This window comes from Aphelocoma coerulescens, chromosome 3 (genome assembly GCF_041296385.1).
Source record: "Aphelocoma coerulescens isolate FSJ_1873_10779 chromosome 3, UR_Acoe_1.0, whole genome shotgun sequence".
In the NCBI taxonomy this organism is placed as follows: Eukaryota; Metazoa; Chordata; class Aves; order Passeriformes; family Corvidae; genus Aphelocoma; species Aphelocoma coerulescens.
Window position 1 is genome coordinate 49,185,362 of NC_091016.1, and position 288,358 is coordinate 49,473,719.

At 38.9% G+C, this 288,358-nt stretch overlaps 5 protein-coding genes across 7 annotated transcripts; all 5 read left to right on the top strand.

The window, feature by feature from the left end:
- Positions 1–8,689: 8,689 nt before the first annotated feature.
- LOC138108072 (sulfotransferase 6B1-like) lies at positions 8,690–20,846 on the top strand. The gene is made up of 7 exons (XM_069010202.1): positions 8,690–14,235; positions 15,695–15,834; positions 16,496–16,585; positions 17,241–17,367; positions 18,165–18,259; positions 18,760–18,916; positions 19,879–20,846. The coding sequence occupies exons 1-7, from the start codon at positions 14,034–14,036 to the stop codon at positions 20,007–20,009; spliced, it is 942 nt and encodes a 313-aa protein (XP_068866303.1). The 5' UTR covers positions 8,690–14,033; the 3' UTR covers positions 20,010–20,846.
- A 3,837-nt stretch (positions 20,847–24,683) lies between these two features.
- LOC138108073 (sulfotransferase 6B1-like) lies at positions 24,684–28,065 on the top strand. The gene is made up of 3 exons (XM_069010203.1): positions 24,684–24,970; positions 27,243–27,382; positions 27,838–28,065. The coding sequence occupies exons 1-3, from the start codon at positions 24,769–24,771 to the stop codon at positions 28,048–28,050; spliced, it is 555 nt and encodes a 184-aa protein (XP_068866304.1). The 5' UTR covers positions 24,684–24,768; the 3' UTR covers positions 28,051–28,065.
- A 1,826-nt stretch (positions 28,066–29,891) lies between these two features.
- LOC138108071 (sulfotransferase 6B1-like) lies at positions 29,892–36,867 on the top strand. The gene is made up of 7 exons (XM_069010201.1): positions 29,892–30,247; positions 31,707–31,846; positions 32,508–32,597; positions 33,253–33,379; positions 34,183–34,277; positions 34,778–34,937; positions 35,900–36,867. Exons 1-7 carry the CDS (start codon positions 30,046–30,048, stop codon positions 36,028–36,030), a joined length of 945 nt encoding a protein of 314 aa, XP_068866302.1. The 5' UTR covers positions 29,892–30,045; the 3' UTR covers positions 36,031–36,867.
- Positions 36,868–40,002: 3,135 nt separating this feature from the next.
- On the top strand, positions 40,003–47,502 carry LOC138108074 (sulfotransferase 6B1-like). The gene is made up of 7 exons (XM_069010204.1): positions 40,003–40,275; positions 42,560–42,699; positions 43,155–43,244; positions 44,810–44,936; positions 45,364–45,458; positions 45,891–46,047; positions 47,151–47,502. The coding sequence occupies exons 1-7, from the start codon at positions 40,074–40,076 to the stop codon at positions 47,279–47,281; spliced, it is 942 nt and encodes a 313-aa protein (XP_068866305.1). The 5' UTR covers positions 40,003–40,073; the 3' UTR covers positions 47,282–47,502.
- A 38,291-nt stretch (positions 47,503–85,793) lies between these two features.
- SMOC2 (SPARC related modular calcium binding 2) lies at positions 85,794–226,604 on the top strand. Of its 3 annotated transcripts, none has more exons than XM_069010205.1 (13): positions 85,794–86,387; positions 131,158–131,329; positions 143,488–143,594; positions 144,710–144,809; positions 152,449–152,496; positions 156,530–156,613; positions 157,380–157,454; positions 182,530–182,716; positions 189,860–189,942; positions 218,578–218,680; positions 219,586–219,860; positions 222,257–222,300; positions 225,018–226,604. In XM_069010205.1, exons 1-13 carry the CDS (start codon positions 86,313–86,315, stop codon positions 225,039–225,041), a joined length of 1,377 nt encoding a protein of 458 aa, XP_068866306.1. In that variant the 5' UTR covers positions 85,794–86,312; the 3' UTR covers positions 225,042–226,604. The 3 variants fall into 3 exon arrangements, with proteins under 3 accessions (XP_068866306.1, XP_068866308.1, XP_068866309.1); XM_069010207.1 differs by having other exon boundaries at positions 219,586–219,833; XM_069010208.1 differs by having other exon boundaries at positions 156,563–156,613.
- The last annotated feature ends 61,754 nt before the right edge of the window (positions 226,605–288,358 follow it).

Below are 288,358 nucleotides of genomic sequence, written 5' to 3' on the forward strand. Positions count from 1 at the left end.
TTTATTTATGCATTACAGGATAAATATTGATTCTGGCTAGACTCCTGTGACACGAGGCCAAGTTAAAATGAAGTCTTTAAAGAATATGGATCGCAGAACAGACCAAAGTAGCATTTAGCCATGTGTCCTAGTGTGGACAACAGAATATCCAGCATATAGTAATAATTCCTCAAAATTGTTTCCTAGTCTCCAACAATGTGTCACCTAAAGACATCTTGAATCTGGAAGTTCTTGTATTTCACAGCCCTCTGAGAATTTATCTTTCATGAGGCTGTTGCTGCCCTTTGAAAGCTTCTTAGCCTTCTTTAAGGCAGTGTCCTGCAGCAGGGTTTTCCTTGAACTGGTTACATACTTTTAGGATGTATCAAGAGCTATGGCTCCTCTTGCTTCTAGCATGGCAGCTCTTCATTTATATAATGCTTCTAGTGATAAAATACCAGTCCAGATTGTTAGTTTGCCATTTAAAACACTTATGTATGGATCATTGTTTACAGAATATAAACATTTTAGTTTACCTCTGAGAACAAAGTACTGCTGATACACTTGCCCATCTTTGTATATGGGACCTGCTATCACCTTTCCGTGCCAACCAGGAATATTTTATTTGCCTAAAATGGCATTAAATGTTCACTAGTTCATAAGATGGTTTGGGTTGGAAGGGGATTTTAACCATCATCTAGTCCAACTCCCAAGTTATTCCATCTAATCATACTTTTTAGGGAAAGGCAGATGTCTGAGAAAGCACAAGGAGCACTTACAGTCTGTTAATCTGCTGCTTTTATCACAGTGACCCATAGATCTCACCTTCAGTGACACTGAGTGTCCATTTTATCAGTCAGCAAATCTCTTTTCAGGACCCTGCCAGAATGCTGATATTTCTGCTGCCTTCCTCCTTCTTCTGGACCCTCTATTTATTGATCTGTGTACCCAGGCCAAAGCTCTGGTGTTACTGAAGTAAACTGAAAAGACTGTCATGGAGAGTGTTGCACTGTTTATCAAATATGGGTGTTCTGAATCTCCTCCCTCAGAGTATATGAAAAACATCCACATTCTTCCAAGCCATGTTATCATATTCATTTATAGGCAAAATATGAAGCCTAATTTCTCTTAATTATCTCATGCCGTATGACCATGTGCCAGAGGTCATGTTAACAGTGATGAAATTGGAATAAACACCTGACAATATATGGTGCATGTTAGCTGTCCTTTGAGTTATCATTAAAAACAGATTCCTTTATATTTCCTCTGCAGTCTATGGATTTCTCAGTGGAGTGGAGTCAGTGAGACCATTTTAAGTGACTCAGTTGCAGCTCATTTAGGATCTTTTTCTGTGAAGGGCTGTGAAGGGCTGCCCTTTCCCTTACCTGAGAGGCCCCTTCAAGTTAAAAACACTCACTACAAGAAATAACCTATAAATAGGTAACCTCTGCCTTCCTCTGCTGCCCATGGTTGTTACACGTCAATGGGGAATTTTGGAAAGCAAAAGGGAAGAGAAATGAATAGAAAAGTCTGAAACAGCTTTAGCTGATGGGTTGAAAAAAATCCCTGATTGCTGCTGACAGACCTGGTCTTCTACCTATGAGGGTTCTACCTACCCCTCAACGCCTTGCACATCTGAAGTACTCAAAGGTATGAGGTCCTCTGAAGCTATAACAGATGATGTTATTCCAGCAAGCTTTCCTAAATCAGGTATGTTTTCTTGCTGCATGAAGAGAGTTGTCATAATAATGCTGGTAATCAGAACAGGCATAACACTAGCAAAAATAGTAACAACAATAAGAAAACCAATCATAATAATAGTAATTACGACTAATAATGTAATTATGATGTTGCATTTACAACAATTAAATCTTTATTTCATGTTTTATTTGAGATTAATGAGAAAGGACAGCAATATTCTTACTTGCAAATTTAAAAAATTCCACCATAAACTTTGGTGTAAAGCTGTCTAATTTATTTTCTTATGTATTACTGTGTGTTGTAGACTTTTCCCTTCCTATAAACTATATCCTACATAGAGGGATCTGAGTAATGTTTCCTGAGAAAATAAAAAAACCCTTTTTTGCATCAAATCTTACAGTGTCAATAAGAGTTCTTTGTAAGTGGTGTTAGTGACTGGAAGAAGCTTTTTGAGGAAAAGCATAGTTTGGAAATGGAGGAGGAAGTGTATGAGGGGCACTTAGTAGCAAGCACTCATGCTAAAATATGATGTGTGTTGTAAAACCTGAGAGATAAACCAGAGCTGTTAAAGCAATTGTTTCCTGAACCCTAATCATGATACACAGGACAAAAGTCGATGTTCCAGATAAGTGTTGTAATATTTGGACTATAGCTGCATTTATAGTACCTACAGTGTATATCAGATGTTAATGCTAAATGTAAGAGCTTTGGCTTACTGAGAAGTTACTAACTTATTGAACAGTATTATAATTTATCACACACAGAGGAATCTAACAGCACTGCTTCACTTTATGCCTTCCTAATGGAATATTCAATTTCCCCTTTTATGAATGAATTCCTCAGTCTTTTTAGAGTAGTGAAGTGTATTTTACACCTAGAGACCTCTCTAAAAACTTATCAGTTCAGGTTACTTCTTAGCAAAAAGATTTCTACCGGAGTTAAGCTATCATACAATTACACTTCAAATAAATGGACATTTTGTATTGACTTAATTGAAATCTGAATTGAATCTGCATTAAACACTGCTAAGAAAGAAGCTCATAACACATTAGTAGCTCAATCTGTTTAAAGTATGGTTATGTTCTTAAGGGCAGAATATCAACCTCTGGGTTCATATCTTTGAGGAGTATTGATGCATATCTAGGAGCAAGAGTTGCTCTGTAAATTCTCTGCTAGGCCATGTGCTTCTTTGCAAGTCTGCATCAGCAGAAATCTCATTCAGGTATCATGCATAGCGTGCCAGCTTGAGCTTCCTGGTTTATTTTTTTAGCCTAATAAAACTGGTTGTCATAAACCAAACAGATGATGTTTGTGCATGTCATTCATAGATTTTGCTTTTGTTGTTGGTTTTGTCACTACACAATAAAGCTACAGTTTACTGCAGCTTTGCCTTTGTTTCATGGATCGCTAACACCATCTAACATACCCCAGACCTGCCTTGCTACAAGGTTTGGTCCTAGAAGCAGGAGGTGGACCCTTAGCCATAATTTTGATGTTTACATCACTGAGTGGTATCATTTAGTCACCTACAGGTAACAGCTTTTTTGGATAATGTTGGGAATATTTTGTAATCAGCAGTGTTTGCTTTACGCATTAAGACATTACAGTAAGGAACAGACTGGGCAGATACTTACTTGACCGGCATGAATGTGGAAGAGTGATGGGTAGATGTTCCTGCCCTAGACTTTGGTCTTGGCTACTTTTTCCCTCCACTCAAGTCTGCTCTGAAGTCAAAAGTGAGGCACTAGTCCCAGTTTTCTGAGACTCACTTGAGCAGTGCTGGGAGCTGAAGGTGACTTGCTATGCCATGTTGTCTTGGGGTGACTTTATGATCTGCATCCCATATCGCTGCCTTATGCCCAGAAATTAATTCTTGTTTCTTTCTATGCCTTTAAGGCTTTCTATACCTTTAAACTGAGCCTGAGAGGGGGAAGGAAAAACCCTGAGCAAAACTTTTTCAAAGCAGTTTGCAGCTTGTTCAAGGTCACACAGAGATAGCGACTTTTTTTTCCCAGCCAGCTTTCAGCCAGTTTTTTTCAGTTTTTTTTCTTCTGCTCGGGAGACTGAGAGTTGAACTTTTTTTTCCTTCCCTGGAATTTCAGATTTTTCCCTTTTCCCGTGGATTGCTTCAATCTCAGAACACATCGGGAGGACTTTCCACCGGGCACAGAGGGCCTGGCCCTGGCCCAAGCCCCAGCTCCAAGGAGAGCAAAGGGAGGACTCTAACACTATCCCAGGTTTTTTCTTCACAGCAAAAGATTTTATTATTTAGTATTATTATCCTTTTCCCGTGTGTTTGGTAAATAAATAGTTTTATCTCCTTCACTTTCCTTCGAGGAAAATTTATTTTTCCCGAAGCTGGTGGGGGGAGGGGTGGTTGTGCCTTCTCTCAGAGGATATATCTCTAAATTTGACCAAACCGGAACACAAGTGAGAGATTTTCTGTGGGAGGGATGTGTCTTTGCTCAGACTGTGCAAGTCTGCTGAGGTTTTCTCAGGGTATTGGCCTCTGGGGCTTTCATACAAGCTCAGAAGAAACTTCTCAGATAACCTTCAGCTATTCTTTCACAAGCATACCCTGTTCAAGCACAGAAAGGCTTGGAACAGCCGCTGATGCTATGAGGTCAATGTGCTGGCCTGAAGGACACCTCTGCCTTCCCTGGGAGTGAAGGACGCCTCTGCAGGCACCTGACAGAACTCGACAGTACTCATGCAGTGACTGAGCAGCATCATTTTCCTCCAGACCAGGGTTAAAGATTCTGAGAAAGATTTTTTTTTTCCTTGCTACTGGCTGCTGCAGACAAAGATAAGATATGGCTCTGAGCCTTATTATAGGAGCTCTGTCTTAGCTGTGGTCCCAGGAATGCTTTTGTCCTGCTGGTTCCCTCCAGACAAGGAGAGAGTGCTTCCAAGAAACCTGCCATGCATTTATGCAAGAATTCTTCTGCAATAGTTAGTTCCCCACATAACCAATGACAGGTTTTGCCACCTGCTCTTTTCAGTGTTGCACCAATATTTCTGTGGAGTAAATAAAGTTCACAAATCAATTAATTAAAAATTCAATACTTATAAAAATAAGTATGCTATTTAATAAAAGAGTGCTTTGATGTATAAAATCTATTGCTTCTCTCATGGGGGCATTTCTTCAGAGCAGCTCTTCATCCCTCTCTTCAAAGTTAACATTTTTCATTTCTCCCTCACCCTGCAATTCTCTAACATGATAGTATTCAAGTTTGGGGGAAAGGATATTTTTTGCATCTCTTCCACTTCCACAGTGTGCTTTTACTTGATATGTGTCAGCCTAGCTGGAGACCACTCTACTTTTGCCCAAGTCAACAGCTACTAAAGGTTAGTGAGAACTCAGCTGGGAAGTGTGGCAGTTAAGACCTAGTTGATGAAATATTTTCCAACTTTACAATCTGGTAATAAGGCCTTCATTAAGGAGATGTGCTGTTTAACCTGAAGTTCTTTATATGATATAGTAATCATTCTTATCTGTGTTTCTTTCAGGTAAAATCCATTCATAACCTTAAAGTATGTCACCAGTTCATTGGAGAAAAGGGTGATCCAGCAAAGCTAGTCTTGATGGCCTCTGGTCAGTGGCCTTACTCCTTCCTGAGGCATTGAAGGATCCCAGTTACCAAATGTCTTCTGCAGCTGGTCATGAGACAAAATGTGGGAACAGCACTGGAAATAATGAGGAGTGAAAAATAATATACTAACTTGGCACTCTACACTAGCAGAAGCATTTTTGTTGTCTTGTTGCACTGACTTTTATATCTCAGCAATTCTAATGCAGTTAGCACCTACAGCTGTTAGAAAATCGCTATATAAAATGGGAAACACAGGTTTCAAGCCATATGGTGAGATAGATTTGAAACTGGTATCTATGCCATCTTACTATCATAAAGGACTCCTCCATTACTGGCTGGAAGAGAAAGGCCAGGAGGACTGAGCTTCAAAAGCAGTTCCTCAATGCTATGCCTGGTACATCAAGGAAAATATAATCAGTTTAAGAATACTGTAAAACAGGATGGTAAAATCTGTTTTAAAAAAGGAGTTTTCTCATTAAATATCTGTATTCACTTTTCAAAGGCAGCAGCTCTGGGGTTACTATGAAGCAGAACAGTCATAAATATTGGCAGAAAATTACTTAAATGAGATAAATTGCTCACTTAAAAAGAGACTGAAATCTTGTCTTTTCCAAATGTTACGTGGAAATTTATTTCATGAATAGATTAGTGAGTCTGGTGAGCTGTGCTACTGCTGACTATTTTTATCTTGTTTTGGATGTAAAATCCCTTCAACTTTATACAGAGAAGCAAATTTCATTATAGGGAATGGACTTGACTTGGGGAATGTGGAAAGAAAGATGAAAGATCACGTTAGGATCACAAAGATGAATGGTGAAGATGAGGGAGTCTTGAAACTAAGAAAGAAGTAATGTGAAATAGAAAGAAGGGAGAAACTTTCATGTTTTATGTCCCTGTTTTTCCTGAGATCAAAGGGTACTGCGTATTTTAAATAACTAAGCTATAAAAGTTCCTCAGGTTGGAGATTTGAAGAGACAGTTGTCCAGTATTAGGTGCATCAAGTGGAATACGAACACCCCTTTCCCCTCTAGGAATTAATCTGGGGGTATTGAATGGAATCTAATTAGAAAAGGTGGGAACCAAGCAGTCCTGGTGGAGCTCAAACTAAGTAATTAATTGATGAAATGAATCAAACCTGATGACCATATGAAAAAAGAAGAGAAAATCATGAGAGGATATAAAAACCCGTGGCTTTTAAATTTTTTTTAAACTTTATGGTGAGCACTTGACATTTGGCCCGTGGTGAACACACCTGAGCAGAGTCCCTTGGCAGAGCACTCCTGGGAAGCAGGCCAAGAGCCAATCAGGCACACAAATGGACTTACTGCTTGTCTCTGGGGGTTGCCTGGGCACTGCAGAGGAATTTCAGCTAGTGTGACATGTATACCATTGCAGAAATAATCTTCTGTATTCATTAGCAATGTGTTTCCTCAGGAAGAAAATAAAGTGCAGGAATTTTGCATTTGTTAATGATGAGATGCTGCATGAAGCTGGGGAGGACAGATGGACAGTTGTGAGATACCTGTATTCCGACTTGCAAGATCTGTTTGTATGGCTACCAGAAGATACTGGAAAGCCAGATAATGATACAATGGCTTTGCTAGCCTGTGTCTTGCAGGGCTTGAATTGCCTGTTTGTCATCAGCTTTGTCCCTGAGGAAGTGGTTAGATATCTTTGTATTGGGGTCTCCATGTGGTCCTTCTAGAAAAAATAGTTTGCTGAGGCTCAGTGCTGCACAAACGTTAGAGCGAGCTTGGGTTCGTTAGAGGTGATGCTACCAAAGGATCTAAGCTGCTAAGTTTACCCTGGAGGCAGCAGAAAAGCAGTTATCACACAGTGGTGATACCAGAGAGTGGTTAACCAGGTATTTCAAAGGAAGAGATGCTCAAAGTCTTGTTTCCCTCTCTGTTCCTTTACATCAACTCAGGTGTCCTGTTTCCTCCTCTCCATACCCTGTAAGGGTGGGAGGGAAGGGAAGCAAGTCTCTATGTTCTCCTCCCAGCTTTGCTTCCAGCCCTTGTCCTTCTCCACAACACACCATATGGAGCTCAGTCAGATCTTTTGGTGCTTCAGAGGGCTGCAGGAGGTGAAGGAATTGGTAGATCATGGGTGAAGATCATAGGTTGTTATCGGTCATGCCCATGCTGGCCTGGTAGCTAGGCAATTAGCATTTGAATTAGCCCACAGGCCATTATTTGTCAATTCTTCTTTGAACTTTTTAAAGTATTAATTAACAGTGCCATGACTGGAACTCAATAAAAGCCACTGAGAAACATGTTTTAAGAAAAATCAGAGAAAAACACTTTGTGGTTCTTTTTGCATGATTTTCTGGTCATAATACCATGATATTTGAATAAAACTAAATGTCTTTGATAATTCAAGTGGAAAAAAATCTAGTTCAAAGAATGGCTTCAGAAAAGGAATTAAATTATCTTCTCTCTGTGAAAATACTTAATTTTGACCTTATTCTTAAGACCCAAGATGCAAGAATACACCCACTGCTGTCTCATGTGCTCTACTGAGCAAGTTGCATTGATAATCCTGATTTCTGCATTCAAATTCATATACTGAAAATTAAAATGCCTTTCTTAGTTTACAAAGAATGTGACAAGACTAATTATTTTAATGCATCTGAATAACCTGTTTCAAATGCCTCTTTAATCAGCTTTATTTAGCATACTTCACGTTTGCATTTTATATTCAGCCTCGTTTGTATTGCCTCATTATGCTTTGAATGACAATTATTTCTGAACTAAAGGCTCCAGAGCTTTGATTTTTTGAGGGGCATAGACCAAAATGGGATTAATGACAGGTTCGAAGGAAACAGGACATTAGTGCACTAGCAAGAAGAAAGTCCTCCATAATATGTGCGTGTTTTTTGACATTCTTCTTTGCTTCTTCCTTCCTGTTTCTTCCCCTTCCTCTTTTAATGTCAAGGTGTGTAGATACACAGTGAGACAACAGATGATTTCTTGAGGTCACTGGCTTGGTTCCTCACATTTATTTAGTAATGAAATTCTTGCCAGAGACTTCCAACTTTTAAAATCTATGTCACTAACATAGCTGGGAAAGACCAGATAAAACAAACAAGCAAGGAAATAAATTTCTTTTGGTGTGTCATGGTTTAACCCCAGCCAGCAACTGAGTACCACACAAATTCTAACTCAGTTCCTCACCCTCCCCTGCTACTGGGGGGATAGGGAGAAGAATCAAATAGAGGTGTGTAGCAGGTTGGGTTTGTAACCGGGCAGAAACACCAATTTAGTGTAGTGGTTTGGTCCAAAATACTCATTACTGTTTATCTTCTGTGAGATAAGAATTAGGAGAAATGCAAAGCAGGCACCAAACTTGAAAGGATATAAAGAGGTTTATTAATAGACCTAAAAGAAGAAAAAATTATACCACCTTTAGAACTCTTCTCCTTCCCCCACCTTCCTCCCTTCTCCCACTGACAATGTAAAAAGACAACCCTTAAGATGTTCAGTCTGTTTACCACTTCCATAATAACCTTATCAGCCCATTTAGAAGGAGAAGTCTCTTCTTGCTCGTGCTATGAAAACATTATCACAACGAGACAGCCACCCACTTCCAAATATTGTTCAGTGCATTTAGGAAGAGGAGTCTCTCTGCTTGCGATGTGAGTCCCTTCCCCCGACTTGCAGCTTTTCCTGCAACTGCTTTCGAGGGTCCACTCTTGAAGTTCTTGGGGTACAATTTTAAGGTTGAGCTGTTCAGAAACAAAACCAGAGGCCCTTCTCCTTCCCTGGGAGCAAAGGGTCTTCCTCATCTTCATCGTTAGGACTGTCTATGGGAGCATCTCTAGGAATTGAGGTTTTTCTCCTTTCCCATTTGGAGCAAAAGTCCTCATCTGGTTCATCTGGTCCATCTCTCCCTGTCCAAACTTCTCATGAAATTACAGCTGCTTATCTCAGCGCAGGTGCTTTTGCTTACGGGTTGAACATTCCACCCCCCCTATCTTCATGAAATTACAATGGGATACTCTGATATATCATAGCTTCACAACAGAATTTCAGCTTTAAGCATCTCCTCTCTCTCTTCCCTCAGGTTTTCAGCTCTTCACAGCAATAAAAGGGTTAATCTCATCTTGGCCTTGCAGCTTTGCAGTTGGAATGTTGAATTTTTCTTATCGCAGTGGAGAGGGGGGAGAGCCGAGCCGCTCCGGCTGCCCACGACAAGGCAGTGGGGGGGTTCCATGGCTGGAACAGGCCCATGGCTCCAGGCTGGCCGTGGCCCGGCCTGGCCTGGCCCAAGCAGGGCCTGGCTGGCCCCGCTGGCCCCCGCACGGGGCCTGCAGCCACCTGTGCCAGTGCCGGAAACGAGAGAGAGCTGGGGGGGGAGTTTGTCTATTCTTAAGTGTGTATCACAGAGGCGGTCACAACTTTAAGTGGCTTAAAGAATTGTCCATATTCAAACTGGCCAGCTGATAGGTTCTATCAGGTCCCAGAGGAAGCTGTAAGCACCCCTTAGCAAGGACATCCCTTCTGGGACTATGCTTGCTAACCTATGACAAGGTGAAACCTGTGGGTTGAGGTAAGAGCAGTTTAATACTTGAAATAAATTATAATAAAAACAAAATTATAATTACTACTAATAACTAATAATTGTTCAAAAAAGAAAAAGAGAATAAAACCCAAGAGGAACAAGCTCTTAACAACACAATTCCTTGCCACCTGCTCACCAATGCCCATCCCATCCCTGAGCAGTGATCATTCCCTCCTGGCCAACTGCCCCAGTTTATTTACTGGGCATGACACTCCATGGGGTGTGGAGTATCCCTTTGGCCAGTTTGGGTCAGCTGTCCTGGCTGTGCTTCCTCCCAGCTTCTTGTGCACCTGCTGGCTGGCAGAGCATGGGAAACTGAAAAGTCCTTGACTTGGGATAAGCATTAATATAAACAACTAAAACATCAGTGTGTTATCAACACTATTCTCATCCAAAGCACAGCACTCTACCAGCTACTGGAAAGAAAATTAACTACATACCCACTGAGAGCAGGTGATGGTTTGGGGAGTTTGTTAACATGCATCTGACATCTTTAGGCTAGTATAAGATTATCTCTCCAGCATTGTGTGTAATGACATTCTCTGTATTTACTGGCTTGTTCTTTCATATTAGTTCGTGTAGTATTAACAGGAGGGAGAGGGTAGTTAGTCATTGCAACTTTGGCAACTAGCCAATACATTAATAGAGATGATGAAAGCTGTGGAAAATTGCTTATTTCCTACCTTGTTCCAGAGAGGGGGTTACAAGAATGGAAACTCTCCAGAGACAGCAAAGCTGAGCCCAAAAAAAGCTGTGAGAAGAAAGTTTAGAAGAGATGTGGGAAATCTTGGATAGCAGAAAGACAGAGCAGGGGTATGCTTCTGTAGACAATCTGTAGTGGTCTAATATGATGTTGTGGTGAGCTTTGATCTAGTCAGGGAAGGTGACCATCACAAAAAAGACTACAGTTCAAGAGGAGAAGAAAAGATGAAGGAGAATCCTAGAAAATTTTACAACAGATTAGTCCTCAGGCCCAAAGAGTTTTTTAGAGAAGTCAAGAAAATCAACCCTGATCTTGTACTGAGAATTAGTTATTTTTCATCTCTGTTTCAGTATTTCCTGTACTGCAAAGTCAACATTAGTAATGTCATGCAGGCTGGTAAATAATTTGTTCAGTGGCAGTTGTTTCATACCTATCATGCAATCCTGACATAATAAGTCAAGTGCAATCATGAAAGGCTGTTCCTCTGCATTTCTTAATGTGTCTATACCCCCAGACAGCAGCCCCTGCCAGTCTTCAAAAGGTTCTACACTGATCATTTTGATGGGTCATCTTCACACCAGGACACTGGGTCTGAAGCTCTCCTGGAACAGTCATGGAAAGGTCCTGCACAGGGTCCAGTCCCTTTTTAAGAGTCCTTAACTTGTGTTCCTCTCTGCTTGAGCTCCTCTGGGCTTGTGGATACAGGCCTTTGATGAGCTGATGTCATGGGAGTGTCTGGGCAGGGTACCATTTCGATTCCCCCTTCATTGTCTTAATGTGCTCCTTTGTGGGTGGGCAGACAAGCTTTCATCACATAACCTAAGGCATCCTACCACCCTGGGCTCTGTTTGGAGGCTTTGATTCTCCTTTGATCAGACACACACTAAATTATTCAAAGGGAAAATGCCACATATGACATTTCCATTATAGAGCCAATTCTCCTTTAAGCCCTGCTTTTCATTGGGCTCATTCAGAGAGGTCCAGGGAATGTCCCTATCCCCGAAGGCTTTGCTTTTTAAATTTTTGTTGTTGTTGTTATTGCAGATGAATGATCAGGGAAGTTTTAAGGTACCTTCTTGAATGGATCTGTCTTAATGGATCTGTCTTAAAACTGAGCAGGTAATTTTAGAGGACTAATTTATGGAAGCCTTCTCCACAGTTTTACTGAGATAAAAGCAGATCACAGAAACAATTATAAAAACATCTTCTTATTCAGCACTTGGGAGCACATGCTTTGAGGCCTTCGTTTTTTGAGGCTGTTTCGTTTAACAGGGAATGGATCTGCATAAGCAGATCAGTCCACAATGTAAGGGCCAGCTGACAGTGTCCTGTAGCTATCACAGAAAAGTCACCAGCCTCCTTCCACAGAGCTCCACAATCAGGAACGACCAGGTCTGGTAAGCATGGGAAGTCAGAAACCTTCAGAGGAACTGTGGTGGCTTGAACAACAAATACCATTAATCTGGAGACAATCAAATCCTTTAATCTGTTTTTAATCTCCCTATTTTTAAAGCTGCTTCTTAGGAATTTTAAATCAAGTGATGTTTTCTGTCAGTCTCTGGGTTCAGTATTTGGCAGGATCAGAGGGTCTTGTGTCACATGGATGGAGAGAGGTACTCTCCTCCCACCTTCCAGCTCAGGTGTCATGGCAGATGGCCGTAGCAAAGGCTCACATTACTAAATCTTGATCCTGCTTCTTTTTTTTCTCCAAGAAATTTAATTCCCTTCAAAATCCCTGCTCATGACTTATGTCTTCTAATTGTTTTTTTTCTCCACTAATACAGGGTTTGGGTTTTTTTGCTGGTTCCTAAGGATAAAACATGCCTCCCAGGAATAATTGGCCTGATTACCCTTTCTTGCAAAAATATAATGAAAATCCTCTGGAAGTATCTTTGGAATATTTTTTTTAATTTTGGAAACCCTTCTCCAATGCTATGCTATTGCATGAAATACACTGATAATTTACATACCATTTTCCCTCTTTTTCCACCCTTACGGGAGGACTGTCCCAACTAATTTTTTTGCCAGCAGGTAAAAAAACCCAATTCAACATATTTTCTTATCTTCAGTCCATGAAAGTTTAATGCCAAGGGAAGGTAAGGAAGAAAAATTAAGCAAGCTGCTTTTTGTTTTGCTAGGGTGGCCAGTTTCACATCAAGAATCAGCAAAGGTGCTATTTCATGGGACAGCAATTTTTAGCTGATGTCAGTGAAATGATGCAGGTGGTGCCAACTGGCTGCCCTTTGGCACAGGTGTCCTTCAACGTATGGATCAGGCCATATGATATCCACTTGTTTCAGATTATGCCTGTACATAGGTAGTCTTTCTATGTTGACACAGTTTTACAGAAAAAAAGGGAGATGAAAGGGAAATAAAAGATGTTGTATGGACTGAAAACGTTGATGTAAAAATGTAGGGCTAGATCATCCCATGAGCACTGCATTATGCCTCAGGCACCAGGCTTGAATCCCACGGGGGAGCAATTAGAAGAAGCATGCATGGTCCTCTTCCTTCAAGTGCCCAACAGACAGCATTCAAAGATGGAGATAAGAAAGGATGGAATGTAAATGCTTGGCAGAATTTTTTGTGGGGAACTATTTTCTCGTTTTTTTGTGACCCATCCATCCTCTTGCCAGAGACTTAAATATTGAACCTGAGCCTAAAGCCAGTTCTTTTGCTGAGGTCAGTGCAGTCAGAAGTTCATCATCTGAAGTGCATGCCAAACGCTGATCACTGTGAACATGTAGCTGTGGTTATATTATTACCCACTCCCTAATGACTAATCAGTTGTTAAACAATGATTGAGCTCATTAAAGAAATGTATAAATGAGTAATTTTCATGTAACCAGCAGAAAAACACACCTCTGCAGTGCAGTCTGAAGCATGGCCAAGGAGTGCATGTGCCCCAGTGCTCTCCTGGGCACGAGCTGGAGGGAGCAGTCAGCCACACTCAGGACTTTCCACAGCTCAGTCCCTACTGCACTGAACATTTTCTCTCCCAATCCCAACACATTTGATCTTACTTTGGTGAGAATGATGAGTGATGTATCTAAAAAAAAAAGGAAAATCCCAGCAGAGTGAGTACTGGAAAGAGAACTACCTTGAGGATTTTGATCATGGCATTTAAATTCCAGTCTGCAATTCATGTCATTCTATTTTGTTATATTCTGTTTATCAGCTCTGTGTTGTAATCACAGACTTTTTGGCATGATGTTTTAAAATTACCTAAGACTTTTTTCCTAGAATGCAATTGCATTTGGCTGCTTATCTAGTTAATGTTCAACTTCTATTGATTTCAAAAGGTTCAAATTACTTAAGGTCTTTGACTGGAGCTGCATATTTCTTTACAGGTTCATGAAGGGTAGGAAATTATTGTCCATAGGATCAAGAAAAAACCCCAAAGTACAAACCAAGCACTTATTAAAGGGCAATCTGTGGGTTTCTCTTTCTACATAGCACTTCACATTGTGACAGAGTCTGTGTGTGTGAGAAGAATGGAGAAGCCCAAGAAAAGATTTATGGATTTCATGGACAAGGCAATAGCAGCTGCTAACTCAATGCATCGTGATGAACTACTTTTTTCTTACAAAGGAATTCGCTACCCTATCACCATTTGCAGTCCTGAAACATTTAAAGCCTTGGAGTCTTTTGAAGCCAGAAGTGATGATATAGTTTTGGCGGCATACCTTAAATCTGGTGAATATGTATATATTTTTTTCATAAATAAGGTTCTGTAATAGCAAGTAATAAGGTTTGTACTAAATACATGCAATATATATTATATACTGCAAAATATTATATATTATATGAAATAATATATATTTATAATATACTATTTAGAATGTTCAACAATTTTGTAAAAGTGATTTCATTCTCAAAATGCACAACAAATTAATTATGAATACTTTATTTGTGAAATTTTCCAAAAGACTTAGAAAGACAATCTGATTTTCTTTTCTGTAGCATATAAAGGTTTTTGTTATCTTTACTTTTAATAGTTATGGAGTTAAATGCACAAACCAGAGAGAATTAAAATACAGTTTTTTATGCCAGAGATAACTAGATCTCTTGATATTACAGGATCTGTTCTCACATTTATATTTGTAAAGTTAAGAGCTTTATGTTTTTACACAGAATGGAGCTTTCGGTACCTTCAAATGCTGAATATTCCTTAGTTTATTTCACATAGATGTCAGGAAATAGCTATCAAAAATATTTCCGTAGTCCTTGAAGTTATTACACTGTGCTTTAATTACTGGAAAATCAGACAAGATCTTTGCTAGGGTTACATGTTTACCCTACATATTTGCTCCATCTGCCTGAAAGCACTGGTCCACATCAGAGCCACAGGTTTGGGTTAGATATGCCTCATATCCACTTTAATCTAGCTGTTTCTCTCTTCCAGCAATTGGTTCACTGCCTTACAGTAGACAGCCACAGCTGACAAGATTGTAAAGTTTTTGCTTTTTTATTGTCTTTTCTTTCTGAAGAAATGTTATGCACTTCAATGCAGTTGTTAAGACTGTAATGAGAAAGATGTAGGAACTCAGTGTCCAGAAGTCAGGAAATGGTAAATTAAAGATGGGAAATCTATAGAGGGTCTTTGATATGTTTTGAATAAAAGCATAATAAATGGGTATAGGAAATGTCACTTCATAGAGTTTTTTCCTATTGTTAAAGAAAATGAGTACATACAGCACAATTTTCAGATCTAGTTCAGTTCCTGTGTTGAAGTACTGTGACCCATCTTTCTTCCTAAAATAATCCAGCACACCAGAAAACCCCTAATACATTAGGTTTTAAAGCACAGGTTTGCCATCCCAGCCTCCCTTATATTTGTCACAATAAAATTTATTACATTAATGCAGGCTTTTCTAGTTGAATTTTAGTGGTTCTTCTCCTTCATTAGTTGGTTTGCAATATACAAGTTAATTTATGGTGTACTGAACCATTCAAGTTGGAGAAATATGTCCTTATGAGGAGCAAAGGGAGGACCCTGAGAGGGGATTGTCCAGGTAGTCAGCTGGGATTGTATCACATGAAAGGAGGCCAAGTAACTCACCTGGTAGTACTACCACCTCTTGACTTCCCTGGCAAATCCATTTCTGGTCATTCTAAAAGTTTTACAAGCAATTCTGTGTTTTTCCTCTTTCAGGCACAAACTGGCTAAGTCAGATCTTAAATGACCTGATAGCTGTATCTCAAAAGAAAACACAGGGTAGGGAAAGCAGTGTGAATGATGAAGAACTACAAGAATTACCCTACCTTGAAGTTGGAGATGCTGAGAAATATGAGGTAGAGACAGAATATGTATGGAAATTATCAAAATTATATGCTTCAAATACGGAAAATACAATGTATGAACTATTCCATTGTTTGATAAGAACTTTACCACTTCTGTTTGTGTGGCATCTGGTCAGGGTGAATCTCATTTGGACTGCCAAATACTGAGGGATAAATGAACACTTCAGTGGGAGTGAGAGGAGCACATACCCGTGAGATACACAAAAACTTCAGAAATTCAACATAGCATCTTTTGTATTTAAGAAGAGCTTCATGAAATGTCAAATAATGAAATAGTAGCTTTTGTCTCTTTTACTAGCTCTTCTGCCTCACCCCCTCTCTCAGTCCTTGAGATGCTTCAGCTTTCACACATAGCCAATCTGTACCTTACTTCCATATTTGATCCCTTGTCTTACAGAACTGAAGAGAATTACCACTGCAGAGAATTAACAATGGATAGTCTTTTTCCAATTGTTCAGGGGCTTTGGAAGATTAGAGCTACTCAGAGCAGCCCAATAATATCCCAGGGCAACTCTCAGCAAAGAAAAAAAGAAGCACTTCCGTCAGCCAATAACTATTGATAAGTTTATCAAGGCAATATCTTAGCATAGGTTACTGAAAAGATTATTTGTACTAACTGAACTGTCTGCTTTCCTCCTTCCAATGCTTAAAGCGAATGACCAAATTGCCCTCTCCAAGATTTATGGTTACTCATCTCCGTCCTGAAAATCTTCCCAAGTCTATCTTCAAAAACAAAGTCAAGGTGAGTGCTCATTTTAATGTATTAAAAGCAAACACTCCAACAGATATTTTTTAAAAGTCAATGTAGTACTTTTCTGCCAATTTTAAGAATCACTCTTATACTTAAGTGTTTAGCCTGGCCATTTCTACATGCCTGTTTAAGTAGTGCCATTCATCTCACTTAACTTAAGTTTGTCCTTATTGGCACCTTTGTGGCAGTTTCCACAAGAGAGTTGCAGGGCTTAAACAAATCCTCCAGAGGCAAAGTGTATTTTGACATGATTTCCTGTGAGAGGAATTTTATGGCATTGTTGCAAGTGAGAGCTTCAATGTGTCAAATTTCAGAGAGAATTTCTATCTTTATGATTTTTCCCTGATGCCTAAATTATGAGCTATGCTTGTATTGAGCATAATTAATTTGGTTTATCTGTAAAAGATACTTTAATAATTATAGGCAACCATCTTCTCATGGTACCAAAGCAAAGTTAAATACTGCACCTTCTGAATTCAGAATGAAACTGCTACTTCTGCAAGTAACACATGAGGTATTAGAAAACCCTAACTGCAGTTATAAAGTATATTATTATTATTATTAATAATAATAATATTATTATTTTTTTTAATGCTATAGTCTGCTATGTCTTTCTCTACAAATAATTAATTTAATTTTTTTCTAGATACTGTTACTGATTCGTAATCCAAAAGATGTAGCTACATCTTTTTACCATTTTTCCAATGGCCTGGCTACGTTTCCTTCCTATGAGACCTGGGATGATTTCTTCACAGATTTCATGACAAAGAAATGTACGGTATATTTTTCTGTCTGTGTGAATCATCCAATGATTCGTCTTTGCCCAAAACCCCTTGTACTTCAGTAAATCAGCTTCACTAGGATTTTTTGGTTTACAGTACAAAAGCAGAGATTAAAGACAGAGAATTAGAAATTTGAACTGAAATTTACCGTACTTGTCTTACTGCTTGAGGATAAATATTCGTCAAAACTGCACTTTCACAAACTCTTTAACTTGTAGTACAGACTGATATTTTTCCTGGAAGAAGCAGTTCTTCCTTATCTCTGTCTTGGGTCCCCTTTACCCTTCCTCTCCCATGTCCATCATCTTGTGTCCATGGAGTCATATAATCACCTCCATGCCAAATTGGATGAAAGGAATCATTAGGACTAAGTCTAGTGAATTAAAAAGTGGACTAAGTGTAGTGTATTAAAAAGAGAGAAAATAATACCACTAGTTTAACGTTACGAGTTTAGCACAGCACACGGCCAGCAGAAGGGAGGGTTCACCAGGGTTTTAGACTGGATTAAGGGAGTATGCAAGATGGTCTGCTAGATGAAAACTTTTTGGTGGACTCACAATTGTCTTGAAATTCTAACAAGTTTTGCTATTCTGACTTACAAATGGCATAATATGCCTGAGCCTGGAGCAAAAGCCATAATTCCCACAGAAGGCTGTAAACTCTGCCATAGATATGATTAATAAAGCCCTTGGCTGAGACAACTTAATGAGTAAGACTTGGTTTATTTTCTAAGGAGCTCATATAATCTTAATTTTTGCTTCATCTTAAGATTCTTTCGTTTTATTTAGTGGCCTGGGGATGCTACCTTGAATACCTTTCTGAATGGAACAAATACATTGATGAAGAAAATATTATGACAATAACTTATGAAGAGCTAAAAGAGGTAAGGTTATCAGTAGTTACAGGTATTTTATACTTCAAGGGACATTTTTTCCTTAGCCAATTCACTATTGGGGTATTCAAACTATGTGAGACAGATTCTTGTTTTAAGGGAAGAAAAGGTGAAATTCAAACTCAAAAACCTTCTTAAAATTTTGTTTGTGAAAATGATTTTCATTTTTTATTTATCTGTGATATAAGCCCAAATAATTGTAAATCTAAATCCCCACTAAATTTTTTGGGAGGAGCTTTTACGTACTCAACAGTATAGTTTTTGCTCACCTGTAAATCATACATAATACTTTGTAATCTATAGGAAGACAGCTCATATCTCTTCCAAAATAATTATGGAGAAGAGCGACACTGTGGACCGCTTTAGTCCTAGTGAAGTCTGTGAATATCCTATAGATGCAGCCAGCAGAGAGATATAGGGAAGTGTAACGACCTTGGAAAGAGGCATAATTTGTTTGAGAGTCATGTTATATGTTACATTCCTCTTTCCAGAATCGTGCCCTGGGTGTGAAAAACATAGCTGCTTTCTTGGGAATTCCTCTGACTGAGGAAGAGCTTCAGTTTGTGGCAGAGAGGAGCAGCTTCCAGTCTATGAAGAAAAACTCAGAGAATACCCATGGGGCGTTTGGCGATGTTATCTTTCGCAAAGGTAGGAAGCTCCAAGTGGCTCACGGGCAGAAATGTCACTCAAGAACTTGGGCCATCCTTTTGTTCTTTTTTTTGTACTCATATTAGCATTGCAAGTTAATATCAAGCAGGTTATTGCTGCTTTGCTTGAGAAGACTATTCAAGGAGCACTGGTGAGGAAGGTACCCAGCAAGGTTCTAACAGCAGAGCCATTTCTAGAGGCTCACAGGAGGAGGAAGGAGGAACTGTCATGTGTCTGAACTCCTCTCCCCATCTGTGCCTGGATCACCAATTACCCAGCTGTTAGATGCTTACCTGAGCAGGCAGCACCGGGCCAAACTCAGCCTGAGTGGTGTGACCATGCTTTTAGGAGAATGGCCACTGCCATTTTCCTGAAATGGCCACTGCCAAATTCCTGTTCACTCTTACACACTGGAAGTAAGTCAAGCAAGCAAGAATCCAGGTACACACAGGAGAGGAAACAAAAGGGAACACCTTTTGCAGTGTAGTGTAGGGGACACAGACATGAGAAGGGCAATCTGGTTGTCAGAATCTGACATTTTACATTAAATGTAATACAATTTCTGCATTTTACATTAAAGAAGTAACTGGATAAAACCTCAAGCTGACAAAGAAACAGAAACCCAGCTCTGCCTCCTGAAAGATGATTCTTAATCAATTCTTCATTATCTTCCACTTTGCCAGTCATAACTGACTGGAGTAGAGAGATGTAGGGAAACAGGACTTTAGGCTGCCTTTTTCAATACAGTCACCTAAAGAGGACTATGTTATTTTGCATTCTACAAAAAAGATTATTCACATATATGTAGCTCCACTGATTTCACAAAATGATATTTGTGTAGAAAAATGTTTTATCTGAAAATAGATTAACAGTATTTAGTGTACAATGCAATAAAAATGACAGATCTACAGAATAAAAAATAACATTTCTTGGTGTTCAAGAGTTTCTTTGCTTCTTTGAAGGTGTTGTAAGTGACTGGAAGAATATTTTCAGTGAAGATCAGAATGAGAAAATGGACAAAGCATTCGAAGAACATGTAGCAGGAACTAAACTGGGAAAAAAGTTGAAGTATGACTTGTACTGCAAAGCCTGAAGAGTAATGAAATGTGGTTAGAACAAGAACTTTCCAAGGCATACTCAGATCATCTGAATGCTATGTGCTAGAAAACTAGATCAAGTGATCTGAGAACCTTAGAATTACTGTAAGAATCATTGCAGCAGCCTTTACAGTGACAATGATCAGTAATGGCCTTTTGTTTTATGGCGAGCTCTTTGGCTACACCCAATTGCTGAAGAACATGTCAACTAACCATATTTACAAAAACTCAACAGCCCTGCTCCAGTAGCTATCACCTGGAAGGAAATGCTCATTTTTTTTCCTATCCAAATTCTATCTTTCTAGACTATTTATAATTATTTAGTATGTAGATTATTTTTTCTTCAAAAATGTTTCAAATCAGGCAACACCTTCACAGAAGATATCACTGGCAAAAATATGGATATGACAGAAGCCTAATGACAAAAGATATCTTCCACGAATTCAGCACAAACTAAATCAAAAATCGAGGAAGGAGAAAGAAGGGGAATAGGGATCAATATTCTTAAGGCTTTTCATTGTTCTGAATGCAAAACATCAAGATGGATTTCAGATTATAGGCTGATGTTAATAGGCAAGATTCACTCAGAGGCACTGCTTTTTATAGGATCTTAGAGCAGCCCAGGTTGGAAGAGACCTTGAAAAATCATCTGGTACAGGCTTGCCTGAGGAAGGGAGCCTAGATGAGATGCTATCTAGCTATCATGTCTTGAAAACGTCCAGTGATGAGGATTCTGCCATGTCCCTGGAAGCATTGTTCCAGCAAATGATTGTTCTTGCTGTAAAGAATTTACTTCATATGTCAAGATTAAACTTCTCCTGTTGCAACTTGAACCCACTGCCTGTTTTCTTTTCCACGTGGTGTCTCATGAATAGGGAGCCTCTGTCCTCTTTGTAGCTGCCCTTTAAGTACTGGAAACTGTGATGAGGTTGTACCTGAGCCTTCTCAACTTTGTGGCCCTCCCTTGGAACACCTCTGGTTTGCCTGTGTCTCTCTTGAAAATGGCTTTATTGAGATAGTGGGATTGTCAAGAGTGATGGTGCGAGACATTACTATGCCCAGCTCTATTGTACTGCCATTGGTATTTGCCTCTCTAGACAGAGTATTTCAGCCTTTTCCAGGGACCAACAGCCACCTGTTCTGGCAATAAAAAGCAAAATAAAGTTCTTTCTGTATAGCTGAATTATAAACAGGAAAAAACAGTTTAGAGATCCATTGCCTAAGCAGATAAGACGTAAAACTAAAAGATACACTTGGAAGGAATAAAGTATTCAAAGACTTTTTGCTTCATTCTTCTAAAGCTGGTTGGTTCTGCCTGGACATATGTGGGCATGCAGAGTTTTGCAAAGAGATAGGAATGCTAGAAGTTGCTATATATGTTGCTAGAAGTTTAGCTATATATGCTAAATACAATATTTGGAAAAAAATGGATGGATTCAAAAGAAGAGCAGCAGAAAGTCCTGATGCAAACCATCTTTGAACAATTACAGGTTATCTGTACTAAAACAGAAAGGTACCAGATGCCTGGAGGAGAACATACATGATGGCTGTGTTTAAAAACTTGAGAAGGAAGAATCAAAATAGATCACCTTAACGTGATACATAGAAATGTAGTAGCAAAAATAACAAAGCAACCAACCATGAAACATTTTGAAGATAATAAAATAGTGAGTATACATCATGTTAAAGCAGTTTGTGATCCTTCTTAAGATAAGCTACCTCTTGAATAAGGTACTGACAGAAAATACAAGAGGTGACAGCATTGGGGAGGACCTGAAATTATGTGACTAAAAAGACACAAATTTATGTGGAGATGGTAATTGTACAAATGTGGTTATAGAAATGAAAGTACTGAAAGTAGATTTATGTTCTTAGAAATTCAGACAATAGCAATAAAAGGCATTCAGAAGCATTGTCAGCAGTAGCAATACTTTCAGGAATATCCACTTAGTTACATGGATATTATGAACTTGGTTGCAATAGTATGCTCATGGTCACATTCATATACTGGTTGACAACAAAAATGGGAGGGCAATTAAAGCAATATCCTTTAGTGGTGAGTCCTGGTCATATTCAATTTTGTTTTCAACACTGGTGGGCAGATTAATGTCATATACTGTATCATAAATGACTGACATTTAAGTCTGGGGATCAGAATAGAGGGCTGAAAGTACTAGGGAAAATGTCAGAACAATTTGAAACATAACAAATTGAGAAGATTAGGGAACAAAAACTTTAGTAAAGGTAAGTATAAACCACTATATCTGAAAAAGGGAAGCCAAAAGCACAGTTACTTGATGGGGGTAAATGAGTCAGGCAGGAGCTGGCATAAAAAGACCTGAGGAATCACACTCAGCAAGGACTAACATGGTGACAGTTCTAGAAAAAAAAGGCTTAGATCTTATTCTGGTCTTGCTGATCTGATGGAGAACCAGACCATGACCTGTTTCTGCAGTTTATCCTCTCCTGTATCATCCCAAGGCTCGAATTCAGTCCATTTGTGCACGTAACAATCTCACTCTGAAGGACAGAGTTATTCAGAGCATTAACCTCATGTGTCTTTGCTGCATCAGAGATACTGTGTGGGCCCTTGCATTCAGTGGGGTAAGAAGGTGGAAGAATGGAAAAGGCAAGCTACCATGACAAAAAATTAATGTAGGCAAGGAAACGTGATGGAAATCCCTCAGGATTCAGGAAGCTGGCTCCAAAGAAAATTTCTCAGGCAGCTGACCAGAGAAAAAAATGTTAATTTCTTGATGCCCTTAATCTCTAGTACTGGAAAACAGGAGGAAATTTTCCTTTGCAACTCAAAATTAACACATGGACAAAAAGCTGAAAACAAAAACAAAAACAAAGCTTGCAGAAAGCATAATATATAAACAGTGTCTTCAACTTTACAAGTAAAATAGAATGGTAGAGAAAATATTTCCAATAAAATGGTCTATTTTGATGGTTCTGCATTTTAGGAGATCAGAAAAAAAATTTGAAATTATTCTTTATAGGTAACTTCAGGCAATCTTCCAAGTCTTACAGCTATGACTTTGATTTGACACTTTGACATGTCTAATTAAGCTTGTGTATAGGTTTACTGAGTGTCTAATATCCATCTATGAAGAAAGAGACAAGGATGTGATACAAGGGTTTGATATATGGGTACTGAAGAAGACTCATAGTGTATTCAAGGGCATGAAAGAGAGTGAAAGGTCCCTCCACAGGGTAATTTGCCTTCCTGTATTGCCTCTCTCTTGGCATGACCAGTGAAGATACCTATTTCAACATCTCAGCACTCCTTATCTTCTAAAAATGAGTCATTCAGAATACAAATAACAGCCCCATTAGGAACAATTCACCCAAAGATTAAATTATGGGCATGAGGAGAGAGAAATTAAAGTGAAGTAGTACAAATTGAATTTGATTCACACTAATGCAGAACCTAAGTGTTAAAACTTCACCTGCAAGTGACCCTCCTGTAGGATTTGATGACATAAAATACTCAGATGTGAATACTTCATCAGGAGAAGTCTGGTTTAGGTGGTGCCTGTCCTTAGCTCTGGACATTGCCTCACAATGACTGGATGCAGGACAGAGCCACCGTATGGGAGAAAGTTTTCACGAAGGATGTCTGGACTTCAGGCGGCTCTCTTGAAAGCTGTTTATTGCAGAGGCGAAGTTACAGCATTTCAGGGAGTGGGTATCCAGAGCCAGCCCTACAGCTGCCAGCTCCAGCTGTAGGCATACCTGAAGCCACTTTCTGTTCAAGTTACAAAGCATTATATACTTTTCTTTGCTGAGTATCTTAACACATAGCAACCAATAAGCACCATACACAATACCTTTACATTTGCCTATAGCCTATCATAGCTACTACCATCACCATATTATAGTCATTATTATCCAATCACGAGAGTAAGTAAGTTACAATTTAAGCTTACAATGGAAAATTCTTAGACCTTTCTTCTTCTTGCTACATCAACATTTCTTGTTTGCCTGCCATATCTTTCTTTTTGGTAAAGACATGTTTTCTATTTACTTATGCTCTTCTTGAGACTTATTTACTTGGTGAAAAACATGTCTTTGTTTGTAATCACATATCTTTGTCCTGCTCCTAAAAATCTCCTTTCAACTCATCTCCAACGTTTGCATTCTCAGTTACTCATCGATCACTGTTTCAGCAAAACATCTTTTATTCTAGACCAAAACTTGCTTCCATTTCTACCTCATCTCCAGCTTCTACATTCACAGACCTTTCTGCCAAGCCTACATACCTGTGAAACTTTCTTACCAAACTTTCATCCTCCCCAACACCACCGCCTGTAAGGAACCGATATTCTGGGATATGTATCCATTAGTGGAGTCAATAGCAAGCCAGGTTGAGGTCCACTGTCCAGATGTCCATTACATGCTCCTTGTCCAGTTGGCAAATTGCACTGCATTGCTCACCAGTTAAAAATATCTCAGGAAATATCCTTTACAGGTCTTTCTTTGGTTTAATTTAACATTTTTAATTAGTTGTTGGCCCAATAGTTCCTGTTCTTAGTATCAGTTGCAGCAAAGACCATATATCACTATTGTCAGTCTTCATAGAGTTCTGTAATGTCAAAAGGGGTTAACAGAGTACAGAGTTAATCAGTGACTTGCACCTTCATCCCTGAGTGAACACCCTGTCCTATTTAACTCGTGTGTTGCATAGAGCTTTTCTGCATTGTAGAAAGACGGCCTGTGTCTGTTTGGGAAGAGTTACACAGGGATACAAACATGACCAGAAACAGTGAAAGAATCATCGAAATAGTGGACAAATGTTTTTCAGAGGCTGACAAGCTGACGCCAGAAGACATGCTGTTTTCCTACAGAGGTATTTTATACCCACTTACAATTAGCAGCCCGGACACTTTGGAAGCTCTGAAATCCTTTGAAGCCAGGAGTGATGATGTGATTCTAGTAGGTTATCCTAAATCAGGTGTTTTCTTGACCAGTAGTCAACTGCACAGTGCTACAATCCAGAAGTTGATTACTTAATGCCATAACTTAACACAGCAGTAATTCCTGAGAAAAGTTTATGATGACATCAGACTTCATAGAATCATGTAAGTCATATCTGGAGTTCAAATAATACAACACCCTCCTCAAAGCAAAAACTTAACCTCTGAAGTTAAGTTTCATTGCTCAAGGCCTTGTCTAGAAGGATTTTGAAACTTTTGAGGATGGAGGATTACCATCCACTGAAATCTTTTGCAGTGTTTTCCTCCAATAGTGGTTTTTTGGAGGTCGGGTTTGTGTTTGTTTGTTTTTACATCAATGAAGTCAGACATCCCCTTGTTGTCAGACAGGTTCTGTCTTCATTATAACCTCCTGTAGTGGAAGACTGCAGTGAGAGTCTCCCATGCCTTCTTTCTTCTATCTCCAGCCTGAGTAAACCAAGCCTTTCTATGCAGTTCATTTGCTCCAGCTCCCAGTAGTTTCATGGCAATTCAACAAGACTTTCTCCAGATTCTCAAAACCATTTGTGGTTCAGTCCAGAAACTGCACACAGTATTCAAATGGTGAACACACCAGTGCCAGCTAAAGCAGGACGATCACATCCCTTGATATTTTGACCACACTTGCTAATGCAAGAAGGTATGTTGTTACCTTACTCTCTGCAAGAGCAAGACAGGGAATATATCCTGCTAATGAGAGCAGAAATGTGGTTTCCATATTTTTACTGCAAAGCAGAATGCAGGGGATTCTTTGTATCTAAATGGAGGGAAAGACATGAATGCCACAAGGCTTTTTGCATATTTTCTCTCTCACTGTGGGCATTTCAGACTCCTTAACTTTTTTTCCTATTGACTTTACAGAAATATCTTAATATGTCCTTTGCAGAAAAAGAGGAAGTTGATTCTTATCACATCACCTTTGTGTGCAACCTCTAGAGCTGAACATAGGCAGAAATGGTTTATATGGGTGAGGATCCACCTAAACACTGCAGGAGGTGTTAGTTGAAAACTGAGATTTGGCTCTCTGAGCCCAGTCCCTCATCCACATTTTTGCCAGGTTGCAGAAGCCGAGACAGCTAAGCCTGGTGCAAAGATGGTGTCAAGAGTGTGATGGTCTGGTGGCTGGGTTGATGACCCCTCTGCTGCCAGTTATAGAAGCCTAGCTGGGAATTGGGAATGAGGCTGAATGCTGTCAATAGTGAAGAGACCATTAAGCTGAAGCTGGTTGGGAAGAGGGTACAAAGTGTTCCCAAAGACAGCACTGCGGAAGGAGAGCAGAAACAGCCAAAAGATGACTCAGTTGTCCCAGTGCTGGGAGACACACAGCTTGTGAGTAATTTCCACAAGGAGTAGTCTGAGGTAACCAAAAAGTACCAGAGTTGAAAAGAGCAATAGAGGTCTGCTTCTGCTTCTGCTGTGGGATGGGATTCTGAAGCAATCAGGGTAGCACTTCACAGTATCTGCTTAACAGCTCTGCCCCTGTTGACCTTCGGCATACCCTTGTTGATTACTATCCAGGGCCGTGATATAACCTCAGCTGGCAACTCACAGGTCAACTCAGTGGCCCCACAGGACCACTCACTCTTTCACCCCTGGCGGGGTGGGGGAAGGAAACAGAATGGTAAAAGTGAGAGGAGTCATGGGTTGAAATAAAGACAGTTAAATAGGTAAAGCAAGAGCTGTGTGCACAAGCAAAGCAAAGTAAGGAATTCATTCTATCCTAGCAGCAATCAAACGTTCAGCCATCTCCAGTGACATGGTAAAACAAGTGCTGTAGCTCTCAGCATCTCTCTTTCCTTCTTCTTCCCTCAAATTTTATTGTTGAGCATGACTCTATATGGAGACAATATTCCTTGGGTCAGCTGGGGTCAGCTGTCTCATCTATGTCCCCTTTCAATTTCTTGTGCACCTGCAACCTACTCTGGCAGGTCAGTGTGAGAAGCAGAAAAGGCCTTGACACTGTGTAAGCCCTGCCTAGCAATAACTAAAACATCTCCGTGTTATCAACATTGTTTTCAGCACAGATCCAAAACACAGCTCCATATCAGCTACCATGGGGAAAATTAATTCCATTGCAGCCAAAACCAGCATTCCATTGCAGCCAAAACCAGCACACACTCCTGTTGGAAGGTTAAAGTACAACACTGAGCCAAACTGGTTCACTTGAAACCAATCTGACAGGATACCATCAGCAAGGTTTACATGAAAAAGTGAAGTTGAATCGATGTCCTACTGGTGTCTTTATTCTTTCAGGAACCAATTGGCTTGAACAAATGGTGAAGGAATTGGCAGATGCCAAATATACAGAAGAGGAAATGAAAGAGAGAATAAATGCTGAAAAGAAGCTAGAGACATTTCAGCGTCTAGAATTTGGGGATCCCGGGATATATGAGGTAAGCAGGAGCTGAAAATATTGTCACTGCTCTTCCTACAGGTAGTAATAGCTGAAAGACAATGGCTGATCTCAGAGGTAATGGAGAGTCTAGAGCCTTAACAACAGCTATGAGCTGCACAAGTAGCATGTGCTACTGCTCGTAGTTCACAAGGGCCTTAGAGGGGAGGCAGGGCTGAGAAGCCACAGGGCCCTCCTGCCATAGGTCCAGTGAGTTTGATTAGTAAGACCTTTTTCTTGGGTGTCCTGTCTTCAGGCTTGTGTCATGTGAAATGGTGCTTGGTGGCAGAGGTTGGCAGAAGCCTAACCCACCTACAGTGCATCCCTGTGGGTTTCCCAAGAGATAAGCTACTTCTCTGGTCTCACCTTTTCTTATAACCCACAGTTACTGAAAAGACACAACTCACTGAATAATCTACTTCTGTCCTGTCACATTTCTTTCCACTTTCTTTAAAGAGGATGAAGCAGCTGCCTTCCAGAAGAATTATAGTGACCCATCTGAGACCTGATTTCCTGCCTCCATCCATTTTCCAGAGCAAGGCTAAGGTGAGTCAGGAAAGACCAGGTCTGGTAAGCATGGGAAGTCAGAAACCTTCAGAGGAACTGTGGTGGCTTGAACAACAAATACCATTAATCTGGAGACAATCAAATCCTTTAATCTGTTTTTAATCTCCCTATTTTTAAAGCTGCTTCTTAGGAATTTTAAATCAAGTGATGTTTTCTGTCAGTCTCTGGGTTCAGTATTTGGCAGGATCAGAGGGTCTTGTGTCACATGGATGGAGAGAGGTACTCTCCTCCCACCTTCCGGCTCAGGTGTCATGGCAGATGGCCGTAGCAAAGGCTCACATTACTAAATCTTGATCCTGCTTCTTTTTTTTCTCCAAGAAATTTAATTCCCTTCAAAATCCCTGCTCATGACTTATGTCTTCTAATTGTTTTTTTCTCCACTAATACAGGGTTTGGGTTTTTTTGCTGGTTCCTAAGGACAAAACATGCCTCCCAGGAATAATTGGCCTGATTACCCTTTCTTGCAAAAATATAATGAAAATCCTCTGGAAGTATCTTTGGAATATTTTTTGAATTTGGAAACCCTTCTCCAATGCTATGCTATTGCATGAAATACACTGATAATTTACATACCATTTTCCCTCTTTTTCCACCCTTACGGGAGGACTGTCCCAACTAATTTTTTTGCCAGCAGGTAAAAAAACCCAATTCAACATATTTTCTTATCTTCAGTCCATGAAAGTTTAATGCCAAGGGAAGGTAAGGAAGAAAAATTAAGCAAGCTGCTTTTTGTTTTGCTAGGGTGGCCAGTTTCACATCAAGAATCAGCAAAGGTGCTATTTCATGGGACAGCAATTTTTAGCTGATGTCAGTGAAATGATGCAGGTGGTGCCAACTGGCTGCCCTTTGGCACAGACGTCCTTCAACGTATGGATCAGGCCATATGACATCCACTTGTTTCAGATTATGCCTGTACATAGGTAGTCTTTCTATGTTGACACAGTTTTACAGAAAAAAAGGGAGATGAAAGGGAAATAAAAGATGTTGTATGGACTGAAAACGTTGATGTAAAAATGTAGGGCTAGATCATCCCATGAGCACTGCATTATGCCTCAGGCACCAGGCTTGAATCCCACGGGGGAGCAATTAGAAGAAGCATGCATGGTCCTCTTCCTTCAAGTTCCCAACAGACGGCATTCAAAGATGGGGATAGGAAAGGATGGAATGTAAATGCTTGGCAGAATTTTTTGTGGGGAACTATTTTCTCGTTTTTTTGTGACCCATCCATCCTCTTGCCAGAGACTTAAATATTGAACCTGAGCCTAAAGCCAGTTCTTTTGCTGAGGTCAGTGCAGTCAGAAGTTCGTCATCTGAAGTGCATGCCAAACACTGATCACTGTGAACATGTAGCTGTGGTTATATTATTACCCACTCCCTAATGACTAATCAGTTGTTAAACAATGATTGAGCTCATTAAAGAAATGTATAAATGAGTAATTTTCATGTAACCAGCAGAAAAACACACCTCTGCAGTGCAGTCTGAAGCATGGCCAAGGAGTGCATGTGCCCCAGTGCTCTCCTGGGCACGAGCTGGAGGGAGCAGTCAGCCACACTCAGGACTTTCCACAGCTCAGTCCCTACTGCACTGAACATTTTCTCTCCCAATCCCAACACATTTGATCTTACTTTGGTGAGAATGATGAGTGATGTATCTAAAAAAAAAAGGAAAATCCCAGCAGAGTGAGTACTGGAAAGAGAACTACCTTGAGGATTTTGATCATGGCATTTAAATTCCAGTCTGCAATTCATGTCATTCTATTTTGTTATATTCTGTTTATCAGCTCTGTGTTGTAATCACAGACTTTTTGGCATGATGTTTTAAAATTACCTAAGACCTTTATCCTAGAATGCAATTGCATTTGGCTGCTTATCTTGTTAATGTTCAACTTCTATTGATTTCAAAAGGTTCAAATTACTTAAGGTCTTTGACGGGAGCTGCATATTTCTTTACAGGTTCATGAAGGGTAGGAAATTATTGTCCATAGGATCAAGAAAAAACCTCAAACAACAAACCAAGCACTTATTAAAGGGCAATCTGTGGGTTTCTCTTTCTACATAGCACTTCACATTGTGACAGAGTCTGTGTGTGTGAGAAGAATGGAGAAGCCCAAGAAAATATTTGCGGATCTTGTAGATAAGGCAGTAGCAGCTGCTAACTCAATGCATCGTGATGAACTGCTATTTTCTTACAAAGGAATTCGCTACCCTATCACCATTTGCAGTCCTGAAACATTTAAAGCCTTGGAGTCTTTTGAAGCCAGAAGTGATGATATAGTTTTGGCGGGATACCTTAAATCTGGTGAATATATAAATATTTTTTCATAAATAAGGTTCTGTAATAGCAAGTAATAAGGTTTGTACTAAATATATACAATATATATTATATACTGCAAAATATTATATATTATATGAAATAATATATATTTATAATATACTATTTAGAATGTTCAACAATTTTGTAAAAGTGATTTCATTCTCAAAATGCACAACAAATTAATTATGAATACTTTATTTGTGAAATTTTCCAAAAGACTTAGAAAGACAATCTGATTTTCTTTTCTGTAGCATATAAAGGTTTTTGTTATCTTTACTTTTAATAGTTATGGAGTTAAATGCACAAACCAGAGAGAATTAAAATACAGGTTTTTTATGCCAGAGATAACTAGATCTCTTGATATTACAGGATCTGTTCTCACATTTATATTTGTAAAGTTAAGAGCTTTATGTTTTTACACAGAATGGAGCTTTTGGTACCTTCAAATGCTGAATATTCCTTAGTTTATTTCACATAGATGTCAGGAAATAGCTATCAAAAATATTTCCGTAGTCCTTGAAGTTATTACACTGTGCTTTAATTACTGGAAAATCAGACAAGATCTTTGCTAGGGTTACATGTTTACCCTACATATTTGCTCCATCTGCCTGAAAGCACTGGTCCACATCAGAGCCACAGGTTTGGGTTAGATATGCCTCATATCCACTTTAATCTAGCTGTTTCTCTCTTCCAGCAATTGGTTCACTGCCTTACAGTAGACAGCCACAGCTGACAAGATTGTAAAGTTTTTGCTTTTTTATTGTCTTTTCTTTCTGAAGAAATGTTATGCACTTCAATGCAGTTGTTAAGACTGTAATGAGAAAGATGTAGGAACTCAGTGTCCAGAAGTCAGGAAATGGTAAATTAAAGATGGGAAATCTATAGAGGGTCTTTGATATGTTTTGAATAAAAGCATAATAAATGGGTATAGGAAATGTCACTTCATAGAGTTTTTTCCTATTGTTAAAGAAAATGAGTACATACAGCACAATTTTCAGATCTAGTTCAGTTCCTGTGTTGAAGTACTGTGACCCATCTTTCTTCCTAAAATAATCCAGCACACCAGAAAACCCCTAATACATTAGGTTTTAAAGCACAGGTTTGCCATCCCAGCCTCCCTTATATTTGTCACAATAAAATTTATTACATTAATGCAGGCTTTTCTAGTTGAATTTTAGTGGTTCTTCTCCTTCATTAGTTGGTTTGCAATATACAAGTTAATTTATGGTGTACTGAACCATTCAAGTTGGAGAAATATGTCCTTATGAGGAGCAAAGGGAGGACCCTGAGAGGGGATTGTCCAGGTAGTCAGCTGGGATTGTATCACATGAAAGGAGGCCAAGTAACTCACCTGGTAATACTATCACCTCTTGACTTCCCTGGCAAATCCATTTCTGGTCATTCTAAAAGTTTTACAAGCAATTCTGTGTTTTTCCTCTTTCAGGCACAAACTGGCTAAGTCAGATCTTAAATGACCTGATAGCTGTATCTCAAAAGAAAACACAGGGTAGGGAAAGCAGTGTGAATGATGAAGAACTACAAGAATTCCCCTACCTTGAAGTTGGAGATGCTGAGAAATATGAGGTAGAAACAGAATATGTATGGAAATTATCAAAATTATATGCTTCAAATACGGAAAATACAATGTATGAACTATTCCATTGTTTGATAAGAACTTTACCACTTCTGTTTGTGTGGCATCTGGTCAGGGTGAATCTCATTTGGACTGCCAAATACTGAGGGATAAATGAACACTTCAGTGGGAGTGAGAGGAGCACATACCCGTGAGATACACAAAAACTTCAGAAATTCAACATAGCATCTTTTGTATTTAAGAAGAGCTTCATGAAATGTCAAATAATGAAATAGTAGCTTTTGTCTCTTTTGCTAGCTCTTCTGCCTCACCCCCTCTCTCAGTCCTTGAGATGCTTCAGCTTTCACACATAGCCAATCTGTACCTTACTTCCATATTTGATCCCTTGTCTTACAGAACTGAAGAGAATTATCACTGCAGAGAATTAACAATGGATAGTCTTTTTCCAATTGTTCAGGGGCTTTGGAAGATTAGAGCTACTCAGAGCAGCCCAATAATATCCCAGGGCAACTCTCAGCAAAGAAAAAAAGAAGCACTTCCGTCAGCCAATAACTATTGATAAGTTTATCAAGGCAATATCTTAGCATAGGTTACTGAAAAGATTATTTGTACTAACTGAACTGTCTGCTTTCCTCCTTCCAATGCTTAAAGCGAATGACCAAATTGCCCTCTCCAAGATTTATGGTTACTCATCTCCGTCCTGAAAATCTTCCCAAGTCTATCTTCAAAAACAAAGTCAAGGTGAGTGCTCATTTTAATGTATTAAAAGCAAACACTCCAACAGATATTTTTTAAAAGTCAATGTAGTACTTTTCTGCCAATTTTAAGAATCACTCTTATACTTAAGTGTTTAGCCTGGCCATTTCTACATGCCTGTTTAAGTAGTGCCATTCATCTCACTTAACTTAAGTTTGTCCTTATTGGCACCTTTGTGGCAGTTTCCACAAGAGAGTTGCAGGGCTTAAACAAATCCTCCAGAGGCAAAATGTATTTTGACATGATTTCCTGTGAGAGGAATTTTATGGCATTGTTGCAAGTGAGGGCTTCGATGTGTCAAATTTCAGAGAGAATTTCTATCTTTATGATTTTTCCCTGATGCCTAAATTATGAGCTATGCTTGTATTGAGCATAATTAATTTGGTTCATCTGTAAAAGATACTTTAATAATTATAGGCAACCATCTTCTCATGGTACCAAAGCAAAGTTAAATACTGCACCTTCTGAATTCAGAATGAAACTGCTACTTCTGCAAGTAACACATGAGGTATTAGAAAACCCTAACTGCAGTTATAAAGTATATTATTATTATTATTAATAATAATAATATTATTATTTTTTTTAATGCTATAGTCTGCTATGTCTTTCTCTACAAATAATTAATTTAATTTTTTTCTAGATACTGTTACTGATTCGTAATCCAAAAGATGTAGCTACATCTTTTTACCATTTTTCCAATGGCATGGCTACTCTTCCCTCCTATGAGACCTGGGATGATTTCTTCACAGATTTCATGACAAAGAAATGTATGGTATATTTTTCTGTCTGTGTGAATCATCTGTCTGTGTGATTTGTCTTTGCTTCAAAACCCCTTGTACTTCAGTAAATCAGCTTCACTAGGATTTTTTGGTTTACAGTACAAAAGCAGAGATTAAAGACAGAGAATTAGAAATCTGAACTGAAATTTACTGTACTTGTCTTACTGCTTGAGGATAAATATTCGTCAAAACTGCACTTTCACAAACTCTTTAACTTGTAGTACAGACTGATATTTTTCCTGGAAGAAGCAGTTCTTCCTTATCTCTGTCTTGGGTCCCCTTTACCCTTCCTCTCCCATGTCCATCATCTTGTGTCCATGGAGTCATATAATCACCTCCATGCCAAATTGGATGAAAGGAATCATTAGGACTAAGTCTAGTGAATTAAAAAGTGGACTAAGTGTAGTGTATTAAAAAGAGAGAAAATAATACCACTAGTTTAACGTTACGAGTTTAGCACAGCACACGGCCAGCAGAAGGGAGGGTTCACCAGGGTTTTAGACTGGATTAAGGGAGTCTGCAAGATGGTCTGCTAGATGAAAACTTTTTGGTGGACTCACAGTTGTCTTGAAATTCTAACAAGTTTTGCTATTCTGACTTACAAATGGCATAATATGCCTGAGCCTGGAGCAAAAGCCATAATTCCCACAGAAGGCTGTAAACTCTGCCATAGATATGATTAATAAAGCCCTTGGCTGAGACAACTTAATGAGTAAGACTTGGTTTATTTTCTAAGGAGCTCATATAATCTTAATTTTTGCTTCATCTTAAGATTCTTTCGTTTTATTTAGTGGCCTGGGGATGCTACCTTGAATACCTTTCTGAATGGAACAAATACATTGATGAAGAAAATATTATGACAATAACTTATGAAGAGCTAAAAGAGGTAAGGTTATCAGTAGTTACAAGTATTTTATACTTCAAGGGACATTTTTTCCTTAGCCAATTCACTATTGGGGTATTCAAACTATATGAGACAGATTCTTGTTTTAAGGGAAGAAAAGGTGAAATTCAAACTCAAAAACCGTCTTAAAATTTTGTTTGTGAAAATGATTTTCATTTTTTATTTATCTGTGATATAAGCCCAAATAATTGTAAATCTAAATCCCCACTAAATTTTTTGGGAGGAGCTTTTACGTACTCAACAGTATAGTTTTTGCTCACCTGTAAATCATACATAATACTTTGTAATCTATAGGAAGACAGCTCATATCTCTTCCAAAATAATTATGGAGAAGAGCGACACTGTGGACCGCTTTAGTCCTAGTGAAGTCTGTGAATATCCTATAGATGCAGCCAGCAGAGAGATATAGGGAAGTGTAACCACCTTGGAAAGAGGCATAATTTGTTTGAGAGTCATGTTATATGTTACATTCCTCTTTCCAGAATCGTGCCCTGGGTGTGAAAAACATAGCTGCTTTCTTGGGAATTCCTCTGACTGAGGAAGAGCTTCAGTTTGTGGTAGAGAGGAGCAGCTTCCAGTCTATGAAGAAAAATTCAGAGAAGACCCATGGGGCGGTGTTTGGCAATGTTCTCTTTCGCAAAGGTAGGAAGCTCCAAGTGGCTCACGGGCAGAAATGTCACTCAAGAACTTGGGCCATCCTTTTGTTCTTTTTTTTGTACTCATATTAGCATTGCAAGTTAATATCAAGCAGGTTATTGCTGCTTTGCTTGAGAAGACTATTCAAGGAGCACTGGTGAGGAAGGTACCCAGCAAGGTTCTAACAGCAGAGCCATTTCTAGAGGCTCACAGGAGGAGGAAGGAGGAACTGTCATGTGTCTGAACTCCTCTCCCCATCTGTGCCTGGATCACCAATTACCCAGCTGTTAGATGCTTACCTGAGCAGGCAGCACCGGGCCAAACTCAGCCTGAGTGGTGTGACCATGCTTTTAGGAGAATGGCCACTGCCATTTTCCTGAAATGGCCACTGCCAAATTCCTGTTCACTCTTACACACTGGAAGTAAGTCAAGCAAGCAAGAATCCAGGTACACACAGGAGAGGAAACAAAAGGGAACACCTTTTGCAGTGTAGTGTAGGGGACACAGACATGAGAAGGGCAATCTGGTTGTCAGAATCTGACATTTTACATTAAATGTAATACAATTTCTGCATTTTACATTAAAGAAGTAACTGGATAAAACCTCAAGCTGACAAAGAAACAGAAACCCAGCTCTGCCTCCTGAAAGATGATTCTTAATCAATTCTTCATTATCTTCCACTTTGCCAGTCATAACTGACTGGAGTAGAGAGATGTAGGGAAACAGGACTTTAGGCTGCCTTTTTCAATACAGTCACCTAAAGAGGACTATGTTATTTTGCATTCTACAAAAAAGAATTTTCACATATATGTAGCTCCACTGATTTCACAAAATGATATTTGTGTAGAAAAATGTTTTATCTGAAAATAGATTAACAGTATTTAGTGTACAATGCAATAAAAATGACAGATCTACAGAATAAAAAATAACATTTCTTGGTGTTCAAGAGTTTCTTTGCTTCTTTGAAGGTGTTGTAAGTGACTGGAAGAATATTTTCAGTGAAGATCAGAATGAGAAAATGGACAAAGCATTCGAAGAACATGTAGCAGGAACTAAACTGGGAAAAAAGTTGAAGTATGACTTGTACTGCAAAGCCTGAAGAGTAATGAAATGTGGTTAGAACAAGAACTTTCCAAGGCATACTCAGATCATCTGAATGCTATGTGCTAGAAAACTAGATCAAGTGATCTGAGAACCTTAGAATTACTGTAAGAATTATTGCAGCAGCCTTTACAGTGACAATGATCAGTAATGGCCTTTTGTTTTATGGCGAGCTCTTTGGCTACACCCAATTGCTGAAGAACATGTCAACTAACCATATTTACAAAAACTCAACAGCCCTGCTCCAGTAGCTATCACCTGGAAGGAAATGCTCATTTTTTTTCCTATCCAAATTCTATCTTTCTAGACTATTTATAATTATTTAGTATGTAGATTATTTTTTCTTCAAAAATGTTTCAAATCAGGCAACACCTTCACAGAAGATATCACTGGCAAAAATATGGATATGACAGAAGCCTAATGACAAAAGATATCTTCCATGAATTCAGCACAAACTAAATCAAAAATAGAGGAAGGAGAAAGAAGGGGAACAGGGATCAATATTCTTAAGGCTTTTCATTGTTCTGAATGCAAAACATCAAGATGGATTTCAGATTATAGGCTGATGTTAATAGGCAAGATTCACTCAGAGGCACTGCTTTTTATAGGATCTTAGAGCAAGGTCTCTTGGAAGAGACCTTGAAAAATCATCTGGTACAGGCTTGCCTGAGGAAGGGAGCCTAGATGAGATGCTATCTAGCTATCATGTCTTGAAAACGTCCAGTGATGAGGATTCTGCCATGTCCCTGGAAGCATTGTTCCAGCAAATGATTGTTCTTGCTGTAAAGAATTTACTTCATATGTCAAGATTAAACTTCTCCTGTTGCAACTTGAACCCACTGCCTGTTTTCTTTTCCACGTGGTGTCTCATGAATAGGGAGCCTCTGTCCTCTTTGTAGCTGCCCTTTAAGTACTGGAAACTGTGATGAGGTTGTACCTGAGCCTTCTCAACTTTGTGGCCCTCCCTTGGAACACCTCTGGTTTGCCTGTGTCTCTCTTGAAAATGGCTTTATTGAGATAGTGGGATTGTCAAGAGTGATGGTGCGAGACATTACTATGCCCAGCTCTATTGTACTGCCATTGGTATTTGCCTCTCTAGACAGAGTATTTCAGCCTTTTCCAGGGACCAACAGCCACCTGTTCTGGCAATAAAAAGCAAAATAAAGTTCTTTCTGTATAGCTGAATTATAAACAGGAAAAAACAGTTTAGAGATCCATTGCCTAAGCAGATAAGACATAAAACTAAAAGATACACTTGGAAGGAATAAAATATTCAAAGACTTTTTGCTTCATTCTTCTAAAGCTGGTTGGTTCTGCCTGGACATATGTGGGCATGCAGAGTTTTGCAAAGAGATAGGAATGCTAGAAGTTTAGCTATATATGTTGCTAGAAGTTTAGCTATATATGCTAAATACAATATTTGGAAAAAAATGGATGGATTCAAAAGAAGAGCAGCAGAAAGTCCTGATGCAAACCATCTTTGAACAATTACAGGTTATCTGTACTAAAACAGAAAGGTACCAGATGCCTGGAGGAGAACATACATGATGGCTGTGTTTAAAAACTTGAGAAGGAAGAATCAAAATAGATCACCTTAACGTGATACATAGAAATGTAGTAGCAAAAATAACAAAGCAACCAACCATGAAACATTTTGAAGATAATAAAATAGTGAGTATACATCATGTTAAAGCAGTTTGTGATCCTTCTTAAGATAAGCTACCTCTTGAATAAGGTACTGACAGAAAATACAAGAGGTGACAGCATTGGGGAGGACCTGAAATTATGTGACTAAAAAGACACAAATTTATGTGGAGATGGTAATTGTACAAATGTGGTTATAGAAATGAAAGTACTGAAAGTAGATTTATGTTCTTAGAAATTCAGACAATAGCAATAAAAGGCATTCAGAAGCATTGTCAGCAGTAGCAATACTTTCAGGAATATCCACTTAGTTACATGGATATTATGAACTTGGTTGCAATAGTATGCTCATGGTCACATTCATATACTGGTTGACAACAAAAATGGGAGGGCAATTAAAGCAATATCCTTTAGTGGTGAGTCCTGGTCATATTCAATTTTGTTTTCAACACTGGTGGGCAGATTAATGTCATATACTGTATCATAAATGACTGACATTTAAGTCTGGGGATCAGAATAGAGGGCTGAAAGTACTAGGGAAAATGTCAGAACAATTTGAAACATAACAAATTGAGAAGATTAGGGAACAAAAACTTTAGTAAAGGTATAAACCACTATATCTGAAAAAGGGAAGCCAAAGGCACAGTTACTTGATGGGGGTAAATGAGTCAGGCAGGAGCTGGCATAAAAAGACCTGAGGAATCACACTCAGCAAGGACTAACATGGTGACAGTTCTAGAAAAAAAAGGCTTAGATCTTATTCTGGTCTTGCTGATCTGATGGAGAACCAGACCATGACCTGTTTCTGCAGTTTATCCTCTCCTGTATCATCCCAAGGCTCGAATTCAGTCCATTTGTGCACGTAACAATCTCACTCTGAAGAACAGAGTTATTCAGAGCATTAACCTCATGTGTCTTTGCTGCATCAGAGATACTGTGTGGGCCCTTGCATTCAGTGGGGTAAGAAGGTGGAAGAATGGAAAAGGCAAGCTACCATGACAAAAAATTAATGTAGGCAAGGAAACGTGATGGAAATCCCTCAGGATTCAGGAAGCTGGCTCCAAAGAAAATTTCTCAGGCAGCTGACCAGAGAAAAAAATGTTAATTTCTTGATGCCCTTAATCTCTAGTACTGGAAAACAGGAGGAAATTTTCCTTTGCAACTCAAAGTTAACACATGGACAAAAAGCTGAAAACAAAAAAACAAAGCTTGCAGAAAGCATAATATATAAACAGTGTCTTCAACTTTACAAGTAAAATAGAATGGTAGAGAAAATATTTCCAATAAAATGGTCTATTTTGATGGTTCTGCATTTTAGGAGATCAGAAAAAAAATTTGAAATTATTCTTTATAGGTAACTTCAGGCAATCTTCCAAGTCTTACAGCTATGACTTTGATTTGACACTTTGACATGTCTAATTAAGCTTGTGTATAGGTTTACTGAGTGTCTAATATCCATCTATGAAGAAAGAGACAAGGATGTGATACAAGGGTTTGATATATGGGTACTGAAGAAGACTCATAGTGTATTCAAGGGCATGAAAGAGAGTGAAAGGTCCCTCCACAGGGTAATTTGCCTTCCTGTATTGCCTCTCTCTTGGCATGACCAGTGGAGATACCTATTTCACCATCTCAGCACTCCTTATCTTCTAAAAATGAGTCATTCAGAATACAAATAACAGCCCCATTAGGAACAATTTCACCCAAAGATTAAATTATGGGCATGAGGAGAGAGAAATTAAAGTGAAGTAGTACAAATTGAATTTGATTCACACTAATGCAGAACCTAAGTGTTAAAACTTCACCTGCAAGTGACCCTCCTGTAGGATTTGATGACATAAAATACTCAGATGTGAGTACTTCATCAGGAGAAGTCTGGTTTAGGTGGCACCTGTCCTTAGCTCTGGACATTGCCTCACAGTGACTGGATGCAGGACAGAGCCACCGCCTGTAAGGAACCGATATTCTGGGATATGTATCCATTAGTGGAGTCAATAGCAAGCCAGGTTGAGGTCCACTGTCCAGATGTCCACTACATGCTCCTTGTCCAGTTGGCAAATTGCACTGCATTGCTCACCAGTTAAAAATATCTCAGGAAATATCCTTTACAGGTCTTTCTTTGGTTTAATTTAACATTTTTAATTCTATTAGTTGTTGGCCCAATAGTTCCTGTTCTTAGTATCAGTTGCAGCAAAGACCATATATCACTATTGTCAGTCTTCATAGAGTTCTGTAATGTCAAAAGGGGTTAACAGAGTACAGAGTTAATCAGTGACTTGCACCTTCATCCCTGAGTGAACACCCTGTCCTATTTAACTCGTGTGTTGCATAGAGCTTTTCTGCATTGTAGAAAGACGGCCTGTGTCTGTTTGGGAAGAGTTACACAGGGATACAAACATGACCAGAAACAGTGAAAGAATCATCGAAATAGTGGACAAATGTTTTTCAGAGGCTGACAAGCTGACGCCAGAAGACATGCTGTTTTCCTACAGAGGTATTTTATACCCACTTACAATTAGCAGCCCGGACACTTTGGAAGCTCTGAAATCCTTTGAAGCCAGGAGTGATGATGTGATTCTAGTAGGTTATCCTAAATCAGGTAAGTGTTTTCTTGACCAGTAGTCAACTGCACAGTGCTACAATCCAGAAGTTGATTACTTAATGCCATAACTTAACACAGCAGTAATTCCTGAGAAAAGTTTATGATGACATCAGACTTCATAGAATCATGTAAGTCATATCTGGAGTTCAAATAATACAACACCCTCCTCAAAGCAGGGCAAAAACTTAACCTCTGAAGTTAGGTTTCATTGCTCAAGGCCTTGTCTAGAAGGATTTTGAAACTTTTGAGGATGGAGGATTACCATCCACTGAAATCTTTTGCAGTGTTTTCCTACGATAGTGGTTTTTTGGAGGTCGGGTTTGTGTTTGTTTGTTTGTTTTTACATCAATGAAGTCAGACATCCCCTTGTTGTCAGACAGGTTCTGTCTTCATTATAACCTTCCTAGTGGAAGACTGCAGTGAGAGTCTCCCATGCCTTCTTTCTTCTATCTCCAGCCTGAGTAAACCAAGCCTTTCTATGCAGTTCATTTGCTCCAGCTCCCAGTAGTTTCATGGCAATTCAACAAGACTTTCTCCAGATTCTCAAAACCATTTGTGGTTCAGTCCAGAAACTGCACACAGTATTCAAATGGTGAACACACCAGTGCCAGCTAAAGCAGGACAATCACATCCCTTGATATTTTGACCACACTTGCTAATGCAAGAAGGTATGTTGTTACCTTACTCTCTGCAAGAGCAAGACAGGGAATATATCCTGCTAATGAGAGCAGAAATGTGGTTTCCATATTTTTACTGCAAAGCAGAATGCAGGGGATTCTTTGTATCTAAATGGAGGGAAAGACATGAATGCCACAAGGCTTTTTGCATATTTTCTCTCTCACTGTGGGCATTTCAGACTCCTTAACTTTTTTTCCTATTGACTTTACAGAAATATCTTAATATGTCATTTGCAGAAAAAGAGGAAGTTGATTCTTATCACATCACCTTTGTGTGCAACCTCTAGAGCTGAACATAGGCAGAAATGGTTTATATGGGTGAGGATCCACCTAAACACTGCAGGAGGTGTTAGTTGAAAACTGAGATTTGGCTCTCTGAGCCCAGTCCCTCATCCACATTTTTGCCAGGTTGCAGAAGCCGAGACAGCTAAGCCTGGTGCAAAGATGGTGTCAAGAGTGTGATGGTCTGGTGGCTGGGTTGATGACCCTTCTGCTGCCAGTTATAGAAGCCTAGCTGGGAATTGGGAATGAGGCTGAATGCTGTCAATAGTGAAGAGACCATTAAGCTGAAGCTGGTTGGGAAGAGGGTACAAAGTGTTCCCAAAGACAGCACTGCGGAAGGAGAGCAGAAACAGCCAAAAGATGACTCAGTTGTCCCAGTGCTGGGAGACACACAGCTTGTGAGTAATTTCCACAAGGAGTAGTCTGAGGTAACCAAAAAGTACCAGAGTTGAAAAGAGCAATAGAGGTCTGCTTCTGCTTCTGCTGTGGGATGGGATTCTGAAGCAATCAGGGTAGCACTTCACAGTATCTGCTTAACAGCTCTGCCCCTGTTGACCTTCGGCATACCCTTGTTGATTACTATCCAGGGCCGTGATATAACCTCAGCTGGCAACTCACAGGTCAACTCAGTGGCCCCACAGGACCACTCACTCTTTCACCCCTGGCGGGGTGGGGGAAGGAAACAGAATGGTAAAAGTGAGAGGAGTCATGGGTTGAAATAAAGACAGTTAAATAGGTAAAGCAAGAGCTGTGTGCACAAGCAAAGCAAAGTAAGGAATTCATTCTATCCTAGCAGCAATCAAACGTTCAGCCATCTCCAGTGACATGGTAAAACAAGTGCTGTAGCTCTCAGCATCTCTCTTTCCTTCTTCTTCCCTCAAATTTTATTGTTGAGCATGACTCTATATGGAGACAATATTCCTTGGGTCAGCTGGGGTCAGCTGTCTCATCTATGTCCCCTTTCAATTTCTTGTGCACCTGCAACCTACTCTGGCAGGTCAGTGTGAGAAGCAGAAAAGGCCTTGACACTGTGTAAGCCCTGCCTAGCAATAACTAAAACATCTCCGTGTTATCAACATTGTTTTCAGCACAGATCCAAAACACAGCTCCATATCAGCTACCATGGGGAAAATTAATTCCATTGCAGCCAAAACCAGCATTCCATTGCAGCCAAAACCAGCACACACTTCTGTTGGAAGGTTAAAGTACAACACTGAGCCAAACTGGTTCACTTGAAACCAATCTGACAGGATACCATCAGCAAGGTTTACATGAAAAAGTGAAGTTGAATCGATGTCCTACTGGTGTCTTTATTCTTTCAGGAACCAATTGGCTTGAACAAATGGTGAAGGAATTGGCAGATGCCAAATATACAGAAGAGGAAATGAAAGAGAGAATAAATGCTGAAAAGAAGCTAGAGACATTTCAGCGTCTAGAATTTGGGGATCCCGGGATATATGAGGTAAGCAGGAGCTGAAAATATTGTCACTGCTCTTCCTACAGGTAGTAATAGCTGAAAGACAATGGCTGATCTCAGAGGTAATGGAGAGTCTAGAGCCTTAACAACAGCTATGAGCTGCACAAGTAGCATGTGCTACTGCTCGTAGTTCACAAGGGCCTCAGAGGGGAGGCAGGGCTGAGAAGCCACAGGGCCCTCCTGCCATAGGTCCAGTGAGTTTGATTAGTAAGACCTTTTTCTTGGGTGTCCTGTCTTCAGGCTTGTGTCATGTGAAATGGTGCTTGGTGGCAGAGGTTGGCAGAAGCCTAACCCACCTACAGTGCATCCCTGTGGGTTTCCCAAGAGATAAGCTACTTCTCTGGTCTCACCTTTTCTTATAACCCACAGTTACTGAAAAGACACAACTCACTGAATAATCTACTTCTGTCCTGTCACATTTCTTTCCACTTTCTTTAAAGAGGATGAAGCAGCTGCCTTCCAGAAGAATTATAGTGACCCATCTGAGACCTGATTTCCTGCCTCCATCCATTTTCCAGAGCAAGGCTAAGGTGAGTCTTCTCTTTGCATCATCCTGCAAAAGCTTTCAACCCTAAATCAGCTCTCCTCTGTGTGAGATGTCTTTTCTGCATTTTCACCTGAGCTGGTCAATACGCAGCCACATTTCCAAGGTTGAAGATACAGCTCTGTGTGCCAAGGCTGTGAACAAACATCTTCTCCCAGCAGCAGCTTTGTCAGCTCAAGAGGTTACTATTGGTGGGCTTGTTGCTGAGTGTCACTGCCCCTTCAGGTCTCCTTCAGAAAGATGCTTCTATGTTTGTGGCAGAAAACTGAGCAAGGCAAGCAGTAATTCTGTCTGTTTCAACTTGCCTTCAAAACCAGGGTACCTGTGGAAAGCCCACCACAGGCTGGGGCTAAGATAATCTTAGATGGGAATTACTGCAGAGAGAAGCTAGGGTATATTTATAGTGTGTTTGTGGCTCTCCTGTCCAGTAGATTGTGAACTAATTTCTCTGGATTGGAACTAGGTCAGGACTATCTCAAGGGAATCACTGAAAAGATTCTTCTTTTCAGCCTGAAGCTCACATTAGCAACAAGTGATCTGCCAAAGCTCTGGTTTCTTGCTCAAGAAAAGGGATTAGACCAGAATTGTATAGTGTAGTGAATTTTAGTGGACAAGTAAGCTTGCAGACAACACCAAGTTGGGCAGGAATGTTGATTTGCTGGAGGGTAGGAAGGCTCTGCAGAGGGATTTGGACAGATAATGAGCTGAGGCCAATTGTATGAGGTGAAATAAGGTAAATACTGTGTCCTACAAAATGGGGATCACAACAATCCCATGCACCACTAAAGGCTGCGGGCAGTGTGGCTGGAAAGCTGCCCAGTAGAAAAGGACCTAGAGGTGCTGGTTAACAGTGGTCAGTTAACAGTGGCCAGAAGTGTGCCTGGGTGGACAAGAAGGCCAATGGCATCCTGGCTTGGATCAATAACAGTGTGGTCAGCAGGACCAGGGCAGTGATTGTCCCCCTGTACTTCCCATTGGTGAGTGACACACCTTAAGTCCTGTGCCCAGTTTTGGGCCTCTCACTACAAGGAGGACATTGAGGTGCTGACATATGCCCAGAGAAGGGCAATGGAGATGGTGAAGAGTTTGAAGCACAAGTCTTAGGAGAAGCAGCTGAGGGAGCTGGGGTTGTTTAGTCTGCAGAAAAGGAGGTTCACGGGGACCTTACCACTCTCTACATCCACCTAAAGGGAGGTTGTAGCCAGGTGGGGCTTGGTCTCTTCTCTAAGTAACAAGTGACAGGACAGAAGGAAATGGCCTCAAGTTGTACCAGAGGAGGTTTAGATCTGGATATTAGAAAAACTTTATTCATAGAAAGGATTGTTGAGCATTGGAACTCGCTGCCAGGGAAGTGATTGAGTCACCGTTTCTGGAGGTATTTAAAAGACATGTAGATCTGGTACTTACGGAAATGGTCTAGTGATGGACTTGGTAGTGCTTGGTTAATGTTTAGGCTTGATGACCTAAATGTTTCTGTGATTCAATGATTGTATGTGATGTGTTGAGAAGATGGCATTTTTGTCAGTCAAATTATGTGTTTTCTTCCTCTAGATCCTTGTGCTAGTTCGGAACCCCAAGGACACGGCTGTCTCCTATTACCACTTCTGCAACGACCTACCAGCGCTGCCATCGTCCACCTCTTGGGATGACTTCTTTGCAGACTTCATGAATGGAAAATGTACTTTGCCCTACCTCCCCTGGCATTTCTCCTAACATGAGTGGCATACACAGGGCCCTGGGCATGAGAATCATACTGTGACATACCTTACCAAGGCACTCCCAGAACAGGCAGACAGGCCCGTGTTATGGAAGAAACAGGGAGTAGCAGAGAACCAGAGTTTTGTCTCACTTAGAATGGAGAAATCATGAGAAAGCTTTAGCCTGACTTTTCCCTTCCCACAAGAGAGCTTGTGGATTGTGGTATCAAGTGGCCGGACCTGGGGCATTCTGACTGACCTCAGGAGAAAGAGCAGACATGTGGAGCTGGTCACCCTTCACCATTCTGATGCCTCGCTTAGAAAGCTGTCTGGGCTGACTCCTCTCATTTGGTTAAGGGCCTGTATTAGGGAGTACTCTAGACAGCTATGCCTCTTCTCTGTCTGCAGTGGCCTGGGGATCCTACTTTGACTACCTAGTGGAATGGAACAAATACATTGACAACGAGAGGATCATGACAATAAGCTATGAGGAACTCAAAGAGGTGTGGCATTTCACCCAGCTCTTCCTTGATGAGTGTGTTGTGCATCCCTCCCAATATGTATGGGTGTGGGGAAGTGGAAACTCTTGGGGCAAGTCTGTCTGCCGCTTTAGAAGGGTGTGTCTTTCTGAGCTACTCATTTATGTCTGGGGGAAGCCCATGGAAGTTAGGAGGAGGATAGCCTTGCCTATTTGTGAAAGGGGTTAAATCTGGCAGAAGCACAGATTTTAGGAAAGAAGAAAAGACCTTGAAACTGTGGTCAGCATGTGTAGGTTTCCTGGCCTGAAGGGTTTTCTCTTAGAGCTCTTGGAATTCCTTGGTGACACTGTGGGAGGGAGCTTCCTCTGCTGGGTTTCCCACAGGGTTCTGGCTCCATGCCCCAGCCACAGTGTCAAATCTTTTGGTTTCACCTCTGTGCTATGTTCCTTTGGGCAGGACCCGATAGCGGGGATGAAAAAGATTGCTTCCTTCTTTGGATTTTCCCTTTGTGAGGAAGATTTTCCTAGAATTGCCAAGAAGACCAGTTTCAAAGCTATGAAAGAGAAATCCAATGAAACCCATGGAAAGTTTGGGGACGTCCTCTTCCGGAAAGGTAAGTCTCTGCAAATGGAGATGTACCTTCCGAAGCAGAACTCTGGAAGGAGTTTTGAGTATGCTTCTCTACTTAGCCATGAACTCACTGGACTGTCTGGGTGAGCTCTCTCCTCTGGTGCCACCTGTACAAAAAGCTTCTGCTGTTGATAAGGTCTGGGGGCTGTGTTTGAGAAACTTATCAGAGTGCCAGTCTTAATGTCCTGAGTCATTGCTTCCATGCTTCCATTGCTGTCTTTTTCTGTGGCAGCTCTTGTTAGTTAGGTAAGTGAGGTACAAAGGTGAGGGCTAACAATGGTGAGGTTATGCCAAAAATTACACACCAAATCTGCCTGGGCTCCGTGGTTAGTCATTGCAGAGGGGTCATGGTGCAGCTCTTTCCTGTTGTTCAGGTGATGAGGCTGCATGTGCACTTCATGAAAGTCAGCCTTTGGAGGAGGTGTGCTAATTGGACAAGAGTCTCTTGAACCTCAAGGGAATGCATTGCTCACTGCTCTGCTGGCCTCACAGGCATCTTCCTGTTGCCTCCTCAGCAAGAGCTTTGTATGCCTCCTCTCAATGGACATATCAGTGGTGATGCCAGAGATGGTCTCTTACAGATGTGGGACCAGGGTCAGAGTTCTGGCAGCCCACCTGCTCCCCATGACCTCAAGACTCTCGTTTCTGAATACTGCAGGCATGAGCTTTTTAAAATCCATTTCCTTCACCATGCCTTGGAGGAAGAGGGATTTAGCCACTCTCCTCTCTACCACCTACCACAAAATAATTTCCCCCTTCAGAGGAAGTAATTCACAAATGAGCTTTCCTTTGTGAAAAAATCAGATTCCTCTTTTTCTGTGTAAAAGCTTTACGAAATCACCTTGGAAATCCCCCTCTCGGGAAGGAGGGCTTGCAGGCAGCCCACCAGCAATGCTCCCTGTTGTCTGGCTACAGCCTTTGCTTCTGATCTTTGCTATCTTTGCTCTCTGAGGCAATCAGACTTCTCAGGGCAATAAATATGATCTTTCCTGCCTTGTGTAGTCAATGACTCTGCCCCATTGCCACCTAGATATTATTTTCTCTCAGGAGCATCTTCCTTCAGTTTTTGGTAATTGTTGTACACAGGGGTTGTTGGAAACTGGAGAGACCTCTTCTCTAAAGCTCAGAATGAAGAAATGTTCCGGAAATTTCAAGAGTCCTTAGGAGGAACAAAGATGGCAGCAAAGATAAAATATGATGTGTACTGCAAGGCCTGAAAATAAGCAAATGAATAGCATTACAGCAAGTCATGTTCCAAAGGTGTTTCTCCAAAGGTGGATAGTACCCATTTTTCCTTCCCATGAGAGAAGAGAGAAACCCCTCTGAGAACTACCTGGCACCTCCAAGGACTTGGTAATTTGGTAATTCTTCGGTGTGCCCTTGGTCTAGAACTTGTACTTTGATTGATGTAACCAAATAAAGTGTGTGTGTACCTCAAGTGAATGCCTGGCATCCTTTCAGGTGGGAGATGGTGCACAGACATCATAGCACCAGCCTGGTGGCATCCTTGTGTCTGCTTCATGGCCTGAAATGGTGAATAAGGCCCCTGCAGGTTTTGGTGGTGAGGCAGAGGCACCAACACAGAGACTCTCCTCTTGCACAGAGTGGACTTGATATGGATATATGGTGTGGGTCTGAACCACCAAATGTCTGTCTACAGGTAGAATATGTTAGTTTGGGTTTAGAGCCATCATGGCTACCACAGTGTCGGCAGGTCAGAAAGACCTTTGACACTTTGGCAAACTCCACACATTGGTATGGCAAAGGGCAGAACTTCTCAAGCTCAAAGAGCCACAAACTCATAAGTAATGAACAGCTATATGCTTCCTAGAGTGTTTTGCTCCTGTTGGACTCTCTGGGAAGGTAAGTGGCAAGTAGGAAGAACTGTGACATTCAAATGGGAGGATTGAAGGAAACAAGCCCCTTGATGACCCTAAGCTAAACAAGCTGAACGATGAGAGTGGCATTTATTTGCCAATAAATACACTTACATTACATAGGGTGTTTTCCACACCCTCCTTGCTGATGTTGATGTCCTTGCTACATCTATGCAGAATGTGTTACTTGACCTCTTGTCACAACCAGTCTTTTGGGAAACCAGAAAAGCCAAGGAAGTGTCTGTCCGACAAACAGAATTCAGTTCCTTGGAAGAGGGAACTGTGTTCTTAGATAGATTTACCTGCAGGACTCTTACACTGAACTAAGATTAAATACTGAGCAACCAGCAACCACAAATGTAATTAACAAAATTGGGAAATTGTTAAGTCCCTGTCAAAGTGCTGATTGTCCCTGCACAGCTCCTGGGGACTGCCCCTACCCTGCCCACAGCCCAGGACCCCATGTCAACCACTGTTCCAGGCTCTCAGCCCCTTCTCCAGTGATGCCACAGCAGGGTCAGGCTTCAGCTCCTCACAGTCTGCCCTGCCTGGCCACCGGCCCTGCCAAGCTGGACCCATCCACAGACCCACATCCTGGCTGATCTGCAGCCCATCACCTTCCCCAGGGGAGTGTCTGATGCCTGGGCTGGGGCTGCCCAAGTGCACCCCACTGCTGTGCACCTGTCTGGACAGTGGGATGGGCTCTGACTGCCATGCCCTACCTCCCCTGTCTCTGTGACAGGGATAATGGGGAGTGCTGCAGATTCAGCTCTGAAGGGGCACTCAAAGCCTGCTTCCCAGGCAGATTTTCTAAATGTCTGTGCAAGAGCTGCCCACGTGAAATTGCCCTGCGTGGAGAGGTATGTTTGTTTGAACCTGATGATTCTGGGTTGGTAGGGTTTCATTTCCAGAAGAGCAGGACTTCTTCTTGTTCTGGGCTTCCATGGATGAAAAGAGGCAAGCCACCATGACCCATAATTTTTGGAATTAGCAACATTTTTACCTATTACTTAGTACAGACCCTATACTGCTTACCCTATGGCGATATCAGAAGCTATCTAGAGAACAGAAAACAGTGTGTAATCTCAGTGTCTGCAAGTTGAACAAGGGTTATAAAAGGGAACAAGCCTGACCAGAAATGGAAAACAATCACTGAAATATTCAAAAGGCTTTTTCAAAGATAAAGAGGTGACATCTTAAGGTCTGTTGGTTTGTTTTTTTCTTCTGCAAAGTTTTTTTCCAGCCTAAGGTCCCTTACCAGCCCAGAAACTTTGGAAACTCGGAATCCCCTGTAAACCAGAAGTCATGATATGATTCTCACCAGCTTTCCTAAAATGGGTGAGTCTTCCTTGCTTGATGACGTGTCCACTGCTGCAGTATAGAATTGTGTGCCTGCACATAACACAGCAATAATATCCATGACAGATTATTGATGACTTCAGACTTCTGTGGAGGCACAGGAGCAGGGGTTGTTCCATGGAGGAAGGCAGAGGGTGCTTCCACAGGCTTTCTTCATTGCAGGATGTAGGTAATTTCTTGGTGCTGCATGGAGGTATAGGCACACCTGTGAGCCAGACTCCTGGACCCTTTTCCTCTCCCTTCCAATGCCTTTCAGTCCCAGCATTTGGTTTTACTGGTTACATTCACGTTTTCTCCAAATCACTTAGAGAAACAACTTAACAGGATATTTGATGGGAAAAAAAAAGCAACAAACCAACATGAAAAAAGAAGGAGTTTATATTTTATCTGCTTTACATCCCCTTAATGCTCCACTTGATTTTTTTTTCTCAGACAGGAAAGGTATAAAATCATCTTATGCAAATATCATAGGTATTTTAGAGATAATTTGATGTCTGAGTTGTAACATCTCAAATTTCCAACCAATCTTAAAACAACTATGTGACTTATTCTAAATAAAATATTGTCAAGATTCAACTCAGTTAGATGATGTGGTGGTGAATTATGAGTAAGGTGAGAGGGATGCAGCCTAACTTTCAGGTCTACAGAGGGAAAGGGCTTTTGGCTTCCAAACAACATTTTTTCACAGAAATTATTGCAATATGACTTGGGGAGATGAGCTCAGACTCTCTCGATGGTTAAAAGGATGAAACTGGATTTGGTTATTAGGAGACAATGCAGTGGTTGCACAGAAACACTTCTGAAAACTAGTAAAAGCCTTGGATGGAAACTAAGTCCTTCTAGTCTTGAAGACTGCTTCTTTTGACTGATTCTTCCAATTTTTTAAAAATGTCTTTTCAGAAATTGGTCAATTGTATTTCCTTTTGACTAAGTTGTCATTCCAGGCTGGTTTGGATTTACTTCTAGAAATACAGTCATCAGTTTCAGCTGATGTTGTACTACTTAAAGGATTTCCTTCTTCTGTCCTGTCAGTCTAAGCGTGCTTATGGGTGTACAAGCTGGAAACCTTGACTACAATGAAAGTCCCTTCCTAAGGCACGCAGTTTTAAATATTTTTCCTTTGTTTTATTTAGTTTCATCTATAGTTCATGGAACTATCTTTTTCTAGTAAAATGCTTACTTTGTATTCACTTCAAGTTCCATTAAAGAGAATGAAAAAATTATCTTCCAGAAGATAATTCAGTCTCATGTCTTGCCCCATTTGTGCCTTTTCAAAGCAAGGCTAAATCTTTTTTATTTAATCTGAAACTATATAGCATTTTCATACAGATTAGTTTTTAATTTCCTGTGTAAAATGTATTTTCTGGGGGGTGATTATACATTTCTCAATGTGAAGTGATAAACTTCATTTACATTTACAAAGACTAAGTACACACATTCTTTTTTGGTCGTGGCTCCATAGGTTACTGTTGCCTTCTTCACTCATCCCTGCCAAAGACAAATGTTCCCTCAAATTTCTTTGGGGAGCTGCTCCCTGGCCTCTTTCATCCCAAATAATCCAGACTAGGACATCTTTAAACTAACTGTGAAAGGATCTTGAGTTGTCCAAAGCTTAGAGGTGTGCCTAACTAGACCTGTTTTTCACAGTGGACAGACCATAATCACTGAGAGGACTGTAAATTTCTAAAGGCTACATTTACATTTAGCCAGTCAATGTTTAAAATACAGAAACTCAGTTTCTTCTGAGTGAGAACATAATAATATAATAGACCTTTCTCCTCACATTCTTTGTCTCAGTCCAGCAACACTTTGTGGCATTTTGGGTTGCAGCAGGCCCCACACAGGCTGAATATTCCTGCGAAATCTGAGCTCATGGCTGCCCCAAAGGCTAGGCTTACTTCCCTCTTCTGACTGTTGTCTGCTCCTTCTTTTGCATGAGCTCTTGTGTTAGTCAGACACCCCCAGCTTTCTGAAGCAGCACAAAACACTCACTTTTGGTGGCAGCAAGCTGTCAGATTGACTCAGCTGTCTTGCACAACCTTGGTGCCTTTGGGTCACTAAGAAAGAATTTCTCTCTTGCTTCAAAGACTTGGCTCTGTCATTTTCTGCTTCTTTCAGGCATCTGCTAATATCTGCCCTCGCTGCAGGCTTTCTCCCCACTGGGTCATGCCCTCATGCTCCAAAAAACTTTCCCAGCTCAGGGCCCTCCTTCACACAGAGCAGGGCAGGCACATCAAGGCAAAGGGGCAACCTCCTGGCTAGCCACTGAAAGGGAGCAGGGAACACTGAAAGGACACAGCACTCTGTGTATGCACTGATATATAGCATCCCTCTCCCTCATACCCAGCCAGGGGCAGCAGTGGTTGCAGATATACTGGAAATCACAGTATTTTGGGCTGGGGGGAAAAACTGGACTTCTTTCTATAAGGAGGGCTTTGGACCCCGGTTCAGTGGTGATCATTTCAGGTTTATTGCATTCCCTCTGGTTGTTTTACCAAGAAACTCAATTGTTATTTGAAAAAGACAGAATTTATATCTTGTTTTACAGAAACAGCTTACTAAGAAAGGTGTGCATTCATTGTTTTTCAAAACAATATTGACAATTTTCAAAATGTTAAACATCTATATTTTCTGGGTATTTAGCATCTTTTTCTTCGCCACTCAGTTGCATACTTATGGGTATTTTTTTTCATATTAGGTCCAGAACATCAAAGATAAAGCCATTTACTTCAATTTTTACTTGTCCTCCATGATAAGTACTTCACAGCTTTATGAATGGGAAAGATGCTTCCCATTCTCTAGAAAGATGTTCTGATTATCAGCATGTACACGTAAAAATAGTTGTAGCCAAAGCCAGCCTAGTTTTTTGGCAATGAACAGAAAAACAGATTTTGAACTTGTGTTTGCCAGAAACTGCATTTTCTGACACTGTGTTATATAGGTCTTTCCACCAGAAAAGTACTCAAAAACTTTAGCCCTGAATTCCCACCCCCCCTCGCCCCTTGAAATACTTCTCATGTATTGCTTTTAAAGTTCCAAAGACACAGATGTGGTTCTGCACTGAACCTCTCCTAGCAAGTGACTGAACCAGTGTTTAATGACAGGGGCTGGTTCTGTGTCTTTGGCTTCTTCTCTCCAGCTGATGCACTTCGGCTGCTGCAGCGGGAACATGATGAGGGGAACTGTGGAGGGAGGCCACTGTACCCTCTTCACTGATTCCTGTGTACTTTCCTACCAACTTCCAACTTTCTGATGGCTGATAAGAAGCAGATCTGGGCTGCCTGAGCAATGTTCACTCATAAGAGAACCCCTCTGTCTGGAATCCTAAGGAAAAGGGAAGGATGGACTGAAACATCAGGACAGGTTGTATCTAGTCCTCAGACTTCTTGTTGGACAGTGTTTTTTAGGCCTTATTTTTTTGAAGACATGTAATTGTTTACAAACTGTGCAAAGCACAACGTCAAAGCAATCAAACTGGTGATATTGCCTGAAGATTTGTTTATATTAATAGAAAAAGAAACACATAAAAAAAATGCTTATTTTGTATGATTCAGTAAGCATTTATTGAAGTCCTGGGATCAAAAGAAAAAAATTTTCACCAAGACTGTATGCATCAGTATGGACAGTTTCATTCATTCTCCTTGCTTGCAAAAAAATATCAGTTACCTATTTTTGAGGCTTTGTTGTTGCTATTTGTAAATATTTCAAAGAAAATACATGTTGAGTACTACAACCTGCATTAAATGGAGCAGTAAAATTTTTGAGTGGCAATTTTTTTGAGGGGAGAAGGGTATAACACGACAGTGAGAAATACTACTGTCATGAAAGAACTCATGTTCAAAAATACAGAGATCAAAGGTTCAAGAGGACATAGACTTAGAGACATAGATGATATTAATTATACCACAGACATACATGCTAAAATACTTGAAGAATTCATTCAGAAGGTTCTTCCAGGACTGAAACCTAATAAAGCACCTCTGAGTATCCTGCTAAAGTCCTGCTAGAAAATATTTTTTTTGTCTTATTCCTCCATGGGTAGTTTACCGTAAAGAAAATCAAATACAGCCCAGGAGCTAGGAACAAGTCAGAATTCAATCTGTTTTTTATCCCATCTAGTGCTTGGATATTGTGCTTCATTGCTCTTCTGTTTCTGAATCCTTGCTTCATAGCCCAGGTCCTACAGCTGAATATAAATCTTATGTTATGAAAGGAAGATAGTGGTGAAGAAGAAGAGGAAACCCTTTCTTCTCTACCTAATGCATCTATGCTTTCACTGTTCCTGAATACTTTTTTCTCTTCAACACTGGCTTGGGAATTGACTTGCCTATGCAGTTGAGTGAAACAGGCATTTCAGTGATGAATATCTAAAGTCAATAAGCTATGAGGAATCAAAGGAGGTGGGGTTAATGTTACTTAAAGTAAAGCATATTTCAACTTTTAGTCAGAGTATTACTGAAATCATGTACTGCAGGTCATAATGACCCATTAAGATCAGTTCAATGATGCTTCAAAATAGAAATGGCCAGGCTGTTCCTGCAAGTGACATGCTGTTCCTGCAAGTGACATTAAAATAATGCATATTTATGCAATACAGTTACTGGCTTTTATTGAAAATTGAAATATTAAAACACATTTTTGGGAAAAAAATTGGAAAATTTTGCATAAAGTTTCTATTAGTCAAAAGCCTTTTTTCTTGGAAAACATTTTGGCAGGAGCTCTTAACATATACATTGAAATGCATTTAGAAACACTAAAAATTTGGTTTGGATATGACATAATTCTAATTAAATCCTCTGGCAAAGGAGCAATTTTCCCAACTTCAAGCAAAGAGCATACTAAAGAAGACTGGCTTCACAAATAAAAGCATTTTTTTATTATGAACCATGTGTCCAGTGCTCTCTGTAATGATTCTTGGCACCCAAAGTATGCACATCTACACATAGATGTAAATCTCCAGTCTGTTGACAGAATCAGGACAAGCCCTAGACGTTCACTTTCTTTCCTAAATTGTCTGGAATATGTAGGCCATGTATGAATTGTCAGTGACCTAATCTTCAAAATTACAGAGCATTTATTTTCTACCTATTTTATAGGTATCAGTAGATGGTGATAGTATGAAACAGCTCTTAAAATCAGACCAGTTGATGTATCTTATGTTAAGATACATAAGGTATTTTGGAAAGAAATTTTGCCCAATATGGCTTTTTTTTTTTTTTTAATATCAAACATATTGTCATGTAATTTAAATTATAAGACTGGAATGGAAAGTTGACTATAAAATATGGGTCCTATAGATGGAATTGAAAACTGCATTGCAGTAACATGAAATATGCATTTGGCAAAAGTGTTTAATTACTGCTTGCATGTGTTCTCTCCTATTGACTTTACTACAGATTAAAAATGTCTTCTAAGTGTTTTCTCCAAAAAGTCTGAAAAATTTTTGGGCACATAGGGGATGCTACCCCACCATCAGACATCCTGCTTCCTTAGTTCAGTCTCTCCCTGTCTACTGGGGTCAGTTTCCTGGGAAACATGCTTTTGGCTCATGACCCTATGTCTTCCCAGAACACTTACTCTAACAAATACAGAATCACAAGCGGCATCAGTGAATCTACCAGAGTTTCCTGAAAGTTGGTGGTAGTACAGTGTTTCCCACTGGTATAATTTTGTAGTGACAAAATAGCCTTGCCTGAGGAGAAAGCTCTTCCCACTGCTCCCCTTCCTATTCTGCTTCTTAGATTTTCCCAGTGGAGCTGGGTCCCAAAGCCTGTTCACAGCAAGCCCACTCAAGGAAAATTGTGAAGGCTACAGCTACACTGCTGGAACTCTGCCAAAGGTACAGCCAAAATATAATTCTGTATAAATTCTGAATCACTATCAGATGCTGAGAATGAGAAGGTTAGCTGAATTTCCTGTGTCTCCTTGACTAGTGAAAATTGAAGCATCTGCCAAGAAGACCAGTTTCCAAGCTATGAAAGAGAAACCCTCAGAACGCCAAAAACATTTGGGAATATTTTTTTGGAAAAGGTGAGCTGATAATTTTTTATAGGCAGCTGTAAAAAAATTTATTCTAGTTCTTATTACTAATAATATCTCTCACAATTATACTTACATAGCTCCTGTTCTATAGAAAAATATGTGGATGCATTTACAGAATGATACCAAGTATGAATGAGCTTACCTAGGCTCAGTTACCTAAAAGTTGAGTATCTAAGCTATTTATCCTGGTATATTCCTAGTGGAGAGTGCTTGCAGGAGAAAGTTCTTTTATTGTTAGGTGTCAGTCTTGGTCTATTACCTTGTGGGGGTACTCTGCCCTGAGACTGCTTTGTCCTCTGAAGAAATCTCATCCAAAATTACAACAATTTATTTACGACTTTTTCAGGTGTAATCTATTAAAGAGTTATGTTATGGGAAAATGGGCCATATTTAAAAAAAATGTTGTGAATCATAGCTTATCAGCTGAGCAATACAAATTAGTTAGTGCACACTCCTCATAATATTAATTCTAGGTTTTCCTCACTAAGGCTATGCAAAAGTGACCTGCTCTATATGACCTTGGTGGAATGAGCTGGAGTCTTAGAATTTTGTCTACTGGTTAATACCACACAAAGTTTCTGTGAAGAAAAAAATCAGTTGGATTTTTATATTCTGTTGAGAAATTCCATTAACTCCATGAATTTTATGATTGCTTTTAGATGAAGCTGTATATGACTTATTGGATGAGAAGAAATATTTAATATCTTGAATTGTGTTTAAGCAAGAATTAAAGTACACAAGTGTAATATTTTTCCTCCTGTAAACCACAACACAGGTGCTGCCTAACCCCAGAGGTGACACAACTCCATTTTTGTCTTAAAGGTCTCTATACACACAAACTCTGCTTCAAGACATAACCCAAGAGTTCTTCTGTTTTAACAGGCTCTGAACCCTGGGGCTTCTTGAAACCATGTACAGCCCATTTGAACTTCACAGTTAGATCTCATCTTTCCCTCATACTCAGCACTTTTGGAATGTGAGGGATCTTTATGAGCCTCCATCTGGATCTCTCCAGATGGAAACAGCTGAAAATGCTAATCATTTTTACAAACCTTCTGCAAAGCATGTAGTGTTGATTCACCAGAGCAGCATTCACTACAATAATATGCTTGCTAATTCTGGTCTGCCTACACAAGCCCAGAAGAACAATCTTGGTTTTATTGAAATTGTTTATTTAGCCTGTCACTTTTAAAATGCTTTCTTCACCTCAGAATTACTTGGAGACTGAAAGGCTCGAAACAGCTCTTCTGGTAATTGCAACCTGGCTCGAAACTCTTGGCACTGGGCTGAGGAGAAATGTGCCAACCTGGGAAGCAGGATCTTCTGGTGGCCTGAAGGGAAACATTGGCAGGAGGCTAGGGCACTGTGGGGAAGACATTTGAAAACTAAAGGCACATGAAATAGCGCATATGTGTTGGTTAATATAGCACAGCATAATTATTGTATTTCTCTGCATATTGAAAAATATTCAAGGATTAAAAAAAAGGAATTCCCATTTCTAGCAGGTTTTTTTCCCTGAACTGAAGTTTACAGACTTACCACAGAAACTTAATTTAAAGGCTACTTATGAAAGCCAGACTATGTTTTGCACAGCATTGTGTCTGAGCACAGTTTGTCAGATACACCTTATGCTGAGAAGAGCTGGGCAGTTCCACACAGAAGTTCCAGTTTCATCCCATTTAAAGATTATCTGAGTAACATGCACTTGGGGCAACATTATAAGCGCTCTCTATAGTTAGTGGAAATGAATCAATCCCCCTGAGTGTAAAAAGGGTGAGTCTGATTTTAGATGGGTTGAATCAACTTCTGGTCCCCACTGGCACTGCAGCAACTATGCTTTTGGTGGTGCTGTAACTAAGCTTACCAGATGAAAGTTTTCATGGTATTAATAAATCCACTTATTAGCAAGGATGGATAGAATATGTAGGCAATGCAGTTTTCCTTTTATCCCAGTTTTAAAAGATGGTAGTTCTCATGGAATATAGAAGGTGTTCCTTGAATTATATGGAGATGAAACAAAGGATTCCATAAAATGAACGGGAGAATCATAGGAGTTATTATAAAAACAGGGGGAAATACATCCTCTCTGGAGTCTTTGACTGTTTTTTAAAAAGTCAGCTCTGTCGAATTCTGTAACAAGAACAGAATTTCCAATTAAATTCCCTTTTAAATTCTTTCAGAAAAAAAAAATATTTAGGACATTTGTAAGTTAGAGAAAACATAAAAAAGGAAGAGATTTCAGCTGTGCTGTGCACATACAACTTCATCAGCAATCATGGTAAGGAGGGCACAAGCCCACTGGGGAAACAAGCCTGCTGAAATAGCCAGGCTTCCAGTAAGATGATAGGGGTTCTAGTAGGTGTGACTCTTGTTGCCCCCTACCAACAGACAACACTCATTTGTGTCTTATGGATTGGCATTACTTTCAAAAGGGGAGGACAGAGGCCTTTAGTGTCGCTTCCAGATTCTTTGTTAACCTAGTGGCATTTTCATTTCAGCAAGGGCTTGCCTTCTCTGAGCTCTGGCAGAAGCAATATAACCTGCGCATCTGCCGATGCTTTTGCGGCAATATTTGCAAAAGCACACCAGAGGGCAGAAGGGATTGACTGCTTTCCGGAGCCAGGCTGGTGGGAGGGGGAATGCGGAGCCCTCCGTGCTCTTCTGCCGTGTGTGAGCTGTGTTTGAGTGCTGTGATGGGGCCGGTGGGGTGGTTTTGCGTGGACAGACCTCTTCTAGCCTGGCACTCTGAGTTGCTTCTCTACTGGAGACCCGTTCTCCCCCTCCTTGTGACTAAACTCAAACCAGATGGTACCTCCCAAAGTGAACAAACATTTCTTTCCTCATTTAGAGCAAGAGTAACGCAAACAAAATGTTAAAAATGCAAAATACAAAAAGTGGCATGATAAATGTGGTTCTGCGGCAAAGGAGTCACACAGCTATGAAAAGACTTGTTAGATACATCTTGATAAACAATCAGGCAGCTTTAAATAGCCATACCAGGAAAAATGAAATAAGGAGTACATTTTCCCTTTGAAGTTTTGACAAGGGTAGCAATCACAGATTGTACTATTTTTACTAATCTCACCGAGTATTTACATGCCTTTTTTTACAAACTTTTCTTTTTTTTTTTCCAAGACAGCTGTGAGGAGACAGCATAGCTACTCACACTTTTGTGTACTCTGCGAAAATAAATGTTGGAGAGGCTTTTTGGATATATTCTCTCTATTCATTGTCTTCTGCATCATAGTGCAACATGTGGGCAGGATTTTCTGTGCAGAAAGAACCGAGAATATTCTTCTGTGCTATTATTGTCACCAAGAAAAACTGATTGTGCTGGCAATGGAAAATGTTAAATTTTAATCATGATGGATCTTATTTTTCAATCCCATACTGGAGGGCATGTTGTGGCCATATCTGATTCTTGTATATAGCATTAGATAGCAGAAAATGAGGTGCTTTATAAATCTAAAATACCCAAGCAAGGGTTTTTCTAGGGGTGAAACCAGATTTCTCCAAGGCGCACTCGTATCGTTGGCAGCTAGTAACTCTCACCCCATGGATGGAGCCTGCCATTTGTACAGCTCATTCAGCCAAGAGCTGAAAAAATACATCATGGATGTTATTTCATCTCCAGATGTTCTGTGTGACAAGTCCTTGCCACAGCTCGGTTGAAGCCCTTTGAGACCAAAGCAGGACAATCTAAAAGAATGCTGCCAATTGAATGAAAAATGTCCAGTGTATTTTACACAGATTTGAACATCTGTGGTGCTCAAGGAAGAGTTCATGGAGTTCTGTAAATCACAGAACATAAAATCATTAAGGCTGGAACATGTAATTAGCTTCACAATACTGATTAATTTTTATCTGTGATTTATGTCCAGGGAAATTGGCACAGAAAAGATAAGCAGTTAGCACTTGGGAAACAAAAATATTTTATGCCCTAGAGTGAAGCAGAACTCAAGCAAGTCAAGCAGTAAACCTGCCCATATCTTATTTTCCATAACATCATTTTGTGGAACTACTGTTTCTAATTTGGAGGAGATGGCAAACAACACTTCAAGCTTACAAAGAGGTGTTTTGCTTTATATCAATAAAAAGAGAAGGGAAATGCATTTCTTCTCAGATCTTCTTCTTACAGGTATCTAATACAATTGACAATTCCAATAACACAAAGCATAAATTCATTTAATTAATTATTCAGTCTTCAAAAAGGAGATTGTTTTAGACTGTGTCCTTATTTTTAAAAAGGTATTTGTATCTTTTGCCTTCCAGTTTTTGATGCTGTATGATACACTTAAAATATGTTCTTTGCTTTCCTCCACAACCACTGGAATTAGAAGCATCACTATTTTTGAGACTGAGAGCTGAAATCCCTTTCAGAAAGGAAATAGGATTTTCTGGAAAAGGAGATTGCTATGAGGCTCATCATAGCCACCTGGCTCATTGTCACTTTTGCTTCCCTTGGTTAGCAGAATAAAGTTTTAAAACATCCCTATCTCTTTCTTCATGGGCAACATGAAAAGTAAACAGGATCTTTCTGCTGCTTTTGGATCACATAGCTGCTAAATATGTGCCAGCTGGGATGTTCAATGCAGGTGTCTGGGTTCCAGTTTGCTGGCTGGCCAGGCTGGAAATGTACATGGCAGACACTGCAATACTCAGGGGGCAGTAATGGCTGGAAGAAAGGATTCCCTCTGACATGTCCTGGGGACCCCATTCAGAACATCCTAGGTTTAGCAGTACCACCATTTAGATGTAGTTGACGTGACTTAGGTGAAGCAGTTGGTGCTGCTCCTTGTTAGAAGCTGTGCCTTATCACACCTGTGCAACCCTTGCTGTTGCCTGGAGATGCAGGGAGGCAATCAGGCACTGAGCAGCAGTGGTTAACACAAAAGGAGCAAGTGCCCTGCCAAACATTTAAGAAGGGGAGTCCCAAGCCCAGGGGAATGCAGCTTGGCTTCCAGATGCTAGGCTGAGCTTTGAGGCTGTCATAAAAGAAACAGATTTTGTAGAAGTATCATAGTAGTAAAAGGGTTTTCAAATTGGTTTTGAAACTTTTCACCCCTGAAACAGTGTAAGAACAGATGTGTTGGTCTTCCTCCATGGGAAGGAGTGGTCCCACAGATGTATTGAGGTGGTTTATCAGTTGAAGGTGAAAGGTGAGGAGTATCTGTGTGCTTCACACAGCCATGTTCAATTTTATGCTTGCTGAAAGGGGTGGGGCAGAGCAGTGGGTATTTTTGTCTGAATTGAGATACATCTCCACACTTGTGTGGTGGGGGAATGGGTAGTGGGGGTTAGAGGTCCTACAGTCATGACCAGGAGGATCATGAATGTGGTGGCTGAGCTCCAGGGCCCTTCTGAGATTCCAGAATTGCCATGATCGGCCAAGAGCTGCCCAGATCCTTCTCAGACCCACCAGTGGCAAAAGGCATCATCTCAAACCAGCTAAGAGAAAAAGGTGGTTACAAACCCAGAACAGCTTTCTGGAGCCAGTAGCCAAGGAGTGTGGGGAAAAAGAAGCCCTCCTGAAAGGCTGAGCCCTGTTTTGGATGTGGGCCAGTATGTCCCTTTCTCAGAATTTTAGGGGTGTGAGCAAATGGTCTGAGCACAGTTAAAGTTTACAAAAAATGTCAACAGGCAAGAATGGTTGTTTCTCTGATGTTTGGGTAGGTAATGCAAGAGCAGATAGTAGGTTCACAGTCTACTTGAAGCCATACTACCCAGTTTCCAAATACTACTATATTATCAAAAATTACTAATGAAGTAACAATACTTTGAGGGAATTTCATGGGAAGGAAGTTATTTTAATTCCAAACAACAGAATCAGAAGAAATGGTACCTGACCATGGGAGATAACATATTGCACTGAGATTTTGTTTCTATAGAAGAGAAGAAGCAGAGCTTGGTTAGGTAAATTCCTGCAGTACCACTGAGAGAGTGCCCTGAAGTGTGACTTGCCTGCTCTGTCAGATGGAAATGCTTTCTGTGGTATATCTGTGATTATATGATTTTTTTATACAGGCTACAGTGCTCCTGCCTTCCTCCTCTTTAGGATACCAGCCACCTGCTAATAGCAGGAAACTAAGGTGGCAAGGTAGAGGCCCTGAATTTGGTTGTGATGTTTTTTGGAAGAAGAGTAGAGACCCTGTTGGTTTTTGCCTGCCCTGGGCAAATTCCTGGTGACTTGCACAGCATTGCCTGGTGGAGACAGGCAGAAGGGAAATTATGGAAATGTATGCCCTGGGCTGGAGAGGGGAAACCCTTGGTTTTACTGCACTGAGTGCTCTGGTTGAAAATCCAGCAGCTCTTGTGGATTATATAGATGTTAGATGGAAGAGACCAGCTGGTTAGTGGTGTCCTGCTTTTTCTGAGGATCCTTCTCACTAGCCAGTGTCGGACATAAACAGTGTAAGAAAAATCATGACCAAGAACTTAAGTGAATCCCGCTGGGGCTACTACTTTGTAAACTACATGATAAACTGAACTAGAGATTCTCTAAATTCTTCCTTTTTTATTATTATTGAAGGCCTTCCTAAGCCAGGAACCCAAACATCACTTTCATATTGAGCTGAGATGTGGAAACATCCCAGCTGTGAGACAAAGCTGCTGTTGCCCCTGACTCCCTTCGGCTAGCACTCACTCAACAGAGACTGGCATACAAAAATTCCCATTGCAGGGACTCCCGCTGGCCGCCTCCCGCCCAGGCAGACCCAATCCGCTGTAAATACAGTGGTGCGACTGCTGACACTGCTGTTCGGCATTGCCTAAGAACAAGAAAAAACTCGAAAGCCGCGAGTCAAAAAGCACGGGCTTCTCTGGCCTTAAGGGCGTGAGCACTAGATGTCACTGCAGCCCAAGGAAAAGGCAGCACCGCAAGGCTCCCAGAAATTGCAAGGAAAAAAGAATTTTTTTGCATTTCAGGAAAAGTTTACTCTACTGGTCGCAAAGAAATAAAAGGAAAAGACAACCATGTTATAAATACAGACTAAAGTACAAATATATGAATTTTATGTGAATGTCATCTTTTATTCAGAAGGAAAACAGTAAATTGCTGTCTATTCTAGATCACCTTTGTAGGCACAAAGTGATAGAACTCTCATCTTGTTTCAGCTAAAGACTCCCATATCAAAAAAAGGTCTGCTGTACTGAAACTGATCAATGTTATTTCTTTAGTTAGCTGCAAACTTTACATAACTGATATAACACCACTGATACAACTTAAGACATGAGAATAAGAAACACAGTATATAAGTACAGAGCATACCAACCCAGCAACAAGCCTATGGAAAAACAGCCATGCCTCTCCAACACCTAACATTGTTCACTCATCTTTCTCTAAATTTTTTAACCTTTCCCCCTTATTACTTTCCCCTTACTTGCATCCTAGATATCCTGATTTTCCTCTATTCTTCCAGTCTAAATGTGTTCTGAAATAATTGCAGACATTTTGAATTGGAAAAATTAGAGTGACAAGAAAGAAACACAAATTTATATTCAGAGCAAATGAATCCTTGTATTTCTTTATGTCTGGATTTCATCATTTGCTGATTTGTAATGTAGAAGAACAGCGTGAATAAGAAACAAAGTTCTGGCAATGGGTTTGGGGTTTCTTTCTGTCTTCTGACAAATGTTGGCTTCTGTCAAAATAACCCCCCATAAAACCTTACATAGCTCCCTTGTGAGTTCTTCCCATGCCAATTAAGTTCAAATGGAGTGGATTTTATTTACTTTTTTTTTTATTATTATTTATTAAATGCATCCAGACAGCCTCTGGCTACCCTTAGAAATTTGCAAATAAAACAAATGGCTTATTGATCTGTGTCAGCTTAGCTCAGAGTCCCCTCCAGGATAAACTAGACATGTTCACCACCACATCCTCAGGCAAGGGCCTGAGCAAACAAATGAACCATGCATCCTGCCCAAAAAATCAACAAGCTGGGATATAGGCAGACCAATGGAGGAAATTATGCAGGCAGACAGATCTCCTACTGGTGAGTAGGTAGGAGGCATTTCCATGATGAAATGTCCCTGCTAAGAATGACAGGTGAAAGACTATCCCTGCTGATCTTCTGCAAAGAAAGAGAGGAGGACTGGGAGGTAGTTTGGTATCTGTCTTGCCTTCTCCCAGCAATGGGCTCAAAGCTGAGCTCTGCATTCACCCACGGGTAGGAGTATTTTCCACTGAAATGGGTGGGTAATTGCAAATCCAAAAAGGTTTCTGGAGGAGGTGAGTCACAGGATTGGCTGTTCATTTTGCAGATGCAAGGAAAAGATACAGATTCATGGTGCTAAGTGAGCTGCTCTTGACCCGGCTTTGAGAAGGGGGGCTGAACCAGAGATATCTAAAACTCCCCTTCCCACCTCAGCTGTTCTGTTATTTAGAAAGTTTTTTCTGTTTCTAGTTCCTAGGCTTACAGATTTTATTACAGAGAAGTGATAGAGAAATTGACATTCTGGTTTATACCTTTGCAGAGAAGGAAAAAACAGAGTTCAAAGTTGTTGTAGTAGGATCAAAGCACTCTAAGAAAACAATGTGACCTCGTGGTCTAGCTTAGTTTAGGAAATTTTTTTGCTCTAGTTTAGTTTAGGAACTGTCTTTTTTCACCCAGTTACTTCAAGTGTAAAATTATCCTGTTAAGAATGGGTGTTAGCAGGTTAAAGAGCTGCAGACTGATAAATGCAGATCTCCTCAATCATGCTTGATGAGAGGCACTTATGTGCCACATGGGCTGCCAACAGGACCATCTATCAACTCTGTAGGTGTCCAGACCATAACTGAGGTAAGCCAGCAGATGACATGCAATTTTTCATAAGATGGGAATATCAAGATCTGTGATATACAGCTAAGATCAGATGTTGTATAAAAAAAAAAAAAAAAAAAAGATTTAAAGGTGAGCTGAGGTAAACTGGAAAGTTTTTGATAGTTGGAATTTTTTAGGGTTTAATTAATAGTTAATTTATAATTAATGAGAGATAAATTCATATAATAAACATGAATTTAGCTTTAAACAATGTTGCTTTAAACAATGTTTTCCATAATAAATTTTGTTGTTTCATGTCAAAACCTACAATCAGGGTCCGGGTCTGTAAACAAGACGAATGTCTCATAGACCACTTGAAAAAGAGCATTTTGCTTCATTCTCCTTCTGGCTTTTTCACTACAGAGTAGGAGTATGCTGCTTTCTTCTGAGTATCTCAGTGACAGCAAGATCTAATGCTTCTGTGTCAGTCCTTGTGCTCTTGGTGGTTTTGGTGCCATCCCATCATTCTTTCTTCTTCTGTCCTGTACTTCCTTTCTTCTCAGCTTATTTTCTTTCATCTGGTCATGTTTGCATCTTTTCCATAAACTACATGTTCTTTCCTCATTTTTCTTCTCTCCTTAAACATAATCTCTCCTTCACCACGGCCAACTCTTAAATGTCTGAGTCTTGCTGAATCACTCATTAATATCATCCCCACAGACTTCTCTTGAACAATCATTTCCAACGGCACATCAGTACATCACGACTGCCAAAGAAGCCACTTGAATGGAAACAAACTGCAACTCAACATGCCCAGTGTGACACCAAACACATGTGATGTCATTCCACGACCACAAGACTTAGTGTTATTTTGTTTTGATTTTCCCCAGCCACTGGTACTGGACTAACAGCTTCACAAAGAACGGTTATTTAATGGCAGCTGTGTAAGCCAGAGAGTCTGAGCGAGTAGCTTGAGAAAGCTGTGATTTGATTTCATCCTGGCCAGCCTGAAAGTCTGAAGCATCTGACATTACACAGGCCCAGACAAACAGAAGACATAAGACAGTGATTTCATAAGAGGAATTGAGCTCTTATAATAAGCTGAGGGACCAAAAGGTGAACAGCAAAGGTTAAAGAGAGCATGTGGAAAGACAGTCTACTTTTCTTCCAGGAGAAGAAGGAAAATATTTGTCTTCTTTCCTCTAGCTTGGAGCACAACAGAGCTTTCTCATTTCTTATTAAGTAGGAGGATCATATGATGAATCAAAATATGGAGCTTGCTTTTGGCTATAAAGTAGCAATCCAGACATAAAGTCTCTTTCTAGCCCTTGGCTAGCATTCACTCAAGCACTGTCATGTACTGTATATGACACAGTATTTAACCTATCCCTTTTCAATGACATACAGCACAGCAGTTAAGAAGAGAGGATCTAGATCAAGTGGAGGGAGACAGGCATGGTTTTGTCTTCTAACAGCTGCTTCTATGAAAGGAGGATTGAACAGACCCTGCCTTGTTAACTAAGAAAAATAGACAGTGTCATCAGTATTAAGTGCTTGAGCTAAAACTAAGAGAAAATAAAATTGCAGTATCAGCAGATTCTTCTCTGTGGCTTTCCATAATGGAGAGGTGCTAAAGAACCCAAGGAGAGCAGGCACAAGCACATATATGTACCATCATTCCACTGACTTCCTGTCAGGAAACGCCTCCTTCCAGGGGCATCCCTGTTTCTTTTTACTTTACTCATCAGGTCACCAGACCTAAATATTTGTCTTGCTTATTTAGATCCATTTTAAGTAATACATGGAAGGTTTCTTCCCAGGTGTTTGGTCAAAATCTAATGAAAATATGAGAGGAAGTGTTTAGCTTCCCCTCTTCATCAAATCCTAGCCCCCCCTTATGAAACACAAAAGCTTTATTTGTTGCAAATGCTGTGCCATAAGGCTTCTACTGCTTTTAGTCACAGAAATTCTATCTGCTGACTTGTCTTGCTCTGCCAGCTCCATGCCTCTGCCATGGCCAAACATGACATTCCCTGTGTTTATGATAGATGGAAACAACAGCGACAGTAAGTTCAGACGTGCTCCAGGCATGCCTGTACAAGCATCATGGAAAGGCTCTGAAAAACTTCCAGCTAAGTTTTTCCTCTGTCACTCTGTGTTTTTAGACCCTTGCTAACAATTCAAGATATAAAGTATTAATTTTCTGGACCTCTTTTCTGATTTTCAGACGACCCACAAAAATACTGAAGTTTTCACACTGATACTTTCCCCTGAATGTACTTGCTTCAAAACTTGTTTTCCATAAATTTTCTATCTGCAAAAATTTGAGCCTGGTTGTGACAGGGTTCTGGCATCATATGATGTAATTGCTGTTATCTAAGTTTGATAAACAGGAAAGCATTTCCTGCAAGAACGGTTGCACATGCATTTTTTTAAAATAGTCTGATGGGAGAATGTTCAATCAACTTTATTAATTGCTTTTCTCTGGGCATTCATGCTGGTGAAATACAGTCACTTCAATGTTTGAGGAAAGGCTGAGAGGTCAACGGGAAATAGCAAATGGCATGAGCATATATATTTCATTGCAGTTAGAGAAGATTCTTGGATTATATTTTCAGTTCTGATTTTCTGGAATTTGAAATAGATTCATGAATTGGTACATTTCCACAAAGAATTAAATCTCAGTTTAGTTGCTCACAGAACTGTAATATATCCTCACAGATTTCATTGGAGCTTCGTATTTCAGCTCAGGTTATCAACACTAGGATCTGTAGGACAGAAATAGGAATGCCATGGGGTTTTTACAGGCTGGTTTTCTGCTGAGTTCACTAAATGTACAAAGAAATATGCCAAACATCTCTCTATTTCAACCACAAATTTGCATTTTATCATTGCCTTGTTCCAAGTTGCTTATTTCTCTTTCTTTCTAGGGCCAAAGGACAATTTTCTCTTCTAAGGAAAACATATTTCTCGTTACAATGTTTTAAAATCTATCAAAATAAACCATTATAATGACAATTAAAAAATACCTGCTTTGGTTAGAGAATGGACTATACTCTGTCAATGGGACGTGCTGAATTATGAACAAAAATAAATAATTAATAAAAATATGTTTTAAAGGCTCATTTGAATTTGACAGCAATTTTCTATCCAGGTCAATGCATAAGACACTTTTAGTGTTGCCAGTTCACATAATTTAAGCTTCAAAGTTTCAAAAGTTGGTATTCTGCTGTGAGGCTTTAAATTGGCCCATTTCCAAGCCTTAAGCTGAATTATCACCAGCGTATTTAGAAGTGTCCACTGTGTGTGTAAGTGCAAATTATACAATTTATTCTGGGACAGAAATCATGCAATTGAGAATAAAAATAGTATCAGATGATTCAGTTTCAAACAAAAGTAACCCAACAGTAAGTATTTCCAGCTCCTAAGGGGAAAATATGTAGTATGTTAACATTGAAAGCAGAGGTGTTAAAAGCACTGGGTACAGTACTTGTCCCAAACAATATGAAAGTCTGGTGCATAAAAGAGTTAAAAAACCTCTCAGGAATGATTGCTTCCGAAAAGTGTGTGTGAACTGCCTCTTTTCCCTCTGCAAGTCAGAGTGAAGGGAACAGAGAAGTTGTACTGATGTTTTACTATCCTTTAGTATAAAGACACCGATCACTCTGTCCAATGGAAGGTCCATTACCTAGAGCACGGCAACAGCTAATGCACCTATGCACTGGAACTTGTATTATTAATGGCCCTGCTAATAGCTGGTGACAGTGAGAGAGTGAATTTCTACAGTTCACAGCCCTTTGTAAGTCTTCTTCTGGAACATTTCTCTCCACTATCATCACCTAGACTCCCCCTCTGACCTCTTTATCAGTCAGTGAGTGGTACCAGAGGCTTAAGACATATAATCACTGCAGCGTGCCATGTGTGCTCTGCAGGGCAACACAACACAGGGAGAAACTAGAAAAAAACCCACTGCTTTAAAAAATATAAGTTCCTATTAATACTTTATGAGGTAATGATAATGTCATTTAGTTTCACTCTCTTCTTTTGTGCTTATTTACCTCACATTAATTTTCATGTTGAATCTTCTTATTTACAGCTATGCATCCTGATCTAAAATTCACCATGGGCAGTGGAAATGATGCTATTGACTTCAGTGGACTTTGGATCAAGCCCATATCTACCTTAGAACTCTGTTTCCCCTGACTCCTAGACATGAAATCAAAGGCCGAACCTGGCTTATCTATATATTTGAGGAACACAGAAGTAACATTAAAAGGAAACACTATTATGTTTGCTTCCACTTCTGCCTCCCTTTCAAGAGGAAGAGAAGTAGCTGCTCATTCCAGCAACTCTGCAATTAAAGGTAATATCACCAGCTACATGTTACAGTTTATTTCAAGCATGCTTTATGTTCAACAAACCTTAGAAAACTGATTATTTTTGCTCCCACCTTTTTGTTCCACAGACCAAGTGGCTGAATGAATCCCCATTGTTTGGTCCAGCTAATATCACACAGATGATGCTGAAGCACAGCACTGGGCCTTGGACTGTGCTTGGCATCTGCAGGAGCACCTGGAGTCTCCCAGGGCCTTTGAAGCCTTGCACTTGGCCTTTCACAGAAATGTACCAGACCACAGTGATACTCTGGTGCTTTTAACAGGAAGGGTTGGTGTAATGTCCCACTCCATGTGAGACACCAAAGGTGTCACCTCTCACTGCTCCAACTCTTGAAATTGCCAAAGCTTCTTTAGACCATTTGTCATACATGAAATCCCTATTTGTGCTTGGTCTTTGCATATTAAGTGCTTTAATTAATTTGAGCTTAATATTTTTAAATTGAATGTTAAAATCAATCCATCAGTCCAGGTACACTAATCAAGTTTTTATGGTCTTCCTGTGTTTACTGTATACCTTTACAAGTGTTTTAAGATGTGTTGGATGTATTTTTATGTTTTACTTGTATCTTGGTTTCAAGGCAGATTTTAAAAAACCCCAGTTGCAACAAACAGCCCAGCCCCCCATAAGCACATGACCCTTATCTCAACTAATATCACCCCTCTGACCAGGAGGAGCCATTGGTGGACAGAGATGGTCTGTCAAGGGGAAAACACCAACCGCCTTGAACCAGGGGGGTGGACTGTGGGTGGGCTGTGGGCGGACTGTGGGCGGAGCAAAAGCTATAAAAGGAAGAAAAAGACACGTGCTCTGCCTCATTTTCCCTTCCTCTCCAGCTTGCTAAGGCAGTGCTGGAGAAGCCTACCCCTTTCTAGGGGCTTTTAGAAATAGATTTCTTTTTGACCAGCCTAAACTGCAAGTTTATTTTTTTCCTCTACCTGAGGTTCAGAGCTGTCTTAAGCCTAAAGCTCCTGAATTCCTGCGCTCCTGGGGCATATCTCTCGAGCCATCAGGATCCAAAATTTTTATATTTTGTTAGGTTTTTTTTTTTGCAATTTTTCAATTTTTTTTGTTTTAATAAATTGTTTTAATTCCTACAAAGAGTTGTCTCATTCCTCACACCATTCATAAAGGTTACTGTACTTCCATGGAAACCTAAGTTATGAGGTTGGCAAAACCATCCTGAGTATCTTCTCTCTAAAAAGAGACAACATGACAACAATATAAGTACTTGACTATCAATTTCTAGTAATGTAGACTTTGAGTTTGCATTTGATCTGTTCAGAGAGGTTTAAAACACTTTTTTATTTTTAAGCAGCATCAAGGAATTTGTATTGCATTGCATTTTCCATAAGTAAAAGATCAGTGAAGCTATTTTCAAGTTTGCTTTACAGTAAGAGTAACTTCAATCTTTCTGTTACTCTTCTTGGTGTTCTTCAACCTCCTAGAAGAGCACTTGAATGAATCACTTAGTGTATGTTAAAATGTTAAAGTAAGTTCTTAAAGCAATCTTTTAGTTGGTTTGTTTCCTTAACAAAAAATTTGCATATAATCCTTACTCAAATTCAGAAAAGCTGTTTGATTAGCATGACGCACAAAACTACCCTGGTTTGCACAATATTGTTGAGCACTGGTCAAACAGGGAGAATTTATACACTTTTCCCCCTTTTGTTTGGCTTTATTAGTGACCCTGGGGAATTAAGAAGGTACCTTATTCTTATTTTTTTTTCCAGGAGTTCCAGCTCTAGGAGTCAGGTCAACATATAAAATTAATTATTTGCCCTCTGATTTAGGGCAAACAGGACCCAGAAGTTGTTCTGGAAGCACTGAGACTATATGGCTTCCCAATGACATATCATATAATTGAAGATGATTCTGATATTTCAGCAGTTGGACAATACCTTGACCCTTTCTCTGCCTTAGCATCTATTTCTAGCTGGATACTTTAATGAAATTTGGAAGATCTTAACTTTCTCAGAGATCATTATTCCTCTAGCAAATCAATCAATGGATTCATTGCGAGATGGGGCAGGAGGAGTGGTCAGACACAACCAGACATACACAGATCAGGATAAATGTCTCATTTCTCTAAGACATCAGAGACAAAATCATCTATCATTCTATATTTTAAAAGAATTTGTATTTCTGCAGATTTTGCATGGGTAGCATACAGCTCCTTGCACTGGGCAAGCAGCAAGACACCCAAGGTAAAAGGTGGTTTGCAAGTCTGCCTTCTCAGCAGCTTCATGGGGAGAGAGGGGCAGCTGCTCTGAGCCAGCCCCTCCTTTGCCCGGGACTAGACCTTTCCAGGTGCAGCACATGCTGGCCCCACTCCAGCAAAGCACTTAAGCACATGCTTAACTTTCAACACATCAATTACTCATGGAGAAGTCAAGCCCAGAGAAGCTGCTGCTGCAGAGATAGCGGTGAAAAGGAAATGGGGAGGTGGTGACCTTATTGCCTCTCTTTGCCAATGGACCTGTCTGCAGACATCATTCAGGGCCTGGGGTAAAATGATTGTGGAGGCTAACAGGTCAATGACCTGCTGCTCTGTCCTTAGCCCAGCCCCAAGCTTTGCAAAAGAGAGGAGAAGGGAGCAGGGGAGATCCGTACAGTTTGTCAGATGTTATCACACTTGATAAGACAAAGCTTTGCTTCAGGAATTTCTTCTTCCCTAATTTGCTGTGAAGTAAAGATGGCAACCCAGAGATCTGTAGTGGGAAAGAGGAAATTCACAGTCTTTTGTTCTTGCTCTGCCTCTCACATCTGTGACAGGTTTCCTTTCTCCCTTAAGCTATTCCAATTTCTGGCTCTGCATGTGTCAAAATAAGTTTCCAAAGAAAATCACAAATGTGTGGGGTAATTAGAGCTGTCATTTTATTGTCAGGGGAAGGCACTCCCCTTCCTGAAGAAGGGTACACCTCCTTGTCAACAGCATATTGTAGTGATGTGAAGAATTTACCATTTGTGTCTTTGGTTGATGAACATTTTTTTTCTTTTCACTTGAGGGATGGGATAAGGAAAAAGAGGAGGACTGCCTGATGTTGCTGCTATATGGGCCCTTGTCCATTTAAAAAACTCTTGGAAAATGCTGTTAAGAGGTAGACAACTATGCATAACCACTAAAACAAAAGTGACCCTAGAGTCACCTGTTCAGACATGTGGAGACTCACCTGAATTAAAAAAAAAAAAAAAAAAATTCACAAATAACATTCAGAAAAATTGAAATGCAGCAAATTGAAAGACAAGATCTGTTCCTTTGGATCTCCAGCAACATGAAAAATATTTTCGGAATGTTAGGAGGAATATCTTTAGAAATAGATGCAGCCCAGATCCTCAGTCTTCCAGAGAATACCTCAGGGACACATCTGAAGCTCCCTTCACAAGACAAGCTCACCGTGAACCTACTCTCACATGTTCTCATAGTTTTTTAATGTGAGTATTCTGTAATAATGGCAACATATATGGAGATAATTATTTCAAAGACTCCTTTTCTTTGTGGGAGTTTAAGTGCACACAAGAAGAAATTCTTTTCCAATTAAACTCCCCTGCTTTAGTTTCATACTCCTGTACCATACATGACTCCCCAGTCCTTGTAAAACAGTTTTTGCCAGGGCACCCACAGCACTTCACTCAAGGGAAATTTCAATTAAAATGGAGTCAGAGCTGTGTTTTAGATGCAGAAGGAGTGGAAATGTATCTAAAATGCATACTGCAGCATGGAAGAAGAATGGGCTTTCTAATCAACGTGCAGGACACTTGCACTCAGATTTGCTCTCTTACTGCTGTCCAGTCCACTCCAGTGAGCCACTTACTTCCAGTGCCCAGTTCCCAGCTCCACAGAGGGAATCACTGTGACTCCTTTCTTCCACCTTTCTTGCATATTTTGCAACATGGCATTTTATTAGTGTGCTGGGAATAACTACTGTGGAGCACCAAGCCCGGTGAAGGCACCAAGCACGGGAAGGCCTCTTTGAGGTACAGTTCAATGGTGGGGTTTAAGTCAATCTAAGGACTCCTGCCCATTTCATCTGCTTGTCCCTGCCTGTGTACTGCAATTCACTGCCCTTTCAGTTGTTCCACTCTGATTTTTTCTGTAAGATGCTGAGAGCAGATCAGGGAACGTACCTAGTTAAAAATAAGTCTCCTTTCGCCAACAGAGTTTCTCATTCAGGTCAATGTATAGATAAGGACAGTGTAGTCCCATCAACAGGTCCTAGCACAAGTTAGTGGGCTGTGAGACATGGCACAGGACAGGAAACAAAGACTATGGGTGATCATAAATTCGTTTAGCCATCATTTCATTTCACTGTAGCCTGAGCAAAACTTTTTAGCCTGGAGAAGCATTAAGTGTTGTTATATGAGTCTGCGCTCCAACTCCATTGTGAAATTTTGCCCTTCTGCAGGATTTCTGATCAAGCATCAGTAGGTCTTTGCAAACATTAAGTACTGTGTCCCTACAACACACCTGGCAGGCAGATACAATATCCTCTTATCAGATGGGCAAAAGGAGCTGCACAGTGATCATGACTGGCTCAACCATGCAGCACAAGCTGACAGGAGAGGCAGCAAAAAGCAGAAAGCTGCAACTGCTGGACTGATGTTTTAACTACGAGGCTTCTGCTGGAAACCAGTGGCCACTCACAGTAACTGCCAGTACAGAGATCCTTCAAGCAGAAATAGGAATGGGGTAAGGAGTAACAATGATACGACTTGCAGATGGCTTTCATTTAACAGAGTTTATATTGGATTAAAGACACAATTTGGAGTCTACAGTAAAACTGCTTGAAATAGCTTAATCTAATCTTGAAGAGGCTTTTTTGACCAAATCAAACATTTTGCTGTGAATTTTGCAACTCCACTGAAATTTCCTGGGGGATTCTGTGCTTGAAAAAAGCCAAAAAACCCCAACCCCCCCCCCCCCCCCCAAAAAAAAAAAGGAATTTCAAAACAGTCATGTTTGTAAGTTTTATCACTGAAAATGGGATATATTTTATAGAAAATGTGTTTATACTTCTAAAAATAACTTATTTTTGCTAGCTCTTATCACCAGAAGCTTTGTCATTGATTAACATGAGTGACTGACTGAGCTGCAAATAATGTAAAAAGCAAAATGGTTTTCTATGTTACAGTAGTAACAAGAAAATATTTATTCCAGTGACAAAACTAGTGGTAATCAACTTTTCTCAAAAGAAAGCTTGATTCATGCCATATTTGGTATCTATCTTCAACCTTTAAAAATATTATTGTTTTCATAGCAAAATTATTTTCATGTGGCATTGTTTTTGTTCAGTGGTTTTGGGAGCCTAAAAGTCAGAACATAATGGTATTATACCAAAAGTTACCATTTTCACATACAGTCATAAAAAACTTCATCAAAGTACAAATTAGCTTGACTCACAATGCACAATCCAAATAAGGTTATATACATGCTTAAAACTCCATTTCCTGCTGTATTCTTGGATGTTAATATAAGTTTTCTGAAGCTTTTCTTTTTGGGGACAAATCCACATGGGTAATCTCATGGATAGACACTGAAGCTACGAGTGAACAAGGTGATTAAAAGTTTGCCTTCTTTGAACAGTCAAAAGAAGTAAAGGAACAGCCTTACTAGGTTTTTGAGCCTATATGTGATTGGTTAAATACCCAAACCAACTGAAACCTTAGCTGGACTTTCCTTCTAAGTTTCAACTGCTCAGAATTAGCTGGGGACCTCAGGCTCCAGTAGAGGGACTCAAAACCCACCTAGGCTGGCTCCTTGAAGGATGGAGAAATCCCTTCTGATTTTGGTTCATAAAAAGAAAAATTGTTTATAAGCATGGAAAATAATATTCATATTTGCATAAATGATGATATCAAGTTGTGAGGGAGGTTAACGGAAGGGATGGAGCTTGCAATTCTAAAGCAAAGAACAAAAAGCAAAACCAACAACCCCCCAAAAGATTCAGAAGTCCCATCGGACCAAAACCAAATGTTTTCAAAACCTGCAAAAACTGTCCGGTATAAAATAATTTCAAGTTTTGATGACAGTGCAGTTGGCAATAAACTATAAATCACTGCACACAGAGGTTTCTAACTGGCAAGTGGCAAACACACGAAGGCTGTTTCTCCATGCTTTTGGCTTATTTGAGTACATTTTTTTAAGTTATTAATAAGGAAATAAGATTTATATAATACTGTGTTTCTCAGCCCTTCTAATCTCTCTAATCCCCACTGGATAACTCCAGTTGAAGTTAACAGAGCACTAGAGGCTTGCAGTGATTGTGGTCCTAAATGCCCTTTGAATGTCACTACCCAGTTACTGGAAAGAAGCTCAGAGGCACAGAAGAGCTGTGATAGGAGATCATCACCTGCCACCAGGAGCACTGAAGAGGTGAGACCTGCGGTGCATGTACTGGCAGCAGGGAAAGCTGTAGCCACAGCCCACAATTTGCCAGATATGGGGTGTTTCAGCAGAATTGAGGCCAGAGGCAGAGTCTGCTACTCACTGAACAGATTTGGTCTCTCATTTGGGGGAGGAATCTTTGCTCACTCTTCACTCTCCTTCTACGTTGTTGTTTTTTTGTTGGTTTTTGTTGTTGTTGTTGTTGTTGTTTTGGGTTTCTTTTGGGGGGGGGGGTTGAGGTTTTTTTTTTCACTTTTCTCTCCTTTAGCTTCTTCTTAGAAGTTAAAGAACAGAAGCTGAGCAAATGTCCCTGTGTGCACAAGGATGTGGGTAGGTGGTTTTGTAACAGCTGCTGTATTGCTGTCTCCTTCACTTTCCACAAATTCTTTATTCCACAGTATTCCCACCAACAAAATAAAAAATTAAAACATATTCCCTGTGTCTGCAACAGTCACTGCTCCATAGCATCATGTAAGACCCTAGCAAGGCAGAACCCTCTCCAAAATTCCTCCTGGGGACAAGAAGGATCCTGGCAAAATGTTCTTCAACATCTACCTCTCCCCTAGCCTGCTGTGATAACATTTCAGTCACAAGCAGGACAAGACTTGTTTTCCAGCAGTGAATCAATACATGACAGTGGCAGGAATGGAGAAAGGTGAATACATGAGAGGCAGGAATTGCCTGCATTATACAAGCATCTCAGGACCCTTCCATAAGGGCTCATGAAAATCAAAGTTACTCCATCATACCTAGTGAATCAATTTTCAGACACAATCTGTACATCTATGTCACCAACACTCCAATATAAAGCTGCTTTTGTTGCCACCTGCTGTATGCTGCAGAAGCAGGTGCAGACAGGACCACGTTCAGCACTGGCAAGTCATCTGAGTATTTCATAGCTTCTCTGCAAGTTTTGAAAAAATTGTACGGATTCTGGTTCACCCTGCTGCCTGTGATATTCCTCCTAACTTCTGACTCCAGATGGTCAGCAGTCAGGACCCCCCTACAGTCTCACTGCTACATGCAGTGGGTGTGATTATATGGTGGGGTGTGGCTTTGAGGTGCTCCTAGTCGTGGGCAGGCATGACAAATCCCAGCAGCCTGAACCTTGCTTCAACCCATAGTGACCTTAGCAGGCTGCTCAGACAGCGTATTCATTGTACTGGAGTGGGAATTATTACTGCGTACACTGATGCAGAATTAAACACAGGCAGAGACAAACAAGAGAGAAGGGATACTCCCCAGGAACATTCAAAATAAAGCTCTGTATTGGGGGACGAAAAGAAATTAGCCAGCTGAGATTGATGTTGGAGAACAAATGTGGTTCGTATTTTATTAATAAAAGAGGTCTCCCCACAAAGGAAATTCCCATCTTGGCCTGGCGATGTAGAACTAAGTGGTAATGGATACATGGAATGCCGAAACCCAAAGATCTCTAGTTACACCAGAGCAGACACTCTTTGGGGCTTGTAATTAAGGGAGCTGGCAGACATTCAGATTTCATCTTTGAGAGAGAAAAGGACTTTCTGCTCTCCTGCCAACTGGGATGACTTAGCACAGTGCCAAGTTGGACGTACCTTCCAGAGTATTTGCAAAGTAGCATTCATCTCTACCTCTGATTCTTTGACTTTCCAGGTTTCTGAAAATGAGCAAATAAAATATTTGTAATGGCACCTGTAGCAGTGAGGCATCTTGGAGAGAAAAGCTAAGTCCTGCCTCCCAACCAGAGGAAAGCACAGTTGAAAAAAAGCAGTAGCTCAGAGCTGTGTGGGATTGAAACAGAAGAAAATTCCTAATGGCTGGGGAACAAAGGTTGTGTCAAGGACAGTAGATATTCCTGGGCACAAGTTTGCTCTCTGGACCCATCCCAATGGTGTGGATTAGGCACTGATGTATGGAATCATGGGGCAAACATGATTTGTCAGGCTGAAGACAAACTGACCATGCAGCCAGGGGTCATCTATATAGTCAAGACCAGAAAAGCCAGACCTGCCCTCTGTTGCTCTCTTCAGATTATCCCTGTAAATTTTCCTTGTTGTACTGAGATCAACACTACAAAATCTGCCCTAGGAGATCTATGCTGACTGCCAAGGTGGCAGATGATGAGCTATCTGATATTAAGTTAGACTTTTTCATATGAAATATGTAAAACCTATGGGCAAAAGAGCAGTCCCAATATTTAGCCAAATTCTGCTCTCAGTTACACCAGAGGAATGCAACTGAAGTCAATACGATTTACAGGAATAAATGACAGTACATGGCTTGGGTTTTTTTGAAATGACATATAGATTCCAGTTGTAGCTAATAGGACTGGCCACAGAAAAAACTCAAAGAAAAGTAACTCTGTTGTTTGTTTTCCTTCCCTAACTAATGTCGGCCCTGGTCTAACAAAGCACCTTTTTGCTTAGGCACTGAATTTGTCAGCCTTACTTATTTTCACTGTTTATCCCACATTTCTGTAAAAATGTGTTAAAAAGAAATAATCTGTTAATGCCAAAAGTTCTCAAATACTCTACTTCACAGGAATAGTGTACACTAGAAGGAGCTTGCAAGTATAGCTGTGCTGGAATTTTTATATCAATAAACCCCAGAGGGGTGGTGCAACTCCTGACATTGCACTGGTTCCAAGGATGAAATAACACATCCTGGCAACCCATTTTTTGCCAGCAGAGCTGAAATGCTTTTTTTATTTTTTTATTTTTTTTTCCTTTTCTTTTTTGAGACAGAATATGAGCAAAATCTCCTGAAACCAAACAGGGACTCCACGTTAGCTGGCTGCGTGGGATGCTCATCTAGCACACAGGGAACAAAGGTGCACATCCCTCCTCTGCTCAAATCAGCTGCAACAAATCTTAATCCCTCTCCTAGTGAAAAGTCTCCCTCGCCCTGCATGACTGCCAAAAGATCCTTCTGTCCTTCTGAGCTCATCTGTCAGAGCTACTCCATAATAGTTCGATCAACAGGTGGTTAGGATGGGATGTGGGAGAGCTGGGTGTCATTTAGGCTCGAAGAGGGGTGTCCTGTATCTCCGGACATCTCAAGCCGCAGCCTTTTGGCTGAGGGGAAAAGTTCTGTCTGCCTGCCAGCACAAGCACTTGCTGGGGGTCCAAGGAATCTTTTCTGACAAGGATATTATTGCAATTGATGTGCCCTCACTGTGAAAAGCATAACTTTTTAAAAGCTGGTGTGTACTGGTGCAAAGACATGCACATTTTCTTTCCCTGAAGCACTGATTGACTCTTGTGAGCTCAGGAAAGGCCAAATGACCTAAGGATTATAAGGTGCCAGTTACAGATACTGTTTCACATTCTTTCTTAGAAAAATAGTTATGAAACTACTGGATTTTCTTTCCCTATTTTTTTTTTGTATCTCTTCCAATGCAAAATACTTTGCTCTCCCAGTGGAAACCAATCATTTACTAAATGTGTAGTGTAATTCCTATCACTGTCTCTCAAGTGGGTCACTGTTTACGCTTCATAAGCAAGAATCTTTTTTCTTATGCCATACTCACTCCATAGAAATGAATACAAGCCACAGAACCGCACAAATCTTTGCTGAGACACAAAATTTTAAACACCTTATGGATTAATGTTTATGAAGCCTGTCAGAGGTTTAAAACCAAAATGAGAAAGAAAGATTTTTTTCAGGTCTGAGAAATGAACTTTTAGTCTAATATCAGCCCTACACCGAAAAAGCTTTGGTAGGTTGTTTGCCTAAGGCAACAGGTCCTTATTCAATTGTTCGTGATGTCTCTCCACTTAATTCTAGCTATAAATTTGTCTCTTTGCCACACTCTTTACACTGTACCTCAGTGTGCCCCAGAGACATGGGAAGGCAGCAGCTCACCACTAACTCAGCTTAAGGAGAAATGCTAGCAACAAAGACCAGCCTGCCAAAACCCATAAAACTTGCTGCTTTTAGCCTCACTTTAAAACAAAAAAATAATATTGTCTTTTCTCTAAAGTGGTAACGCAACACATGCCCAAATGAGTTCTTGACATTACTCTACAGGATTTTTAAGGTTTTTGAAGAAACCTTGGCACTTATCAACACATTCTCCAAAATGTATGGTTGTTAATTAGTTTAGTAGTCAGCATAATTAAAAAACAAACAAACTGGTGGCAGGAGGTGCAATCAGTGGCTTTTGGTAGGCAATGGTAAGTACACAAAAATCTCAGCTTCTGAAATACTGAATAAATTGTAAAGGAAAGAAATGATTAAAAGCTGACAGGTAGCCATGTCCGTTGCCATGTTAACCTGATGTTTTCCTGTTACCACTGTGTCTATGAGAATGTACCTGTACTTACCAGCTAAGGATAATCAAAAAATGTGTTTTTTTTCTTTTTTTTTTCCTTGAAGATGTAAATGAGCTTTTTGCATTATTTGTCAATTTTTCACTCTTTCTGAAGAGAATTTGGTAAGAAAAGATGACTCTCAGCAGACTAAAAGCCACTGCTACCTGTTGAAAAGCAGAATTTGGCTAGGTTACATGTAACAATTTTTGCACAGACTACTGCATGCTGATAATACCACTTTCCCAGCAGAAGTGCCTGCTCCTCTGCATACGTCCTCAGGAGCACTCAAAAACTGGCTGTGGGAATCTACAGCACGTCTTCACCCTCTGTAAGGCCTGCTGGGTAGATATTCCTGCTCTCCCCCAATTTCGGGGTCCTCTCACCCCTCTTGTTTATATTTCCAGTATTTCACCCCTTCAGATGAGGCTGTTGTTTGTAGTCATGAGTTATGTTTTCTCATCTAGCACAGAAGATTTGTTCTGGCTTTCCTTGGACAGTCAAGGAGGGCAGAAAGGAGCAAATACACATTTGCTTGCTGTCTGCCCATTATAAGGAGGGTGTTGGAGTGAAGGCAGAAGGGCTAAGGAACAACTAGCTTATGCCTGTTTGTTTTCTACTTCCTAATGTCTTAAAAGGAGAGGTGCCCCGCAGAGGGAAGCCCTCCGTTTATGCAGGAGGCAGGAATGATGTGGAAAGAGAGAAGGATGGCTGCCCTGCATGCTCAGGCAGCTTTGCCTCCATCCTCTCCTGGGTTGATCTCTGCCAGTGGTGACGGTGAGGCTCTGGCACTGTGCCCATTTCGGCCTTGGCATCTGGGCTGAGATAGTGAGGTGTGGTGAAGGCTTTGCAAACACCTACCTCATGCCCACAGATGCTGGGCTTGGGGCCATGGAGCTCTCTTTACACAGAGCTGAGGAAGAGCAGTGAGAATGTAATGGGTTTTGGGTTACAACAGGTTGACAAATCTGAAATAGCAGGCTGGTACACAATATAAATGTCAGTGCTAGGGATTGGAAATAAAAAATATTCCCACACTACACCCAGCTTTTTATTCCACATTTAGGACTGCGTGAAATTTGCACTGGTAAAGTACCACACTTTTCCTGTGAAAGCATTTCCATTTAACCTCTTAGGATTAGAAGAACGGGACCCTTCCTATTCTTCTGAGAAGCAGTGCATATGGATGCTGAAGTAGTACATCTCTAAGATCTGCTCAGGACCTTTCCAGTAAGATTTCCTATATTTACACACTTAAACCAATTGTTCCTTCTTTTATTTGAAAATAAAAAGAATTTCCTCCATAAGATGATGAGCCATACAGTAAACAGGTAATGATAGCAAAATGTCTGGCCAAGGAAAGGCAGTAATAATAATAATAATAATTAATAATAATAATAATAGATAAACACATACTACTTCTGTGCCCAATAATTTTGATGTCTTAGATCTTCTGGTGTTATTTTGTGTTCTTAATTTCTGCTGCATCCTATGTCACCTAAGCCAGCTTCTACGCCGGCTCTCAGAAAAGCATTTTACAGCCCGTATTTCACTTCACACAGTAGCTCTTTTCCTACATGATTTTAATGGTTGGTGCTCCTAGATGCAAGCATTAGGGATGAATTTATTCCCCCCAAACAGAGCATCTCCTGCTCTCCAAAGCATGGTTTATGTCCAAGGCTCCAAGAATCATGTGGAATCCCATGGTTGTTTCCAGACAGTCAAGCAGAAGACCAGCTTTGTCAGCAACACTTCCAAAAGGCTGGTTTTATTCTCTTTTTACTTCTTGCCTCTTGTTGGTGCTCACATCCTTCTTGCCAACACAGGTGCTCCTTTAGCTCAGCCACCAGATGGTTTTTCAGGGTTTGGTTCTCATCCCAGCCATGCCATCCCAGGCTCTACACTTGAGTGAAAGAGGAGCACTCTGGCTCCTCATTAAACCACTCATTTAATGCAAGGCGAGTGAGTGAGTGAGTAAGTGAGTGAGTGAGTGAGTGAGTGAATGAGTGTGAGTCAACAGCAATGCCTCTCTCTGCATTGGAATAAGTAATCTTCTGAGAAGCCTAAAGCTTGCTGGCATTGGATGATGGAAGAGCATACAAGAACTCTGTCTCTGGCAGATGAGAATGCTACTAGCACCTCATCTCAAGATGAGAGTGGGGTTTTTTGCTGTTTTTGTTGCCCTGAAGAGGTTTAAGTCCTCTTCCCCATACTGACTACTCACTAAGACATGATGAATCTCCATATAACACGCTCTAATAATGAAAAATGCAACATGCTGAAACTCAAAAGTCTAACTGAAGGATGGTGCTTTTTAAAGCTGTTTTCCCAAGGACAACCAGCCACACACACTGGTCTGTTCCTCCAGAGTTTTGACTTGACTTCTACATTCTGTCCTCTCCCTAAAAGGTTGGTTTGATGACTTTATTTTTAATGATCAATTAATGTGTAGGCATTGGCATTTTGGAATGAGGGCTTGGCTTACCTGTGTAACTCTTAAAAAAAAAGAGGATTTCAGCCTCTGGTTCCCATAAACACCTAAAAACTCCACTCCAGGTTTCATGTGGCACAGAACACAGCTCAGTCATCTACTGCTTGCTCACAGCTGTGTGAAAACTTAAAGAATTTTATAAAGACCATTTTCTACTTAAAAATTGAATTAAAAGAATGAGCAATTTTTAGTTTTTTTAAGAAGTCCCACAAACTCCTAGTTATTTTTTGGAATTCATCTTCCCTACTACTCACAGCAAACACAAAGTAAGACAGCAGAGGATTTTATTGTTCCTTTAAACTAAACATATGGTATATGGGATGTCACCCCTATCAAGTACGAAAACCCATCAATACAGTTCAATGATAGCACAAGTGCACTAAAGCTGGAGTTTCCCAGGTTTCTATTTGTCTAATTCATGTTCATTTTAAAGACATCAGAGACTTGTCATTGATGTCAGTTGGGTGTGATTTAGTATCTTTGTTTAAAAGAAGCCAAGAGATAATGCTGTACCAGTAAAAAAAAATAATTTTGTTAAATCTATTTTGTTATTATTTATTACAGGTGCCTTCAGTCTCTGTCGCTGACTGGGACTCCATGATGCTCAGTAATGTGCAAAGCCAGGAGAGGAAGTTATGTCCTAGTCACACAACACGGAAATAACTGTTCTGTACTTGCTTGCATGTCTGGAAGTGCCTGTGTATTCTCTAGGTATTACAAGAACTGCTTGCTTGAGTTTTAATATTATTTCTCATTATTTTTTTCAAATTTTAAAAATATATCAAGTGTTTGGTATAGCTCAAGTGAGGCTGAAGAATGTATTTGCTTCTTGTGAGGCAGCAAACTTGAAAAGCGGGTGTGAGCAGAGAATCTGCTTGGTAATCCTTTGAATAGGGTGCCAGAAATTCATAGGAGAAAAAGAATCTCTTTCTCAGAATTGCATTATCCTCTGCCAAACAACACCTTATCCTGATAAGCAGACTCCTGAATGCTTACATACCCCCACCAAGTAACTCAGCTTGGATCTAGCAGTCCATCCCTGTCACTATATTGTAAACTAAGAGGATTTATTTTCTGTAGTCTTGATAGTCAAGAGACAGATAAATCTTCCTTTCTCACAATTAAAATTTCCAAGATCTTTATTGCAACAATCCTGTTGAATTTAATATAGGATGGTCAACCATCCACAGGATTCTCGAGCAGCCTGCACAATTCTATAGCAGAGAGATAATTCCCTTTTGCTTTCTCTGACCCAATTAGAAACATGAAATGAAAGCACTCATTAGATTCTGCTGAGTATTTCCTGTATGTTTGGATCCACTGCTGTTGAACTATATAGTATGCTCCATGAGATTCCCTTTATCTGCACAACACAAGTTGCTTTCCTCAACAGCTCTAGAGAGACTCAGGGGAAGAGAAGTATACGTGGGTCTCACTACACGAATGGAAGTGTAGGACCTCAGGAGACTTGTGTACAAGCAGAGATCAGGTGTGGACACGGTCCTGGTGTTAGGTGGCAACTGATTCCAACACCTGACTGAGAATGTGTCTAGTTGTGGGGGCTGAGGGCTGAGCTTAGGATAAACCCACCACTGAAAAATTACAAAAAGTAATGCAAAACAAAATTTTCCTTCAGTGGCATCTATGCAGAAGGGATGGCTCACAGTGTATTGTTGTGAACGAACCTATGAGTCCTTCTGGAAAGCTGTCTCTTGTTTAAATGGGAGGTCAACATCTGTGAGGAACGTTGATGTGACTCTCTCAAAATCCTTCCCTGGCTATAGCAAGGAAAAACTTTTCTTTCCCTTTTTATAGCCCCTATCTAATCAGACTGGAAGGTCTTGGAGGCAGGTAGGCTTCTTGCCACATGGTGCTGGAATCTCTGCCTGTTAAAATCACTCTTTTATATTATACAGTGCTACATTCAGTTGCTTAAACCTTGCTAGGTTTTTATCACTTGCTTTCATATTTTCATCTAAAAATACCTACTTTAGGCTGAATTATCTTCTCAGATGGGGGGACAAAGAAAGGAAAGAAGAAATTTTAAATGGCATTGTCAATTTCTTAAAAAAAAAAAAAAGCTGGGGAAATGACAGTAGAGAAAATAATCATGTCTATTTTGGCAAATCATCTTTATTTTAAAACCATAACATCAACATTTTCTGGACTCTGAACTTGCCTTTTTGAAGAATTTTGGCCTTTTTGCAGAATTTTGGCCTTTTGGCTATTGTCAAATTTGTGTAAATCCACTCACCTTCGACTAAGTTATAAACCCCCAGAAACCTGCAGTTTGTTTTTATTAGGTCTATTTCTCATCCATTCTGAGCATGTATTTTTTTCTGCAAATCCAAACTGCTATGCCATTTAGCATGTCCGGACAGACAAACCAAGTGCAAAGGGACTGTCAGCCATGAATTGCCTTTGGTCTGCTGCATGCCAGCAATGCAGGGGACACTGAACTGAAGGCGGAGGAGCTGTGGGATTTGCAAGATACAAAGAACATGGCGAAAGAGAAGGGAAAGAAAGCATGGGCTTGTCATGAAGGGGACATGGACCTAAACTAGGAAACAGACTGGGGTGGACTGGACGACATGGAAGAGGACTGGAAAGATGAGGGAAATGGGACTTTGTATGTGTGGTGAGTTAACTTTGAGGTATGAAAGAGGCTAGTCATGGTCACAAGAAAAAAGTTCCTTCTGTCTCTGACAGAGATGTTAATACTGCCAAGTTTCACCCAGCTGAGAGGAAAGGGCTATGAAGCCCAGGCTGGCAAAATGTACTGCACTGCCTACTGCAGCAACTGGCAACTTGCTATCACTATGAGAGATGCTGCTAGTTTGAGAGCGATAGAGGTCTGGTGCAGTGAAGGGCCTCAAACATGCTCCAACCTGGGCAATAACATGCAATAGCTTTATTTTCTTTTCCCCATTTAAAAAGCCCAGGATATATTACAGGCTATTCACACAGAGATGTGCACAAATACTTTGTTGATAATTGCATTTTATAAAACAAAACCTTTTGAAAAGGGGACTTTTCAAATTCTTGTGACTGGGTGTTCATTGAGACCTGGTGATGCTGTGACTACTTTGTTGGCTGCATCCATTGAACACTGTAGGATCTGGAAAAGTCAGCACCAGGTGTCTCAAGTACGGCACCCAAATCTATCTGTAATTAATACCTACTTCTCTCCACCTTGGTTCACCATGCATGCAGCTACTGCTCTAGAGAGCATGCTCTATCCTGAACCTCTAACTGAGCCATGTGTGACAAGCCTGCAAGGATGTCAGATCTGAATGCTTGAAGAAATTATCACTTGTGTGCTGGGAGTGTGCCACTTTGCAGCCTTCCTAAAGCCGTTTTGCGTCCTCTCCCACAAACATGCACACACGGAGAAGAAGGCAAGCCCTGGTAGCTTCAGTGTCCCTGGTAGTACCACTTAACTCTGGGGATCTCTGCAGGCTGGCAGTGAGCTGTGGATCCCTGGGGAGGAGCAGGGAACTCCAGTGACAAAATTATAGTGAAAGGGTTTCTTTCAGGCAGCAGGGACGAGGAGATCCTTCACAGTAAGGAAATATTAGCTTTATTTGGCTCCAAAGAGATGGGCAAGAAAAGCGCAAAACTCCGGGGTGGAAGGTTTCACCTGGCATTAAAGCACACGTAGTGGGGCCCCGCAGCCTGCGCATCTCACCGGGGTACCCCACCCCGGGCCAGCAGGGCCCGCTCCCCGCCGTGCCGGAGCGTCTGGCAGCGCCCAGGGACGCCCGGCTGCCCCACGGGGAGCTGCCACCTGGCTTTTGTCCCAGCCCAGAAACTTGGATGCCATGGGCGGTGCCCGGCGGGAGGCGCGGCGGGGCCAGGGCAGAGGCGCTCCGGTAGGAGGTCGGGGCTCACCGGGGCGGGGGTCGGGACCACTTCCCCCGCCTGCCAGGGGCTGCCAGTATTTGTACATGTTGATTCAGCATGAGGCGGGGGGTGAGGGAGAAATAAACCCTGCGGGGGAAGCAAGCGGCGTCCCCCCGGGAGCACCGGGGAGGGTTAATCGGCGAGGATCTGTGGGTCTGGGAGGAGAAAGCGGAGGCCGGGCTGGGGAGGGGGCAGGATAAGAGGAAAAGGGGCAGAGCGGCTCGAAGAGGTCGCACACGGCCAGCCTCCGTAGCCGCGGCAGTGCCTTCCCGCGTGCTGCCGGTGGTGGTGGTGGGTCCTCCCTTCCCGTCCCAGTCGTTTCCTCCCGCTTCTCCTGCCACAGAGGACTCAGGGCTAGAAGGGAGAGAAAGGGACGCCCAGGGCTAGACAGCAGCCCGCCCGAGGCGGAGGCAGGCGCGGCGCCCCGGGGGAGGCGGCGGCGTCCGGCAGATTCCCCCGGCAGTGGGAGGGCTGCGAGAGAGGAGAGGCTGGGGAGCATCTCCTCGCCGGAGTTGACTCCCGAGGAGCGAGGGAGGGACACAGAGAGAGGGAGAAAGTGCCGCCTCTCAGCTTTACGGGCGTCCCCAAATTTTAAGGGCTGGGGTGGGGAAAAAAAAACCTGAAGACCTGAGCTGGGACCTCCCAGCCGGAGCGATTGAAAAGGAGCCAAAGCAGGCGTCGGGGGGGCAGCGACATCCCAAGGAGAGTTCCCGTCCTCCGCTACCCGCAGCCGCTGCGTGCCCACCGCCGCCGCCTCAGGATGTGGGTGCCGCTGCTGCTGCTGCTGCCGGAGCTGCTCCCCGCCGTGCCGGCACAGAAGCTCTCCGCCCTCACGGTAAGGCCACCGCGCCGCTGGCGCCCGGCGCCCTCCGGGCCGGTCCCGGGCGCACCTGAGCGGGCGATGCGGCCCCCGGGCGGCGAGGGGCGCCCGCGGCTGCCGGGCCGAGCGCCGCGTCCCGCTCCGGGCGGCGCTCCCAGCCCCGGCCAGGCGGGAGCTCCGCCGCCGCTCGCCCGAGGAGCAGCCGGCACCGCCGCCCCGCCGAACCCCTCCGGGAGAGCGCGGCCCGCGGCTGCGAAGTGCAAGTTTACTGCGGGTGCCCGCAGAGCTTAATGTCCAGCGTTAATGTCCGTGTTAATGCTTTTATTTGCCCGAAGAGGAATAATGCTGCAGTGAGGTCTGCTCTCGGACCGACTCGGGCTGACCGATTTTACTTATTTTAATTATAAAGCGACATGAAACAAGCCTTTCTGGCTATTCCAGGCTCCATGAGGCTATACATGGAACTCTGAGTAGAGATGGGTGAGCCAATTCATTAGGCTTACTAAATAAGCCATAACCACTTTTCTAGCCAAGACCTGAGGTTTGCAGCTAATAGCTCAGTTCAGTCTTCTTGTAGAGCTTGCAGTGTTTGCAAAGCTATAATTAATGCAATCTGTAGAAATAAAAACATTTTCCTTAAATGTGTTTTTAAACAAGTGCTTGAGTAAACATAACGGGCAGCGAGTACCTCTTTCAAGCTGTTTTTAAGTGTTTTGGTGAAGGCTGTGTGCTTAGAGTTTATTATGGTAAAGTTACAGGCAGCTGCAAAGTGAAATAGACCCTATTTTGTTTGAGTCTTTCAGAAAATTTTTTAAAATACTGAAAGTTGGGGTTTTTTTAAAATTTTTTCCCCCTTTTTTCCCCGCTTATTGAGTAAGGTTCTATAGGGACAGCTTGAGCTGAAATGGCAGTGGGGGATGACTGAGCTGTTCATACCTGAAAGTCTTTTGAAAAAGTTTTGCCTTCTTGTCTAAGTTTATTTTTTTTTCCTCTTAAATGATTTGTAGATTGGAAGCTGCTAAATGAAAACCTTAAAGGAATGAGTTTGCTCCATGAGTTTTATTGTGTGTGGTATTTTAAAGTGCAGGACAGATAAAGTCAAGTGATTCTCATATTTTACTTTGTAAGACCCTCATTTGAAGCACCCTTAGACTGTTAGGTGATATATACTATTCTAGTTAACAGATTAACATTGCAATTTACTTTCAAGTTCACTTTCACAAATGTATATACATAATTTACAAGATAGTGCATGTAATATTATTTTTTTCTGTACATAAAAAGAGTTCTAAATATTAGTGTGGAAGTAAACTAGAAATGCTACCAAACCTTAGTTTGTCCAAATGTAAAGTAAGAGTGATTGTGACTGTTGTAATGTCATTAAATGATACATAACCCAAATTATGTCAAAGCCTTTTAAACTACATATATAAATCACTGCAGAATATACTTTTCATTCAGTGAGGGGTTGTCTGCCTCACAAAAGGGATGAAAAATCTGGCCAAGGGCACTTCGGCAAGCTCTTTAAAAATGAAATGTCATAGACTCATGAAAATGTATTTGACTTCACTGTTATCTGAGTGATGTCTGAAGTCCCTCTGTTCCTTCTTTCACCAATTCGGAGTGTGCATTACTCATTTCTGTACCTTATAGTAGTCTGCATCTTTATGAACCATGAGCAGAAAAGGGAATCCTGGTGGAATTCCCACCCTCTGCCTCTGCTACGAGAAAGGTAATGGTTTTGAAGACATCAAGCTTTCAGACTGAAATAAACTTGAACATTTTGGTAGACGTAGCTAGCCTTGTTAGTAGAGGACTGTAGGTAGTGAGCTCATGCTAGTTTTTCTGCTGCCTGTGCTCTTCCTACAAGGGCTCACCCATACAAATACTAGACTACATTGGAAATCCATCCCTAAAACAAGTAATGGACAGGCAGGCACCCATAGGAATAGAAGAACACACAGACACACAACACACACACAGATGCACGTATACTTTCTACATCTTCCCACATAACTGAACTTTGAATGAGGCAGGTTTATTTCTACTATTTCTGTACTTACCAATTTAAACAATAAAAAAGCAGTGCTATTACAGCAACAAATACCACAGTGCTTAATCATTCTTAGCTCCTGTAGTCATTTTGCTTGTAGCTCACAGACTATACAACCCCTTTCCACATGTATCTTTCTCAAATATTCGTGGATAATATCTGCATAATTATAAGGAACAATAACCCCAAACTGTGTAGAAAGCCAAGAAAATCTATGGTTTTTTTTCATTTGCTGTGCCCCTGTGTGACGACTGAGAATGGCCATTCCTTTCTACACATCAGATGCAGGTTTTATTTTTATTTGGGGTTTGAAGAATAACAGATAAAGGCTGAAATTTTCATAAATAACCAGAGGTCACGGGAACAGGGCGTGTTTCACTGTGGATCTGAGTTTCATGAGAACTACAGGATGATTGCGGAGAGGGAATGCCCATCCCTGATGGCAATACCCGTGACAGTGCACACTATTGCAGGTATACTCATCTTGCCAGGTGGTGGCAATATCAGGGGCACAGTCTCCTTTACTGCAGTGGTTAATCTGACATAAGATGAACCTTAGCAGAAACATGATAATAGAATTATAGTTCCCTCTAGCAAAAGCAACTCTGCAGTTTTCCAAATGGTAACTACATGGATCAGAGGTTTTTTCCTTGCCTGGGCTCTAAGCAACAAACTGGGTGATGGCTTGGCAGGAAGGGTGGAGATCAGCATCTGCCTTTAAGTTTTTCATCTATATAAACAGATGTCTGGGCTGTTTTAACTTTATGTCCTCACTAGCTCTAGGAACAAATCAAGTATTACTTTCAGAAAAGAATTTTAGCAGTTTACAGAGCTGTTTCCCCATTTAATTAGGAATAATATTTTTGCATTTCACTTGGGCAGAAATACCCACAACAACCACCCAAGTCTATAATCCAGGTGAATATGTGATTTTCAGATCACATATTCATATTGGAAGCTTTGCAATAGTCCAATTGCAATAAATTAAAGAGTTTTCACATGAGTAAGACTTCCAAGAGATTTCTGATTGTCTTATGTGAATGCAGGTTTGCAAGGAATGATGAGCATATGGCTTCCTACAATATAGCAGCTGTTAGGAGGATTTCTGGCAGGCAGATGCATCAGAGTAGTCTGCAGGTACTCGAAACACACCAGTGTGTCTAGAGTCTGGTCCCCTGAACCTCATGTCTATATGTAAAGTGAGTGTGAGTGTTGTAATCTGTCCCTCTCTGCCCAAACCATGGATCCAGACAGAACTTACTTGACTCCCTGACTATGTGCCAGGATAGAGACGGAACATGACAGGTGGGCTGGTTGCACGCCTGAGTCTTTTTTGGGAAGCCATGGTGTGCATCAGGGTCTAAGAGTTTCACGACTTCTGTGCATTCACTGGGTTAGAGATAGCACGAAGTTACTTTGAGTTCGTACCAGTCTTGGCTTCTTGTCATCAAAAATTACTCTTTGCTAAGGTTGCTCCTGGACTCTGGTCTCCTGAGTAGGGCCATATTGCAATAATAGATAAAGTGAGGGGAAATGTAATATTCCAGTTATTAATTGCTAACTGAGCCTCAGGGATGCATTCAGGAGGAGAATATTCTTTAGTATGGTATTTATTGTTATTTCAAATGAACAAATATTGGCAACAGAACAATGGCTTTCATTATGGGAAGGTAGGCTGAGAGCTGTCTCGTAAGAACCCATGAGATGTGAGGGACTGTAGCCAGTTTGGCTGCTCCTGTTTTTTTCTCCCCTAGTGTCAAATACTAATGTAAAACATTCTTACATTCCACAAAATATCTTAAGTAGCCTTGTCTTTTTACCTTGTTTGTAGAAAACCAGGTAACACTGCAATTCTTGTAACATGCTGTTGGAACATTTTTGCAATGCTGTATTTTTATTCTGCTCTGTGAGACGCTCCAGTTCTTTCTGGATGTGTGCAACTGAGGAGATTGGAGCCTTGCTGACTTCTTGTAATAGGGAAATAGGCATATCTTGATGATATAGGTACTTTTGTTTTGAAACACAGTGCTTTGAAGAAAGCTTATTTTGTTCCTTGAATAAGTTTATGATCATTGTGCTTACCAACACTCTTTGTCATTGTTTATACTGCATTTATGAAACCATCAACTTAGCTTTTATCTCAGTTGTAGTGTTGTGTGTGTGTGGATGTACTTCTACAAACAATACAATACAAGTGTTTCTTATTTTAAAATCTTGATGACTAGCAACATACCACAAACTATTCTTTCACAGCCTTGCTGAACCATGTGCTTTTCTCAATACAATCAATAGATCTTACAAAGGAAGAAAGTTTGCTTGAAATCACTTCTTGAAATGAACACCTCTGCCTGTTAATAGTTCCTTTCATCAGCAACTGAATATTTTGGGGAACAATTGTTTTCTTTTTCTCCCTTGGCACATGCTTTGTGAGTATTCAATAGCATTTAGTGCACTGGATAGCTTCCACAACACTGACCAATATAAGATGGACCACTAAGGTAGTTCAGTAAAGGGAAGCTGAACACAATCAAAGCTTTCCAAGTTAAGGACCCATTTGGATGGCGCCTGCAAACCAAAACATTTGGAAAAGTTACCCTAATTGTGACTGAAAAACCAAGACCATAAATAAAACTGTAAGTGGCTCCAGATCCTAACAACATTGTTACTGCAAATGGGCATTGGTACAACCAAGGGTACATCAGCTCTTAAAATAAAACACTTTCAACAATGCTTCCTTGCAATAAACTCTCAAGACACTTCTTATTAAAGAAACAACACCAAAACCTGTGGGAGTTGATACTGAAAGCATCAGCAAACTTTTCATTAGGGGTCAGAAGTAATTTTTGTGCATACGGCCAACGTAAACTGCACCTTATAATGTGGAGGACATTAATGAAGATGATGGTTGACTGCATGCCCATAAGATTTTTAAAACTAGAAGAGTAGAAATGAATGTGAGTGGGGAAGGAAGAGTAGGACAGAGGAAACAGAAGTAGATCTTGCATATTGTGGCCAGTCTTGATGCTGTCATCAGTCCCCTGTTGCCTACTAAATGCCTCGAGGAACGGCTGTATTTCTTGACAGTGGGCAAACCTCAAGGTTTAGTTCATTTTGAAAAGCCTCCAAAGGTTTAGCTGCTATCCAAAACCTATCTGAACCCTGTTGTTCTGGAAACCAGGCTACAGATCTTTTCAAGATCTGGCTTGCTCAGGACTTTGCTCATGTTTCCATTTCTTCAGCCAGACCAGCCTCACCACAGACGCAGCCATTTTCATGGTATTTTGGTACTTCATTTCCTGTCAGGCCTGGGACCAGGAAGTGCAGAGGCGCCTGAAAATTAAAAACTGAGTAAGAAAGAGTTGGAATCAAAGACCTATTTTTGAACAGCAGTGAAGGTCTGAGTTTGGTTCAGGAGTGACATTTTTTATCTGAACAAATTCAAACACTCTTGGGCAATCTGCAGAGTGAATGGAGGTCACATCCTGCAAAGGACTCAGGGATTTACAAAAATTTTGCGTTTTCTTTAGAATCAAAACCCAAATGCATCTCAGTTTTCTGGTTGATTCAATATTGTGTTGTGAGATAGGTTTTTTAGAGAGTTGACATGACAGATTCATGATGAAGGCCATTTCACGATGAAAATTTGGAATGCTTTCTTCCAAATTAGGATACTCAAAAGTAGTTTTTCACTGTGTGAATACTGGCCTCCTCTGCCCCTCTGCTGTCTTCTACAACAAAATTCTGGTGATGCTTGTAATTTGGTCTCAATGGCCTGTGTATTTTCAGGGGATGTGCTTCTGTTGACATTACTTTATCCATTTCTCATCATTAATTGCTAATCAATGCCTTAATATTACCTACAGTGTCAAATAAAACACTTTCCAGTGCAACCCTGGAGGCAAACCTGAAAAGAGAAAATACTTCAGAGAAAATTTACAATATGCTAATCTCACACAATATTTTATGCCAGAAGAAAAGGAGGGATAACAAGATGTAACAAGATATTGCCCATAAGCAAATAAACTAAGCAGAAGAGAGAAGGTATAGAATAAATATCTGTGTTTTTTTCCTACAGTGTTTCAGTCTTTGCTCAGCTGCCCCATGTACATTGGGAACTGGTCTGAATTACAGCCATTGCTGTAGTGCAGTGGTATGCACAGGATACAAGGATACAAACTTCGGTTATGGGGAAGTGAAAGCTACCTAGAAGTATATGGACTAGTTTTAGATCGGTGTGATAACAGTATCAGAGGGTTTCTTGATATGACTTTACCAAATTATCAGTGTTTGTCAAGCAGCAAAGCTAATGGAGTGTCACATCTTACCACAGAATCTGTGAAATAAGTTTGTGTGTGTCTCCCAAATGGAAGTTTTAGCTGGTCCTTGCAGAAGAAATCGCTTTGATGAGTTGGTAACTGCCCTTCAGTGAATTTTTTTCCCTGCTCTAATTTATTACCTTTTAAAAATGATCACTAAGTGTTTCATCAGCTGTTGAAAATTCAGGCTAATAGAGAATACAACCTAGAATTCTTGTCAGGACAGAAAGAGAAAACATTTCCTGAAGGAGATCCTTTCTAACTCTCTCCCTGGTTTGCTCAGTGGGTTGCTAGAAAACTTGCTGAAGAATGTTTACATCATACCTATCCAAAAGCTGGCTTTTTTTCCTTCATTTACTTTAGGCTGCTTGTTCTGTCATCTTCTGAGTCACTGAGTAAAGATAATTTTTTTCTTTTGTGTTGTGTTAAATTTGTTTTGAGGATGTAATAATATACTTTCTTGTCTTTTAGGTGTTCATTTTTTAACAGTATACAAATTAGCTGTCATACATATGCTGTAAATCTCTGAATCTGTCCTAGAGCACCTAAAGGGTACTTACATGCAAACAAAGAAAAATTCCTTTGCTTTGGAATGCTTTTTAAGTCATGGCTGCATGCAGTATTTTGCAGAATTTTAGAATAAAATTGCTGCCATAAAGTGCTCACAGTCTTTTTTCTTGGGCTAGATTTATCATGCGCTTACCCATATTCTGACCTTTTTTCAGAATTAAAGCACGATACTGTCAGTGAGTAAATGGTGTAAAAGCTCAGGAGAGATCTGTACATTTTTTGAAATGCAACTAGTGACAGATAAAGAATAATTTTATTGATAATCAGGATGGACCCACTGTGGTCCATGTACAAGCTGCAGTACAGAGAAAACCTGCAGATTGCAGGCATTGTGGATGTCAGGGTGGGAAGGCAATGTCTCAGTTCCGTTCTCTTTCTCTTGCTTTTATCTGGAGTAAAGTGGAAGAATGGTTGAGTTTAGTCTGAGTAAAATCTGCCATTGAGTTTTCTTACTACTTTGAAGGAGGGGGAGAAGAGACAGTGACATTTTGGTGGACGTGCAAACCATCTTAACTGTATTTTAACTGTAACATGTCTACTTTTACAGAAATGCTGTTAAATAAGACCATGTGTCTTGAAGGAAGTATCACAGAATATGATCTGCTGGGGACCTAGATCATGCTATCTAGAGAACTGCTTCCCAAACCTTTTTCTTTGCTAGATGCTGCTCTTTACAGTGGCATCTTTCTGCAAATGGCAGAATCTAGGGTTTGGGACCTCTGTTCTGAGAATACACAGTAGAAATATGGCATTGAGAGCATATCAGAAAGATGGTGATAGGAAAATGTGAGAATCTTTTCTCAGTGAGGCTGATATATGCGTGCCATGCTGGTTTCAGGGCACTTGTCTTCATCCTGATTTTCTATGGTCATGCAAACACATTGGGTTCCTCTCTGGGACTGTGAGGTGAACCTAATGGTATTAAAAGGAGAGTTACTGTTAGATGTGGGAGGACACATTGAACACAGCTAACAAACAGTCCCTGGTTCAGTTGTCTCAGTTGATTTATTTGTCCTCATCTGTGCCGGTGAAGAATTGTTTGTTGCATTTAATCACAGTGTTTTAATCAGTTCTCCTTCAGTGTGTCATCCACATTAATGCCTCTTAGTGCAGACAAAGGGGTATCAGTGAAACTGACCCAGGCTCTGTAAAGTTATATTTGTTAATGCTGTGGTCACTGTGCATCACCTTTTTTTACCAAGTGCTGTATTACACTTTTGCACTCCAGAGAGCAGTTGTCATGTGGGCTCATGGGCCTTCTAGAGTGAAAACTCACTGTGGCATATGTCACTTTTTAAAGTAAAATTTTCTACCAAAGAAATAAAATCAAGTAAGTGAAACCTGGTCCTGAAATAAGTATACTATGATGTATTCGAGGGTAGCACATATTGTAAAGATACTTTTGTCCCCACAAGAGGGTGCAGAAATGAAGAAGATTGTCAACGTAGAAACTAAATAAGCCTTTGAGTTAACCATAGGTTTATTTGTTTAGTAAATTATCTCTGGTGTGTCAGATGGCTTATTTTTGGAAGAGAGCCATCAAAGATTTAAGTGACTCAAAATAAAAAGCAGAGGTGGGAGTTTCTATACAGGTATTTCTCCATTTCTCCACCATCCATTCCTTTGCAAATACAGACCGGTGGCGTCACTTGCGCAGCGTCCTCGGGGCGGGAAGGTCACTTCTCTTCTTCCATGGCACTTCAGGGATCCACCACGGGAGGGAGAGCAAGAGCAGCGCGGTCTGCCCCGTCTCCTTTGGAAAGGGCTGGAAGGAGGGGGAGCCCTTGTTTCTCTCCCCGCTGGCTTTAGTCCGGAGGGGAGGAGGGGAACAGCTGGGGACCTTGATTTTTCAGCACTTGGCACTCAGTTGAACATCAGATCGGAACTCAAATGGGAAAAATCTCAAACGGAAAATAGTCTTGACACAAGCTATTGAAGGTAGAAAAGAGTTCTGTAAAAAGAAAGTGTCTTTAATGACATGGCGTGGCTTGACATTAATTAACCATTAGCATTCCTGAGAGCTCAGAGCAGGCTGATGTGGACAAGAGGGAATATATGGCCTAACATATGAGATGCTCTTGGCCCTGAGACATGAGGAGGAGCTCAGTCTGCAGAAAGCATAGGGCATATTAATTTCATAACATGTATCCATTCTCTTTCTTTTTGCAGCATTTATTACATAAATTCTAGTGAGAAAGACAAAACAAAGTGGACAGCTTATTTTTCACACTGTATTTAATGGGATTGTATTTCAGACCATGCCCTCCTGGGAAGGCATTTTCCAAGCATGCCAAATTTTTGATAGATTTCAGCCTAAGTGGATTTAGTTGCAAATCTGAACTTTGAACAGGAGGTTTTATCTTTCCATCATGTTTTCTCCTTGAAAGGTTCCATAAATTACATTTCTGAGGGAAAGGAAAAGATTTTTTTTGAAAGAAGTGTTCATTTGGCAAATTGCTCTTCTGTTTAAGTTTCCCTTTTCCAGGTGCTCAATGACTCCCAGAGCAACAGTTCTGTCAGTGCTTGATGATGGACTTCCATTAATTTGCAATAAAATTACAAGGCAATATTCATGCATGGATAATTGATTTCACTCTGAAGGGAGAATCGCAAAAAACAGCTCAAATGTCTGCTTGTCTGTAACTACTGCAGCAATTTTCTCCACTGCAAACTGGATATCAAGCACCTCTCTTATGAAGTGTCAGCGTCTATGTTCATTAGATGCAAGACCTGGAGAGATGTATGGCAATGAGAGAGTCTGAGTATTTCCTACTAGATGGCAAAGCCAGATCTGACACCGAGACTAAATGGCTGAAAGAGATTAATTTTTGCATCTTTGTGGCTGGTGAGGGACTCACTAAAGCTCAGTAGACACAGCACTGCTGGTCTGATAGAGTGAATGGTGAGCTAATCACAGGTTCACAATATGTGTAGTATTGAGGTGAAAGCAAAGGGCAGAGCTAGCTGAAACACTGCTGCTAGGAGTGAGCCCAGAGGACCTGGAAAGGGCCATCCTTTGGGCCTCACAGTTGTGACTGGGCTCTCTCCAGCCGCTGTAGATTTTTCTCCAGTATTCTCCTTCCCTGTCCAGTTGATTTTTCCTTAGTACATCTTCAGTGTTTAAATGCCTTTTCAATGTATAGACTGTAAGCTCTTTGTGTTTGTACAATGTTTTGGGCAAAAGAGGCTCATGCCTTGTTGGCCTTCTTGGTCTACCATCATTTTCAAGTTCAGTAATAAATGAGAGTAAATCTTGAATGACACCTTCTTGCAGTCAAGACTGAACACAAATAATGGAGAATATACAAATAGTAGAGTTCATCAGGCAGTTGTGGCCACAGTCTGGTTCTTTACATCCTGTGTAAATTATCCAATCTGATTATTTTGTATAGATTTTCATATGTGTATGTGCATATTTTCATGCACACACACACAAATATGTATATTTGATCCTACTCTACCTTTTGTAAAGAATTGGAGCAATCAATTTGACACTACAGGAAGTGATCAGCAAAATCGTCTATTTTCTGGTCTTGTCATGCCGTTGGCCAAAGTGTTCTGCACGGTGCAGAGAGCCAGGTGTCATCTGCTTGGTATTTCCTGACTTGTGAGAGCTTAGTGTTTCAACCTTATCATTGCCCTAAAGCTGGGGTTCTCAGGCTGTGGTATGTGTTTCCTTGCATGGTGCAAAACTCTTTCTCCCCTAAAGAAAAAGATCTCTGAATCAATGCAGCCTGGTCTTTTGTACAAAGATCAATGTGAATGTTTGGATGCCTCTTCCTATTTTTGCACATAGGTCAGATGGAGCTGGAAGCTTCTCTACCCACTGCCCTTCCCTACCTTTCAAAGGAGAAAAGAAGCTGGGTCTGGATGAAAGATGCTTCCATCCTGTGAGTGCAGACCAAAGAGCTGAGAGCTGATCTTGCTGCTACATTCACCCCTCCGGAGTATACTCTCTTTTTCCATAGCAGCAGTACCAACAACACTCTGGGAAACCTGGTCAGAAGGCTCTCTTGACAAACTCAGAGAGGTGTCAGGCATTATTAAGAATCACAGAACTTCTTCCTATAGGCTTCCTGGGGCTTCAAAATGTTGGATCCATCAGCTGTAATAAATTCCCTAGATTGCCATTTCCTATCTTAAGATGACCCATGCCAGTCATATATGTGTATGCAGGGGTACACTATATACATTCCCATGCAAAGCTTTTCTTCCTTTTGTTTTCCAGAAATGATTGGAAAACCCCCATAAAAGCTTAAAGTTCCCTTGGGGTTAATAACCAGAATGTCAGATATTTTCCCCCTGAAGTTTATGTAATTTGATCTGACTGCTTTGATCTGCTATTCTTTGTTTGTGTGTTTTGGTCTAAGGGAATGATGCATAGGAGTCTAACATTAGTTATCTTTTGACAAGATTTCTAAGTTGTTAGGTTTTGACTGTGTTGGAAGAGCTACAGGGCAGCTGTGTTTGTTAGTTGATGAATTTGTGTTATCTAAAGACTGAAAAGAACAAAAAGAATACCATCTCACTTCAAATCTCAGATCAGGTCACTTCAGGAACTGCCTCTGGCAGTATTTGGTTTTATTTTACTAGCTCTCTTGATTGTCATCCTAAATAAGGAGAGAATAGAGCTTTTACTGCTGGCATTGCTTATTATGACAGGAGAAATCAGAAGGTCACACAGTATCTTTCCTTGTTACAAAAGTAAATTATTTCTTTAAAACTGGTATCCTAAGTCTTCTCAGCACATCTGGGGTGAGGAAGCTCCCGAGTGAGATTCATTTTACAACCATATCAGGAAATCACATTCATTTAATTCGAATAAGAAGCAACCAGAAGTGTCCAGTGAAATTAGGAGGTTAAAAATAGGACTAATCACATGTATAAACTCACTGTTTCCACCTGACAGCAATTAAAGCAGTGTCAGACATGCAATGAAATTCCCTCCAGGGATCTCCATAAAATTGACTTAAACATTAGAAAGAGTGTGCATGATGGATGGAAAAGTTTGAAAGAAATGACAAGTCTATCAAAGCTGAAGGGGGTCACAGTTCATACTCTTGAGCTCTTTTGAGGTATGCAGGATGTCTCTCAGGAAGAGCCCTGCAGCAATCTGCTGTCAACAGCAGCAAAGCAGGTGTGCGTGTGTGCCTGAGAGAGGTATGACTACATGCTTTCTCTTTCTCATACGTGATGTTTCTTGCTTGAATAAAAGTCAACATCTTTTAAAACTTTGTGATTATCTTTTTGCTGCTTCTGTTTTTGCTAGAAAACCGTTCAGTGGAGTGAGATTTAGAAGCTGTTGTCAAAGTATAATTGGAGCTAATTACCTAATTTCCTTTCATTCGTCGTGACTATGAAATGGCCTGAGGGCTGCATTATGTCATATACACACACTCATTCTGTGTCCTGTACTGATTAAAAAGTCGTGTGATGTGTGCCAGGTGTCTGCAAGGCAGTTCAAACGGTGAAGTAGCATGGGTGAGGGGAGGTGAGTTGGTTTGCTCTGCCAGCAAACTCTTCTAAAAGATCAGAAATGATTCTGCCCTGCCATGCTTCAGTCCTTCCTATTAAAGAGGGGTGTCACAGCTGCAGCTTCTGTCCTGGCCCTCTGGAATACCAGTTTTCTTCTGCACACCCGTGTGTGACTTGCAGAGCAGAAATGCCTCAGACAGGCACTCAGCTGAAATGAAGATCTCTGATCATGACATACGTGTTGTGGATACAGGAGCTGCAGGTTCAGCTGCACATGGGTCCCAGAGGAGGGTTTGCATAATAGCAATTCTAATATTCCACAGTCTTTATAATGGATGTGCCCAGCTTTCTCCATAATGTCCTGCTGAGTCCAGTGGGAGTTTAAACAAGACAAAGCTGGACATGTGTCTGTCCTCTTCAGTCTGGAACAAGGGAAATTATGGGTCTCTATCCCATAAGGGCAGGAGTGTGCAGAGGATCTTGGAGATAACTGAAGTATCTGAAACCGATACTGTCAACGAGCATGTTTGGATATAAAATCTTGGAGGTGTGAAAAAATCTGTTTGCATGTACCTGGGTGTTGGTGCTGTTCATAACAGAAGCATGTCTCAGTTTTTTGTATATAGGTAGAAGTTGACCAAAAGGATACCACTGGGCATATGCCAGGTATATCGAGTATAAAATCACCTCTCCCTGCTCTTTATTGCTATTGGATGGTGTTTACTTTCTTGAATCAGCCCTATTGTCATATTTGTCCTTCTTACATGTTGTTGACAAATGCGTGTGACTACAGAACCTAAAGGTCCACCGAAATAGCCACTAATTCATGAAATTAAACTTGTTAAAATCCTGTTCACTTTTTAGGGCAAATATAGCTCACTTTCTTAATAGGAGGTTGATAAATTCCATATCCACCAAAGCTGTTATTAAAAGACTATCAGTCCAAATTTAATTTTTTTTTTCTATGAAAATGTTAGTTTTGACCATTGTGGCAAAGGCCCAATCTCTTCCAAGGCACAGCCATTCTTAAACAACATGCTCAATGAAGGCTATAAAGACTGTTCTGTGAGCCAGAGATTGGCTGATAGATACCTGAGCATGGTGGAAGCACTGGCTCAATTGAAATAGAAGTGAGCAGAACCTGGAAGAGACAGCAATTAAAGTCAACAGAATGGGGAGCTGTGCTCATGCCAAAACTATGTGAAGAAAAAAGCTTGAGTCTCAGGATTTTTTATGTTTCTTTTTTCTCCCTCAAAACCAGTGTGTTTGTTTCAAAATAAAATGGGTTATAAATAAAATGGGCTATAAATAACATGCACACATTTTTGTAAAATTCTTTTCTTACAAGCAACCTGTAAGGCTTAATGAGTCATACTACATCAGTGAAATTGACTGTCTGCACATACAGCTCTGGTAAATTAGAGCTAAGGCTGTGTATGTGTACAGTTCATCAACACAACCATTAAGAAAAGCTCATGAAACTGGGAGTGCTAAAATACCTGTTATTCATTCTGACTGCATTATCTGGGCAAGCCCATTCAGTGTGTGTTGGTCTCACAATGCACTCTTTTTCCAAGCTCATGCCTCTCAATCAGTCCTGCTGTCCCCCACGGCCTGGAATCCTGCCTGAACTTGATTGCAGTATATCAGGTGAGGTTCCTGCTGCTTACCTGCTGCTGCATTAGTTGACAACCTTCAGTGTTGTCCTGAAGTGCTTGCACATTGTGTTAAAATTCCTGCAGATTCCATATGAAAACATGGAACGTGGGAGTTTGTTTTCAACAGGCAGCCTCTGTCTTAGCAACTGTGTGAAAAAAAGTCAGTGCTGTTATTTCAGTTAAGGAGGCCAGGACTCCCTCGTGTCCATTAACTTGAAGCTGTGAATGATGCTATGAAAAGAAGGGCTGGTCTTTCAGTGTTCAGGTCACTTGCATTGTTGTGGTAGCACACTGATCAAGATTTTAAGCTTTTTCTAGCCCAGAGATCTCTGCTGCTCGCAGTTTTTCTATCTTAAATAGCTGTTGACTATCTGCTGTCTCTCAGATAGACCTTTTTCTTCATTGCATTTTTCATGTCAAAGGTGAACACCATTGCACTATTGCTATTTCATTTTCCATATTGCATTGGGATGTGTGCCATGGGAACCCATTTAACTGTTACGGTGTTGTTCAAATAAACTGAACTTGAATTGAACACTTGGCAGATTTAGCCTGATGGACTGTGAATCCAGATGTTACCCTTCTTCTGCTCATCACCTAATAAAAGAGATACCCAGTACTCTGTTACCCTAGGGATAATTTATCAGCCACACTCAGCTTCATTATAGACACTTCCCTTATCCTGTGGAGATCTGTCTGGTGAAGTGTAGTCCCACTGTATGTAGTAGGTTGTTCTGGAATTTGTCTGGGGACCCCTTCCTCTTAGAAAATATGTATTAGGGATTGGTAGGTAATCCTGATGTTCTGGTAAAGGCCAGATTGGTGACAGTGTGCCTGTAATGCCTCTCAGAGCCACAGGAGATAACCAGGTTCAAAAATTTTTTGGCAAATATTTATGCTTTGTTCATGGGTGACTGGCAAATCACTGCTGTGTTTCGGGTTGATGGCTGAGTCTAAGAACAGCCTGTGAGGCACAGTTGCAGTTGCCCAGTTGTTGCTGTTTGTTTACCATCACCTCTGTAGTTCTTCAGGAGCCAGTGGAAACTGGGTTGGTGAAAAGGATGGCTTCCTCATCTGCTCAGAGAGCATTTGGGAAAGGCCGAAAATTATATCCGTGCAGCATGGGCTGGAAAATAGAGAGAGAAGAGTCACACATATCCAAAGATAGGTACATATATTTTTGAAGGATCAAAAAAGAAAAGCACAAAAGAAGAAGAATGTGTTAATTGATATCATACACGAGATAGCCATCTAGCTCCAGGCAGCCTAGAGAAAGTTCTCTCCTCTTGCCCCAATCATGTAAATGCATGTACTGACTCCCTTTTTTGGTCATTTTGTTTGCTTTTAACTAATCTCCTTCATTTATGGATAGATGGCTTTTCATTATCTGAGATTTAAAAGAGAATTGTTACCAATAACAAAGCATGTGAAATCTCTGCTAGCTAATCTGATTAGGTGAATGGCTGAATGTTTTCTCTCCTGATGAGAATTATGTAATCAAAACTACAAGTGATTAAAAACTATATTAACATAAAGAGAGAAAGAACAAGAAATTTGGGCTTTTTAAAATAAGTTTTTTAAAAGGCAATTTGCCTATGAAATGTTGCATTTTTAGAGAAAATGCTTCTTAACAAATTTCTGTTTGAAAGTTTTCTGTAAACTTGGTGGATTTTATTGAAATTCTGTGTTTAAAATCCTTAATTTTCTTAAGGAGATGGAGAAGCACTATTACTGTATTCCATAGATGTGTAGTAATGCAAAAGAGCTTGGTTTCCAAAAAGAACTGCAGGAAATCTAGCAATTTTTAAGTAGAAGGGTTTTAACTGGGAGGAACTTCAAGCAGTTGCAGTATTTCATGCACACTGTAACGTGGATTCAACTACAGGCTACTATAATTATAGTTTTGTATCAGTAACAGGATATCTGCTAAACAGGAGTTAATACCGTTTTCAAAGTTTCATGAACTGATTCTACTTCTGTGAATCTTTTCTAACCTGAAAGGTATTCTACAAAATTAGCAAATTCTGCAACTTCTCTGATTTAGCTTCTTGTTAGCAATCACACCATCTTATTTTAATATTGAAGACAATATAGAAATATTAACTGTTGCCCTTTTTTTTTGTAAATTTCTTCTTTTGAGAAGTTGCTCTACAATTTTTAATATGAGACTATCTATTTCTGATGAAAGATTTGTTGTATACCATAAACCAGTGTATCAAGCCCTCAGGTCAGGAAAACCATAGCTTTAATACAGAGTAGCTAAAATGTCCAAGGATGTTGCAGATCTTATTTTTCAGCCTTGAAATATCTTATAAAATCAGGCTCTATGCATTAAATACTTGCAGGCATAACAAATATTGGTTAATTGCCATGCCACGCAGGACAGTCTTGTAGGTACATCTGAAGTATGGGACAAACTGACAATTGAGTTTTGAATTATTATTAACAGGAGACTGAAATAAGACAGGTGAAGTTTTTGGTTGTTACTTTTGCTAAATTTGTTTCTGACCAGGCATATTAAAATTATCAGACAGCTGTGGATTTATTCCTGCAGAAACAGGGAAAAAAAGTCCTTGTGTAACTACTACCAAGCCAAATGCTTATTAAATAAAACTGATTATTTTGTTATCACAGTTTGTTTTTCTGTTTCATACTCACACTCTTCTTTGCATGGCAGATATGATTGTGTGTAGAAGTATAAACATGTGATTTGGGAGATGTCTCCAAAGATCCATTTTTGAAAAACCCAAAGCTAATTAATTTGTGTATTTTTAAAGGTATAGTTGGTGTTATATAGAAAATTGCCTTTTTTCATTGTGCAAGTTCCTTTACATTTGTATCACTTGCATGATCTTAGTGTCACAGTGACCTTACCCATATCAAAATCTTTAGTGTCAAAATAGTCCAGCTGTTTTCTCCAATTACGCTAATTACCCAATGTCAAAACATCTGTATAATCCAGTCTAAACACATTTGAGTCCAACATATTAGCACATGTAAGGCTTTTTTCTTGTATTATTCAATTAAAAATGAATTTCCCTTCCTCAGTCCAAAGAAAATCATTACACATTCATCTCAGGGGACCAATTCCTTTTTACTTGAACCACTACAACTGCCTCTTAATATGGTAAAAAATGTAGTGTAGAAGGCAAGAAATCTACATTAGAGTGTCAGGTGCTGTGAGGACCAGGGAGTGGGAACAGTGGGAGCTCCCTGTGGGCAGGCAGAGCGTGTCCCACCACTCAGCCAGGAGCAGGCAGCCATGGGGGCCTGAGGCAGCCCCAGCCCTTGGCATCGGATTTCTCCCTGGGTATGGGCTGCTGCTTAAGTGGGAAATAGTTATAAACCCATAGTTTGGGATATGGGCATGGATGAGCAGAGCCCATGGTGAAGATGGAATGTGGCAGGAGCAGTGGATGAGGCAGAGGCCAAGCAGTAAAGTTTTAGCTGGAAAGTAGGTCCTGTGGGCGGGGACAAGCCCCAGCTGGGTTGTTGCCTCCTCCAGCATGGCATGGGAGCCTCTCTGCAGGGACACCAGGGAAGAGGGGCTGCCAGTGGACTGTGCTGTCTCTCCATCGATACTGAGCTCACACAGCCAAACCTTTATGAAGGGCGTTGTCTCAGGACCTGTACATGGAGATCCAACATCATGTTTAAGTGCTAATGATCAGAATGTACCCTAAAAAATCTGTAAAAACTGTAAAATAATTCTTCTGATGAAAAATCCTAGCAGCCAGGTTTTTGATCTGGACAAGGTGACACAAACCAACTTAAGGCAAGCATGGGCCAAGTTGTCGTTTCTAGTTTTACGAGACAGAAACTGGTTGGTTGGTGGCTGCATAAGCACCCCAGTAAACCACCTCTGCATTCCAGTTGATGTTGAGTTGCATTGTACTTTATGTAATACAGATTTTATAGCTTTAAATGCTATGAAAAACACAGGCAATAGAGACAATTAACCTCAGATTTGAGCACATATGCTGTGCTGAATTTGCTTTGTTTTTTGTGAGTGAAGGCTTTTCTCTTGAAGAAGGAGAATTAAAAGAAGCTAGCCCAGTGCCAAACCTACGGGTCTCATCATCCCCTAAGTCATGAGAAGACTGAATGGAGAATCTGCAGAAAACTATGGAAAAATGCAACCCTCTATGTAGAGGGCTGATTCAGACTGCGGAAGCGATGTGTGTGTTGCAGTCTTACAGCTAATCACCCAGTGTGCCCAGGGAATATTGGGTTTTGTAGTTTCCCACATAATATTGACTGTTGTTTTGCAAGACAGCGGTAACCAGACTGTTGACAGCTCATGCTCACATATCTGACAGGACAGCAGCATGTAGGTAAAGGTTCCCCATCCACAGTCTCCTCAGGTGTGAATAGCAAGCTATTATGGGAAATGAACAACACTATCCACATTGCTTTCCCTGCTTTCCACACCCTGTAAACCAAGAAGTGCAAGTAAACCTTGTGGAAGCATGGGTAGGCTGCCAGAGACAGAAGCTGCAGAGGGACATATCTGTGTCTGTGTGCACACCAAGTGAAGGAAGCAGGACGGGTGCTTCATGACTATTTCCCCACTGCACAACTAAGCATTGATCAAGCACTCCTGGTTGTAGGAGACCGCATAGCTCAGTGTAACTGTCTGACTGTGGTGCAGTGCCCAAGCTGTTGTGGCTTTCAGAGTTGTGCAGCAGGGAGTGGACATATCCACCTACATCAACACTAATGTCGCAGTACAGTTCCCCACCAGGCAGCACAGGGATGCCAGAGATTACCGTGCTTGTAATTGTCAGATACATCTTTCATTGTTCTCAAATTTCAGAAGACTAAACTGCCTTAGCAAGTTTCAGGTAACTAACAGACATGTAGCTTGCCTTCAAATGTTCAGACCAGAAATGCCATGGTGAAATCAGTTTCTATTATATTGCAAGGTCTGGTCAGAAATAGTTCTGGACCACAAGAACTGATCTCATGTATCAAATTTCATGCCTTGTATTTGCAGTTGAGAAATGAAAGGTGCTTGCCAGCATCAGCTTTCCTGAGACAACAAGAAAACTCTGACATTTTCTTCTCCCTGAAGAAAGAAAAAAGAGAAAAATGTATCTATTACTCTTTTCTTGCTGTAAGAGAAATATTTTTACTTTCACATTCTTGCTTCACCATATCAGGAATTTTTCCCAGACTTTAGGAGAAACACTGAAAGCACTTGCAAAGTAATTTATGTTACTGTTATATCTGGTCATAAGGTTGGACACGAAACCAAACTCATTTATAGGATTTGGAGCTGACTTTCCATTCATAGTTAATATCATTGATCTTGAATAAATAAAATAATAGGAAGAATTTTTGAATCTTACAGTTGTCCTGGAAATTTTCACTGCTAACTGATTATTTTTGCTACAGAAGGCTTGTCTGACCCCTTTTGATGTCTTTTTTCAGGATAGGCAGTAGCTCATTAAATGATTAAAGTTTTATACAAGAACTACTTATTAAGAGTTTATGTGGGGTAAAAATTTTATTGATAAGTCTTATCTGCCTTCACAATAAATGTATTAACCTTGAATGTTCCATCCAGTTCCTCACTGAGATTTTCTTTAAGTACTGGAGATTTTGTTTTTTTTAACATAATATAGTTAGAAATAGACTTCACCAATATAAACTTACGGGTAGTGCGTCAGATGGAGTGATAATATGGATTTAATGGGGAAAGGAGAAATAAAACCTGCTTTCCATTTGCACCAGTTCAATGTGAAGGAGATCTGCTGCAGTTGTCCGTTTAGCTAGCTCCCTCCCTGGCCTTTTTGTAGCTGGTGGTGTCAGGGAGTCTGATCTATTAGTCTGGGAAGGGTGTGAGTGAGCTGTTGGTGGAGCTGAGGTGTAGGGAAGGGGCAGTGCTTCAGTGTGCGTTTGCCCCAATGCTATTTGGGTATTGGCTCTCGGTGTTTTACGCAGTGCTGCTGCTGACCGAACAGACTGGGATTTCTCAGGAGGGCTTTCCATGGATTGCTTCTCTGTGACTGGCAGCTCAGATCTGCTACGGGGACAGCTTCTTGTGGTGCCAACAACAGTGCATAATGCTTGCTACCTAGGTAATCAAGGCAATATTTGATATGTTCTGGTTTGAACGAAGTGTTTGGGCTAGAAACAAAATCTAGTGGAGAGACCATCCCTAATGAAAGTTCTACTCGAGATGACTTTAAAATACTTATTTTCCTAGTAGGAAAGAAGCCTGTTCCCTCCCTCTGCTCACCAGAGCTGAATGCAATCCGTGTGCTGCAGATCTGAATAGGAGTAGTTGTTCCTGTTCCTTCTGTACTTTTTATGCCTTCTGCAGGTGCCAGCTATAATCTGTTGCACAACACTAACAAACTGTAATACATGAAACAGTTTAATTCATCAGCTCAAGGTACCAACAGGGAGGGGATTCCGAGGGTCAAAAAGGCATTATGTTTTTATACTGCAGAAGCCTTGAAAATATAGATTAATAATTTGGGAATTAAATTCTTCTCATGATGTCAGCCAGTGTCTTTCAGTCCCTTTATTGTGCAGCGGTCTCCCTGAGGAGAATGTCCATTTTCATGGGTCCCATATTTTGTGGATATTGCTGTAAAAACATTGAGTAGCTCTTTGAGCAATGACATCTTAGAGGGGGCAGACCCTTTGCAGAATGCATGCACCCATCTCCATGCCCTGTTCTGTTCGCATCTAATGTATTCAGGGCAGAGATCTCTGGAACTATGGGTGAGGTAAGGCTCTCAAGTGTGAGGTTGTGAACTGTGAAACTCCTAGAAGGACTTTCGTGGGGTGGTTTATGTGCCCCTCTATGGCAGCAGCAGTGTCAAGGATCCTGCTAAACTTTGTGGGTCTTTTTTAATCTGGTGGAGGGAGCTATTGGAATCCTGCTTGTGGCACATGGAGGAGACATAAATTCATTGGAAAGAAGAATTGAGAAACATCCCATCTTACCAGGCACTTCCAAACTAAGTGCTTCTGTCAGGCTGTTTTGGCCTAGAGGCAGCAGAAACCTGTAGCTGTTTGGCAGAAACAAATGAGAATTTCTCCAGAGGAAATTAAAATTCTTCAACCTTGCCTTTTTGGTTTGAATAATTTAAGGATAAAGCTCTGCTGCCCATGTAGTCCTCCCTCAGGGAGAGCAGTGTGCTGGAGGAGAGGATTTGTTAAGCAGGTTGTTGTGTCACTCAATTTGAGCAACCACTGGTAAAATCTTATATGGTGGTGAACTCTTACATGAAGTGAACTTTAGGGTGGATTTAATGCCAACTTGCATGTCATAACGTAACCCTGGTGCTCAGAGCTCTGTGGTTGCTCTCAGGAAACAGGAGTTTCCTGCGCTAACTCTTTGTGTGATTCATTCCATGAGTTCATGGTTGGGAGACCTAAATGTCACCCCCATTTCTGGGATGGTGGGAAGGAGAGGATGTGAAGAATGTTGAAAAGATGTTCTCTAAACCACATAAGAGAAACAATGGAAAAAGGAAGAGTTACATCTCAAGCCGTTAATATCCCATGTGTATGCTTGTGTGAGTTCACTCAAAATTGCTGTGGACACAGTGCCAATATTTTTAACTTAAGCTACTACTGTGTATTTAAGTCTTTGTTGAGTACTGGGGCATCCTGCATCAGTGAATTTGCAGCACATATCCCAAAAGGGAGCTCTGGGGAATTCTGCTGAGTACCAGCCCCCGTACACCCGTCAAATCTTCCTTTTATTTCACTGTTGTGATAAAAGCTATTGGATATGTACATAAGATAACAAGAGTAAAACTTTTCCTTGTTATAGCAGTAAATCCTTATTCAAATGGAAGTTATTGCACAGCTTCAGCTTGGAAGATTTGGACCTGTAGTATTTGCAGATGAGAACACAGTGATGGACTACCGACATCTGCTATTTATTTTGTCTTCTGTGAGATGCTGCTGTGTTTAGTGATGATAAACAGCATTTCTCAGTGATTCTTATGTGCCCATATTATTCAGCTAGTAGTCAAACTGTTCAGCTACAAGGATGAAACTAAAATAGTTAAACACACTAGGAGATCCTGTGTGGAATAGGGACTTTCACAATAGGAAAAAATTTACAATATTCTAAGGTGTCTGCAGATGAAACTTGCACCTTTCCGGAAGGGAGAAGACGGATAACACTTCCCAGTCCGTGCTCACTTTAAGACTGGGAGAATAAACCCTACCAAAGGTTGTATTATAAATGGGTCCTTGCAAGAGTTCATCAGCCTCTTTGGTTTTCTTCTCTCTTAATAACAGAGGATATTCACATTCAACTGGCTCCTGAAATGATGAAGATCTTACTTATTTGAGAAGAAAAGCACTATAGTTAGGAACACTTTAGTGACTCCTGTAAACTGGATTGAGTTCACTAGTTCAGAGAAACTAAGATTGTAACCATGGAGCTTTTCTATTAATAGAATCTAAAAGGGATAAAACACAGGATAGAGTAGTAAATTGTTTCTTAGTCTGCTAGGAAAATTCCTGAAACTGAGCATTTTCACCACAAAGTCTATTACCTGCACTAAAATACACCAACTGAAATGCTGCAATATAGTTTTAAGTAATTTTAATTTTTCCTGTGTAGGCCTACAGTAATAAAAATCCCAGATGCTGCCTGGGTCTTAGAAGTTACAAATTAAAAAATAAAGGAACAGAGGATTTTATTATGAGTTTTTAGAAGTTCAGTTAAACATAGATGGGAATGCCTTTCTCTGCTGAGTCTACCGTTCAGGGAAGGTTTAAATCTCATAGGGAAATGATGCATAATTCATTGTGTTCAGGTTTGGTTTTCTGCAGGTACACCGTGTGTTGCTAGTGCTTGTCTGTATTAAATATACCAAGTGATTGTTACATTGATTGGACCAAAACCCCTTGAACACTGATCTCACCTGGAAGCTTCCAAGTCCTGGTCTTGTAAGGAAATGTCCTTGAGTTACCAGTGCTGAAAAAGAGACATTTGTTTAACTTTTGTTTGTCCCAGTTATATGGCCCATCAATGTACTGATCAATCTAGTTAATGATTTACTCTTAAGGGAGTCTAATGAGTTTAAAACATAAGCTGCAAATCTCTCTAGATGTAACCCATAGGGAGGTAAATTTTCCACTGAGACAATAGCACAGTGTGGGGAAGGTTATCAACTTCTTAGAGGAAAATGACCCTCTGCACCTGAGCATTTTAGGTTCTGCTAATCTAAATTGTGTAACTTGCAAGAAAAAGACATAGCTGGGTACACTGGTGTAGTTTACAATGGCTTCTTACAGAGTCCAAAAACCAGAATTAAAAGACAAGCTGAAATTAATCAGTTACTTGGGAAAATATTTTTCAGGTGTATTAAAATCTTTCACTTCTACAAGTTATCTTTTCTAGTGACAAATAGCCAAAATGATGTTTAGATGGAGATGGATCTTCCAAGTATAACAGGCAGCTGCAGCATTTAAAACTCTTCTCCATTCAGGCTAACACAATTCTGCTTCACAGTTGTGTTTTTGCAGATGATACACTGACAGTTTTGGAAAATTTGCTTTGCACCCATCAGAAACAGACATAGCTGGGCCTCCATTTCCCTGGTTCTTTGAGCCACAACCAAAGACCACAGAAATTTTCATTCAGCCAGTAACTGTTAGTGTGTGAATTCATCACTGTAGCTTTATTCACACAAAAGAAGTTGAGTCTCCTGTCTGGGCCAGAGTGAAGAATCATTGCAAACTTGCTTGGGTTTTCCTAATGAATGCTTATCACCCTTAAATGTAGAAAGAAAATTCCAAGCAGCCAGAGATCAGAGAAATCAGAATCAGCTACTTCCAGAAGCCTCTATTTTATCTGTGTATTCTCTTGAGGTACAGCTGGGCTGACAAAGTGTCACCTGGCCTTCTTGGAAACAATTGAGATTTTCCCTCATCTCAGTATTGACTTGAAGTTTTTAATTAAGCTATAGATATTACTTGCAGCTGTGAATCAAATACAGGTGAACTTTCACACTCCTGTTTAATGGAGAGGTCGCTTCCTACTTTCTAGCTACGTGATTGAAGAAAGATACCAATAATTCAGTTTATTGAATGCACACTTTGGGTAAAAGAGTAGCTCCCCTCCTTTCTCTCATAGTAAGCAGTATGTTCTTTACTTGGAACTGAACCACAGCATACTAAGTCAGTAAAATAATATAATTTTTTTCTATAAATCTGACTTCATATGTTTATCTTGTATTTAATATAAGAATCACAGTATGAGCAGTAGGAAGGCAAATTTCTTATGCTCTTCCTTGGCAACATGACCTTGACTCAGATACGCTTTAACTGAAATAGTTCTATCCCCAAATCTTTCCAGGCTCAGAATTTTTTTTGTGTACTCAAAAAAGTGGCTCTATCAGGTCACATTGCCTGTATAAAGAAGAGAAACTATGCCCAAACTCACAAAACTACCAACAAACTTATGATTTCACATGTAAGCTAGTAATGAATAGATAGATAAGAACGCAGATACACACATAAGCAGACTGATGCATCAAAATTCCCCATTTAACCAAAAAACACCAGGACAGTTTTCCCCTCTTGTTGAAAGCATTGAGTTTGCTCCTGCAGAACAAACAAAAACATCTGGCTGTGACAGGTGTTGCAGTGTGGGTCTCTGTGAGGCATTGGAATTAATTTATGGATGTTTGGAAACAATTACAGCTTTGGAAGTTTTCTTTTGATGAATGGTGTCACTGTTGATGTGGAGACTCAAGAAACTGTATTTCTGTTCACCCTCTTTGTGGTTTGTGCTCAGATGACAGCAAGAGGTATAGTACTACTTGTTTTTAACTAACATACATAGTTTTGTTATATAAAATCTTTCAGGTGGGCCTGACAAAATCAGCTCATATCCTTGTAAGTGTTTCTGCTTTTCTGGCTAGGATGAGGCTAGGGATCTGCTTTGAAGGTTGCTGTTGTCCCCCAGAGACTTGTTCCTTTTGCTACCCGAGCAAAATCTATGGAAATGGTGAAAGCAGCTGAATTGGAGAAAATAGGCAGAATATTCTTTCATTGGGAAAAGCTAAAATAGTGATTAGTTGTGAAAATGTTGCAATGAGAAAAAGGCTGGCATCTAGTAAGTACTAACATCCAGCATAGAGCTTCAATTTTGCATTTTTGTTCTTCAGTACTGCCTGCTGAAGAAGAGGATTTGAAGCTGTCTGATTACACTATGAAAACTTAAATTACTGGGTAGTCATAGCTCAGAGTGTAAGGGGAAATGAAGGCTTATTCTGCATATTCTCAATGCTTCTAAATTGCCAACTTGGTTGGTAGCATATACCACCCGTGAGAGAAAACATCTGTGGCTGGAGTCAGAAGACCTTTAACTTAATTTGAAAGCACTTTCTCAATGTGGAGTTACTGGCCTAGATTCTAGGAAAGAAACCTTTTTCCCACAACTAACTGCATAGTTGACATAATTTGGTTTGGACGCTGATTCTCAAGAGTGGGAAAATGATTTAATTTTATTACTGGGGTAATTACTTCTTACACAACCGGTTTCAGTATATACATTTATAAAGACGAACACTTCCAAATTCAGAAAAAATTATGCTACTTGGGAAGTAAGTATTGAGCTTGTACATATTCCTAGCTGGGCCACTCCTGTTCTCATTCATACTAAGGGTATGTAAATCCATCTGATTAATAAGATTCAGCTTTTTAAAAATAAAATTAGTTTTGTGTTTTGATTTTTCTAACTTCAGTTTCAAGTTATTGGATCTTTGCTTTTGCTGGAAGTTAAGGCAGATCGCTTGAATGAGAAAGGTATTTCACTTGTTTATTACTTTCTGTCAAGCTTACTTGCATTTCAAATATTTTCGTAATATGTAAGTTCTGCTTTCTAATGTGTAAGCATTCCATGACTTGTCCTATGGAAGGAAATGGGATTGCTGCTGTTAATGACATTAGCAAGAGTTCAATGTCTTCCATAAATATTTGAGCAAGGAAACAGCTGAGGTTGATAGATAATCCTCATAGAAGCAGAGTTCTAACTGTAAGCAAAAACTGGTTTTGGAACCATGACAATTTTTTTCATGCTGGAAATTGTTGAGTTCTGTCACAGGTATCCCTACAGCTTGACTCTGGAATGAGTTCTTCTAATGATCGTGTATTTGTTTATAATAGCAAATTAATGTTCACATCTGAGTTATGGACAATGGAATTTATAATTTCAGTAGAACATCAAGTCGGCACTTGCCTGTTAACATGTTTATTTTCCATGTTTCTTTTTTGTTCTAGACCAAAAAGTACTTACTGCTTATGTTCCACAACTTAATTTACCAGTTACCACAAAGCCTTTAAGATCCAAAGTAGGTGCCAATGTATTTGGTGTGATATATTAGTTAAAATTACAGCAAATTTTGAGTTGCTGCAATTTATATAGACAAGGGTCTGAATCAAAATCTTGGATCTAAAACACACCAAGCTTGAGGAGGATTTGGATTCAGATCTAAACTCTGTGGTTTGGGTTTTTCTTTAATCACATGGTGTTACAAACATCTATTTCATGTTTCTAAACTGTCCCAGCTGTGCACAGTATTTCCTTGAGCACATTGGACTTTTTTTTACACAGATGTAAATCAGGAGTAACTTTGTTAAAGTCAGTGCAACTGGTGCCAGTGGATGATGTGTAAGGAAAGGTCTGTGCTGTCCCTATTATGCATCTCTATGCTAATAATATAGAAATTACATGTATTTATTACATCAACTTTGGGGAGAAACTGTCTGCAAGTCTTTGCATGCACAAGAACACGATGCAGGTGTGTTAGCAAACACAGAATATAAATGGGTTGGGATGGCTGCTCTGTACAAGGGCCATTTGAGAGCTTTTTTAAGGTAGTGCTCAGGGCCATTGCTGCATCCTTTTTCCCGTCTTTCTCCCACCTCACTGGTTTCCTCCAGGCTTTGCTACAACCAGTGAATTCTCTTCACATGTTTTGTAGCCATGTCCTGTTGCACCCTGTCAGCTCACTGGATTTGCCATTGTGCTCTTTGCCTCTCACCTTTAAGGCTATCACTCATCAGTTCTTAGGAACCAACATTATACAAGTATTTGAGGTAAAGAGAATATAAGACCTGGATCAAGTGTTGATTTCCACTCCAGCTTTCCCTATTGAATTACATAAAGGTTTCAACCGAACTTGAGCTATAAAGAAACCCAAGCCTTTCTTTAGGTTGGACAGAGATTGTAAAAGTCCTGTGTTTTTGTGTCTGTCATTCCCCATCCCTCCATCTTCATTATTCTTGCATGCATATCCAGTTTCAGATTAAACTGTGGCTGTTCTTGTGGTATTTCTTGTCCTGGCCAGAAACAGGAACTCTGAGAAGCACTGCTGCAAACCCCTCTTGTTGAGTGTTCCTGTGTAGTTTTTCAGGCTTGCTGAATCTAATCTTTGTTTTTAGATTCTCACTGGATGAAAATAAATTACCATTCCTTTACCTGTAGCTTTATTTGGATGCAATTGCTATTTTTCTGTTTCATCAAAGGAGGGGACTTGACTTATCTGTACTAGTGAAAGTGGTCTGACTTGCAGCATATTATGCCAGCAAAGAGAAACTGCCTTACAGATTTGTATTTTCCAAAGATGATATGTGGTCTCTCCACAGCTGCAATTCCCCTGGAGGAAGATGGTCAGACTTCTCATTGGGGGCTGCTCGTTCTTGCCTCTTTGAGCCAAGAGCAATATAAACCAGGGTCAGTCAAGGGTAAGATCCATGCAGTTACCAGTTCAGTAATGCTTAGCAAGAAAATATAATCCACTAAGGGAGCAAGAGAGAAAACAGTGAGTCCCACAAAATGTCACGTTGCATATTCTATCAGATTGAAGAAATTGGTACTTCAGATGGCTCTGGGCAAGTAATAAAATAGAGTGCAAGGAGGTGATTAGGTCTATAAGCTCTTCTTAAATGAAGTACTAGGTCTTGGCTAAGGAACATACAAATCCTGATTCTTTCTTTTAAGTTGCCATTCAAATTTGTAACTTTGAGGCAGGCAAGGATGAGCAGTCATAGACTGCTTCCCCTTGAGAAAAGCAGTATTTCAAAGATTGCAAACAGTGTGAATCCTGAAAGGAACAGTGGGGATTTTCTTTTTGTGTACAAAAATACATGGCTAGGTAAAGTGTCTTGAGAACACAGGTGAATTTTGTAAGATATCAGTTGTTCTTTCAAAATATTAAGAGCAGCTTAAGCATGTAACGTAGGAAAAGGAAGTCTGTTTTAGCCCTAGTTTTTCATTATTTAGGATATATCCCATATTCATCAGAGGTGGATTGGCACCGCAGTAAGATATAAAGGTGTCATATAAATAAGAAAGATATTCATAGAAATTAGAAAGTCATAGAAATAAGAAAGATATAAAGGTGTCAGAAAGCATCCAAAGATGGTGAAGGGTCTAGAGGGAAGCTCTGTGAGGAGGAGCTGAGGTCCCTTGGTCTGTTCAGCCTGGAGGAGAGGAGACTGAGGGAAGGCCTCATTGCAGTTACAGCTTCCTCGTGAGGGGAAGAGGAGGGGCAGGCACTGATCTCTTCACTCTCGTGACCAGTGACAGAACCCAGGGGAATGGCCTCAAGTTGTGTCAGGGAAAGTTTAGATTGGATGTTAGAAAGGTTTTCACCCAGGGGGTTGTTGGGCACAGAAACAGGCTCCCCAGGGCAGTGGTCACAGCATTGACTCTGACAGAGTTCAAAAAGCATTTGAATGGCACTCTTAGGCACATGGTGTGACTCTTGTAGTGGTCCTGTGCAGGGCCAGGAGTTGGACTTAATGATCCAACTGAGTCCCTTCCAACTCAGAAAATTCTAGGATTCTGTTATATTCAAGCTGATAACCTGCTGTGCAAGAACACAACTTTATATAAAAAGTGTTCAGCTTGCACATTACATGTAAACAAAAGAATAGAACTGGGAAAAACTCAAACATCAACCTACGTGGTGATTGGGGGAACTTGTATAACCCCAAAAATTTAAAGATAGACACCTTTATAGTTAGGTAATGGTGTATATTCTCTCACACTGACAACTAAAGCAGTCCAAGTTAAGGCTTAAAGGTTTCAATTAGGCTCTTCATTGCTCAGAATCAAGCTTCCTACAGACTTACCATTCACTCTCTCTCTAATAGAATTTTATATATGCTTAATAGTAGATAACTTTTGGACTTTATCTCCTATCTATTGTCTGCACCAGGTCATCTGCTCCTTTACCTGGAGTTCAGGATTCAGCTTAAAACCTGACATTTTTCTGTACTACTTCTGCAGGAATTGTTAAATATGGTCTTAAAATTCACTGATTGAATTTATTCATACAATTTTTCTCTATTTTTAAATAGTTTTCTGTCACTTCTGGTGCTTGTTTTTGTATTCTCTGGATGTGATATTCCTGTAGCCAAAGAACAAGGTCTTAGTGGATTCTTGTGCAGAGTTATGTCAGCTGTGGTGAAAGATAGTGGAGTATCTTTCAATTGACATGGTTTTTACACTTAGAAATGGGAAAAAGAAAGAAGAATGTTTAGTAATGATCAGCAACAATTTATGAAGTTGTGTACGCCACACATCTACCATATGAAAAAATACTGTATTTGTCTCTTGTTTCTTTAGGTGTTCTTGCACATGAAAACATGATACTATGTTTTACCTTCATCTGAACAAGAATGTTACTCTTTTGAGTTGGGGAGAGAGGAGTTGTATGATAATTGGAGTGTGCTGTGTCCCTTTCTAAAGGTTACAACTGGAACATTGTTGCAAGAAGCAAAGCTTTGACTGGACTGACTTAAGCAATAAGAGTGAGCTGTTCTTTATCATATTAATTACAGTTGACTCATGTCACTTCACCTCCCAAAACCAATGATGGTTGGTTGAGATTATATCCAAACCGGTCATAAGTTACTAGTGAATCAGTAAGAGAATATTTTGGGCTGGTATACAAAAACATGTCTTGCTCCATATTTAGTTAGCTTGGATCTTGTGGTTCAACAATATTTTACAGAAACAAAACATTTTCAGCTTCAAGCAGAGTCCAGTTTCCTTAGTAAAACTCTTAGTGCAAGGAGGGAAAGAGTTTAGCGAATTTGCAGCTTCAATCCTCTAAGAGCAGATAACAGGCATACATCTTACCTACTCTTGTGTTCAGGATTTCCTACTATCATTTATTTTGATTATCTGAAAGCTGTTGTGATATTAAAAGCATGGTGTGCAGTAGATAAATTATGATATCAGCTTCTTGTCATGCTAATCCTCCCTGCTTTCCCAACGGTGAGAAGAAAAGATTGAGGTGTTTGGGTATGGAAACCATGTTAATGAACATGTTCTTCTTGGTTGAAATGTTTCCTATTTTTCTCAGATCAATTTGCAATTTGGTTGAAATCCTGCTGTGGAGAAGCACTGTGGTTTAGCTTTTAAACAAACTAGTGGTAAGGAAAAATGTTTAGGAAAACCTTGAAAAATATACCTCTGCCTTAACAGTGTCAGTTTGCTAGAGAAACAATAATGTATCATATCTATTCTGTTTTGATGGATATATTAACAATGCTGTCATTGTTTCTCTATGTCTGACAGCTACATAAAGAAGTATCTGGAAACTGAGGTGCTCCTAAAGCTAAAAACCACATAACTAAATAAAACATTATGCTAAGCTGACATAGAAAATATAAGTAATTAATGCTTATCCATAAATAAGCCCTACAGAACTAAAGCAAAAGTCGTCTGTGGCCTTGTTTAGAGCCTGATCTTGTGGATTTGGCACTTGTTTAATGTTTGGTCTTACTGCATTTCTCATTCATGGTTTATGAAATGCTTTACAAAGACAAGCAGTGATAGTCTGATTTTTGTTGGGTGAGGTCTAAAGAAGTGCTAAGAGATAAAATGTCTTGTCTGTGATTTAGTCAGTTCATTGTGGGGAAAAAGAGTACAAATATTGCCTTGATTTTGAGGGAGTCATGGTTACTTTAAGAAGCAAAATTGCAGTTATATACCCCTTACAAACTAAATGATTATTGTTCTCCTTTACTCTTTTAGGCTCAGAAGTGGAGAACTCTGCGAGACCTTGAATTCAAGACTTGCCCTGAAAGAACTAAAAAAACCAATCAGTACCACCCTGTTCAAAACTTGAGAGAACTAATAGTGTGCCGATTCCAAACAGATTAGCCTGTGCTTTTTCCAGGGAACATCATCCTAGATTGCATTAAAAATGACATTCAGTGAAGGGTTGTTTTTTTTAAATTGAAACAAAAGTCATAAAATAGTTTACAAAATATCCTCAAATGTTTTTCACAAGAAAATCCATGTGCCAGTTTTGAAGGATTCATACTGTTTGTCTTGCCACGTCCTTGGTTTGTTAATGAACTGGGTTTATTTCAGCCATGACTAAATCTTATGTAGGAAAGACCATTTGGAAGGATGACACATGTGGTTAAAAAACAGGAAGGAGTTTCTGGAGTCCTGTATTTAATTCCCAGCATTGCCACAGACTTCCTCTTTGACTTTGAACAAGCCACTCTGTGACTCTGTAGTCTCTGTGACTAAATTAACTGTCTGTAAACTGATGCTAGCAGAATTTTTCTCCTTTAATGGCAAGTTGTGGGGAGAATGTATATTTGGGTATCAACTGCAGCTGCAGAGGACTTAGATTTTTAACTTTCTAAAGTGTGAATAGAAGAGAATAATTTAAAGGTGCAGCCATTTCCTATGGATTGTTTGATAATGGGAAAATACCACAAAGTATTTGGAGTTGTTTGCATCAGCAATCTGTGGTACTTTGGCACCTCTTCATATCTGACAGATTCATAGGAGAACATCCTTTCCTACCTGTGTACCTGGGTCCAAGACAGTGATAATGACAGATGTGTCAGTCTGTTCTATGCCAGGTGTGTCAGTCAGCTAATGATGCTGCTCTGAATAAGTTGTGGCTGGAGCTGTGGTATAGATTGCAGAGGTGGCAGACCTCAGGGAACTAAAATTAACAGTAAGGCCTGGCCCTCAGGTGCTGTAGGAGGTGGCTAGGGATACAAGCTTAGTGGATGGCATCCAGCAGGTCGAGTGACAGACTGTGCAGTTGACAGAAGGATAACTTAGGCATCAAATGCAATCTGTTCTAGGTGATATGGGACAAATCTTTTATGGCCCCAAGCCTACATCTTAAAGAGAAGAAGGCCTCTCAGGTAGTAAATATGGGCATGCTGAATTCACATAAAACATTTGCTCTCTTGTTTTCTGATCAGTTAAATGGTTATTTACATTTGCCAAGGTGCCTGAAAAATACCCTTGCTCATCTAGTCAAAGCCATATTCATGGCTGAATATATTTACACTGACATTTGTCATTTTTATTCAGATTACTTTAAAGTTGGTTAAGCACTGTCCACAGAGAGCATCAATAGCCTGTGGTGGGCAGCTCATAGTTCTCCTTAGGTGGCTGGCCAAGCTCTCCCTACAGAGAATGGTGGCAAATGAGCAATTTGCCTTAGTCCAGTGGCCTAATGTTCCTTTTCCTCAGGTAGCAACGTAAAGGGAGGTAAGAATGCCTCAGCCTCTTCTGTGGAGTATGCTCTTTTTTTCACTGTGAGGCAAACGACAGGGAACAAAAATTAAGTTTTATAAATGGCGTCACTATTTCTTTTCTTCCTCCCATGTGCATGAGATTTGGTCAAAATTAGGCATCTGACTGCTGGCTTTCCAGGCCACTACACGCAGCAGAGAAACAAAGCTGTGACTGAGGCTGCTCTGCTTGACCTCACAGCACTAAAAGACAAAATAAGATTTGTGAAAGCCAGATTCCACACTCTAAGAAATGAAACGACTTGTAACATGGGAGGAAGAGGATGTGGAATTGGTGTGATGGGTCTGCTTGTTAGAAGGGGATGGGCTCTGTTAAATATTCTTCCAAATGCTATAATCTGTGCAAAACCATATCAGGGAGCTATTTTCCACAGTGAAATAGGAAAATATTTAGTAGGTGCCACCCCTGTCTGTATTTTGTTGGTCAATTCCACTGCATATAAAAAATATCTGTAACATGGGGTAATTATAGGCTTCCAATGAAAATAATCTGAGAGGAAAAGATTCTCTGATTTTTCAAGTATGACTAGAAGCCACAAATATAAAAAATTGCATCAGAGACTTTGGACTGCAGAAATCTTCACTCTTGAACTGTAAAAATATGCTGTTTATATAAGCTCTTGGTAGGAGCTGGAACTTGGTGGGCCTTAATTCTTTCACTTTGTGGACTGAGAGAAAATATAATTAAAATGAAATACCTGTTCTTTAGAGGTCTGGGGTTTTTTATCTGTTATATTTTCAAGTACTTACAAGCATTTTCTTATCACGAATACAGAGTGTCTAGGCTTCCTCAAGTATGCAAAACTTAATTCTGATTGCATACCATTAAAAAATCCAAAAACTCTCCAAAATCTGTAATATGGTTGATTTTTATTATAAAAGGCTCTCAATTAATTGCTACAGTCTTATTCTGTGTGTTCTCAGGTTCACTGTGTTTAAAACCAGTATCTTTATTTTTACGTCTGAAGTGCAGTAGTCTCTTCTATTGTTGATTCTTCACCTACAACACAGTATGTGTGACTGTCATTACAGTCTTTTTGGGGATTTTTTTGGCACTGCACCAACAGTTGTGAGGTCTTTGCTCACTGCACTCAAATGGAAGCCCTTCAAATTCTCCTCCATTTGGTTTGTCATCCCCAAGAATTCCTTTTGCTGTCAAGAAGTCTCACACATGTGGGTCTGTGGTGGAAAGGGAATAATGGGTTGTACTACTAGTATGGCAATTTAACATCCCTAGGATTACTGGGTGATCTTTTAGGACAGATTTTAAAGCTACTGGCCAACTGGTATGTAGAAGGCAAAGAACTGCAAGGAACATGAGTTCTGACAAAGAAAACAGAGGCCACTTAAAATGTGAAACAGAACTTGGAAAAATTCTTTTATGTCTGATTTGGATCATGGTTTGTTGACCCCTTTTATCCCCTGCTAGATGCGCACAAAGTTTTGTTTTTCATATTTAAGGGTTTTTCTTTTGAAAAAGTCCTCATAATAATTAAAAATAAATGGCTTCCTAATGACTTTTTTCCTTGGAAAACAATGGCTTAAATTAAAGGAAGAATGTTTTTGCCCAACATACAAACAAACATACAAGAGTTCCATAAAACCCCAAAGTTGAGAGGAAATAGAACTGCCAGTGGTTTGAGAAAACCGCTTACAGGTTCTTGTGTCCCTGTGGAAAGTGTTTTTTTCTCGTTAGACTGGCTTGTTAAAGCCTTGTCTATTCCAAATGCATACTATTAAACCCTTTGCTTTTAGCATGATTCCTCTTTTTAAAGATGACAGTATTTAAACCTAGCAACATGTTATTTTAAGATCAACAGTTTAGCAAGAGCAAAATCTGCCTCCCAGACTCAGCTGCCTGCCTTCTTTCCCAAATACTTTGTTCTGAAGGAGCTGATGGCAGTGATAAATGTAAGAGAGTAAGAGCTCTGGAGTTATTGTCAGCAAGTTAGCTTTATGGCTTGGGGATTAGACCTTTGATGTCTTATCGAGTTTCTGCCCTGCGTGAATCAGTTGCTTACTTGATTTAAATTATAAAAAGAAATGCTCTGTTGTGATATTGTCTCATACTGTGTCTTCGTCATTTGAGATGCCTCTGTGTTCTTTAGTTCCCTAGGAAGAGAAGGCAACCAGCCATATGGAGAGTGGCCAGTTGCCTGCCGATCGTGATAGGCACTAAATAGAGTTGCATAGAAATTCAGATATAGAAAAGCCCTGTTTAGCTGAGCCTTTCTCTCCCCCACAAAGGGAGATTGTTCCCTACAACTCTGCAACCCAACATCCAGCACTGTTTCACTTTAGCTCTTGAGGGGGTCCCTCTATTTCTTTAATAAACTATTTCCTTTTCACAGAGGTAAGTGCTTCTTATGAAGTTTTCTTTTTGACATCTCTCAGTGTAATTGCAGCTGGACTGCTGCTTCAGCATGTGGTGGGGGAGAGCAAAGGTGAGCTGGAAAGGAAGTCCCCCTTTAGTGACTCCAGGAACAGCGATACCTTACACTGGAGACGACCATCTAGAAGCTCATTTTCAGGGTTTTGCATGTCCTGTGTGCTGGAGATTTCTGGTATTTGTGACAGTCTTAACCTAATGCTTCTTATTTTGAGTCATAGGTCATTGCCTTTAGTTTTATTGTTTTAAGATACCTCAGACACTTTAAAGGGTGTGTACTGATACTCCTTAATCCTAAAATAAACCCCTCAAATATAGAAATGTTGATATGACTTAGATTTTATTTGCATTTTAAAATAGCCTTCCAATATTTTGGAAGCCAAAGTATTTGTCAAACAAACGGCCTTTAAACAACGCTAAGAAGTAAAACTTGTCTATTTTCCCAAGTTGTTGCTGAGGTTATGAAAGACACCAGCCAAATACATTAGCTGTGTCTCAGGAAACTGGCTAACAGGACAGTTGTGCTAGCCCACTTGTATTCTGAAAGCTGGGTCAGTACTTATGAAAAGCTTAAGTAAACTAGAGGATAATTCAATACATAGACAATGCATCCCACTGTTTCTCTGTTTATTTTCTCCCTGTGTGACTTCTGGCAGCTGAGAAGAAACACTATAAATGACAGCAACCAGCCAAAGAAAAGATTATGAATAACAATACCGCAAGAATGAAGGGCATGAAGTTACCAGTGACTCAGGACAAATGCAGAGCACTGGACACGACACAACCAGCAACTAGTGGGTTGTAGTACATGCAGAACAAAGTATCTTCATATTAGGAACCCTTTCAATCTGAGTTTCAACTTAAATTTATACTAGTTTGTCCTGTCTCTGGTAACCAAAGGTCTTTATACCTGTAGGTTTTTGACTATACTTTGCTGGTAATACTCTGAAACCAGGAGAAGTGATGCCACTGGACACTGACAAAAAAAGAAGGCTGAGCTCTCTCTAACAGTTATGCATATGTACAGATGGTACCACCTTCTTGTTTTCAGCGCTGTAGAAGTCTGTCATGCTTTCTATCCTAATCTACAGTTCAATTTTCTGGCAGTGCATACAGGTTTCAATACTGTGTTAACTTTTTGGATGTTGCAAAATGAAAAAAACCCAGCTGTTTCTGTTAAAATGAAGTTAAAAATAACTATAATAAAAAGCACAGGAAGATTTTTCTTACCCCTGAAAAGTCAGGTAACCTGTGTTCTGGAAGAAAAGGCTTCAGATCATTTGCCCTTGCTGAGGTGCACTTTTGTTACTTCTAAAAATCTACAGTATTAATTGTGTTGGCTGTTTTCTTCTAAAGTGAATACACTAGGATCCGTTTGCAAAAGTAAGTGATTTCATGAAATATGAGGGAGTCCTCATCTTGGAAATGAATGAACATAGTCAGATAAAGGGTGTTTTAGGGTCACTGATAATATTTATCATATCTTGAAAATTAAGAGCATTATTTTATTTTTAGTTGTATGTCAATGCCAAAACATTGTTCATACATTGTTTCTGATACTCAGATTTTGCAGTTTCTGGTGTGACTCATTTGAATTGAGTGCTTTGTGCTTGAAACAGCTATACTGTAGAAGCATTCAAATGAAAGTTTCTTCTGAAAGGGTGATTCGTCAGGGCTGAGTGCTACTCAATAGGAGCCCAAGCCTGCTCCTGTTGGTGTCTGTGTATTTACCTTAGTAGGGATGGAACCAGATCCTAGAATTAAGCTATTGAAGAGAATAGCCCTTCAAGAGGTATGATTGCACTACCTTTAAGTTTCTTTTTAAGAAAAGGAGAGGAAAAAAGAGGAGATTTGGACTCCTTGTTCTTGTGGCATTTTCTGGTATTCATGTGTCCATCCTTTCTTCAAAGCAAGAAAGACTGTATGTCACAGTTCGCTTCAGTTTCAGCCTCGTCCTTCTTAGTTTACACGGTTGCACAACTGAGATATTTTGCCTTTTTTAGTAATTTGTGCAGCAACAGTAAAAAGAAATGATGGATGTGCTGGCATTCACCCCCCCATCCCTCCATCAATACAGCAAAGTAGAGGTCACTTTAAAAAAACACCTGTTAAAGCAATAAACATTTTAAAAATAACATGCAAAAGCAAAACATATCAATCAAAGCACAACCCTGTTTAATAATTTTCTGTGCTGGTCGTAACAAGAGGAGACTGTAGTTTTGGCAGTGAGGCTCTGCTGCTCTCCAGGCACTGAAGGAGTAAAGCACAACACTTCTAATTGATAGGTAGGTAACTTGGAGCTGACTTTGAGTACTAATCCTGGGTGGTTAAAAAAATATAAAACAACAAACACCACCACAACACAAAAAACAAAACCCAACAAACCCAAACCCCACTCAGTGAAATTGCATACTCTAGCTGTTTATTTCAACCATCCTGGCTAAATTTTATACGGAAAGAGGCTACACATAAGTTACATCAAAAGTTTCATGAAACATAATGAGGCAAAGGTAGTGGTGGTGGGGGGTGTCTGTGTGCAAAGGTTTAACACAGTCCTTTTCAATAAAACAGTGCTTCATCAGGTATTAGAGATAGTTCTGTCTCCTGTGTGCCCCTGCAGATGCACAACCTATGGGACACTTTTGATAAAGTTATTTTGGAAATCTAGACCCCACCCCTGTTTCAGTTGTCTGAAACCTGGGACTTTGAGAGTTTGTTCCCCCTTTTATTTTCTTTGGCACTATGGGATAGGTTATTCTCATAGGACTTGAAACAGTAACAGGAGAGCTAGTTGATCAGATTCTCCAGCTCATGAGGTAGAAGGGATGTTTCTAGGACATGATCTAACTTTTCGAAGGCAGGTGAACCTTATCCTAAAGCTGCCAATTTCCAGTTTTTCTAGTCTACACAATTAGTTCCACACTATGACACCATGATCATGGCTTGCTGCCCTGGAGAGTGGGCACTCTTATGGCTGGGCCACTAATTTTTTATGTAAACAGGAATAATGAACTCCAAAGACCAAATGTTCATTTTCAGATGTTTGAGATAACTTAATTGAAGTCAGTAATTTGCTCACTTGTCTGGTAGGGGACTATAATGGGAAGATTCTGTTACACACCAAGAACCCTAACCACTGAGAAGAGACAGAAATGTTTTGATGAGATTCTTTGTTTTAAGTGCAAATGGCCTTGCCCACTGGATTAGCAAGCACAGGCATGTCCTGGCTCATCAGAATCATATCTGATTAGTCACAGAATCGCAGAATGGGTCAGGCTGGAGGGGACCACAGGGGGTCATCTGGTCCAACCTTGCTGTTCAAGCAGGGTCATCCTAGAGCACCTGGCACAGGATTGTGTTCAGATGCTTCTCAAATATCCCCAGTGAGGGAGACTCCACAACCTCTCCGTACAATCTGTTCCAGTGCTCAGTCACCTGCACAGCGAAGAAATTCTTCCTCATATTGAGGCAGAGCTTTCTGTGCATCAGTTTCTGCCCCTTTCCTCCTGTCCTGTTGCTTGGCACCACCGAGAAGAGCCTGGCTCCATCTTCTTGACACCCACCTTTAGGTATTTATACACATTAATGAGGTCTCCTCTCAGTCTTTTTTTTCTTAAGGCTGCACAGGCCCAGTGTGTGATGGTTTCTGTGTAAATTCCTCCATGCAAGCTTAACCTTGATAGTGATGTCCTGTATGTTTGCGAATAAAAGGGGGTTACAATTTCAAGTACTCAGCTCTGGGTTTGTCGTGGAACAGTCATTAAGGATCATTTTGCTTCAGTGGGACAGCTCAAGATGAACACATCTGTTAAAGAGAGGTTGAGTACAGCAGTTATACAGAGCAGATATTTTGAAGATATCTTCTGGTACTGTCCTAAATAACAAGGATAAGAAGAACTTAAATTTTCCATCCATTTAAGTGCTAAGGTTGAATGCTTTGCCATGGCATTGGGATGAGAGTAGAGTTTGTCCTGTAAATATACTTCAGAGTCATAGAGTATGAGTTAGAAGGGACCCATAAGGATCATCTTCTGCTTCATTCCTTGGGAGAAGAGTGAAGAAATAAACATTGCAAAAATTAGGGGTTTCAGTGAAGCAGATTAATTGAGACAGAGTAGCTGATTGGAATGCTCTCTAAGGCAGAATGTAACATGGATATTTAAACATCATTGCCTTTGTCTGAAATACACATGGGAATATGACTTTACAGATTATAACTTGCATGTGTGGATATATACACACACATACATAAATGCAGACACACACACACACACACACGTATTATTGTTTTCTAACTCATTTTTCCATTGTAGACAAGCCCAGAGGGAACAAAATATTCCTAGCTTGGAGATTTCTACATCTGCTTGTCAGGCAGCTATCAGACAGAAACAGCATGACTACATAAATCACTGTAAATCAGCACATTTTTCACCAGCACAAAGCCCTCAGCACAGAACCACTTTAGAGTGAACTGCTCCATAGTTTGTTTGCAGACCTCCCATGCCAGCAGCAGGGAAGTCAGATCATTCTATTCAACATCTCACAGTAACCAGATGCAGAATAAAGAAATTGCTTTTCAAAGCTGTAGTCTGCACTAGGCTTTTCCAAGCAAAGCAGTGATGTCTAACACGCATCATCTCCTTTCTGCTTGTTTTTCAGGCCCTTTTGGCCTTCAGCTTTCCAAGATGAGGTGTTAATCTCCTGTTTTGCAAGCAGTCTAGACCTGTCTTTAGATTCTGGTGCATTTTAGATTCTGAAATTAGTTTTCACTTGGTCTGTATATCAGTTATAAGGGGTCCACAAAGAGTAATAAAATAAACACGTGTTGTCACTGTGCTTAAATACCTAATGTCAGTGGAGGGTATATAGGTCCAGTCAAAATTGAAGGAATCTGTAAATTAAGGGAAGGTTGGTTAAAAAAGCCTCTGATGAACTATCCAAATCCATGAAATTAAATATCTGTCTTTTTTGTAGTCCACAGACTCCAGCTTGGGGTCACAGAAAAGGATGGAGGTTCTATCCACAGACAGAAAAAGTGGTTTCCTGGTCTTCAGCTTCAGTAAGAAAACATATTAGGGCAAGTTAAAAATAGGTTTAGCATAGTTATGAGTTATGCTTTATGTACGGTGTGTTTGTGTTAAAGATGTCTCTACAGGATTGCAAGTACTAGAGACAAGCTGGCCCAAATTAAAAAAAAAAAAAAAAAAAAAGTAGGGCAAAACTGCCCTGCATTGCTCAGATTAATCAAACAGTGGCATCTGACTGAAGACAAAGTCCACAGCTGTGCAGTGTATTATGAAATGTATAGTAGAGCACTTTCCATTAGTGTTTAACAGGCTTTGAGCCGGATTCAATAACTAATCTTTGTGCCTGGGCCTAAGCGTGTCTGGTGGCAGCTTTTCTTCCAATGCAGAGAGATGTGGTGCTCCCCATGGCCAGACTGTCACGTGGGTCTTGACTCTTCTGCTTCCTTGGAGTGGCACTCTGGCTTGCAGATGCATCCAGTTGTTGCCTCCCTAGCCAAGCACCATTTTTCTCACCTTATGCTCTGTCATCTTCTTAGGTGAGAGTTTCTGTGCACTACAGAGGGTGGGTTCACAGATCTGTGCGCTGGGAACGCGAAGGTGTGCATGTGACTCAGTTTTATCTGAAGACCTTTCCTGCTGCCTTAGTGATGATGTAGCTGCAGGATGTAGACCAGAGGGAATGACACTGAATCCCTGCATACGAGTGAGCAGTGTAAGGTAAAGAGAAGATATGTGTTACACCACAGCAGTGAGCAAGGTTATATATATGCTGTCTTGATAATTAGTTTAATAGCCCAGTAAGGAAAACATCAAATTCCTACTCTTAAGGTACTGGAAAAACCTTCTCATTGACTGCAACACATGGCTGGTGGTTGAAGAAATAAGCATCCTGACTGTCCATAGCCCAGATGTGGCATCGGTGACCAAAAAAAAAAAAAGTAAAAGATAAATCAGAGCAGAAAACAGAGGAAAAAAAAGAACAGAAATATTTTTCCCCAATTGAAGCAAGGTTTCAGATATCCACTACTTCATATTCTGAACTTCAGTAACAGAGAGATGAAAGACCACTGGGACCATCAGTGATAGATTTCATCCACTATTAAGATTCTTTGGTGTGGGACAGTGAAGGAAAATACTGGAATTCCATGATGTCTGAAATATATGACAGTAAATAATATTTCAGCAATGCTTATACCTGTCAAGTGGGTACACATATCTGGTGACTTTAGTGATTAGGTTTTATTAATGAGGTAAGCCTAAAATCAAGCATTTTTCTGCTATAGCCCCAATATTATTCTGCCTTCTCAGAAATACTACATGAGCGTTTAAAGCAGTGCCTACTACAGAATAGTAGGCCCTTTGGAAGCTGTGTGTTTTCAAGTATAGTGCTTTGGAATGGCTGAAATAAATGATACTGAAATCTAAAAGAGAAGGTAAGTTACAGCAACTCCAGTTGAGTCGTGCCTTTTTAATCTGGGGCATAATTTTTAATTGAAACAAACTTCTTGAAACATGACTAGGCTGGTTTCTGTGTCATTAGGGCAAGAACCCTCTCTGCTAGAAGTATTTTGCTTTTTAATAGGGTTCAGCCATAATTTTCCAGTTTGTGCTGGTTGTTCAAAATAATTCCATCTCAGGTTGGTCAACTATTGTTGGCTTAATTTCAGTCATTAGCAGCATTCAACAGAAATGCTGCTTTAAGCTTGTCTTTCAGTGAATCACATGTTTGTACAATAACACATTTGTTTGTTAAATGAATTCAAAGACAGAAATGGATGAGCCAATATTGAGAGTGAGTCACTTTCTGGTCCGTATTGAACCATTTTTCTCTCTCTCTAAACTGCCCTATTTTAATCAAAAGGACTATTTTCTCTGAAACATAAAGCTCTAAGATGTGCACCAGTGTGATCCCAGCTTTTCTGTCAGTGGACTGTGCTTGTTCCTGTTTGAACAAATAGCAAACCTCATGAAAAATTCCATAACCCTTTCTTGTTTCAGCATTAGTTTTTGATGTGTTTATCAATTCCTTTGGCTTTGTGAGCAAGCAATACTGATTTTGACTTGAATCATCTTATACTGCTGTAGTAAAGATGATAATGAAGTATTTTCCAAATGTCAATCACATACTTTCTGTATGTTTTTTTCTAAGTACATTTGCTAGTCTCTTTTGCATGCCGTCTTTCCTTACACTTGCTTGCCTTTTTGTCCTTCCTGCTCTTAAATCCCTCAGTTACATGAGGCTGGTGGAAATTGTTTAAATGTACAACCCAAATTCTCCAGTGAGGTTTGGCTAACTAATAAGCTATTCAAGTGGTTTTGTCTCCTGGGTATGTCTTCATCCTCTGCTTTTCCAGGTTGCTTGAATATCCTTGAACCCTTAATTTGCCCTAATCTCCTCTAAGGCTTTGAAATAATAAAATACTTAAATAAAACTCTTTGGATAAATGCCCTTTAAAATACAGCTTTATCAGTGAACTATCATGCTCTCAAGGGAGTGGATTTTGTTCCTCAGACAATTAAGGGGATTTTCTGTCCACATTGTTACTGTCAGGCATACCCATCTTAACTCCTGCAACAGCTCGAAACAGAACAAATGAGGAAAATCTGGGAGAAAAATGGTACAGAGGCTAGACTGCTGCTATGTGTGGTTTTGTTCTGGTGCCTGGGTTCAGTGCCCTGACCTGCTGCATGATTTTCTGTGGGTCACGAAGACTTCCTGTGCTTTTAAAAACTAATTTTTTGCTCAACAGGGATTTTGCTGAGGATAAATTAAGGGGGGCAAAGTGCCTAGCCACTACAGAGGGGTAGGCTTCTATGTACAGAAAGGCTGTACTCAGATCCCTACTTTATAAAATAGAAAGAGGGAGATCACTTGATTTGCCATCACCAAATCCACAGGGAAAGTCAGAGGTAAAGCAGAGGATAGGATCCCGGTTTTTTTGCCAGGGGCCCCATGTGATCCATTTGTCCTTGAGAAGTCCTTTTCACAGTCCTAGGTAGGCCTAATCTCAGAGTCCTGAAGATGCCTCCCAGGCAAGAAAGGGAAGTTTGGAAAACTTCACAGGGCTCCCACAGTGCATCTCATCAGGGCACCCAGGCAAGCCCTGGAGACCAACACGATTTGGAGATTGTTCAGAGCCATGGGTGCCTGTCTTCACTTTTGCTCATTGTGCAGGTAAAGGGAGATGACTTCAGTTTTTCTCCCTTCCCACTCAGCTCAGCTAATTATTAATTTCTGTTGGCAAGAAGGATCTGCAAAATAACACTGAAATGGGGAGAAAGGAACATCTGTCCTCCACTTCTGGAACTCTGTAGCTAGATTTCATGGAGAAAAATTTGGGGTTTGTGTGTAATTTGCGAGTAATTTGCTTCTGAAGTTAATTATTCCTAAAAGTAAAAAATTGCTCAAAAAAAAAAAAGTTGGTAAAAGGAAGCTTTCATTTTTATTGTAGTGTGCCACTAAAATATAAAAATTCTGGTAAAAGTCCAACCATTTGACCACTATTTTAAAGTGATACCTTTGAGATAATCTCTCTATTTTCATACAGACTCTCCAGAAAAACATCTGTATTTCCTCATGTTAAGTGATAGGAAATGCAAATAGACCACAGTTTAAGTATGAAGATTATGGAGATTTATAACTCTCTTTATATATTTCTTATGTGTAATAAAATGCAGGGGAACTATATGTAGCAAATTTTTTTTAATTCTTAATCCCAAATACTACTCTTTGTCCTCTTTTTTTTTTTTCCTTGAAATTTTCCTCCTCCTAATTTCAGTTTCTCATCTGAAGTTCAAAATTTTCTCTACTTGAGGTTTGTAATGATGAAGTAGCACCAGTGAAAACGGGGCTTTAGCTGGATGAAGACCTTTTCTTGGGCACCTCCTGATGCTTAGGAGAATGATTACCTCCTGGTAGCTGTATGCCTTGCTTAATTTTGTGCTCGTTCAGAGGAAGCAGAAGGATAGAGAAATTCATCTGAGCACTTACTGAGTTCACCTACTCCTAGTCTCAGCTTTTCAAGTGCCCAGAAGATAATGTAATATCTTTTCATCTGTCTTTGTTTTTGGCTGGCATGTAGCAGCATCAGATCCAATTAGGTTTTCTTGGCAGCGTGTTTCAGGGTAGGAAGGTCCTTCTTTTCACCGTGCCAAGGATGATGCCAAGCTCACGAGCCTTGCAATCTTGGCAGTGGAGAGATGAACAATTATGTTGGGTTCAGTGTGGCTTTGTGTCAAAACTAGAAAGAGGCACACTGAAATCCACAATGAGAATATTTATGTAAAAAATCCTACTTGGGTCTTAGAATAGACTTTTCAGCTTGTCATTGTAGAATAATTAGTACATATGTAATAAAATAGAGAAACATCCATTGCTGTCTCACTTTTTTGTGAAGAATGTTTCTGCCATCGCCATTTTCACTTCAAAAACTCCAAGTTGCTGTCTTGAGATTCATAATGGTTGAAAGCAGTTCAGAGACTTCCAAATTGTGATACTGATTTAGTGTATGTTACAGAGATGTTACAGTTACTGCCATTTCCCAGCAGCAGCAGAAAAATCCCAGATAAAAAGAATTGACTAGGATTTGAATAGACTAAAAAGGCAGAACTTTCTTTTCGGTTTTGGGTAATATTTGTATGTGTTTGCTGGGGAAGGGGACCACAGTGCAGTTTTTCACATGGGAATACCATTCCTACAGCATTAATATCTTTTTTTCTAGTTTTTGAGAGTGGACCAAGACAAAGACAGAGAATGCAGCCTGGACTGTGCAGGATCCCCCCAGAAATCACTCTGTGCATCTGATGGAAGAACTTTTCTGTCCCGGTGTGAATTTCAACGAGCAAAATGCAAAGACCCTCAGCTGGAAATAGCCTACCGAGGGAACTGCAAAGGTGAGAAAATAAAAGTTTCCCTTGAGTATAATGAAAAATAATAGACGCTAAAATAGTGTTTGAAATGTCTGTGAATGGAAAACCAGGAGTGCTGAACTTGAAGAGTTTTCTAAAAACAAGTGGGTTGAAATCAATCCTGTTACTTCTATAACAATATGCTATCTAAAGATAAATTAATCTTGAGCCTTCATCAAAAGTATGACTCCCACACCCACTTATTTTATAGTAAGTCACTATTAAGGAAATTGCATGGCTAGGTTCTTGTTCTGAAGGACCATATCACTGGCAAGTTCAGAGAAGCTCTTATGATTTTTATCTTGCAAGGCTTCTTGTCTACTACAATTTGGTATTTTGAGTTTGAGATGGTGAAATTAAGTCTTGTATTTCCTAACTGCAATCACGTAGTGTGGCAGGGGTGATGGTGGTGGTAGGGTGGGTTGAGTGTAAAAAAGCAAAAAACAAAAAAAAGCTTTGCAATGCATAGAGCCCTCACAGGCCATTCCCACCTATTCACGCACTCTTTTACTTCTGATCTCTGTTTAGAGAAATTGGGTGACATGCAACCCTACAAAATAGCTGCAGTTAAATCTTTTAATTTTCAGACTAGCGTGGTACTAGACAATGCAGTTCCTTACTGAAGTGTAGGGTGATTCCCAACACAATGATCTTTCTAAAATGTAAGAATAGCAGTGGTCATAAAGATTTACTTTCCCTTTCTCTCTGTCCTAAACAGAGTGGCAGGGAGTGGAGGTAGGGGGTGGGGGAAGGAAAACCCCAGGGACCACACCAATTCAACCTCTAGGAGGCAATTTTCCACATCATCTCTCTCCATTAGCTCCTGCAAACCTCTGAAGCATCAAGACTGCTTCAAAGAGACATTCTGTCTCATCTTCTGCCTGGATGAAACAGTATCCTCATTCTTCAGCCCTTTCATAGTAAACCATTGTATTACATGATGGATCTATTTACTGTGGTGAACAAGGATAACATAGTGAAGCTACGTGAGCCAAAGCTTTTGTTACACTCGTGAACGACAGAGACAATTATTGTGCACTTGGTATTTGTTCATTTTATACATTAGAGCTTTATGGAAATTAGTTTTGAGTGTTTTTCTTTACTGTTTTTTATACCATGTTGAAAAGGTCATCTGCAAGAAATTTTCTTCATTAAAATGAGAATTGCTCTAGTGATGGTTTCCTCATTGATGCTGTCAAATTTTTCTTCAGTCAACAGCTGCAATTTGGAGAAGTGCTCATTTGCTATGTATTTATTAATGGATAAAGTGTCAGTACAATTGCAGAAATGGAATTAGACACCTTAGGCACCTTAAGTCTTTCTGATAGCAGGTACACATCACGTTCTCATCAATAAATTTTTTTTTTCCTTTGATTGGTAATAGCAGATATTTGCCAATAATTTACTTGGTCAATATCAGCAAGAGACCAGTGCTCTTGTAATTTTACATTTTCATAGTATTTCTTATTCAGTAAAGCAGTCTTAAATTTTGAAGTGACCAATGTCTTTATTCCTACTTATGGCTGCGATCATCAGAAATATTTCAAGCAGTAAAAACAAGTTTTAAAGAAGAAAAAGACAATTCCTTGGTTTAGCTGCAGTTTTCAGTTTTACCATTGCTAGGGCTAATTTATATCAAACATTCTGAAAAAGCTAAGGAAGTCCTCTGATTAAGACCTTTTGAGCCAGTTGCTTTTGAGTGGTTAAATTTGTTGTTGCAGGTGATGCTTGATCAAAAAGCAGAGGATTGTTTTACTAGGGCTAACCAAAAAGTGATGGTTTCATTAGAGAACAACTTTCAAGGTTTCAGAATTTACTTTCATTCCATGTAGGAATGAAAACAGATCCTATTGGAAGTGTTTGTCTGTACCCCCGAAAAAACAGACACCCACCCTAACGCCCCGTTAAAGCAGTGGTTTTGAAACAAGGTTTGAGCTTGCAGGTAAAAGGGAAAGAAACATTTTCATGCAGATGTTCTGAAGGGAGAAAAGAGATTGTTCCTGGTATAAACTTCACAACTTCAAATCCGTGCTGTGATGATCATCCACCATTGATCAAAAAAGGCTATCTTAAGTCTGTCTCCTCCTGTCTTCTGAAAAAAATCCTTATTCACCTCACAAAAATCTTCTCTGAAAACTTCCAGGTACTATTTTAATTAATTTAATGGTGACTAGCTCTTTGTTTGGTTCAGTCTATCAGTAGAAATCTAAAGACCTTGACAGTTTATGTTGATAGCCTTTTGGAATAGTTTTGAGTCCATCATTTCTTGTTTGTATATTCAGAACTGTGATTTCTTTTTTTCTTGAGAAAGCCAAATTTAGATTGACTCTTTTTTCTCTTTCTCACCGGTTCTCAAAATGTTTCTCATCTATTTGGTTTTGAACACTTAAATACTAAAATTACAAAGGGATAGTTTGCTCTGTGTGTGCTTGCTTTCCTTTCTAATTCAAGTTCCATTCACAGCAAGAGTGCTCAGCCCAGGCAATTCTTTAGCATTGCAAAGGAAACCATTTTTAGATCCTGGATCTTAAAAGATCACAGTAAAATGGCAGCATTTAAACAACTTTTTCCCTTGTACTTCTAGTTCCTGATGACAGCAGCAGAGAACAAAACAGTTTCAACAAACCTGAAAATGAATGAACTCACCTGTAACAAAATCACCATCAAAACACACTGTTCTAATAGCTTTTTTTTCCCTGAAGACATTAATTTTGTAACTTTTTTTATTTTAAGTCAACTTCCAGCCATTGCTGGAATCCATTACTAAGCTTGGAAATGCTGTAACAAGTTAAAATCTTATAAATTTTCCAGCCTATCTTTGGAGATTCTAAGGTCTCATATAATCTGTGTACACTTGTAGATGAACATCCACATTTTTGGATACTTTTACAAACAGAATCTTAACTCTGAAATTCTGGAGATTTGCCACTTGCTTGACACAGACATTTACTGTGCAACCACATTACGGATCTAATAAATAAATGTGTGTTGACAGCTGAGAAATACTACTTGTGTTAGGAGGACTGTTAAAATATCACCTGTGATGGGGATCAACCACATGCACACACAAGTGCTTCACAGTAAATTTGGCCCAGCATAGCCAAAGGAACAAAACATACAAGAAGTGGAAAAGCAACATAATTGCTTTTAAACTGCTTAGAAAACACAGACGCTATGTCTGCACAAATTAATTAAGCAATGCAAGGAGACAGTATGAGAACCACGCAGGGAAGTGCTTCCTGTTGCACTTTGGGCACTGGCCAGCTGTGCTTTCCTGAGGACTGTATCTATGTGGCTCAGGAAAAAGATGGACTGTTCCCAGCAGGCAGCATGCACAGAGGTGCCTTCTTTTACAGGTTTAAGACTGTTTAGCTTTTTTTTTCTTTCTTTCTTCTATTTCTCTTCTTGTTTCTTAAATAGTGTTAAGAATATTCATTTCATTCCTCAGTTTGTTTTTAAGTGAAAGTACCTTGCCAATAACTGGGGACCTGGAGACTAATATTCTGAATGTATCAAACAAGAGGCTCAGTAGTAATATTGGGTATTTGTGATCAATGTGATCATTGTGATCAATGAAAACACAAATTCATATGTACTGTCTTGCCAGCATACCTCTGCCATAACACAGAATTCTTAAAATATCCCAGCTGAGGTACTTGGATTTTGTGGCTTCTCTACCAGTACTTCACTAAAGTAAGACTTCTCTAATGGCTGGAGTTTTGATACAAATTGTCCATCACTATAAAATGTCCGCTGCCAGCTTGCATCATATTTCCTTACTTCACTTATCATCATGTAACAGCAACCTGGGTTTACAAGAAACTGCAAAACTGGATTTTCACAAATCTCTGAGTGGTCTTTACTGAAAATGGCAATGTTAGAGCTTTACACAGTGATATTTAATTTCTGAAGGGTTTGGAATTTAATCTGGCTAACACTGAGTATGTATTCAGTATTTGCAGAGCTGGCCCCAGCAGTGACTTACTGCTTTGTGAGTACACCAAGGGGAGCCATCACACAGAGCAGAGTCATTGTTATTCTGTGGCTATGTAGATCCCCTTTCTCCATTGGAAACCCTAGGTAGATCATGTTTAGCTTAATTCATTTATGGTATCTTAAAGAGCCTCACTGTTTAAAAATGCTGTTCTTTTATGAGCTATCATAGATATGACAAAAGGTAATATCTTCATTCTCACAAGCCACATAAAGAATCAAAGCACATCAAAATAGGAGTGAAATTTCTCATAAAATAGGTATTTTACTATTTGCTTTCCTTAAAGAAAAAATGCTCAGCATTTGTTTCTTTAAATTAAGGCTTTCAGAAATAGAGAAAAGTTCCACTCATTTAAACTATTAGCACAATGTGTTAATGAATGGATTAAAAGCATTCTTAGATAAACTGAAATTTCTGCCTTTGAATAAACATGCCAATAGAATTTTCCCTCTGTGAAGAGAATGAAGGCATTGCTGGGCAGTAGTTGTTTTGAGACCACAAGTTAATCTTGGTCCCGTTATTAATGAATCCAAGCATAATTTGGAGAAACATTACAGTTGCCTGCTAGCTACAGAACTGGTTTGTAAATGCTGGATGTGGTTTCTGAGTGCACACCTTTTCCAGAATTCCCATGCAGGCTGCCATCCAGCCCAGGTTTGCCTGTGAGCCAGGCGGGTGTGAGCTTGACGTGTGCTTGCGGTGCCTGAGCACGTCCCTTAGCTCCGAGTGTGGGCAGGGACCTTGCCTTGGCCAGTGCACCTGCTGCCTGGAAGGCAGCCCTGTGGGATGTGTTTGGGAGGTAGAACATGCTCCCAAGGTGTTTCAATTGGAGAGAGAAAAAAGTAGTGAGTAGGTATGGTTCTTTTTCTAACTGAAAGGAGTGAAAGTGGGACTGGACTGAGGCGTCAGTCTTAACAATAAACCTGAACAGAGTGAGACCTTGCACAGTCTGTACATTGAAAACAGGACAGTTTTCACATGTCCTCATCTCTACCTTTTCTCCTCTCTCTTTTATTTTTTCTTCTCATCTTTTATGGAAAAAAAAAAAAAAGAGTGATGCAGGTTTTTTCATTATTTTGAAAAATATATTTAAAAAAAGAATATATTGAGAAGTGGTACTAGCTTTGGAATTTTTGAAAATAAACCTTACAGGGGAAAATTGATTATAGGGCAGATTTTTGTCTTAAAATACTTTTAGCTAGAAGCTGTCTCTTCCCTTTGCAGACATATTTTCTCACTGTAGACACTGTGTTTAATCTGTAGGGTGACTGCAAGTTTCCAGATTGTGATGCTGGTAGTCCTGATACAAACACTTGTCAGCCCCAACCTCATTTGAATTTTGAGTGTTCATTTATATTAAATTTCAAGATGTTACACATCAGGACACTGTAATGGAAGTGTTGAAAAACAAAACATTCAACATCTTGGTGAAAAAAGGTATCTACCTACAGAAGTTACAATTTGTGTTGTCTCTGAAATCACGTGGAGTTGGCTTCTGATTATACTTTCTAGTAAGTATTTAGTGGCAATGAATAAAGTTTTAAGTACGTTTGGAATACTTTTCTGTGGAATATCCTTTGCTCTTTTAAATGTATCTAGTGGTACTTAGAACACAGGACAAGTAACACTGGAATAGTATCCACAGTTTTCTGTAGAAGGAATTGGTCTCTTTTTAAAATTATCAATTTTTTTTTGATAGTATTTCTCCAAGGGGAATTTGCTGAAGCCAGACTGCACAGAAATGAGGCATTTAAAAGCATTCTTATGTACAAAAAATGGGTCTTCATAAAATCAAATATGCACTACAGCAATTTGAGTTGAAATTAATCTTTTTGGGGTCTTTTTTGTGGAGTTTTCATTTCTGCTCATGTATTTTCAGTTTAAGTTTCAGACCTCATATAAAAATGAACATCCTAAAGGAAGGGAAGTAGAGAGTGCTGAAACAATAATACTGCACTGAAGACGAGGAACCACAAACAGTTGCAAACCTTCTCAGATTTTCAGTGCAAGAATTAGTAAACTAGACTTCTCCAAACTATCAAATCTCTGCTCTGCTCAGAAAACTAGTGTAGCCTTTGGCATCTAAAAAATCAGAAAGCTGTTGCTTTAGTTTTTCTTGAAGTATTTGATTCAGTTCTAATCAGACTGTATCTCTCCAAATGCGACTGTTAGCAAACTGAAATAGTGTGCCAAGAGGGAATCCAGCACAGCATTCCTTATTTTATCTTAGAGCTTAGATATCTAAATTGCTGTGTGGTTGCAAAATGTGGGGTGGAAAAAAAGAAAAAGAAAAAGCAAAAAGAAAACAACCAAGAAACCCCACACTGCCTGGCTCTGTCTGTTAGATGCCAATAGAGGAGAGTTCAGGCTAAGATCGCTCTGCTGTTTTGTTTGAATCCAGAAAGCAGCTATAAAAATAAATAGTGAAAGAGTTGGCCAGCTCTTGTCACGAAGCAGCAAGTCATTATTTTATGGCTCTGTCAGGCTAAATGTCTGTGCTGACATCCTTTCCAACCCAAGAGGCTTAACATCTCTGCATCTTTAAAACTGATACTCTCAGCCTGTATAGCTTGCTACGTGTTTCCTATCACTAGAGGCTACAGCTTTTTATCTGCTTTGCTTTTTGACATGATCAGTCCTTTAGAATATACATTGACCTAGGTCAAATATAGTGGGAAATTTTCATGAGTGGTTCATTCCATATAAACCAAGTGGTGTCTTGTGCTCTGAATAAAATTTTTGTGCTAAATTAATTAAAAATTAAGACCATTTGACTTTTATCATATCACTACCACTTAACAAAACGGTATAGCAGTGGGAAGGAAGCACAAAAGCAGAAACAAATTATGGTTTGTTGTTAGGAAAATTCAGTAAAGTGCTCAAGTAAATTGTTAACTTTAAACAGCTTGTTGCACTGCATGTTTCTAAGTTTAAGGACAAGTGCATACAGGTATTCTGGCAAAATCAAGCTGCAAAGGGAAATAGTGAAAGGTCTTTGGATTATGTGTGTCTATACTAGGTCTGCTTGTTCACATTGATGTGACTCTAGAAAAGCTTTCTCTTTAGTGTAAAAACAGCTGACTATCTGTGGGAAGCTCTCAAGGAAACTTCTTCAAATGATTAAGTTAAACACTTTATATGTAGTTTTTACAAAGTAGTAAATGTTACTAATATGTTCAACAGAATATTCCATATATAATAAAATAACTGAGTAAAGGATGAAGTTTACTTTTTGCATAAATATGTAACAAGATTGTGTCAAACACAGTAATCTCTTGGGTAGCAAGCAAAGTTTGCTCCATGTATTGGGACTGAGAAAGGTATTTTTATTCTTACTGAAACACGTAGCAAACTGCGAAATACCAGATGAACTAGAGTGAAACCTTTGCAAGAGATTTATCTATACTTTTGCAAGCTGTTTACTTTCCATGAGAGAATTGGGGTACAACTCCCTGTAGAGCCCCAAAATTCCTGCAAATCAATTGTACTGAATGTCACCTTAGAGATGGTGTTTACACCCTTGATGAGTTTGTGTCATTGTTATAATGATAAGCTTCTACTTTACAGTAACAAACTTCTCTCTGTTTGATATATTATTCAAGGATTAGCCAGCAGACTTGAAGTTGGTGCATGTTTTTTTTCCTGAAGCTCGGTGTTTTCGGAGTTGTACTGTTGGAAATAAAGCATAAAACGAGATTAGTTCCCAGTCAGGCTGGTGCTGTTTGTGAGGTTAACTCTGTTTCCAGAATTTCCTGTTGACTTCAGTGCTATCTCAGGAAGATCCTGCAGCAATGTAGTGGCACCACTTCACAGGTGAAGATTTTCTATGGCACATAGAAACTTAGATCAGAATTAAGCTGATTTTATATTTTGCTTGTCCTTTCTGGTTACTGTTCTCCTCTGGAAGCCAGAATTGTCACCAGGGGAATTCAGAAAGAAAACCTGCTCAAACAGCTACAACTCCGTACTCTCTTCAGTTCTGTGTATTTCTGTCCACTCCCATACACCTATTTTTGTCTTCAGTTTTATGCCCCAAGATGTGTTTGTCTTATTAATCCTCTGGTTGCTTTTACAGTCCTGGTGCTGAGTCACAGAGGTACAATCAACACATTGGCCAACATACTGTGCTAAAATGCAATAAGCCTTGTACCAATCCAGTTTGACAGCTAACAGAGTCCCAGTGAGCTGATTTAAGGTAAACTCATGCCTCTTCATGGTAAATTTCAGGAGATTTTTTTTCCAATTCCCCACAAGGTTGTGGGATGTAAAAGCCCATTTACCTGGAGTTGAGAGGATAGAGTCTCACTGAGTTAGTCATTGACATAATTACAAATTACAGCTGGACATGCATATCTGCAAATTTAGTTCCTCTCATTGTATGACTATAGGCAAATTAGGCTGCATTTCAGCCAGATTTTAACGGGTCTTAGAACCTAAAATTCTTTTTAACACGTCATATACCAGATTCCAGCTTGAGCCTGCTGGCTTCCTTGTTAATACTTCAGTTAGGAAGAGAAATAAAGTATAGTGGGAATTCTAGTAAGAAACCAGTTTCAAGCCCCTTATTTTTCCACTAGAAAGTTCCAAGAGTTTAAACAAAAACAGATTTAAAAAAAAAAAACTTAAAGCTTTGCAGCATTACACAGTGCTTGTCATGCTTCCAAAACCTTGCAGCCTCAGAGTCCCCTCTGCTCTAAGGTTTGTCACCAGAGGGACACTGCTCACTTCATAAGAGTTTAGCCTGCTTTTGCAGGGACAGTGCTGACAATTCAAAAGCTGTGAGCTGATTAATCAGCACAAAGGCACCAGGTAAGTCCTATCACCTTTTATTCTCGGTCTTCATATCAAAATAATCATATCAAAATCCATCCTGATCTGAATGATTCCTGTCCTAGATAAATAGCAAAGTTGAATCTGTGTGTAAGAGACTTTAATGGTATCCCTTTAGATGTATTTATTTATTGATTGATTGATTTATGTAAACAAAATTCTGGCAAACCACATACGTCCAGACTCATCCTACTAATTTGAGATTCATGTGAGTCATCTTCATTACTTACACTACTACAAGGTGCACAGAGGGGCCTGTAGAGAAGAATTTTCTGGGTGCAGACAAAGGAGACTTTGTCCAGTGAATCCCAGATTTGCCTTTGCCAAATGGTCGTGAGCAATGGCCATGTGGAAGGTTTTTTTTCCCTATGGATTAGAATGTCACCCATCACTTATATATGCATGTTAGGAGCTGCAAGGTTTCCCTACAGCTATCTCTCCTCTGCTATTTTTGATGTGAGCTCATGTTTCAGCCTTTCTCCCAGTCATGTCAGGAATTAATTCTTTTCATCCTTTCTCAGCTGTTATTTTGCATAAATGTATAGCTCTTAAATATCTTGAATTCTTTTTCTTTGGAAAAATTATTGGAAGTTATGCAACAGATTTTGAAGGCAGGGCACAGAGGCAGATGATCAGATGGTATAATCTTCTAAATTTATTGAAAATATTATAATTTCTTTTCATTGAGTTCTTTTTTATTTGGAAGGAATTTAGCTCCTCTGAATTAATAATTTAATGGCCATTAATATTCTGAGTATGAATGTTTTTATATGTCTTCTTTTTATCTTGATCCCCTGATTGCATTTCTTCTATCAGGTTTGGACCTCATCTCTGTGTCATAATGATTCTTCTTCAGTAATACCTTGGTAAAAAAAAAAAAAAAAACAGAACTGGAAATAATATTTTAACTATACACAGTTTCAGAACTTAACTTGATAAGAGATCTTCCTCATGGTTTTATTTGCATATACTGAAGCACAGTAATGCCCAACAGATTTAAAATGTTTCCATGGTTATATAATACATAATAAGACTTCAAATGTGAATTTTATATTCCAATAAATTTGGTGACTGTTGATTTTAAAGCATATTAGATCATCCATGAATAGGAGGCCTTTAGAGCATCAGGCTGTTTAGGAACAAGTGGTGGACAGTTTTGGAGAACTTCTCTTTCTTCTTGGCATATTTTCATGATAATTCAACTATTGAAGATAATTTACAACCCTGCTGGTACTATACCAGAGACTTTATGTGATGGAATTTATATCACTTTTCCTTTTAGACATTTAAACCACATGTCATTCTAGAAAAACGAGGACAGAGGTCCAACAAAGGAGTGATTTATTTTCAGTTAAAATACTAGCTACATTAAAACCACATGTTATTAAGTACTGTATAACCAAACCATGCTCAGAAGAATGCTTACGACACCAAAGCTTGCTTAAATGTTTCCTTCTTTTTTTTTTTTCCCCAAAAACTTTGGCAGTGCACACATTAACAGATTTTACCTGAGCTGCACAGTACATTGGCTAAAATTCTCCCTTGGAGAAACAAACTATTAAAGTGCCATAGTACAAATTAATTCAGTTCCTTATTATTTCTCACATTTCTGGATGCTCAAACTTTTCTGTTCCTTTCAGGTGTCATTGCATGTCTGTGAGTATCGCTCCTGAAACATAATACAATTAATGATGCTAAGACTGAAACATCGTTTTTCAAAGTGAAACTCTTTGTGTTTGGGGCATATTAGCAACATGAACTCTCATAGTGCTCCTGTGAGAAGAGTAAAATAACGCACAGAGCTAGTGCACACAAATCCAAGACCAGGAGGGACTTAGGAAGATTAGAGTTTAGGGGTTCCAATTTTGTTTTCAGAATGCAGATGCTGAGGACCAGTTTCTGTCCTCAGTACACTCTTACACTTCCTCATCAGATTGCCTAGGACTTGAAGGGATTTGTTAATGCTACTGTTGCCAGGTGAGTTGTCCAAAGCTCAGTGGAGGTGACAAGTGAAGGGTTTACCGCATCAAAAGGAACTTCTGCCATTCCACCAGGTTTCCAGGATGGTTCTGTGAGTGTGTGTCTGGATCATACTGGCACAGAGAGGGTACTTGGGGGACTGGGAATTTAGCTGTCTCACCTGTGTACTCCTAGGAATGCAAAACTCTCTCAAATGCTGTTGCATCACTGTTCAGATTCTGTTCAATGTGCAGCTTGCACGGACTAGAGAGGCTGTCCCCATGCTTCCGCAGAATTGCACAAGCATTACCAAACCACCGCAATACCCCTGTCTCACAGGTAATCACTGGACAGTTTTAGCCTTAAAATGGGATTAGCCAGTTTCTGTCAAGCAGTCTTTAAACCAAACAGAGATCAGAAGCAGCAAATTTCTCTACTTGTATGTTTGAAGTCATTCTAATTTCAATGTTACAGTCACATCTTGAAGTCATTAATACTAACTTAAGCTTTGTGGTATTCTCATTTTCCCTGAAATTCCTCAGCTCAAGCAGATTCTGAAGTTCTGATTCTGCATCAGCAACATGCTAAAATTTGTAGTGTAAAAGGTAAAACAGCTTATGTTAGGTGTCTTTTTTCAGCCCTTGGCTGCCTAGCTGAAATGAAGCATGTGTAGTAGACAATATAGTTTATTAGACAATAGAAACTCCACTGAATTAAAGCTGTCTGGTTTGCTAACTTGTCTTGGATGGAGACCAGTGCCAAGTAACAAAGGAGATGGTGCAAAAAACCTCACATAGGAGAAAAAAGAACTATATGGGAGACTTGATGTGCCATGCTTAAATCATAAACTGTCATATTAAATTTTAGCACAATATGAATCATTCATGTCTGAAATTATTACTGAATCACCTTCCCAATAAGTCCCTGCACTGTACAGTATATTTAATTTTTTTTTTTTATCAGCATGGTGGGGACATCTGTAGTCACAGCTGAAGTTGCTGCCTAACTGCAGTAATTAGGAAGTACAAGGCAGCTGTGCTCCTGCTGCCTCCTTTGGCGCTCTTGAAGCGTTGAGAGGAAAAGCCCTGTTTGGGCTTCTGCTCTTTGGTGGCATTTAGAACAGAAAGGTTATTTCTCCAGGCATCTCTCCATTTCATTTCCCGGTTATGGATTATTGTCCAGAAATTAATGTCCTGCGTTGGTTTTCTTCCCTGAATTATTGCAATCTGATCATACATTTTCACTTATTAAAATTCTGATTCTCTTTACATGAGTCTCAGATCTGTCTTTTTCATAATATAGATGATCACTTTTCTTTGATTAGAATCATCCAACTGACTTATCTTTTCCCTTTCTCTAGATGTTTCCAGATGCGTCGCTGAGAGGAAGTACACCCAAGAACAAGCTCGCAAAGAATTTCAACAAGTGTTTATCCCAGAATGCAATGATGATGGCACATACAGTCAGGTTGAAAATTTTTCATTCAGTGTCTTGCATGACTGGAAAGTCAGAGTATGTGTGTTTGTAAAGGGTAAAGAAGAGACAAATGTAATGAAGGGAAATGTAACTTCAAAATTAAATGTAATTTGTGCCAACACATCAAAAAAAATGGAAGGAAAATCTGCATTATGTATGGAGTCCTTGTTCTCTTTTTCACAGTTGGCCAGCAAAGGAGCCAAACATTACCACTGTTGGTGAATTACACTCCCTGTTCTTCTAGGATGAGGCAGCTGAGTCATTCTTGTAGCCCCCTGAATACTCTTCAGATGGTTAAATGCTTGGAATTTGTGCTCTGTTTGTGATTTGAACCAGAAATCTTATGACTAGAATCCATATCTTAAGTGCGAAAGCATGAATCATACAGAATCCTTCTGTATTCTCTGCTGAATTTCTTCACAAGCATATGGTCTGAGACTAATTTACTTAGATCATGGAATTCAGAAGGAGCACAGTTAGGAGCTTATCCTGAGATACATATTCCAGTCATGATAACCTTCTGCCACCTCTGTACTGCATTTCAGTTGTGGAGTTGTGCAGAAGACAATCTTTCTCTTTTTAAGCATGATGAGGGAAGTGATATTGGCTCTTAGAAAATATAATGAATTTGATTTCTGAGTGGAATTCCAAGAGCTTCCTTTCTGACAGCTTGGGATATGAATAATGCTGGCAGAAGCAGTCTGTCCTGCTCCTTCAGTGGGTGGAACAATATGTTCTCTGTGTGGAAAAAAATCAGGATTGCTTGTTTCTGGAACAGTTTATGTGTCCCAGAAGGAACTTCCTTGTGAGGTTGTGAGGTTTTTATGACACCTGCACCTCACTCATCTAAGACAGGGTGTAAACAACCACATATTTCAATAGTTTTCTTTTCCATTTGATTCTGAAGGACCTACCACGCTTCGCTTGAAATATGCTTTATGCTAAAAGATCATATATAGGACTGAGATGGGTCCATTGCAGTTTATTGTTTAGGTTTTGTCAATATAACTGGCTGGATAAGTCTTTTGTGCTGATGTGTCATGAATGCTATGGGATAACAGGCATATGTCTGACAAGCTGCATGTGGTTCTTGTTGTTTCTGACAGGTTCAGTGCCACAGTTACACTGGATACTGCTGGTGTGTCACTCCCAATGGTCGTCCTATCAGTGGTACTGCTGTGGCACACAAAACTCCCCGCTGCCCAGGTAAATCTTGTTTGGCTGGCCAGGTTGTATGACAGTATGTCATGAACAGTGGAGTTTATCTGTGGCATCTGATTAGACACAAGCAAAAGAAGTTTTCATTGGAAGAGTGGTTTAGCCCAGAAACAGGTGGTGGTGGGAGCTGTGGATTCCCTGTTCTTGGGGTTTGGTAAAATTCAGCTGGATGAGGCTCTGAGAAAGTTGGTCTAGCTTTTCATGTAGCTGTGCATGAAGTCTGAGGTCACTGCCACCTTAAGTCTTCCCGTGATTCTAGGATCCATCTACTTTATTTGTACATTAATCTAGATATCGAAGGTTTTCTGCAGTGATTCTTTATACCATATTTATGTGTCCATATATGAAACCAGGTGACTGAATTGTTGATACAGCAATTTATGTTGTAAACTCTATTGCACATAAAATCATTGCAAAAACATTTCAGAGGGATTTGCCTTTTTTGATAATTCAAATATTTAGAGTACAGGAAAAAACATAGTGGGAATGCCCATTTTTAACACAGCCCAATGAAAAACTCCCACAGCACATTCCATGAATGACCAAATCCAGAGTAGAAATAAGAATTTAAAAAAAGCATTAAGACAAAATGAAAAAATTGCCTGCAGAAATTAACTGGCAAATAAAACTCCCTTCCTTGCATGGTGCCTTTTGTCTTTCATTAGGACAATTAACAGGTCCTGGTTTTTAGGGATTTGCTTCTGACACTATTTAATTAACACTGACAATAAGTGTAAATCCCAAGTGTATGAACGGTTGTCAGAATTGCTGTTTATGCTCCTTGAGGTTGAGAGAATTGCACAGAACTATCTCTACAAATATTTGCACACTCTATCTATTACGTAACTATTTGTGCTGCAGCACCATTCTCCATCAGAAAGTGGAAGAAATAGCTTTAAAAAGCCAATCCTGTAATGTGAATGAAGCTGAAAAAGAAAGTGGATCAGGGAATTTACCTGTCCGGATCTACTTCAATCATTCAAGCACAACATTGATGTTTTTAATAAATAGATGGAGGAAGAAAGATACCACTGAGAAAGTTTCAGCAAAGTTTATAGAAAGTTATGTTTATTTTTAAGGTCTTTCTAGTTAAAATGACTTCCAGAATATTTCAATCATCTTGCCTGTAGGTGAACTTTATCCAGAAATAACACTTTTCAGAATATTCATTTTAATCCAGTTGGAAAAGTCACTGTGAAGCAAGACTCAATTGTGAAAAATAATATAAAATATTAAGAAACTTTAAAATAGAGGAAAATGTGCATTCATTTTCATTTCAGTGTAATTATCATTTATGACTGATTTGCATCTTTAGAAGACACATGGATGTGTCTTCTTTAATTGTGGATGCACCATCCCTGGAAATGTTCAAGGCCAGGCTGGATGGGGCTCTGAGCAACCTGATCTAGTGGAAGGCATCCCTGCCCATGGCAGGGGGTTTGGAATGAGATGAACTTTAAAGTCCCTTGCAAACCATTCTGTGATTCTATGATGCTATGGCTAGGACAGCACTTTCATACTTCAGTGTAATTTTGAGTAGAGATGTTTTCACATCCATAGCCAGGGCTTCTCTGAGAGTTCACCTTTGTTTCTTTCTCTGAAAAATCCATTTTTAGCTTGATCCCAGACTTTCACTGACATCGATAAAAAAAGGGTTATGCTGAGGCTGAAAGTTCAGTGAATAATTGAACAGGTTGTCAGATGTCTCATAACAGATGGCACTATTTTGGCTCAAAATGTTGTTGAATTACTTGCTATATTTTCGCTTTTTGTATTTATACTGGTATTATTGAGGAGCAGCTGCAATGTAGTTCCCAGATAATTAATCGATTAATATAAGAATTATTCAATATCTCTACAGGAACCTAACCCTAGTTCCTCTCAAAGGTATGTTCATGTGCCTAGCAGATAAACTGCCAGACTGCTTCAGCTCTATTTTGGAGGGGTGGGAAGGGAAGTTATTTTCGCAGAAATGCTAAGGTGAAGGTCATAGTAGCACTCAAATTGAATTTAGTATCTCAGAGATAAATAAACTGCTCCAGAGCACAGGTGAGTATGCAGAGTCTTATTTTCATCCATGGAAAGATTGTGGGTAATTTTTCAGTTTTTATGAGACCCTGTGGGATTATCTCTGCGCATTTCATCCCCTGCTCATATCTGTGTTCTCATGTTTTACTGTTCATCACTTATCCTTTGTCCCTCAGGAAAGAAGTCCAGCTACAGCAGACTTTGGAAGTAAGACTTGAAATGCTAGGGGATTTTGCAGTGGTATTGGCTAAGGACTCAGTTTTGAGAGATCTGGAGAAACCTTCTCATTCAACAGAGAAGACAGCTACAGTTTTCTTAGAAAGTTATGGGGTATAATAAGGCAAAATCTTAGTTCATATATTGCAAAATGAAAGTCTGGTGCACAACTGCACTCTTCTCCCATTTCTCAATATATATTCAAAATTGCCATCTGTTTAGGATAATGGAGGTGGTTTTTTTTTTCCTCACAAGACTGTTGATGTTTTCCAGATCACTATTGATTCCCCTCTGTACATTTTTATTTGGTATGACTATGCACAGGAATTGTAATCAAAACTTTAATGGGTCAACTGAAGTTGCATGGATGTACTCCTGTTTTAACTAGTATTACAGAGATGCCATTTCTGCCAATATTGTTGTCCCTTGTCAGTGCAATACACTGTGTCTTCCTAGACTCGATGCAGGAGCTGCCTTGCTATTTTTAATATGCAGGCAGATCTCCTGCAGTGGTGGCATCCTGACATGTTTCATTATTTTTGCTTGCTTCTGTGTATTCTGCAGGCTGGATGCTATATATATTTCAAAGATATTTATGCTAATTTCTCAGTTTGCCTGTACCAGACCTTTTTCTCCCAAGATCACTTTTGCCATGTTTTTCCTTTAGAGGAAAATGTGTACAGAAAGTCAAGATGCTTTTGTAATGATTTTCTCATAGGTAATGTGCTACCATGGAATGTATGAAAATTTCTTGTTTTAATGAAAATGTTCGGTTAATTTTCAGTTCTAGGTTAGTTTTTCAGTAACTTCAGATAAGGTTCAAATACATGTTTAATCAACTGTGCTATTTTGAAATTATGGGATAATTTATTGCTTTTCATTGCTTTTCATTTTCTCCCAGTGGAACTACCTTTGGTGAGTGCCCAGAAATAAGAAAGAAGAGCATGGCAGTCTGGAAGAACTTGAATTTTAATAGAGGAAATATGGAGCAGAATTTAGGATGGGCAGTTACGAGTTTGGTTTACTGATTCCAGCCCTTATCCATGCTTCTCATTTACTGTGTGATACTGGATATGTGAGACAACCTCTACAGTTCCCCAACTGTTAATGTTGGTTAGCTGAATAACATGGTGTTTCCTAAAGTTATCACAGGTCCCATGTATAAGTGTAAAAGTGTGCCATGTATATTTTTAACCCATCAAAAATAGCTGCCTGAGCCATTCTTTGCTCATTGAGTTGTTCTTGTTGCTCTTATTTAAGCTGCCTTTTGTGCTAGAGGTGTCAAATGTGGAAGGATGAAGGTCATTAAAAAGCAGCATAAAAAATGTGGAGCTTTCCAACTGTTTTATGTGACCTTTGCTTTAATTACTATATCTTTACCTGAAAGAGGCTTTTCTTCCATCCTTTTCAGTTTTTCCCATGTCAACATTTGGTACTGCTAAGACACACATGATAAATCTCAAAATGCTGTTCCACTCCATGAAAATAGTCTTCACTATTTCAGGAGCAGTGGTGAGAGGAGCAGTAAATTAAACATGTTCCCATGATAGCATTAAAAAGAAAGCTCCTTAAAAATGATGAATGTCTCCCAGTACTTTCACTAAAGAACACCAGACATAAAAAAAGACATTTTTACAACACTCCCTCTCTGTTATCAGCACTTCAGGGAACTACAGAAATTCCATAGGCAGGGAGTCCTGAGAAATGGGACAGAAGTTGAGAAGCAGGTGTTAAATTATCATTGGAAAATACGGTGTTTGTCTATTGTAGGGGGTTTATGCCCTATTAAATATGCTGGGCTCCTGCCAGTAAGATTGGAGAGGTATGGAGACATGTTTTATTCTCCTGTGAAGTAGTTCTGCTACCTTTTGATTAAGATGCCATGATCATCTGTTATGACCAAAATACAAGTACCTTTAGAAATTCAGAACTCTTCCAGTACAGTATTATATAATATATATTTGGGAAGGTAATGAAATTTTTAAATTTACTTTAAATTGTTTTTGTTAGCTGGAGAAAAATATCCATCCTTGAATCATTGAAATATTTTGTCCTCTTACATAGTACTTTTCCTATACATACGTAGTCAGACACAACCATAGGTGAGACAGGAATAGTAGGGGGAGTTTAACTTTCTTGATGTCTGCATTCAGTGATTACATATCCAATATTTTTTAGCAGGAGTTCAGAAATCACTGTCTAAACTAGATAATAATATATTTTCACCTTCTCTTTTAAAGCCCAGTCTCATATGATCCTAACTATAGAAAATGGATACGCTAAAATCACAAACCACAAAACTCACATCACATTCCCTTGGAAGTTTAATTGTGCCTCAGATGCTGTTAGAGTGAAATTGAATGGAACTGTGGGGTTTGCAATAAAGTAAGGCATGGATATGTCTGCCTTTAAAAAAAAAGTTCATCAGAATCATAAATAGGTGGCTAAGCAAGTGTACAAGCTTGAATGGTACCAAATTCTTCCTGTTAAAGTAATGCTGCTGAATCTAATACCCCTCCTTGTCCTCCATCATTCCATAAGGATATATTTTATGTGGTGATTTGGTTGCTTACAATGTACTGAAAACTTGGAAGCCAATTGGACTGCCTAACTTTTAGACAAGTTTTAAGTTGCTGTTTTTGTTTCTTGCCTAGCTGAAAATGTGGGGATTCATCTTGATATTGAAGACACAATTTCCTAAAAACTTGCAAATGCAACTTCCTGTCACCATTTAAGCTAGAAGTGCTTCTACCTTAAATATACTCAGAAAATGATAGAAAAAAAGATACAAACTCAGAAACTTCTTACCTCGAATTTAGAGACAACAGGAAAAGTTTCTGCTGCATAAATTGAAAATTTCAGGTGGAACTATATGAAGGGCACAGGTTTTCCTTTATATAAAATTCTGTGAATATTTCTGTTGACTTCCTAAGACTATTTAAAAAATTAATGTTAGCCTAGTAAACCTAATTTTCATAGCATTAATCTAATTTCTTACTGAAATTAGATTCAGTATGGTAAAGTTAGTTTTTAGTACTAGTAAATGTCACTCTCTTCCTCCCTCCATTAATTTTCCATGAAAATTTAGGGTAAAAAAAAAAAGTCAAATTCAATTCTCCCTGACTTTAGTAATTCTCATCATTTCTCATATAGATTAAGTAATTTCAATGCATCTGGAAAGATATTTCTGCTTTCAGTTTAAGATGTGGAATATTATAAAAATTTCAACGTGTTAAATTACTTATGTATAAACTGAGTTCAATTTATAATAATACTTCAAATGTACATAGAGAGACAATGCTGGTGCCAAACTGGAGCAGAGTGGGTATCAGTGGCAGTTCATCACACACATTCCCCATGCTGAGACATCATTTCTACTCACAAATGAAAAGTCTGTTTAAAATGCATGTGTGACTGAGAGTCAGGCCTAAAATATCTGGATTTGCAAGATAATTATAATTATAAGCCTGTGCATCAAAATGAAATTCAGAAACTACAGAGTTAATAGTAACTGGATGAAATTTGAGGAAAGATTGGATCACTGGTATTTAGTACAATTAGAAAAACCTGTAATTTTGTATGTAGTACTTCCGAACACTGGAACATCTTATGTGAGTTCAAGCTGAGCCTTTTATCAGATGCAAGCCAAGCACCAAAAACTCAGATCTTCTGGCTTCAGCATAAATACAAAATCTGCCTCCTCTTCAGACTGAACAACATGGATTAGTATTGGAGTCTATTTAGAGCAAGCTATCCCAAAAACCCTTGGATATAATTCCTACAGTGATAGCAACTTTATTTTTCCTGCCTGAATTAATACTAATGCATCACTAAGTTTATTGAATTTCGGGTGACTCAAACATAACATAATAAAAATACACTAAAATACACTATAGCCATAAAAGGAAATTAGTCTAAACAAGGATATTTTTAATATGGATATATAAAGCTGTAATATGGATATATAAAGCTGTATTAAGAACTGAATCCATCAGCAGGTTACCAGCTTGGCTGCACTGCCATGTATTCTTTTATGGAGGCTTTAAAATCACCAGGACTGATTTGTAATGTTAGGCATCTTCCCACTGGCAGACTCCTTGTCTAAACTTCCTGCTGAAGTAACCGTCAGTTCAGTGTGGTAAGCAAGCCCTGTGATTTAGTGGGTTCTCTCATTTAAATTGTCCTTCTGGAACCCAATTCTTGTGCTCCAAGGTTTAGGTTTTCTTTAGTGTGTTTTAAACACAGTGAAAGTAGTTGTTCCAGGGGAATAAATTAAGGAAATTAAGGCAGCTAAATTATTTCACACACATACAAGCATCAGTCAGATGCGTGGTTTTGGTTTTTTTTTTTTTTCATTATAGCAGGTGTATGTAAGAAGAGACTATGTGGTAAGAATTGAGACTTCATGCTTTTAAATTTTGGTCACTCCATGTGGCTCTTCAGAGAGAAAAATACCACTTTTAAAGGTGATTTTTAATGCAGCAGAGACAGATAAATTGTTAAAAAGTGGCTAGTAATTAGAATAATAAAAATGGATGTAATGACACATAAACAAAAAATAAGGAAGGATTTCTATTTTAAACCCTAAGGACAATTGCCTCCTTGAAAAACTACTGAGAAAACTAGTGGATTCTCCATTTCTTGATGGCTTGAAAGCAAGGCTGGATTCTGGGTTGGGTTGGAATCCAGGCTGGAAGAATAAGCTGTAAAAACCCATCTCTTGTAATCTTCCTGACTCCCTTCTCACCTCTGCTGTCTCTTCTCCCAAGGGCCGCAGCTCTGGGGATGTGTCCTGAGCCCAGCTCAGGCTCAGAATAAGGCTCTATGTTCCTGCCATCCCCCAGCACACAATCACTTTCCCACACCAGCATAGGGTTTCCACAAGGCTTTGTGTGAGGCCTTTAGAGCAGAAAAGGGACAGTTTTTATTCTGGGCCATGTCTGGGGTAGAGGCTGAAAAAGCCCCACAGAGCAGCTGAGGTGTGAGGGCAAGACTGAGCAGAGGGAGGGAACTGCCCTGTACAAGGGACCACGAGGGAGTGATGCTCCTTCCTGCTGAACATGTCCTTGCTGGGACAGTGGGAAAGGGAAAGGGTGATCCTGCAGCACGTGAGCATGTTCTTGCACTTGTGCCTGTGTAGTGTTTAATGCCACCTCTTCCTCAGGTCCTGGATCCGCTGTCAGTGGAGTCTGACCGTGTATGGGTTGCACACAAATGCAGAAGTCAGGCACAGCTAAAACCTATGGTTTGCCAAGGAAGAATTTGCTGATATTTATTGCTGTAATATACACAAATGAATCGTTAAAGCTGAACTGTATTTCTTAAATAGCATATTAGAAGTGAAAATAGTATTTTTCTGGTTAATTCCTTTTTCCAATTGCAGGTTCAGTGAGTGAGAAGCTGCCACAACGAGAAGGTGCAGGCAAAGCAGGTAAATATCTTAGCTGGCCTTTAAATAGAAGCTAAAATAGCTGTGGGAGACACTACTGTGGTTTTCCATATATTTAAATTATCAATATAAATTTATGTTGTATTATAGCTGCATATGTAATATATATGCATGCATACATGTTACTAATTTTATGCTTGCATTGTAGACATTTAATAAACTTATAAGTATAAACATCTATATATGTATGCATGTATTTATATATATATGTGTGTATGCATAGACACTATATTTTTCTAGTCTCAGTCCTACAGAATTTGCAATTCAATGCTGTTTGGAAGAGAACTTTCATTCCCAAATCCATACTCTGAAATATTTTCCCATATTTTTTTGCTTCTTCTGGAGGAGAGAGTATTCTGTCTATTTGATAAAGACAGCGTTCTACAGTCCCAAAATCTTAGGAACTGGAGTTCTCACTTTATTTCCATAACAATCGTAACAATCAGTGCTTGAGTCATCTTGGACCCAGCACTTTGCTTTATATTGTGATTAATTTATCTGATGGCTTATATTTATGGCCAGAAGATTGTTGTTGTTTGATATAGATCAAGATGTATATCTTTTTGGCAGGACAAAATCTGATGTGAATACAACATAGCTGGTTGATTTAAATGAGTGAGATGTCTGTGCTCTAAACGACACTAAAGCTTACACTCACCAAACACTTAAAAGAATTTTAGATTCAGCTGAAGAAAGCATACTGAATATTTCTGTCAGTTATACTGATAAATTAATTTTAAAGAAGTTGCTCATTTTTGTTCTAGTGTTAATGGCTATCTGTTTGGAGCACTGTAAATATAATAGAATTTTTTTTACAGGAGCTTTTGCAGTATTGTAATAAATTAACATTTAAACAAACTATAGTTCTGTTAGGCGAAAAGAATTAGTATTTCTTTAAGGCTAATAATTACAAAGTACTGAAAAATTGTTCCTTATGTATTTCCAGACAAATTGTGGGTTCCACTAACCTTAGGTTGCTCATTTGCTTCAGGTCTGGACTTTCATTTTCAGCTTTGAACAGAACAAAGTATTCCGTATATAAAACTTGGCTGGAATCCTTTATTTTTGTTTGTGCCAATGGCAGCTGAGCTACTGAACCCTGAATGAACAATCATAGAACAAGGAAATCAGCACAGTTTATCAAATCTCCCTTTTTACCATGTATATTTGTGTCTCAAGTGACATGATTGCATTTTACTCATTCCCTGTTTTTATTCTCCAGCACAAGCCTGCAGCCTGAAAGGCTTCTGACCTGGTTCCCAGGTGGTCCCTGCTTCTTCTCAAATGCTGCTGTCTTTCTCTCCTCGTCCTTCTTCCAGATGGTCACTGCCTTATGCTTTAAATAAAGTAATGTTATCAGAGACATCCCAAATTCTTTAGAGACTGTCACACAGTAGAGACCAGGATCATATGTCCATCTGAGTTAAGGAGCTGTGCTTCAGCTTCTCAGCCAGTCTAGTAAAACATATTTTGTAGCTCAGCTTGCAAGGGCACAGCAGTATTTTTTGAAACAACCATAACACACTCTGCTCCTCTCTCCTCTGCATGTTCCTGTGGACTAACCAGGAGTGTCTGCCCATATTGTAGCCCAGCAAGCTTAGGCTGGTTCACAGTGTTCTCAGTGCTCCAGAGACTGTGCTTCAGACCTTCAAGGTGTGGTCTTGAGGACTCTACTCAAGAGACAGCATAAACTTGAGACAGTCTCCCCTTCCAAGATGTCTCATAGATATGGATCTGGTGAGCCATATCTGTTGTAGTTGTGCAACTTTCTTTCTCTGGGTATTCCAATACTGAAAGAAAATTTCCAGCTGCAGATATTGGAGATCAGAGGCTTTGTTTGCATGTTTTTAAATTTAAACACTAAACTGAGTAGAAATGAAGCTTAAAAGATATTCCCTTAAGTATATTCTCTGGCCCCACAGTTCTCTCCTCTATCCAAGGAAAATACTTAGACTCCTAAAAGCACAGGTGTCAGAGTTGGGATTACATCCCTTTTTTCTGATTCTTAGCTGACTGCAGGACTGTGTTCTTGGTAACTGAACTCTGACAGCAAACAGAATTTAAATAGGTTTGTGTTTAAATAGATACATACATGGACTGGTATGCATGTGCCAGACAGGAAGAATTGTGCCATTAGTCTGTGAGATATCTAATTCATATCAATCATTAAACATATGTTGTATTACAACAACACCACCACCACCAAAATTGTTTTAAATGCTGCATGAACAAAGTTCAGGAGGCTGATTTTGATTGAGGTGATTATTGCTGAAGTTACAGCATTATGCTGAATTTCAGGTAATTACATAAGATTAACTGTGTCACAAACCAAAATTGTGTACCAAAAGATGATTAGAAAAGTGTCATTTAAATGCAAACCCAAGTTTCTGGCTTGGCTCTTGGTAATACCCGCCTCCTGTAAGTTGCCTTCTAAAATTCTGGGTTTTCTGAATCACATACTGATCGATGATTTAAATATATGTCTTGATTTTCAGTACATTAGGATACTTGATGGCCTCTCTGAAATTAATCAATGGTCTTATTCCACCACCCAGAGGACACCACAGAAATGCCAGCAAAACTAATGAGGAGTGACAATCTTTTTAGCATTGGAGCAAAGAATCCTGCCATTGTGTGGAAATGAAGAATGAGCACTCTTAAATCTCCTTATGCCTTGGTTAGATAATTTTGCATTGAAAATACACTCCTGTTGCTGCTGCTTTGTTTTTGTGAAAAGCATAGAGGTCACTATGCTATGGCTGGAAATTTGGGTTTATCTGCTATCAATATCTACTTGGTATCTGTATTTGCTGTGACCTAGACTGTGACATTTAGAGGCAAAGCTCAGAGTGACCCCAAAACCTCTGCATGATTTAAAGACAACTCAGAGTTAAAAAAGCCCCCAAACAGTGATGGTGACAGCAAAGAGAACAGGAGGCTCTTCTGAATTGCAGTAGCAAGAAGAAAAGGAAAGAGATAGTGTGTTAGCCTAAAAGCTGCTGCTCACTGTTACCCAGGTAAGGCTACATGCCAGAAGCAGCTTCTCAGTTACCTTTGATTCTGTCTTCCATGAAAATGCCAGGAAAACAATCTGGAAACTATTTTGGTCTGAGATACAATTGTGAAACTGCAAGAAATAGTAATAAAACCTTTGCATGGAAGATGCTGTTTACTGCAGTACACCTTGGTCTTGGAGTTAGCTCCATGCCACAGGAAACAGCAGTGACTGGAAAATATGTACTGGTATGGTCTCCTGAGTCATATTTACCCCACATCTGCAATAGTTTTAAATAAAAACTGTTATAAAGTAAAGAAAGATCTTTGGTACCACTCTTTTTAGCAAAAGCTGATTTAAAAAGTTTTTTATGTTCAGTTTTTCTTTTCCAGCGCTACGTCGACTCACTGTGTTTTACTGAACCTAAAATGACTCACATCTTCTTGTCATTTCTGTAATTTTCCCTCCCTCTTTTCTTGTAGTAATGGTTGGTAGTGGATGGGTGGAGAATGCTGACCAGAGGATAACAGTTGTGCAAACAATATTCTGGTTATATAATCTGTGAATCTTACTTAAAAAAATTAACTTGATTCTTAAATAGATCCTGCTGTGCTGAAAAATGCCTTTGATTTTAAGGTGTCTGCAGCCACACATTCTCTCCAGACTGTTTTTGCTTTCATAGGTCTCACTTCTTCCATACATTTACCTAATTATTTCTTTAGAAATTCTGATTTTTCAGTTATAATATCTAGGTATCAATGTGCAGCATTAGAAAAGAAGAATTACACTCCAGAGAGCAACTTGATCACTTCATGCATCACCAAAGACCGTGCAATAAATTCATCATCCATAACCTCAAACCCCATCCATTTATAAAACATTGTCTGTATAAGTAATATATCTGTGCTGTGTAGTGTCGATAAAGAATGTTTAAATTGTTGTTTACTGGCCGGGGCTATGTGCAAATCATTATTTTCAGTCATGTATGTACACTTATTTAGCTTACTCTCATAATTGTAGTCTCCTTGCAAATCTTTTCCATTCTGAATTCAGATGATGCCTCAGCTCCCGCGCTGGAGACTCAGCCTCAAGGTGATGAAGAAGGTGAGCAAATTTAAGTGTGGCATTAAACTGTGGAGTTACAGACTGTATTCCACAATATCAAATGCTATCTTAAGAGTATCTACAACTGCTGGTGTAGTTGCAAGAAATTTCAAGCATCTGTATTTTTTCAGGAACAACAAAGACAATGGACACAATAGGCAGTGAATTTTGTGTGATAATCTTGAGATGAGACTCTACCTGTGGAGACCAGCATGAACAATTTTAATTGTCGCTACTGAGGGCAGGCACAGGATTTAAACTTGAGCCAAAGTGCAGATTAAAACTCTATGTTCAAATAAACAAGTCAAAGGGTAAATTCTATCCTCAGCAGAATGACTAGCAATATCACCCTTAAGGCTGATGTTTTGTGAGGATTATTTGCCTCTGGAGAAATTAATTGCTCATTAAATAAGCAACAATAGTCCTGTGTTGTGGCTACCTTATCACTCACCTCTCATCTTGCAGAATCTGATCTGCAGCCATGACATATTTTGAGTCCAGACTAGGAGATTTTTATTCTGACTAAGCCTAATTTTAGTCTAAAATTATTTCTTTCAACCTTCTGTGCAAATAGGACAAGGAAAGGACTATCCATACCTTTGCTTGAGTAATGGTCTTGACTGCCCCTCATATAGACCAGTGTGCCCTTTTTTTTTTTTTTAGATCAGTTTCTTTAAAACTAGCCACTTGATATTTTGTTGCTAATAACTTGTAGAAATGTTAACATTTATAAAGTATTTTCTGTTGCCTTTTTTTTCTTTTCTAGATATAGCTTCTCGTTATCCTACCTTATGGACTGAGCAAGTAAAGAGTAGACAGAACAAAACCAATAAAAGCACAGGTAAGAAACTTAGGTTATCCTTACTTTGCAAAGCTCCTGTGAAGATATGCATGAACCATTTTAATAACCATCATGCTTCCACTCTCGTTGTACGATAGTGCCTTAATGATTTGCGTGGTGATGATTTACTAAGCTCATGCATCATATGTTCCTTTTATAGAGATGTATTTTTGGCCAGGCTTTACCTGGCTAAGATGATATTAGTCCACTAAAGTCTCTGGCTCACATCTATTTGCAGTTGCTAGTGGGTCAGACATTTATTTTTTACATGCTTTTTAATTATTTTCCTCTTTGCTATCTGAATTTTTTTGGGTGATATGTGGCAAGAAGGTGCTTGTAAAATAACAATATCAGTTACATTCATTCGGTGGTAAATCTTGGGAGGCAAACCTGAAAAGAAGCAAACTCCCACCAGAAGTTTGCCAGCAGGAATTGCAAAGACAGTGTTACCTGCTTTTTGCTACATCAGTCACCTGTTATTTACAAACTGATCATCAGTTTGGTGTGAATTAATTATGTTTCTTTTTTAAAATAATTGTGGAATTCTGGCTTTACTTATTTTCATCACTGTTTAGAATTGAGCTTTTCAAACCTGGACTAGAAATGTCAGGTGAATGTCCTAAGACTGAAGTCTCTACAGTATTCAGATAAATTCAGCGCTTTGGTGGATTATAAATTTTGATGGCTTTCTCATTGTTCCATCCTTTCAGTGGGATAAACTTTAGAGAGTCTTCCTTGCTTCTATTTCTCTGGAAAAATGTTGAGTTTGAAAGAAAACATTAATGATGAAGGCTGTGATTCAATAAATCACCCCAAACCACACTTCAAATCCAGTAGAAATCGAGGTTATACTTTACATTGAGTACTGTGCTTAAGTATTTTACTGAATTGAGGCCCAAAAGGATGTAGAAAAAGGCAAACGATCATCATAAGAAAGAAAACAAGACACTAAAAGGTTTAAAGATTCCTTTATACAAGCTATTTTTAACATCAGTGCTATAATTCGTAATACTTTATTTCTCTCCTTGATTCTCCAGTAAGCACTTAAGGGAAGGAACTTAAACAGTGAAGACAAGAGTTTGAAGCAAATACTTTTCATGCTGAAGATTTAATTTGTCATTCTTTTAGTCAGTGTAGGAAAGAGCAGAATTCCTTTGGGACTTCTGCTGCATAAAATATGTGTACAGAAATTTGTCACTTTTAGGAGTGTTTGTTTAATTTTTACAGTGCTAGAGACTAAAGCAAGGCTTGTTGAGCTTGCAGTGTAGTTGCTGGAAGCCAAAGCTCCAACACACACACATGCAGAGACACACACACACACACAGAGAGCAAAAATGTGGGTTTCTTTCCAGGAACTGGTAACCTTCAGTCTCTTTAAAGACATATTTACAAGAAAAGAGGAACCAGAAGCATAGTTTACCTGTCTTGTGACTGCTAGCTCATTATCAAAAGCATGATTGTGTTAGATTTGCTAATAACAACAGGACTTGCTCATGACAGTGGTGCCATACCCAGGCCACCAGAAGTACATCAGGGGGCACTGTGTAGCCAACCTTGCTTTAAACTGAAGCTATATCTGATGTGCCAGAATGGCATATTCAATCAAGGTGATTCCAGGTGTTAAAAACAGTGTCCTCACCAATTGTGGTAGGCAGGTTTTTAAAGTCTTGAAAAAAATAGGCAAGATTTTTCCCTTATTACCTCTCAGAGTGATGCCAAGGCTTTTGGGAACATCCCCAGAGAATTAACTCTGTTATGTGTACAGAACAGGAAAGATCTTGCCAACAAATCTAGTGGATTGTAAACTAACCACCTTCCCACTTCCAGGCTTCAATATAGAGGATAAATATATATGTCTTCTTTACTCAGCTTAGTAAAATCTGATTCCGACTTGGTCATACAAATGCCAGAAAGCTTATTGTAAAGTATTTTTCTGAGTAAAATGAGGAAAATTTATCTCTGCATAGGAACTGTGTTTATAAAGCAAAACATGAAGCCAAATTTATTCATGATGGGCTAAATTTTCCTTTGTTTTTCCACAGTAATCCTAGTGCTCTCAAAGAAATTCTTGCGGTGCAAATAACGCTATCATCTAGCCCTGCCTATAGAACAAAACTAAGAAGAAAAACACCCTAAAAATTTCAGGCAAAATACAAATATCCTATTTAAAAGCTTACTATTTTAGTCTGTAGGCCTTTTTTTTGCCCTAGTTTTTACCTGAATATATGTTCTAATACATCATGATCAAAGTGTCATCTAGAAACTTGTCTCGACGTGAGAAATCAATCTCCTTAGGAGAAAGTTTTTGTGAGTTAAGGCCGCAAATGAATACATTAAATTTTTTGTACCCATCATGAAGTGGTTTGCTTTTACTATTCTGCAAATGACCTGCCAGTTAGGATTAGCCAGTAAAATTAGCATAAACTTTTAGGTTTTGGAAGATAGAAAATAACGGCTCAGGAAATTCTAGTTTATATTAGTTCTCCAGTGCATTCATTTGACTGAGGGAGCCTAAATTAATTTAGCATGGAGTAATGTCATTTGCAAGGCTCACAGATGCAAGGCATGAAATTAGGGAAATATATATCCATGTTGTATAATGCCTTCTATTGTAGATTCTTTTTGTTGGCTCAGAGAAATAGGCCTTTGCTGTTCACTTAAGGCATTTGTGGAGTGGTATTTCACCTATAAGTTTTTGAGGACAAAATTTTACTCCCAGCAAAAATGCCATCAACATTGGATCATGTTACAATAGCTCTATTTAGAGTGGTTGATTTGAGTAGAAACATCTCCAATTTAGCTTTTATTGTGCACTGAAGGTGATTTTCAAGATACTTTTTCTTTCCATACTTAGAGCATTCATTTAATTGCTAAAATAGTTTCTGCTGAGATGCTTTATACATATGTCATAGTGCGTTTGCAAATATTTTGTGAATACCCCCACACTCCTCAATTTTTTCTCCATTTCACAGAAAATGTTGTGGATTTGCCATATCAGATTGACACAAATAAGAATTTTACCAACAGCTGTAGAAAATAAACAGAAAACACTGAAAAAGGGACTGTGTGGGTTCAGATAAAGACATCAAGATGTAGCAGCCTACACTGCTGTGTGTCTGTGAACACAGTGTCTGAATTCCTGCTGTAGTTTGTGGTGCTATAATCAGTGCAGTCAGTGAAGCCTGGAGAGCCACTCAGCTTATTGTACAGTCCCCAGCACTGTGAAGCTGACTGGGTAACTGGAGCTCACTGGGCTAGTTTAGATCTGTAGCTGATACTAAGCTGTCTGTGCTTTATATGAACTTAATCCCACACCAGTATCAGTTGGAAATCCAGGTACTACTCTTTTAGAGCTTTAGTATTTTGTAAAGACCAGAGGACAGAAGGTTTTATACCTTGAAGAAACTGGATATTTTGGACTATGTTCTTAGCAATTGCCAGTTACTGTCACTTTGGGGCTCAGTGCAACTTTAATGTGAGTGGAGAAGACAGTGCAGATACTTTCCCATCACCTAACAGGGAAAATGCAGTCCCCGGAGGAGAGCTCAGGCTGGATTGTAAATCTCTTAGGTTCTCCTTGCTATAGCTCCTCTATCAGCAGTTTATATCCCTGTGGGATTCTCGGAAACAAAGTGTGATATTTTTCAGAGGTTGTATGCCATTTTTTGAGCTTGAGTATCGACAAAGTGTAGTTTGATCCTTTTCACAATGCCCAGTGAAGCTTCTAAATTCATTTAGTTAGCATGAATTTGAGAGTCATTATTTTCTTATAGTCTATTTTGTGAGCATTTTCATGAAAAATAGGGTGAGTTTAACTGGTCATATTTTTAATGTTCAAAAAGATTCTTAAACTACTCAGTAATTTCTCAGTAGAATCTGTACACAGCAGAATAAACCATACTTAGTGTAAAATTTCATTAATTTTGCAAATACAGGAAAGAAAAAGTCATACATAACCTGCCATATACTTACAGAGGTACTTAAAGACCTTGGAGATTCTGATGATAACATAATTCAAGATAAAAAAAAAGATCGAGTGGCCAAATACAGCACAGTTTCACCTATTTACTATACAGTTCTATTTTCTTACTATACTACTGTATTCTTTCTCCTAAAATATGTAAGAGTATGACATTCTTAGTTCTAATGATTTGTATGTTCATTGATCATATATTTACTGATTGTGTATTTAATGAGCATTGTAAAGGGGTTGTAAAATTAGTGTTTGTTATGTTGATAATCCACTATGACCAGAAAAATAGAAGAGGAAGAAATTGTTGCCTTTCTTTGTTGACCCAATAGTTCACATTTCATCTGAATCACCCATACATGCGATACAGTGTTTGTGCCAGCTTCATGATTTCTGCCATCTTGTTGCTTATATGCTTTAAGCAGGTGCTAGAGGACAAGCCATACATAATCCATCATAAAATAGGGTCAACTCAGAGAAAACCCTGATCTGCCGTTAAGGCTTCTGAGGCAGGGTCAGGTTGTCAAGATTCTGAACACATCTATGCAAAAAGCAGTGGATCAAGTGATTATGAAATTTTTCCTCCAGAATGAAGAATCTTAAATCAGAATTGAATGAATTGTCTCCTCAAACTATGATTTTAGTGATTTCAAGAGTGCCCAAATTTGAACCACTGTATCTGGATATTCTGGTAATGTAGAATCATCATTATCATCATCATTTTTTACTTCACCTGTGCACCAATGAAAGGGACGCATAATTTTTATTTTATTTTCTGACACAATGGAGTAGAGTTTTATTACTGCCTTTTTGCTACAGACTGTCATGTTCAGGACTTTAAAAATCTGTTGCAAGATTTTATCAATTAGTCCCAGAGAGTTCAATCCAACAGGAGTTTCATTCTCAAAATGCCATCTGGGAAAATACTGACGTGTACATACAGCAATGTATTATAGACTGGCTGCAAATGCAAATGAAAACTGTTGGTATAACATCTCCTGAGAATACCTTCTTAATAGACTAAAATAATTAAATCCATGTGATAATTATGTGTCTGTATCTGTACAAAATAGCTGCTTGCATTTATCTGTCTGTTAGTCCGAATCTGTTGGCAAATTCTGCCAGTGAGACTGATAATACAACAGAGTGACATTCTAAGAGCTGAATACAGTTTTTATTGCCTTGTCATCAGACAGCTTCAAAGCATTTGTACAGAGGAGTTTTTCTCACATGGAAACGATGTTGGTTGTCAGTGAGGTTTCTGTCTTGTTAGCTTGCTAGATTTTGTTTCTCAGAGGCAATTGCTTCAGTGGGATCCCTGTGCACTGATCATCCCTGAAAGTCACCTTCCTATAAAGGACCAAGGCAAACCTTGTTCCATACTCCTGTGCTCATGTTCATTCCAAACTGAACCTAACTTATTCCTGTTATGCCTATCCTGACAAAAGTCAGTCCTAAAGTTAAAAAAAAAACCTGCATAAGAAAAAAATAGCATTTTCTTTCAAAGGAAACAAATCTAAGAGTTTGTGTGTCTGCCCAATTACATCAATTCTAAGAGCCATTCCTTTCTAAGCATAGGAAAATTAATGACATAGAGACAGAAAACTGAGTAACAGCTCAGTGACTTTTATTTATTTTCATTAATTGTTGCATTTTCCAGATGTTACTTTTAGTGTTCATTGAAGATAAATTGCTTGCAGTTGAAGTTGTGTGAGCTAGCAAGAAAAAATAAGATCCAGTTGCATGCTCCCACTTACATATTTATTACAATATAGTTAGAAATTTTCTACAAGTATTTTGAATTAGGCTTCTTTCACAATGTGAAGATTTTGAGATATGAAGCCAGTTAAAACAGAAGGAGATCAAAATGTATGTCATAACGAAGCGAGGAAAGAACATAGGCAAGAGGGGGAAGAAAGTATTTTAAAAGTTTGTTGCCTGTCTTTTTCAGCAGGGCTTCCTAGGAAGTTGTGTGTTGGCCTGCAAAGCCCTGGATAATCTTCCATTCTCAAATGTGCTTGTATTTAGCATTAACGGAAGGGTAGATGAGGATGACTCCTACTTGCTCTTAATACATTATGCCTATATTGGACACTCAGAAATGGACTTCAAATTAATACATAAAGTAGATTTGCATAGGGAAAGAGCCTGAGTAGAAGTGGTCCATTAATTGCCAGCCGCTGAATTACACAGAAAACTTGAAGCTTTTTGCCTGTTACTAGCTCATTTCAGCGCTAAAGAGTGTTTCTTTCTAACAATTAGTGAGGTATGAGCCACACTCAACCATGGGAATTGCACTCCCAAGCTTGTGTTGTAAATGCAGTCATTAGCTGTAGCTGGAGAAGTCAAAATCATGGTAATAAGTTGTTGAAATATATCCATGTCTTGCCTAGAGTATCTGATATTGTCATGGGCCAAAATTTACAACAACCTGCTGGAAATCTGTGATGTTCTGGCACAGAGGTTTGATAATCCAGAGTATCTGAAATGGAATTGACTTGAACCCTAAAATCTCAATTCAAACCATGAAAGGAAAGAAGAAGGCACAAGTATTGATTTTCAATATCTTCAAACATCCCAACAGGCTATTAAGTCAACACATGGATTCTGTCAATGGGAACTCAGTCCATAAGAGATGGGCAATCTCTCTCTGACAAATTTTGGACAAGTTCAAGTCCAAACATTTTTACTGTGAACTTTCTACTTTGGGCTCATCTGCAGGTCAATTCTCTATGCAAGAAAAGGCACTAGCATTATTTCATGACATCTACAGCAAGTCCAAATATTTTGTGTTAGCCATAGATCTGGCTTTTGGGCCTTGTAAAATCTGTGGGTGCTGAAAGAGATGAGCTGGTAGAACATTTTTTGTTTGGCCTGTTCACTCAACAAGGTGGTGCATGGAAGTTAAAGAGAAAAGCACGGAAGTTTAGTAAGTGCATGGAAATTTAGTAAGAAAAACATGCAGATGAAGACTGGAAGCTTCCAAAACATCAGTCTTATGGCCTTCACAGACTGGGTTGTCTCTTGTAGCTGATTCACAAAATATTCCCTTTAGCGTTCAAGAAGGAACTTAATTATTTGGAGTGAACCGTAATTTCTGATTTGTATTTTACTATAAACCTAGCTGCTGGGTAGGGAGATGCATGAGGCATTGTCACAACTTGTTATATCCACTACTGTTATGTTTTTAAATATTTTAAAGAGCAGGAGGTAGTTCTCTTTACTTCTCATTCATTTGTTACTGTTTTTCTGTCAAGAACCACAATAGTTTTAGAGTAGAATTCTTCCCAAATATTGTTTGCAAGATACCCTCTGGCAGCTGAAAAACTCACGGCTTACAAACTATTGAATATTCACACCACTGGGGCCAATCAGTAAATGGTTGACTTAGTTCCTAATAGAGAATTTTATCTTACCTTTAAGCAGCAATTTTTAATGATATTTTAGTCTTCATTTACCTGTTACAAAAGAGGGAACAGTACTCTTCAATCTCTTTATGTTCTTCACCAGTGAACAAAATTACTCTACATATTCTAGTCCTCTTTCTTTTCCTTGCCTTTCTTTGCCTTGCCTGACCTAAATTGGTAAAGGAAAATTACTGTTTTCTTTCAGTTCTTTCAGACTCGTCCAAGAAGATTAAACTTTCCAGACCTCCCCACACTGCTTGTATATTATGATTCATTCTTAATTCATAGGCTGCTGGATCATGCTTATTATAGAACTGTCCTATCTTCAATAATCCTTTTCACAAGGATTTTCATTTATCTTCATTTTAATTTTACATATTAGTTCAAAACCTTAAAAAAGATCAAGCACTGACATTTCCAGCTTTTTCCTCCCACTACAGGAGAACATCCTCCCATCCTAAACCATTAAAAAAAGAGCTCTGTTTTACATCCAGTTGATGTTCTTTATGCTCAAGATGTTCCAGGGCTTTACTGGACCCCAACTGGGAGGAGGAAAAAAAAAAAATCTTTTTTATGCAAGGCTGATAATTTCTGTTTTACTGCATGTGTTAAAATTTGATGCCAAAAGATAGTAATCTTTCCTGACCATTTTTATCACATTACTTTCTACAGCAAGTAAATGACACAACAGTCCTGCTTGAAGTTCTCCTTTAGTTTTCAGACATGCACTCCCCCACCTACCCAGAGCTTTCTAGGGTTTACCAGACATCAGATTGCATAATCACAAAAACATCAATAAGGTCCGTAAATCCTAAGAAGAATGTCAGGTTAATGGTCTATATTTTAATGACAGATGCAAATAATCATGAAAATCATGTTAATGCACAGAAACATATTAGACTGGATCATATCTAATGACATAATCTTTCTGGGAAACAGATAAAACTTTCAGTCAAGAGAGTATGGATCTGCAATGGCTGTACTCTGATTGTTGGGTGGTACATAGATGATAGGTCTTCCAAAAGGATAAACAAGGAGAGCTGCCAGACCTTCCATCATCATCCAGTGACCTGATAGTTAGGAGAAATGTCCATGTTCCATGCAGAGATGCAGTTTTTTACTTCTATCAGGATACGTCAAATAACCAACTATCTACCCTTCCAATAATTGGATAAGTTTTGTTTGAAAAAGAAGCCAAAACCAGTTATGTAAACTGTAGAATTCTATTGCTTGCTCTGCAAAAAAATTCTGGCTGTTGTTAATGGAGTACAGACCATGGGAGGACCATGTAACGTTCCCTGGTAGATCAGGTTATGGCTCCTCATGGTTGCTTAAATTAGGAGGGATTTTTAATTGGAGGATTTATCACCTATGAATTCCAGCTTTCTTATTTGCCAAGCCATGTATCTCTGAACAAAATTCTTGAAGAGACTGACAGCTTGTGCTACAGTTCATGCATTGCTTAATTATTTTCTGAAAAATTCCTGGCTTTTTCCTTAGTTCTGTGAAAAATTGCCACATGATGCAGGAACTCCTTGAGGCTTCATCAGTAACTTTAGTGTTTTCCATTTGGTACAAAAGCAAGAGAAAGTCATCGCCTACAGTGACTTCTGTGCGATGGGTGGGATTCAGCGCCAAGTCTGCGCATTGGCCACAAGTGCGCGATGAAGCTACTGCGTTGGTCTGACTCTTTACAGCAGTGTCTGCTTTTACGGATTGTTAAGGTCCCAGGTTAATACTGTCATCCATGGATCCTTTACCCTACCCTGTCCTTAATACAATGTACTGGATTCTTTTGTTAGTTTCCAGCATTGAGTCTCCTTTCCATGCACACGAGGGTCATCTGAGCAAGGGAACTTCTTGTAGTCAAACTACGTTGCTAAGGTACATAAATCCACTCTGAGATCTTCTCATCTATACCCCAACTATTGTATTGTTACTGGCTTGCTTTACATTGCACTGCACTCTGTACATCATGCTCTGTCATCTCTCAAACCAGACTGCTCCAGACAAATGTTAGACACTGTGCTTTCCCTGCTCTCTGCAGTGCCTACAAATAACTGCCTAGGAATAACATTAAGTATTGTTTCCACAATGCACTAGATTTCCGTGTTACTGGAGAAGAAGCAGTGGTTGAAGAGACAGACCACTGTTTTTCATTAAGCTATTTTTAATACCTGTTTTAGTTTAAAAACAGCAGGCTAAATATCTGCATTCATCCGCAAATGAAGCTATGTTTAAATACAATTAAGGCTGTAAATTAAATTTCAGATCTTAAATTCTCTTGGTCAAAGCACAAGAGAAAAGAGAGGGTGAAGCTTAATATGCCAAACTGGTTGGAAATGCAGCCTTCTGTGGAAAACACATGACTTACTAGGAACTTTTTTTTAAAATATATGCATTTTCATCTAAAAAAGTGCATCTTCAAAACAAAAATTCAAAGAACAAAAAAGATCTTCAATTAAATGAATGTTTTTGGGTCAAAACTCAAAATCTTGATGGTTCATTGAAATGTCTTGTTGGAGCTGTAATTTTAAAACTTCATTAGTTCTTCCTTTTTTGAGGGATGAGTCCTTAGGCTGACAGTACATGTAGGACATAATGGTCTCCCTGTTTTATAAACTCAGACACCTCAGGAAACCTGTAGGCACCTTGGATTTTGTGGTTCACTGTGAAGTTCTACACAAAGAAACAGCTTGTTGAGGGGTTTTGTTTTGTTCTCATCTCTTTTTTTTGTCAAAAAGAAACACTTTGAATGAGAAACATCTTTTCATTCAAATACTTGGCTTTCCAGCAGACAGTCAAAATAAAATTTTTCAACCAACTGTATTACAGTCATAACAAGCTATGAAAAAAATTATGTTTTTGCCATTTAAACAGTGAGTTACCTTGTGGTGTTGTTTTCCAGTGAGACCTCAGTGATATTTTAACTTACCAGTTTTGTTCTTCAGTGAGTAGAAACAACTTATCAAAATGTAAAAACTTTTATTGGCCTCTATTTGAAGGAATGATTAGATGCAGTTTTTGTGGGATTAGAATGCATTATAAATACATAAATTCCTCAAACATGGGTGACTTTTAATGCCCTTGAATTATTTTCCAGTGCACCCAGTTAGATCAGGGCAACAAACTCATTGATATTTGGTCTGGAAGCAGAGGAATATGAAGTCAAATTAACTCTTCTAGTGCCCCCAAAATCTGAGATACAGTTGGGGCAAGAATGCAAATAGTTCAGAATTGCAAGATCTGTTCAGGTTCAAATCACAGGAAAGGCTGAGTGTCTCCCTCAGTCATTAGGCCAAAATTTCATATCTGTATTAAAGCAAATTCCAAAAGATGAAAGGACTGACAAAGTCTGATCCTGATGGTTATATTTACCTGTTGTTTAGTGAATTCATGCACATACTCAGATAAAATGGAGACTCTTAACAGAGTCAGAGGTGTGATTAGTTGCAGAGGCTCACAACCACACTGTTGTGGTGCAGTTTACTCTTTCAGAACATCCCTGTGCCCAGTTATTCTGGCTGGTGAGGAGGTAGGGATGCTTTCTGTTTGTTTACTTGCCTAACTGGTTTGGAGAGCAGAAACCTGAGTAACTTCTGACCTTGTTTCCTCTCTGACTTTCCTAAAGCTCCTATTATGTAGCTAAATTCATAATCTCAAACTGCCAGAAGGTAATGAGAAAATTGTTAATCTCATTGCTCTCCTGTTTGGCTGTATAAGTCCCTTAGCTGAAGGGATTAACAGTTTTATTGTTCTTGCAGTTTCTAATCAGATTTTAAAAGAAATCTGAGATCATTTTTAGGACTTGATTTTAAGTTTGTATGAATTGACGCAACAGAGAAGCAGCAAAGCCAAAAACATCAGTATAAATGTCAGTGATTTGAAAGGTCACTTCTCCCCATTTCCGTACCAACATCTTTAGTATAAAACAGTGACTTGTAATGTAGTCACATATCCTGTAGTTCATCCCTTTAGCTAAACAGTCCAATATAATAATAGCAAATGACTGTAGGAGGAGATGGTTTGGTTTTAGCAAGCATGAAGCCTCATTTTACTCAGAGCAGCGTAAATAGGAGTGACTCTGCTAGAGTTACAAGGATAATACTACTGGAAGATTTATGAGGAGAGGTGTGAATCAGGCCTGGAGGGTTTCTTTTAATTTTGTTTTAATTTTTCTCTTTGTGGGGACATTAATAGTACAGGACAGATGGTGGTGTTATCTCTTCTCTTGGAAACACAGTGCACACTCATTTCATAAAGTAGCTAGTATGTAGTATATCAGTCTGCTGACTCTCTGACAATAGGACAGGCCACCACAATCCTGCTGCTGTTGCATAGCTGGAATTCCTCTTGACTTTAATGAATGTGTTGTCAGCACAAGGGCTCCTCTAGTCCACTGATATTGTCAGCTGAAAGACTGAATATTTTCTAGTTATTACCTTTATGTACAACTTGATTGTCTCCAGATGATGTGTTTTGCACACTGAAGCATATTTATATTCAGAAACATTGAATATTCATTAATACCTTTGCACATCAGATACTATGTCACATAAGTAACCATGGTGCTAAGGATGTCATCATGCGCTTACCTTTTCAATATTGTCAAAATAGGCCTGTGTGGCTTCTATATAGAGCACACCTGTCCATAGCAAAGCTAGATGAGAAATGCCTTGCTTCAGGTCTTGTTATCCCCCATATGCTTTAGAAAGTTTGTGAATCAGAGTATTATACTTAAGCTTAATTTATCTTTTATTTCATACCTGCTTTTATTGGAGCCTTCTGCAATATTGTTATAGTCTCTGTTATTCATCCTCAATGTTGCTTGTACACAGAGAATTCCCTGTTCTGTTCTGTTTCCAATCCTTTCTTTGCAGTCTTCTTTCTCTTCTGTCAATAGCTGATCTTCACTGCCTGTTTCTCAATTTTTGCCTGGATATCATTGCTCAATCCCAAATGCTGCTGAACATTTCTTGTAACACTGATTTCTCGTCTCTCTTTTCTTCCATCTTCTCTTTAACCAATACAGCCAGAAGCTTAAATTGGAGGCTTTATGAGAAGAATAACTAAGGGATAAAGGCTGTAGATCCTGCGATGAGTTTGCAGGCTGTGTTCTGAAAATACAGTGACTCCAAAACCAAGCAGAGAGTTCTTAGGAGAACCCAGTTGAGCAATGACTGCAAAGAAAAAGAGGGAGAGCTTGATTCCTAGATTAAGTAAACTTGGAAAGGTGTCTTTACCTATCTTTGTAGGATGTCAGAGACTGTTTCAGAGATACCTTGTACAGCTGTGGTATCCATACTGCAGGATACTAAGGATACCAAAATGCAGGAGTATCTAGATGTTTGATCCTAAAGCTAGTGGATTTCAGCTTAGTTCAGTGCTTTTCTAAGTAAGAATGCTTCCTTAGTAAGAATTCATCCCAGGTAAGAACACTTTCCTCAGTAAGAATGCTTCCTTAGTCAAGACTGTAAGTTGTTTTGTGGAAGTTCATTTGAGTTTATCAAATAAAACTCAATACAAGTGTCATCATGTCAATGCTGTTGGTCTGACTGAATAATGTTCAGAGTCTTGGACTATATTTTGTGCCAATGTCACTTCCTCAGGATGTCATTGTGGAGACTTAAGCAGCCTACAAAGTATTGTATGCGAAAACATCTGACGTCAGCTAGTGGAGGGAGACAGCGTGGTTTCATTGCTTACATTCAGGGCAGCTAGCCAGGAACTCCAGGGCTCTAACCCTGGCTCTGCTTTGGGGAGGGCTGTCAGTCTGGACAGATCAATGCAAGCAGAAAAAAGTTTCATCAGAGAGGTGGTTGAGATAGTGTCTAGTACAGGACTATGGAATACAATATGGAGCTTTACAGACATGCAGTATAGCAGGTGGAAGTGAAGAAAAAGATGTTGAACTGACCAATTGGAATAGTGGAATTTCTCTAAATGAAAAGGCGCCCTTTTTTCAGTTTTGAATGTAGACTTCATGCCTTTTGTTTTGTTTGTTGGTCTCAGTGTCTCAGTCATGTAAATCATGACACTGGATTTTTTTCCTTGCAACTGCTTCAAAGATTCCACCACTTCATTATGCAAACTATACCTGCCATTGTGTTGTTGTAAAATATGTATGTAGAACACAAGCAAAAGAGGATGCCCATGACTGGTGCAAGGGAGAGCCTCTGTCTTCTCCTGCATATTATCTTTATGAAAATATGCATATATGTATGAGGCAAAATTAGTAGTGTTCAAGGGTACCTGCCATGGGACTGTACTGTGGTTATTCCCAAATGAGACCCAAGGCAAGCAGGTTTGTAAATACACAGGATTTTCCACTCTTTTTTAGCCTATGTTTGTTCCTCATGATTGATGAAAACAAGTACCACTAAAGGCCCTTGTGGACTACATTAACTATGCCAGTGGTTGATTGGTTTGGCCCCAAATGCTTTGTAACAATAGGCAGATTTAATTAGCAACAGCTCTGATTGCAATAGCGTTGCAACCTCCTGGGAGCATCATGCACTGAGCTTCCTTTTGCATTATTGTCAAGCCGTTAAACAACATTTAATTTTCCCAATTTAAAAAAACACAAAGCACACAATGCATTATATGTAGAAACAATAACAGAACTGTCTTCACATAAGCGGTAATAAAAACGTTTCCTTATTAGGTGACTGAATGCCAACATTGCTCTTTCCTGTGATGCTCATTGTCTGTAAAAGTTAAATATTTAGAATCTGTTTTACTTGAGCAGTACTGCCAAAACCAGTCTTTTGGATTTTCTTTCTTCATTGTAGAGAGCTTCAAAATAAATACAGCTTGAGGTAGTTGTGCACGTCTGTGTGGGGAGACAAGATTGGAACAGGTCTGAAAGGACTGGAAATACCAAGCAAACACCTTCAAAAAGAACACTTTGGGAAACCTGCTCTTTACTCTCACGCACAATAGATTGTTGGGAAGTATTTATGCAAGGCTTGTACCATTTATATAGGTTGTTTGTGTGGCATGCTAAAATAGTGATCTTCTGAGCATATAAAGTAATCACAGGTCGTAAAGGATTAAGGATCCTTAGACACACTTCAGACTATCATTTTACGAGTTCAAAAGTCTTTGCTACTATGCATTATCTAAGAAGCCTTTAAAATTTTTCTGAGTCAGTCTTGAGACTGACTTTTCTGCTGCTATTCCCTACTGTGTGCAATGGAATGGTTCCAGTTTACCAGAGCAGAAATTTTGGCCTGGAATTTTCAATTTGATTGTATTTGATTCAATATGATTGTAGATCTTCCATTCTTCAAGAACCTAGGGATGTTTCACTCTCACACCATATTTAGCATTATCTACTCTTCAGAGAACTATTTCTTTTTGAAACCAGAGATGAAAGTGGGGTGGAATTGGAATTTTTATTTTTAATTCAGACTGCCCTTGTTTTTTTCCAAAGTTTGAAGGTAAAGCCAAGACAAAGATTTGTCTTTGCTCTTGAAACCAAAGCACAGGCTGAGCTGTTTAACCATGGCCATATGACAAAAGAAAAAAAGAAAAGAAAGAGCAACATAAAACTATATTAAAAGTCGTTGGAGCCGAAAGAATTAGTATAAGAATATTCTTATTGGCTTTTACTCTTCTTTGGCTCATCCTCTTTATTGCACACAAAACTTTGCCAAAATCAGTAAACAGTCTTCTATCTGAATCCTGGAGCTCTCCTGTTATGAATACTGATATCCTACGTGCTATATAAATAGTGTGCCTTGGATATAATGTGCTGTGGGCAAGGCCCTGTGCAGCCTTTAATCTAAGATGAGCCTTCAGCTTTATGCAGGGTTAAAGCAGTGCAGTTACCTTTTGACCAGGCTTCGTGTTCATGTTTTCAAATCTCATACTGAGGACAAGAGTTCTGGGAGCAGTATCATCAATAGATGATGCCACCTTACTGAATTTGTTTGTTGCTCTGTTAAAAGATTTTTCATTGCACAACACAGTTCTTGTAATTAGAGCCAGAAGCAATAAAATGCACGCTTATTTTCCACCTGCTTCTTGCATTCTCTTTGACAAGATGAAGAAGAAAAAACCAGTAGAAAAGTGGCCAATTTTTGATTCATCTGTCATAAGTTAGCTTTTAAGGGTGTAATTATGTTCTCAGCATTATTACAATTTTTTAATTTTGGGATTTTTTAAACCAAGTAGGTTTTAAGGGTACTTATCTGAGAGGCAAGACATGATGGTAGCATAAACTTTTACATTATGGCTGTCAAAGTTACTGCCTGAAACACTGAGGAAAAAATGGAGAATTTCTGTTTCAGCAGCCTGTTTAATCTCTGTATTCCTGCTCAGTGCCAGAGGGCCAAATTCTTACCATTCTGTAATGCCCATCCAATCTGCTGTGAATTAGACACAGGTGCAGACAGTATTGACCATTTTGTAAGATACTCTGAGACATGTAAAGGAGTTCTATCAAAATGCAAAATAACACTCTCTTATTTTTTTGAACATATCTGCACATTTTTAAACTACACATCTCAGATTGCATTCCCATAAAACAGACCGAAATCCTCCTGGCTCCTGCTGGTTTCTGCAACAGTAGTCAGGGTTCTGTCTGTAAGGTGGCTGGAAATGAGTTGATACTTAGAAAATTAAATGTAGGTGGGATGCAGTCACCTCAGGCAGGAGTTAAGCAATAAGGCTGGATAACACTGCATGGTGCCAACAGCATTAGCAGTGTGAACCAGTGACAGGAGCATGACACGGGCTGCAGCCAGGGATGCCCCTGTACACCTCTGAAAGGAAAATTACTTGAGTGCCTAAGGTAAAGTATCCAGTCATATCCACGCACTGATGTAAGTATCTCAGTTTCCCAAGTGGAGAAGAGAAACAACTTCTGTTTCATGGAGGGGAAGGGCTAGATGGATAAACATTCGTGTAAGCTGGATGGCTTATTTAAGTGTCAAAATACGAATTTAGCACCCCTGTTTGCCTGTTTTGTTTTTTAATTTTTAGTAGAGCTACTCAAACAAATATGTACTCTCAGCTTACCTGGCAAAGAGTTTCATTTTCACAGCTCTATGGAAAAAGTGAACCAGCTTTATTTTCACTTGAAATCTCTCTTGAAAAATGAGAGATTTTTCCACTGGCAGGAGACTTAACATTTGCTGGTGAATATAGTCATAAAGCAAGCATGATAGCTTTGCGTAATTTTGTTTAATGAATGAGCCTTCAGATTGCTACAGCAAGCTGGCCAGCCAGTCACTGTGTTTGGGAAAGTCAGTGATTTTCATTTGCTGTAATTTTGGGCGGTGGCTTTTTTGTTTGGTTGATTTTGCAGTTTGAACGCAGTGGGGCTGCTCTGCTCTGACAGGATGAGGCAGCCATATGTAGCAATATAAGTACCAGTATTTCCTCTCATGTAGGAAAACCAGATTTCATCCTGTTTGGCAAATAACTGCTTTCAGATGTATCCTTGCAGGATGGGGCAGTCATTTGCACATTATCTTCTCTTGTGTTAGGGAAGTCAAGTTAACAAAGGCTAGCAAGAACACCTGGAGATGATAATCCATGCTTTTTCCATTAATTGAGCAGAAGAAGGATGAGGGATCTCATCCCCTTAGAAGACCAGATTTTTCACTCTCCTTGTGAAGCCTGATACCATGTCATTGACCAGTTGACTTTAAATGATTTTTGATTTATGTAAAGGTTCTTTTTAAAGATCCATTGAAGAAGGTAGTGTGTAAACAGTCCTTGGATCACACCTGGCACTTTGCAAAGGCTTGCTATCACTTTCACACACTGCTGTTAAAGATTTAAAAAAAATACGCCTCTTTTGATTCACTGCTGTCTCACATTTCATAGATGGTACAGTAAAATATTTGACCTGAGAAGTTCAATACAAAAATTTTGGCTCTAATGCAAAATGCATCTTTGAAGTAACTCAGATCTATAATCTAATGTATACTCATTTCATGTTTCTCTCTTATTTATCTACTGTAGGAGTAAATGCTAATATTTAAACATTAAGAATCAGATTGTGTCATGTTTGTAAATGGAGACTAATTTCTGTGTGAGTTTTCAAGTTGGGACAAATCTCATGCTACCATTTTATTCCATCTGAGTAAGAACAGCAAAATAGAGAATTATGTTAGGTTTAAAAGAGGTAGCTAGTTTGATCCCTTAATCTATTCAATGGCAGTGAAGAGAAAAAGGATCACAAAGGAATAGCTGATTAATTTAAATTAGTTACATTACTGTGAGAAGAGAAATTTGAATACTTGCATAATGTTTCTCATCTCTTTAACCAAGAAGTTGAGCTAAAATAAACAAACAAGCAAGCAAAGGAACAACCAAATAGAATGCTAAAATAGCAGGCTTTTTGAGGCAAAACAGTTCTTTTTCTTTTACAGTGACTGTGGTTACAGTCTTTCTCAGTAACTGTGGTTACAGGATTTCAAATCTTAAGAAAATAAAGAATTGCAAAGGTATGTGCAAAATCTTCCCTAAACCAGAAACTTTTTTAAAAATTCCAGCAGACATGTGGGTTTCGGTTTTGATTAGAGAGCAAGTCATCCCATTATATTTCAGACCTCTGTCTTATGTCTCCCCAAACTTTTGCCAGCTGGTAGAACCAGAATTTATGTATTACAGAAATCTTGGTTTGATATAGGGCTACTTGGCTGCTTAAACCCAGGGTAAAAGTTGAGAAAATCTTGTTGTATACCAGTAGATCATGTTGATTATGATTATGTTCTTAGGTAAAGCTAAATGGGGGCTGGTGGTCTCTGTATTTTGAATCTTTTTTTCAATGGGCTCAGTGCATTTTCAGATGGTTTTCCTTTTGTATTGCACTGTCTTTGCATATGAAACCACATAGATAAATGAGAGCATCTGTCTGTGATTTATCCTTCTTTGTTCAGTGGAATAAAATACATAAATTAATCATTATGGCTGTATTGAAGCCATGAGATTTTTGCTTTTTGAGCCACAATCATCAGCCCAAGCTCCAAAAGTGCAAAATAGTGATCAGCTGTACATTGAGAGCTTTCTGAAAATGCACACAAGGGGCCTGCAATATTTGGTTCCCACAAGTTTTTTCACAAATGAGAAAAAATATGGATAGGAAAGTTGCCAGCTTCCTCCATGCTTTGAGAACCCTCATGCTGATGTGTATCTGAACCTAACGTAAATCAAAACATGTGGCAGCAGATGAGTATTAATGCTGTAGTTTAGTCCTAGGTGTTGGTTGCCATCTAGATGTTGGACCTAAGGTTGCGTGTTTATTAATGTTACCTATTCCTTACAATCAGTACTTGGTCCATGAACAAATATTAGGCTTAACTGGAAACATACGTGCATATGAATATGTTCAGCTGAGACCTGATGTATTGTCCATTGAATTTGGTTGGTATTTTTCTTTTATTTGGGGAAGCCCGGCCCACACAATACTCTTTGTTTGATCCAGGTTAATGAACAGCCTTTATAAGAAACTAGTAGCATGAGCAGATTAATTCTTGCATTTTTGTTGTAGCATTCAGCTGCACTTGATTCCAGTTAGACTCGAGGTTACTTGAAAGTGCCAAGAGGTGGCAGGCAGACAAATTCTTGTAAGAACAGGTCTTCTTAAAAAAGGCTGGTGAGAGATGCCCATGCTCTGGCCATGAGGGACAAGAAAACGACTTAGTGTACACAAAGGGTAGGAAGTTGGCAATCAAAGTGCATTATACCACTTCATGTACCTCTTCAGAGAAGGAATCTGTCATGCTAGAGAATGTCCAGAAAAAAGCTGGAAACCCTGAAAAAATAGAAAGCCATGGAGTTACATCTTTCCTTTACTAGAATGACATAATTTAGGGAATTTTTGTCATTTGTATTAGCTGTGCTTATAGCAGGAACAGACTTAATGGGTTCTGGGTGATGAAATTGGTCAGCGACAGATAAAGAACTCATTAGTTTACCTTGAAGGGGTGTGTTTGCTGGGGTTGGAATAACGGGGCCACTGCTCTAGTGGACCATTTTGCCATTCAGTCAGCTTAAACTCCTCTGCAGGAAGTGCATAGCTTGAATAGAAATTATCCCACTTCCGACTTGACTTTCTAAAGTGAACATTTTAGTCATATGTGGAAATACAATTTGGTGTAATGTAAGTGGAATTCCATTCAATGAAACTTGAAGACTATGAAAAACTAGTTAAAAATGTAAAAACATATTGTGATCAGTTTCCTTGGGGTGTATTAACTTCACTGGTTCAAAGAGGGTTCATCCTAAGCAAATGGATCAAATTCTTATTCTCATGAGATGCGAAATTTCTTGGAGGGTTGCATGGGTATAAATAGGATGACTATTTATCCATCCTAATGATGATGTATTGAAATAAACTAGCTCAAATCTTCTGTAAATCAGTATTTGAAGTATGCTTAAATTAGGCTTAATTAACTAGGACAGACAGATGATTTGAATAACACTCCAATTAGCAGAAATTGTCATACAATTGAAGTATACTAAAGTTTGGACATGATTATATCCTCCCAGAAAAAGGGTAGAACTGCACTATTAACTACCTGTAATGTTACACTGCAGTCCTCTAGAACATGCTTCTCACTTTTTGAAGTATTTTTGTTCACAGGTTTCTTGTTACCTGCTTTCTAGAGAGAACACTGAGCTTCAAGCCCTAATAAAAGATCCATTTACGCTGAAAACCAGGCTGTCTAAATTGTCCTTTCATGGCCCATTATGGTAATGAGAAAAGGAGGGAGCAGGAACCAACTGAAAACAGAATTTCTTGGAGTGGGATCTGTTTGTTATATACACATTGTGGGGTTAAGGAAATTGGAAGGAAATGTTTGTATAGTGGCAGGAAATGTTAACGTAACATACAGATGCCTTTGTAATTTTCTGCAGATTTGACAACTTGTTTCTACGGAACACACTGAAATTTACACATAAATGCAGTTACTTACATTTATGCAAAAAAACCCCAACTCAAATTATTTGTAATCATGAAATTCCACACGTTGGGAGAAGTTGTGATAAGACACAGCAGAAAAACTGCTTGAATTTCTGAAATAAGGGGCCCATTACAAGACTAACAAGATGATTATAATAACATACATAATACAGCACTCAGAGTTTTAGATGTGCAACAGAAAAATGCACAGCTAAATAGATTATTCAGGATGACTTTCCCAGAAAAGTCACTGCTATTCTCCTCTAGGACATTCCCTAGTAAACATTAATTAAATATTTAGGTAGCCCATCACAGATTAATAAATGGAGTCTTTAATAAATAATGATTTACAGTGTAACATCCTATTACTACTGAGGTATTTTTCTTAAAAATTAATTAATTTAAATTGTTTTAATTACCTTAAATTTTCTCTAAAATTTTTCTTGTAAATTAACTTGATTCATTGAAATCCAGACTGTTTTCTTAGGGATGACTGGCAAAAAAACTGACCAAAGATTTTATACAAATCATGAAACTTATCCTCCGAGTCATTAGCAGAAGTGTGTTTCTTATTGACAGAAGATGCAGCATTTCAGTTGGTTGTTTGTAATGGATTGTAATGGCATCTTAAACCAGAATATGAAAAATGTGTTTAGCAACTAATTTTAAAATGAAAAGGGAAGAAATGGAATAACACCATGACATTGGAAGTGTAACATACATTACATCTAAAGCATTTTTTTAACCCACTCTTAGTGGTGAGCAAGAATTTTACTTTGTCATTCAGTTATTGGGTGGATGGTACGATGGTTCTTGGTGTAAAACTGGACAAAAAGGTATATTTCCTTATATGATTGAAATGCCTGTGTTGAATCACCAATGCTTATAAGTGATATAAAATAAAATGTAGTTTGGGTAAAAAATGCAGAAAGGTTTATTAACCTGAAATAAATTATCACAGCTAAGCTATAGTGCTGGCTAGCATGGTACACTATGCAGAAAGGATTTTTTTAGCCATGTTTGACTATTTTTTTTACTAAGATGCTTGGAAAGTATCTCTTTTTTTCTGGCAAGACAAAACTGAAGGAATTAAGTGAAATAACAACAGTGTAAGCACATTCCTTGAAAAGAAGAAACTGGAGTATCCGTGCTTTTCTGTTCCCAGAAAGAATGTTATTGTAGTAACACATTCCATAGAAAGTTTGATGCATTTTAATGAGTAAGGTATTTTATCCTACTTTTATTGTGGCATAGATCCTTTTCCATATGAACTTTATGAACTTCTGGCATCCATCTGTTATGGTTCCAGTTCATAGTTGTTGTCAGATTGTTTGGACAAACTGTCAGAGATTTTCTAAGATAATGACATTTATCACTGGTTCTCCTGGGAACTGAACATTTGTTGACCATGACTCTTCTGACATTATAAAGGCAATTATTTTCAGCGGTATGGTAGCTCTTGTGATAAGAGCTCTTCACATCACAGGGCTACAGTTGCATCTTTCCACTGCTCCTGTTGTAAATAATTGAAAGAAAAGTTTGAAAGGGGATGAATGGCTCCCTCAGAGAGGAAATCACACAGAGGATTAATGTTCTGGTTCTGGCAGGCAGGATTATAGATAAGCACTTTAGACCAGTTTTCCTTTAGGTAGGAACAATGTTTGAGTGGGGAAAACAAACAGGGAAGTAGTAATGGTGACACAAATGGTTTTGTCCAAAGTGTACAAAAACCATTAGACTTCAGAAATTACTCTCTTGAGCAGATTGCCTGATAGCTGACCTGAAGCTCATTAGCCGTTGTTTAAGGGAGAAAAATGATAAGCTATTCTGCACTTTTGTTGCATAAAATTAATGAACTCTGTTCAGCAGATTTAAAATAAGACAGTCGTTTGGCTCATAGAGAACTGACAGACGTAGTGTGTATCCCATTCTTTTTTTTTCCTAATCTGTTAGAAATAATCTAGATTTTTATCTGACAACTAATTCAAGCCCAATGATAAGTTCCTCTGCTTGTTAAAATTTCCCATCTGTAAGGGAAAGATAAGAAATTAAAAGTTTCAAGAAGGGGAAAGTCCTTCCTCTTTAAACCTTCCTTTGATTACTGTCTGCTCTGTTTCCAGTCTCACTTGTGATGTTAAGTTCAAGCAGTCTTCTGACTGTCCATCCTAAAGCTATAAGCCACATTTTCAGCCCTCCTGTGACATCTTCCCCATAATTCTGCTTTTCTGTACCTCTAATATTTAAAACCAGACCTAAGGGAGAAAAAGGAGCAGAAGAAACATGACCTAGTGCAAAAAATACAAATTTGTAGCCTGAGCTACAAATAGGTTATAGAAAATCTTGCCTCAGCAAGTCAACTGGTAAAGGCCAGTTGCCTAAGTCTAACACTGTCTCCTAAACCACCTCAAAACAGGTGATTGCACTGGCCCATGAGTCAGCAATGCAGTCCTTCATGGGTTGTTTCAATCAGTAGAAATTAGAGCTTCACAGAAATTAGGGAGTGTACCTTATGCCCGCAGCTGAAACTGTCCATATCTGCTTCTGTGCTGGGAATTTTCCATCACACCCTCTCGGTTCGGACACATTTTGTCTATCTGGATGACCTGACTGTGTGGTCTTTATACCCAGTGTATTTTCTAAGCAAAGCTAGGAGCATAAAAATGTATTGCTCCTCTAGGTTTCAGAGAGATAAGAATACCTGCCCCATGTTATGTTGCTAGTTACAAGGATGTAAACCAAGAGAAGGTCGCAGTAGCTAATGGTGTGGTCCCAAGGTTTATCAGTACAAAAGAGATATTAATCTAATGGAGTTGAAAGAGGAGTAATGATTTCCTCCCTCTCATCTGCTTCACCCCATTTGCTCTTTTTTGATTATATACAAAACATAAAAAGTGAACAACTAAGCTAAGTGATGTGTTTCTAGCGTTGTCACACCTTGTTTTCTTGATAGCTGTTATAATCCATATTCACTGACGGGAAGATTTATTTTGGCTACTCTAGGAGGATATTGGTGACAGATTTCTACTTTGTCAAACTATAGTTATTTCTGTGAAGGTTTCAACATGCAAATAATTAATATTTCCCTTTTTTAAAGAGTGTTTCTGTTGCTACTACACTGATTCTCTAAGTACACTTTATTATCTAAACACTGGCAATTTGAGAGGTATTCAATCTCTGTTTATGTCAGTGGGTAGACCAAGACAAAACCATGCAAAATCATCGACTTATCTAGATACCGTGTTCAAATACTATATGAAACAAAAGAGGAAAAAAGTCAGCTAAAGACCTCCATCTGTGCCTTGTGTAATCAAGCTTGCGAGTGATATCCTCTTTTTTTAAACCTTTTACATGGATTGGAAAAAAACACTCAGTTTTGTAAACCAGGCCATTGTGTAAATGGAATTGTGTGCCATTTAAAGTGTGAAAGTATTTAGCTTTTCCCCTCCACAGAAGTCTTACTGATTTTCGACATTTACATTTGCAAAAGTCTGTCAAGGAGCAGTAGTATTCTGGTCATGATTAATGAATTTCTGTCAGTTTGTGCCTATAATTTGCAAAGCATTTTCTGAACACTGTGGATAAAAGAAAACAAGATTACCCTAAAGACGAAATTTGTTAAAATGCACTAGAAAATTCAGTCAGGATTCAACTTGTTCTTTGTGGACTGACTTATTAAAAGTCAAAAAGTAAATTCTTTAACTGATTTGAAAAAAGAGCATATATTACCCACAATTTTTTTAAATTGTAACATTAAAATGACTGTTCTTTAATGGAAGAGAATCTCTTATTGATTGAAATTCTACTGGCTTGAAATTTTCCTGTCAGTAGTTTGAATGCCTGTAGAGTGCTTAATATTCCTGTTTTTCAAATATTTAATATTTTTTTTTCCTACTGGATAGTTTGGAAATTATACAGAAGCTGTATTATTTAACAATCTAAATTTCACATAACAGGAGAGTGATTTTAAAGGCCCTGGAAAAATAAGAGCTTGAGTAAAGAGTCTCTCTCATTTACTGTCTCTGAAGTGCCACATGTACCAGTTTAGCAGTGACCAAAAATCCTCACCAGAGGTGTTATTTTACTGATTGGTGTAAACTGATAGGCCTTCTCAGGCCCTGTGGTTTCTGCTCTTTCCACCTTACCTCATAGTTGCATGTAAAGGCTGAGAATGTATAGATATGTAAGTTTTTCACACATTCAGAAAGTTTTTGGACATACTGATTACATGAAAATGTATTGCTTTTTTGCATGGGTCTTTGCTCTCCAGAGCAAATGATGCATTGCCAATACGAGAATCACCACAAAAGGATGTGGGAGAATTATCACTGTGTTAAAAGATTGCTTCAAAACTGGAAAAAATGAGCAGAATATAAACATCCAAATGAATATCTAGATGAATAATTCATTTAAGGAATCCTAAGCAGATGGATTTTTACTGTTCTCTCTGAAAAGAATCAGTACTTTAGGGACTGTGGAGTGGATGAAGATTTTTTTTAAGGTCACAAAGTATTTGTTTACCCATAGATTGTATCAAGTAGAGGAAAGGAGGAATTCAAGGTGTTATTAGGACTATAAAATGAAGCAGCTTCATTAAAAGGAAATTGAAGTTTCTAACAGTATATAGCCTAAACCAATGTAGTTGGTATTTGGGCTGTAGCAAGCCTTCTCAAAGAAAATACTTATATGCACTCAATGAAAGATATAAAATCTGTTTGATAAATCTAGTAGGCTCTTCCCATCTATCTTCTTTAACACTTTTTCTTTTCCATCTGAAAGCATCGTCATGTGATCAAGAACTTCAGTCAGCCCTGGAGGAAGCAAAACAGCCCCAGAAAGACAATGTGTTCATTCCAGAGTGTGCTCAGGGCGGCCTCTACAAACCAGTGCAGTGCCATCCTTCCACAGGCTACTGCTGGTGTGTTCTGGTGGATACGGGACGTCCCATCCCCGGTACATCAACAAGGTAAGGGAGTACACGTTCAGTTCTCAAAAGCTGTAGTGAGAACATGCCCTAGTGTCCATGGACTATCATGTAGATTTCTGTTGCTGGTGGAATTATGTCATACAGTTTTTTTCCACTGTAAAGTGAAATGTTTTGAGAGACATCAAGAATTAGGGCCAGATGGCCATGGACCCTTTCTGCAAGGACACAGGCGGTTTGCTGTCCTATTCCTCTTCTTTACTCCTATTTTGTGCTGGGAATCCAAGGCTTGGAGCATATAATGAATAATCCCAGAGGAAATCTCACACTCCTTATCCTGAATATAAAAGAGCCAAGTGAGATGGTCTGTGACAGAAACCACGTCCAACCTCAGAAATGCTTAGTTATTTTTCCAGCAACCTCCTCAACTATTTCATATGACAGGCTTTGATGGAACAACTCCTCGGGAGCCCATAGAGAGGAAATATCATTTTAGTGTGTTATTAATAGAAGGTTGGAGTTCAGTCATCTCAGCTGAGCCGGATACATGGTAAAATGTTGTGAGCCACACAGTGCAGATGTAGGCAAAGCAGATATCAGGTTCCAAAGGATGTTACTTAGGTTGGTTATTGAGGTTTGGCACTTGTGGGAATGCTATAGAAGCTCATATAGAGCTGGCAGGCAGCATGGGTATCTTGATGCAATCATAACTCTTTTCTAACTTAAGCAAAATCATTTTTTAATGATTTGCATAGGGTTTGTGAAAGAAACATGCATTATAAGCCACTTGCTGTAAAATAGTATATTCTTGGAAAGGCTTTTTTCACGTATTCTTCAAGTGCTGATTTATTGCTAGCTGTTTATACCATGGCCTAGACTATGCCAATTACAGTACCATCTGAAGTGGACTTGATGATCTTAGAGGTCTTTTCCAGCCTTAGTGATTCCATGATTTTATGACTCAAAGTTGGTGTTGATTTACTGATTCTGGCAAGTTGAGGTCCATAAATGATCAAAACAGAACAGTCTAAATTTGATCCTGAAACTATAGGATCAGTATACATCTTGTGTGAGCATGTAAAGATGACTTTTAGAGATTCCTGATGCTCCCTTTTATGCTCTTTCTCTGTTCTTCACCCTTAGGTTTGTTCACCGTTTCTTCTTTTTAGTAATAATCCTCCTTTGAATTAATAACTTAAATAATTTTATTTCCTGTTCCCTAGAGTCCAAATCATCTTCTTGTGCTCATCAAGCAATGGGGCTTCTGCTGTGGTTTTGTTTTCGTTGGGTTTTGGTTTTTGATGGGGTCTTTTTTGTGTTTTTTGTTTTTGTTTGAGTTTGTGTTTTTTCCTGTGTGTTTTTGGATTGGGGTTTTTTGGGGGAGAGGGATTTGTGGTGGGGTTTTTTGGTTTTTTTTTTTTTTTTTTTTTTTTTTTTTTTTTTTTTTTTTTTTTTGTAGTTCTTGCTGATATCATTTTATTATAGAGTCACAGAATGCCTGAGATTGGTAGTGACCTCTGGAGATTCTCTGGTCCAACCCCTCTACTCAAAGCAAGATCATCTAGAGTGGATTGCTAGGGCCTATGTCCAGTTCATTCTGAGTATTTCTAAGGATCAGGAATCCATAGCCTCTCTAAGCAGCCTGTTTGATCATCATCATAATTAAAAATAAGGGATTTTTGTACATTTGCATGAAATTTTCTGTATTTTATTTTGTGCCCATTGCCTTTTTTCCTGCCACTGGACATCACCAAGAAGATTCTGAGCCCCCTTTCATTATTTTCCTCTCTTTGGATACTTAGAGACAACATTAAGATCCTCCCTGAGCCTTCTCTTCTCCAGGTGAACGTTGTCAGTACCCTTGCCTTACTATATCAAATGCTTCAGTCAGTTATATTCATGGCCCTTTGCTCCACTCACTCCAGTATGTCCATGTCTTTCTTGTTTGGGGAGCTCAGAGCTGGACACAACACTGCAGATATGTCTCATTGTCCCATTGTGAATCAGAGGGAAAGGACCTCTTCCCTTGACCTGATGGGAGTACTTTTTCTAATGCAACCCTGGAGGCTGCTGGCCTTCTTTGCTGCCTCATACTCAGCATCCATCAGAAGTCCCATGTTCTTGCTTCAAAGTTGCTTTCCAGCTGGTTGGCCCCATCCTGTATTGGTGCAGGGAGTTAATCTTTGCCAGGTGCAAGAATTTTGCATCCTGGTTTTTTTGAACTTCATGAGATTCCTGCCATCCCATTTCTGCAGCCTGTTGAAGTTCCTGTGAATGGCAGCACAGCCATCTCGTGTATCAGACACTTCCTCCCAATTTTGTATGATCTGCAAACTTACTAAAGTTGTTCCGTGTCCCACCTTCCTGGTCACTAAGGAAGAGGTTAAACAATATTGTCTCTATGAGCTTTGGGGCTTTCCACTGGTGACTGGCTTCCAGCTGAAATTTTGCTGCTGATCCCAACTATTTGATAGTTGCTGTTCAGCCAGTTTTCAGCACACCTCTCTGTTCATTTATCTAGTACATACTTCATCAGCATGTCTATGAGAATGTGATTAGAGACAGTGTCAAAAGCCTAGTTAAAATTAAGTTAAGTAATATCTGCCTGTCTCACCGTATCCACTGAGCAAGTTACAGAATCACAGAAAGCTGCAGCATTGGCCAAGCATGATTCCCTCTTCATAATTCTATCCTGACTACTGTCAATCACCACCTTCTTCATATGTTTTGAACTAGCTTCTAGGAGGATTTACTTCATCACCTTCTCAGAAACTGAGGTAAGTCTTTCTGGCTTATTTGGCTCTTCCTTGCCCTGCTTGAACACAGAAGTGACATTGGCCTTCCTCCAGTCCCCAGGAATCTTCCCCAGTCAGTTCAACCTTTCAGATATAGTTAAGAGTGGCCCACAAATCAGCCAGCTCCCTCAGGACTTGTGGGTGCGTCCCATCGGGTTCCATGGAGTGTGTATATCCAATTTGTTCAAACAATCCCTGACTTGATCCTTCACCACCCAGGATAAGTCTTCCTTGCTCTAGACTTTACTACTGATGTCAAGGACCTGGGATTCCTGAAGACTGTTTTTACAAGACCAAGGAGGAGGTGCCATCAAGTACTTCTGCCTTCTCTCTGTCCTTTGCCACAAGGTCTCTTGTCCCATCCAGCAGCAGGCCCACATTTCCCTTGTCTTCTTTTTGCTGCTGATACACACTTTAGAAGTTCTTCTTGTTGCCTTCATGCTCCTTAGCAGATTCCTAAACCCATCCCTGCACACTTGAACAGTGTCTGTTTAGTCCTCCTGTATCAGCTGACCCTTTCTATGCTTCCTTTTTAAGTGTGAATTTTGTTAGGTGGTCTTTGTTCATCTGTGCAGGCTTCCTGCCACATCCTGCATGTCAGGATGAACCATTTATGAAACTGGAAGTGATGATCCTTAAAAATCAACCAGCTTGCTTTCCTATTCATATGTATAGTGCAGTATGTGCCATTTTGGCTCCTACTGTCATACAGACGGGAATTCTAGGTCTTCCCAAGCCCTTGATGAATCACCTATGGACCTAGAATCAGTCTCTGTCTCTTTTTTTTCCTGTTTGGTCTGCTGGGCTCTTGTTTTTGGCAACTACACAGTCACTCAGCTGTGGGAGAAGAGGCGGCAGGAAGACCTTTCACTGTGCTGCATGTCTCTAAGGTTGGAAGACTGGAAAATTGGATTCAGTCTTTCCATGCATATGGTTTTGACACAAAAGTGCTCTGCCTGATGACTGATATTAAAAAGATCAGCTGCTGTGTTCTTGACTACTTCTGATTTTTCAGCTTTGTTAGACTTAAGGTCAGTCCTCAGTGAAGCTCTGCGGAAGTAAAATTTAGTAATATCCCCAAAGAGGACATTTCTGAGCACAGATGGGTAAGGAGAGTACTCAGTTTTAGGAATTTCATACTAAATAAAGAATGACTGGTGTATTTAGGAATCTACAGTCTTGGTAAACAAGCAGGTGGGATTACTGCCTGGAGTTTAAGAGGAATGTCTAGACGTCATTTCTGAGAAATATTTAGGTGGGCTGGAATCCCATTAATTATTTCTTGATTTTAATTTTTTTCTGTATTGATAAAATTAAATGTTTTTTTTTTCTCAGGCAGAGGGAATTAAAGGGGGATCAGAATATTGTGAGGAATATACAGTTATCTTTTTGTAATTCTTGTAGAATGGAAAGAATGAATATGTGAGTCTTTCCTACTTTAAACAACCAGGAGCTTTTGAAAAATTTTGTGTACTATCTTTCAGTTTTCCACTGCAAAATACAAATTAAAAGATGTTTAAACTCTGCTGTAGGAACAGATAACTTTAGTACTCCTGGTAGCAAGATGGATGCATAGCATACTGCAATCTCTGTTCTGCAAATAAGGATTGAATCACTAAGGGACCACAATGAAAGGATAGACAGATTTGGGAAGCTATTGCCAGAACAGCTCAATATTTTGCGTGTTCTTTGTTTTGAATGTATTAATTTGTCATATTATAAGATTTTGAACACCTCAATAAATGGCAGTCACATTAAATAAGATCCTCAAAATGAAGGGAAATTATTAATATTCATTTACCTTCTAATACACTGTCATCTGAAAAAAAGACAAACCATTTGTCAGTGAAGGTATTTCAGAAAAAAATAATCTTATTCTAGAGTTAAAATAAAGTTATGTCAATGAAGAATCTCTCTAGGACATTTGAGACAGTAAGACTTAGAAGAAATAGATGAAGTTGTGGAAAAAATCTGGATTAAAAGGAGGCAGTACATTTAAAGGGTAAAAACAACCATTCCCACAAAAGTCTATCAGTGTGGTCCTCACCAGCTGGCTCCCAATGCCTCTTGGAAGTCACAGCATGAACCTCACCCTTTTTGCTCAGTGGGGGCCATGGGGCTGTGTGACTTTTGTGACTTTTTAGCAACTAGGATCTTCTGCAGAGTACCCCATACTTGCACAAGATTCTCTAAACTTAAGAAAATCCATAAATAATCTGTTTCATGAAGCTGCCCACACTGTAGAATCCTTCCTGTGGACACCTCCATCTTCTACTGCTTTGTACACCTCAGTAAATCTCATCACTTCCCAGCAGACTGATCAGAGGTATAAAGCAGTTTTCATAAGCCCTTGGTAATTCTAGATATACATTTACTGCTAGGGATTCTTTCCCCTTTTAAATTCAAAAGAGTAACTTGGGATGTCTTTTAACTACACTATTTTTAACCTGACAGTGCTCCATTCTGACATACTATCCCGTTCCCACTCTTTCTCCATGAAAGCTGAGGCAAGTCTGTTTTTCTTATCAGTTTTAAGCATTGCTGTTCCTATATGGTAAATTTTAAATGACTTGTTTTCTTTCTTCAGTTGCTTTAAAGACTTAAACATAGACTTTTCACATTGCAGCATTTTAACACCTATTGGGCCTTTATAGATTTAGTTTGTGTATGATGAACTACATGTGTATTTAACAAAAATATCAGCCAGAAGGGTAGAAGAGTAGAGGCCAAAATATAAAATGAAGGCACAGAGCAGCCACAGTAACGAAAAAGAAGGAGAGGAATGCAGAGTCAGGTATCAGATTAATCAGGGGCCAGGCTCTTTGCCAGATACTGCATTAGTGAGTATTGCTCAGAGACTTCCCTTTCACTGTTTTCTTGGCTGATTGAAGTGGTCATCCATCAGGTGTCTGAATCCAGCCCATGTTATCAAAGCACCTTCTATTTCTGCCATTCTTTAGGGTAAAAAAGAGTCTCCAGCTCTCCCACGTCCATGAAAACAACACTGTACCTTCTTGCAGCAGCCAAAATTTGATGGGCCAGTAGGCAGTTTCATCAGATGATGTGTAAATAAATTAAGCCCTCAAAGGAAAAATAATATTGTGGTTTTCTATGCTGCCTGATAATTAAGATCAAAATATTTAGGCATTGCTTTTAGAAGCAGTCTGGCCTGAATCCAGAACATTGCCACCATTCAATGTTTCTAGAAATATTTTGTTCCAAAAGAATTTGGATTAGTATATTTTAATATGACATTTTATTATGCCACTCAGTAAATGTGATTTTGGTGAAGTTAGAGTAGGAGAACTTCAGTTATATAAACTACGAAAGAATCTAGATAAAAGAATCAGTGAACAAGTACTTGCACACACATGTAAGTAGACACAATTCATGTTCATCTAACTGAGAATTTAAATTTTCTCTGAAATGCTACATGCTAAGTTCTGCAACTTCAACCTATGTTAGGATAATAAAGTAAAAATCTCTCAGAAAGAGATTCTGTCGAGGTAAGTGAAAAACCACCATGCATTGGTAGTGGGACATGGAAGAAGAGGTGAAATTCAGCAGCAGATGCTCCCATGCCTCCTGGTCTTGCATAAAGGATATTGCTGGTGGTGTTGCGTAAGTCAGTGTTTGTTGGAAGTACAAATAGCACAGTTTCTTGTTACCAGTTGGACTAACAAAGTGACTTTAAGTAAACTCAGTAAGCATAGAAGAGCCAGCAAATTCCAGCAGCAGGTGGAGATTCAATCTTTTTCACAATTCACTTCAAGCAGCTCCAGCCCAATTACCTTCCTTCTGCAAATCCTATCAGTTCTTAACTCTTGTTCAAAACGTTTGTGGTTAACCCTTCTTACTTAAACTATTTTTTTTTTTTTTTTAAGAAGAAGATACAGTAACACATGAATTTAGAGCTGCAGTAGTGCCTAACTACAGTACTTGCCTTGCTGTGATTTTGAAATTGCTTCTCTGGCGTTTCCCAACGTGAATACTGTTTGCGATAGTGTTTATGACTTTTTGGTTTCGTAGGTGGGGGACAGCCTTATTTTTTTTCTTGATTCTGTGGGGTTTTTTTGGTATAGTTTTCAAAATAATTTCTATTTTGTACTAATTTATAGCAATTCTTTAGTTTTCCTCCCAGTAGAAAGGGCTTTAGAACAGAGAATACTTTTTTAGTTTGGTATTAACTCCTGGAGCATAAAGATGGGTTTCTTTGGGGCAAGTGAAAAATAGGCAGATGAGGTTGCATTGCCCTCTGAATGAAAATACAGGCTTATTCTATGACTACAAGAAGGTAGGAGGTTTTTTTTGGACTACAAAATTGGAAATAAATTAAGTCTTAATCAAATTAACCTTGACTGGTTTTATTCTCTCCCTGTGTGTTCTTTAGGTATGAACAACCTAAATGTGATAATGGTGCCAGAGCTCACCCAACAAAAACAAAGGATTTGTACAAAGGACGCCAACTTCAAGGTCAGTGAAACTGATAAATTTAAGTTTATGCATTTCAATGCTTTGTTTATTCACTGCAGTGAATTAGAAAGCAATTCCTTACACTATATCAAAACAGTGTATCTTTTAGAAATCACTACATTGATTAACTAACTGAAGTCTTTGACTTTGGAACAGTGTATGTTAATTTGGGTCTTGGGATATTGTCAGAGAAAGTAAGGCTCATTTTAGTCAGTAGTTTAATGGCAGTCACATTTACTTACTGGAATTATTCTTTGCTCCTGTCATTTCTGGGAAATTGGCAAATATATCCAGGATAACTTAACCTATACTTCATAATCCTTGTCCTAGCAAAATCCATGGGAAATTTGCCTCCATCTTCAAATCAGTCTAAAAAATGTATCCATTTTACTTTCCTCCAAGAGTATCTTTGTCAATTTACCTCAGAATGATACTTTTTCTTCATTATTCTCTGTTGCAGTAAAAAAAGTTGATGTTTATTAAAGTTTTCATTTTTTCACACTTTTTATAATCATGTGAGAGATCTTATCTATGGATAGTTGAGCTACACAGAATTCAGTAGACTTCCTTAATTTTTGAAATGGCTTTTTAGTATGCCTGAATAACTTGAGGTGTAGCAGATTTAGTGATATTACACATTGTGAGAGAATTACAAGTCGCTGTCAGCCCTTGTAAAGAACCAGAAGGAAGTAAATAATATGTGCAGACCTTTCACGTCATGAAAAATATTCTAGTTTAGCCACCCAAAGAAACATTTAGACAATAATTCTCTACTAACATGCCTATGACTGTTGAAGTGCATATTGAATGAACACACATTCTCTGTCATGAAATAAATTTAATTACAAGGTGTAATAAAAAAGATACTAGCTATAACTCTATGTTGTGTTCTACATACAAGCTAATCAAACGATCTGGTTGAAGATGCCCTGCTCATTGTTGGGGGGCTGGACAAGATGACCTTCAAGGGTCCCTTCCAACCCAAATTATTCTGTGCTATTTTACAACTCCACGGAAACCAGTGGAAAGTTAGCCATCTTCAAAAATTTATTTCGCACAGCACTTCCATAGTTACAGACTTGGATGATTACTTGATTTTATGTGGCGTTTTTTTTCTGAGTGAAAAGAACTTGACTCAGAAGATATTATAGCAGAGCAGAAGTTGAACAAGTTTTGCTGTTGAAAATATCACTTCCTGGTCAATCTTACCTTTTGCTAAATATTTTGCAAAGCATTTGCTAGATGGAATCTTAGAGGGAGAATGGGCAGGTGAAGATTTTTAAGATTTCATATATCTAGTTTTTATCTAAACTGCTAGTGCTTTTACAAAGTACAATAATAAAGATTTATCCAAAATCAAGGTACTTTTCCAGTGAACTACTTTACAACAATTTTCAATGCTGCAAGTTCCTACCTGATAAATTAATTTTAAGTTAGGCCATGGCATTTTGATTCTCCTTTTTTTCCATTATGTTATTTGCATTATGTGTGCTTTAGTCCAAAAATCCACTACAGCAATGCAAGCATGTAATCACCATAATTGATATGTATGACATGGATTTGCTCTCTCTCATGTTAGGTTGCTTAATCTTTGGCTTACAAATGCCTTGTGTTATTTTAAAATGAGGCAAACACCAAAATTTCTTAAATACTTACAGGTTTGCTAGAAGAATCATCTTCTTTTACTCTGCAGCAGCATGGAATAAGTACATGCCTGTAGAAGTAACGGGGAAGAGGCTACTTCCCTGTTGCAGTTGTGTTAAGATGTTTTTTTTTCTTCTTTCTCTCTCTGTAAAGCTAAATGCACAGGTCTTCAAGTGGCAAATTTCCTTCTTATCCTGCAAACTCTATAACAAGTAAAATGAACTGAATTTACTTTAGACAGTTTTTTGAAAAAAAGGAGTTGAAAGATGATCTTGTACAGGTGTTTCTAGTTGTGAACAAGTAACACAAAGTTGTGCAAATAGCTAATATGAATCAACTTTTTAATAGCAATGAATCACTGTTCAAAGTTTCTCTATTGTAAGCAGCCTTGCAAAGGCATGTTTGCATCTGTGTTGTCTAAATTTAAATGTAGCATTTAATTTCTGAGTCGTGCCAGGACTGAATAAAGAAAAAGTATGTTAATTGGATACTTATTTTTAAGGAATAATACATTTTTTAAGGATGGGTTTGCTTGATTTGCTGATTATAGCCACAAAAATGCAATAGCCCTGGGTGAAACCACTGTGACTGCCTACCGTGTAAAACCAGGAAGATTTTAAAATTAATTACTTTACTGCTATGAATGATCTTAAATGGGATAAACCTCACTGGTAGATCCTCAAGTGGATTAAATTGGCATAGTTCTGCAACTGCACTGATTTATACCACCTGAAAATTTGAACCCATTATATGCTAAGTCAAATATTTTTAGCAATAATTTGAAAATAAATCAAGATACAGTTTTTGACAAGCACTGATACCTCATTAAGGCAAAATTGTGGAAGGTGTCCCTTAGAGTCTACAGCAAAATTCCCACTGATTTAAACCTAGCTAAAAATAGTCTTCACATCCTAAGGTAACCTAATATAAAGCATCTGAAACTGAAGGCTAGTCTTGTATTTGTAAGGACGATCCAAGCCACCTGTATCTCTTAGTTTGGGCTGGAAGTTATATAATAATAATAATAATTCTTCCCATTAGATTTCTAGTCCTTTTTTTAAAGCCAGAGCATTTTTCTGAGGTTACTTGCGGTTATGATCCTTCTCAGAAACTGAGAAAAGGAGTCTAGAGAATGTCACATACTAGGGAAACAAAAGGGTTTTTTACTTTTCTCACAGTCAGAGTTTTCAAACATTTGTATTTTGACCTTTTGTTCTCCTCTGTGTTATACAGTAAAATGGAAGCTTGTGGTGAACTGACATATTCTGTAAAGTCTTGAATAGTTTTTCCATACTTTGGATTTCTGGTGTGTTAAATAGGAATTCGGTTTTCTACAGCAGCTGATCAAGAGCATTTAAAAAGGTACAGCATGAAGGCTAGTTAAGCAAAATGTATAGTATGATAAAATGAGGTGCAGGTGCTCCTGTTCCCAAAATCATGAGTCAAATTCAGCCAAGCTTAAGAATTATCAGTTCCTGACAGTGTAATTTTTCAGGTTGAGTCTATGGGTGAAGGTATTTTCAAGCATTATATGTATGCTCTACTTTTTCATAATCAGTAAAACATTTTTAAGCACGTATCTGCAATAGGTGTATATTTATTCATAAGTTGTGTAGATGTACTATTGTAACAATAAATTAAGTATACTGTAAAACATATCCAAATATAGAAATTGAAAAAGGATGAAATAATCACAATTTATTTTTTTAAATATCATCTATTAATAGCACAAAAAATATTTTCTTCCTGCACCCCAGTTGACTGTCATGTGTCTCCCCTGGGGTACATGCACCCTACCTTGTATGCAATGGGATAAGCTTCCTGTTCATAAATAGTCTTGCCTCTGCTCTAAGCAACCTTTGGTAGAAAAGGACTTTGGTACGTAGGAGAGCAAGACATGATAGCATACTGAGACAGTGCCAGAATACTCAGATAATTTGTCTCCAGGGCAAATCTTTTTCTTATTTGAAAAGTATGCATTGAAATCAAGAAGTCTCTGTTTTGGGCTCTGCTGTGTGTGAGGGCTGGATAAACTTTGGATAGCCCTTTATATGGTTTCAGATTTTTGTATTCTTACCTAACCTGGGAATTTATCTGTTTTGCCTGTAATATGATTTTCATTACCCAGACCTGAAATTTGAAAAGTTAGTGGAAAAATTTTTAAAGTATTCTGGGAAATGTAATTTTGTGCATATAATATTTTTTAATTAGAAGTATCCTTATCTTTTGTGCAGGACAAAACCAGCAAAACCAAACAAATGAGTAAATGGCATACAAGTTTCAGTGAGGGACACAATGTCAATGTCAAGCTGGATTTTCAAGTTTTACTGGGTTGCTATGATTTTGTTGATTTAAGTCAGACCACTAATTTTGTTTACATTTTATTTTGGTTTGTTTAAGTTTCTCCTTTTCTTTAACACAATGTGGGGTTTTTTGAAGTTCCTGCAGTTGTGATACTTCCTTTCATACAAAAGGATAATTTGAGAGGGGAAAGTATAGTTTGGAAACAACAGTGCCTCTAGCAGTAATACCATCTAATGATTTGGTCAGTGTGCAGATGTAGTAAATCAATCTACTTAAAGTCTTGAAAGTCTCCCTTTTCTAATAGAATGTGTCCATTGCAGTCAAGTTACTGTAGGTTTCTTCTGGTGATGTAAGATCAGCACTTCACTCCTATTTTTGTCCTTCATGGCAATCCCTCACTTCAGATGCTTGTCATTACAATTTTGATTCTAGACCATTTCTCATAAAAAGGTGAGTATTTCAGGGTTTTAATAACACTGAGTTAAGAAGCATTTAAAAGGTTTCAATTTTTATTGTCTAGAGTTTGTTCGGTGCCACAAGAAGGATCCAAATTAGTTTTGCACAGCCTCTCTGAGACAGATGCTGAATTCTCTGTGCTCGCTCCTCCCCACAACCCAAATCTGAAACCCAGTGCTTTCCCTCCAGGGCCTAAGCTCTGCTAATCACTGTGGTGGTACTCTGATGGTCTACAGTTTAAGTCAAACTTAGAACTTTAAAACTATTATTCAATTGAAATGTCTTGATGCAGGGAACTTGTACAGGCAATCACTGTACTTAATAACAAAACAAAAAAATCACTTAATACTCTTACTTAAATATGAACTACACGTTGTTTTCTAATTTCGTAGTGTACTACTGGCTCAGCTCTTGTGTTGATGTATGGGTGTTCTTAAGCTTAGTTTAGCCTTGGAATTCAAGCAGTTAATGTTTTCTCCTGCAAATCATGCATGAGAGCAGTTTAACTAATTTGTTTATTTAATTCTTGTGTTACTTAAGAGAAACAAAAATATCCTAACTGCCCAATTTTCTTCCTATTGTATTGGCTTCATTTACTGTGTTTCTGATGGGATAATCCTGCACTGACCCTGAACAGTTTATGTTTTGTGGAGCAAAACTCATGATTTAAGGTATGGGTGAATTATATGTGGATAAGTACAGTTTACTTTTGGTTGTTGGCAGTATATATTTTTTCCAAAGTTAAAGGGACATAGTCGGAAGCACTCAAACCACAATGACGCAACACCCACAGCGAAACAGCCGTCACATGAAGTGTCTCACTTCAAAGGCATCTTAAAAGAAAAGGAAGGTGATAGAGGCTTAACTGCTTTTCCTTTTGAGGTTCATTCCATTATGCAGTGGTTCCACTTTTGACCATGACTGCATCAGATTTCATAAGGTGCCAGAGTATTCCTCAGCTAAAATGCTTAGGTACCACCATTGTCCTACCTCATCTAGCTTATTCTGTTTTCACATAGTCCTTAGTTTCCTCAGTGTAGTCTGATACCAGCACCAAGTAGAAACTAATCTTACCTTACTTCACTTTCTTAAACATTTGAATGACTAAAACTTTTCTTGTTTTCAAAGGTATCAGATAAGGCATAATGCAAATTATATACACATGCCTGCCTTCCCATGAGCTTCAATTGTTAGGTCAATTGGCATGTGACTGTCTCCAATGAGCTGTGATTTAAAAGGATTATATTTTTATGATGTAACCAGCTCTTTGGCTGCATGAGCTAATCCTGAAAATACTCCTTTCTGCTATCAAGTCTTAAAGCTCTGAGTTGTCAACCAACCATTTGAAGTTGCCGGCTGTTTTGAATGAGCCTGTAATCATTGCCCTGAGCTCTGTGCTGTTCTGTTTACCAAGAGGTACTTAGCAAGAAGGCTCTGTATGGAGCAGAACTACCTAACAATGTTACTATGACCGGGAAATGTTGGTTCAGATCTGGTGTGAACCTTCATGACAGTGATGGCAAAACTGAGCAGCTGCATGGTGAGTGGATGGAGGGGACCTGCCTGGAGCATGGTGAGGTCTGCAGGGAGGACATGAGGCTCAAAAGTGAGGTACAACTCCCAGAGCTGGAAGTTAGAGATGGCAGCAGAGTGAAGCCCCCATAATCCAGACGGAAATGGTTAGTAACATTCTGTGCAAATTAGACATCCACAAGTCTGTGGGCCTAGATAGGGTGCACCCAAGAGTAAGGAGAGAGCTGGCAAAAGACCTTCCCAAGTCACTTTCAATCATTTACCAGCAGTCCTGGTTAACTGAAGAAGTCCCAGAAGGTAATAAGCAAATATAACATGCATCCACAAGAAGGGTTGGAAGGATGATCTGGGAAACTAAAGGCCTATCAGCCTGACCTTGGTACTGGGGAAAGTCATGGAGCAGATCATCATGAGTGCCATCACACAGCATGTGCAGGACAACCAGGGGATCAGGCCCAGCCAGTGGGGGTTTATAAAAGGCAGGTCCTGCATGAGCAACCTAATCTCCTTCTATGGCAAGGTGACTTGCTTAGAAGATGAGAGAAAAGCTGTAGTTGTTGAATATCTAGACTTCAGTAAAGGCTTTTACACCATCTTCCACAGTCTCCTGGAGAAACTGAGGCTTTTCTTGGCTTGAACAGTTACACTTTGCACTGGTTTAAACACTGGCTGGATGGCTGGGCCCAGAGTGGGGTAGAGGATGGAACTAAATCCAGTTGATGGCCAGTCACTAGTGGTATTCCCCAGGGCTCAGTATTGGGGCTGGTCTTGCTTAATATTTTTATCAATGGTTTGGATGAGAGGATTTAGTGCATCCCCAGTAAGTTTGCAGATGACACCAAATTAGATGGGAATGTTGTTCTGCTGGAGGGTAGGAAGGCTCTGCAGAGAGATCTTGACAGAGAGATCTTGGCTGGATCAATGGGCTGAGGCCAACAGCATGAGGTTCAATAAAGCAGAGTGCTGGGCCCTGCACTTGCCTTGCAACAACCCCATGCATCGATGTAGGCTTGGGGAAAAGTGGCTTGAGAACTGCTTAGGAGAAAGAGATTTGAGGGTGCTGGTTTACATCTGGCTGTGAGCCAGCTATGTGCCCAGGTGGCCAAGAAAGCCAGTGGCATCTTGGCCTGTATCAAGAAAAGCATGTCCAGCAGGACTAGAGAAGTGGTGTTTCCCCTGCACTCTACATTGGTGACAGCACACTTCGAGTGCTCTGTTCAGTTCTGGGCCCCTTACAAAAAAGGAAGACATTGAGGTGTTGGAGGGTGTTCAGAGAAGGGAAATGGAGCTGCTGAAGGGTCTGGAGCACAAGTCTTATGTGGAGCAGCTGAGGGAGCTGGGGTTGTTAAGCCTGGAGAAGAGGAAGGTCAGGGGTGACCTTACTGCTCTCTAAAACTACCTGAAAGGAGCTTGTAGCCAGGTGGGGACCAGTCTCTTCTGTCCTGTCTCAAGTGAAAGGATGAGAGGAAATGGCCTTAAGTTGTGCCTGGGAAGGGTCAGATTAGAAACTAGAAAAAAATTTGCACTAAAAAAATGGTTAGGCATTGGAATAAGTTGTCCAGGGATGTGGTGAAGTCACTGTCTCTGGAAGTGTTCAAGAAGTGTCTGGGTATGGCACTTGGGGTTTTGATTTATGGGTGATTAGGTTGGTGTTACGCTGATGGTTGGACTAGATGATTTTGAAGGTCTGTTCCAACCTTGATGATTCTGTGATTCCGTGCAGAAAGGTGCTGGAGGGCTAGAAACATTCTTTGTCAGTCCCGTAGTGCTGGGGTAGGAAGGGGGATTGGCTGCTTCCCCTCCCAAAGCAGTTGCTGTCTCCTCTAGTATGGGTAGTGGTGGCCTGGAGAGGAGTTTGGGCAGAGGCAGTAATCCTCACCACTCCATAGCTCTGTGGGTCAAGCAAGTGCTGAGGCCACTACTATGGCTTCAGAGCAGCTGATCCTCCAAAGAGGACTCAGTGTCTTAAAACTACAATAGATTCCTTGGGCTTTTGAATTTAGTAACTTCAATATTATTACCCCATTGTCCGGCTACATGAGCATATTTTAGTCTCCCAGTGGGCAGTTTTGCTCCAGAGGGAGGAAGTTTTGCAAGTTATTTTTCAAGGCTCTGCAGATCATATTTATTTCTTGCACACCCTCTTCTATTCATCTCCTCATCCTGATTTAATTAATAATGATCTGGCCACAGCTTTCATACTGCTTTATTTTTGCCTCAATTTGTAGTAATTTCTTATCAAAATGAATCTTCATACAAACCTACAGTAGAAATATTAATATCTGAAAAAAATATTCTCAAGCACATACCCTAAGGCTGCATAATGTGCAAATTGGTCTATAAAAATTACAGTGAAAGCATTTGTGTTACTAGTAAAATGGCAGTGAAAGACACAGCTGTTTCACAGCTAACAAAAGAGAAAAGTTAGCTAATTAAAGGTGATGCCACTGGCTCAGCAATAGCATTTCATTCATTGCTCTATTTCATATTAACCTGTAATTTTATGTTTATTTTAAAGGGCTATATTAGGACTAATAAACACTGACTTCTTTTGCTTCTCAGCGTTTGGCTATTCCAAAGAATATAAATTCAGTTTCTCACCTCACTTGCTGCTGTCCTCCTTTTCCAAACAAACCCATGTTTGAGGACAGCAGTGGTGCCTGCTGTGCTGTTCTGTGCCCTTGGGTCCTGCTGTCAGTGTGAGCAGTGGAACACCTCCAGGAGAACACGCCCAGAAGGGTATCAGGCTGGTTTCCCAGGAGGTTGTCTCACACCAGCTGTACAGTTACATTTAATCCATAATGTTATATTTGCTCTCCTTTTTTTTTTTTTTCTAATAGCAAAAAGACAAAGAAGGAAATGAATTTGTGTGAAATATTTCAATGCAGAGAATGGCCTAATCAAGAAATCCAAAAGAAAGTGCAAAACAGTACATGTTAAACAGCTTTGTTTCTTTTAACAAGGTCTATTCAGAAAATACACGTGAGTATTAAGAAAATCAAGATACTTACCGTGTTTTAAAGAAAGTCTAAAGTTTGCAATGAAAATACCACAGACCCTTTTAAAACAGCTCCAAGTACATGATTGTAGATACTGAGATAGTGTCTGTGCCCAGATTTCACTCTAAAATGAGTGAAACTTTGATCACACTGGAACCTAAAAGGGATTAAAAAATGTGCCTCATTCAACAAACTTAGATGCTGTATTCTTAAAACTACAAGCTTCAAGAAATGCTTTTAAAAAATCTTGAAATAATCTCTGGTATAGTGAAGACATGGGAGAGTTATCTCATAATAATGTGGGGCAACTGGATTTTAGCTCTTGGGTAAGCAGTAGGAAAAAAACAGCACAAGAGGGGAAGATTGATATAGAATAACCTCAGCATTTTCTGCCAGAATGCCTGCAATCATTATCATCTTGCAATCAGCTGTCAGGAACAACTCATATTAAATGAATGGAAAAGGTGAAAACCTTTTAGTGTGCCAGAGCTGTAATCATAATGAAAAATGACACCTGAATCTTATCATGACAGTGAGGGGGAGCCACATAAGACACTATTTCCTCAAAGGCACATTGGTGTGGGGCTTCTCCTTTATAAACCGATAGAGTAAATTGAATAAAAACATGCCATGGATTTGTAGCTCTGTTCCCTTCAAAATGGATATCTTTTTTTGTTGTGTTTTCATACTTGGATTCAAGTTCTTCTTGATTATGTGGCAGAAACAACTCTCATGTTTAATCTCTGGACAGGGAAAAATAAATGTTTTCATTTCAGATTAAATGTATATCTGCAGCTATATTTTCAAGAGGGAAGAGCAATGGTTAGGCATTTATTCCTTGTGTTCAGTCACTTGGCGAAGTGTTCCAGTATTCAAATAAAATGAGCACTTCAATAACAGTGAGTTCAGTGAGATTTTCAGTTTCCAGGAATTTTGAAAATATCCAGTAGTTGCAATGAACCACCCTAGAAATTTTGTGTTTTTCATCAAACTGTGACTTTTTGAAATGCAGACTTATGAGGCTAGGGCTTGTGAAAAATTAAGCCAATGCAAGACTTCCCTCTCCCTAACATTTTGAATAACTTAATGTGTAATACAGTAATAACATCAGTCATTACAGCTGAGTAATGACTGAAAGTGTCAACGAAAATGAACAAGATGTAGTCAAAATTTTTGATGTTGATCTCACCTCAGTAAGTATATTTTTCTGAAGAAAATATTTTTGTTTTAGCCTGCTGAAAAAGGGTAAAAAATTTCCTTCTCAAAGGCTCTCAGTTGTGGAGGCCTAGAAGTTGTATTCAAACAAGGAATAAGATCATGTTTTTAAAACCACTGAGACAGTCTCGTTTGCACTACCATGCAATTTATTTAGCCTGCTGCAAAAAAGAGATTACTTACTTTGTTTTTTTGAGAAAAAGGCTGTCTGACAATCAGAGAGTCCATTCAATGCTCATGTTTTCTAAATACTAGTGTAGCTTTTGTGAGACCAGTGGAATTGATCACTAGTACAAGAGGCAAAGTCAGGTTTGCACATCTCACTGAGGTTGACTTTATTTTACAAAGTAAAGTATCATTATTGAACTTGGTTTACGACTGAGACTCAAAAATAATGCCAGGTTTTGTCCTCCTAATCATAGGGGATCAAAGATGTGATTAACTTTACATGTTGTGTCTTGGTAAGGAAGTGCTGCAACCTTGGTGCAGCCACAGACAGAGGATATCATACGTGCTGTTGTTAATACGGAGAACCCGCAACCAGAGGTGGGCTTGGGAAGAGTCTGTGCTTAGTATTAATTGTTTGCATCACAGTAGTTTATAGTTGTACAGTCTGGGATCCCAGTGTCCTGGGCGCTGTGCAAACCCAGAATAAAAAGATGATGCCTGGAAAATTCACAGTCTAGCTGATTGTAAAGCCACTTGGACAATGGGTGGAGAGATGCCATCAACTGGAGAGGCAGTGAAAGTTCCTGCCAATTCTTCAAAGTGTTTCAGTCTGCCAGCATGTGTCACCTCCGTTTCACACTGGCTGAGCTTAAGCCAGCTGGCTTTCCTCCAGGTCCTTCTACGCATCAGGTATTTAGACTGCAGAGAATGCATTTCGCTGGGCTCAGTGAAGAGATATAGAATAAATACTCTTGTTCACAGGGATGACAGTGTATATGAGACTATCTCAGTGTTTTTCAAATAGATGGTGGTGTTACGTACAGCTTATAGGCCTCTACAACTGAGAGCCCTCAAGAAAGGAATGAAATGACCCCATTCAAACATCTGGGAATTCTTTCAAAGGGTTCAGAAAGCTTCATGAGGTTCAGAAATTTGCTTCTCTCTAGCTCAGCAGGAGTACTACTGTTCATAGATTCCTGATGTTAGCATATGGCAAAAATCCATGAATAATTTTGGGAAATAATTTAGTCACAAATTTTGCCCTTTACATTTGTGAAGTTCTTGAATTTGTTTGCTATCTAGAAATGTTTTCTGGTAAAGCCTTTTTCTCTGTAAGTCATCCACAAGCAACTCATTGTAAATATTCCTAAAGTACAATTCATGACCTGCTGAACCCTGATCCTGCAAACAGTTACTCGCATTCTTCTTGCGATTAGTTCCATTAAAATCAAAGAAACTTTTACATGTGGTTGTAAAGTTAAGCCCAGGCATAAGTGTCTGTAGGATGAAGGTTTTGGTTGTTCCATAACCCTCGATATTCTTTGTGCTATGTAGTCTCTGGTTGTTAAATGAGACACAGGCAGTCAGAACCAGTGCAAAGTCAGGGTTTTTCAGTCCCAGGGAATTACTCCTGTTCCCTAACTGGCGAGCTATAGAATGCATCCTTACGAGTCTGAGGTTTGGGTTCTTTGAGTGCATAATCCAGACTTGCTGGTAATGATCCAATTCGAAATTAGCTTTGGAACACAGTTAAATGTAAAACAAAGGTCATTGAATCAAATTAATTTAAGAAGCCGAGAGAATATTCACCAGCGTTTTTTATGGCTTCTTAATCACTACAGTCCCTTCTGTGTTGAGAACTTTATAATGGGGAAAAGTACTGATAAGCAAATTCCTAGGCTTTGTAGCCAGCCACAGTTATAACAGAAAACATCTACTAGAGCTGAGCAGACTTGTTTGCAGAAAATGAACCCAGAGACTGAAAAATTTACCTGGCTCAGTGAGGAGAAAAGCAGAATTTAGGAGTAGCTGTTGACTGGCATATTCAATTATGTTGTTAGCTGTATTTTGTCTTCGATACATTTGGTGGTGAAAAGAATAGACAGCTATGGATAAGTATGGATTTAATACCTAAATTGCATTTGGCATTTGGCTCTACAATCTCACTTGCTATTATTGCTGTGTCTCTCTCATTTTCAACAAGCAGGAAGGCATCATAAACAACTCCACTAGTTGTGTACCTATGTGTACATGTGTGTGTCTAAATACAATCATCAGTGACTAAAAAGAGTTACTCTTTCATGTATGCTGGAAATATCCATATCCTAATTTCAGTTCAGAGAAGTAATATTTAAATGGTCACAAAACGATGTCTCTAAACCACTGAAAATAAAAGATTCCTGGTTTTTCATTAGGATGTTTAGCACATATTTCTACCCTTGGAAATTTTTCAGTGTATTTGGTGCTTGTCCTTTAGGCTTTGAATGCAGAAAGTTAATTTGGAGTTATTTAGAGAAGGATTTTTTTAGTTAGAATTTTTGTCTCTCTCTGAGATCTGTATAGCTGAATTCACACTATCAAAGAAAGAGCTGGAAGGATATAAAAATATTCCTAATAAAATTTTCTTAAACTCTCTGAAATATTTATAAAAGAGAGTTTTCGATTCTTTTTTCCCAAAAATAACATGCACTTGTACAGGGTTTAGGAAAGTGCTTGTAGAAATTTAGTAATTTCTACTGGTGCTTGTTTGGGGTGATGTGTGCTAGTAATTTCATCACTCAGGAATAATATGTTTTTGATTTATGTAGATTAAAGGTGTTTATATGATAGTCAACATAGCTCTAAATTTAAATCTGTTTTTGTGCTAACATTCATATTTCCACACAGAGATCCTCTTATGCCTCTCAACTCACACTCCTAGGAAAAGATCATAAACAGGTTCTATTTAAAAATGTATTCCATATATGTCCTCAATAGTTTTATCATGTTTTGAAATGAACCAAATCCATTCTGCAAGCTGTATCCTATCTCTGCTGTTTGTAATGAATTGCTGTGATGCACCGTAGAGAAAGAATCACAGTTTTACTTAGCCTCACTCAAGCTGACTGTAATATGCAAATATAAGAGCAGTGATTTTGCTATGTGAAATTTAAAATTCATTGTGTCATTGTATTAAGAATAAAAAAAAAGTAAATACATATTTTGACAATATTTTCAGTAGTTGATATCATCCACATGATTATATAGATAACTTCTTGAAAGTAGGTTTGTAATTGTATGCTTGGCAGTTACTTGCTCTAAAGAAGAATTTTATTTAATCTCTGAAACAGTTCAAATTCTGCTTCTAATTCATTGCTTTGAATTGAAAATAGTCTCACAATAATGAGTTCTGTTAGAGTTTAAAATGGTGCAAAGGAAAGCAATAACTAGGACAGGATACCTACCAATCCCTACGAAGAGCTCACTGAAGAGAACTCTGATATTAGTATTTTTATTGCTTTTTATTTTACAGAAGGAAAGATTAAGTGAGATTAAGTAGCTAGTGATGTTAGGAGGTTTCCAGCAGTGTCAGTGTTTCAGTCCAAGTGTCTCTCATGAATACTGACATCCTGGGAAGGGGTGCTGGGACCTGGAGGGAATGTGTCATGTCCTCTTCTCTCCAAACACTTGAGCAGAGATTCATTCTTCTGCCACGGCTCTCCTGCTCCAGAGCAAGACAGCTCAAACCCCAGACTGGTGGGGCTGCAGGACATGGGGCTGGGCTGACACCATCTGTGTGCACCACTGTGCCGAGATGAGTTGAGTCTCTCAGCTCCTCGCACACACGGCAGAGGCCAGCTCACACAGGCCTGAGTCTGGGCTGGGGGTGAGATGTGATGAATGGGCTCTTTTTATATTTTCCTGTCAGTGAGATTTAGCAGGGGTTTTGAACTGTTCCCCTACCAGAAGTGGGATGAACTGCTCTGAACAGCCCACTTTTCCTGTAGGCACATGTATGTGCCTGCATTTTTTTGCCTAGAGCTGGTTCTGTGACACATTCCTACGAAGGAGAAGAGTCACTCTATGCTGTGTCAGAGAGCTCGACAGCCTCAGGTGATGCTGGGTTCCCCACACGTACATGTGGCTCCTTGAGCATATCCGCACTCTCCATTTATCAATGATTTCTATGTGTCTTAAAGCTACTGAGTGGTAGGTTACCATGTATAGCACTAGAAATGGACACATTTTTCAGCCCTTTGTCTCTGCTCTGCACACTTATCTTTCAGATTTCTCATGCAGACCTATTAAAAAATTGGAGTGTATTAAGCATGAGAAAAAAATTAATTTTACAGCCCTTAAAACTCTGTCTCAGCATCTTTTGTCTTAGAAAAGCAGGAAGATTACTTCTGAAAAAATGTGGTTGTTGCATCTTAGGCTATAGGTATATCTATCAAAGGACTACTTTCTTTATACAATACAAGCTTTTTTACAGCTGGCAAGCAAGGACACTTTGTAAATTAGGAGCTCTTGGTAAATATCTCCCTTCTGCCTTAGTAGTTGAGCTGGATCCAAGTTTTCCTATCAGCTTTGTGCAAAGCATAGTTCAGCATAATTAGGACACCAGCTGGGCTGTAGAGGTTGGGGTCATCTAAACTTCATAAACAGCACCTACAGGGAGTTCATGCTTTAGGTGTCATTGACATTACCATATCAATTTGAACCAAAGTCATGGATAAAAATAATTAATATTAGATATACAATCCTAAGGTCAAGTTTGAAAGAAAATATGATTCTCTGACTGAACTTAGTCTGGTTCCTATTCAATTAAAGGAAGCAAGTCTCTTTTATATAAAAATACTTTGTCCTTTGAATTCCTTGAAGTTTTACTAATTTTTCCGTGAAATTTTCCTATTGCAGGCTGGGCTAAGTTTAATTTTTTTTTTTTGCAAACACTAAAATGCCAATCTGTTATGAGCTGTTTGAAATCCTGTTTTCTGTTTCAGCTGTCCATTTTCTTGGACACAATGACGATGTCATCCTTTGTCTGCTGCATTTCTTTTTCCCTACTTCTTGAATAAAAAAAATGAAGGCAAACAGAGCCGCAACATCTGTGTCTCACATGTTTACAAGTCCATTTCATTAATTCTATGAGCTTTCCAGGATTTATACATAGCATTTTGTTCACGAGGTGCAATTGTCAGTGGGAAAAGTTTAATCCAATAGGGATTACCAAAAAAATTGCTAACTTGAAGTTCTTATAAAAAATTAATTTCTTTAAACAGGTATTTTGACCCCTGTATTAACAGAGTACACAGTTCTCTTGGAGCCAAGCTCATGGTTCCAGGCATGCATCACACAGTGTTACTGCAAACTTGGCAACTGAATTGAGGAAAGAGATTAATGTGCAGTGCAGTGGCTGGACATGTAAGGTCCACGAATTGGGCTTTAATTTAGAGTTCCCTGTATGCCTTGGTAAAAAAGAAGGCACACTGCTGTGGTTCTGGCATTTTCAATGTTTAGAAAAACAGGGCTTGCTCTTCATCATGAGGTGTTTTTTTTACTTTTGAAGTTCATTAATTTCCCTGACATAGGCAGGTGGCTTGGTTAAACTAGGGTTATTTGGGAAAGCAGGATTCTTCTGGGAGAGTGAAAATTGTAGGGTTTATTCTACATTGAAACCTTGTTTTGTCAAATTCCTCAGCTGCTTGAGATTTGAGCTTGGAGGCCTAGCTAAGCATTTGGGTGAATGCTTTGTTGTTGCTAGCTCTTGTTCGTATCAGGCTTCACTTGATAGTCACTTCGTGTGGAAGGCAGAGAGGGAAGGAGGAACATGAACAGATATAAACTGCTCTCATTCTTTACAATCCACCCAGGGAAAGTTGCCCTTGGAGGCAGGTCAGAAAACTGGTTTAATATGAAAGGAGAGGCATGCATTTCTTATCACAAAACTATTACCTGAATGAGTCTATTAAACCTGGACTCCTCATTCGAAATCAGGCATAGTTTTCTGGAGGGAGAGTGAAAAAAAAAAGCCAGATTACACATACTGGATTTTACTCTTAACTGTAATGATATAGGTGATATAAAAAGGGTGAGCTTGTTGTGGGGTACAGTGAATGTCTTGATGTTGAAGTTTTTCTTTTTTCTACAATGAATTTCAGAAGATGTTCAACTGTGCAGAAAGAGAAGGGTATCTTGTATGCCTTATATCTTAGATGAGACTCAGAGGTTGGCTAATGTTATGACTATTTTCAGTCCTAATATTAAAGAAGGAATATATTTAAAAAAAAAAAAGTATTTCTTTGCAAATGAATGTTATATTTTTTTATTAAAGTAAGGATTCATACCATGTGCACAGGCTCAAGTCAAGTTTCCTCTCACAATTTTTTTTCTCTCAGTTGTTTAGCTTCAGCACTTTCCCTTAATAATATTTGTAATTTGGAGACTGGTAGGAATTAATTGGGTTAATTTTCTTGTAACCAACCCAAAATTTGTACTTCAACAGCAAAAGACTAATTCCCCAAGCCCAAGTTTTCTTCTTAGTGATTTATCTCTGTTTACAGATAAAGCAGAACACTGTAATACAGAACAGATAAAGGAGGACATTCTAGACTCATTATATTTTCAGTAGAGTCAACAGATAAATGCCTGTCATAAAAGAAGAGCAATTTATTCTTAAAATGTGCTTCGATAGCTAGGCGTTTATGTTCTTTTTCATTGTTTCCTGGTAACCATTTCCAGACATATCAGCAACATTAATGGAATCTCTCAAATACTTGAGAGATGAAAAGTTATCATTTTCATGTAGAAAAAACAGAAAACAGATTAACTAAAAGTCAGTAAAAAATGATTGTAAAATTTGAATTTGAAACTCCCATCCTTTCCCCTTGTCTTGATAGATGTTTTTATTTTTAAAGATCCATGAAATTCATAGATTAAATTGATTCTGCTCCATCTGAACAACCCAAGATACAATTGTCATTACAGACAAACTTAGGTGCTTTACTAAGTCGATTCATAAAGTTTGCTGATGTTTTTGAAGGTGCTGTGTAAGAACCCTGGGTTCCCTTTCTATTAAAAATTTAGACAAATGAATGAAACCTTTCTCATGAAAATGAAAAAAGTGACAGAAATTAAGGTTGTGCTCTGTGTTGTGAATGGAAATACATTGTCAGGCTGAGATAGAAACACTGAACAAATGCCCCTATAATTAATGCTTCTTTTTTTATTTGTCTTTGCTATGACATTTTGATTCCCTTCAGCTGCCTTCTTTGTTTCACTGTACTCTGAATTCAACTTTATATCACTGGAAGTTGTATTGTCTACTCTTTTAATGTCTCCTAAGTGAAACACTTATATTGAATAATAGAGAAGCTTAAATGCTCAGTTTTAAGTTGAATGGATTTAAAGTTAGAAAATAAAATCCAACAGGCTTAATGAGCTTCTATATCAAACAACAGGCTTCTCTTTTGTATTTGCTGAAACAGTCTTAAGCAGTGGCTTATAGTATGGCAGAATGATAAAGTGCTGCTTAAGCATCTGTTCCCATAACTGTCCTTTGGTGAGGCAAAAAGTCTCAAGACCAAAACATGCAAGGAAAAAAACCTTCTTACTGAGAATTTGACTCTTCAGACTATGAAGGGCAGTGCCTTTATCCAGAAAAGCACTGAAGACCATGCTTTTCTTTAAGCTCGTGAATTTGTTTGATCTAGTGAGAGCACTCTGTTGACACACTTGCCAAGCTTTTTGGAAGATGCTGGTTGCGTTTCTTTATGCCATGCAAGATTAAGCCCTGACAGAACATGCTGTCCAGTTGTGATGCTATTGTTATTCTGCTGAAGAAAATGTTTTAATGTAGCAATAGGAATAGTTTCTGACATTCTCTTTGTTCTGAGGGTTTGCTCACAGCAAAAGGAACCCTTCTGCGGACACACAATAGCTTGATGATTAGAGTACTCAGCTGAAGAGGAAAGAACATAGGTTCAAATCCTTGATCCAAACCAGACAGAGAGGGAATTGAACCTAACTCTCTAGTGTCAGAGATTAGGGTATTCCACTAGGATAACAGCAAGCCAGGTTTCAACTCCCTGCTCTGTCTGGTTTGGATCAGGATGCTGAACCTCAGTCTCCTCCATCTCAGCTGCGTGCCCTCATCACCAAGCTATTTGGCCAAGATGGGATAGGGTGTTTTGCTCTTAAAAAAAAAAAAAAAAGGCATTAAAAAGCTCATTTTGCACTAGAGTAAAATATAAACTACCCACTCCTGACTATTTCCACATGATGGAATTGTTGTTTCCTGGCCAGGCCAAGAGAGAGCTACTTCGTGGTCACATACCGAGAGCGCCAGAAGCAATAGAAAGATATAAAACCCCTCTGCCCCTGCAAAAGCAGCTAAAGATGCAGAGATTCAGCCATGTTATCTACATGGCTTTGGCAGAAGTAGAGAAAACAAAACCACCAGAAGCCAGTTCATGTGAATGCCAGAGCTATCTCAGTGAACCACAGTTTTGTTTGGAGGAGAATGGGGGAGAAAGATTAATATTCTGTCAGTGCTGTCGGAGGTGTCTGTGTCAGAGCACAGGCTGTGAGTTTGCTTGAAACTTCAAGCAGCTTTTTTCTCCATTGTTTTCCATGTCTCTCTTCTCTCCCTTGATTTTCTACCTGGTTCTCTCCAACTTCCATGCTTTTCTCCTCGTTTCACTGCCCTTACCATGTATTCATGTCCTTTCCACAAAAATTATTCTGGCTTAAGCTCTAGTTTTTGCAATGGCACACTTAATTGAACCTTGTTGTAAAATCCTCTGTGAATGTGCTTATATCAGTTGATAGAAATTGATGGGTTTTAACTGTTTGCCTTGTCCTTGTAATCCACACATACATGTTGAATTCCTTAATCTAATCCTAGGCATTTTTAAAGGTTTAATTGTTTGGGGTTTTTTTCTGCTCGTTACATTCTCTTTTGCCTCCTGATTTTTACCAGCAGTAGAACACCAACTGATTTTTGATAATCTAGCATGTGAACCATTTTATAGCCATCTGCATAGGGCTTGTTTACTTTAGTCATGTGAAGTTCATGGACTGAAAGTCTGTGTCTGTTGAAATTTACAGTATTGAGTATCTGCAGGTATGGGGCATCGACTTCCAGTTTTGAATAAGAGTTTTTTACATTCATTCACTTGTAATGTAAAATGACCACTGTTAACTAAATCAGCATTAGAGCATGCATATTTATACCAAAGAATTATTCCCAGTAGAGTTAGAATGGAAATGTGGGGTGTATGAATTACAGAGTCATTATTTCAGTTCCATTCACCAACAGGCAAGCACTGTTGCAGAATGCATGGCTGAAGATCAGGTTAGTACACATGCCCAAGAAGGACTCCGTTTTGCTGGGCGTGAGCCTCCGGGATGCTGCTGTTGTACACTCAGATTGTATTTTCCCCTATCCCCTGCAATACCCAGGGCACAAAGATATAATGTGATGTCTTGTTTCCACATCTCTCTGTTCACCCAGCAGCACATAGTAAGACACCTGAGAACCTCGCTCATGTGTTTCTGTTGCTGTGTTATTTACAAATGAGATTCCATGGCCTGCTCCAGAAACTACACACACTTTCCCATAACTGTGTACACGTGCTCAGTCTTGCAGCATGCCATGTCATGTCAGCCTGGGTATAAAATGGGGTCATGTTTGCAGAGCATACCTGATGTCTGGAGGGGGACGATAGGGTATTTCTCTATCTCTTTGTTTCCTCTCAAGTACCACAGTCAGTAAGCCTGACTGGTTTTCACATTTCAGTAACCCCTCTCATCAGCCCTTTAGAATTTTACCTGTTAATACCAAGAGCCAGTTGACTCTGAGGAAGCTGGTTAGCATTAAACTTCATGACATCTGATGAAGTTGACAGGGTGGGCTTCTGCACAAATGCAAGGAAATCCAGGCCTTGGATTTTAGCCTTGGTGTGGCTGCAGGATATTCTTAGTTGGGCACCTGACTGAACGCTGGACATGCACAAGGGAAACAGACCACACTGTACACAATGAAACTCGCCTACAGTGTAGTGGTCCAGTGAGGAAACTGTCCTCATAATCCTTAATGGAGTATTATCATGGAATTGGGTCTCTCTGCTGTAAAATGACCCAAAGCACTTTGTAATCAAACTGCACACTGTAAACTGTTTTACATGAAGTCAGCTGCATTGCATCCTTCCTGGCAGACACTTTAGAATCATAATTACATTAATCTCCGTCCCTAATTTGCTCCATTATGCTTCTGTCATTGCAGGATCTCTGCTACCAACTGGGATGTGTTCATTTCCTCAGTGCTTACTGTAAATTGCAAATTAAGGGTGGCATGGTTAACTCTCAATTGCCTGCTTTTTGTGGGATTAAATCAAGTTCATCATTACTTGAACATTTAGTTTATTGTTGTTTAATGTGGTATACAGTACTATTTTTGACTTGGGGGATCTGTTTGAAATAGAGGTCTATTTGCAAAGAAAGTTAAGGTTTGAGAACCTGCTGTAGCTACAGAGACCTCTGTCAGCTCTGGAGAAATGAACTGGGTAATGGTGAACTAGGAGTGGACCATGATCTTTAATTTAAATAAACAGTGTCTAATTATTAAAGCCTGGGCCTATTCAGTCTGTCCTATTACGCCCACCTCCTTCAGCAGGAACTAGGGACATTTCTTGTGTAATTTCACACCTTGTAAAAGTTTCATATTGAGCAATTGTAGGACATATTTATGTTTTTTGTATTAGTCATCTTACAGCTTTTTATTTAGCAAAGGATGAGCCTGTGAGATTTAAAATTATATTTGCAGAGAAAATCTGTCATGTTTAATTGCAAGTGTCCAGAAATGTAACACGACTGCAGATCCCAAATTAAAAACTGCAGAGAGAAAGGGAGATTTTTGTGATGCCAGGTTTCCAAGGACTGTTTCATTCCATAGTGATCAAGTAATGTTTTAGTGGTACTTGCTGATTCTTGCTTCATTTCATTTACCTCCAGGATTTACATTTTATAAACCTCTTTTAATCACTGCTGTAAAGATCCATTCTGAGTTACAATTCAGTATATAGTTAATGTTCCAAGAAATAGCTATGCCTGCCTGCCATTAATTCTAGCCTCCCACTGTATTGGCTATCCAATTTCTAAATCTGTCACTTGCCAGTTATGGAAGGGAGGGAGAAAAAAATAATCAGATAAAGCTGTTGAAAATTTGTCTCTTAATGCAAGGTCAGTGCTCATAAGTATGGGTATAAGCAAAATAAAGCAAGGGTGAAGACTGATATTTTACATGACTGCTTCCAGTATTGCTATATCTTCTGCCTCCTTTCTGCTTCCCCATCTTTTTTTTCCATCTCATCCTTTACCATCCAACAATATGCTTTGGGCCCTGGTACCACTGACTTAGTTTTGCACTTGGTGGTTCTGCCACTGCTTTTATTTCCAGATTCAAGATACACTGAGTCACTGAATCTGTGAAATGCTCCATTTAGGTGCCATGGGTTGGCATTGCTCTGTACCATCTATATTTGTTCTTTTTTTAAACCAAAACAAAACAATTGCCAAAGCAACCAATGTGCAGGGTTTCAAAGGTGTATTTGGAAAAATCTGTCATGTATGTAATGGCCTTTGAGAGATTGAAAGGTATCTTTAAGGAGTGCTGTCCTCCCAGCTCCATCCATCCTGTGTTATGATTGCGTAAGAATCACACTCGGGCATGAAGGTACCGCTCTGTGCACAGGGACTCAGAAAATTCCTGTAACAGGAATGTGTGCTGCTGGCCCAACAGCTCTGAATTTCCTTCATCTGATTTAATGACCATTGGTTCTTAGGGTCTGAATAAAGACTTTTTTTGTGGCTTTAGATGAGAATGGATGCTTTGGGGATTTTCAGCTTATGCTTCCAATGATAAAAGTCTCAGTAAGAGGTAGACAGAAAAGTTAAAATCAGCATCAGTTTGTAGAAAAGGCTGTTTTTCATGAAGGTTTCCAAGGAGCAGGCTGCTTAGATTAATTAAGTAATGTAAGAAACATCCCCACTAAGTCAAGTCCCCATAGTTCAATTTTTCCATCAGGAGACCAGAATTATGCACCTAATTTCTGAGGTCACTTCGATAATTACAAGAACATACATTCTTCGTAATAGCTTTTCCTTTTTAATGGATATTTAAATTGAGGTAATTAATTAGGTTTTCTTTCATACCCATCTCCTGAGAGGAAACCTAACAACATAATGAAAATACAAGTGAATGGGAAGTAATAAATGTCTACTAAAAATAACCGCATTTTTACACTCTAGGCAGTATTGGTTGCTAATTGTTAAATCTCTCAGTGTGATAATGGGGAGATTCAGATGCCTGTCATACTATATAAAACTAGATTCCAAAATCTTTCAGTATAATAAGCTATTGTTGAAAGTGTTACTTCAGTCAGAGGTACTGGCTGTTTATCTTAGGTACAGGCAGTCATGAAATATGGTATAGAAAGCAGAAGTATAACCTCTTGAAAATCAGATCTAGTTTCTTTTCTCTTTCACACATTTCTGGGCCCTTTTCTAATTTTTAAACTGTTCCCTCTTTGTCCTAATCAGTGGGATGATTGACTTTGGTCACTGTGCCAACACTCCAGGGAAATGCATTGTGTTTCTTCCACTGGACCTGGACCCACATGGCTGCACTGCAGGTTATGCTCAACCTGAGGTGATGAGCCTCTAAAGGCTACAAGTTTGCATGGGCACAGACTGAACCTCAGAATGTCAGATCCTTCTCAACATACTGAGGTGTCTTTGGCCTCCAAAAGTGAAGTTGGTATTGTGTAGGCATTGACTGCCAAATAGAAACATCAGTTGTCTTGTATACAGTTAAAGAGCAAAGAGGCACAACTCCTTATAATCTGAATTTTTAGACCTTTTCCAATTCCCAGTCAAAACTAGAAAGGTAAAGGTCTACAAGAGTATGTTTAAGAATGGCAAATAAGGTCCAAAGCCTTTCTTAAGTTCAGCTTTGATTTTTGGCTGAATGGCCTCTGAAAGGATTACAGTGTTTAAACTGGTTTGTCCCTTCCTGTTGTCAAAGTGACATCTCAGACCTGTTTGCAGCAAGAAATTCATTTCTCAAAAGCCTTTCAAACTCTCATGGGAGGGAAAACCAAACTAAAAAGTGGTAATCAGAAGTTAGCTATTTCACATTGACTTCTGCTTTGATGTTCTGATTCGATCCTTCTTTTCTTGTTTATCTGTAATATTACAGGGACTGAAATAAATGCAATGAACTGTTTTTCCTATCAACAAATACCCTAGTCTTTGTCACTCAGTTGCCTGCAAAAGCTGCTTATAGGGTCTTGTGTTTCTGCTATGAATGTTATTCCTTCTTTCCTCCGCATTTACCTGAAGAATCACAGAGTAGTTTGAGCCTAGATCTATTTATAAAACAGATACATATAGAATTAATCACTTGCTGTTTAACACCACCTGGGAATATAAATTATCTGTCTGGGCTTCCTCAGTTAATAGGGAAGAAGAGAAACATTTTAAGGGAGATTCTCTTCTATTCTAATGAAAAAAATCTGAGGTAGTTGGGATGAATGCCTTCTGAATGGGTTCCTTTATACTGAGCTTAAGTAACTGTTATGGGTGAGACACCTCATTTCAGCAGGCTCAAGTTCAACAAATCCCTCTCAATGCACTTTGGTATGATATGAATGCCTAGGATTGAAGGGTAGGGCCTTGGGAGAGCATCCTTTGTTAACTCTTTAGTGTGTGTGTGTCCCTTGAAATTAGAACAGAAAGATAATTTTAAAATAGTAAGAAAAATAAAATTAAATACATGTTAAGAACTGAAATCTGCTTCCTGCACTTGTAGACAGAGAAATAATACTTCTTTCCTGTAAGACATAGAGATCTGGGACTACAAAGCAATGGATCTGTAGCTCCCCAACAGCTAATATCCATTCAATTCTATTTAATTATTTTTGAAATTTGGGTAAGGACATACGAAAGAGAATTTGGGTCTGAGCTTAACTTAATTCTTTTAAATGGTATGAATATTTAAGAGAAAAAATAAAATTATTAAAAAAATTAATACCTGAGGGATGTTAATAAGGAGAGGTAATAATGTCCACAAGCCTTCTAGGATACAAAATAGGTAGATAGTTTTTGTCTGTGAGAAATTACCAGAAGCTGCAGTAAGGGAAGAGCTGCGATGAGCCAGAGAATCATGGAATTAGAAAATTCTTATGACTAGAAAAGACCTCTGAGATCATCAAGTCCATCTGTTAAATAAAACTATAAAGGCACTGACTCTGTCAGTGAGACACGATTTGAGACCATGATTTTTAGTAATCAGCAGAGTTACAAATTTCACTTCCCAGGCTCATATTTTGAAGGATTTTTTTTTTTTTTTTTTTTTTTTTTTTTTTTTTTTTTTTTGGAAAGGGAGTCAGGAAGAGCTCAGGAAGTCCTCCAAAAAAATGAGGAGGCCCCTCAGCATGTCTAGACAAACAAACTTGCGGTTCACATGGATCAAGAGAAGTAAACTCATGACTGTACATATATGTGTGTATAGAATAAATGTGCAAGAAAAAATATTTTTGTTGTATTATCTGTTCTCCCAGGATAACCAGTAGCACTGAAAAAATTTGTTAAATTCTTTTCTTCTGTATAACACTGTTTTTCAGTGAAGTCAAAGGTGCAAATAACGCATGAATAGCTCCGATTATTCTGATTTTTGGCAGATCAAAATCTTACTTGCAATCTTTAGAGGTATTTCAGTGGTCATTGTATTTGAGTGCACTGCTAAGCTTTATGTTCATATTAGCAAACAGAATAAAAAAGAAGGTTTAAATTTGCTGATTGGAATTTGTCATGCCTTTAATAACTTGAGTGACTGACTCAAGACAGTTTTCTCTCTTGCAGGAAGATTAATGTAAAATCCCTTCTAAGGTGGTTAACCTTATCTACTGGATTCCCACTTTCACAGAAATTAACAAAATGCTTTTCTAGCCATGACTTCAGATGTGTCGTAAAAGATAATCATCCAAGACTGACAGTAGTAGATTATTATCAACCAAGAAGGGAGCTCCAAGGCACTAGGGTGCCTATTTTAGAAGGTTTATGGAAAACCTCCCCACAGGTTTAACTTCAAAAATCCATTCTCAGTGCAAAGAGTGTATGTATAGAGAGATGCGTACACATGAACAATATAATGCATAATGATGGTTCTTTGATTTCCTTTATATTATAACTGAAATGAGGTGTTTGTGTACTCCTGTCACTTGTATGTATTTGTTGGTCTAAGGTTTACTCTGTGTAACACTACCCTTAAAGCAAACACTCGAGTCTACATTTCAGAACCTGTATGTTAACTCCACGTGGTTTCAACTTCCACCCTTTAACAACAAATTACTATTTATGTAAGCTGTCAAATCCACATAGGACAGGCAGCTGCAGGAGAAGAAACTGAAGCCTATAAACCATAGGAAGAAGCATAAGGTGCCTATAAGAGACTAGTCTTTCCCTTTCTGTATTTAGCCCAATAAGAGTGAATTATTCATTACAATCAAGCTAAAGCTCCTCCAGTCTTGCCAGTTCATCCACAAATTTGTTGAAAATTAAAGCTCAGCATGAAGCCTCCAGAGAATTACTCTGAGTTAGTAACACCTGCAAAGAACAGAGATTTCACTGTGGGGTAAATTGCTGTGTGATTGGCCACACGTCAGCAAAACTTATAATTGGGAGAAACTGAATATTTTCTCTGTATTTAACTGATGAGGATTTTGTGGGGTGTCATTGTACGTTAAGTAGTAGAGTTATAATTTAGAATGTTTCACACCAACCGACTGTGTTTGTTTTAACAGCAATTTTTCTTTTCTATGAGATTTCTGTTGCTGTCAGCTGCTATTGCAACTTTATGAAATACACATGTAGAAACCTTTCTTATTCTTGGGGAAAATTGTCAGAGATAGGCTTTAAACTGTGGAATTTTCTTCCCGTGATTTCTTGTGAATTTAGAAGTTGATACTTTCCCCTGCTTAGCTGTATCTCATAAATGGCAAGCTAAGTCACGATTTTGATCTCTATATCTGTAGCATACATACACTCAGCAGCTCCCTGGACAGCAGTGTAAACTACCTAAGGCAGATTTTTATTTCTTCCAGATGTTTCAGAAATACACTCATAAATAATACGAAGAATTCAGGTGGAGTTCCTAAATCAAATTGGATATTAACATTGTTATCTATCCAAAAAAAGGACAGAGAAAGAAAAAGTCAAATTGCCTTTCCTCCATGTTGTGCTGCATTGTTACATGCTGAGGTCTTATTTTCTGCATTTTCCACAAGTTCTATATCAATTCACAACTTATGTTTGGAGCAGAATTCAGGCTTCTGGCTGATGATGGTAATACAGCTCCAATGCAAAATGAGTAAAGCTCATATCATTCAAGATAGGCCTACATGGGGAGCCTCAGACAGACTTCTTTTCACCTGTCCTTCAAAGGCAATCAGCTCTGGTCCACAGTGCTGTCCTCCTCACTAGCAAGAGGTAGCCCTGAGCTCAGGTTGCTCAGAGACTTAGTTGCTTGATTCGTGCAGGTTGGCACGCTGACACAACTGGATGTGCCTGCTGCACGGGAACTGCCTGGCCTCTGCCTGCTTGTCTTCGGACAAATGTGCTTTTGTGGCTTGCAGAGTTATGTGGCCTCATTTAAATCACAATGCACAATTTGCTTTCATGGCTGAAGTGCCTGAACCTAACAACCACAAACTCTTTGCTCTAGAGAATATGCTTTTAAACTGTGCACTGGATGGAACCTGTTGGTATAGTTTTCTGTCCTTCCCTTATTAATCTCTTGCCACCCTTCTTATTTTTGCTCCTTACAGGGAAAACTCAAGTTCTTGCCTCACTAAACTCAAAATCACAGTCATAGCTCCTGGACTGTTTGGTTTAGGGTTTTTTTGGTTTGGTTTTTTTTTTTGTTTGTTTGTTTGCTTTTTATTTTATTTTATTTTTTTGTTTTATTTTTGGTTTGTTTTGGGGTGGGGGTTTTTTTTGTTTATTTCTTTTTTCTCTTTTTTCCAGTTGTGACAGGAAAAAACCTGCAATCAGTTAAAGACTAAGGAGAAAGAAACATATCTAACAAAGTGACAACTGCTTTCATATGTGTACTTTAGTATAGTGAAACTTGCCTCAGTGAATTCCTGTTATACACCTTTTACAGTTACTGGAATAAAATGTCCCTGGTGCCAAAGGCAAGGAACTCATAACTACATGAATGTGTTAGACAATAATATGTAGTGGGTACTCCTGCTGTACATAACAGCTGAGCTATTCTTACTGCAACACAACTAAGGGCTAATATAACACAGGTTTGTTTCCTTGGATCAACATGGGATGTATTAAAAAATAATTTGCTGGCCAAGATGAAGCTTTTCAGGCTCATGTAGTCCTACTGCCTGTTCCAGAAGTTGCTGAGAAGTGTAATAAAATACCAAATCCCTACTGACTGACTAATCTTCTTTTTCCACAACACTTTGAAGTATTTCCCTTTTTCACTTTAAAACAGAACAGTGGTAAGTGGCTTCCAGCATAGAACTGTCTGTGAAAGTCCTGCCATGGGCTCCAGCTTCAAGCTTGTAATCTCCATGTCACCGATCGTGGATCATCCTGTACTTTAACTCAGCTATTTAGAGGGTTAGAGGAAGACCTGGTGTTTGGCTCAGGGCTCCAGGGAAGAGGAGAGGAAGCATGTGTATTGTATAAGCAAACCTCCATGTCTCAACATCCATGTGCTTGTCAGAGGAATTTATCTGCTCCAGCTGTGCTGCTTGAAGAGGGGATCTTTAAGTATATATTTATCTGACATATTACGTGTCTGAAACATGCTGTCAGTTTCTTTCAGAGAAGAACTTTTTAGTATGGGGAATGTAATTATGAGGATGATCTAGCATCACCATAGGATCTCACAGTATGAACCAAAGTACCAACTAACAGCCGCTGATTGGGCTAGGTGCCATGTAGTGCTAGTTAGCCCCGTCCAAGAGGAAAGGGAAAGAGACAAGGAGCCGACTATCATTTTACAGAGAAGAAAACAAATGCACTGAAAAAATGTGTGTTGAGAAAGCCAATGGAAAATAAAAGCATCAAAAGTGGAAATCTGAAATAAATATTGTGTTGTCAGCTTCTAGTCCATGTTTGTCTTGTGTCATGTACAAACTTCTATTGCTTCAAAGCTGTTCTTTTCAAAATGGGACACCCATGTCAAAGAAATGCTAAAGAAGGAAAAATAATGGCCAAAACTGAAATAAAGGGACTCAAGGTATGCAAAACAGATTCCCACTTGTTTCAGTTCAAAGGGTTATTGGTTTATTCCTGCCCTGTTACAGATACGTACCTGAATTTAGATGCTTGGTTTTGAATTATGTTATGAACTTGTCCACAATTTCTGAAAATTTGTGTACAGGGAGTAATAGCTATCTCAAAATCTGAACTATTGTTAGAATATAAATGTAAAACAGATAACAAGAAAAGAAAAAAAAATCTGCTTTTCTAGGGTGTCCTGGGGCCAAGAAGAATGAGTTCCTGACGAGTGTTTTGGATGCATTGTCCACAGATATGGTGCACGCGGTCTCTGATCCATCACTGTCTTCTAGCCGGTGGGTTTCAGACCCTTTTCGTTTGTCTTTTAAAGGATTCCAACAGTGGTGAATGCATTGTTGGGGGCTTTGAGGAGCCTTCACGAAGGGTAAATTTCCAAGAACCTGTCTAGGAGAGTTTACTTTGAAGTAACTACTGTGGACTATGTTCACTAAACAGAGATACACTTGAGAGATGAATTCTCAGCAGCACAGCTCAGGGTTTATCTGCAGCTGCTGGTGCAAATGTGTGTCAGGCTTTGTTCTCCTCTCAGGCTTTTTCTTGAATGTGTACTACCTTCCTGATTCATATTCTTCCTAGTTGCTTGCAAAACAAACCAATGCTATCAACAGTCACAGGTAGTGTTAAAAATGTGTAAATGCTGTCAAACTTTGGGCATCTGCAGGTCAGGTGCCTACCATCTGAAGAGGAGATAGCATTTATTTTTATAGCTTATCCTGTAATTCAATACATTTGGGTGTTTTATGTCTGAGAGAATCCATCATGTGTTGTAATTGGAGCTTCACTTTGCTGATTTTTGATCAACTTCAGTTGGTTACTTTACACATTTAATGCTTCTGCTATCTATGAAAGAGTCTTTTTCTCTTTTACTTCTCTCTCCGCTTTTCTCTGTTTCAGGAAATTTAAGGGGAAAGCGCAGTTTGCCCTTAAAGCGCTGCTTGTCACTATGATGCTGACCTCAGTAGGGTTTCAGAGAGTAAACTAAAAGCAGATTCTAGTGTAAAATTTGGGACATAGCTGGCCAAAGTGAAAAAAAGAGGGATTCACTACCAGAAGCCAGTGTCTAAAAGCAGGGAGTTTTACGTAACAATGGTGATGGTCATCCTATGGTGATGTAACTATTCTGAAATAATGGTATTAAATATCAGAATTAAGACTAAATTATCTTTTTTTCTTGTTTCAGGGTTTCAGAGCCTGATCCAAATCATACTCTGGAAGAGAGGGTAGTCCATTGGTATTTCAAACAGCTAGATAAAAATTCCAGTGGTGATATTGGCAAGAAGGAAATCAAGCCATTTAAGAGATTTCTAAGAAAGAAATCAAAGCCCAAAAAATGTGTGAAGAAGTTCGTGGAATACTGTGATGTGAACAACGATAAGTCCTTGTCAGTTCAAGAATTAATGGGCTGCTTAGGAGTTACAAAAGAAGAAGGTAAAGCAGAAACAAAGAAACGCCATAGTAAGAACCTTTTCTCTCTGTCTTTTTCACTAAATTCTTCAAAGCTTATGAAGTCTGATATTTATATGTGCCAGAGTTATACAAAATAAAAGAATACACCTGTCTGCAGCTAATGCAGCTGTTGCTTAGGGCAGATGGCAAGAAAGTTGCTGCTGGATCACTTTGCCCCAACAGGATCAAAAACTTCTTCTTGATTCTGACCATTAAATGTATTATGGTAGGAAACCTAAGAGGATACAGTAACAGTCATCAAAAAGTCAGTTTAGTGTTCTTATAGAACTGTGTTCTGAGTGAGTGGAAGTATCATACCTGTGCTTTTTGGATTCCTGGAAGGAAGTGCATGGTTGAGCTTTCTAATGAATTCTCTTTTCTCAAATGTGGTTTAGAGATGCAGAGAAGAATGTGGTCATCTGCCAAACAGGTGAAATAATGGCTAATACACAGCCACTTTACCTTGCTGACAAACTGGTAGGAAGGGGAACAACTGACTACAGAGTATTAATAGTCCCTGCAGAGTTCAATCACATAATTCCTGAAAATAGGAAAAATTAAAAAAAAAAAATTCTAAACAGCAGCAGTAGATCCCCAAACTTTAAGAAGTTGTAGAAGAATGAATATAGTTAAATTGTTTTGTCTGGTACCTTGAAATGAAGCGAGGACAAAGGTCTCATTGGTTGTATTCAAGTCTAGGAAGGGAATACTGCAGAAAGACAAAAGAGGTCTACATTTTACTAATAAGGTAAATTGTCTATGACTCCCAGTAACACATCTCTCAAAACAAGTATTGATCAGATCCAAGATCTTTTTTCTGTGGCTTTTTTTGTGGATCTCGTAGTGATATCTTGCAATTTTTGTTTAGATGGTGGAGGTTAAAAAATGTATATGAAGGTGGATGACTATTATCTTTATGCTGTAAATGTGAAACACTTCTGTCCTGCTGTAGCAGGCACTCCTAGGACTTATTGTGGATGAAATTTGGGTCCAAAATCACTATGCAAGAGGTAAAGGAGAGCCATAGCAAGACTGAAAGCAAACCCCAGTTTTTTCGACTTCATATTCCAGTGGAAAAAACCCAAAGATTAGGATAAACTGCCTGTTTTGGAAATGAAAATTGTAAGAGGCATGAAATTATATGAAGGTCACACACAGATTTGGCTGAAGTAAAAAATTACATCCACCATAACGGAAGTTTTGTAACAGATCTTCTCCAAAAAAATCTATTCAATAATGACAACATTCAAGTTTGGAAGAAAAAAAAAAAATCTCAGAAGTTTGGCATTGAAAAACTAATGTTGTCCAGTTGGAAAAAAGTTCTTAACCAAATCATTGAGTTGCTTTACTAGGAGTGCATCATTTTAAGGACAAGACAATAAAAATTACTTTTGTTAGAATGCCATTATTCTGTTTCACTTGCTTGATAATTAAAATTTCCTCTCTGATACTCCTTTCACTTGCACAAATGAAAGCAATTGCCACTTGACTGCAGTTAGAGTTACATTTCTAGGAAAATATAAGACTCTTGTCACCTGAGGTGTGAGAGCTGAGCTAAGGAGGAGGCTCTGTATCATTTTGTGTCAGTTGCAGGTGTCTTGTGTGAGAACAATTTGAAGCAATATAAAAGCCAGAGAGTTGCAAAGCATACTTTCTGAGGGGTGTATGAGATGCTGCAGTGTTGTTCAGGGTCCAGTTTTGTCCCCCTTTGGTCCAGTACAGCTTGTTTGACTCACAGACTTACATGGAAAACCAAGAGAGCAAGGTCCTCCCTAGACTCACAAGTTTGCTTGGGAAGATTAATGGACTAGCAAATTCATTTAGCTTTTTTGGGGGTTTATTTTCCCCAATTTTGATCACTGTCTTTGAGACTAAAAATTTTTTTAAAAGAGTGATGATCTTGTCATTTTACAGATTAAATGTGAGCATATCTTTGCCAATATCTTTGGCTTGTAGAACTTTTTCTGTGCAATATCTTTAATCAAAGTGAATACTTTCCAGGTAATCTGCTTGTCCGTGCTTCTTTACTGCCCAGGATAATAGACTATATTTACTGCTAAAGATGTAATAAATTTGAAATGCTCAACCTTGACTAGATGAAATCTCTTAAGAGAATGGAACATGTTAACCTTGACTAGATGAAATCTCTTAAGCAAATGGAACATGTTAATTGACAAGAGATGTTGTTGTTCAACTTTCATATAACTCCTTGAAAAAAGCAACACCTATATTGAGGGAAACAAAAAAAGTGGATGTGTCAATGAAAGAGTTGAAATATTTTATCTCATTTATTGAAAGCTGTGCACTTACCTGGTCTAAAAATATATCTTTTCAAGAATGAGGGCTTCAGTTCTTGAGCATAGCTTGCAAACCATATTTATAATGTTTTCTTTCCCCTCCTTTAGCGGTCCCTAGAACCAACACTGAGAGCACTTCATCCAGCAGGCAGGTGAGTACTGAGGAGAGCAAGGTCTCCATTTCTGCCTCTCCCAGGGGAATTTCTTGGGGTTTTAGCAGTTATCATTGCAGCTTCAAACTGCATTAATCTGCTATTCTGCAGAGTTACCAGAAAAATATACAGTGACATCACAATTAACAAATTTTGACTTAAGTTCTATCTATGGAAAGCTAAATCAGTCAGGTGCAGAGTAAATGTGCATAATTTGCAAAGTGGATTAGGCTTGGGTGTGAAAGTTCCTAGGAAAGTGTAAATTGACATATAGGACACATAGCATAATTTGAGGAGTGTAATTGAGCCCTTGTGAGTCTTCTGCATTCCTGAATGGCACCATTCCCATACACTTTTAAATGTGCACTGCTTCACCTTCATTTAACTTTTGCTTTAGCTGAATTCTGTCAATTTTTCTTTGTGTCACACTACAGACAGAAACTTAGATTCATTGAAATGAACAAAGCCACGCATTTCCCATGCCCTATGAAAATCTATACATTTCACAAACCCCACTGAATTGTTATATGCTGGCTTTAAACAGCTTTTAAAATCTTAGTGGAAAGAAAAGAGCTGTCACTTTCAAATACCTTTGCTGGCTGAGCAAAATGATGCAGAAGAACTAGGATTTGCATCAGTCTGCTAATTTATATTTAAACTAAAATTGCAGAATGATTAGAGCAAATAAAATGTCAACTACCCTGACAACATAATCCGTGATATTTTTTTAATCAATTTTCTGCAAAGTCTTAATCCTGGTTTTCAGAATAGCACCGGTGTATTCATCTATGGAGGTTTGGCTACCCAAGCCATTCAGAGCTGCAAAAGGCACAAAATCAGAGTTTTTAAATGAAGGAAATGTTCACTTTGAAAAGGAGGGATTCAAGTGAAAGGCCAGGAAAATAGGTTATAAAAAGTGGTTGTTAACTTATGTGTGTCTATTTTTATAACCATGTATTCTAAAGAAAATGTTTCTGGGCCGTATTGACATACCTTCCTAGAACTTTTGCATGGTCTTGAAGGAGGGCTTTTGTGAGTCCAGTAATTAGAATGGTCTAGTAAAAGAGTCATCTTCATACTATTCTTACCCCACTGTTGTGTTAGTTAGAGGACTTAAATTATTAATGCCCACAAAAGCATCAGTAAATGATGAACTAGTTTAGAAATTATTCATCTAAGCATATTATAAGAACAGCTCAGTTAATTCTGCACCAATGAAAATAGGAATTTGGCTAAAAATACCCCAACACCCCAGTTGTGGTAAATGTCTTCCCATCTGTCATAAAGCTAGATTAATTTGTTAGAAACTGAACTCCAGGTGAACCTACCCACAAGCCAAGAGAAATCTTCCTCTCAAAGTTGCATCGATTTGCTCCTTTTTTTATGTCTCCTTTTTTTGATGTTAGATTTGCACTTCCTAAGGCAAGCTCAACAGTGGTTGTGGTTTCTACTAGAGACCTCCTACATACCTTTGATGGAATATAAAATATTTTCACAGCTACAATAATGTGATAAGTTTGTTTGTTTAAACAAGTGTTTGTGGTCTTTATTTTTCAGGTTTCCCCCCAAATCACTTAACTTTAAACAAGACAGCATGAAAACAATTATCCCGTCAGAACCCCAAAGCATTCAGAGGGGTTGTTTTAATTATATAATGACAATTACTGGCACACGTGCATTACACTTGAAGCATGACAAGCCCTCTCCCCTTTCTTATAATCTGATACTGACTTACAGAATTGGTAATAAAAGTGTCCTTAGAACATCTATGCTTTTCAATTTCGTCTAGTAATTTTGCTGAGTCAGCATCAACTATTTTAAGATCTGTTGCTCACAAATGATAGCCTTAAATTAAAGCTGGCTAAGAAAACCATCTGTTGGCAGTTGCATATTTGAACAATATATGGCTGCAAATGCAGAAGGTGGTTTTCATCACAGAAGCTCTCATTTGGAAGGAAGCTACTGGAGGGAGTAGAAGCTGCTCAAAAGAAACTGATCAGATTTGCACCACTCAGGACACACAAACTTGAAAGCTCACTCTCTAGTAATTTGTTGTAGCACTTTAGTTATGTACATGCTTATGTGTGCTTAGGCACATGTTTTTCACATATGTGCAAATCTGTGTGCACGCACTCATATGAGCTTACTGAAAGAGAGCAGCTGGAGAAACATGCACTAATAAGCTGACTGAGGTTGTGGTTGCTGTCAAAGAGATCAAATAGGGGGTGGGTCTGACAGGACCAGGTAGTGACCGGGTCTATCTCCCTTGCTCAGCTCCTCCCCGACCAAAAAACACACGTATACACGCCCACACACTGTCAGTGAGACCTAGGGGGTTTTTTGCAGCCTAGCAGAAATTTTATAAGAAAGCCATAGATTGTTTGTGAAACTTTGGCCAGCAGTCCATTCCTTATATATCACATGCCATAGGAGATGTATTGAACCGGGAACTTGCCCAGGCAGTTGCTAAAACTGTGTGTTTGACAGGTAGAGATTTAAAGGAGCCATAGTAAGTAGTCAAGATATTGCTCCTACCCTTGCTCATGAATGCCGTGAAGGACTACAGGGCAGGAATTTTTTTATTCCCTATATATATTTGTGCAGAACTCTCCTTCTGGTATTGGCATGTGGGCACTGCTGAAAAATAGAAATAGGTGTTTATACTGGACTAAATGAAAACATCATCAATAATGCAAATTTTCCCAACTTCCTTTCAGCAAGTTTCGAAGAAGCAAGGGTGAACACCTTACTGATCCAAGGCAGATCTCTTTGACATGTGGGAGATTTCCTCACCAAAAGGCAATAAAAACAACTGTAGTATTTGCACTTTGTACTTAAAAATGTAAATTCACTTTGTAGAAATAAAATATTTAAGCAGACTTTTTTTTTTTTAATCTGTGAAAAAGTAATGGCTGGTTTTGAAAAATTATCACATACAATGTATGTGTATTCTTTTGTTGTCTGAAATATGTAAAACATGTTGGAGATGTAAAAGTTTGCATTTAAACCATTTTTTTAAAAATAACTTTTTGGCAAACAGTAGCATAGAAACCTGATTCTATGTATTTTGGTTTCAGTAGTATGCCTTCTTTTTCTTAATACTGTCATTTAAGTAGAGTTATGCTGAAAAATCTACTGTATTCTCAGTTTTGTCCAAGCAGTGTTGAATGTTTCAGGTTTGCAGGACTGAAAGAATTGTGTAAATTGCTGTTTACTTGGTTTTGCAGTTTTTTACTGAACAGATTTGTCATTGGTGGCAATATTTTATTTCATTTTGTTTCCATTGTAATTAGTATACTTTCCAAAGATCATGCAATGAGAATACAACCACTAATGGATTCAAAAAACAGTTATTCTTCTCGGGATGCTTATAGAAAAATGTATCCTTTTATCAATTTTTGAAGTGCCTTTTTTTATAAGTTTTGGTAGGATTTTTCTCCTGTTTGTTTTCACTTGGCAAACCAAAAAGGAGTCAGGTGCACTGTGATGTCACTCCAGTCTGGTTCAGCCTGGGCCTAAAAGCATGTTTCTATGGTCAGTGCAAAGCAGGAGCAGAGTTTATATGGGTCAGAATTGTAAATCTTACTATAGTGACAGGGAAGGATAAGCCTTTTTCCCCTACACCTGGCTACCCCTATCGACTCTTTGGTTTGCCCGGGGGCCCACTAGAGGAGGGGCTATCACGTCAGCCCTGCCTGAAGCTTTTTCTTTGCTGTCTGAAGAAAGTTCTCAAAAGTTTTCATACTTTCTCCATTATTTTTTTCCCCCCAATTTTTTTTTTTTTTATATGTGTGTCTGAGGGGAATAAAAACTTCTGTATGTGAATTTAGGGCAGGGAACCCAAATGAAAAAAATGTCTGCTCCTGAACAACTGTGAGCTACAAGCAGCTGGGTTGATCAATGCCATGGTAGAGGAACTACTGGCACCTAGGAGCTGACATGAGAAGGCAGGAATGTAGCAGCAAGCAGTGATTTCACTATGGTTTGTTTAAATAATGTGTGGGATCTGACATGTGACTAGCTACTCATAGCAGCACCCTGGCTTGAGCTTGTACCTGGCAAAGCTTTTTGTGAATCAAAAGGTTTCATTTCAATTCCAACATATTCTGAAGTGATAGGAAACACTGTATGCAATGGAATTGTACCCCAGAAGTTGTGTACTCTAAGCTCTGGCAACAGGAGAAACCAAGATGCAACCATGTGTTATCTAGTATTTTTGTTTTAAAAAGTATTTGTTATTCTTTTATAATGTTAAACTTTGAAATTAATCTCCTTTATAGATTAAAGATTAGTATGTTATCAAACTATGCTGGTGATTTTTCTTTCGCAACACAGAGAGACATGTTTGGAAGTAGATACACACAGTGGTGACTTCACCACTGCTTTGAGTTTACAAGAAACCTCAAGAACTCACATTGTGTCCATCTTCTTCCTTTGCCTTTATTGAATTCTTTTTTAAGGTCATTCATGTCTTAGTCATACCACTGCTTCCTCAAAATTCTCTATATAACTTCAACTTGGGCTCTTGCTTTTTCTCAGCAAAGTGCAATGTGGCACATCTCACACAGAGATGATAACTTTTCCTCCTCAATGTGTGTGTGAGCTGCTGGGCAGCTTTCAGCCTGGCTGGAAACAACGAGGAGAGAGAAGCAAACCCTCAGCATTCACAATGGCTCGTTTGGTGGTCACAGTATAGTTAATAGCAGCATTTAGTAAGAAGCATCTAATTCCATCACTATGGCCTCCGGAACAATATAAAAATAGGCTACTAAATATTTTACCATGTCCATGGTTTGAAAATGCACCCCATTTAAACTGAGAGGTTGTGTGGGGAGGCAGATTTGGACTAGCAACGTGATTATATAATGAGTAGCCTTAAACACTGATCAAAATGTAAGCAAATGCAAAAGGCACTTTTAGGTATCCAAAGACTTCTACAACATAGAGTCATTTAATAACTCCACAATGACTGAAACATGAGGTGTTTCCTCTTTGTATACATTCCTGTGTCATCACTTTTATGATTTATTTCAATTACCAGCGATTACACCACTTGAATATACATAGTACTGACTTTTCATACTTCCAGTAGAATCCAGTAGAATCCAGATCCCTAATGGAATCATGCTTGCAAGCTTGTTAAATTCTCCTTGGGTTCCTGTATCTCCCATATGTCCACAGGATATTTAAACTCAGATAATGTTCTAGTTGTAACCAGGAACAACCTTGATACCAAAAAGGAACCCATGTGGATAGGCCCTTAGCCTCACACTACAGTACCAGTGTTTATAATTTACACAGTAGTTAATTAGTTCTAGTTCTAGTTCTTATTCTAGGTGTAATAATTTAATTTCAATTTAAATTCTGTTACTGAAAACACAATTTAAATTCTGCTTCTCATTGACCAATATTTGTTCTAGTTCCAGCTATTGAACAAATTTGTTTAGAGCTCTTACAAGGTTGTAAATAGAAGACTATAAAGTTTGAAAAACGTGTATGTATTCAGGGACTTGTCCAGCCTGTTGCAATGCCCATTAGTCAACAGGCCACACAGTGAGAAATGTTCCATATTTTGTCAACACTTCGGAAAACTTTCTCATTTTGTTTGTATAGGCCAATTTCTCATTGTTTGTATAGGCCAATTTCATAGTTCAAGTTTTAGCAGAACTACTTAATTCTCAGTTTTCTCCCAGTCTAACAAAATACCTAGCTTTTGGGTGCTCTTTTTGTAGAATTGGGAGCTAGATGAGTGCTCTGAATGACAATTTTTTTTGCTAGTGTCATTTCAGATATTGAAAGACTGAAACAGAGAAGCTTTAACAACACTCACTGCATATAAGTAAAGGAATACACTGTACTTTTTATTTAGCCCAGACTTCTGCCCTTCATAAGTACCATAAGCCAATAGAGAAAGCAGGCATTCCTAGAAAGCTGGGAGGAAAATAAAAATACAGATTGATTCATTAAAGATATTTAAATGTTTCCAAGATTTGATAGATGTAATTAATATTTCCTTTTTACAATAGTAATAAAAGATGGTTTAATGTAGGTTAAGAAATATTTGCTGACACAGATAATGTACTTGTCCCTTTTAAATATTTACACTGATCTATTATATAGCTATGTTATAGAAACTAGTGTTTCTAAGTAAGTCTTTAATGCCAAAAGTGAAAGGTTTATTTCCTTTAGGATGGCAGATTGATGTAATTTTGGAGTAATTACTTTGACATTAAATAGGAACCAACTGAGTTTATTGATGTCTGAAACATTTGAATGATTGTAGTAAATTATTGATACAAACTGTACTCTTTGTCCAATTTAATTGTTTCAGTTCAAGTTTTATAAGTGAAAACATGCCCTTTGTTTAAAAAGCATCAATAATACATGTTGTTTTTTTTTTCTTTAAACAAAAGCTCATGTGGAAAGCATTGAGAACAACACATTTCCCTAGAACATCCAATGAGGGGGATAACAGGGAGAGAGGTCTATTTTTATCTAGGTTAAGGATAGAAATATATGCAGTGTTTTGCTTCTACTACATCCACCTTCCCTTTTTCATCACACACTTTGTCCTCTGACTAGTCACCAGTGGTACACAAAGCTTTTTTGGAAGGGAAGATAATGAATTGAGAGTCCATTCTGTGCGTGTGAACAGTCTTTTCCATAAAATAGAGTCATCTGAGTCTTCCTTTCCCAAGATACTCTATTTTCTCAACATCAATTCAATGCATAGGATTTCTTGCTTCATTTCAAATACAGAATCCTGCTTTGCACAGGTATGGGATCCATTCTTGGCTGAATGGGTGCTTTAGGAAGAAAATCACTCATAAAGGATCAGCCCAGTCTATGGATTGCAGGTGGACAGCTGCAATTTTTTTTTAAGCCACTATAACGATTTATAAAGCCCACTCAGTATGTGAAGTGCATCCATGAAGTAGCCTATATTTGTTCTAAGTAGTCAGTCAGGAAATAAAAAGAAAAAAAGGAAAAAAGTGGTGAGAAAAAATGGTGAGAAAATGGTTTCTGGTGAGAAACATAGTTTCACTAAACCATGACTGACTAATTTCATGTGATTGAGGTTTTCTATGAAACTTCACTTTTAAAAGTATTTTGGAACTTCTTTTCCTTTATCTAACAAGCATGAAGTGTTAACATGGAAAACCAACATTTGGACACCTATTTTGTCACAAAATTGGATATTGCAAAAGGTAGCAGAATTCTTGCTCTTCCACCAACTTTAAAAAAAACCCCCATATTTATTTGAAAGAAGTCAGGTTTCTAAACAATAATTTTTCATGCTTCATCTGAGTTTTTGAGTGCCTTGCTCTCCCTGTCTGAGGCAAAGAAAAATAGTACTGGGGCTTGATGAACTAATGGATTTATCACTGAATACACATGAAATGTGAAGAAAACTGCAATATGGGTAAGGGTATTTATACTAGTTTGTATCTATGCAGAACAGTTGAAGCAGTGTGAATTATATGCAGAAATATAAGGGGGGCATTGTTGCAGCTTGCAAAACAAGCCTGCCATGGGACTGATTGCAAACATACTCAAAACCTAAAATATTCTAGCATGTCTCTACTTTTACCAGTCATTTCACTCAAAGGCTGATGTGAACCAAAATCCACTTTGACTGCTACCCAAGGAGCACGTCTAGCTCTGTTGGTCTGTAGCTTCCTCATCTTCCTGAATCCACAGCTTGGGTACATTCTTCTGAGACTCCCCAGCCTGCGATACCAGTGGGACCAAGACCCAGAACAAAGAATGCGAGAAAAAACGTGGTGACAGATAGTGCAAATTACAGGATACTACTCCATAGCTCAGATTTTTTTACCCTGGTGGGCTGTGATCAACTGAAATCTCCTGCCCTGTGTCATCAATGACAAACCCTAACTTCCTGCTTCTTAGTCCATCAAATTCATGCTCAGAGTGAGAGAACATCATGCTTCAACTGAGTGGGAGTGAGTGTGAATCTCAGCTAACGGGCGTTTGAGAAATACTGACTCCTCAATAGATGCATGTGCTCAATTAACTCCCACCAGTTAATCCCTCTTTCTGCTGAGCACCATGTGATGGAGCAGTGTCTGCACACATCAGTTCTTTAGTGCTCTGCAGAAAGGAGCTGTGCTTCTCAGCCTAGAGCACAGTTCTTTGTACTGAATTCTCAACATTGAGGAAGGAAGGTTGTTCGCTAGCTGTCTCTAGCTGCTACCCCAGGTACTTGAATTGTATCACTGCTGCCTTATAGAGGTTTCAAGGAATATTTTGCAACATAAAATAAATGAAGGAAGAGGTGCTGAAGTGGTAGGGAAAAAAAGACCATGCAGTTTAAAAATGGCTAATAAAAAAAAGAGACAGAGGAAAAAAATTAAGCAGAAGGAGAGAGAAGGGAAAAAATCAAAATAGGATTATGGAGATACCCTGAGGAACTGAGGAAGGTGACAAGAACTCTGTGCTAAAGCCACATGTGGGAATGAAGGAAGAGCCTGACAAAGAGACAGAACAAGTGAGGAAGGAGAGATAGCAGATAGAAATGGGATGAGAGCTTAAAAGGGGAGGATAAGAAATGGTAAAGATAGAAAGAAATTGAATGGCTAACTAGGCTTCCATGAGGAGGAAAACACTGAGAGGCCCAGGGGAGAAAAAGAAGAGAAGGGACACAGGTAAAAAGGAGACTGCAGATTTCATTTTCCTGGGTACAGCATCTCTCTCACACAGCATCACTTTCTTACTGGTACAAGAGGTTCATCCTGCCTTTGGATGTTTCCTTATCCATGCATAAGGTCTGAATTTGGTCCTTGGTATCCCAATGGATCCAGTGCTTTGTTCCAAAAGACATTTGTTTTCATGGCCAATCCAAAGGCTTCCTTTAGATCGGGAAGTCTGAGCAACATTTAATGAAAATGTGAAAGAAGAAACCAGCATATTTCTAAACTAAGAGCAGACTTGAGCAGGATGAGGAAATCGGTACCACAACAAAGATAAGTTTCCTTTTATATTTCTTATTCAGTAAAGATGCAAGCAAAATGTAATTAGATGTGTTTTTTTAGTTCTTTCTTTCATTCATTTCACCAACAGATTCTCTACAGGCTTTGCTGATACCCTGCAGTTTAACATTATCTTTAATCAACACATTGATGATAAAGGATTACAAGAGTCCTTAATTCTCATTGTCTATTTTTTTTTCTTTTGTGGTTTCCTTTATGTTTGCTCTTGGGGTGGCTAAAAACTAATTATTTAAATCCTTCTCAAAGTCTTTAATCTTTAAAAGTTTGTATCTCCTCGTGAGGGAGAAAAAGGAAGAGAAACAGACTGCAAGAAAGTTGCCCAAGAAAACTTTGGAGCCCATGGAAAATATCACAGGTTCAGATTAGAACTGTTTTCAAGGTACCAAATGTTTCCATGACCTGATGACAAGGAATTTGGATTCATTAGCTTTGAACAATCATCTGGAAAATTACTTAGAAAATAGCTAATGACAGGTAATGTTTCACACTTTGGATTTTCAGCAGTGCAGTGGAGAAGGTATAGGAACAAGTTCATCACATGCTGTCCTAAAGCAAATAACAAATTGACATAGGCTGGGACAGCTCTAGGGAGAGGCTGGGAAGGGGCTTCGCCCGGGTGCAGCTTGGAGAGGGAGAGAGCCATCTACATGCCCACGAACAGCTTGGAGGAGAATGGGAGAGAGGGACCAGATGAAGAGGAGGAGGCTGCACCGAGAGTGGCCAGATAGCCTGTCTTACAGCCAGCACCTGCTGCACCACTTAAAGCCCAGAGACTTTGCACCATCCAGAATCTATGTCCTGGCAGCGTAGCCAGTCCATATCAGTTTCTGCCTGGAAGGCTTTCACCTTAAACCAGGCAGTACACCTGAAAAATGGAAGACAATGACAACAGACACAGACTTGCTCGTTCCTAGAGTGGTCACAGGTGGGGAGTGGAGAGCAGGGGAGGGGGGACAGACAGTGATAGATTGTTTTAAACTCTGGAGCCTCTGCTCCATTTTAACTTTTTAAAATAGAAAGTTTCATTGTCTTCTGGAATCTATGAGATGCAACTTCCCAGGACTAAATGTCCTCTTCACAGTGAGAAAGGGGGATCAAGGCACCATGATGAGACAGATGTCTCTGAAAAGAAATGGCCCCAATGTCGTGGCTGCTTAGTAAGAAACATGGAGCATTGCTTTAAACTTGAAGCTAAATGTATAAATGAATATGAATAGTGCCAAATCGAGACTCAACCATCATATACCTGGTTCCTTTTTTCTCCCCCCCCCCCCCCCCTTTTTTCTTATAATTTTCAGAATCAATTTTATGATTTTTGCTTAATAAATTGTTCATTATAGCCTGGGCCATAGAAATGAAACAGTGAGTTTCAGATAAGTTTTCCCTTGTAAGTTTTGCTTTAGTTTGTATTATTGGTGTATGGTCCTTCTTGTGGAGTAGAAGTCAGTAATTGGTACTTTAGTGGCTTTGGTCAATTGCAAATGTTAGTGTATCTTTTATTATCTTTTTCTTTTCTTGGGGGCTTGAAACAGTCTTTCACACCTTGAAAGACCACACTTTTACCAATTGCTCTCTGTTAAATGGTGTTGCCGATCTTCTGGACAACAGAAAACACATATGAGAGATGACAGATCTCTAAAATGACAGATCATGCAGCATCTGTATATTGGTGACAATGCATTGCTGATGGTATTTTCATGTTTTGCTCTGCATGCATTTAGATTATCATCTTTCATCATAATTCTGTTAATCACTACTGTTAAATAACAAGCAATGAAAACAATCTATTTTAGGAGAATGAAAATTAAATTCTGTCAGGGGATTAATTGTATTTCAAGTTTATTAATGTTTATAATCTTTTACACACATTTCCATAAGCAAAATTCAGCTAATGCTGATCTACTACATCATTTCATCATGCTACAGGATTTCACAGAGAAGTTTCCCACTGTTTGAGTGTCTGCCATAAATATAAGGGAGTTCACTATTTTTGTCCTAAACCCCCTATGTTTGTAGTCTATCATAAAACCATGAGAAAATTTGGTGTGGCTAACCGCCTTTGTTTCAAAGATAGCAAGTAGTGGAATACAAATGATTAAGGTGAAAGTGCAAAGGCAAAACTGCATGTGGAAACTTGTAAAATGCCTTTTTCAACTATTTGTAAGCTTGCCTTTCAGCGAATCTCCAACTCAGTTTTTGAAGAACTTTTAATAGATAGTGAAGTAGGATACATTTGCTACAGACGTTTCTGCATATAAATAAAATGCCCCCTGTCTGATAGCCTTTGTGAATTGCCTCCAATAAACACTCAGTGTTGTGGTTAACAGCAGAACCTATGTTTATTCAGACAATCTAACATGCAGGCAGATTTCTGTTCCCATATAAAGTTCCCTACCTTTCCCTAACTGTGCAGACCAGCTGTGCTCTGGTTCCCTGGGAACATTAAAGCAGTGTTTAAGACCAGAGCCTGGGACTCTGATGAGAACAGTGTGGATTTAAAGAGTCAGCCAGATTTGAGAGGGGAGTGGAAGCTTCACTTTATCACATCTCATTCCTGTGAAAGTCAACATACAGTGCTCTCACAGGAAGGAGTGAAGGTGCTCTGGAATAAAAGTATGCCCAGTTCCCTGGAACCAGGGGCTGCCAGAGAAGTGAGTGCAGGCTGTGAGCTAACCTGCTTGCAAAGTGCTGCCGCCATTTCCCCTTGCACCTCAGGCTGCAGTGCGGTGAGGGTGTTAACGCTGTGGTACTCCATTCACTCGGGAGTTTCTCATGGTCTTTGACTTAAAAACCTGTCTGGAGAGTGCTGCTAGATGGGCTGAATGCACATCTGGTTAGTTGCCAGGTTTAAATGTGGTGCTTGGGTCCATTTCAAAGGAGGGCTCCAGCACCATTGCTTCAGATCATGGCTTTGTGGGATCAGGCACAGAGCGAGACTCCAGACAAGCCCCGGCATGAGCCATCCCTACAGACGGTGCCTGGCTCAGAGCAGCCTTTCCATCAGGCTTAATAAGTATAGGCATGAATAAACAGATGAAACAGATGGGACCTACTCTGGATTGCAGAGGTGCTCAAGGACTGTCTTCCATGAGCAGGGAGGAGAAATGAACGTTTGCCAGCAGTAAGTTAGGGCAAAAATTAGTTTGAATTCAATTCACACTAAGATCTCAGAGAAGGGTGTAATTAGCCCCAGATGCAAAGGAACATATCTGTGCTTATTGGCTGACTTTCTGAGTAAAGAGGTGTATGTGAATAAAAAATAGGGATTTCAAGAACATGGCAATGCTGCTTTTATAAACCAGATACATTTTTTTTTAAGTTGAATTTTATTTTTTCTCTTGGGTAAAGCTAGGATAAAAGTAGCTAATGTGTAATACAGCCATCTGTACTGATGTCATGGTTTAGGCCATCATCAGGACAAAAAAAAATGTTGATCCATATTTTCTGAAAAGTCAGCAGATTACAGTGAGGGATATAAAGAAAGTTGAGTAGAAGCAAGTGCATAATCTAAAATTTAGCAGTCAGTCAGGAAATGAGGTTTATGGGCACTGTTTCTAGCAGTGAATAAAATCTGCCCTACTGAGTGGAGTCGCAGAAGTTATATGCAGTGTTTATATCCTAGCTGAGTTTCACCATCCTTGTACAAGTCTTCTGAGAACCTGTTTCCAGTAACAGAACAAGGTTGGCAGTGCAGGCTACACACACATCTGTTTCCTGGAGCATGGCAAATCTGCAGTTTGCATCCACAAACTGGGTTGCACATGTTCTAGAAAGCCTTGGGCACTGATTCTGAATAGGAAAAAAGTTAATATGGTTTATTTTAGAATGGTTTTCATGTTTAGTTTTGTTGGTTACTCTGAAAACAGAAACCTGTATAAATTCTCAGCAAAAGTAGAGAGACTTTACCTACCATAAAGCTTTTTTGACTGCATAGAATGATGGTGAAGTTTCTGGTGATAAGTTCTGTGTGTAAGTTCTGGTTTAACAAAGATTGTTGGCCACCAGAAGACAGAAAAAACAATACCAGCAGAAAAGAAAAATGGGTCATTAACTGAAGTCTCAGCTGACTTGAAGCACATTTTGTTTGCCTGCCTGACAAGCACATACATCACACAGAAGATTCATGTTTGGTTATATTTTCCTTTTGTGGTCTGGTGACAACTGAAATACAAGATGTATAGCAGGAAGTTCTCAGTAACTTTCCAGGTTGTGAACTGGTGTGAAACCTGACATGTTGTGCAGAACACTAGAAATTATTTAAAACAGGATTATGAGTGTAGTCAACACATGTAAAAAGAGAAGTGAAGCAGAGATATTGCAGAGAAACTGCATTTTCTTTGCAGATTTAGAAGATAGACCTGACAATTCTAAGCTTTGGGAAACATACTGACACCCTCAGTGTTAATCTAATGTCCTCCCAATGTAATGCTATAATCTGTATTTCCAAAACATGTGGAAACTCCCACCTACCATGGCCACGAGGGTCACCAAGCATAGGACAAAGTATAGTTAACCCCAACACTTTCAACACTACACAAGGCATTCACTAGATTGGAGTTTAAAATCCTGGCGTCAGCAAGTGTCAAAGCATGTTAACCACTTGTGACCTTTAGCAATTCCATATGTTCAACAGATTAGTAGTGAAATATGGATTCAGGCAGTACTCTTCTTCATAAAAGAGATAGTGAATGAAGTCCAATTTTGCTGTAACATTCTGAGGACAAATGCAATTTTTTTTATAATCTTTTATATGAGTGTTTTTGAAATGTTGTTGTTAGATCTACATAAATTCCACTTCTATTTTTCTCAGCTTCTGTCAGGGGTCAACTGTCCTATCAATATTCTAATTCAAGGAACAGGGTGGCAGACTCCTGTAATAGTCTTTTCTAACATTTTTCAACTTGCAAACCTATTTTTTTTTCAAATTAATTGCTTTCTCTTGTTGAGTTAATACAAGGCACTATCAGTAGATATTTCTTCACAATGTTTTGTGGATTTCTTAGAAACAGTCCATGGACCATCAGCAAATACAGTTCACAGTTTGAGACTACCACTGTAGAAAGAATACTGATAGTATTGATAATACTACACATGAATCCACTACCAATCATTTTCATCTGCTAATACTTGTTCTTGCACCTTGGAAAAAAAATCAGTTCTGCCATGAGGTCTATTAGAAAATCTGATTTCTCCCAGTTTGCAAATTAACTGATCCTACAGGTTTGTATTTTGTTATCTGTAGCAGTGTTATTGATTGCCTCAATTATAGTATGTTTGTTTATCCTTTTGTATCTACCTCTAGTCACATGCAATGAAATGAAGAATTCCTTCTTCATATTTGCTGAAGGTTTATCATAGCCAAATGTTTAGGTCATAATTATATAGGCAGGACATGGGGAAGATTTTCCGTGTGCTTCTGTGGGGACAGAATTTAATTCTTAAATCATGGTTGGTGTGTCCCTGAAGATATTCCCAACTCAGACAGAATTCTGAGCCTGCCGCAGTAGTGACTGAGCAAGGATCTATTTAGATTGATCCCTATGAACAGGAAGCCAGACTGGATTATGTGGTTCTTGGCTTTCACAGATTGTGAATTTCAAAATAGATGTGCAATACAAAGGAAGAGAGTTAAAATACCCTTAACACCACTCATTTAAAAGAATTGTTCAACTTAAGCTTTAATTAGAGGTAAGATTAGCTTGTAGGACTTGGATCTGTAAAAACTTTTTTGTTTGTTTCATAGGAGGAAGTACTAGCTCCAACATTTAGCTTCAGGCATGCTACTTTAGATTTCAAGTTTGTTCTATCCTCTCTTTAAAGTAAATAAGAAATTAAAAGTTTGCACAACATTGTGCCATTTGGTTGTTACCAAAGCCCAATAGCAATTTTTTCTTCTTGTTAGTTGAAAGCTAAAAATGGGGAATAAACCTACTAGCCATTCTTGTTTCGACTGATACTGTGAATCTTTGGTTTTCTTCTTATCTGCCTCTGTGCAATGAGATGTAACTGTGTTGCGATGAAGGCTTTGAGAGACTGACCTGGGACCCACTGTCTGACAGAAATTGAGTTGGCCAAAGAAACTTTGCTTTTTCCCCTGCTCCCTTTCCATAAGCAGGCAAACTTCCCCTTGACCCTGCTGAGAGACACTCATCGCCACAACTCAGCAAGGCAAATAGAAATTTATGGAAGTGCTTTCTAAGTGAGGCGCTCTTGGGAAGGCTTCCACATTCAGTTGAGAGCCTACATCTGGACTCACCCACGTGTGGCTAGCTGGGAATCTCACCCCACATCTTACATTAACTTGTTTAGGCATTCCCTAGGAATGCAAAGAGGTCCTGACATTCGATGGAGAAGTTTAGACAAGTTTCATGAAGCTAATTATATACATAGACATAGAACCAAGTACTGGAAAAAGTCTTATAAAAAAAATTAATATTTTTGTAAGTAGCGCATAGGGATTGATTTCTGATGGTTTGGCATGAGTGATTGAGTTTACTGGTATCTAATAAGATACAAGAGACCTGTGGAAACAATAAACTGAAGATCCTTACTCCTTGTTCTGAAATTGTCTGAGGAATTCAAAATTTATTAGCAATAACATACACAATGCATAAATGCATCACACTTGCTTAGGAGTCCTGAATAATAATTCAGAGGAAGGAACAAAAAATTTCTGACTTAGATACTTTAAAACAACTATCCAAAAACATGCTCTGATGTGCTAACCGTTTCTACAGAAGGCATGATTGAATACTCTCTAAAAAAATCTGATCACTTCTTGTGGTGCCTAGCACCATAAATATGAAATCTTTTTCCCAAAGTATAACTCACATTCGCTGATTGATTTTATAGCAAAATATCGAAGTTGAGCTAGCTAGAGAATGCTTATCATTGCATCTTTCAAAGCTTTCCTCCAGATGAAGCATCTGTCCCCCTGCTGCTGTGTCAGTGTCTATAAAATATACTATCACTAGCTCAAAAATTATTTTTATTGTGTAAAATGAAACCAGAAGTCTGTTGTGGTTTAGATTATTGTTTCATATATTAATATTAAGCACAATTTCTCAAACAGGGATAATAAATGAGAAGTGGCTTGTGCATTACATCCAAGCTTACTGTTAGTGCTGTAAGGGTACAGTAACAGAGCAGTTTTTCAAAACTGAGTCTGTGTTCAAATTGCTTAGGATCTTATTATTTTAAAACATCAAAATTTCAGGAATGCTTGTAATGATTACTTAGAAGCTGCTGGAAAAATATGTCGAACTAAAGAAAAACTTTCTTATTGGTCTTTGGCTAGAAGCAATCATATGCTGATAAAGTGTCTGCATATTTTTCCTAACCAATATTAACTTACAATTACACAGTTTAATTGAAAGATAACTTTCAACTAAAAATAAAAATCAAAAACAAATGAAAAATCAAACCGTTTCTTCTCTGTTTTTCTCTTTTCCTTCCCCATTATCTTACAATGATGAATTTAGGTTAATAAAATGTGCATTCCTGGTTTTGTTCAATGCACCATCTGCAAATTCATTACACAGTTATTTTGGACCTCTTTTTTACCCTTAAAATATAGAAACCGTCACTAGTATGGTTTCTTCAGTGTTAAAACTCCAAATAAAAGTGCATCCAACATGTACACTTTCTATGTAAATAACCTAAGGCAACAGCCTTATATCCAGACATTTGATGGAATATCCCATTCCCTTCCCATGGCAGCAGTGGAGCCATGGCACAGGACTTTATTGTGAAGCTGTGAAGAATACTGTGAATAGTTACATCAGAAGCATAAAATGTTTAACTTTCCTAAATGTCATGGAGCTGAGCCTTGTTCACATCTACAAATTTGTGCTGTGCTACACCCAGGAGAGTCAGAATGATTGTCTGTCTGAGGCTTAAGGATTTCCGGACTGACAAGTGGTAAATGAACAACTTTGATCTCCTGAGAATCCATAAGGGTTTAATGAGGACTTCAATGCAACTTCCACCTGTCCCAGTAGAAAACTGAGTTTCAGCTTGTGTTCTAAGTGCCTTGATCTTGTGCTATTCATCTGGCTCAGCAGAGAGAATGATCACTGGTTTCAGTGGGAGTGAGATCTAGTTTCTAATCCTGCTTGTGTTAATTATGAAATGAACTCATCAGGGAGTTGGCTGGATGTAGCATTTTTGGGCTTCAGCTGCAGCACCTCACAAGCAGCTTCCATGTTTACATCTGGTATATTAATCTGTAAACATTTCTAGATAATAATCTCTTCTCACATCTCGTTAAGCTAGTGGAAATGACTGCTTTCCTACCATCCCACAGACCTGAAAAATCAGTGAACATTTAGACTGTAACAGCATTTTCAGAATATTGCTGTCTCGGTTACCTTTCCTAGTAGCTTACAAGAAGTTTGTCAAACCAGAGTGAAGCGAATTAATCATTTCCTTTAAATGATAATGTCTGCACTTTATACTTGATCCTTCAGTAATAACTACCTGAGAAAATATTTGCTTGAGAAGGAAGGAGGCTAGACAGAATTAGGAATTTCAAGTCAATTCATGGCATGAAATTTATCACCTGGACAAAGAAATGTCAGTTTGGGCTCCAAAGCTGAGTACCTTATAACACTTTGGAACAAAACCCTTTGGTACTTGAGTTGCAAAATGATGGTTTTCTTGCTACAAATAGACCATGCTTTTTATTCTTCTTTCCCAAGCTTCATTCCATCACTGAACACTAAGAAAATCTTATCCCACAAAGCTGACAGGTTTAAGAGTAGGAGAAGGGCAACAAGCTTGACCCAGAGGAAAAGGAGAACGAGGTTTTAGTTCATAGCAAGACCTGTTTATCTGTGTTAGGTGCGTCTGGCCAGACCTCAAACAAAATTTGATGGCACAGCGCAGCATCCCATAATATGGAAAGGCTTGCTGTGCGTTACAGACAAGGTTCTGTACTTATGATGTTGGAGCTGTTGACTCCCTCAAAGAAATGGAGGCTGTGCAGAGAGACCTTGACAAGTTAGAGGGCTGGGTGATCACCAATGAAGTTCAAGAGGGGAAAGTCCCAGATTCTGCATATGGAACAGGGCAACCCTGGATGTACAGACAGACTGGGAAATGGGATGCTGGAGAGCAGTGCCATGGAAGGGGACCTAGGGGTCCTGGTCAATGGCAAGTTGAACATGAACCAGCAGTGCCCTGGCAGCCAGGAGGGCCAACCCTGTCCTGGGAGGCATCAGCCACAGCATCGCCTGCTGGGCAAGGGAGGGGATTGTCCCTCCCTGCTCTGCACTGGGGCAGCCTCACCTGCAGTCCTGTGTGCAGTTTTGGGCAAAACAATATAAGAAAAATATTAAACTATTAAAGTGTCCTAATGAGGTCCAGAAGGATGATACAAGGCCTTGAGTGGAAGCTGTATGAAGAGTGGCTGAGGTCACTTGGTCTGTTCAGTCTGGAGAAGAGGAGACTGAGGGGAGACCTCATTGCAGTTACAGCTTCCTTGTGAGGGGAAGAGGAGGGGCAGGCACTGATCTCTTCTATGCAGTGGCCAGTCACAGGACCTGAGGGAATGGCCTGAAGCTATGTCAGAGGAGATTTATGTTGGATATTAGGAAAGGTTTCTTCACCAGGAGGGTGGCTGGGCACTGGAACAGGCTCCCCAGGGCAGTGGTCACAGCACCAAGCCTGACAGAATTCAAGAACTGTTTGGACAATGCTCTCAGGCACATGGTGTGACTCTTGGGGATGGGGCTGTGCAGGGCCAGGAACTGGACTCAATGGTCCTTGTGGGTCCCTTCCAACTCAGCATATTCTGTGATTCTGTAATATAATTATAAAAGTGTGTCAAAGGTCTCTGCATATCTGACCATGTTCAGACATAACAATAACTAGTACAATTTAACTGGAGTCTGCCAAGAGGTGTGTCTACCTCACTCCCAAATTTTGTTCAGTCTTAAGGCAGTTGAGAAAACATAAGATGAGAGTACATATTTATGCGCACTTCCAAACCAAGTTTAATGCATGCCATTCCGAAGTACCATGAGCAAGTCTGAATGCATTTTAAAATTAAATTTTAAAAGAAATTAAGTTCTGGAGCACCTCAGCAGAATTCAGTGCACATCACAGCTACATTCTGCACAGAACCAAAGAATAAGTAGTCATGGAGTTTGCCCAACACTGTGAAATGGAAGCCTGGCTTTATTTTGTCCACTTTTACTTCCTTTCCACCTGCCTATGTTTATTACATTTCAATAATTAAGTGGAGCTAGAAAACACCCCCTTTACTCTTGGAAAAATTCTAATTTATAGATTTTGTATGTGGTTTTCTTAATTCCTGTAAACAGATTTACTTAGGGAGCAGTAAACACATGAAAATTAATTTGAAACCATAATCAATCTATGGAGTACAATTATGCTTTCCCAGACAAAACAAGCTTCAAGAAGTTTCCTGCTAACCTTCTTCTGATGGGACAGAATGCTGTTGAACAAAAGGATTCTTTCCAAGATCTTCATAATTTCTTTCCATACCTTGTGTGGAGCTGTTGTTGTAATTTTTCTATTGCTGTTCTATTTGGAATCTTCTATGTCAAATTTTGGAAATACAATGAATTAACTGCTCGGGAGCCTGTTTGCATTTGTGCCCTGAAGAGCATGGTATTTTCTTGAAGAAATTATGCCAGCTGTGTTGGTATTATACTGCTGGTAATCATTTCCTGTTGTGTGCTTGCTCTTAACTACCAGAGCCTCTCTCAGGACACATTTAGAGACGTGTTCATGTATACTGTGTTGGTTCTTTTTCACTAACCTACCAAGAATTGTTATATAGTTATGAAGATACAATATACTTCTATGAGAAACAGAAATCCAGTCTAATCTGTGACCTATGGTTCAGATCTAGCACAAAACCTGATGATTTTCACTACAGTCAGACTCGGGATTGATACACAGAAACCAAATCTGCATGGAGTCAAGTACAGGCTTTGGGTATGAGAGAAATATAGCTCCATGTTTGCTCTCAAAGGAGAAAAGCCTGTCACGTGCAAACACTGCTCTGCTGAAGTTATGGAGGGTTTAGTTTAACTGGGACAAAATTGAACTCCAGCTCCACAAAATTGTGTCAGAATAAGTAATTTCATACCTAAGCAGGAACAAAACTCCAGTATAGTAATAAGGTTCTTTCATTCTTTTCTTGTGTAACAATCAACACATATTATTTTTTATTTCAATAATTAGGACTAGAGAAATATGCTCTAGCCAAAATAAAAGCCAATTAGGTATTATTGTTATTAATACTATCTGATGATGTGATCTGCAAAAATAATGGGTACATTCTAAATGTCTTGGATGAAAATATTGAAACTTGAAGGAATGAAGTTAGCGTCTAAATTAAAAGCTCAATTTATTTTTTTGTAGAATGCCAGGCTGTTAAACAAAGCCAAACCCAGTGGCGTGCCAGTAAGTTAACAACCTACCACCATGAGAAAAACTTCAGTTGGATTTATGGTCCCTCTGTCTGAACCTTTTCTCTTTGAAGATGCCTAGCTTGAATTTGCACCATGGGTGGCAGGAGTGTGAGAGAGGGAAAAGGCTGCAGTCACTTTCCTGGTCCCTCTTGCAAAGCAGTGGCACAACAGCACCAGTAGCCTATAGGGGCTTTCTTCATGTTAGGAAGAAGCAGACAAACTGTCTCCTCTTGTTCTAGTCACAGCATTGCTTTCTTAGTGAGTTGTTTTTTCTCAGCTTGAAATGTTACAAATAATAAAATGGAGCAATATTTTCTAATCTGAAGTTCTTTGGAAGTGAAGGTGCTGTAAAAATTCTTTCTGACTGGAAAGAATTATTTTCCTTTTTGCTGTTTTAACTATTGGAACACAAGGAAGAAGGAATCATGCACAAGGAATAAATAAAGTAAAAGATGGGGAAAAACCCTCAAGAATTTTTCTGGGCAAGTAAATTATAAATAAAATCAACTCCATCAAACCAAAACAGCTTTCAGTTTTGGAGTCCTTGTGACTTAATTTGGTATTTTTTCCTTCTGTTGGAAACCTCGAAAAATATAACTAGGCAATTTCTCACGATAACTGTTGGAAAAAATTCCCTTTACTAGCAGAAAGGTAACACTCAAACTTTTTGACTCATTCTGTTTCACATTTTGAAGATATAGTCCTGCTTTTATTTCATACCACAGCAACACAGGCGCTTGAGGGAGAGATATTCTTCAGTGTACTCTTTCCCTGGAAGTCGTTCAAAACTGGTAGGAGGAAAACAGGCATCCTGCCATGAGCAAGCATTGTCCTCTCTCTGCTTTCCACATCTGGCAGAAATCCCTGCTGTCACTCCCACCCCATCCTATTTTACCTCCCCCTAGAATCTATGTGGAGGGTTGCTTTTTTATCATTATTGTAATCAGTCATATGAGCTTCTCGTTCTGCCCTGATTTCTCCTCTGAATACTTGCTTACTAGTCCGAAGTTGCCTTCTGTGTCCATCCTTGTATACTGTCCTGACAACTGCATTTATACTGTCTCATGGGGTGTCAGAAACCTAATAGAGCCATGACTGTACATTGCATTGAGACCCTGAGAAAAAAAAACAAAAATAAAAGCATGCTTAACTAGCATATGTGTCGTAATTTATAACATTCCTGGACAGTAAAATGCACTGGATGAACAAGAAATACTGTACTGAAACTATCTAAAGGGTGAAATTCTGGACTTTCTCATATTTAAAATAATTACTTTTTTTTTTTTTTTTTTGCACAGCTGTTCCCTGGTATTTAGAAGTTTGTTTTAGCTAATTCAAACACCGCATAGACAGAATTGCTACAAATCTGGTTTAATTTGCCCACCTGCCTTATTTCCCTTGCCAGCACCTAACTCCCCATAAACCTCTCAAAGCCTCATGTTTGAAAGTTTGGCTCTGGGTGGTTAACTAGAGAATATCAGTTGTTTGGGATGTCCTTGAATCTGCACCCTGCCTCAGAAAGTTCAGGAAAGCTTTTGGGAACTATTTTTGTCCCCTCTTTTAGAAACGCCACAAAAGAAACATATGCCAGTTGTCATAGAGCATATATGATTTTCTCTGACTCTCCATCCCAAGCTATGGTCCTGGGAAATAGTCTATACTAGTGACAAAATGGATTAATCAGTTGAGTAATCAACAATATCAGTAACAAAAATAACAACATGGTCACTTTAAATTCTGATCTCCGTGCAAGCGGAACATCTTCCTTTTTCAGAACATTCAATGAATTAAAAAGTATCCAAATAAAACTAAAAAGTGGCCTGGAAAACAATTCTTATTTGTAGGAAAAAAAAATGAAATTGTTCAAACTCACTTATCCTTATTTGGGCCAACTGGGGGAATTTTCACTGAGAAGTGAAAAAGGAAAAAATATTCCCCTTCAAGGCAGATTTTGTTTTTACTAAATAATTCCTTAAAGCTGAACTTAATTTCAGTGCAGAAGGAGACATCTACTCAGGAACACAAATTTTCCTAATGAAAATTAGACTTTCTGGATTCCAATTCTTTTAAAGCAGAGAAATTGTCTCTTTTGAAAAATAATATGGCTTGCTTCTACTTACCTCAGGACACCCTGTTTTCTTTGTTTCATAAGGTGCTCAGCTGTTTGCTAGATATTATAAATTTTTCCTTTTACTCCCCAAATATTTCTCTAATTCTGTCTTTGGTTATCAGAAAATCATAGTATCATGTCTAGCAAAGTATCCCTTTCAAACATTTCAGTGCCATAAGCTTAAGACTGTCATATGTCCTAGACATAATTCCCATGATTTCTGTCCTGATCAACACCTCCACTTATTTAGCCAAATTTCCTTAAGAGACTTTGTAGTCACTGATTTTTGTTTTTTCCTATTAAGTGTAAGCTACCTATGATATAAACTTCTCTGCCTCCTTGCTTTGTCTTAACATTTCTGCTTTCATAGTTCTATCACTTAGGAGGAAACTAAAGGTAAGTTAGTTCTATGACATGAATCTTTTTGGATGCTGAAGCTAGCTAATAAATTCTGCTTAACTCAGATCAGGTGTATTTTTAATTCTAGAAAATGATTAAGTACATATAATTTGTGTGATCCTCTGTAGCAGGGTGATACTGGATAGAATTTACATTTGCATACTACTAAACAGTAGTACTAAGTAAGTTTCAGAATTATGACTATTGTTTTATGTATAACTAGTATAGTCAAACAGAAACAATCAATTTTATCAGAATGGAAACATTTTTTACAATTTTTTCATCATGTTTAGACAACAGGGAGAGTTGTAAATGGTTTCATGGCTGTAGGTGAGGCAATTAGATGAGTATTGTTTTAATGTTGCTGCATGTGGTAGCAGACTGGAAAATATTTAACTTCTATAATGTTTCATCAATCTTTAAATAAACTCTTGTTTCAATCAGGATATGCTTTGAACCTGACACCATGATGCACTGATGCACATGCTCCCACTTTCAGTTGTGCTCAGTCAGTTAATCGGGGTCATATAGGTAACCCTTCTCTATATCTTGGCAGGTAGTGATACTGGAAAATGAATGCACCTTTTTGTACCACTCTTGGCTTAAAAATGTGAAATTTATTCCTGAGGACATCACCTCTCACTGTACCCTTCAGTTTCAAGTAAACGCTTTTTGTTTGGAGCTATTATGAGAACAGTGCTCCTTCTCACTCTTTCCAAATTGGAACCATATGCTGGTAGCTTGGGATCTCTTGGAGAACAGCAATGCAGTTTCTGATACATGATTTTGGCTGTTTGCATCGACAGCTATCTCAAGGGAAGTAATAAAAAACTCAGAATGACAACTGTTCTATTATAAATATTATCATCTTGGGAAACAGGCTGGAGAAGTACATAGTGAACAAAAGTAATATTACCTAGCCTTCTATAAAAGGACTCTTCTCATCATGAGCAACCAAAATATATTAAGCCAACATAACCTGTGACAATATTTATATTCCCAGGTAGACAGATTATGCAGCTAGAGGTGAGATTTAGATTTGTTTCATAAACAGAAAAGGGACAGGACAACTAAGATACATGTGTTTAATTTCCATTCTGACCTGCAGTCGGACTCAGAGTTTCTCATTTTTACCTTTCTGAATTTAAATTTGCACACCTATTGCCAAAATTCTGTCTCCCAAAATTCCTTCCCACCTTCCCCAAAATCGTGCAAAAATGCTAAGCATTGGTATCATGTACAGATCACAAAAACCAGGAAATACAGTGGTTGAGGTTGGTATGTGACCTGTTACCTGACATTCTCAAATGATGGTATCATTATAGCCTTGCTGAACAGGACTTTTGTGCAAGTGCCAGAAAGAGAACCCAATTCCCCCGAGTACAATAGCCATGCTTTAAAATTTAAATATTTAGACATTACATAAAAAAATATAATTTACATATATATTTTTAATAATTTCTCCTCTTCCCTATGTTTGTGCAGTGGATAATACTGGATTTCCAAGGAGCAACATGTGTGTTGTCATGTAGCTGTGCTTGTGTGCACAGAAGAACATATTTTGGTCTCACAGTAAAGGTACGATAATAATTAATTCTAAGTGCATTGGGGTTGACACTTGAAATATTCTTTGAGTACTTTTTTTTTTTTTCCCAAATGGATATTCTGGATTTTTTTTACTTAGTAAAAAAACCAAGCTGAAAACAGAACATCCACCTGGGAAAAATTGCTGAACCCTACTTGAACAATATTGGAAGAATATAAGACCTTCCAATCTGTAACATAAACCTGAACCACTTGAACAACCAAGCAGTTGATAGCAGTGGTGTGTTAATACTTATGATGTGGACCAGTGCTGGACAGCACTACTTGTGGATTTTGTTAAGTGACAGAAGAATAAAAGGAAAAGAGTAGTAACAGTTTCTATTCTTGCCTCTTGAAATGCCTTTCTAACTCACTCTGTTTTGTTTTGGTTTAGTACTTTTCTTTTCATAAATGGGATTAATTTTTATCAAAATAAAAGAAATTTTAGTAATAATAATTCAACTACCCAAGATGTAAGATAACTGGAATAATGAACTCAGCTTAATAAATTCCTGTGAGATCCCCCACTGGTACCATCTTGTCAGTAGGAATGCAGAACTAAAAAAAAAAAAAATAAATAAATAAGAGAAATGACACATAAATGATCACAGACAAAAGGGAATGGGAAAAAATTTACTCAAAGTTTAGTGGTGTTTGCCAGAAAAGAATAAGATTAAGTATAATGGTTTTTGCAATATGTGAGGGCTATATGAAAATGTTCTGTTTGAATTAATTGGGAGTGAAGAAAAAAGGTGACCTGGAGCAGAGGAAGGAAAAGCATCTGTTTTTAATGGAAAAATGAACTTTCTATTAAAAAAAAAAAAAATCCTGCAAGATTACATTTGGAATTGTTGCCACACAGGTGTTATAGTTCAGCTACCTTGGTCTTTTCTGGCCAACATCATGGGCTGCAGCATGAGGGATGGGCCCTGTATGAGGTATACAGCTTATGCTTTGAGAGATGTAATCTAGCCAGTAAAGATGAAAGCAAAAGAAATACCAAAAATAATACATCAAGATGACACTTCCTGAAAAACAATATTCAGGTTCATTATAAGTTTTGACCCAAAATTAACATCAAAGTTTTGAGTAATACTTTTTCTGTCTCCTTCCACCTACAACATAACACTTGTATCTAAAAGGCCCTAGAAATGAGCACAGACTTGACAAACCCTTTGGATACTTTTTCAGGAAAGGCAGCGTCAATGCTTTCAAATTTCTATCAGAGACTGGAAGACTATGGATGAGGTACTCAGGAAGCTCGATACAGAGCAAGAGCATGTTCTTGGAACATCTCAAACCTTCTTTATATGATGGGAAGGTCATGACCAAGAAAAAATGGCTCGGAGTCTTTCTTTAAACATTACCTAGTACAGTTGGGATGGGATGCCTGTTTCCCAGCTGCTTTAAACTATTCCAGCAGTAAACCTCAGTCAACCCTGTTTGCAAGTAGAGCTGCAAGGTAAAGGCCTTGTTTTAATTGGCAGTGTTGTCCAGGATACAGAAAAGACAATGTGAATGGAACAGGAAGACACAACAGACCCACCACAGAGAAGGTTGCAGTTGCCTTGGCGTTCACTACACTGGTTGCTGCTACTGCTGGCATTTCAAACATTTCCCCCTATTTTTTTTTCCCTTCTCTTTTATTTTGGAAAGAGTCCTTTGCAAATCTGAAATAGCTAATGAATAAGGACACCCACAAATATTTACTAGGGCTGATAAACAATGGAAAACTCAGTGAACGATCTCAGCTTATTTTTATGAAGATGAAAAGCTCTTCATGTTTGCCAGGTCTAGAAGCCTCAGGCCATCACCATTAAAATAGTAAAGGCATCACCAGAATAAAAGGGACTTGAAAATTGAGTCCTGGACCTTGTCTCTACAGCAAAATGCACCTTTTAAAGGCAAAAAATATTGCTTTCAAACCACATTACTCAAGTATACATGAATTTCACAGGGTGGGCTTTTAGTACATTTATCTAACAAGCAAATATAAGCTTCTGGTAGAAGTAATTTCCAAATGGACCTTTGGCTTCTTACCCGTGAAGATGAACAGAGAGTAATACTATCACTGTTTCTGATACAGACACAGTTTGTAGCAAAGCAGGTCTGTCACAGCTTTGAAAAGATTTTCCAGAACCAGAGGAAGTAGAAAAAAGTTTGAGATTAATTATCATGCAAGGAGAAAAGTAAGCACTACAATATGCTTAGATAATCAAACAGAAGACACAGAAGCATTTTAACTGGCATGGGGTATCTTCCTAGAGAAAAAATGCCCAGTATTACTCTCCTGAATCTGCCAGGGCCAGGGCCCTGCAGGATGAGGGGGCTGCACATGGAGGTCTGTTGAGACAAGGCAGTGACAACCAGGACCTGTCCTGCTGATCCCATGAAGATTTTTTGCCTTTGCTTTTATAGCCCTGTTACACCTTTTTACAACTTCTGTATTCCTAGTACTTTTTGCCTACATTCTTGGACTTGTTTGTTCAGCTAAGAGACTAAATATTTTAGAAGCTTTGTAGCTGGGGATCAGTGTGCCCCAGACCCCAAGGTCCTCTCCAGAACACATTCTGTAAACCAAGATAGAACCATCCAGGGGAAGGTTCCTTGGGGAGGGGGGCTCATTCCAGCTTCTCATTGGGGAATTTCTGATATATATGCTAATTAGTAAGACCTTTTGGGGTGGATTGCGGGGTGCATTTCAGTGCATTTGACCTGGATGTGTGCACTTAAGGATCCTTAAAATAAATACCAAGTTAAAATCCCTTTTCCCCTTCTAACCGTGTTTGATTCTTGATTTTAAGAGCAGGAAAAGTCATCACTGCCACACCAGCCAGGTGCAGGCAGCTGGGGGCACTGGAACAGACCCATCTTTGGACATCAGGTGCCTTCCTGGGGATGGGGAGAGGTCCAGGCCTGGACAAGATTTGGACCTGGCTTGGTAGGACTGAGGGGAACTAGGAACCGCCCTGCTGTGGAGTCCCTGAGGCAGGGGCTGATGGACCTGGGGGCTGACACAGGGTCCTGGGCTGTGGCCAGCATGGGGGCATCCCCATAATCTCGGCAGGGACATAATATACCAAGGTCATGACTCCACAGGACATGGACTTAACAATGAGAATGCTCATCCCAAGTACAACCCAAGGAAGTAGAATATTTTCCATTTTTGTGTTATTCAAATGAATCCTGTGTTACTTTTCCAGAAGATAGGATTTTGCTGGTGAAAATGTGTAAGTCAAGCCAGCTAACATGGCCTTTTGGTGTTATATGATCTCATAGTCTGTGGATCTTCTCTCCAGTTTCAGTTTAAACATGGTTTCCATTCAGCCTAAATCAGGCCTTCCCTGCAACAGAAACAAATAAAAAATAACTTCTCTTGGTATCAAGTCTGTGTGGACAGTTACCTAAGTTCAGTTAAATCCAAGTAAATTTTTGTGCATCTATTGGCTTATGTTTGGGCTTTAAGCTGAATTTAAGATATGCTCAGATACAGTCCCACATCAGAAAATGCTAAATTAACGCATAGTATCTCCTAACACCATTTTTCCTCAGGTGTCAAGTAAAGACATTGTCTCCTTCGTTTGTGTGCTTCATTTGAACAGTCTAATGAAGGAAATCAAGCAGCAGTGCTTCCCATCTGCCCGCAGGAGGTCTGTCTCAGATGGGAATGGAATTTAGGGAGATAAACATAGGAGCTTCCTCTTGACCACTTTGTGGCAAGGCCAGGGCAAAGTAAAGCAGAAAAGACTTTTTCCGAATGAACCCCTCTTCTACATCATGAGGAGCTCTAACTCATCATGTGAGAGAAAGAGTTTGTGTGCATTTCTGCCCAAACTGAGAGAGAAATTATAGGTACCTAGTGAAGCAGTTGTTTATGAAGCCAAGTATGTTTGAGAGCTGGTAAGCACAATCACTGTACTGTAGCAAAGGCGCTGGCACTTGCCAGAAGCTGCTCTTCAATTGTCTGCTGTGCTAGCAGACTGCCAACTGGGTTAATGGGACCAGGAGCTGGAAGTCTTGAAAGATTTTTGGCCAGTCTTTTTGCAGCAACCAGTAAAGTTGGAATTGCCACTGCCTTTTGTACCATGGTAAATTGTTGTGTTACTACAAGTTATATGTCTTTTTAAATGCCACGAAGGCTTCAGAATTTGTTTTGGGAGTTGTTAGGGTTTGCATTATCATTTGACACTTGAAAAATGGTAGATAGATACTGGTGAATGGTAATAGGAGGAATAGGGAATGTTGTTTAGGGGTTGGACCAGATAATCTTTTGAGGTTCCTTCCTGCTGGGTTGTTTAATGTTTGCTTCTAAAGGAAAGCAAAAAATTCTTTGCAAAAGCCTACGAAGACTTGGGATTGATGATGCTTGAAACAGATACACAAAATAGCTCAAAAAGCCACAAACTTACTTGCTCCATTGGTCTGGTACATATAGACCCTGAGAGAGATAGCAGGTTTTGAAAACTAGGTTCTTAAAGGCTTGAAATTGAGATTTTTGTAATTCATATGGTACCTGACTAGACAGTTTAAATACCACAGTGGCAGCATGTTTTCCCCATGGCCCAAAGACTCTGCTTAGCTGCAACTCTAAATTTCATGCTGCTGCCCTAGGCATTTTTAGCTTGCACTGTCAAAGTGGCATGAAAGGACACCTTCATCTGCTGTGCCTGTCAGCAACCAGGCTGCCCATTGCAACATAGGCAAGCTGGAAGGCAGTAGGGCTACAGCTGTCCAGGCTTGTGCATGAGAGACCTGGGAAGTCACTATGTGAAGCCCACCTGAAACAATGTAATGATGTAAAAGGCTTTTAAAGAGTTTTCCTCCTTTCATCATCTCAACAGTACATAATGAGTCAGCTAAACCTTTTTTTGTTTTGTTTTTTGGTAAATAACCTATTACTTAGTTGTTTCTTTTGTTTGTGTGTCTTTCAAAATACAAGATTGTATTGTTTTTTAATAGTGAAAATGTGAATGTAAAAGAATCAGGAAAAAAAACTGTCATAGAATGTCAATGTAGTACCTGAAATTACTCATATCTCATTAAACGAAAGTGATTAGATTGCACATTGACTGCAAGGTTGAAAGAATTGTGTATGTTTAATGTCTGTGAGACTAGAAAAAAAACCAAAGGGAGATCATGTAATGATGTTCACACACTTAAAACATTACTGTGGAGAAGAGTACTGTTTTTGTCTTCTTTCAAGGAAAGGAACAGAAATGATGAACTAGACCTGTAGCAGGAAAGATTTGTTTGACACCATAAAAGCCCCTCCATTAACAGATGCAGTGTAGTGCTACAGAAGAGGCTTGTGTATCAGGTGTTAATGAACAGACTGAACATGCAGACAGGAATCAGACATGACTGATTCTCTTCTGGGTAACAGGATGGAGCAAATATCATCTCATGTTCCCTTTTAGCATCTTTTTCTACCATTTCATGAACCTTTTTTCTTCAAACTTTCAGAGTTTAACTTTTGGGAACTGCTTAGATTTTTATTTCCCATCCTATCCCCCAAACGTGCATATCTAAAACCACTCCCAGTCTCCAGGTCCTGGAACTTGTAGCCTACTGGTATATGGTCTGGTTCCAGAATGGCATTGCTGACTTTGTCTCCCAAACAACAAGTAAATGTCATCATTGCAGAACTCTCCAAGCATTTGTATAAACAAAGGGCTTTTGATGCCAATAATTTTTTATCTTTCCCATTATGGTTCTTCCATTATAGTGCCAGGGTAAATACAGCACCAGCTGGGTCTGGTACTTTAACATCTTTTATACTCTTTTTTCATCTGAGTGTACCTAGATAATATTGCCTACAGTGTAACCTGGCATTATATCTGTTTCAGGGCTCCTATCAGAAGAGCTGAACCATCAGTAGTAATGATATTTTTTTTTTACAAGGGCATGTATTGGTAGGACAAGGTCAATGGCCTTAACCTGAAGGAGGGTAGATTTAGTTTAGATATTAGGAAGAAACTCTTTACTGTCAGGGTGTGAAGACATTGCCACAAGCTGCCCAGAGAAGCTGGGGGTACCCCATCCCTGAGAGTGTTCAAGGCTGGGTTGGATGGCACTTTAAGCAACCTGGTCTAGTGAAAAGCATCCCTGTCTGTAGCAGAGGGATTGGACACAGATGATTTTTAAGGTCCCCTTCCAGTACAAACCATTCTATGATCCTATGATGGGAAAATTTCAGGGAAGACTAAGTTCTTAATTCATCCCAACAGCTGTTATAATTAGGGTCATTTTACTTGAGTTGTAGTTGTCTTATCTGGTCAGACAAAATATTGCGTTTTGTGTCCCCACCCCACCCCAAAAAACCAAACCAAACCCCAAACTAAACCAACCAAACAAAAAATCCCTAAACCACAAGCCTTCCCTGTCTCCCCCTGCCAAAACCCCAACAAAAAAACTAAACCCTAAATTAAACAAACAAAAAAACCATCCCACTTCCCCTCTACCCCAAAAAGCCACACTTGAATACATTCAGGATAAAATGGGATTGTCTCGTCTTTATTTTCCCTTCCTTTGCCCAATCTTAACTTCTCAGAGGGTAGTTTAATTTGTGTTTTTGGAACTTGTCCACATCAGTGAATTTTCCTGGGAAAATTTCATCCAAGATTAAAGCAAATGTACCAGCACTGTGACTTTAAACTAAATAGGTCTGTCTCTTCTAGCCAACTTGACTTTGATTGTGAGGCAGCTAGAGGCAGAATTCCCCTTGGTTTGGGAACTGTGGCATCTCCATTACAGCCATTTCTCTTATCCCAAATATTATTGTGAATTAATCAGGTGCATTCATTTCAGTCCTCATCATCATCCCCAAGTCTGCCCTCCAGAGAGTATCCACATGTACATATTGGAATTTATGAGCTGTTAAAGAAACATATGAAGATGAAGGGCTCAGGAAAGCTTTTATGCCTGCAGATGACATAAACCTACTCCACTTTTAAAATTGGTGGGTTTTGCCACCATTTTTTATGTGGTTCATAAGAATTTCCACCCTCCTCCTCACCTTCTAATCTGAAACCTGGATGACTCTTTATATGAAAAATCTTGCTTCTGCTGTGGTCTTTTGAAAAATGGTATTTTGGTATTTTTCCACTCTATTACAATGAAAGAAGTGCCATCAATATATTAGCCTTAAACCAGACCACCAGATACTATAGGTGCTGACTTGTAACATTTTAATTAATAGCTCACTTGAACAGACACTTAAAATTTCTGCTCCCGGTGACTACTTGGGTACTGCCAGCCACTTTTTTTCCATCATCATGAGCTGCTTATCTGGTATTGTCATAAATCATAACTAAATACTCCTCTTCCTCCTTGCCTTTTCTTCTCCTTATTTGCCTCTAACTTGTGCTTCCTCAAAATTTACTACCCATTTCCTCTTATCTTACCCACCTTCTGTTTTCAGCAAGACTGGAAGTTTTGTAGTGCTAAGACAGGCTACTAAATTCAGCATTCCTTGCATGCCCAAGTGATTTGCACATTAGGAGACATGGAAGAGAGCTTTGGAAGAAATGCAAGCCTGTGGAAAACAATAAGTGTTTTGCTGTTGATTTTAATATAGTCAAAATTAGTGTTGTTTATCCAAAACATGTTTACTTCCCTCTTATTTATGTAAGTGGTATCTCTTCTTACGGATGGATAATCTTAGATTAACTATGTTGGTGTCTGAATGTTCTTTTTATCATGGTACACTGAAAAGGGCATAAGATAGGTCCCTCTCTCTCTTCCTTTCAGATTTTCCTTTTCTGGCTTCACGTGATAGATTTTCAGCACTATACATTCCAATCTTTTACTAGAATTATATTATTTCATTGCATTTTGCTGAATAGCTCTGGTCCCACTGCAAAAGATGTCAGGGTTTTTGACTGTTATTTTTTACTACTTCAAAGACAAATGAAGTCTTGGGGTTCAAGGGTGGAGCAAATGTACCTTTGATCCAAAACTTACATGCAAGATATTGCTCTTCATATACAGCCTAGAGATTCCAGTTTTAAATACAGGCTCTGCTTTACACAACATCACTTATTTGATGAATTCAGCATGTACCTGTCTGTTCCTTGACATTTTTACACAAAAAATGAGTGAATTAACAGAAAGCCACAAAATGATAGTGGAAAGATCATCTGATGGGTAAGGTCTGGGTATGTTCTTTTCCTTCTTTCCTGTCTGATTTCTGTGGTGGTTTGTATTATTCGGAAGCCATCTCTGTAAATACATCAGTTACAGGAAACTGTGGGTAGAGGTGATGTGAACATGGGTCCCAGTGGTTCACATTGCAGAGACAAACATATACATGTCCAGTGTTATGTTATTAGGTTTTTTAGATCAGGTTAAATTCTTTTCGTCCTCTTCTGCATTTTTATGATCTGGTCTTTGACATGACTAGAGATGCACTGCATGGTCTGCACATGGCTTTGTTTATTACTTTATTACTGGCTCACAGCCACTTTTGTTTTGTTTCAAGGTAGCATTGAAATACAAATGATGAGATAAGCAGGACTAAGAAACACCTTGCTCCCTCCCAACACCTCTGTGTCATAATAAGAAACAATTGCAGTACTCTTGATGCCATGATGATTTTTTGCCTTTGTTTTTATACCCGTTATACCTTTTTTACTATTTCTATATTCTTAGTGCTTTTTGCCTACATTCTTGGACTTGTTTGTTCAGCTAAGAGACTAAACATTTTAGAAGCTTCGTAGGTAGGGGTTAGTGTGCCCCAGACCCCAAGGTCCTCTCCAGAACACATTCTGTAAACGAAGATAGAACCATCCAGGAAAAGGTTCCTTGGGGAGGGGGGCTCGAGCCTCTCATTGGGGAATCTTTGATAGATCTGCTAATTAGTAAAACCTATAATGTTATACCTGATCTTTTGGGAGATACTTGTAGGGGTGCATTTCAATGCATATGACCTGGACGTGTGCACCTAAGGATCCTTAAAATAAATACCAAGGTAAAATCCCTTTTCCCTTTCTAACCGTGTATGACTCTTGATTTTAAGACCAGGAAAAGGCATCACTCTCAGGACATTTGGCTAGGTTGTTAGTAAGAGAAGATTTTATAATATAGACTACCATGTCCTACTGCAATATTTTTCCTGTAGAAACTTTAAACCACTTCCTATGTTTAAGCACATTTTTATGAAAGAGGAAGATTGAGATATGAAGTCCAAGGCTGAAGAACAAATCAACTGAAGTAGCAAGACAGGAACAGTGAGAACAGACCACATATTACTTAACACAGAAGGAACTGTTCTTATGAACATCTTCAGAACTGGTTTATTTACTTTGCTGGTGTTAGTTTAAGCTCTTCCCTGTTATGGATGTGAATCTCTCTGACTCTTCACATAACCTTATATATTTATGTTTAATATTAAAAACTGAGAAGTGTACATTTGTATCTGAATGTCAATTCCATGTAGTCATGGATTAATAGCTATTCTAATAAATATAGAATATTTTAAATTATTTTGATACTTTAATAGACAATTAATTGTTAAAAAAAAATAAAGAATGATGTTTGCAATCTGTCTTGGATTTTCATCAACAAACTACTTCTCTCCATTCACATCTCTTGCACATTACAAAATAAGCCTTTAAGTGCTTTTTGTCACTGAGGAATGTGACCAGAATGCTCCACTTCAGCAGCATCCAAATGATTGTGGAATAAAGAGGCTTTTATTTCAGAACAACATTTCTAATGGAAATTATTCCAGAAGAGGTTATTGCACAGTATCTGTTTGATTCACTTTTGTCATAGAAACTCTAGACTTTTTTACTTTTAGTTAAATCAGCATTCAGACTTTATGTAGGCCAAGTCCGAGACTTCTATTCTCAAAATGTAATGTACTCTGAAAACAAAAAATTAAGAATGGACTGACTAGATTAGATTGGCCAGGAGATTTTAGTCTTTGTATTTTTCACCTTTAATTTATTTTAACAGATTGTCTATTTGTAATGAAGATATCAATTAGCCAGTTCTGAAAATATTTTTAAATTTAAGAGTAAATACAACAGCAGAAATGTATAGCTACCCATTTTCATGCTTGGTAGCTAGTTCTGCTTTTGCCTGACTGATTCAGGAATCCTGTGGACAACCTTCTTTAAAAAACGTGATCTGTGACTTCTCTTCCTTAGTGACTATGTTAGCTCCAGAGATGTGCTTAGGAGAATAAACGACTGAGCTTTTCCAGACCTCAAAATCTGACTTTGTCTGTGCTTTGGGCAAATGGTTATGCAGGCGTTTATTTTATTAGACCTTGTTTATCTATTATTAACTGTTAGCTATAGATGAGCACAGGACTGTGGTTTTGATCTGTTGCTTTGTTGTATTTTAATATAAACAGCCTTTTGAACATTATGCTTCGCCTTCCGCGGGCTGGGGATACAGAGGAAAATTAAACAAAACAAAAAATCAAAACAAAGAAACCACACCAATGAACAAATAAATAATGAAATGCATGACGTTTTCTGTATGGAACTAGCTGCAGTCAAGTTCATTATTTAAATCATCCAACATGAAATTTAATGTATAGTAAAAATTAGGCTAGTAGTGGTTTCTCGCATTATTTTGCTTCTTTTACTTTAAGCATTTAAACATTCTCAGGCTCTCTTTCTTTAAGACTAATGGTTTTTTGCATATAACATTCCAAATGACATGAAGCTGACTTTGTATAACAAGCCTGGATCAGCCCATGATCCAGACATCCCTCCTAAATCTGACTCTAAGGAGAATAAAGACTTCTGCTGGGCTGTTGCGGTTTGACGCTGGTTAGGTGCCAGCACCACAAAACCAATTTCATGATGGGCCTTCATCTACCAGAGCACAAGCACAGGCATTTAATAGGGTCGAGAATGTCAAGCACCTTACTACAGCAAAGTTTATGTCAAATTAAATATTATTGTCCCTCAGGTATCTCCATAGTACTTGCCACTGAGAGTTAAATACCAGTGGCAAGGACAACCTGTCCTGGAGGTTTGCTCAGAAGCAGTGGGTGTGTAAGATTTCAACATCACTTGCCAACCAAAATGTGATGGAAAAAAGTGTCCACTTGCATGGTTAAGAGAGAGTCTAAACCAGCCTGGAAAAAGAGTAAACAAAAAATTACATTAATCTGGATGAACTGAGCATTGTTACAAGCAAGTTGTGCTTACCAGACACCTGAACAGCTGAAGGCAGTGGGAAGTTTGGATTCGGTGGGCAGATGATTCAGGTTGAAAGCTATAGGTTTTTATACCTTATCCCTAAGAACTTTTCCTTAAACCAATAGTAGCTACTCATGTTTGGAGTCATTTAACACGTGCAAGGGGTACTGTTTTGTGAGAGAACATCATGTTACATACAGACCTGTGAGAAGCAAGAATCCCCTAAGCTTCAAAGAAAAAAAAATGCTGAGCTTTTCAGACCAGTGACACAGACACAAAAGTGTTAGATTCTTCAGAAGAGTTTCACATAAGTATACAATTCTTCAGATGAATACCCAATCCTGTATTCTCATTTGCATGGGAGTTTTGACAGCCGTCTTTCCTAATTTTCTCTGGGATCTGATATTTGCTCTTGCATTGAAGAAGACAGAAATTCTGGAGGAGTTATTGCTGGACCTCAGAGGTCCATGAAGATAGACACCAGCTGCTGGGCTTCAATGGCTTGTGCCTGAGGAACACATTTTCCCCTTTAGTTTCTGTCCCTCTAGGAGATTCTCCCAGTGTCTCTGCACCTCTTTTGAGCCTCTGTGTGGCCTCTCAGGGGAGTCTTTGCAGTGTGCACACACACACACACACACACACACACACACATAATATAGCAGGGATAGGTCAGCCTCACCTTGGCCAGACTCATAGTCTGTGCAGGGAGAGGCTTAAACACACCCTCCAGCACATGCAGGGTCTTGCAGGCCTGAGCATGCTAATCAGGTTACTATGCCAGTAGGGGTGCTTGGCAAACTGTCTGCAGCCTTTCTGCAAGAAGGGAGAACACCATGATAAAAGGAGCTCTTAATTTTTTTGGTAACATTACCACTTTTTGCCCTCCTACCAGACCAGTTCCTCAGTGCCCACAGGGACTGAATTCAAATGCCTGTGGACAGATGTTTCAGTGTCCAGCTGCATATGAGTTCAGTGGACTTGTAGGAACTTCCCCCATTATGCAATGGAACCCTTCAGGCAGGCACTTTGAACATTGTCTGCCCTTCTTTCAAAGGGTCACTGCATGGTGACACTGTTGTGAAGTCCCTCTAGCCACCACCAACCTGCAGAGAAGATAGCTGTTCTTTGAATCTTCCTCAAATTCTGCCTGTAGCTGGTGATATTCATGTAATTTAGGGAGTCTGGTTCAGTTATGTTTCTTTTGTAACGGTGTGTGGAAAGAGGGAACCCATGCTAAAACATTTCCAATTTTTAGTGGTTTTACATTTGAATTATTAGTGCAGAGGTTTACAAAAGAGCAGTTAGCCTGTCAGTTCGATTTGTGCCCTTATTCTTTCTGAGTCTTTAGACTGCTTCTTTTACTCTCTGTATTTTTCTTCTTAACGGTTTCTTCATATTGTTGTTATTGTCACGTTGGCTCAAAGGTAATTTTTCCTGGCAACACAACCTTTTATTTGAGGGATTATACTATTGTTGTCTTTTGAAAGGATTTTCCATTCTGCCTGGTGATACTAATGTCTTTTAATTTTTTTTTTTTGTTTTGTTTCATCATGCAAAGATCATTCTGTTGTAGCTAACTTTCCAGATTGTTATACTGAAAAAAAAATTAAAATATGCATATATATGTATGTATGTATGCATATAATATGTATAAGATACACATACAGATGTGTATGCAAAACACATACATGTAACACTCACACACACACACATATATATATATGTGAACACCACAGACAACCAGGCTAGGGAAGTATCAAGGGAAAGGTGACCTACAGCTGATTTTGTACAGGCCATAAAAATTACTGCCTCTGGTCCATTATTCCACAGTTGTGTTGATAGGATGGCTGTAAATACTCTGTGCCTTGTTTCAGCCAGGGACTAGCAAAGAACAGCTGTGTACATCTTCTAAACCAGAACAGTTCATTTTCCCTGAAAAGGTCACTCCCTGTTGAGACAGCTCAGGGGAAGAGAAAGATGAAGCAGTAACCTCCAGATGGGAATATGTGGTATGAGAAGCACTGAAGGAGGAGTGGGGTGAGTGGAGTGAACTGACAGCTGTGAGTGGGATAAGTTGACCCATGTAGTTATACAGGTGTAGTCAGATGTGGAAGGATGCCCATCACCAAATTATTCTATCTGCAGTACTGGGCAGAGAAGATACATGGGATGACTAGAGACCACTGCAAAAGTGTGAGACAAAGCTGACTCTTCATCCCGTTTCATGAGAAAAGGGTAAGTGCTAATTTTTTCAAGTCCTAAAAAAGATTCCAATTTAAATACTTTAATAGGAGCTTCGATTTTCCCTGGAGTCTGAGCCACCCGGCTCCCGTTGAAAGCCCTAGCCAAGACTAAATGGATTTTTTTTGCCAGACTGAGAACTCAGACACTGCAAAGACAGTTGGAAGAAATCCTAATAACTTTGGGGTGGGGCAGAGGAGGGGAATGTGTTTTTATGTTAGAAATCACTATTTAGTACCTATAACAAACCATATCTACACTACTCACCCAAACCAACATAAATCTAGTCAATGATTCATGCTCATCCACCTTGTACTCAATCATGGGTGGCTTTTCTTCACCCAAAAGGCAGAAAGGTGTTTATCAGGATAGCTTTCAAATTCCAGTAGATCTTTTACCTCTCACTTTCTGAGTCACTTCAGAAATACTTGAATGCAGTTGTAAGCAGAGTTACAAGAATAATACTCCTCATTTATACACTGACTTATCTTGAAACGTTGAACATACTAATAAAGTCTTTATGACTTCTCATATATTAGCTTATTCATAAGTGGGAAGAATCAGGGCCTAAGAGTAAGAGAAGGCATAACTCGTGTCCCTCCACTTTTAATGTCTCTGTAACTGTTTTCTTTCACAGGTGAATTATGAAAAAACCAGAATATATCCATGACTGCTGACTGAAAGCAATTCTGGTTACATAAATGAGCCCATAGTATGTACAGAATGAAATTATTATTAGTGCAACGGCTTTTATGGTAGATTTGAAGGCAGAAGCAATGACTCCACACCTGACTAGCTCTTCAAAACTCCACCAGTGCACTGGAGAAGAGCACATCAGGCTCGGGTTGCCTGGGATTTTTTCCTGTCTAGACTACTGAGTTTTCATTTTGTACTATTGCATCTTGGTGTACATTGGTTTCCCACATTGTAAAAAAGGGTGAAGATATGTGTCTCTCTTTTTAAAGCCACTCAGGATGCACTGCTGGAAAGCATCCTTTAAGAATGAGGCATTATTTCTGAGTTCCAGTCATGTGATGGTAATTGCAGGACTGGGATTACAGATTCTTTATTGGGTATTTAAATACCCATAAAAGCCTGAACTGGTCCTGACTGCTCCTGCCCTTATCTGCAAATAGATTCTGACTGTATTTGCAAGGGTTAGTATTGCCTGTGTGGGATTGGACCCACTTTCAGCAAGGCCAGACACTATCTACAAAATAACTGATTATTAACCATCTGTATGCTGACTTGCTGTCTTGTGATATATTATTAGAGGTTGGTGCTTAAGGGAGGGGTGCAGTGTACAAACAACACTTAACCAGCATTTCTGATATTGCCCTGTATACCCCACAGGGCCAGCGTGAATAATTTCATCACAGGTCCCAGCTTTTTTGTATCACTTATAGCATTGGGGCATGCAACTCTGTGATTGCAGTAAAATTGTTGCTATCAGCCTTCAAAACCAGTGAGTTCATTTGCCTTATTGCTTGCAAATAAAATCTTATTAATATGAATTTAAAAGATCAGAAGTTGGGAACATTGATCATAATCCCACTGCCTAGATTGTTTCATCTTGACTTAGAAAAGCTGGGAACTATTCCAAGCAGGCCCAGCATCTTGTGTGATTCCAAGCCCTTCACTCAGGTTTCAGAGATATGGAAGCACCTAACACCCACTGGAATCCAGCAGAGAATGAGATGTCTAATCCAGTTTGAAAATCTGGGCTTTGTTTCTGTGGTGCAATTCCTTTTCTGCAAAGTGAGGGTTGCAGATCATTCATGTTTCATATAGTTTGGGAAGGGTTGAGGTATGAAACCTAGCTGTGCAGGAATCCTCTAGGAATAGAAACTAGATGCAATGAGTAGAAATCCAAAAGTTATTAACTTAATTGGAAAAAATATGTTCACCAGTATATGCTTGCAAATGTGAAGGCCACTGTCAGTATATGCTGGTAAATGTGAGGGTCACTGTCTCCAGGGTGAGGAGCACTCATGTGAGGAGACAGAGATTCCATGTTTCCCCAAGCATGGCTTTTTTCTGCAAGTGCTTCTGCCTGTGAGGGAGTGGGAGATGCCGCAGGTCCTGTGTTGCTGGAGGACAAGCCAGGGTCAATCGGATCCAAATCTTGGCCAGATATGGCTCACAAGCATTCTTTCCCCTGACATTTTCATGTGTTTTTCTTTACCAGTTGTATATTAGATATCAACTCTCTTTTTGCTGTTCTCATTTTATGGGCAGTGAAAAATACGGCTCCCCTCCATTTTTGATTCCACAAAACTGTAACCAAAACCAAGGACAAGTATGCCTTCCGCTCTAGTATGATGTATTGCGTATCATATCATTATCTTTTGGGTTTTGCTAGCTAGGAAAATAATAATAATACTTAACACTGACATAGCAATTACCTCTCAGAGCCCTTTGTAACCATTGCCTAGTTCCGTGGTTCCCAAACCCTAGTGCGTGCCCTGGGTGTGGTCTGCAGAGAGCTGTTGCCTCACGCGGGTGAACTCCCATGTTTATCACTGGTGCAGTGCTCTAAAGACAGCTACAAATCCGTTCAGTTTGGTGATGTAGAGCAGGAGACAGGAACACAAAACCAGCTGGGGCCATCTGCCAAATTGCACGAAGTTGGAAACTTGACACCTGGACCTGGAACGGTTCGTGCTTATACACAGGATAAAGCCAAACTGGTTCTCACAGGGACAAGTGTTCCAGTGGCTTCAGGGATGTTGTGTGACCAGCAAAGTGAGGAGAAATGGTCTCTAAGACAGCATGCAGGAGGGCTTTCACTGCTGATTCTATCTTCAAAAGAAACTGGGATATGAATAAATGTATTTAATCTAGGAAATAATTTCATGCAAATGCAACCTTTTTTTTGCATGAGATTACCAGTAATCAATTTTTAAAGGGGTTACAGCTGTAAAAATTACTGTTTAGATTTCTGCATATCCATCTGGAACACAGTCTCCAAACTGGGCCTTCATAACATCAGTCTATACAAACAACTGGAACACAGTTCCTTGTAGTCACTCCCACCTAAACATCTCAGTATTTTATGAAAGTAGAAGAGCTTCAACAGCCTGGGATAAAGGCTCTCTACTAGCACATCACAAACGTGAGTTAAAAAAATACTTTGATCACAGAACACAGAAAGATGAACCTGAGTCTCCCTAACTTCAGCTATAGAAAGAAGGAAGGGGGAGCACAGCTATTCTGTTCCTCAGCTGTCCTACATCTTGTATCTTTGGCTTTCGCTAAGTGTGCCCAGAAACAAAATCATTTTGGATCCAGGAGGAAATAAACAATGTATGGGGATAATATTTGTCCTTTGATCTTCCCAAGTAGCTAAAAAGCCCCAAAGAAACAAAGAAAACTATTATTCCCAAATATGTTTAATTTTTTATTTGTCTGCACCAAAGTTCTGTAGATCATGTAACTACATCTAGGTAGCAGAAGCCATCATTTAGGGTTGGTGACATTTTGATTTCCATCAAATGTGCTTTCTGCTCTTCAGAAGGAACACACAGAGTTGATCAAACAGGCATAGGCAAGGATGAGCACAACCTATGAACCTTGATTATCTGTGCTGAGAAATCGTTCAAACAGTTCCTGGGATGTAACTAGGCACCATCAGGAGCACACACAGGCCAGAAACCATTAGCAATACTCAGGCTGGATGTGGCCAGCCTGTTTCAGGTAGTATAGGAGTGGCTAGTGTAACCTACTTGTTCTAAGGGCCAAAGAATGAACCCTAACTCTTTTTAAATTTTTAATATGCATGTAACCACAAAGGTTTTGAGAGTCCAGGGAAGAGGAAGATCCTCAAATCTCTGTCATCTAGATGTGTCAAAACATCTCAAACCACGCTGTGTCAAACCAGGCAGTGCTTTGGACAAAAAGGCTGAGTTATGCCCCCAAGTTCTGTAAACACAAAGCTAATCAAGAAATTGGAACAGGTAGAGTAAAAAAAGCGTACGAAAATTAAAACTTCAGCTGTGGATTCTAACATAGCTTAGGAAGGGATGTACTCAGGAAAACTGTTATGCATGTGTCCTTGAAATTCATTCTTTTCCACACAGTTCTTGATGGTTTTCAGCAACTGAGTGCTACATGGTACGGGTATGATCGAGGGATTAAAAGAAACATTGTGTCAAATTCATATTGTTTCAGAGAAAGAAATCCCAAAACTTTTCTAGTCTCGAGGATGCAAAATTTTTGCAGAGTTCATCTTTTTGTGATAAGTCACTGAGGGCCCTGTGAAACTTGATCATCTTTTTGTAGTCCTGAATATTTTCTGCAGGCATCTGCTCTCAAATTAAAGCTGTGAGATGCAACTTCTCAGAGCTTTGCCATATAACAGACACATTCCCCTTGGCACGCATGAACATACACATTTGCATTGTTCTTGTGCTCAACTGTATTGATTTAGCTTGCAATATGAAGTAATCTTCAATAGTCTTGTTTTATATCTTCAAGTTGAAAAGAATATTGCAACATTAAACTACAAAATTAAGCTGGAATTCTCAAGAGAAAAAGGCTGTTTTGTGAGGTTATTAATACTTCCTGTTTCCACTCTGTCCAAAAATACCACAATTTCAGTTTTGGTCACAGCATTTCAGCACTTCTTTCTCAGCCAAAATCACAAAGTACTCAAAGGCAAGTAAAGGAAATAATCATGTGTCATCTCAAACTTGCATTCACCCTTCCCCTCTACCCCCGCTTCAGCTTTTTATACTGAAACTACTCCTGTCCCATCCCCTTTTTATTTGACAAAAGAATAAATTTTTAGTTGCAAATTAAATTTGATCCAGTAGTTCTAAACTTTTATGCTTTTGAGGAGAAATGATATTGAAAACTGTAATTATTTTTAAGAAATGAAATAAAATAAAGCCTGTCTTTAATACATAAAAAAAGCATTCTGTAAAACAAAAATTTAAGTGAAATATTTTGATAGCTAATACTTAAGTTCATTCCAGAAAATGTCCATATATATGATCAGCTCAAATCAGAAATACCTTTCAACGTATTCCTACAGTAGAAAGTCATTCAGTAGAGACATTTTCAGAAATCATTTTTAACAGATGTGAGATTGTAGTGGCTAAGAGCCATAGATGGGCATGAAGAAAGGTGTAAATGCAAGGCCAGGATGTGCAGTTGGATGATTCTTTTTCTCTTCAGTTGGACTTTAGCTTGTAGCAATTAAAAACCTTCTAACTTTAAACTATCTAATTAAAGCCTTTCAGCCTTGCAGTCTGGTACTTTTGAGTGGTGTTATTAGGGGCTCATCAGCTTCCAGGAATGCACTTTACAATACCACGCTGACAAACTTACTCTAGCTGTCTAGCTGTCTACTCTAGCTCTTGGTAGGTGTGAGATGACTTTTTGTAAAATCTGTTAATTGTTTGCTCTGGTTTAGGAAAAAATCTTTTAGAAATAAAAAGGGTGACGTACAGCTAAAAGCAAATGTTTTTTTCTTCATAAGGCAAAACTTTGTCTTATTTATTGTCATTTATGAGAGGGGATATTAACACCTGCTGCTGTAAAAACAGAAATGGAGAAGAGGAGAGGTGAGGATATAACTATGCAACCTAAAGTTGAACAAGGCAAACCAAACTGGGGTTCCATGTAAGTCAAATGAGGAGCAGAAATTCAAACGTTCTGCTTGCAGAAGAAGGAGGGGATGGCAATAGAAGTGGGAGTCATCTGCCACCTGCATTGTCTACCTGTTCTCTTTGTAAATTGTGGTTCCTGGGGACAGCTTAGCAAAGCAGGAAGAGGCTGTTTGGTCCCCTTCTGTTTCCCCAGAATAAACACGGTTTTCTTTATTAAGAAAAAGTTTCTCATAAGAGTGAAAGGTCTTAAAGGGGTGGGTGTGGGTTATAAACTTATTGCACAGCTGGGTGACCTGCAGTCTGACACTAGTCAGGCTTGGAGTCTGATGAACATTGCACTTTCTGATCAGGTTAAGGTCACGAGTTGTCTCCAAGACAGAAAAGCTCTGTGTCTCTCTGATTGCTGGCATTTGTTAACTTCGTTGTTGTTAGATATAAGACCAAGCCTAAACTCCCGAACCTGATTTTTTTCTGACCACTTCCAGAGACAAAAGACAGTAAAAGAATAGTGCTTTGCAAAACTTTAAAGCAGCAGCAGCAAGGGAATGAGAATCCAAAAGTACTAAATTGAAGGGAGAGTAATAAAGGTTGTCCCAGTCTAAAAACAGCTGCAGGTGATGTATCCATATGGCATAATGTTGAGGTGTTACCCCAGGGACCAAAAGCAGCATGGGCAAGTTAGTAGTGCTACTGTGGACATACATGTTACCCATTGATTTTAATTACATGGCAACACATTTGTGTGCCTCACATGCAAGTGAAGGAGATTAAATCCCACAGATATATGTAAAGCTACCTTTTTCCTGGCTTCCTAGAATTCAACTTTTCAAGCTAAGACATAAACTTTTAGCAATATTTTTTTAAAAATCGAGTACATTTTATATCAGATGTCACAACATAGGTTTGTATGTGTACTATTTCTCCAAACAACAAGCATATCACTTCTCATCTGCTAAAACAGTCTTTTGGGAGTAACCAAACATGACATACCTGAACGTAAATGTACGTTGAAATTATCTGGGTGCATGTCCATTCACATTAATTCAAAGTATTTGGAACAGCTCAGATCTATCCAAGTCCAGGACAGGTTTTTAAGCAAATATTTAAGTGGTAAATTTTAGTTCCTGGATGGGGTAAAAATTAAGAGATTTCCTGACAAATCCTCTGGTGTGTTCTGGGGTTTCTGTGCTGATGGATTTCAGTTTTTAAATGGATGATCAATTGTTAAGGTTAGACTCCACAAAGTACTAGGTTCAGGAGGCTTCACCTAACTCAAGGTATGTATTTGGCACTCTGTTTTCATTTATGCTACGAACATATTGCTAGAGGCATGTCTCAAGTTCAATATTATAGCTGTGATATGCTGTTCAAGCAGCATAGGAAATAGTGTCATCCTGTCAGTCAGTCCAACCCTGCATTTTCCTTTCATCTCCTTTGCAGCTGTCTATGATTCACAGGAATGGATTATCTCTGTTCTAAAAAATGCATCATTGGTCCTTTGGATTAATCAGTAAATGATATCTCCTGTTCCCAAAGTATAGCAAACTCAGCAGTCTTTGGAAGTTCTTAGAGAACCTGTGCTCTTATTCCATTAGTTTTAAAGTTCTCTGTAACTGAGAGGAATATGTTTTGGGGGGTAATGTCTTATAAGAACACTGATGAGATGGAAGCCATAAAAATCAACTTCTAAATTGTCAAAAATCACAAAAATCCTAGGCAAGTTCATGAAAACACTAGTAAGTGCTCATGAAAATACACCTTTCATAAGTAGAACACTGTGTATCAATGTGGTTTTGTTTCAATACTGGCAGTTTAAAAATTCCTCTATGCAAGTTTAGTTCATTTTAATGATGAAAACATACTGTACAAATATAATTAGGACAGATTACAGGAAAAACTCAGAAAGTGACTAATGTTTATGTCTGCAAAAGGTTAGAAAAAAACTGCAAGCTCACTTTTGTTTCCAAAGAATGTACTTTGCTACATGACTTACTGTGGTGTATTTAAACAAATGAGCTTCATTATTTGTGGTTTCATCAGAGATGATGTTATTGTTCATTCTTGTCTGGAAGATCTAACAGTTTGAGCACAAATACTATTACTATTCATCCCTACAGTTATTTTTTCACAGGTAGGTATGGGGTTAGTTTCTGAGGGACCTCAGAAGTCAGCTTCAGATTGATTACTCACTCTGTATGAGATTGTGCGAGACATGTACTAGTCACGTACCAATTATATGCTCAATAGCTTGTGTCATGGCTGGCTTTATTCCCTTCTCTGCAAGCCCATCCAAGAAAAAAAAAATCCATGTTAATTAATTTATGTGAAAAGTAAAAGGGAATACACGAAAGCGGGTAAGAATCCGTAGCAGAACTAATTGAAAAAAGGGGATGCCGTACAGAGAAAAAACAGTGGAAATAAAAGGTTATTTCCATTTTACAAAGACTGAAATCCAGGCATTTCTTATTACATATTATATAACAAAATACAAATGTTTAAGCAATATTAAAAAATTTTCCTTACTTTATTTCAGTTTTCTAAGTGTATGGACATGTTGGCCAGTTTCCCCTTAGTATGCAGACACACTGTTTACATATTTACATTTTAGATGCTTACACATTTTCATTTTTCCTTCTGCTATTTGCAACCATTGAAATATGACAAAACTGTCCAAAGAATAATGACAGCCTTAAAATACTCACTGTATGCAGGTGAGGACTTTATTTTTTAACATTTTACTTTGGTCAAGTGACTTCTTAGTTATGTTTTTGTAAAAATAAATGTTGAGACTTCAAGAACAAGAAATGTTTACCTGTGTTTTAACCAACCTTGTATTGACCAGAATCAGACACGTTATTTTTAGAACTGTGCCAAGTACAGGAATTCCTTGAACAGAAACAATAAGCTCCTTATTTCGGCTCAATACATTCTTATTCATGCAGTTATAGAACATGCCATTCTTTGCCCATAGTCTTGCAGTGTGATCTGTTCACCACCATGGCTTGCAACTGGTCAAAATCAGGGCTTTATGAGACATTTGACATATACATAAAATTCTGAGGTAGATATTTTCGTTCTTAAATTTATTATTTTATAGGTGATATATTTAAAATATTTTATGGTTTCTTTGTACCCAGGTTATAGAAAATTTCTCTGTATTATCAACATTCCCATTCACATTTTGTCACCTGAAAGTTTGTCGGAAATGACTTCGCACACTTCCACAGAAATGCAATACAAATGGAAAACAATTTAGCATTAGATCATCATCTCTGGATATCCCTCTGAAACCTACCCACTCAGAGATGACTTCCTGCAAACAATCCATTTCAGTTACTGCTCAATTAACTAGCTTTTAACTAGTTTTCTATTATGGTTTTCTTGTTTTGTTGCTGTTGTACATTTGTTAGTTGTGTTTTTTGTTTGGTTTTATAAAGTGGAACCCATTAGCAACATTTCACAAAAGTTTGGCAATATTGTATGAATTCTTGCATTTTAATCAATCAAAATATTATTACAGTTAAAATGCAAAGTCTTTTGTGAAAACACAATTTCCTGTAAAGGCCATCTTAATTGACTTCTATTACACCACTTTCTCCTAATCTTTATTAATGAGCTCCTTCATCAGTTGTTTAGATAACCAGACTAATGTTTAGGAAGGCAAGGATTATAACTGGTTCATTCTATTTATCTTTTATGAATATTGGCATGACATTAGGATTCTTCTGCTCTATTGGAACTTCCCTACTCTTTCCAAACTTACTGGAAAATTATATTCGCAATTTAAACAGACTCTCAACATGCTCTTTTAAAATCTTGGATGCAAGTTAACCTTTATTCACTGGTTGAAATGTCAAGTTTTAGTAGTTTTTGTTTAGTATCTTCTGTCAAAGTGGAAACTATTTCATCAGACTAAGAGCTAATAGAAACTTGCCAAGAACAAATCATGCGCAATTTATTTCACTCACACGGTAAGTGAGCAGCTAATACACTGATGACATTGTATAGTCTCATTTTAATGAAGTTTTTGATCATCTTCTGAGGATTCTAAGGAAATCTTGTGTGGACTTTAAAGTGCAAGAAAAAAATCAAATGAATAACATTTCCAGATTGCTGTTAGCAATAGTCAGTGACAGGACATACCCAGTCTCATGCCGCCCTGGATCTAAGTGTGTTCAATATTTTCATGACTTCAGGAGGAAAGAGAGACAATGCTGATGAAATTTTACAGTTGATCGGAGGCTAGAAGACTAGGAAGAGAAATCAAAAATATCTTAGCCAACTGAAGAAACTATCTGAAAAAAAATACTGGATGGAATCCAGTAGTTACAAGTTTAAGAAAAAATCAGCCACACGGATACAGGATGGAAAAAAAAGCCCCACCAAAACACCCCAGGACTGTAGTCATGTTTTAGAAGCTCATCTTAGGATTTGATTATATCATTGTTGAACAGAAGTCAGAAATGTTCTGGTGTTATGGATAAGCTAACATTACAGTGGGATGTATAAACTAGACAAGACATAGGAAATAATCCTGCTCTTAGGCTGGCTAGAGTTCAGTTTTGAACAGCGCATTTCAAGAAAGATATGAACATGTTGAAGGGAACCAAACATGATTGACAAAAATGCTCAGCAGTCTAGAAAAAATGACCTAGAATGGGAGATGAAATAACTGGATTTGTCTCACCTAACAAAAAGTAGAATTAAGTAGGCATAATAACAGTGCTGAATTGTGTAAATTGTTTTGCAAGGATGAAAGGATTAATTGCTCTCAGTGGCCAAGATGGATTGGACAAGAAGCAGAGGGCTTAATCTGGAGCAGGAAGTAAAACATATTGGGAACAGTTAGATGGAAAACAATCTGATACAGGCAAGTCTAGTAGAACACTGGAATGGAAAGCCAATGAGACCGCAACATTTTCAGCGCTGGAAGTCTGTAAAAACACGGTAGGCAAAACACTGTAATGGAAGACATAAGTATTTTGAGAGTCAGGAAAGGTACTAGATAGCTTCTTAAAATGACATCCAATTGTTTTTCTATGATTTTTTCTATGATATATGTAAAATATAAATAGAGCCTCTGTTTTCCCCTGTGTACTAAATACAGAAAAATCTTGATTTTTTCAATTTCATATTCTGTTCAAGCTTTTTCTAATAGCACGTCCTAAACACTTTTATCTTCTTTATAATACAATGGACAATTCTACAACTGACAACTAGAATAAGACTCATTCTGCAAGAATTTTATTTGTTAACACAGCCATTATTTTTACACAATTGATTTTAAGTCCTAATTTCTGATTTACAATAATTTCTTCCAATTTACCTCATTTTGCAATAGTTAGATATGTTTGAAATAGCTGCTTTAATTTTCCCTCTTAAACAGGCCATTTTTCTGATCAATGAGGCCCTCCTCTTGGATTATGGGACTGAAGCTTCTTGACTAACAACTGACAATATTTTTAAGCAATTCCCAACTATTGTGCATATTTTTCTACCTAAAGTTATTCCTATAAACTGATCCTGTTCAAAATTGCTTTGAGATTTTTAAAATCGGTAATGTTAAAACCCCATGGGCACTAATTTGGATATTATTCAGTTTGTGTCTATGAGATATTGTGTGCTTGGGTTAGCACAACTTTTTAGTGTACTGTGAGAATAATTTATTCCTATCTTTTTTCCCCAGCATTTTGATCTGAGAATTGTTATAGGTGCTGGTGGAGCATTCCAAGAACACTTTATTGATAGCTGTATGAGCAATTTCATGTGGATCAAACCAAAGATCTTCCCACTTCTTCTAATTATACTCCCATTTGAATTATAATCCCTTTTTCCTACAAAGTACATACTTGTTCTTAAAGCATTGGTATCACCAGAAAAGACTACTCCTTTGGGCAACAGTAGCTGTAAATGATTGAAGGAAGCTTCATTGCAGAGTAGAGAATCAGAATCTGGGAACACATTGTGGAAATGTCACTTGTGAATGTGTGGCGAGAGCAGCACGGAAGTGACCCCCAGATTACACTGCATTTTACTGAAGAGAAGAATGCAAGAACACTGTAGCCAGACAGGAAAGCAACAGAAATTAAAGTTGTCCCGCTCATCTAATCCATATGCAACTCCAGAGACTTTAGATGCAAAGTCTAGAAGTAGCTACCTGAATGCACTGGTATTGCTTCTTGGAGAAATTATGTCTGTAGTTTGCCACTCACTAATATGTGAGTAATGTCATGTGTGGGTCAGAAATCGAAACCGAAGTGGAAAGCCTGTGGTAGTCCTGAAAATAGTTATATACAAATTAAGTGAGCAGGAGTGAGCAAAGTTACATACTTACTCCTCTGCATGCTTGAACATATGTGCCAGTACAGACCATTCCTACAGATGCTGTCATCTCCTTAGTAGTTACTGTAACACAGAGTCATGCAGAGACTTTTAAGGGTACCTTATAGTTGTTGTAACACTCCATTCATCCATCAAAGCAGACACAGTACTAAAATTAATTGCCATGATACACATACAACACAGGTATTTTTAAATTTTGTTGTTCAAGGGCTAAGAAACATCCCCATAGGTGCTAACTATTTTTTTTTTTGCACATTTTGGTCAGCTCTGTGGCTATGCAATGCTTGACTTAAACACCAGGACTTAACACAAGGGGTATGACTCAGTCTGAGCCCTCAGTGCCAGAAAGGCTGTGGGGGGTTTGTGAACCTGAGGGAACCCACATGCCTGGTGGTATGCTTCAGATCCCACGAGTTTCTTAAATATATTATATTTCAAAGAACCAAAACCAGGCAAGGGAAGAAAAGGGAAGGGATTAATTTGTTTAAAATTCTCCCAGAAAGAGAAAAAACTATAAACCAGAATGTCACTAAAACCTGAGTGGCCTCATAAATGTATAGGTCTGATTGAATATATGGAATGATGGAGAAAGATAAACACAAGAGGTGGGCTTGAACTCTGGATTGTGTCTTCTCAGCAAGATGCACTTTACCAAAATACTTTGCAACAAAGGGGCCACAAGAAGGTTAAGACCAATTTAAAGTCCAAAGATGAGAAAGAGAGAGATAATGTGCAGGTCTTGTCTGCACACATGTACAAGTACCAGCTTAAACCCTTCATTCCTCCATCAGGAAAAGACGTCTGGAAAAAAACAGTGAGTGGTATACAACAGGATATGTGAATCAGTGTGTCAGTGTTCCTCTTTCTACATCTGCTAATTTTGAAAAGAGACCAGCTTCTTTCCTAACTATATAAGATACACTCCAATAATTTTCTAGATTTCAGTCTTTTGCAAGAAATCCCTCATAAATATCAGGTTTCATATCCTTTTGTTTTCAAAACATAAGTGAATGTATCCATTTCCTCCTTGTAATCACCCTGCAATGGGTTTTTACAGCTGACACGATTTATTTGCACTCAGTCAGAAAAAAATCAAAAGAAACCAAAACAAACCATGAACAAAAAAGCCTTTTTTTGGTAATGTATGGCTAAGATCTGTAGAGGTGACTGACAATTCTAAGTGCTGAATTTATTACATTGCCTTTCAACCTTGAACACTGGGTGCTCAGCATTTTCTGAAAATTAGGTATGAGGAAAATGTCATAAATTAAAATCCCCCAAATAACTAGTTATTTGATAGTGTACTGCTCAGCTGCTAAAAGCATGGGAATACATAAGTACATACACACATCCATTCATATCAGTAATATATAGCCAGATTATGAAGATGTGGGAAAGTAGAAAAATTTTATAAACATTTATTTAGAGGGCATTATAGAGAGCAACTGAGAACTAACATATGGCCACATATATTAAATTAGATACACCAAGTTAGAAATGTCCTAATTAAATGTATTTTTGGGAATGTGTGCATTTTCATAGAATAGAGCATCTTTATGCTGGAACTATTGCCCTTAGTCTTTCTCTTAGACAGAAGAGAATAATGTTAACTCCACAGTCTGGGTAGATAAAACTGGAGGTGATCCAGAGGAAGGAATGAAACAAATAACTCTCTTTGCATGAAAAGGAAATGGAGATAAATGCATTTATCATCGAACTTGAACATCAGATTTGAAGGAGCTATGCACTCTTTCCTAAAAAACTGAATCCTGCTCACTAAGTACTCTGGTTGCTTACATTCATTTATCTCATGGATCCTGGAGGAGGCTTTTATGACTGTAGATTCTTTCTGACTATTAGGGGAGTCCATCCGTGGGAAATATCTAGAGCATCAGTGAATTTGCAACTGACACAATATTCCTCTGGGCTGATGGAACAGCATAATGTTTCCTTTAGGTATTTCCAGAGCAAATTAAGCATAAGCAGACTCATTGCTGTTCAAACCAGTGACATAGGTTTGACACTAACAAAAAAAAAAAAAAAGAGAAAAATTGCATCTGACTAATAAACTGTGTTTTGCTGTATCATTTCAGAGAAAAAGATACTGAATCAACAGAATTTGAAAGGAATATTTACCTAACATAATCCTGCAAATCCCCCATCCCGTGCTTCATCAAATCCCCTTATGTCTTTCTGTACTGCACTGCAAGGAGCTTGCAGGTCGAGTCTGTGGAGTCAAAAATAACTTTAAATCTTCCTTGTGGTCTCTGGTTCCTGACCTCCCACCTAGACTGACTGAGCTGCAGAAGCCTTCTGAGGTTGTGTCACCCCTGACACTGCTGAGATCTGTTGCGAATGCCTGGGTTTCACGCTCCTACAGATCATGCTTTCTCTCACCTCCCCAAGTTTGTCATCCAGAGACTCAGTGCCTGGCTCACAGCATCTTTGGTAAGGGCAAAACCAGAAATGCAGTGTTTATACCAACATAGCTCCTTTACAGCATGAAAGGGCTAAAATGCAGAATGTGTTTGTCTCATCACTGTAAACATTTTCAGTAAGGAACCAGTTTCCAGCTTTCCTGCTCTTTCTAGGGCTATCTCAGTTTTCGTAGCCTTTTCCTGCCTTCTGTGTTGCTTGAAATCTGATGTGCAGCTCCTTCCCAATTCTTTTCAGCTTTCCAGTCTACCTAAATTGGCTTGGCCATGCAGGCCTTTTTCCTTCACAGAGGAAATGTTTTTGTTACAGAAAGATATTTTGAACACATACTTCACAGTTTTGACAAAAACAAAAAAATAGGAGCCCTAACAATTTTAATTATTACAGTTATTAATATTATTATTAATAATAATAAAAAGCCCCAGAGTGGCACACACATTACTGATTTTATGAATATGAATGATATGACATTATTTGAAAAATCAAGCCACATTCATGTTTCCAAGCCATCAGTTTTAAGGATAACACATTATATGCAAGCTCTTTTAGAGCTGTCTGGTTGAAGGCACTGACCTGAATCACAGAGACAAAAATGTTTTGAACTCACATGAGACACACACATGGAAGCAAATCTTGCACTTCTGTCTTCAGGAGATAGGAGTGCATTTGAAGCAGATCAACACTATTTAATTTGATTTTGTTTCTTGTTATTCTCAAATGGAAATGGAAGAAAATGAAGTCAGGAAAGACAAAGGAAAAAAAAAAAACTAATGATTTTCTGCTGCGGTTCTAGTAGCTCTTTTCAATGAAAATATTTTCAAATAGAATTTATGAAATATTTCCTTAAAATAAAATCATGGATAAAAAAAAAAGTAAATCAATGTCTCTATCCCATATACCTGGAAACAAGAATTTCTCTAATTTGAATGGTTTTGGCCATATGTCCATTTTAGTTTTACAATCATAAATTCTGGGAATTCCATTGCTTCTCTGAGTAGCCCATACTGCTGTCTAACAGATTTCCTTGTTACAGTAATCATCTTATCCCCACACCACATACTCTACACTTTTTTTAAAAAATTGACACAACAAACACAAAGAGCCCTTATGGAGATATTCTCATTTGCCAATGCCTACACAGAAAAAACAGAGTCAGAAAACAGAGGAAAAAAAAGTGCTGCATTTTTGGCAGTGGTACAGAAAGACGATTGCTTCACCAAGTTTTGCAAAAGTAAGGAATTAATTTTGCAAATAATCAAAAAAAGAGCTTTCTATTCTGTTTCAAGGCATCCTGATTTAAATTTTGCTTTGCCACAGCTTTTTGTGGCAGAAGAACAAAGGATGTTAAATACTTAATTACCAGGACATTACACGTGACTGGTGGATTGAGTTGGATAAATGAAGCTGCAATTATTTCACCACAGTTTGGCTGACTGAGATTGATACTTGGCCTTCACTCAATGGTTTTCATCATTCCACCAGAAATAAACAGAGCACAGACTAATCTCAATATGTTTATACATCAGTAACTTAAATTGCTTTTGGAAACTGTGAAATTTCTGCCATTGGTTATAAAAGACAGTACAGTTTTGAATTTTTTCCTCATGTCCTGCAGCTTAGAATCAATGAGTGCATAATTTTCATCCTCTTTATAATACATGCTATTCCTAAGAACTCAGACCAAAAAATAAATGTGCATACTTTTCTTCATCAAAATCCTATTCTATTCTGCCCCTTTTGCAAAGATGAGAAATAGGACTCACAGAAAAATTAAGATATGAGTCCAAGTTTCCATTTCTTTCAAAAAAATACATGGACCCAAGAATTTGGTTAAGACCAAAGCAGATTACTCTGCCATAAAGTTTGGATCTGTGTGCTAAACCTTCTATGAAGTCTAGAACTGTAGGGTTGCATGCAACCTCCAGCCCCAGTGCTGTGAAAGTGCCTGATTGAAGGATAGCTCATGGTAAGAGTGCCACAGTCATGTGGATCTATGTCTTCAGTTTGGAAAGGTTTATGTTCAGCTCAGAGGTCCAGCAAATGATAGGGCCCTTATATATGAACATCTTTGTCTGATTTTAGTTCTCTACCCAATTTAGAAATACAACACTGCAGAAGCAGTGGTGGGAATACTGGCGAGGACATGAAAGCTGTGATCTTTGTTCCTCCTTCCCACCATGCTACCCAGCTTTGTTCCAAGAAGAAAGAGATGAAGAGATGATGAAAGTCTAGTTGCTTTTTATATACCAATGTCTCTGCTGTTGTCTATCAGCATGGCACCTGTAGAAATGATGTTTCAATAACAGAATGGTTATAGAAAGTGCTCAGCGTGTATCTCATGGCTACAGAGAAACAGAAAGCTGTGAAAGAAAGACTAGGGTCCATTAAACTGTCTTTACCTACTTTTTTCAGACTTGCACTATGTCTTTTGTAAAGAAGGATATACAGAAGAGTCAGAATTAATTAATTTTAGGCACTGTCCTCACAGTGGTTTACATGTTTTAATTCAAACAAGGACAAGCATAAGTCTTCTGAAGCATATCTCTGACTTCTGACACAGGAAGCCAAATCAGATCTGTTGTGAAGACTCTACATTTTCTTAATTGATAAATTTTCTTTACGATTTTCTATAATCTACACAAGGCCTAGCATAACTCTCACACCTATTACCCACTCTAAACAAGGCTGTTGTTCAATGTCACATGGCTAAATAATTTCATTACCATCTTCTAAAAGACATCTTGTTTATGTGTATTGGATTAGTTCTGAATCTGCTCTAAGCTAGCAATATCATGTGCTCCATATGTTTGTATGACATTTTTGCTCAGTTAAGGATTTTTTTTTTATTGTTAAGATTAATTCAAGAAGGGTTTCACATGCAGGAAGCAGAAGAATAACATCTGACCTCGTAGATACCCTAGCTCTCAGTCATCAGTGGTCTGCTCACACCACTCCAAGTAGGTTTGAAGGCACAAGACAGATGAGCTGTCTGGTTTTAGCAGTGAGATACTATTTATTACCTACAGAATACAGATCATTGAGCTAAGGAGAAGGCAAACTATAGAGCAGGGAGAGGCAAGGTTAGAAGGACTGATCTAGGAAAAGAAGGAAAGTGGATGTGTACAGCCTCGGGTACATTGGAACTTATGTTTAAAAATTTATTCACTAAATTCCTTCAAGGCATTTCCTACAAGGCCGGGTTGGATGGGGCTTTGAGCAACCTGACATAGTGGAAGGTGTCCCTACCCACATCAGGGCAGTTAGAATTTGATGATGTTTATTCATGTCATTTCCAATTCAAACCATTTCATGAATCTACCATTCTAAGACAGTTGTCTGGCTGTAGTATAGGGATAGTTCCAGTTCCTGAAGGAATGATTTTCAGGTACTAAAGCCAGATTAATTTTCCCAGTGAATGTGATTGCCGTGGGTTACCATGGTCAAGAGTTACAATCTAAATGTGGAAAAATTACAAAGCTGAACCTTGGTAAAGATTCAGGTAAGAGCCAGCAACATGTTACTGAGCAAGGCCAAAAGGAGGAAGAAAAGAGGATGCTATTCCTATATCTACTGGACTTCTTCCTCATAGTTAGAAAGTACTTACCAGGCACTTGCTTCAGTGTTGGACCCAATAAAGTTACATTTTCAGTTCAAATGGCACAATTGTTTTTAACTTGTATTTAAATTGTATTTAATAATATTGAAAATAATTAGAACTGTTTAAAAAAAAACCTAAACCATAATTTCTGTTACTCTTCATTTACTTTCTTTTCATTTTACTTAAAAGTTAAATCAGAATATTTATTTGCACATACAGTGTATCTCTGATTTTATACAGGTATGTGCTTATTTGAGGTAGGATGTTCCAGTTTGCATAAATAATGTGATGCAAGTGGTTAAAGTTATTAAGAATGGATTTAATAAGCTGGTCTTGGTCAGCTTGAGAAACTGGAACTCAAGCATTAGTATGTCTCTCTGTTTTGGGTTTCAAAATATTTCAGGAAATTGTTTTTTTTTAAGTATTCTGAAAACCAGAGAACCTGGGTCAATGTCAAATTTCCAAATTTTCCTCCTTGAAAACTCCTGGCTTTTTGTATATGAACTGCCTAAGCATCCTTTCATCCCTAAAGTAAGTCTGTGATAGATCAATTAAATCAAACCAGCTGATATCACTTAATGTAGAGAGTTCTTCATCAGAAGTCAGTTTAAAGAGGAGGTGCCACTTAGCCTTACAAACTAAAAGCTTGTAATTAGAAAATATGTGGAGGTAATAAAATATTCTTGAAACAAATCAAGAAGGTTGGAGAGTATGGAGGCTTGTGCAGTGAGATGCTGCGGAGTCAGTATAAGTAAATAATAAAGCATTAGCAAAAATAAAATAAATTTGTGGGGTAGAGACTTGACTTTGCTTCTTTGAATTTCAATAAAGTTGACTTTACTTGTTTTACTACTTTTTGTGGATGATAGTGCAGATATTAAATAGCAAAACTTCATTTAGAATGAATTTCCAATTAAGTTTGTCCTTCCATATCTTCAAAAACTTCTTATCATTTCTGATTTATGTGCCCATCTTTCATATCATGCCCTTCACAATGCCTTTATGTTTCTCAGTTACTTTCAATCTCCCTTTATCTCTCACAAGAACTGGTTAGAGAACATATTAAGAGATATCAATCTAATGTGGAAGAGATGACATGAATACTGACAATGGTCAAAAAAAAAAAAAAAGGGTGATGGGAGACAGAAAGAAAAATTATTATTGAGTTTTCTTCCCCTTAGATTTCTTTTCTCCCCTTTAATTTTCACTTCCTCAGATACGCAGAAAGAAGTGGGGAAAATAAAGCTTAAACATTGTTTTGTTTGGTTAATGTCTCTGTAGATTACTTGCTTGTAAATTGTAATTTACAGCATAAATATTTTTATAATCCACATTACATGTCCTCTATAGGGTATTTTAAAGGTTATTTACTAAAATTAAAATTTCAGTGTCTTTTGTCCAGTAATAAAATATTTAATTCTGAAAAACATAAACCTGGAAATGTGAAGAGTAGCATATAAATTGTCTCAATTTGCAGACTTTCAGAACAGTTTTCCTGGAAATACTCTAAATATAATGTCTTATATAAATGTAAAATGACTTGATTTGTGACTAAACCACCTGTTATTTGCAATATCTTTTGTTTGCTTGCTTCTATTTCTGTTCATTTCAACCATTGGAAAGAGATAGTCAAATACAAGGAAACTTCATAAATGCCTTTGAATTCATGTTGCTTCCAGTTTGCCCTGGCCTTCTATCACAGGAAGATTACTTGCAACTACTCAGAAACTCCTCAGTAAATAACTTTCTGTAGTATCAATTTTCTTTTTTGTCTGTTGCTATGATAATAGGATTTATATTCAGAATAGCTATAGGCATTTCCTGAAGATTAAAATTCCCCTCTTCAGAAGGAGGAAAGTCCTCCCCAGTGTTAATATACCATAATATATTGTAATATTATATATGTGCCAAAGAGTAAATCGTTTCAGAGGTATTCTTTATTATTAGAAAAATTCTATTATCTAAACAGACTTGAATTTTACCCTTAAGAAGCAGAATTGAAGCCAAGCAACACTTGACTAGGGGACAGTAGAAATTAAAACTATCAACTTCAAAATGTGCTGGATGATTACAGAACTTTCCTCTGATTTCATTCAGGCTTTTTGTGCTTACACTGGACAGTGGCTGAGTCTGGTTGCTACCATACAGATGAGTCAAAGAAGAAATCAGCTAAAGGAAATGTCCAATTATGAGTGTGAAGTGGAACAGAATTTGAAATTTTACCTATTCTGCTAATGTTCAAAACAAGTTGTAACTTCCTTGTTTTAATGAGAGTGGTAATATAAATCCTAAAACTGCATAATTTTCAAGACTGGAAATACTTGTGGGAGACTAAATTTTTTCCCATTATTTTCTTGCATTATCAGCATCAATCAAATCATCAAGCACTTAATTTGCTGTTCTAACTCATACAACATTGTGTCCTGAGTTAGCTAAACAATTGACATCATCAGGGTTTTCTTTTAAGAAGAGTGCAGTAGTCAGCCTCCATAATTGTTATACTTGAATTACTTATTTATTCTTATCTGAATTTCCGTTCCCATAATTTCCATTTGGTGGTTCATGGAAATCCTGCCAGAAGAAATCAGAGAGACACAACTAGTCACTGTGAGCCACCAAAGTGATGCTAAAGATGTTGGAATATTTTTTGAGATGGGTCTTCCTGATAGGCAGTATTTGCTAAAAATGAGTACTGGTAAAAGTAAACACACTGATATGGAAGATGTTTATTTGTTGCATGGTCTCTTGCAGTTCCATTTCCTCATTTTGTTACTTTTTGGTTCAAGATGTAACCACAGACTCAACTGATATTAATTTCCAGGTTATCCAAAGCAGATGGAAAAAATGAGAATGAAGAAGCAGACATTATTGCCTACATGAGGCCTAAGAGAGCCTGGGATTTTTACGATGACTGTATCAGTGTACAAACATAATAATTGCTACAGAAGAAACCAGAGGACCATCTAATTTGACCTTCTGTCTTCAACTGAGCTGATGCCAGCCATCTGAAATGTAGACGTAAAACTCCTAATACACAAAACTGTGTAATGGTCTGTCATAGAGGAAATTATTCCTGACTCCAGCTGTTGCTCAATTATATCCTGAAGCATGAGGATTAATGGTTCTTGTGACTTCTGTCCCAGTATGAGTAATTGCAGATGCCATTATTTTTCAGATCGATGGGTAATTCTGCTCTGAACCTTCCTCAGTGCTTTTCCTTCTGTTAATCTGTGGCCTTAAATGGCAGAAGATGTCACATCATTTTAGAAACACATCCCAGACATATCTTACCATGCACCAAAGAAATAGATTCGAACTTGGTGTGAAACAAAATTTTTCTGAAGAGAAATATTAACTGAGATGATCAGTTATGAAACCATTTGGCTGCTGGAGGGTAGGAAGGCCCTGCAGAGGGATCAGGACAGGCTGGATAGATGGACTGAGGCCAGCTGTAAGAAGGTCAAGAAGGTGGAGTGTTGAGTCCTACACTTTGGCCATCAGGCAACCCCAGGCAGCACTACAAGCTGCCAAGAGAGTGGCTGGAAAGCTGTCTGGCAGAAAAGGACCTGGGGGTGCTGATCAACAGCAGCTGAACAAGAGCCAGCGTGTGCCCAGGTGGCCAAGAAGGCCAGTGGCATCCTGGTCTGTATTAGAAGCAATGTGGCCAGCAGAACCAGGGTGGTGACTGTCCCTCTGTACTCAAGACTGATGAGGACATACCCCGAGTCCTGTGTACAGGTCTGGGCCCTTCACTTCAGAAGGACATTGAGGTGCTGAAGAATGTCCAGAGAAGTGCAATGAAGCTGGTGAACCTTCTAGTGATTAAGTCCTTTGAGGAGCAGCTGAGGGAGCTTGGGGTTGTTTAGTCTGGAGAAAAGGAGGCTGGGGGAGTAACACCTTATCACTCTTGACAACTCCCTGAAAGGTGAGTGTAGCCAGGTGTAGGTTGATCTTTTCTCCCAGTGACAGGATGAGAGGACATAGCCTAAAGCTGCAACAGGGAAGGCTCAGGTTGAATATCCAGAAAAATTTCTTCATGGAAAGGACTATTGGAATGGGCTGCTCACCAAGGTCATGGAGTCATCATCCCTGGAGGTATTAAAGAAACAAATGGTCATGGCACTTTATGTCATGGTCTAGTCCACAAGGTAGTGGTTGGTCAAAGGTTGGACCTGATGACCTTACAGGTCTCTTTCCAACCTAAATGATTCTGTGATTCTGTTGTGAGCCACCCTTGTCACATTCCATTAAGGTCGAGGAGCTGAGATCGGATAAGTGGGTGAGGAGATGTTGGCCCAGTTTAGCTGTTGGCTCCTGTCTGGAAGTTGCATTGGATAACCACAGCCTGACAGATGCTATGAGCAGGCTTAACCAGTCAGATGAGCAGACAGCTCCATGAATGCTGAGATGGTCTCCTGTACAACCTGCACCTTGGTTAGTAGGTCATTCCTAGTCAAGAATAGACAGTCCTCCCCCAAAAGAAGCATTCTGGTGCATGTTGTATTTTGGTTCCAAAACTAGTTCTGTGCAGAAAGGTATCCATTAAGGAGATAAAAATGTGTTCATCTGATGATTTTATCTAAAGGTACACTCACTGAAAGGGGAGGGAAAAAAACCCTAAAAATTCCAGAGTGTCTTTGAGTTACAAAGGAATCTTTCAGCAAAGTGTTTACTAGGCCAATTTTTACTAGGAGCCCATGACTCCTGCCTTGAATAAGATTATTTTGTTTTTAAATTGAAGCAAAATAAATAAGCAAACTTTGTCCAAGAGTCATTAAAATGATTGGAAGAATTAGCCAAGTAGGTGCACTAACTGGTGAGGGTAGAAAGACTGAGATGTTTTTTATGGACAGATGAAAGAAATTAAGGAACTCTCTGTAAATGCAACATTTCTCACTACCCATGAAATTACTGTTGCCACCTATATTCCTACACATGATGCATCAGCAGGTTTCTGGCAGGTGCCTTAAGGAAACATTTTTGCATTCTCTATTCCTGTTAGGAGACTCTGTTTTTCAGACTGCCATTTGGGTTGTATTTGGCAGCCACAGTGATTCACTAGAAAATGAAACACATTTTTGATTGTATAGAATACACTCAGGTCTACATACAAGATGACTTGATCAGGAGAAAAATGGTAGAAAAGTGAGTCCAGATGCTCAGAGCCACTTCTGGAGGAGCCAGGCTTGGGTCCTAAAATGAACCAACAAATGAAAATTCCATAGTATAAATGGCACATCAGAGAAAGAAGGAACCTGGGAAAAAAAAGTTATGTGCACAGAAAAATCACAATTGCTTTGAAAGTGTCATCACCTACTTCTATGAGGACACAAAGAAGGAACCAGCCATCTGAGGGCTACTAGGCAAAACTGTCTTGTGTAAACACATTAAAATCTGCAGAAAAATTTGCAAGATAAACCAGCTTGTTAATCATTCCCCGACAAATATAGTTGTGACTTCTTCACTCAAAAGTGACATTTTGCACAATCTTAATCCAAAAATCCAGACAATAGGATGGATGTGTGGAAGCTGCTAGCAAAAACCTGGACATCCTTGAATTTAAACATAGATGAGTTTGGTCACAGACACTGGGTGGAGAAAGAGGTTTTTTGTTTGTTTTGGAATAAGAAACCAGTATTTGCTGTGTCTAGAAAACAAACAAACAAAAAAAGTATAAATGGATTTTCGAAAAAGTTATTTATTTACATATTGGTTGAGTGATTTTCTGAGAATATTTAGGGTTACCTTCTCCCATGGTCAAAACCTGAGCATTTGTTTTCTGTTCCTTCCAATCCCCATTCTGAGCACATGCTGTTTGTGAGAGTTGTTTGCTACATGGGTTAAGAAAGACTCCAGAGAAGGCCAAATATAAAGACGCTAATTTGTAAGCCACACTACTCTGATATGGGCTAAGCTAGTTTACAAGTGACTTTAATATCTGTCAAAAAGCTTCTGCCTGCTTCCTTTCAAAAAAGATAAAATGAGTAGAAACCTGTTCACCATTTTTCTATTGATTCTCAGTCTAAGTGCTCTCTCTTCTCTCATTTTATACCTTTTTAACATCTTCTGAATTTTTTGTTTTTAGAAGCTCTCCTCAACCACTTTTGCCACCTTACAAAACTTAACCATGCTAAGTGCTCCTGTCACTGCCTGCTCCCTACAATAAGATAACCACAACCACAAACATTATCCTGTCTTCCCTCTTTCTCTTACCAAGAGTCTTTTGGCAGTATTTTGAACAGAGGAAGTAGGATATAAAGTGCCACTTCCTTTCCATTTCTTAAGCAAACTTTAAAGAGATGGTACTCAGTTAAAATATCCCCATGTTATATGGATGTGTAACTTTCTTATAACCTGGATTCTTTCTGATCTCATAAACTAAGGCTGCCTTCTTTCAGTGGAGTTTCAGAGAGTAGTGGTATTCACCGTTTGCTCAAGCTGGATACACAAGTCTGGATTGGAAAATTCTTAGTATAGACCGAAGGACTAGGTCAAATTTAAGAGCTACATCAAGAGGTGGTAATGGCATGGAAAGGATTACTTGCTAAGAATAGCTCAAAAATAGCATAATAGCTGAATATAAATTGCACATTTCACCTTTCTAAATTCTGTGTAAGTCCAGTGACAGTGGAGAAGCACCAGGTATAAATAAATGTACTTTATATAGAAAACTGTCTTAAGCTGATTTTACCAATATGACATGCATTTAATGCAGTTACTGTCAATGGAATTAGTTTTGAGCACTTCTAATTTTGGTCAAATAGTGCTTGGCTTAGCAACCAGATACCACCTGGCTAAACTACAATTACAGGTAGTCTATAAAGAAGATTATACTTGATGAAGAGAAGGGAGGAGATATAATTTAGCACAAACTAAAACAGTTTTTTCCAAAAAAAAGGATTATTTTTAAATAACAAAATTTAAGCTTTTTAAACAGGAAAAATATTCTAATTAAGATTTGTTAGTGTACTTAAACCAACATGTAGTTGTATAGTTTATACAACTATATGAAGATATACCCTATACTTACATGTACCACTATATACTTATATATACAACTACATGAAGATATACCATATACCATATATATATAGATATACCATATACCATATATATATAGATATACCATATACTTCATTTTAGTAAAAAGTGCAGCTAACTGTAGATAAAGTTGCAGCAAAAAAAAAGAGGTTAAAAATTGAGGTTTATAAAACTAAATGAGAAAAATAGTATAATGCACTCTGAATTTAGTTGTTTGCATTATCTGCTAACTGTGAAGAGTCATGTGAGGTGTAACATGAATCTGAACGTATTGGCTTCTTCTGCTCTTTGTTGTGATGGAATACTGTGGAGTCCTTGGCACAGCTGACATCTTCTAGAGCAGGCACTTCAATACTTTAATTCTTTCCTCTGGAAATCAGTAATGGTGGTCAGGAACACATGGTAAATCACAGTTTCGGGGCACTCAAAATCATAGATGTTCACAGGATAATTTTCTGTCTGTTTACAAAGACCACTGAGATAATACTACAAGGAGAGAAATTCTGGCAAGATGATAAAATCTCTTTCATGTCCTGAAATATGTTATTTTGAAGGATTCTTAACAGCATTAACTCCACCAAATAATTGTTCTGTGCCTAATCTACTTCATTTAACCATTAAACCTGAAAATACATGCTCAGCCTGTATTATTCTGTATCTGAGAGAAATCATTCCAGAGATGACTGAATAAAAGACCATATCCACAAGTGTGTAACCTTTAATGAAATTCATGCTGATCATTATGTCAACAGCCAGCCGCAGTCACATGGAAAATTTTATTAGGAATTTTGTCTGCTGATATCTCTCCATGGTCCATCCACTACTAGTATGATGTGGAAAAGAAGAGTAGGGAAAAATAACCCGGACATGTATCTGTCCTGGATAATTGGATGAAGGGATGCATGAGAAAGCACAGCTTTCTATTTATCAGAAGGATGGTTCTGCAAATCAAAGTTTCAGTTATGGATATTCCTTTCAAAACCTATTTACGAGAAAAAATAAATTTAAATCACTGGTCAACAAGTTGTTGCTGAGGTTTACATGTGGGACAAGGAGGCCAACTATATGAATAGGCACACAACATGCAGGAATTGCTCTGTGAGGCCACACAGTCAAAAACATAGATGTACGTGGGTAAACCAATGTCGAGCTTGTTTACACATGAATAAATCCTAATTAGAGAAATGGAAAAATGTCTGAATCTAAATTTAAAGTGGAGACTGTTCATGAGAGTCACGGGTGACTAAAAGTAATTAAGGCCATCACTTAACTAAACAGATGTAACAGATTAACCATGTGTTTCTATGTTTGATGTAGATTTTTTTGTTTTGGATACACTGCAGTTTAAAGTCCTTTAATGCTGCCTGATTTACATCTGCCATTATTTTGATTTGGTGTATTTCTTGTTGCAAATGCATTTAGCACTGGCTGACATTTAGTTTGTCTAAACAATTGAAAGTGTTTACAACAAAAAGTACTTGTTCAAGCAAGCTACAGTACAGAGAAATACATTCAAAATGTAAAACAAAAGATGTGCAGAAAAATAAAATACATTTTTATGCTTCCTTTTGCACTGATTTTTGCTAGAGATGGATTTAGATAAAAGTAGAAAAAGGAAGCACAGTTTCATCCAACACTACTCAACAAAACTAACTTTTCTTACAATATAATATTCTTTATTGTGTTGAGGACTTTTATTTTTATTTCCAGCCTTGTAAAGCTCAGATGTGCTAAGTTCCTCAGAGTAATTGTATTCCACCAATACTTCTCCCCAAAATGGTAGAAGATAAAGTAGCTATTGTTTAACATGGCTTATTCTCCTGAGCTTTCCACCCAGACAGCATAAAGTTGCACATAATAAACCTGCTCAGGTAATTACATTGCAGGTGCAGCACTATGAATAAGATTACAGTTCACACATGCATTAAAACTGGAGCATTTCTAGCAAGGTTGAATTCTTCTCCTATTACAGGAGAGAGGAATTTTATATATGTTTTACTCCATTGTCTTTAATATTGTATTAATCAATTTGCATGTATGTGCATGTGTGTGCCTCTTGTATCTGTGGTTTCATATTTGCTGAGACAATGTCACACCTACCTTATACAGGGCTGGGAAAGAATAAGCTAAAGACGAAGAGTGTCATTCAGAATTGCCCAGAGTCTCTTTCTGTGATGATGAGACTTAAATGTTGTGTTGCAAATTCTCTGCATGCATCAAATGGAGGAAAAATATGGGTGAAATCAATCAGTTTTAATAAAAATTATGACTGATGATGCTCTCTGTCTCCAGGTTGGCCAACTGAGTATATGATGTTCCTGATCTGAAACCTGTGAGACTGGAGATGATTGTAATTCCCTATCTCTCACAATATTGTGTTGAAGTTCCTTATTACCAGCAACTGTGTTGAATTGTCACAATGGGCCTCAAAATTTCTCAATTACGACCCTTTACCCCTGCTCCTCCAGAAGCTGTATTTAGCAAGTCATTCTCTGCATTAGCATGTTTTAGTTTTTATGTCTTTTTAAGAATGAACATAACTAACATTTTAATCACTGAGTAAAGTAAAATATCTTTTGCAGATGTTTATGATGAATGCATTTCCTGCACACTGCTTTGGGAAATTCCATTGGATCTATAGCATTTGTTTGCCAGAGAGCCACTCTCTAACCTCAGTTCACACAGGCTTCACCCATCTAGAGTCCTCAGACAGCAGTTTTTTGAAGGGAGGACACCTGTGGTTTTCTTTGGACTGAAATATTCCTGTGATTCAAAATAATTGAACACATCAGTTAGGGGAAGATACCTGTGAAGCCTAATATTAGCCATCAGAGTTGAACTCAATGATCCTTGTGGGTCCCTTTCAGCCCAGGATATTCTGATTCTGTGATTCCAGCCCTGGGAACCTCATCTCCCTCACTTCGCTATCCAAAGGCAATAGCAGTTCCAGAGGTCAACTGTCTACTTCAAACAACCCCCACAAGAGCCTTTCACCTTCTCCATGGACTACTAAGAGAGCTTAAGGAGGCAGACTTCAGCTGCTCCCAGGTTTGTGTTTTGTGCACTCATTTATCTCTCATA

What these genes read in the sequence shown, in the direction of transcription:
- LOC138108072 (XM_069010202.1), top strand. Translation starts at nt 14,034, where the DNA reads ATGGAGAAGCCCAAGAAAAGATTTATGGATTTCATGGACAAGGCAATA. An exon ending in GAGATGCTGAGAAATATGAG is followed by an intron (nt 15,835 to 16,495) that starts GTAGAGACAGAA and finishes CAATGCTTAAAG; the next exon opens with CGAATGACCAAATTGCCCTC. An exon ending in TCTTCAAAAACAAAGTCAAG is followed by an intron (nt 16,586 to 17,240) that starts GTGAGTGCTCAT and finishes ATTTTTTTCTAG; the next exon opens with ATACTGTTACTGATTCGTAA.
- LOC138108073 (XM_069010203.1), top strand. Translation starts at nt 24,769, where the DNA reads ATGACCAGAAACAGTGAAAGAATCATCGAAATAGTGGACAAATGTTTT. An exon ending in AGTAGGTTATCCTAAATCAG is followed by an intron (nt 24,971 to 27,242) that starts GTGTTTTCTTGA and finishes TTATTCTTTCAG; the next exon opens with GAACCAATTGGCTTGAACAA. An exon ending in GGGATCCCGGGATATATGAG is followed by an intron (nt 27,383 to 27,837) that starts GTAAGCAGGAGC and finishes CTTTCTTTAAAG; the next exon opens with AGGATGAAGCAGCTGCCTTC.
- LOC138108071 (XM_069010201.1), top strand. Translation starts at nt 30,046, where the DNA reads ATGGAGAAGCCCAAGAAAATATTTGCGGATCTTGTAGATAAGGCAGTA. An exon ending in GAGATGCTGAGAAATATGAG is followed by an intron (nt 31,847 to 32,507) that starts GTAGAAACAGAA and finishes CAATGCTTAAAG; the next exon opens with CGAATGACCAAATTGCCCTC. An exon ending in AGATTTCATGACAAAGAAAT is followed by an intron (nt 33,380 to 34,182) that starts GTATGGTATATT and finishes CGTTTTATTTAG; the next exon opens with TGGCCTGGGGATGCTACCTT.
- LOC138108074 (XM_069010204.1), top strand. Translation starts at nt 40,074, where the DNA reads ATGACCAGAAACAGTGAAAGAATCATCGAAATAGTGGACAAATGTTTT. An exon ending in AGTAGGTTATCCTAAATCAG is followed by an intron (nt 40,276 to 42,559) that starts GTAAGTGTTTTC and finishes TTATTCTTTCAG; the next exon opens with GAACCAATTGGCTTGAACAA. An exon ending in GCTATGAGGAACTCAAAGAG is followed by an intron (nt 45,459 to 45,890) that starts GTGTGGCATTTC and finishes TCCTTTGGGCAG; the next exon opens with GACCCGATAGCGGGGATGAA.
- SMOC2 (XM_069010205.1), top strand. Translation starts at nt 86,313, where the DNA reads ATGTGGGTGCCGCTGCTGCTGCTGCTGCCGGAGCTGCTCCCCGCCGTG. An exon ending in AGAAGCTCTCCGCCCTCACG is followed by an intron (nt 86,388 to 131,157) that starts GTAAGGCCACCG and finishes CTTTTTTTCTAG; the next exon opens with TTTTTGAGAGTGGACCAAGA. An exon ending in GCACTTCATCCAGCAGGCAG is followed by an intron (nt 222,301 to 225,017) that starts GTGAGTACTGAG and finishes ACTTCCTTTCAG; the next exon opens with CAAGTTTCGAAGAAGCAAGG.